At 39.8% G+C, this 243,793-nt stretch overlaps 2 protein-coding genes across 3 annotated transcripts; one reads left to right on the top strand and one right to left on the bottom strand.

Annotated features, from left to right (window-relative positions):
• Positions 1 to 209: 209 nt before the first annotated feature.
• RAB3C (RAB3C, member RAS oncogene family) lies at positions 210 to 144,961 on the bottom strand. Of its 2 annotated transcripts, XM_074856051.1 has the most exons (6): positions 144,860 to 144,953; positions 142,599 to 142,760; positions 135,177 to 135,404; positions 73,487 to 73,605; positions 17,635 to 17,759; positions 210 to 8,556 (listed from the first exon to the last, which is right to left on the bottom strand). In XM_074856051.1, exons 2-6 carry the CDS (start codon positions 142,635 to 142,637, stop codon positions 8,369 to 8,371), a joined length of 699 nt encoding a protein of 232 aa, XP_074712152.1. In that variant the 5' UTR covers positions 142,638 to 142,760; positions 144,860 to 144,953; the 3' UTR covers positions 210 to 8,368. The 2 variants fall into 2 exon arrangements, with proteins under 2 accessions (XP_074712152.1, XP_074712153.1); XM_074856052.1 differs by lacking the exon at positions 142,599 to 142,760 and having other exon boundaries at positions 144,860 to 144,961.
• A 66,764-nt stretch (positions 144,962 to 211,725) lies between these two features.
• PLK2 (polo like kinase 2) lies at positions 211,726 to 217,843 on the top strand. Its single transcript, XM_074856343.1, has 14 exons — positions 211,726 to 212,008; positions 212,525 to 212,632; positions 212,794 to 212,910; positions 213,104 to 213,233; positions 213,512 to 213,599; positions 213,986 to 214,081; positions 214,311 to 214,509; positions 214,605 to 214,752; positions 215,173 to 215,270; positions 215,902 to 216,025; positions 216,295 to 216,535; positions 216,621 to 216,750; positions 216,840 to 216,950; positions 217,073 to 217,843. The coding sequence occupies exons 1-14, from the start codon at positions 211,796 to 211,798 to the stop codon at positions 217,262 to 217,264; spliced, it is 1,995 nt and encodes a 664-aa protein (XP_074712444.1). The 5' UTR covers positions 211,726 to 211,795; the 3' UTR covers positions 217,265 to 217,843.
• The last annotated feature ends 25,950 nt before the right edge of the window (positions 217,844 to 243,793 follow it).

The raw sequence follows: 243,793 nt of genomic DNA, 5'->3' as shown, positions 1-243,793 counted from the left end.
AAGTCTCCAGTGAATTCTGTGGGATTCAGACAGAACTGCAACTCACCAGTGCTACTGAGAGGATATTAATGAAATTAATTATTGCAGCTGTGTTATCATTGTCCATTATTTTGTCAAAACTGAAGTAATTCTCTCCCAGTTTTAGTAAGAGAAAGGAAATAAACAGAGGGAGGAGGGGAGGGTAAGACCATGTCACCACATCTGAGATATTCATGAATATAGTCTCTTGAATATTTATTGTAATTGCAAAAGGAAAAAAAATCGAACAAAAAATTGAACAAACAAAATCCACTTGGTATACAGAAGTCACATACAAACAGAATATCCAATGGAATACACATGGTCTCTACCTTCACATAGAATTAAAACTCTGCACATGGATAAAACTTGTACTTCACATTCAGACAAGAGCTCCCGTGGATGTATGCAGAAGATTCACAAAATATGTCACCCAGCAGAATTTTAAACTAACATAGTTTTTAGAACCACAGTAACTATATTGTAGTAGGAGTCAGGGGAGGAGGGACAGACTGAGTCTCACCCCCTCACAAATGTATCCTAAGCAAGTACTTCAAATTTTCTTCAAGAACAATTCAGCAAGCAAGTTAGCTTTGGGGAGCCAAAACAACTACATATTCTCAAGGTAAGCATTTATCTTTGTGTATGTAATCACATGTCTATAAGGAATGATAAAAATGTTAGGTAAAATTATCTGCCAGCCCTTGAACAGTCAGGTCACTTAGTAATAAAAAGTTTAGGTAAAGCATCCTCAGTCCTGTAGCAGTCTGTATATCTGGATTTACGTGGTACCTCATATTATGACTGTTACTTTGTCTGCTGCTCAGCTAAAAAGACATCAAGAATTTCCCTTTTTTATTAAGCAATCCCAAATTTCTCTCTACATGCATTTTCATTTCACTCCAGCCTGTATAATTTTGCAGTTGTTTTCATGGCAGAAGGTACAAAAATGGAGAATTTTGAGGGCTGCTCAGGTCATTGCAAGTACTGTCCTGTGCTACTTAATGTAATCTGGCTACTTTACTTTCTCAGAGAAACTGTTTGATGACATAAGAAAGGAAAGCTGTGATAGTGGTCTCTAGTAGGCCTTAAGAGTTTCGTTCTTTTCCTGATGAAGCTAATTTAAAAAACCCCCAAACCTAAATCAACCTTGTACATTGTCAGAAAAATGCATCAGATCAAACTAAAAATCTACTTATATACCTTTCAATGTGGTACTAATGAAAATAATTTGTTATGAAATTGTTCAGCAAAACCAGTTACTCCCCTTGGCCCAGACTCATTAGCCTATCTCTATTTGACAAATTCCTGACATGTTCCTTTGAAACCAGAGATGTAGCAAGAATTAACAGAATGAATTTATATGCAGAGTCTGTGGGCACAGCTGGGAACACATGGCCAATCAGTGATCCAGAGTTTAAGGTCCCAGATGTATCCAAGGGTTTTGCTGAATAGGAATGGCCTTCCTCGTGTGCTTAGAGAACTATTAGAAATATGCAAGGATAGCAGGAAAGGAAAAAGAAATGATTTAATGTCTCCTTTTAATTTCAAGGTTAGATTCTGGGGCGGATTTTGTTTGGGCTGGATTTGATTTATACCTCAGATTTACTGCTAACAGTGGAGTTGTTCAACATTGAGGGCCATGTAACAGTTGAGTGAAGAGTCTAGGTCAATATATTTAAGGATGTATCTTCCATCTTTAGGATCTAGAAAAGTTAAGAAACTTAATTGGCAGAAGTCACTAATTAAGGTCACCATCTACTGTGCTGGACCATTCTGACTGTGACCCTTAAGCTGTTCCCAAAAATGTTAACTCAGGGCACCAAATGAAGTTTGCTGAGTCATCTGCAAGAGTATTGGGTATTCATATTTGATATTTCAGATAAGTATTATGAGTTATCTGTGTCAGATTAAAGAAAACATGCCCACATGATATTATGTGATACAGGCAGACAGAGCATGTACCCGATTCTTTAAGAATAAATAACTCACCATAACTGCTGAGCTCTGGGGGGTTCTTTTGATGCCTCTAGAGAACATGCTTTAAAAATATAGGCAGATAGTTTAGAAATGGTTACAAGCATCTTCTGACTGAAAGCACTGTCCCACTAGTGTTAGTGTAACATGATAATTTTCAAACAGGACACTTGCAACTCTGAAAGTAAAATTGACATGCACTTGCAATAAACATACAAATACCTTTTACCATTGTCTTATATATGAAAAATAGTTTAAATGACTTAAGAATATTCTTACACTACACTGGCAAAGTGTTTACTATATAAATTTTACTACAAGACACATACATCTATTGGAAATCTTAAGCCACACAGGCGTCATCAACAGCTTATCACACACACATGACACTTCTCCCTTTCACACGTTTATATACACTGAGTAAATAATTAAATATTGCACTTATTGGCCCATGATTCCTCAGTTTTGAGGTATTCAAAAATAGAAAACATATCTATTTTTATAACATATTTTCATGCAACACTTAAGACATTTGAATTCTACAAACACTAGTATATAGGTTACACATTCTGACAGTCCAACCGAGCCACGACACATCTGACATTACTGACAAAATATTAAACAGGAGTTACAGCACAAACATTTAATTTAACACTAGTTGCAGGTACATGTCAGAATTACTTGAGGAAATTTATCGCCAGAAGTGGTAAGGAATCTCTAGCTTTCATTTCTGCATGTTATGCATGATCCTGAAGTTACTGGAAGATTAGGACTTTTGCTTCCCCCCCAAATCAAATACCAGGTACCTTATTCTACAAATGACAAGCCACCTACATCTGCTGGAACCGTGGATAATAAACCTATGGTCTGCAAGTGTAACCCAACTGATTTCTGGTGCTGAGACTTTATGGATAACTTCTACTGTGGCATTTAGGGAAGGTTGCACTGAACATGAACAAGTAAGAGTGGGAACTGAATGAGTGTCAAATATGTACTGCTGTGTATACTGAGTATACTATACATATGTAGTTACAATTTCTGTTTCAATGAACATCCATGGATAAACAAAGTAAAAAAAAATGAGGAAAAAATAGAAAAATAAAAGCTTAAATTGCAAAGGTGAACTAAATTTACCCCTTAATAAAGAAAACTGGTACAAATAATTTAAATAATTGAAATGAGTTGCATCTTTAAAAAAGACTTGATAAATAATGAACCTTGGAGAATCTGGAGTCAGAGTGTATGGATTAAGAGACTATGTCTATGGATTAAATGGTGTAAATCAACAAAACTCACTCCCCTGTTGGCATAAGTGAAGACATGTTGCTTTACACCCCCTGAGGGTTTATCTGTGAGGATTTGCATACTCATGGTCTCACATTGCTAAATCTGTCATCCTAAAGGAGAGCTAGGCTCATACACTGTGTGTCTGTCTGTATGAAACAGGCCAAGGAGGAATCTGTCCATCAGCAGAACAGTAATTTTGTTAATGCCCTTAAAAATGCAAATAATAAAATTTGCCTCTCACAAACAAATATAGAAAAGAGTAGTTGGGGAGGGGTGAAATTTCGGATGGGGGCTTCTTTTGGAATGCAAAAGCAGCATCATTCATCTGCTATTGAAGAAACAAAGGCATCATTATCAGGTGTAGAATTTGTAAGATCATTTTTTTCCTAAAAATTACAAATGCAAAGCATTCTTGAAGTTAGGATCAAACTCCAGCAGATTTTGTGCATCCTGAAATAGCACTTCATTCCTAAAAAAGAAGGTGCACGTGGTACAGCTGAATATACAGAGCTGAGCAGACTGGGAAGAAAACTTAATCTTTCAGACTGATGCTCTGGAAAGGCCACAGAGATGTAGTTGCTCAGGTAGTTTCTCTAGGCATTACATTAAATATAAACACAAAGAACAAACACTTCCAGGTAACAGTCACATACACAGCTGTTCAGAGTGAAAGAGTATTTTCTGACAGAAAATCAGGCTAGTTCATATGCATTTCAAACACCAAACAAACAGGTCTAAATAAACAAACCAACAACAACAACAAAAAGATACAGTATTAAGTTAGTTGCGCTATAAGGACCAGAATGCTTGTGAACATGAACTCTTATCAGAATCAAAAACATGCATCTGAAGGTTCAACCCAGCAGGGCTTGCGTTCAGCAGGTTGGTGCCAGGAGGCACCACAGGAACCAGTCACATCCCATGTTCTTGTGTGCTCCCAAGGCATTTTCTAAGCACTCATTTGAACATGCAACAAGCAAGACACTGTCAGAGCATGATAAGGCTGGTGCATTACCCATGCACAGCATTAGCCTGTTGCTAAAAGCTTTAGTCTAGATCATAACTTGGAAATGTGTTGTGCAGTATTAGTTCAGCTGGCACCATGGAGCTCAGGACCCTCTCTCAGAAATGTAATGTGCTCTGTGTGTCAGCTGCTGTATCTCAAAAAGCCGAAGGTGTTATCGGGGACTGGACCGATAAGGCTCCATGACATTCAGTCTTATTTCTGTGCTGAGAATGACAACAAATTAGTGCAAAATGTGCAAGCACACTTACATCAAGAATTGTTATGAGGCTGAAAGTAGTTTTGGATCTCTTATCCTAGGTTTCAATTTAATGATCCAGCCCTTTTCCATCACTAGAATATAACTCTTTTTAGCCTGGTACTTTCTTTTGATGGAACTGTGCTACAGCAGTGGATAGATCAGGGATTTAACCAAATCCTGCTTGTCTCCTCCAACAACTCATAATCAGTGACTATTGGATACATGTGAAGAACAAACCATTGATTATTTAAATTTTGGCCCTTGGTCAGGTTGGGATGGGATTTCCAGAAGTGTTCAGCCTAACTCTACTTGTATTTAAGAAAATTGCAGTTCCATCACAGAAGTCAGTAGGAGCCAAACTAGATTGAAGGAGACACACTAGACTGACACAGGCTGCTTTTGGATATCCTACCCTATGAACAGGCCAAGGCAAAATTTTAAATAGAATTAAAATCCAAATCTTACTAGTTTCCTCAGAATTCAAACTAAATTTTTAGAATGTCTGGCAGAGGGATAGTAAATTACTTCTCAAAAGCCTTTCTGTCTTTTAGGTTTCTCTACAATAGCCAGGTTCCAGTTGAGAGAGGTACTGAGATCATGATGCTCCTGATCTAAATGTGACCAAACTTTACAGCAGAAAACTCAATATTGCTGTGAAACATGTGGCTGCAAAACCCAACCTGTGATGGAAAATAAAACCCTACTTTTCCAATGGTAGGGAACCCTGATTGTTAAGAAAAGGTCTACTTGAATTTCCACACATTTTCAATTTCAGAGGAAGGGATGGTAAGATAAATTGGGTTCAATGGGACATCAGCAGGTCATCCTTCCCAACCTCCTGCTCAGAACAGTGTTTACTAAGAGGTCTGAGCAGTCTGCCCAGGGCTTTAGCCAGTCTGGTCTTGAAAACCTTCAAGGATTTGATGTGAACACTTTAAAAATTAATCTGACTAATTCGGAACTCTGTGACAATGTCTGAGTGCCAGTACAAAGATCCTAGGAGCTTTTAAATACTGACTGGTTCTCCTGCTGTACTTCAAATGTGCCTTTTCCTTATCATACATGGCTGGCAGTCTAATGAACAATGTTACTCTGGCAGCTGCTTCCTCCATCCTCTCCATCCCATGCAGAAGGTCAGACATGTTGGAGGCCTGGGAGGTTAGTTGTCTCAGAAACGTGAAAGAGAGATTCCCACTCTTAGATTTTGCTGTCACTTTTCTGCCCAGACTTGATGCAAAATGAAAAGCAATTAATTAATCCTATTTAATTAAAGAACTATTTATCTATCACTCAATTTGTTTAAAAAGATATATGCCAATAATGTATTGCCACCACTGATTAGAGGTTTACATGGTCATAAAGAGGCAGAGAGGGTCTTGAATTCATTGCAGTGGAGTGCAAGCAAGGTGTGGCTGTAGCAAGGGGCATCTTGATTTTTTTTCCTTATTACAATGTGCACAGGAGGTGCAATTTTGCAGCAAGCATCCCAGAGGAAAGCTGGAAGAATACTTGCACTTGTAGCCATGCTGCATGATCCAGGATATGCCCAAACTCATGTAAGATGTGACTATGTCCTTCTCTCCCCCTGCCTCACCTGAGATGGCTCAGACTAATAATACAACCTATACTTTTTCTAAAGGACTTGAGCGCTGAAGCTGAGTGCTGTCTCAAGGCTTCCCTGCTCATTTATCTCCAGCAGGAATAACTGCACATAACAAGAAAAGGATGGAAAACTGCACACCATCTCACACAAAGCTTCCTCAGCTTCTTATCACTTCTTCTTCCAAAGCAGCTGGTACCTAGCGGGTGAAGAGGTATTAATGAAAGTCTCTCAGCAGTGATCAACATGCTGCCTTAGATGGGGGAGAGAAAAGCAACATCCCTGAAGAGAGGCGGGGTTATGGTTGAGATACATGCCTCTTCCACCTGGCTGCTCATCAGCCCCAATTGGACAGTGCTTTCTCTTCATGGAAGTAAACAAGTTAAGTCTAGTCTCCATGTATACTGGGAAAACAAGTGCTTAAGTAAACTAGCTAATAGGACAGACATGTTTTAAAACCCCAGACTGAAGAAAGAACATTTATCCGTTTAAGTTAGGCAGCCAATGTCGTGCCTGATGGCACATCCATTTTACATGTGTCTACATGTGTTTGGAAGTAATTTTTACTGTGTCAAAGTGTATGTAGGTTATTTAATCAGTACAAAAAAAGTGATCATTTTCTCCTAGAGTATTTCAGGAATTATATAAATTACCTTCAAAAAACCATAATGTCTGTAGAGGGATTTCTTTGCAGTTGTGAGCAGTTTGCAGTACCTTGTGTTACTTCTTTTTTTAATTTGTCTTCTGATTTTTCCCATTGGAGACAGTTTAAGAAATGTCAGCCTTGTCCTAAATTCTGTCTAACTGGAACAATAAAACAGTTAATGCTTCTTCAATTATGCTGTTTAGTCAAAAAATGTCACTGTGACGCAAGTAAAGCTGTTGTACAAAGTACTCCAGGGCACAGATGTAAGAAACTGCCACCAATTACTAGAAGAGCACTCTTAAACTGTGAAATATGACTATTTTTAACACTTTATTAAAAAAGAATTTGTGTACTTTATCCTGCTATCTTCACAGCCTTTTGCTGATCTTATGAACGTGTTCAGCCTAACACTGGAAATGTTGACAATTTTTAATTACTCCTAAAATTTTTAAAAATCTTGTGAAACTCTGATTGTCTTGTCCAAATAGCTATCCTCATCAAAATAAAAATAAGGTCAAACTCCATTTCACTGACACCAGCAGCACTTCTGCAATAGGTCTGAGTAAAATACAGGTGTTTGTAACTAGTGTGGTAATGGTTGGCTCAGTGACTGAATGGGAGATGAAATTCCTGAAAATTTAAGTATGCAGGTTTGATAGCAACATGACAAGACAGTTTTTAGCTATGAACTACTGAGTGTAATGGATTTGGCTCTGTCAGAGTTAATACAGAACTGTGTGTTTGATATCTCATGCAGGTAGAAATGGAAAGAGCTACTCAGCCCTCCACTGCTGGGGTAGGTACTACTGGGATCTCCGTAATGGTGAAATGAGAAATTAAGTCCAGTTTCAGAAAGGTGTTAGATAGACATGCAGCTCCCATGGAAATGTAAACATACTAGTTATCCAAACAGGATGAAGTACCTAATATGTCTGAGGGTCTACAATGAATACCCACATCCAGTTGGAAACTCAGATGGAAGTTTGGTGGCTTTGGGTCCAGGAACTAACTTCTTTCTAACTTCTGCAATTCCTAATCAGTCATGATGTGTAACATAATAAGTGTAGACTTGCCAAGGCAATATGCTCCAGGAATTGTCCCTTATAGAAATGATCTGGACAGAATGAGGGATTAGTTCGCTAAAGGAATATTTCTGAATTGATTTTCAGTCAGGACAAAATATAAGTGGCATCAAGAAGCTTATTCTAAAACACCTTGGCCACTACACTAAGGATACAACTATATAATTTGAAACTGATGAAGCAAGAGACAATTCTAGGCAAATGTGGTCTGAGGGCATGGCACCAGCTGAAGGAAGCGTAATGTAAAACAGTAAAAAGAAAAGAGAAGTTAATAACCATCCTGCATGCAAAAGCCAGATGCTAAAAAATGGACTGTCCTTTCAAACTAAAAACCTCTCTATCTCCTTACACATACTTGACCAGCTGCTGATGTAAAATAAAAGACTTTTCTCCCAAATAAATTAATAAGACAGTATAAATAAAGGCATATAGACCATTCATAAACACTCTGTTGGCAACAGAACCACTGGAGCTGCCTTTGCTGATAGCTGCATTAACAGCCACAGTTGGGCTGCTGTGGAGGAGGGGTGTCCTTTAGCCGTGTGTTTTGCTTGCTGGCAGCAATTGTGGGATCCGTCTCCAGACTTTCTGACATTTTGTCACAGATGATATCCACAAGTCGCTCAAATGTCTGCTTGACATTAATGTTGTCCTTGGCACTTGTTTCAAAAAATTCAAATCCTAAGAAAATAAACAACACGTTTATGTTCAATGTGTATTCCAGTATCTCCAATAAATACACAAACTTCTCTTGGGCAAGGAGGAGTGGAGAGACACGCAGAAAACAAACATATGAGAGCACACATATAAAAGAGTGATATTGCAAGAGCAGTTAAAATTGTAACACAATCAGTGTAAGTACACTGGTGCTACTTGTTTTACACCAAGCCAGGTAAAATAAGGACTGGCCCAAATACATTCCCTTAGACAAATTCTACTTTTAAACAGTTTAATCTAAAAATTGACAGCGATTTGACAGTAGTATTATTTTAGAAATGCTCTGTATATCCATCCACTGGGAAGGAATAATCTACTGTTCTATCTCTAACTATTATGTTCTTCTAAGCATTATTCAGCTGGAAACAGCCACTTCCATTGTGTCATTAACCTGGTACCAAAACAGACAACTGTGTTTGGAAACAAGCAGGTAAAAAACCCAGCAAGACAAGGAAACATTTCTACAATTTTTTATCTACTTAAGTTAGGGGTGAATTTGTGAGACCAAAGGGACTCCCAACCCCACAAATCAAACTAATAAAAAAATACACAAACGCACATAAGGAAGAAAACTTCTTTAATTAATTTATTTAGAAGGACTTTTTATCTATCCATTCCCAATGGCTACCTCAAAGGCAAAAATTTCAGAGCTATCCTTAACCCAGAGGGGCACTGGAAGCCTTTATGGAGCAGAGCCAACTTTCCTAAGCTCTCTTCCCTGCCCCCATTTGTCCCATGCTTCATCTCCCACATCTGCTTCCTTCATGTAGGCCAGGTTTGCAACTTGCTTGTCAGCCTGTACTCCAGGCTTCCTTTGCAAAACGTTTGCCCTTTTCAATTTTTTTATTTTCTAAGCCTTTTCCCCCATGCTCCACCTTTTCCCACAGTTACCACATTGCTCACCTGAGGATTCACTGGTAATTTAAAACTTTCTCCTCCTTCTGTCTTTCCACTGCCTAAGGGTTCAGTATTAAAACAGTTTACCAAACATGCAATCCATTGGTAATTTTACAGAAGTGCCTTAGCCTTTGCACAACTATTTTGATTATTTCTGATTAAATCTGAATAACAACATACAACTATCACCACGTTTAATTAGGAGAAAAATCACAGTAAGAAAATGTCGATCATTGAAACTCTTGACAGAAGGGCAGAAAAAGCTTTTTGTGTTTGTTTTTTGGGGTCTTTTTTTTTTTTTTTTTAATGTATGTGTTTTCTAGTGAATGAGCTAATCTTCTATTTTGAAAGGCCACTTGAAATTTAAATGCAACTACTTTGGTCACATTAGAACTAAACAGGATGTAATGGGCACATTCAGTCCTATAAGTGCACATAGCTTTTTCATGTTTGAGTACTAGGCTAGACTTACAGCAGATGATTATATTTAACTTGGCATGATATCCCAGGATGCACTAATAACCAATGCAAAAACTTAACTCTCTGTTCTGAATTTTCTTCATATTTTTAATTTCTATAAGGTGCCTTGTGCTGAAATGTCACAAAGTGCTAAATCATTTAAATGCACAGGAGCTAAACACAGGCCAAAGTTAGTGTTCATAGGTAATTAGATAATAAGAGGTATAAATATTGTACAGGGATTTGGTCATACAACTCCTATTTTGACTTGTTTAGGCAACTGCTTTTGACTTGTTTAGGCAACTGAGTGACAGAATCCCTTGGAAGTTGGTCCTGAAGGGTATAGGGGTCCAGGAAGGCTGGACAGTCTTTAAGAAGGAAGTCTTAATGGCACGGGAACAGGCAGTCCCCAGGTGCTGTAAGAGAAGCCGGCGACAGAGAAGACCACCCTGGCTGAACAGGGAGCTTTGGCTGCAACTCAGGGAGAAAAGGAAAGTTTACAGCCTTTGGAAAAAGCGACTAGCCACTCACAGTGATTACAAAGAGGCTGTGAGGCTGTGCAGGGCGGAAATCAGGAGGTCTAAAGCCCAGCTGGAAATTAATCTAGCTTCAGCAGTCAAGGACAACAAGAAATGTTTCTACAAGTATGTCAAAAGCAAAAGAAAGACCAGGGAGAGTGTCCATCTCCTGCTAGATGCAGGAGGAAACATGGTAACAAGTGATGAGGAAAAGGCTGAGGTCCTTAATGCCTCAGTCTTTAATAACAAGACTAGTTGTACTGAGGGAATCCAGCCTCCTCAGCCAGAAGACAGAGACTGGGAGAACGACCCCCCCATAATCGAGGAGACAGTCAGTGACCTACTGCATCATGTAGACACACACAAGTCTATGGGACCGGATGGGATACACCCGAGGGTGCTGAAGGAGCTGGCTGGGGTGCTCGCCAAACCGCTTTCCATCATTTACCAGCAGTCCTGGCTGACTGGGGAGGTCCCAACAGATTAGAAATTGACCAATGTGACACCCATATATAAGAAAGGTCATAAGGATGATCTGGGAAATTACAGGCCTGTCCGCCTGACTTTGGTGAATGGGAAGCTGATGGAGCAGCTCATCCAGAGTACCATCATACAACACATGCGGGACAACCAGATGATCAGGCCCAGTCAGCATGGGTTTATGAAAGGCAGGTCCTGCTTGACAAACCTGATCTCCTTCTACGACAGGGCGACCTGCTTATTGGATGAGGGAAAGGCTGTGGATGTTGTTTTCCTTGACTTCAGTAAGGCCTTTGACACCAATTCCCACAACATTCTCCTGGTGAAACTGGCTGCTCGTGGCTTGGATGGGCACACGCTTTGCTGGGTAAAAAACTGGCTGGATGGCCGGGCCCAAAGAGTTGTGGTGAATGGAGTTAAATCCAGTTGGTGGCCGGTCACGAGTGGTGTCCCCCAGGGCTCGGTTTTGGGGCCACTCCTGTTTAACATCTTTATTGATGATCTAGACGAGGGGATCGAGTGCACCCTCAGTAAGTTTGCAGATGACACCAAGTTGGGTGGGAGTGTTGATCTGCTCGAGGGTAGGGAGGGTCTGAAGAGAGACCTGGACAGGCTGGAGCGATGGGCTAAGGCCAACTGGAGGAGTTTCAATAAGGCCAAATGCCGGGTGCTGCACTTGGGCCACAACAACCCCCAGCAGCGCTCCAGGCTTGGGGAGGAGTGGCTGGAGAGCTGCCAGTCAGAGAGGGACCTGGGGGTGTTGATTGACAGCCGGCTGAACAGGAGCCAGCAGTGTGCCCAGGTGGCCGAGAAGGCCAATGGTATCCTGGCTTGCATCACAGAATCACAGAATCACAGAATCATCTAGGTTGGAAAGGACCTTGAAGATCATCTAGTCCAACCTTTAACCTAGTATTGGCAGTTTCCAACTACACCATATCCCTCAGCGCTAAGTCGACCCTACTCTTAAACACCTCCAGGGATGGGGACTCCACCACCTCCCTGGGCAGCCCATTCCAATGCCTAACAACCCGTTCTGTAAAGAAATACTTTCTAATATCCAGTCTAAACCTTCCCTGGAGCAACTTGAGGCCATTACCTCTTGTCTTATCACTCATTACTTGGTTCAAGAGACTCATCCCCAGCTCTCTGCAACCTCCTTTCAGGTAGTTGTAGAGGGCGATGAGGTCTCCCCTCAGCCTCCTCTTCTCCAGACTAAACAACCCCAGTTCCCTCAGCCAGTCCTCGTAAGACCTGTGCTCCAGACCCTTCACCAGCTTCGTTGCCCTTCTCTGGACATGCTCAAGTAATTCAATGTCCTTTTTGTAGTGAGGGGCCCAAAACTGAACACAGTAATCGAGGTGCGGCCTCACCAGTGCCGAGTACAGGGGCAAGATCCCTTCCCTGTCCCGGCTGGCCACGCTATTTCTGATACAAGCCAGGATGCCATTGGCCTTCTTGGCCACCTGGGCACACTGCTGGCTCCTGTTCATAGACTTGTGTGTGTCTACATGATGCAGTAGGTCACTGACTGTCTCCTGGATTGGGGGGGGGGGTCATTCTCCCAGTCTCTGTCCTCTGGCTGAGGAGGCTGGATTCCCTCAGTACAACTAGTCTTGTTATTAAAGACTGAGGCAAAGAAGGCATTAAGCACCTCAGCCTTTTCCTCATCACTTGTTACCACGTTTCCTCCTGCATCTAGCAGGAGATGGACACTCTCCCTGGTCTTTCTTTTGCTTTTGACATACTTGTAGAAACATTTCTTGTTGTCCTTGATTGCTGAAGCCAGATTAATTTCCAGCTGGGCTTTAGACCTCCTGATTTCTGCCCTGCACAGCCTCACAGCATCTTTGTAATCACTGTGAGTGGCTAGTCGCTTTTTCCAAAGGCTGTAAACTTTCCTTTTCTCCCTGAGTTGCAGCCAAAGCTCCCTGTTCAGCCAGGGTGGTCTTCTCTGTCGCCGGCTTCTCTTACAGCACCTGGGGACTGCCTGTTCCCGTGCCATTAAGACTTCCTTCTTAAAGACTGTCCAGCCTTCCTGGACCCCTATACCCTTCAGGATCATCTCCCAAGGTATCCTTTCAAGGAGATGCCCAAACAAGACAAAGTCAGCCCTTTGGAAGTCCAGGATGTCAGTTCTGCTTCCCCCTCTCCTGGCCTCTCTAAGAATAGAGAACTCTATTATTTCATGATCACTGTACCCTAGTCGGCCTCCGACCGTCACATCATCCACCAGTCCTTCTCTGTTCACAAAGAGGAGATCCAGCAGGGCACTTTCTCTGGTCGGTTCTCTCACCAGTTGCGTCAGGAAGTTATCTCCCACACATTCCAGGGATCTCCAGGACTGATCCCACTCTGCTGTGTTGTATTTCCAGCAGATGTCTGGGAAGTTAAAGTCTCCCACAAGAACAAGGGCAAGTGATTGTGAGATTTCTCCTAAGTGCCTATAGAATATTTCATCCACCTCTCTGTCCTGGGTGGGTGGCCTATAGTAGACTCCTACTACAACATCTGCCCTGTTGGCCTTCCCCCTGATTCTAACGCAAAGACACTCTACCCTGTCTTCGCTACACTTGTGCTCAAGGCAATCATAACAGTCCCTAACATACAGTGCTACCCCACTGCCTCTCCTTCCTTGTCTATCCCCCCTAAAGAGCTTGTAGCCATCAAGAGGCGCACTCCAGTCATGGGAGACATCCCACCATGTTTCTGTAACAGCCACTACATCATAATTTTCCTGTTTCATCATGGTTTCAAGCTCCTCCTGTTTGTTACCCATGCTGTGTGCATTGGTATACATGCACTTCAGATGGGCTGATGTTTTGCCCCCTTCCTCCTTCAAATCTAGTTTAAAGCTCTGTCAATGAGCTCAGCTAACTCCTGCCCCAAGATCCTCTTCCCCCATCAGAAATAGCGTGGCCAGCAGGGACAGGAGAGTGATCTTACCCCCGTACTCGGCACTGGTGAGGCCGCACCTCGATTACTGTGTTCAGTTTTGGGCCCCTCACTACAAAAAGGACATTGAATTACTTGAGCGTGTCCAGAGAAGGGCAATGAAGCTGGTGAAGTGTCTGGAGCACAGGTCTTACGAGGAGCAGCTGAGGGAACTGGGGTTGTTTAGTGTGGTGGTTTAGCCCCTGCCGGGATCTGAGACCACGCAGCCGCTGCCCCTCCCCCACAAAGGGAGTGAAAATACAAAGCCCCAAGACTGAAATAAGGAAAGGTTTAATACAACAATGCAATAGCAACACAACCAACAACAACAATAACAATAACAGTAATAGTGATAGCAATGAACAGAGCAAAATAGCTACCAAATACAGCAGTGGGAAGCACGGTGTACAAAACCACGAGTGCACCGCGCTCCCGCACCTGGAAAATGTGACCTACCAGGATGTGACGTCCACATGGTATCTGAATAACCCGGCTAGAGCTCCTCCCCCACTGCTGGGGAAACTTAACCCTATCCTGGTTAAACCAGGACATTTAGGCTGGAGAAGAGGAGGCTGAGGGGAGACTTCACCACCCTCTACAACTACCTGAAAGGAGGTTGCAGAGAATTGGGGATGAGTCCTTTAACAAAGTAATAAGCAATAGAACAAGAGGTAATGACCTCAAGTTGCTCCAGGGAAGGTTTAGACTAGATATTAGGAAGCATTTCTTTACAGAACAGGTTGTTAGGCGTTGGAATGGGCTGCCCAGGGAGGTGGTGGAGTCCCCATCCCTGGAGGTGTTTAAGAGTAGGGTTGACATAGCACTTAGGGATATGGTGTAGTTGGGAACTGTTAATGTTGTGTTGATGGTTGGACTAGATGGTCTTCAAAGTCTTTTCCAACCTAGACAAATCTGTGATTCTGTAATTCTATTGCTGGTTGACCTAAACCACTTGTTTGGGTTACAGTTGAGAAATAAGTCAGCACTGAGTTTAAAGAAATGATTGATTAAAACTTGTTAATAAAACTGAAGGCCACACTTTTCAAAGAGGTCAACAGTCACAAAAGAGGCGCAATTTTCCGATAATGCATTCTCAACAGGACACTATGTTTCCCAAAGGGCTAAATGCCCAGTGCTTTTTTGACCTTTTGAAAACCTGTCCCAAAATGTACATGTATTCATTTTCTCAGTGACTTCAAATAAACCAGGACTGAAAATAAAACCACACTTCAGAACAGAGTGTTTCACAACATGTTCTTTGTATAGCACTCATGTGTTGTGCTTGCCTGTGATTGTGGCTGTAATCAATGTTGCAGGCCATGACACTCAAAGGACCCACAGTCTTAAAATGTCTCGCTGGACACAAAAATCTATCTGGTTATTTTTAAAACTTGACTGCAAGAGATGTTATCAACTCAATGGCAGAAAAAGAAAAGAGAGTCCCAAGTGTTTGACACAACTCATGCCCTTCAAATTGGCCAACATGGCTAGAGCACTTACTACAGTTCAGGGTAACTCATTCTGTTTTTCCTGACACCACCTCCCATAATCTCTGAGCAAATTTAAGAAATGTTTGCAGCTGTACAGGAAACATAAACATTTGTGTGTGCAGTCTCAGTACAGTAAATGATATACTGGATCCAAGATACAATTTATCCAATACAATAATCTGCCCTTAAGATAGCCACAAGATGTATATCTGAGAAAGAAAAACCCCAGAACAGATAGAGATGGGAATAGAGGATAATCTGCTTCCATAAAGATTGAATTCTAAATCCCAGGAGTTAGAGTTTGCTTTAAAGCTTGAAACACGAGTTTTGATATCTATCTCATTACTCTTTTTTTTTGCAAGCATTGGTTATTACAGCTGAGGATTCTTGACTGTACCACATGCAAAGTTCCTTCTCATCTTGCTAAATTCATGACCTTGGGGATTCCCTGTCAACTCACTGCATTAATCTTTCCACAGGAATATAGTTTGAGAATTAGAAATTCAGATTAATTATGTGATTTAAAAAAAAAAAAAAAAAGTAATCTTCAACTCTACATTGCAAATTTATCCTTATTGCCAGACATTTTAATGTCTGGTCTAAATTTGGAGTAAAAGTATACAGTTACATTTTTCCGGATTTCATTCTCTATTGAATACACTTTCCTAGCTCCTATTAAACTGAATAAATATTAGAAATGTTTACAGAGGGAAGAACAGATTACAGAAATATATATAATGTGACAGGTATTTCTGCAAAGAAAAATATCTTCTGTTAAAGCAGGTGCAATGGTAAACATTTTGGTTTTGTTGCAAACAGTTTTAGAAACTCAGTTCTTCACAAATGTTGGCACATTTTCAGGACATAATCTGCTGTTAAATCTTTTCTGTCACCTTTCAAGGACTAATTTATGGTAATTTTTAATGTATACTTTTGAGGTGTACTTTTATACATATGTAATGCTTATTTAGACATATGTGATAGGAAGATATGTTATTCTGATTAAATTACTTACCAGGACAAGGGATTGTACTAGAAAAATTATTTAAAAAAATAAGGTTAGTGAGCTATGAATGTACAAAAATTAAGAACCACCAGCATGAGATTAGATCCAGCACAGGCAGTATACTGTGAAATGTCACCATCTTTCTCTGTTTCCCATGCAGTTACTCTTATAATGCCCTTTCCCCTAAACACCCATATAGGAATAATAACAAGGAGATCTTACTTACACCCATGTTCACCAGACTGAGCCTTTACCATTTAAAAATAATAACAAACCCATGCTCAGTACAGTACAGAAATTGATCTCCAATGATGCCAGGGTTTAATTTGCACACCTGCTGAACATGTTCTCCAGAGATCAGCAAATTTGAAGTAAAAAACAGGCCAGCTAGTGGTATTATGATGATGCTCTGGAGATTTTCCATTACAATTTGGCAAGTGCTACCTCAAAAACATTTAATGGTATGAAAGGATATCACTGCTGTGCAGAAATAGAAAGAACAGAGATGTTCACAGCTCCATAATTTTCTGTATGGACAACATTTACCTCCTAGAGAGAGACTTTATGAAACAGAGGTTCATGTTATTTACACCTCTGTAAATGTGCAGTAGGTGAACTGTTAGCAGCAGGAGTTGGATATTGGTGTCTTTCTGTTTTAGATTATTGGTATTATAAATCATAACCCGAATGTTCTCAACTTGCAAAAAGGTCTAGTTCACAGTTTGAGTAAGTTATTTCTTCAATCTCCCCTCTCCTCGTGTTTTTTTTTGTTTTGTTGGTGTGTTGGTGGGTTTATTTTTTCCCTGACTAGGATATACCTGCCTATAGCTGTAACTATCTAGACATATTGTATATATACAGACACATGCCTACTCTTGTTGCTTATCACAAAGGCCATAATGTACTTCCTATCTAAGTAGCAGCCTAAGGAACATTTTATCAGATATGTCTTTAGTCTAAGACAGCCTCTGAACCAAGCAGCACTGGTTTTGTGAACACTTTCAAATGACAGACATGTCCCAGCTCTGCATAAGGTCATCCCTGGACACATGTCTATTCTAATGATATTGCAGTATTAGTGATATCAACAAGGACAGTTCAGACCTCAGCTTGCAGAAACAAATGGAAGGTGCTGTATGATTATTTCTTTACAGTGAATGTATCACAAACAATTTATTACAAGTACTGTACCAATTAATGACATCACATTGTGCATTCTTACAAGCAGTCATAAAGCTTTTGTCACTTCTTTTCTTACCAAGTTGCTCTGCTAAATGTTTGCCTCTCTCAGTGAAGATTACCCGTTCATCCTCCATGTCACATTTGTTACCGACCAAAATAACCTGGGCATTATCCCAAGAGTATGTTTTGATTTGAGTTGACCTTAAAAGAGAGACACAGAGACAGAGAAGTCAAAGCAAAGCAAATTCCCCTTAAATCAATTTCAGACAGAATTGTAGCAAGACAAAAAAGACAATACTGATTTTGACATCTAGGGTAACATGATTCTGTTTAATTCTGGATTTCAAATAAACTAAGGATTATCTGTCACAAATTATTATTACGGGAATAATATGAATACAGGTTTTCCTTTTGCTGGTGAAAACAAGACAGTCTTTCAATATTTTCTCCTGTCATCAACTCTTTCAATATTTTTGGAAAGAAGCAGTGACACTTTCTCCCACACAATCAAAAAAAGTATTTTCACTTTTTAATGCAAACCTTATCATCTAAAACCAGAGCTTTGAAATAAAATCAACAGCTTATTCATTTCTTATCTTTCACCTTTTAAAATCAGGATCTAAATTTATCAGCAAAACTTCAAAGCCATTCTGTCTTCCTTCTGTTGTTTCTTTCCAGCACATTCCACTATAGGTCTTTGACCCACCAGGACAACAGCAATGTTTACATTATGCATTAAGCCATGGACAGGGACAGACTTAGAACTTTAATCTACTTTCCATTTAAATTGTGCAAGCCCTAACCATGACTACAGCTGAATCAGAGTATCCGAGGCCTTAAAACACATGGAGCCTTGAGTGCTGGTGGTGAAACAGCTTACCCTACAAAGCTGTCGTCTGCAATTTGAATGCAATGCAGCTAATGGGCAACTTAAGATCACACTCATAGCACTTCTCAGTTGCTGACTGCCACTACTCCACCTGATACTCAGACCTGCTCTGTAGAAAGGAAGGCTCCACATCCTGGCTCCAGTCTCAGCCAGGAGTGATGCTGTTGGCTACCACCTTCTAACTGAGAGCAGTACCTGCCTTTGAAGGTAACACAGGGTGCAGCAAGCTTACTCTAAGCACCAAGACTTTGCCTTGGACTTGTGACTATGTCTGGCTTTAGGCTCTGAGTCAAGTGCTTGGTAGGATATTAATATCTCTTCTGTCCCCATATGATCAATGGAGAGAGAAAAAGATGTAGAACATCTCTCCCCACTCCTTGGATAATACAGGGTGCTTAGGAAAACTGCACTGGAATAGAAGCTAACCTGCTTAACTACACATTTAGGAGAGAGTGCCCTGGAAGGGAATCCTGTTGTGTATCAGGGTCCTAGTCTCTGTGAGAGAAGATGAAATGACTTCATAAATCTGTCACCTAAGTGTTTTGGAAGCTGGTTTGTGTGGGTGCTGAGTTCACTAGTGACCCCTTCTCATAACACAGCCAATATCTCTATATTCAGATCCCTGTCTGCAAAATGTTTCATGCACAAAAAAGATCATGATGTAGTCTGACAACCATTTCTAGTGAAAGACAGAAAATGGATCAAATCTCCCCACCTGGCTTTGCTTTATTGCAAGGCCAGAGGGATGGAACATGAGCAAGGTGTGCTACAGGTATCTTTGTAACCCTGGGTCCAATCCATGGCCCACAGGCCTGGACGCTCCTGCATGAGTCAAAGTATCTTTAAGCCATGTGTTTACAGTGCTGGGCAGAAGAATTTGAGGGGAAGGATCACACTGCCTTTAGGACTGTTTTACTTCTTCAGAATGACGAAAAAGAAGCTGAAACAAGCCCCAGGCATTTTATGCTACAGATTGTTCCCTTGGGCCTGTCCTGAACTTTCCTTCAAGAAATGGACACTGTGCTATTTTAAATCTGTTTATAGTAATTTGAGTAGGCGATCATAAGATACTGTGACCAAAGCAGAGATCAGAATTCCCAGTATGCTTACATTTACTAAAGATACAATTGCTTAGAAAAAGGGGCACTGTGCATTCATTTTGGTAGAAATGTTCTTTTGGAACCATGCTGAGTTCTGGAATTTGTGGTTAAGCAAAATAGAACTTTTTTTTTTTTTTTTTTTTTTTAACCAGAACTGCATTTGTCACCGTAGCAACTTTGCAAATACTAGCAGCTCAAACATCAGAGGATGTTAGCCCATTAAATACTCTAAAGAGCTTAGCTTTGAACAATTATGAGTTGGGGGTCAATTTGTTCCCCTTATGTCATCAGGAAATTGAAGACATTTCAAAGGCAAAATATACAGTCAAAATATTAAGCTTTAGAGAAGGAATTACTTGCATATTCTGGAGATGTGAAATTTAAGAAATTGATGAAGAAATACAACCTGGAGAAATATCATCACACCAGTGCAAAGAAAATTCATTCAGCTTTGTTTTTCAGACCTCCTCTCCAGAGTCTTACATGAGTTTCTTTGCTTAAGAATGTAATCCCTTCATTTTACTACAGCTAGATGTGATTTTTCATGCTATGAACTATGAACCTGTGCATTCAAATGCTTCTCATTACCAAAGTGACTTATTTTATTCTTAGACTTTTTGATCTGTTTTGCTTATGTCTCATCTTCTAGTTATAAAGAAATTTTTAAGCAGCAAGAGATCTTGTCCTTGATAACAATTCCAAAGGCTTATGTTTTGCAAAAGACTCTGTAGTGTCAAAATACAACTGACTCACTGTGAAAATCAGTCAAATGTATCTCCACCCAACCCCACATCAGTAGGAACTTGGATTCAAAGAACATAATAAGCTTATCAGACTGTTATGTTTTCTTTTAGACATACATCTCCAATAATGGCTTCTATAGATTTTGATTCCCACAATGCTCCACAAAAGCCAACACATAGGTCATTTAAAAAAGAGATTTTGTTGTTCCTTGCATATATGACCTTTCAAATGACCAAGGCTTCTGATTAATCCAAAACACAAACTATTGTCCTTGTAAAGAACTTCAGCCTCAGGAAGATTGAAGACATGAGAAAGCAAAGCTGATATTTGCAGTTAGCTGAAATACAGCAATTATTGTTCAATCTCAGTGACCTGGTGTATGTCAATAGTAATTTGCCCTGTAAATCTTCCGCATTCTAGTTGTATGGCAAGCAGGCAGTCTGCAACATGCTTGAATTTTATAATGTACAGACACCAGAGGGGCAGATTAATGCAGGAGTTCAATGATCTATTACTTTCAGTGATCAACATAGGACTTGTTCTCCCTGAACTGCAATTCTGCCATATTCCTTGTCAGAAAAGAGTACTTGATGAATGCTAACTAAAGCAATGCTATTTGCTCATCTCAAAACAGTGCAGTAGTTTCCACTACTGCCTCAAAGTACTGTAAAGTTACCTCAATAAATCTCCAAAAGAGTTTTGGACTATTATGACAGAAGACTGTCTAAGATAATATGGAGGCTTTTTTCCTTTGTTTGATAGAATTAAATACTATGTGAAAAAAACATTCAAAACACTGTGTTGTATTTTGAACACAAAAATCCTACTTGGTTTGAAATGAACCCGAAAGGAAAGGCAAAGTTAAACAGTTCACACTGGCATATGTCCATATGCACACTGCTTCATTATTACCATGCTACCTACTTCTGCTCCTACGAAATGCCTTGTCATACTTGTTAGTTCACAAAACATTCTTCTGAAAATATTGCTTTTGCCACTTCTAATACTGTCTTTTACTGAAGGACACAATAAAACCAGCATTGCCTAGGTAAAACTATCCACTGCTACTTCATCTCTCATGAGCACACAAGTTTCATAGTGAATATTACAATGTTTAAAATGGTGAACACACTATTATAAAGATCAAAGACACTATTGTCATGTACTACCTCCCTTCAAGTCTGACAAAAAAATTCAATGTCAGTTCTGGTTATAACTAAGCATAGTGAAATCCACCTTCATGACAGATAGCAAGGTAAAAGACAGTAGGTAAAAGGTCTATGTTACAGCACATTATCTTGTGGGAAAAGATCAGGTGCAAGCTTAAAGGGCTACATCTATTCTCAGATAAGGTCTCTAAAAGAGTCAGTTTAATAAAGAACATGGTTCTAGGAGGAAGACTGAGACCAACCATAAAAGAACAAAACTTTCAAAGAAGCAGGAGATTAACCTTGTGCAGCAGTGTCACCCTGCACCTCTGAACATAGAATCACAGAATCATCTAGGTTGGAAAATACCTTGAAGATCATCTAGTCCAACCATTAACCTCACACTGACCGTTCTCAACTACATCATATCCCTCAGTGCTATGTCAGCCTGACTCTTGAACACCTCCAGGGATGGGGACTCCAACACCTCCCTGGGCAGCCCATTCCAACACATAACAACCCATTCTGTAAAGAAATGCTTCCTAACATCTAGTCTAAACCTTCCCTGGTGCAACTTGAGGCCATTCCCTCTTGTCCTATCGCTTATTGGTTCAAGAGACTCATCCCCAGCTCTCTGCAACCTCCTTTCAGGTAGTTGTAGAGGGCGATGAGGTCTCCCCTCAGCCTCCTCTTCTCCAGACTAAACACCCCCAGTTCCCTCAGTCGCTCCTCATATGACCTGTGCTCCAGACCCTTCACCAGCTTTGTTGCCCTTCTCTGGACACACTTGAATAATTCAATGTCCTTTTTGTAGTGAGGGGCCCAAAACTGAACACAGTCATCGAGGTGTGGCCTCACCAGTGCCAAGTCCAGGGGTAAGATCACTTCCCTGTCCCTGCTGTCCATGATATTTCTGATGCAAGCCAGGATGCAAGAGCTTCAAATAACTGACCAGGCAACAACGGTGGGGTGTCTGTGTGTGCTCCTGTGGGCAACTTACAAGGAGTTTTGCACAGCATGATGGAGTGGGGTTCAGAAATACCTAGTCCCAGCTGTCTGAGATAGCTGAGATACTGGAAGCCAAGGTAGCTAGCATAGAGAAATATGGGGGCACTGCTGTGATGTTACTGTTGTGCAAACTAGCTTGTTCACATTAAATTAAGTGATAAAAGCTCATCTGCACATCCACAAAGGAGTACAGAGAGACAATGGCAGGTGGGAGAGCCCAAATAATATCCTGGCCCTGGCAGCCTATCACAGAAGCTATCAGCCTGTCAAAGGCTCATGTCCACAAGCCCACAGGAGCACAGGGGCACAAAGGCAAGTGAGAACCCAAATTAAGGACTCAGAAGAAGAGATACCACATCCAGACCTCTGCCAGGGCTGTCCCAGGAGAGCTTCAGCCCCTCTGTCCAAGTGTGAAACCCATTACCATGGATCAGCACTGGAGGCTTGCATGTCCAGGTGCCAGCAACTGGGGAGGCTGGGATCCAGGGCCAGCTGCTGGGCAGATTGAGTGTATGAGCCCAGCTGATGGAGGGACTCATGCTGTATACATCTACACAGATATATATTCTCACTAGTGGACCTCCATGCTGCTCTGCCAGGCAGAGGAGCAGGATGTGGTTGTTGGTACTGTTTGTCTGAGTGAGAGCTCTGTGTCTGTGATCTGTGTGCTGGCGATGTGTATACGCATATGCATGTGTTGTACATGTGTGCGTTGTGTGCACATGCCTGCTGGGAATACATCTTCAGCCTCACTACTGGTTGGACCTGGGGCATGCAGCTGAAGCAGTCTCACCTCTCTGCATCTGTCAGATCCAGTGTGATATATTTTCCCCTAAGAGTTCAGAGTCAACTCAGCTACACCTGGGTAACACTGCATTGTCCCCTGGAGAAACTGCTACAGAAGCCAAACCTGGTGCTTGTTGTACTCAACACATTTCAGATTGCACCCACTGATTGGCATACTTCAGGGTTCACTCTGAATATATCTCCAGAGGATCACTTTTTGCTAACTCATATATGTTCAGAACAAATATTAATCTAACCTGAAATAGTCTCTAGTATATTCTCATCCACAGACAGCAAGGATAGCAAACAAATAGATTTGATAAATATATGCCCATATAGTAAATATATCAGGGATATGAACTTTTAGAGATAGCCACAATCTACACACTGCTGTTTGGACCTAGAGCCCTCCAAGGATGCCTGCCATCCCTAGAGGGGCTGGTTTCTATGGACTTTTTATATGCATTAAGTAGTAAGTCACATGCACTGACAGCAGAGAAGCACCCTAATGAAAATGCTCCAGAGAGGCCATGTATTATGCTTCTTCCAGCAAGTTCAGGGAACATGTTGTATTTCTGATGTTCTGGTTTCAGAAAAGAGCATGCAATTAACTGAACTGCATCATCTTGCCAGTAAAACAAATAAAGAAAAAAAAAAATAAAAAAAAAAAAAATAACCAACCCAAAACAAGATTAACAAAACCTCTACCAAAACCTTTTTATTTTTTGAAGTTACTGTTGAATTCACTGGTTGATCCAGAAAATTGTCCCATCTCTGTCTCCAGCATGGTGCCTTCAAAACCAATTAGTTGAACTATCAGGGGTCCCAGTGTAGTGATGGGATCTGGGGTGGAGTCCAGGTTATCTATTCTAAAACTTTCTCAGTTGATTTAAGTATTTGGTGAGGGGGAATGTCAGAGAAGCAGCTGTGAGTTTGGAGGTGTGTCCAAAAGCATTCTGTCCCCAGCTGAACTTCCTCCCTTTATTTGTAAGTGAGCGTGCCAAATGCCTGACTACCTTTGAGCAGGAAGGCTTGCTTTCCAGCATTTTCAGGGAACATAATTTTTCTTCTGTAATTAAGGCAATAGAGGGTATCTTTCCCCCCTTCCCCCAGTCCCCATCCTATGATGTGAGAAGGTATGGCACAGCCCTCTCCAACCCCTGACACAGACTGGGATGGTAAGAGGAAGCTCTGCTATTTCCATTTTCTCAGGGGACAGGACCCCTTTCCCACCCTTCTTGTCTGTGAGGAGCTCTGGCATTCCCCATTCAAGCCATTTTTTCCACAGGGTGAGTCTGAGGTCTCCCTCATGCTACCAAGTGTCTTCTACACTTCAGTGTGTACCATATGCTCCATTCCTTTCCCCACACCCTCCTAAACCCTTATATTCCCAGCAATCCTGATAGGTTATGTGCCTTAAGAATGCCACTGTATTTTGAGTTTTGCCATCTCCTCTCTTCTATCCCACTCATCTTGGGGGTATGATGGAGATGGGCCCTACATAGGATTATTCTATACAGCACATTAAATGATTGCAGTGCTCAATCTTGATAGACATTTAGAAGCTGGTTCTGTATCAGCTGCTCTGCACTTGGCGCTCAGACCTTGCTGCACGGATGGCAAAGAGAGTGGTGGCCTCAGGCTTTCCATTAGTACTTTCTCCTATAAATAATCCACTGTTAGTGAGAGATAAGCCATCCAAAACGTAAACCTAACAGTCATGAGCCCCAACTCAACTTTCTGAATGGGATTTTGAAGACAGTGCTGGGGTAAAAATTTAAAGCACTCTGAGCAAAACCAAGACAGAACAGTCCTGGAGTACTTGAACACTAGACTTTTTGTGGTCATGGTTACTGGCATAGTAGGAAGATACTAGAAACAATAAGTAATACCACCAGTAATAATAAAAAGAGGATCCTAAAATCTGCCAGATTTTAGTTGAACTGATGAGCAGCTGGGGGAAAACACAGCCCCAAGAAACAGAACCAGTTCTGAGAAACAGCTCAGGATCTTTTCTCCCTTACTGACAAGGAAGATCTGGATATTGCAACTTTTAAACTATTGCTACTCATTTCATCATTCTGGCATGCTCTAGCTGAGGACCATAAAAACTCAATGATTTTGGCTAATACAAATTCTTTTACCTCTTGCATTCATGAACCTCTGCTAATTATTGAAGCAATTAGTGAAAACCAAGAAAAGCAATCAATAAAGGAATTTATTATCAAACTAGAAAGCTGAGGTAGTGACAGGAATGGGGAAATTGCACCTCAATCCTTCTCATTGAGGATTTAAATCTATTGGAAATCCACTTCTATTCAGAATAGATGACATATACTGAATGTGGGATGCTTATTTTCAGTGATGGTACCAGCACCTGCTGACTGCAAGTGCTTATTAAGAAGTGATAGAGAATAGGCTAAGATGTCCCAGCAACACAGGACTGTTGAAAATGGATGGAGGAGGGCAAAGAAGGGAAAAAAATTAAAAAAAAAAATTTGTCCATCCTCAGTATCACAAAGCAGCAAGAGAAAAGGATCTGTGAAATGAATGTAATAGCAAAAAAGGGATATACCAACCACTTTACTCTTGCAACAGACCAGGCTATATGAATATTATCCAGGACTGACTGTATCTGATGTGTCAGTTATTGTTTATACAATATTATGTTTTCTGTCTGGATTGAAGGGCAAATTAATTGAAAAATGCATTATGATTGTGAAATAAGCTGATATTGAAGAAATCAGAATATCAATGACTGGCCACTTCCTTCTGACGGCTTTATCTTCCTTGTGCAGAGCCAAAGAGTGCACACCATGCAATGAAAGGCTACATGTTTAACCTTCCCTTGGAGGAAGATAAATCAATAATGCAGAAGCTGCATGACAGGTGTGACACTAACAAATTTCTGGTTCATTTTCAGCCAGAAGTCTAGTCAAAATGCACATTACCCAGAGCACCACAGATTTTCAGTGTTCTGGTAAGGAACTGCATCTACTTTAAGGAAAATATATTTAGCTTTGCCAGTGAACAAACCACAAAAGCTGCCTTAACAGAAGACTCCACTACAAATTTCTGCGGCCATAACTTCATTTTAGAAAACCATCTGCCACATTTCAGTTTTGACAGGTTATAAAGATAATAAAAATGAATCCAGTTCTTCTGGAGGGTAAAACTGAGGTAAGATTTAATGTATACATTGTTATAACATTACACAAGGAAATATGACATTTTGAAAAAAGTTTAGCTAAAAAAAAAATTACAAAGTAGAGAACAGCTAGATATGTAAAATATTATATTCTCTGTGTGTTTATGACATTTATTCTTATGTAAGTATCTTAGTGATAATCCATTACCATAATTGTAATGAGGAAGTATATGCTTGCTCAATAATGTCCCCTCTTGGGAGTGCCCTGGGTCTGCCTTTAACACAACGCAATAAGAACTGACATGGCATTGATAACTGTAATTCTGTGTGGTACCTAAGATGGGAAGTAGGCATCACAGAGATTCATCAATCAGAATTTTCTCTCTTTCTAATCAACCATTTCTATCTGTTCTTACCTTGCACACAGAAATGCCTTCCCATCCAGAATCCTCTGCTGAGTACTTTATTGAATTAGATTTCATTTTTAATGTAACATACAAATAATTTTCTTAATAGTCCATGAATTAGCTTTGGTGCCTTTTCTGTACAGTGTTCTTTCAAATAAGAGTACCAAGTGTCTGTTGTTGTCAGAAGATTATTTTCTGATGCTAAATGTAAATCCACTGGATAATGGTGTATGGTATCAAATATATTGTGGGCAAAAGACACTGATGTTTAAACTGTAATTCTTACATATGTCCCTTTAGTTGGAATTACAATGAAGGACCAGAAGCCTGCAGGGCATACTTAATTTGTATTAATCAGGTTGCAGATGTCTTTAATTTTTGCATCTTTGGCACGATCTCTGTATCCTGCTTTCTTCCCAGCTGTCAGATACACCTTGAAACTACTTTCCAATATCAGTGTAGCAGGAGCCCAATTATGCACTTACTACATTTAAAAAAAAAAGTAAAAAAAAAAAGACTGTAATCTAAATTAGTACTATATTCTGTATCCCTCCTCCCCAGTACCTCCTGTGCCTGATGTCTGTTGGCCATCTCTTTAGAAGAAAAGTCCACCAGGTGGGGTGTTTTCTGTACCTGCACACTGTACCTGCCCAACCAGCTGGTAATTAAACAGCTGGCAGTAAGTCTAAGAATAGCCTTAGGCAGAGTAAGGTCCTGACACGCAGTATGTCACCCCGGCATTGCACACCCTGAAGGCTTTTTAATCATAGAGGCAGATGACAGAGTAGTGTGGAAGCTCCTAACCTACTTCTGGGCAAGGTGGACTTTGGCTGAAGGTGTGCAGAGTTAATAAAAGACAGTAAATTCCCTGTCAAAGTCATCTGTATTTCTTTCCTTTTCTGATATGTAGTATATATTTCCTTTCCAGGACTTTTATTTATAAAAGTTGAACAGATGTTTACACAGACATTGGAGAAGAGACAACAAATACTGTGTTAGACATTAAGGGCAGAGAGATCTTCCAACCTACTTCCTTGTATTTTGTGTGATGATAAAACAATATGAAATTTCAATATTTAATTCTTATTCACAGGAGTACAAAATCCTCTCCTACAACAAGGTTTACTTATGAACAGATCAACTAATATAACACCTTTTTCAGTGGTACACAGTAATGACACATGTTAATGAAGAGTTTTTATCTCATGTATAATGCTGCAATCTGTGTCATATGGTAGGAAGTGATTTAGCAACTCACCATACAGACAAAAGGCTCTACATTTTAATTTTCTCCCCACTGAGAAACCCACCATTAAATTATCATCCTTCAAAACTACCACTGTACATTCACAGTGCATACAATCATCAAAAATTAGGGTTTGAAAGGAGATGGAAAAAAGTATTTACAGGAAAATAATATTCACAGAAACAATAAAATACAGTCTGCACTTGCACATCCTTTGACTATCCCCATGGTTTCATGTTCCAGATGCTTCCAAATAAATGATCCTGTTAATCACCAATTTATGTTGATTGCACAGACTGTCACTGGAATTCTGAGTAATGACACTAATCAATACAGCTGATCCTAACTCTGGTATCTGAAAAACATAGCTGTGAAATAGGAAGTACTGAAGTCATTTACTAAAGCAATTACAGCATCTGTTTGAGTATATTACACTTTTAAGTAAATGAGCAATTAGCTGTCACTTAAAAATATATTCTCTGCTTGCCATTGTGTATTTTTATATATATATATGTATCAGGAAAAAAACAGACACATATGTATGTGTCCTCACATTTGCTGTTTTTCCTTCTCACAGTGAAGTGGTTTTGATAATTAAAAAAAAATAGTTAAGCAAGCAATATTCATGTTGAGCAAGTCCTTTTGGTCCTACATGCTCGTATCTAATACTTCCCTCTTCACTGTACCAGCAATGGTCCCTTAACCCTGGACTGCACTACTCTGCTGAAGAGCCTCTCTTGCACTTCTGGAGTTATCTATTAGCATCTTGTCTTCAGTCCCAAAGAACACCTGCACAACAATGGCATTTTGGAAGCAGCAAAGTTTTTACAGGCACAGTCAAGTTCATTTGGTTTGTAACAACATTGATAGATCTGTAGCTATAATTTAGCTGGGTCACACACAGTAATTTGTTTTTCCTTTATCTCTTAAATAGCAAATCCAGATTCATATTTGCAATATATATGGCAAGTATATGACAACAAGACATCCTTATTTTAGAGAACTTCTCATTAAAAAATTCTCTGGAATAAAACCCTGACTTTGTACTGACATATCTCATCATGAAATTCATTGCATATTTGTGGCTATTAATCCCTTTCTGCCTGTTTCACCAGGAATGCCTTCCAAGTTTCTTTCACTTCTCAAATTCACTGGTTTGGATTTTATTTCCTCTATTATTTTAGCTTTCATTTTTCAAGTTTAAATGAATTCTGCTATTGCTTCTCTTATATCTGATCTTGTAGGGTCATTTTGGGTTATTTTTCTCATTTGATATTTTGCACAAATTCTTTCATAAACAACTAGGTCTTATATGCACATAAATTGTGTTCTCAAATGCCTGTGTTCATGTTTTAATGAAGGGGTTAAAACAATCAGACCTAATTTTAATCACTGAAAAAGCTTACCAGGTCATTGAAGCCACCTGTGATAAATTATCATGGACTATTCTTGATAAGTATTCATCCAGCTTGCAAGCCATGTGTCAAGGCTGTCATGTGAGTCATTTTACTTCTTGTTGATAAGATTGACGCATTGTTTTACTAAAACATCAAGGTTATGTTACTTCTGTAGTAGTACATTTTATACTGGAACTGGTATAAACCCTATCAGCATTTTGTCTTTAAAGTTACTTATCTTGTTATCTTCTAGAAGCAGAGCAAAGGAAACATTCAGAGCTATACTTGAACCCTAGGCATAAAAATAAGATTCCACAACTGTGTTCTTGCATCAATACCTCTTTGAAAGTAACTTCCCTATGTGGCTGTACCCTTGCAAACACAAGAGATTTGAGGGCTGAAATTTTGAGTCAGAATACGTGTGGCCTAGTTTTCAACTGAATACTTGAGCTTCAGCATTTTTTCACAGATAGCTGAAACTAGACTGGTGCAATGGCAACTACCTTAATCCCATCGTTAACAAATAATCATTAATTAGATGAGTAAGAGTTATATAATTGTACCTTTTTTTTTTTTTTTTTCCTTTAGGCCCAGAAGGTAAATTTTGAATTAGTCTGATCACACTTTGCTTTTGGGATACTGCTAGTGAGAATTCATTTTGTGAGCACTGCCAGGAGCCAAAGACAACAGTAAAAACCATTTCACTGTCTACATCCTGTCTGGCACAGGGTGGCAGGATTGTCTTGCTGACTCACCCTGCAAGCAAGTAAACTGCAGGTTTATTTCTGCTGACTCACACAGGATGATGGGAGGCATTACACTTTAGATTTCATTTCTAGGATTAAAAATACAGCAGGAGAAAAGTAAAAAAATAAAAGAGTTGTGTATTTATTCAGAATAACAGTAGTGCTGCTACCTAATTTGCAAATCAAAAGACTGTGTTTATATATAAATATGGGTATATATGTATGTATTTGCCTCTCAAGCCCTAGCTATTATATATTTGAATTTTGTTCTCCATCACAATTCTTAAAACAGAAGTATAGTGGTTGTACCTGACCTCAGAAGCCAGAGATAAAAGGAAATCCTGAGTGTGGCGGAAGCTATTAGCAACATATGCAGGCATGAATAAAATTTTTTAGTAAAAAATCTGGAGATTAGTTTTAAAACTTTAGAAAACAGAACAATGGCATTTCAATATGATAACGGACTAACCTCTCCTAGGGCTCATGTTGAAATTTCATAAATTAAAGTTTATCTCACTATGCCTGTGAGCACTTTAAAGCATACTGTTTAAACCATGTTAGCTAACATATTTTTAAGGTTCCAGCTTCTCTCTGGTAACAAAAAGAAGTGTTTAATATTGTCTTATTGACACTTTGTCTTCAGTGGGTAGAGACCCCTCTCGGAGGACATAGCTGTGTGCATTAAACAGGTACTTGTCTAGACAGTAATCTTTGGATGGAAAGCTTATAAGGGCAAGCATCACAAGATTAAGTTCATCAGTGAAATTGTTCTGTATCCCCAGAGCAGTAGAGTGAAGTAATGTACTGGAAAAATCAAGGAGAATAAAACATTTTCTGTGCACTGTTCCAGAAATTAAAGCCTACAATTGCAAATGAGTAAGTGTGAATAAATGAGTTGGACAGCAGGTCTTTATAAGGCATGGAGTAAGGAAAATGACCATGCTTTACCAGAATGTGTTTCCAGTGTGGGTGTAACTACATCAACAAAACTGTATTTTGCCTTGGAATGTAATAAATATCATGCACTGCCAAATCTGATCCTATAGCAAATCAAAATAAAGCAGTAAAACTTTTGCTCATATAACAACATCCCTATTAGAGACTTTTCTTGGCAGAGCTAGACAGGTTAAGAATCACAACTCTTTACAGCTCTGACACAGATGGCCTGGTAGAGGTCTTTCTGGGTGCAATTCGTCTGGTCTGTTCTAGACAACCACTTCAGAATGAGATGAGTAATGAGCAAAAAGTATCTGTTTCTTGCCATTGACTAGAAGGGATCCTCATGTGTTTAATTTGGATATGGATGTCTGCAATTTATCAGCTCAATTTATTCTGAGGAGTCTCATCCACAGCTTTGGATGTTGTCAAGGTATCCAGGGTTACAGAACCCACTAATAGACTGCAGGATTTGTTTACAGAATAAAAGTATCAGGTGAAGGTTCCCCATACACCTCTACTTTACAGATATAAATTAGCAAACAACTAAATAGACTTATATCAGAGAAAGATTTTTGCAGAGGTAGAACCCTCAGGAGATAGTTTAGCCAATGAACTTATTCAGGCTTTGTTATTATGAAACTTTTCTAGCCAAGAATGGTCTTCTAACGCATGTTCACTATTTGTAATTCAAGAAGGAAAACCATAGGACTTAGCTTGTAGCAGACTACGACAGCCGAGTACACCTGTGTGTGTATTGCAGAACAGCAGAAGAGCTACAGTCTGGGGCAAGACAGCACCATCTCCTGCCATCCATCTTCCTTTCCCCCTTTATAGTCTCCACCATCTGATCTCTTTCTCAGGAGCAGAAGGCCTCTCCTCTTTCATCTCTGTTGTGGACAGAGTATTATTCTCCTTATATTCCTTCATATGGTTTCAGTCTAAACCAAGCATCCCCAAGGGCAAGTGGAAAAAAACCCGATGGGTGGATGTGAAGAATTTTGAGGAGGTCTGGGTACATTTTCTAGACCGAGCAGACAAGAAATGCCAATGTGACACTCCTCTGTCATGTGGAAATCCTATAGATATCATTCTGACCCTGGACCTAGTTGCAGGCCCAGCTTTGCATGTTCCTCATCATTAGAGATGTGTAGAAACTCCAGCCTGCAGATAGAAGGACAGTGGGTGCAGGGACCTGTATTTCTCACAGACTAGGTGCTGGTAGGGACTCTGACTTAATTAAGAAAAATGGGATTCTGTGGATCACTTAAAATCAGTAAGAACTACTTGTGAAAATCCTAAATGCTGCAGCAATTAGCTCCATATGAACCATTTAACTATTTATGTCCAGAATGAGCTGTAAAATAAGCACTAAACTTACTCAAATGCAATCACATGCATTCATAGAGAAGGTGGGATCTCTCCTTTTTTTTTTTTGCGAAGCCAGGAACTAACCCAACTGCCACAAAACATACCTAGGGAGGAAAAAGAAAAGAAAAAGAAACAGAACATACTGAGGTTAACAAACCTCATTCCTTCCTTTGTGTTTAGTTCTGTTCAGCTATATCAAGTCTGAGACCACTACTCAAGATGCAGTGACTCTGCTTTCTATTTCTGAAGCTTCAATTTGCTATGCAGAATCTCAGCATTCATTATTTTCTCAAAAAGGTAAAAATTCTGTCATTTTGGTTGTTAAAACTCCTGACAACAGAAGGCAAAAGCAATGCCTCTGCTTGCATACGCAGGGAACCAGAAGCTCAAGTGCTAGTATACTAACAACCTCACTCACTGCTGCTGGATGTAACTCAGAAAGGCCTATTAGAAAGTCCACAGGAAGGAGAATTCCTCATCTGACCATTTGTCTGTGAATGGCACCACACAGGCCTGTGAGTGTTTTTGAGGGATAACCATCTGTTTTTCTATGCTGATCAGCAGAGCTGAGAAAGACTGAAAGGGAAGAGTGATGTATCTGACAAGCCTGATGGTACTAACCACCAGGTCTCACACCAAAGAGAGGCCATGGCTCTCTTCATCTAGGAAAATTCCTGGATTTCACTGAGGCTAAATTTTCCATAGCACCATTTGAAAGTGATGTCTCTGTTGCTCACAGCTGAATGGGAAATTACAGCAAAACTGGTTTCATGCCTGTGTCAGCATCTGATGGGACTAGAGCAAGAAATCGCTGGGTATAAAACCTTTACACCTCAGAAACTTCAGGTAGTCCTCATTGTCTTCATGGCAATGTGTGCTGCTCTGAGCTCATTTAACCCTATAGGCTTGGGAGCTACAGGTCAGAGTCACAAAAGGAATTTAAGTGGTTAGTTCCTAGTTCTGACAAATTTTATTGTGGTCTGAGTGTTGATCCTTCTTTTCAAGATTTGCCCAAGACAGCTAAAAGGTTATCTCCAGACTGCTATCTAGCATGAGGACTTATTGACAGCCTGGCTCATAGACATGAAGTGTTCTCTGTAAGTAGGCTTTTGTACTGTGGATTGCGGACTTGAAGATCAGGGAGCTGCCAGGGGGACCCATCAAGTGGTAAAGAGAAGATCAATGGTACTCTATTAATAGAAAAAAAAAGAAGAGATTTCAAGCGGGTGGTTCAGTCTCATCAGGGTTTGTGTTCAAAGACACACACGATGACTAACTCTCAGATGGACAGTCCATAAAAAGGAAGGTATGCTAACTTGAAGCATAGATGTGGGAGGTTTGGGAGGGGAAGCAGAATGGACTGCAATGCAACTGAACTGCTCTCTTTTCCTGAGGGCCACAGAGCCCCTGGGGAACATGCAGAGACCTTCCAGAGAAATAAGGCTTGTCTCATGGACCTAGTGCTTCCTACGGTAATCCCATGACCTACAGGTGAGCATCGATAGCTTGAGTCTTCCACATAGAAGTAGAGAAGAGAACAACAAGTTTAAAATCTATATTTTCTTTTCTCATTTGTCACAGCAGTGCTGAATAGATCAATCATTTCCTAAACAAATTTTAACTTCTACCCTCTGGACATCTGGCAGGAGAAGGACTTAGAATGGAAGAGAGGATGTGACTGAAAAAGAACTTAAGAGTTATCTGAAACCACTCCAGTTAAGTAAAGCGAGTTATGCATGAACAGATGCTAAGGGATAATCAAGTACCTTTTCTAACATTTGTGGGAGATAATCTCTGAAGGCTGAAGTGCCACACTGTCCTTAAACAATTTAGAATAAGAAGGTAAATCAGATAAAAACCAGAGACCAGTGAAAGTGACACAAAGGGTCCTATTAATTTGTTGTAAACTGCATGTTACATATTTATATATCATGCATAAGTGAGTCTGAGAGAAAAAACAAATAGCCCTAATCTTACTAAAGCCCAGAACAAATATGCTATATTTTTGTTAATATAATATGATTGCTAAATTAGAAAATCTTTCCTCTCTTTCCTCAATTTTGCCTTGAAGGTTTTTCTAAAATTTTTGCATAGCATTAGAAAACCCTCATTGGATTCTAAACAATGGCTGCTTAAAGAGAAATCTGATGATTAACCAGTATCAAACAAAAAGAAATGTCTAAAGGCAGAAGACACATATAAATTATATAAATCCTTAATATAACTAAAACTCAGTTTGCTGATTCACTTCCCACTTAGTCACACAGAGCAAAAATAATTACTTAAAAGCAAAATAAATTAAGAACATGCTCTCAGTCAGGGTGAAAAAACCCCCTTGAATATAAACAACTCACCTGAAGAGAAGAGATGTATGAGAAGCAGGTAGCTGCTACATTGCACACTGAAAAGGAGTTGGGCCTATAGCATATATAAGCAATATGCACAAAGCCATCTTTGGCTGCTTTCAGAAGAGAGGCAGGAGTGCTGCAGGAAGATACCACAGAATCCTTATATGGAAAGAAGACAGTGTGGCGCAGCATGCAAAGCAGGATGAATTAAATGTGCTGATTAAATGAACAGCTTGCTTTTTGTACTTCAGTGAAGTTCAAAGCTTTCTGGCCAACCACTTTAAGCATACCTAGCAATCAAATAAATGACTTATGTTATAAAACCTTCATGCAGAGAAACAGTAGGTAATGCAAAATTTATCTCTTTATATGCCTCTATCCCTCACCTTTGTTCAGGGCTTTAGAAAGAATACGTAATACTTTTTCATGCAGGTATAAATACTAAAGGCTGGGGAAAGGGATAGACCCTCCACTATACTGACGTAGAAAAAAATCTGAGGGCAATGTCCTCTATACTGACCCCTGAAAGATGATGCAAACAGGTTTCCCCAAAATTATACCTCAGGCATGCTGCATGCTTATTCCTTGTGTGCAAATCTAGCTAAGGAATTTGTGGTAAAACAGTCAGTATTGCCTGCCCTGTTAAGTTTATGTCTCCAAGCAGCAGAACACCTGGGCTCTAATCCTGATTGTAACAGAGTCTTACTGCTGACTGTAAATCCAGAGCAGTGAGTAAGGTGGCACAGGTGGTCCTGAGGACTAACTGTGAAGAGCAGGAGGTCTAATACCTTTGATTAGAGAGGACAAAGGAAAAGCAAGCACACCACAACTTTTAATTCTCAGACTGAGGACAAGAGGAAGAGAAGTAACTTTACTTGTAATTTGAAGTATTGTTACATAAATCACTGACAGATACTAACTGTACCATCCTAGCAGGTTTTGGGTTGGTTTCGTTTGTTAACTGTGCTTTGTGCTTTAACACTTCAAAGTTGATGACAACAATTTTCAGAGAAAGGACATTTAAAATTTGGAGTCACACTGTCCTGAGCTTTGAACTGGTGTGTTGAGTTCTGCTAAACTAGGTTGGTTGTTCAAGTGCCTCCGTATGGATTTACGAGTCTATTTTTGGACTGTCAATTAGAATAGTCACAGAATGGTTAGAGCTATGCTCTGCGTGACCTCTCATGGATACATTAAATGGATGCAAACACTAAAATATCCCTTTTTCTAAGCTTGCCCACAAGCCATGAGAACTGCAAGCCTTTCATTTTCAGTGTTTCCTGACAGTCTCCAGTACAAGGTGTGATATTTGGATGCCAGACATCCACATATTTGACCTTGAGATGACCTTGACATGATCTGGCTCATTCTCTCAGTACCAAAGAAAACAAATGGAAGAAAGCTGCTGTTCTTTCCCTGAAATCCCAGATTACTGCTTCTGATTGGAATACTGTACAAATCCCCTCATGTTTCCCCTATTTCATGATGCTATCAAACCTCACCTCTGCTTTACTGATAACTTCAGCCTGGATGGCCAACATGTTTCATTATGCTAACACAGTAACCTCCACACATTCTCCTGAGCTGTCCTTTGTAGAAAGCAGCATGATGTTATCCCCCTTTAAATCTCTGCTGAAAAACAACCTGTGTAATAATGTCTTTGTTTAATGAGTAGCTAGCTGGGATACTGTGAATTAATTCATTATATTAACTCTCACTGTTTCACTGGTATCCTATGTTTCTTTGTGTCGCCTTATATCTTTATTCCTTATGCTTCTGCTCAAGTTTTACTCATACTACTTTGGTCAGGGATTTTTATTTTTTATTTGTGTATATTCATGTACAGTGATTAACACAATGGTATGCCACATACTCCCTCAGACTTGACAATAACAAAGAGAGCTGCAAACACTGAAGGAAAAGCCCAAGGACTAAGCCAGACAGCAGGTTAGAGCAAAACACATGGGGTTAAAATATAGTTTTGGCTTGTAGCTGTCTCACTCTTGGGGCCAAAATAGAGCCAAGTGAGGAAACCAAAACCAGTCCTAGATGAAGGAGGAAGACATGAAAATCTTATGGACTCATACACATGAAGTCTTCTGGCTCTTGTTTGCTTCTACTTTGTTCAGGGAAAGAGGACACTGTACTTGTATATGAAAAAGATATTATATCTGAATAATATAACAAATTTCTCCATCACAGAGAAACAGCTGTGCTAAAGACTGAATATCAGCTAACGGTGTGCACTAAGGGAAAAATAAGAATGATATTAAAAGAGCAATGCATCTATATTTAAAGTTGCTCCTAATTATTGCTATAATGACAGAATGATGTAGGGTGCTCTGCAGGCATCATGAAATACAACCCCCACAATTCATAGATTTCTGAGGCTTTGGTAATAAAATAAAAAGAAAATATAAACTCTTGATGGTTATTTGTACTTTCAAGAATTTTATGTGCAATTCTACAAGGTCAAAGAGAATAACATTTCTTTTGCACAAAAACTATGAAGGAAAAATTGTACTCAGCTCAAGAAATGTTTTTGATAAAGCTCAGTAATTGTTTTCCTCTTAGTTGTGAACCAGTTGGTTGACAGTTTATTTGGACTGTTAAAAAGTTTGAAACTTTTTAAAGAAGCTCAAGGATTTGGACACATGAAATCCCAGTCATCTTGCCACTCATCCTGCTGGTGTTTTTATGTAACAGATTAAACATGATGTCTCTCAGGTATTTACATCAACAGCAACATATGAGCTTATCCGATGATGAACTATGGCTCTGGGCTGTGAGCTGGTTGAGGTGCAGGTACATATTTTGTTCTGCTGAGTTGTGTATAGCAGCAATAATATTGACAAAGAGCAGTTACAGGTAGGTGAGGCAGGGAAGTAATATCTCAGGCTACTGCAGCTGTTTGTGTAGTAGACACAAGTATTTCAGTATAGTATAAGCACTAAATATCATCACAGAACAGGAACTGGCTAAGAGGCACAAGGTAAAGAGGGAAAGAAAACCAACATTTAATTTGGTGAAAAAAGAACAGCAATGCCTCCAATTTTTGTGAAACAGTAAAAATAACATTCTGAAAAACAAGGTAAAATGAGAACACATGGACAAATCCATATTAGGATAGTCAGGATGGAAGATGACTGAAAAATTTCAACAAGAGTAATGGAATCCAAATGAATGGACAGTCATGGATGCTAAAATTTAGTGTTGAAAGATTTAAAACATGCACATTAGAAGGGATAATCTGTACTACTCATCTTCTCTAATGAAGTCTAAATTAACTACAATCACTTAGGAAAAACCTCAAGTGTCATTGCAAGCTGCTTAATGAAAACGGGTGCTCAATATGTGCAACAGTCAAAAAACCAAGCAAAATGTTAACTGCATGCATAACATGATTGAGGAGAATACTCAAATACTCCTTCTTGCCCAAGGTCATTAAGCCAAATTTATGGTTTTGTAGGCAAGGTTCTTTTGAGGGTTTTTTTTGTTTGTTTTGTTATTTATTTATTTATATTTATTATTTCTGTAGGAGAGTGTCACATATCTTTGATGTGGTTTTCTCATATACAAAATATGTGCTCAAAGCTGAGGTCACAATAGAAATTAAGTAGGAGATATCAATTTTTCTCACAGTTCACAAACCTCATAAAACCAGCCTATTCCCCAAAGAAATCCCTGTGCAAAGAACTCCTTGCATTTTCATGGAGTAGCACATTTAATGTTTGTTTTCTTTTTGGTTTTTAGCTGTTTCTCTGTCTTCTGCCTTTAAATACATAGAATAGGCTCCCCCTTACCTAACCTGAGGCATTTACAGTGTAAGTGTTCATCACAGTGGGTCAGTCACTGCTGACTCCCTTACTGGAGAGATAAAGTAATTTTTAAAGCACAAATCACACAACCTGTTTTAGATGTCTATTTTAGGATGAGACAAATTACGACACAAAAGTGTCAAATCCTCTGCACTGACTGTAAAGTGACTCTAAAGTTAATAGCACATGGCAGATGCTGACATCTTGTCAGGTGAATGCCAGCCTTACAGATCATCAACATCTCATGATCCCAGCTCAATTATAACAATTTTTTCCCCAAAATATTGTATGTAATATACATATTGAGTAGAAAACTTCAACTTTTTAACTAGCTTTTTCCAAAACAGGAATTTTTACTGGTTCTTCCATTTGTTCTGGATGACATATGGCCATCGTATCAACAGCACAGTTTCACCTGACCTTCATCATAAAAACCAGAAACTCCAATACACAAAGCTTTCTTGAAACAAGATGCTCAGTTCTAGTCACTCTGGCACAGAAATATATAAATAAAAAGATAGATATATATATAAAAAATAAAAAAAAATATATGCCTTGATATAAAAAAGACTTGAGAAAAAGTATACTGTATAATATGGACATTGGAATTTTTATGTCCTGTGAACTGTCAGTGTCCTATGTATCTAAAACAAAGGATACGTTCATTTACATTTATGTTTGGTTCAGACAAGTAAATTTATTAGTTTCACTGACACAAGCATGCATATTCATACTGCAAAACTCTTCAGTTATTTTTGAAATTTAAACAAAATTACTGAAAATTATTCTGTCATCTTGTATTGGACTGAATTACTGAGTAGACTACAGTTGCCTGGCACTTGGAGGAAAGCCTGTCCTGGGGTTTCAGGTCTCTTAGCTGCACACCAGAGTTATGACCAGTTTAAGGCACATGAACACAAGAAACTGAAAGTTTTCATCCAGTTTGCTGCAACTAATGGATGGAAATAACAAGAATCTTTATTTAATGTGTAGCAGATGGAAGCCAAACAATAATTTTATCTGAGAAAAGCATAGAAGGCATACAGAACTGTAGGCCTGAAGAAAGAGTATTTAGAAACAGTTTTACAGACCTCAGCCTTTTACATCAAATTAATTCTATTCTTCATGCTCAACATTTAAGTTTTCCTATTAAATCCAATAGCGATTGCCACTTACAAAGTGGAGATGTCTGCTTGGGTGCAGCACTAATTAAATCGAGGCCTTCTGATAAGTATATGTAATAGAGATGCTTTTAACCTTCCCATAGCCAAAGCACTGAAAGGACAAATTTGCAAATAATTGTAGATTAATAGAACAGGCTGTTTAAAAATCTTTGAATCCATATACAGCAGAAAACTGATGTTCTCTGAAGATGTTAGGAAGGACAACTTGCCATCATAAAATTGAGTTAGAGGGCATGAAGCTAGTCAGTGCCTTTTTCAGCTGTCTCACGTAGATAGTTATAAGGTCAGAGAAACACAACAAAGTCCATCCTGTAGGGACTTGTTCAGTGCCAGAATACTTTTAGGATAGTTTACAGCAAATAAATTACATAGTGGAAGAAGGTCTTGAATTTAGAGTGATTTGAGGCAATCCAAAACCTTCTCTGTAATTTTGAAATACACTGAGTGGTTAATAAAATTAACACCTTTGCATATTGATGACTCTCTACTTAGTCTTTAGACTATCACAGTTACACCACCACTTGTACCATTCCCTGGGAATGCTGGAAATTTTGGTTTTTGATTTGTGTATAAAAATGAAGGATTTGCTCAGACCTCCCTGTTTTTCAGTTTTGACACTACAAGTGATTCTACTAGTTATGCAAAGAATTAAGGAACAGACAAATGCATAAATAAAACAGAACTTCTGTAAGAGGACTAAGATATTTTGAAATTATTATTTTGAAGTAACATATGTGGTCTTTTTCTGAAATTATTGTTGTTTAGGTTATGGCATTCCTACATAGAGAAATTGAGGAAGGTAGAACTTTTAAGTAGGGTGAAGAAAGATATGGCACCAACTTCAAGTCTGTGATAATGGGTATGTAAAAGTCTTCCAGCATTCTGGATGAATTATCTTTGTTAAATCAAAAATGGATGGAACGTTATGCAGATTTAGAGGACTGCTGAGAATTGTGAGCAACACACACTAATCAAGGCATTGCTGTCCTCCCCACACCCATTACACATCAGTATGATATCCCTTTGCAAGAGGCTTTGAAGTCAGTCATCCCAAAGGTTTCCCATTGTGCCAAGAATTTGTTCACAAAGTATGACAGTTTTGACTAGTTTCAGTCAAAACTCAGTTTTACTACATGCATTTAACCCATTCATATTTTTCTGTAAAGAATATATGCTAATACAAAACATAAGACTCAGTGAATAGGGTCATTTTACAGTAAAAAATGCATATTGATTTACAAAGTAGCAGAGGAGATGACTGTCAGTCACTCAAGTCAGTTGTTAATTGACCAGTCAAATACAACACAGAGTTCCTCATCCAACCAGTTAGCATCTGTGTATCTGAAGACATCAAATTGTCCTTAATTTAGGTAGTGTGTTAAGACCATTCTTTGAATAAGTTTGCAGTAAATATGTTTTGGAAGGAAAGATTAAATCCGTCTGAATCTCCTGAAGGACTCTAAGGAGCTTAGTTATAAAAGCTAGCATTTTCCATCAGAAAACTATTTTGTCCCTGAGGAGTAAAATCTGAGACAGAGAATACTTCAGGTGAAAAAAATTTCTAACTGGCTATATAAGGGAAGAATCTACAGAATGTTAGCCGCATACAGGGAGACTGCCCAAGGAGGTAGTATCTTTTATTAGGCCAAGTGACAGAGCTGGGAAAACAGAAAAGCTTTCAGTCACAAACACTTCTTTAAGTCTTCAGGAAAAAAGCCTAAAATATTGTCTCTTTCTTGCAGCTGTAGTACTTGGTCCAATAAAAGCAGATTTCGTTTGAATTCAATTGTAAACTGGCTTGACTAATGAATGATTTTGAAAGTTCCCTCACCTAAGTTGGAGAGGAATCTAAAAATGGGGATTCTGGTGGAGCTTAATAAAAGTGCTTAGTTCCCCAACATGTTTTCCAGAGTACCCAAAAAAGCAGAATATATCCACACAGAAACTGCATTTGCAGAAATGCCGTCAAGTGATTGATGATCAGCAGAAAGGTGTTTTTCATGGAACAAAGCTGACTACCTACCTGAATTCTTCTGGTTCAGTAGTAATCTGATTCTTCAAGGAACAAGAGTTATGTGTCACACAATTTTGGGAGAGATATAAAAATAAGAAAATTCAAATAAAAAGGTTTATATATGCATTAGAAACAAGCTGGAAACAAGGAGAAATAAAGATCTGTTGACTGAGTGAGGAAGAGTTATGGCCTGACAAAGTCCAAGTGTTCAATATCCTGTACTTGATACCTTATTCAGTCTTTAAAATAAAGATTGGTTTTCAAATATAATGCAAGTTTAGTAACAGCAGAGAAATGCATGACAAAATAGCAAAGATGTTAATGAATGTTCAGGCAATTTAGACATGTTTAAGTCAGCAGAGCCTGATGTTTCCTAAGGCACTAAGGAAACTGTTGAAGTAATCTCTAAACTATTAACGATTATTTTTGAGTACTTGTGGAGTAGGTTCCAAGAAATTAAACACAGGAAAGATTAGAATACATTAAAAAAAAAAAAAGTTAAAAGCAGAAGCTGAGCAATTATAGACCAATAAGCCTGTACAATGCTTGGAAATCTTTAACACCAGAAGAGTTTCCTGGCTCCTTAGGTATAACAAGTTCATAAGACATAGCCACCATAGATGTGTTACTGACATTGCTATGTCAATAGCAAAGAACATTAGACCAATTTGCTTGTCTTCATTGATAGGCTAACTAACCTGGCAGGTACAGGGGAGAAAACGAATGAGATTCCTCTTGATTTTAGTAAGACTAACATGTAACAGGAATTTTCTATACAGCAGCAAAGCAAATATACAGAAGAGAAACTGAATTAAATTAAAATCTGCCCTCAGATTAGTTATGAATGATTCACTGTCAAGTTAGAAAGGCACTCAGAACATGGGCTGTCAGTGCATTTCTATTTGCTGCTGTATTAATGACTTGGATGACAGAATCAGGAAGACACTGATCAAATCTAAAGAAACCAAGCTAGAGGGAAATATTTGCAAGTGCTTCAGATTACAGGATCAGAATTTGAAATGGTCTTGATAGACTGATGGAGCAATCTGGAATCAATGAGATGAAATTTAATACAGACAAGTGCGAAGTGCTACCTTCTGGAAGAGAGCAAATGCATAAATATGAGCTTTGAAATAACTGACTAGATTGTGCTTCTAAAGAAAAGAGTCTGGGGCTGAAGTAACCAAAAACTGAGTACAGGTAACACAGTAACAAGACAATGTGGCAGATAAGAGGTGTTATAAAGAACAAGGATTATTCATTCTACTCAGCAATTGCAGTTTTGCTCTATTTCGCATGCTATACTTTAAGACAAATTAGGAGGATTATAAAGGACAGAAACAAGACAGATCAGAGATTTAGAATATTGTGAACAAATATTAAAGGATCAAACTTTTAATTTAGAAAGGGTGGTAGAAGAAGCAACATAGTAACAGTGTTCTAATACTTAGCAAAACAGATACAAAGAAAAATAAATTATTAACCTCAGCTGGAAACAAGGTGGAAAGCCCATGAGAAAATGTGAGCACTGACAGTGGCCCACAGGGAATATTTAGCACAGGGCTATGAACCAGGCACTATTCTGGGGTTCCTACAGCCCTGGTTGGCAAGGCACATTTTGATTTCATGCTGCACCTTTCTTAGTGATGTAGTTGACAGATTTGGCTTACTATGGTTCTGAATACCCTATTCTATGGCAAATCAGTTTGTTGCACTTCTTATTAGAGTCACCCAGGCATACAGCACCATTTTTCTTTGTGCTTTGCAGATGTGCTATGTACTGTCTATTCCAGAGTAAATTCCTTTATATGCATTATGGGACCACATTTGAAAACTGTCAAAAGTCCCTGTATTATAAAGTTCTAAGAAAAGATAGAACCAAGATACTTGACACAAATTGAGGGTCCATGCTCCAAGAATGGAATAATATGTTAAAGTGGGTGAAACAGTCCTGTGCCTCCAAATCTACCCAAAATGTCTTTATCCATGAACAGCTACTAAATGAATACTTGTTAGCTAGCTAGTTAAATACTGTGTCTTGACATTTTGATCCTGAACATCCGCAATACTTTTACATGACTTCTTCATGGAACAGTGAGCAAGTCCACAACAAAATACAGCAAGGCTAGGATTAACCACTTTTAACTTCAGCCTCTGAAAGCCTAGGCATCCACTCTAAATCAGCTGTTTTAGCTCCTTCCAAAGTCGAAGCAAAGGCACAGGACCTGTCAGAGAGCAGTTCATTCCACTATATAGTGACTGTGAAAGTTTAGTAGAATAATTTCTCCTCCCAGGTTCTTATTTATCTTCTTTAATTATAAATAGAGCCTTGGTGAGTGGCTTAGACTAATACCTAATTTAAAGTTGTGGTGGTTTGACCTTGGTTAAATGCCAGGTATCCACCAAGTCGCTCTATCACTTCCCCCCCTTCCCCTTCTTTCTCTCAACAGGGCAAAGAGGGGAAAGAAAATAAGATAGGAAAAAAAAACAACCCTTGTGGGTGAAACAACAGCAGTTTTAATATAAGCAAAGTGAAGCAAAAGTCTGCGCGCGGAAGCTAAAAAAAAAGAAAACAGATTTATTCTCTACTTCCCATGAACAGGCGATGTCGGGCCTTCTCAGGAAGCAGGGCTCCAATACGCGTAGTGGTTGCCTCGGAGGACCAAGTGTGACCCAACCCCCTTCCTCCTTTCTCCCAGCTTTATACTGAGCAGACGTCATATGGTCTGGAATATCCCTTTGGTCAGTTCGGGTCAGCTGTCCTGGTTGTGTCCCCTCCCAAGATCTTGCCCACCCCGTCCCACTGTGGGGGGGGGGAAATGTCAGAAAGAGCCTTGGTGCTGTGTAAGCACTACTCAGCAGTAGCCACAACACCAGTGTGCTATCAACACCCTGCCAGCTCCCAACATAAAACACAGCACCATGAGGGCTGCTACAGGTGAAAACCAATTCCGGCTCAGCCAGACCCAGTACAGTCTCCACCCCTTATTCCATACCATTTACGTCATGCCCAGGTCCCACATAACACTCATTTATTCATTCCGTAAGCTTTCTTCACTCCTCCAGATATTCAGTGACTTGGCTCCCATCTGTCAAGATGGATGTTCAGGACAGGAGCAGTATGTTTGACTGTCGGACTCCAGCACCGGCTAGGTTTGGGTCATCATCGCACGTATCTGGTTCACTCTTCGTCGTTCCTACTTCCTCCATCACTTCCTGCAACATACAACTCAACCCACAGATTATTTCCCCCCCAAGGTTAAATCTCCTTGAGGCACACACTGAGTAGCCCCATTCTCCCGCATTACCCACCAAGTACATCCAGGTCCCTGAGCAAAAACAATTCCACGAGTGGGCTTGCCTTTTCCCAAGGGAGGAGCAATCCACACTGCCTTCCCCAGCCATTGCCCTGTGTGTGCTACAGGGACCTTATCTCCTCCCACAGTATGAAGGGGTTTTGTTTGGGCAGGACCAGGACAGTTAACAGATCCTCTGGTGTTAATTAGCCAAGTGGCTTCTGCTAAATTTGTGCTTCCATCCCCCATTGTCCAATGCTCTCAACATAGTCTTCAACAGTCCGTTGTATCTTTCAATCTTTCCAGATGCTTGTGGGTAATAAGGAATGTGATACACCCACTCAATGCCGTGTTTCTTTGCCCAGGAGTTTATAAGATTATTTTGAAAATGGGTCCCATTGTCTGATTCGATTCTTTCAGGAGTACCATGTCACCATAAAATTTGTCTTTCAAGACCTAAGATGGTATTTCGGGCAGTGGCATGATTTACTGGGTACGTTTCAAGCCAACCAGAAGTTGCTTCCACCATGGTGAGTATGTATCGCTTGCCTTGGCGTGTTTGTGGCAATGGTCCAATATAGTCAATTTGCCAGGCCTCACCATATTGAAAACTCAGCCATCGCCCTCTGTTCCAGGGAGACTTTACTCATGTGGCTCGCTTGATTGCAGCACATGTTTCACATTCATGAGTGACCTGTGAGATGGCCTCCATGGTCAGGTCCACCCCTCGATCACGAGCCCATCTGTATGTTGCATCTCTCCTGAGGTGCCCGGATGTTTCATGGGCCCATCGAGCTACAAATAGCTCACCCTTGTGCTCCCAGTCCAAGTCCAGCCGAGCTACTTCAATTTTGGCAGCCTTGTCTACTTGCTTATTGTTTTGATGTTCTTCGGTGGCACGGCTTTTGGGCACGTGGGCATCTACATGACGTACCTTTAGAGCCACGTTTTCCACTCGGGCAGCGATGTCCTGCCACAATGCAGCAGCCCAGATGGGTTTACCTCTGCGCTGCCAATTGGTCTTCTTCCACTCCTGTAGCCACCCCCACAGGGCATTAGCCACCATCCAGGAGTCAGTGTAGAGGTACAGTACTGGCCACTTTTCTCGTTCAGCAATCTTTAGGGCTAGTTGGATCGCTTTTACTTCTGCAAACTGACTTGACTTGCCCTCTCCTTCAGTGGCCTCAATGACTTGTCTTGTGGGACTCCACACAGCAGCTTTCCACTTTCGATGGTTTCCTACCACACGACAAGATCCATCAGTAAACAGAGCATACTGCCTTTCATCTTCTGGTAACTCGTTATATGGCGGTGCTTCTTGGGCACGAGCCACCTCCTCAGGCAGTGCTCCAAAATCTCTACCTTCTGGCCAGCCCATGATCTCTTCCAGAAATCCTGGATGATTGGGTTTTCCCAGTCGAGCTCATTGCGTGATTAACGCTACCCATTTACTCCAGGTAGCACTGGTTGCATGGTGAGTAGAAGGGATGTTTCCTTTGAACATCCAATGTAGTACAGGCAATTGCGGTGCCAAGAGGAGCTGTGCTTCTGTACCAACAACTTCTGAAGAGGCTTGAATCCCCTCATATGCTGCTAGTATCTCCTTTTCAGTTGAAGTGTAGTGGGCTTCTGATCCTTGATATCCCCGGCTCCAAAATCCTAATGGTCGACCCCGAGTTTCACCTGGTATCTTCTGCCAGAGCCTCCATGTGAGGCCATGCTCCCCAGTTGACATGTACTCGTGTACATGAATTGCGAGGAAAGACCCCTGCCAAGAAGAAGACATCCAAGAAGGTTGTTAATGTAGCTGGTGTGAAAACACATGTTCCTGTCCGAACAGGCCCAAGAGCTACCGCCCGAGCTATCTCCTGTTTGATGTGCTCAAAGGCTTGTTGTTGCTCAAGACCCCACTCAAAATTGTTCTTCTTTCGGGTTACTTGATAGAGAGGGCTCACCAGCTGACTGTAACCTGGAATATGCATCCTCCAAAATCCCACAAGTCCCAAGAAAGCTTGCGTTTCCTTCTCGTTGGTCGGTGGAGACATAGTTGTTATCTTGTTGACAACATCCATAGGCACATGTCGGCATACATCTTGCCATTTTATTCCCAAGAACTGAATCTCCTGTGCTGGTCCCTTGACCTTGCTTTTCTTTATGGCAAACGCAGCTTTCAGAAGAATCTCCATTACTTTTTGTCCCTTCTTGAACACTTCTTCTGCCTTGTTGCCCCACACAATGACGTCATCGATGTACTGTAGATGTTCAGGGGCATCACCCTTTTCCAGTGCAGTTTGAATTAGTCCATGACAAATAGTGGGGCTGTGCTTCCACCCCTGGGGTAGTCGATTCCAGGTATATTGGACACCCCTCCACATGAAAGCAAACTGTGGCCTGCACTCTTCTGCCAAAGGAATTGAAAAGAATGCATTGGCAATGTCGATTGTGGCGTACCACTTGGCTGCCTTTGACTCCAGTTCATATTGGAGCTCTAACATATCTGGTACAGCAGCACTCAGTGGTGGCGTCACTTCGTTCAGGCCACAATAGTCTACTGTTAACCTCCACCCTCCGTCAGACTTTTGCACTGGCCATATTGGGCTATTAAAAGGCGAATGTGTCTTACTGATGACACCTTGGGTCTCCAGTTGACGGATCAGTTCTTGGATGGGAACCAGAGAGTCTCGGTTCGTGCGATACTGCCGTCGGTGCACGGTCCTCATAGCAATTGGCACCTGTTGTTCTTCAACTCGCAACAGTCCTACAACAAAAGGATCTTCCGAGAGGCCAGGCAGATTAGACAACTGCTTGACCTTCTCTGTGTTCACACTGGCCACACCAAAAGCCCATCGGTATCCTTTTGGGTCTTTGAAATACCCCCTCTTGAGGTAGTCAATGCCCAAGATACAAGGGGTTTCTGGGGCAGTTACAATGGGATGTTTTTCCCACTTGTCCCCGGTCAAGCTAACCTCGGCCTCCAGTACTGACAGTTCTTGACATCCCCCTGTCACTCCCAAGATCCAGATAGGTTCTGCCCCTCTATAACTTGATGGCATTAATGTACACTGTGCCCCGGTGTTGATTAAAGCCTGGTACTTCTGTGGATTTGATGTGCCAGGCCATCGAATCCACACTGTCCAATACACCCGATCATCCCTTTCCTCCTCCTGGCTGGAGGCAGGGGCCCTCTATTCCTGTTCTTGTATTCACTGTCTGACCCTTGCCGTGCCAGGCTGGAGACTCCTTCATCAGGGCCAAGGGAGGTGATCTCAGTCTTCCAGTATCTGGGAGATCGCTGATTACTTTCTTGCATTTTCACACCAGCTACATTAACAACCTTCTTGGATGTCTTCTTCTTGGCAGGGGTCTTTCCTCGCAATTCATGTACACGAGCTTCCAACTTGAAGGTGGGTTGACCATCCCACTTCCTCATGTCCTCCCCCGGTCACGAAGGAAGAACCAAAGTTTGCCACGTGTCATGCGCCTAGGTTTCCCTTTCCCTCTGACTGGGGTGGAAAAGAACTGATTTCTTGGGGTGCTCCTGACATCTAAGGCACTCGCCCATAGAGATGAGGAGGTACCAAGACTCTCTTCAAAGTTCTGAAGCCAGGAAGAGACTGCCTCCACAGTTGGTGTACATCTTGGTCCTTCTCCCACATCCATTTCTGGATAGTACATCGCAGCCAAGCCGGCAGAATAGGAGGATGGCGCACCTTTAATCACCTTCCTCCACATGGCCTGTGTGCACAGGACATCCTCTGGATTTTTAGGGGCTTCATCATTATCCAGATCACTATAGATGACTTCCAGCACTGCTAATTCTCTCAGGTACTGGACACCTTCATCTGCAGTAGTCCACTTCCCTGGGGAGTTGTCCGTAAGATCTTCCTTGAAAGGATATCTTACTTTAACACTTGAAAGGAGCTGTCTCCACAGACTGCAAATTCCTCTTTCTTTTCCAATTCCCCTTTCAATTCCTCGATCTCTAGCAAGGGAACCCAGCTATTGGGCTTCCTTACCTTCCAGCTGTTGAGCATCAGCCCCATTATCCCAGCATCGAAGCAGCCAGGCAGCAATCCGCTCACCTGGCTGGCGGCTGTAGTCTTTCCTCAGGTCTCACAGTTCTGATGACGTCAGGGACTGGGTAGTTTCTGCCTCCTGTTTGAGTTCTGTTACTCCCTCTTCTGACCCCTTTGCTGAAGGACCCGCTTCTTCCTCTTCTTTCTCCTCCCTTATTAATCGAGGGTATGGACCTGTTGTTCTCCTTGTCCACTGTTTCTTTTTTACTACTGGGGCAATCTCTGCTGTTGTTTTTGTTTGAGTTCCCATCTCCACCACAGTCCTTTGAGAGCACTGAACTGCAGCTCGATAAGCACAAGCCAGGCCCCAGTACAGCGCTAGGAGTTGCTGATTTTCACTGGGATAGACAAGGCACCCTTCTATCAGGTGTTGTGTCAATTTTGCGGTGTTGCTTGCCTGTTCAGGGGTAAGATCCCAGGCTACAGGAGGTGATAACCGTCCTAGGAATCTGCCCAAATCCTTCCACTCCTCCTACCACCCAGGGACAGGCCGCCTCAGGGCATATTTTGGTATTCTCTCACGCCAAATTTGCCTTCTCTTACACCAAAAACCTACCGAGCTCCACACAGCCCACAATAGGCGAATAGCATTAATGAACCATATCAAAGAGCTAACATAAGGATTAATAAGTACTTCGGGAGTCTGCAGAATAAAACCACTCATGATGTTCCCAATTTCTTCCAGCATGTTCCCGAGCTTAGCAAAATAAAGATAAGCAGAGCAATAAACAAACCCGTGACCAGCACAAGAGCTTGTCGCTTAATAACTGCTATAGCTATAGCACAATTAATATAAAACTGCCGTTGTCCCACCCCACGTTGGGCACCAGAAAAGACTGTGGTGGTTTGACCTTGGTTAAATGCCAGGTACCCACCAAGTCGCTCTATCACTTCCCCCCGCTTCCCCTTCTTTTTCTCAACAGGGCAAAGAGGGGAAAGAAAATAAGGTAGGAAAAAAAAAAAAAAAACAAAACAACCGTTGTGGGTAAAACAACAGCAGTTTTAATATAAGCAAAGTGAAGCACAGGTCCGCGCGCGGAAGCAAAAAAAAGAAAACAGATTTATTCTCTACTTCCCATGAACAGGCGATGTCGGGCCTTCTCAGGAAGCAGGGCTCCAATACGCGTAGTGGTTGCCTTGGAGGACCAAGGGTGACCCAACCCCCTTCCTCCTTTCTCCCAGCTTTATACTGAGCAGACGTCATATGGTCTGGAATATCCCTTTGGTCAGTTCGGGTCAGCTGTCCTGGTTGTGTCCCCTCCCAAGATCTTGCCCACCCCGTCCCACTGTGGCGGGGGGAAATGTCAGAAAGAGCCTTGGTGCTGTGTAAGCACTACTCAGCAGTAGCCACAACACCAGTGTGCTATCAACACCCTGCCAGCTCCCAACATAAAACACAGCACCATGAGGGCTGCTACAGGTGAAAACCAATTCCGGCTCAGCCAGATCCGGTACAAAAGTTAGAAGAGATTGATTCTATTATAACTAACTGAGCATATTGCTTAATCATCTACATTTGCACAGATATGAAGGGTCAAAGAGAAATGAACATTGAGTAATATGCAATTCATATAGGAAGTAAGCAGACTTTTAAGAGGTTGAAGATGCTAGATATGAAGAGATAGAGACAATTAACTTTGGACTTGAAATATAAAGAGACATCAAAGGTAAAAAAATGCAGCAGTGACCTGCGCAGTTACCAAGCCAAACACTTACTGACAAGCTCCAAAACTCCCTCAAAGTAGGAATTCACTGAATATGAAGTACATGTTCTGCAACTTCTGTATGATCAAGATAATAAGCAGTTTTTAAAATAACAGAATTTATAGATCTTCTCTTGTGACCAAAATGTTAAAGGTTATTAAACAAGATCTAAACAGGGTATGGCTATACTGACAACTTTAATTAAGGAATATTGTAAAATAAATATTTTTAAAATAAATATGCCCATGTACAAAGGGTGCATTTTACTTTCCTGATGAGGTAGATAGAAATGACCTATGATGTGTTTTATGCTAACTGTTATAAGAAATTTTCCAGAAGAAGCAGTTAAGGGAAACACTGATGACTTTCATAAAAGAAACATGAATCCATTTCAACGCTTCTCCTTGAAATGTGCACCCTGCATTGAAACTCTGCAGAAGTTCCATTACAGATGGAAATGCTTCTGAAAGTCACCTTCACTAGAGTTACCCAAAGAAATACAAGCCTTGAAGTTTACTCATGACAGTGGCTTTATTCTTCTGATTCTGTCAATAGAGTATAATTACAACACCCCCTCAAACTGAAGTTTAAAATGATCCTTGGTGTTACAAATTAAATGTAAAGCATGGATATCTGAACACTATATTCACTCATACATAGGTAAAGAGGCCTTGGCAGTATTTTATTTGGTGAATCACCTGTTTCCTTTATTTGAGACATTGTCTGTCACAGGTAGTATCTTTTATTAATCTGATTTATCTAAGTGATACAACTGGTCACTTTTCAGACAACAAATTGAATTTTCAAAGGCTAAACTGAATGTGTGTATCAGACTGCAGGGAAGTATATTGTGAATGACTTAAGGCAGTTAGACATTCTTTAATTAATACTAGTGAATTATATGATTAATAGATTAGTAGATCTAGAGCATTACTATTAGATTATTATACAGAAGAGCATGTTTTATATTATTAGTAAGTCCTCTATTAAAAGGGAGCTATAGATTTGATACATCTCCTATTGCATCAGAGCAGGAGCAGTTTCCGTCTTGTAGAAATTGCTTTGTTTTATTTCACTCTGAGACCCATTTAGGAAATTCTAAATTGCCTATTTATTATTTAAATAAATATTTAAATAAAACCAAAACCAAAATAAATTATAATTGGACATACTTTCTACAAAATACTGACAACATTCAGAACCAGGTATCATGCCCATGTTTTTTTTCAGATAAAAGGAAAGATATTTTTGCAAGGCTTTTTTTATTGCCTCCCACCACTCTGCACAATTCTGTGCTCTCCTGACATACGTTTTGTGTTCCAACTGTCCAAAATTCTTAGTGTCTTAACAGAAAAAAAAATTTTTAAGAAAAAAAAGAATGACCTTTTAAAGAAAATATTTTAAGGTGTGTAGAAGCGTGTGGAATGTGGAAAGAGAACTCTCAGAAGTAAGTTTTCTGCCTTTACATGCTATTATCAGATGTGTGGAGCAACTACCTAATGCAACAGAGAAGATGGCAATTTATGCATTAAATGGTATTATTGAATATCATGTGCCTCTATTGACACATTCTCATTACTCTCTATAAAATACAGTATCTTTCCTAGCCTGTGTAGAGACTAAAGAACAAAGGAGACTGCAGTCACCTGATGTGCAGGTACCCAGGAATTCATCCAAAATTAATCTGCCCTTCCTGTAAGAGCTATTTGTTCAAGTGCTGCTTGGCACCACTTACAATACTTCTAAAAATGTGCTACTAAGACATCTGCATTAACAGTTTAAATATTAACAACCTCCTATTTATTTTTGTTGTCTCCTTTGTCACAGTGGAAAGAAAGGAGCATGTGGTGTGTGTGTACACGTGTGTGTTAAAGTTCAAACCATATCTCAGGAAATTAAAAAAGCATTCAGCTTCACAAAACAGGTGGAAGCACGGCAGAGATTTATAGAGGATTGGATTGGTTACCTTGGAAACAGGTTTGAATTCTTTCATCAAACAACAAGATGCTCAGTGTTGACCTATTTCCAACTGCTGTGTATAGATTTAAGGTGGAACTTTTTACAAAGTTTATACAAAAAGGTCTTCCTATCAACACTGAGTATTTGTGTACTGCTTAAAAGCACTACTTTGTTTACTCTACACTTCTAAGTTTTTTAAGTGAGAAAGATATTTGAGAACAGAAAAGCAAAAGTGTAGAAGGATTTGATAATCTCCTGCACAAGAATTTGTTTCCCATGTATTTGAAGTACTTGTGAACACTTCAAAATGTCTTGGCCAACATATTATCTTTACAGTAACTACTTAATGAATATAGATAAACAATTGTTTATGGAAACAAGCCACTTCCCATCCTATTACAGAATTTACAAACCTGAGATAAAGTTCCACTAGATATTTAGCATTATTTTGTCTTCCGCAACCTCAGCTCCAATAGTTTGTTTTATTTTCATAAGAACTGACATTTTGTATGGCATTTTTGCATTAAGCCTATTACTACTGACACTCAGTTCTGATACGACCTTTAATGCAGTGCATTAACGATAGAAGGGTAGCTGACTAAATCAATCTACCTTTCTCATCATATCCTATTAAACTTCATGGTATAGGAAAGTGGAAGCAGAAAGGATCATTAATATGGGCATGATATACACACACAAATACAGATGTACATGTGTACAGCACCATGTGTTACTAATTTAGGGATCCTCCTAGGTAGTCTGGATAGCTAAGTGACACAATGCTACACAGCATCACACAGAGACGTGACATCAAATCCCAGAAGCAGTCAGGTTGCCTGCCTGGTTCGTATACCAATTATCATCTGGTCTGAACTATTTTGGGTGAATTTACTTTCTCTTCCTTGGCGTCATGAAAAGCCCTAGCTGGGGAATGAGCAGAAAGAAATGAAAGCCAAAAACTCATCAATGGAAATTCAACTAAACGTGATGAAGAAAATAATTGGGAACTTAATACAACAATACTGTGAAAATAGGATTGGGCTGCATTCCTAATGTACAGTTAGTTCACATCATCATATCTAAGTGATAATGTGATTTTTTGAACGATTCTTAAGGTCATTTTATATCTCATATTTTCTGAAGCCATCCATCTTTTAGTAATTTCCAGGGAGAACAGATGGATTTGTTTGTGGTAGGTTATGTTTCTTGCAAGGAAATATATTAAAGGTTATATGTTTGCAGCATTTCAAATGCCAAGGTTTTACTTCTCTTAAAATTTCTCATAAAACTCACCATTTTCTTCAAAATACCAGCTCTTGTGATTGTGATATTGCATGTAATTTTTTTTAAAGGGATATTATTGGCCCTCATGGTCATTGGTAAAGGTCTGAAAACATTTAAAACACCAAAAGAGGTGTAAAGATACCTCAGAACCTTGACCTGTGGAAACAAAACAAAATGGACTCCTTTGGAAGCCCCACAGTCCCTTTTGCCACAAAGTCTTACCACTGTTAAGAGAACAAAATATTTTCTTCACTCTGACATTTTTTCCCCCCGGTTCTTACTTTGGTAATAATATTCTTTTGGAGACAAAAGAGGAGATTCTTGGACAGACAGAAATATTTTGTTTTAGTCTGGCCAGAGACATAGGACTTGCCCAGGCCAATGACGTAGCCAGCTGCAGGTAAGGTAGGATATATTCCCTACATACATACATACATACAGGGACCTACTTGTCTGTAAAATGCTGGGCACATATCTGGCAGAGCATAGCTGAAAATTATTATCAGAGCATTTATTTCTAGGTCTTTCTTCAGTGTGTACTGTGCTCAGATCAGATAATTATTGACACTTTTACAATAGAGTTTTAAAATCCATCATAAAAATCATTCATATGGACAGTGTCAACAATTAGGCTATAATCTCTTTGCAGTTCATAACGTCCCTGAGGTCCAATCGTCTGCCTTTCCTGTTATGTATTGACATACAAGTATAAGAAGTAATATATTTTACAGACCTCATTCTCATATCCTTCCATTATTCTAATTAACTCTGTCTACTTGAAGATTAACATCTTCCTTCCTAGGACATCCATCAGTGGTGTATCATCACAGATTGTATTTTACCTAAAGCAGAAATCTTTTGTAAATTAATACTTTCGTGTTTGTGACTCCATTATTCCCTAGAATTTTTTTTTCTTTTTTTGGTCATAGCTCAGTACAGATCAGCAACATCAAAAATCAGGTTGAAATGTATGCGGTAAAACTGATACTGGACTGGCTGCTCATCAGCAGCACTGTTGTTTAAGCTGAAGAGCTGAAACCCAGTATTTCTTCAATTCTGAATACTGAAAAATGGTATTCTACTGGTACATCTTTCAAGTACCCCTTTAACAGTCACACATACTTGAAAATGACAATAAAGTACTCTGGATGTATAATTTGTGTGAGCTATATTTATATATATAAATAATTACATTATTTACAATAATATACATTATATTACATAATTACATTATAGAACTATAATACATTACATAATTACAATAATTACATTATATATATATAAATAATTACACAATATTAATGCTGATCTATAAATGACCTACTTTAAGTCTTAACTTGCTCAAGGTATACAGTGGCAATGTCCTTTTAATCATCATGAGAACCAACACACTGGGTGAAGTTTTTTTGGATAATTTAAAACCCAGTGTCTCTGTCTTCTTTAACGTGTGTAAGACACCAAACGTTGGATGTGCTTTGCTCAACAGACACTCTTGAGTTATATTTCTAGTTTATACTGTATTTACCACCTGCTCACTAAGTTACAGTTACATGATTATATATATTTTGTTTAAATAAATGGATATTATGAATTAACTGTTGCAATGAATTAATACACCAAGCTAAGCAATAAATGTCTGGAGGAAGAAACAAGCTGAGCTCCAGAGTATTTTATTTTCACTTTTCATCTCCACAGTTTTATGTATGTCAGGAGGCATACATTTTGACATATTTTTACTGTGAACATGACATTTTGTATTAGAATTTGTCTGGAATTTGCTTAAAACTTGACAGGCTTATATTCTTGAGCTCCATCCCATGGAGGTCTAGAGCTCTGCTGATGACATCAAGGATGCCAGTGCTGCAGGAAGCTTGGCCAACCCTGGCATGTGCTCTGGCTGAGCAGACGGATTCCTGAGGCTTCTGAAGACAACAAACAACTTGCTCTGGCTTTAAACTGCCTCTGGCCTGGAGGCTGAGCAACACTGCCCTCTCAACTCACGGTGAGCTAGCACAAAACATGCACCACTTGTCAGCTGTAAGTGAAGACATGGGGAGTCTCCCAAAATGCAGCATGGCTGGAATGAGTACAGCCAATGCTGCTGACCTGATGAAAGAATATCAGAATCACTTTACTTCTCAATTCTCTTTCTTCAAAAAAGTGAAATGATTCTTACCATTTTTTCCTACCCTTTTTAAGCATGGTTCTCACTATTCACACTCTTATCCTGCTGCCCTTTCTTACATCCATTTAATTTGGGCCTTTTATTTCACACTCATGCTTTCTTTTTCTTTTTCTTTATTATATAGTCATCTCCCCAAAAAACAAAGCCCAAAGAAATAATCTACATCCCCCAAATATCCTAATTTATGCCTACATGTGCACAGAGAACAAGCAGAAAAACACAACAAAATAATTAGTCATCTGATTTAACAGAAAAGATTCCATCTTATTTTCTTCATGCCTTTTGCACCTTTACCCCCTGTCTAAATCCCAAGCAAAACTGAAAGAGATTCCCAGCAGACTCCATTGTTAAGACTCAGAAGGACTCCATGGTAAGGTATGCATACATTCTTTATAGATATTCCCTTTCCACTCCCTTAGTGTCCTCATTTTTTTTTATGCAGAATTCAATTAAAAAAAAAATCACTGGAAATCGTAATCAAAGAAATGCTAAAAATGCCAATTAACTGCTGAATATTAAATAAGCAATACTCCAAGCATTCATATTTTTCAGGTACTTAATTAGGAAGGATTATCTGATTTCATCCTTGATGGCCTTAGCTACAGCTGAAAATGAGAAAGCAAAAGACATTTACAACCTGATTTTTAACAGTCTGGAGGACTCCAGCTCTGTCTATAGACAGTTCTTATGTGTATGAAATTGGTCATGGTTGTATATAAGGAAAAAAATCAAAAAGAAGAGCAAACAACATAATAAATCAATAGTTTTCAATTACATTTACCTAGGAAAGTGTGAAAGTGCCTTCAGCATAAACAAAAAACTCCAAAACCAAATTTGGTAAAAACAAAGGTAATGAAATCTGTATTGACTGATTGACTGAATAATGCTTAAAAGGGAATCCAAACAGATGTGTTTATGAGCATTTCCCTCTCTAGGACTCTCATGCAGAATGTAGTATGTTTTTCTTTTCAAATCTTACCACATAAGAAAGGAGTACTGCATTTCCTGGAGTTTTTAATTAACAGTCATATCAGTGATGCCTTAAAAACCAACTTAAATATATTCAAATATCAAAATAGTTACTTTATGATGCCATTCACCTCCTTGACAGGTTTTGCAGCTTGTAAATCTTAATTTGTATTTATTTCATCCAACATCTTTATTAAAGAAAATGAAATCTAGAAACTGTTTTCAACATACTGTATTTTGGTGAGACTGCTGCACATCAGAAGACCTTTGCCTTTAAAAAGGCAAAACCCAGCTGCATGTAATAAAGCTGTAACAGGGACCCACGCCATCTGTGGAATTCTACAATAACATTTTAATGCAACATGCACATACAGTGTGACTTTACACTTCAGAACACTTTCCCAGTTCTGCCTGACTGGCTAGGAACACACAGAGGCTAGCAAGGTCTGTCATGGCTGGGGAATAAGCTGGCTGCATATGAGGCAGCTTTATTCTGGAAGCCATAAAAGCAAACTTAAGTACTTCCTCTGTATATGGAGGAGCATGGGAGACAGTGTCCAGCTGTCCTCACTTTACACACCTCAAGGAAATATGAACCGCTTTAACCTATCCCATAATTTAACGTAAACCTTTAATTTTGTCACCTTTCCGTAACTCACGGGATGAACTCTAGTACTTGAAATTCTTCCTTCAGAAAGCAGTGTGGGTTACCAGCCATGCTCAGGAAGAAAAGCTGTGTTCTTACAGCAGGGTGCTGTCCATACAAGTAGGGATAACTGTGCTTTTCCAAGTCATCCCAGAACTTCTTGGATAGCACAGTTCTCTGCTGTTTTAAGCTGAGCATGATTTGAAAGTGCATTCTAGCCCTTAGTGATCAGGAAGTGATTTTGTGGAGAAAGGACAGTCATTATCAGCTTCAGCTTTGTGCTATGAATATACCAGATCAATATTGAAACACCCTTGTTTGGTCGTTTGCTGCACTGTTCTCAAGGTAACCTTTGCTGTCAGAAAAGTGAACTTCAGCAGTTTATTACATAAAATCAGACTGAAATGCAAGAGAGCTGCTTCAGAGACTTTCCAGCAATATGTATGTGTCCATGAGTGGGCTCTGGCAGACCCTAAGTGAAAACAGAACCATTCCCAAACTTGCTTAAATGTATTTTACAAACATCCTTCTACTTTATGAAGTGCTCTCAGTCCTTCCTAGCAAAATCCTTTCCCCCTCCTCCTTTATCTCTTCCTATGAAGATTTTTGCCAGTTAAGTAAAGAAGGGATAAACCCCATTTTTGGAAGAGAAGTCTTAAGAAGACACTAGTGTTCTGGACTCAAGAGAAAAAACAGGAACATCAACGAAAACGAAGATGTCAGAGGGCTAGAGGGTATGGAAGATGGCCACTGAAAAGTGGGAAGTGATTTTTTAAAGAGTTGAAGTGGAGACTAGGGAGGCAAATCACTATGAGGGGATGTATGAGTTAAATAAAGATCAATAACAGAAAAAAACAAATAGACAAGCTTACAGCAGCAGTTCCCCAGTGATTTGGTGTGTGAGCCACCCCTGCTCCACCCCAGTCAGAGTCTGAAGGTAGGTGCGCAAGCTGTAAGGGATGATCCATGCTGCCTCATTCCCCAGCCCTCACCTAGCTGTCTCCGGTTAGTGGCATTTTCTGGTTCCCACAAGTCCCTGAGATACCTTCTGCAGCACTGTGACCACCCTCCTGCTGCTGTGCCCCTCAGCAAGAGCTGCTGTCCTTCACCAACCGCAGAAGCTGACATGAGGAAAGATCTGAAGGATGTCTGATCACCTCCCAGTCCTTTTCTACTAGAAATATATCTACTTTCCAACATAACTATCGCTCTTGACAAACACCTTTGGTTCTCCTTGGCTGACTCAGAGGACCTATTTCTTTTTTCATATCCCTTCTTTAAAAACCTCCTTTCTGTCCATTTGGGATTTTACTATTCTTCAAAAAGGAGACAGGGCCTCAGATAATTTGCTCGCTCTGTCTGCACTCCCTGTTTGCTGTGTGGGACAGCACTTTTGGTCTTTTTAAGAGAGCTGCAAAGCTGTCATCCCTTGCACAGTTCCCTTCTGCCTCCTGGGACATATCACATTAAGCTGTCAGGACAGCTCTTGTAAGCACTGATGGGATTTTCCTTGTGTGACTTTATTGGGAAAGAGAAATATTTAAGTATAGAACTGGAATTAAAATGAAGTAAGCTTTAACTCAAGGTTTTCAAAGAGCTTGTAACATATCCCAAATTTCTTGAAAATATGACCCCCGGAATTTCTCTCCTTTGAGAGGGCAAAAATGAAGACACATCAATAACTATTTAAATTTTAAAACCCCAACTTAAATGTGAGGCAAATATTAGCTTTTGTTTTCTTAATAACACACTGGATCCAGCAGACTGTTTTACTGTGGTAAACAGTTTGAAAAGCCCTTTAACAACCTCAGATAAACCCAGACTCCCCCTCTAGCCATTGTATCCATGCTTTTGTTTATATATCTAAGCTTTGACTGCAGTAACTAACCCAGTGAAGAGTCTCCATGGAGACTGAATAGTCATTTTAAACACCCATGACTTTCAGAACATAAATCTTTCTTAACAGATACTGTATTAATTTTCAGCTAGAAGCAACATTTCCTGATCATTCTTGGTTATTTTTGTATTTTTTGTAATCTACTCACATAACTATGCATAGGTAACCAAACTCTGTGAAGATTATAAAAAATGAATAAACATTTGTATTTCAGATGAACTACCAATATTGATTTTCCTTGATCAATGGAGGAAAAGTTTTAAAATCTGCTCAGAAATACAACTTTAACTGCTATGTAAAGTGTTAAGCATTTGCAGTTTAAAAGCTCAGAAAAAAATGTAGATTATAAATGTACTAAATAAAGAGAAAGGCTAAGATGGCTAATTTCAACTGTGCATCTAAAAATATAATACATAAGTGATATTTATTATTTCTCTCAACTTTTCCACATCTTATACATATGCAGTTTTAATCTATGTCTCTCTCTTTCTTTTTTTTTTTTTTTTTTAATTCCAGGTGCAGTTTTCTTGTGGGTGACTTGTCCCTGGGTCTTCATGATATGTTTGCTGATTCTCTCCTAGCAACCAAAACTGAAAGGAGTGATATTAAATATTATACCAAAGGAAGGTTTGCATCCTCATCCTTTCTGGCTGGTTCATATTTTGTTCTCTTCTTTTCTCCCAGAGGCTGTTAACATTCAGTTCTATTATCTCCTTGCTTGTAACAAGGAGATGTGATATGCAGGCTTCTCTACTTGACTAGCAGTAGAAACTGCTAGAGTCCTGTTCTTCAGAATTGTTTTAAAACAATTATTTTTTTTATGCTTTATTTTTGCTTCCTTTAGTACACTTTGCCTCTGCTAATGTATACACATGGCTAAGTGCGACTTTCATATGTTCAATTAATACGGATTTCCTACAGAGTTTTGCCCTCCAGGAACAACAGGAAAACAACCACCTCACATGACAGATACTAGTTTTGTTGTTTAGTGTAAATCTGAAAGGCACAGTTTAAAATATAGATATGGAAAAACCGGGGACTTTGTGAAGATCATGTTTTCTACAAGTAGAGGGGAGCGGAGAGCTTATGAAAGCCTTCCCTGCTGTGAACATTGGACAGGTACAACTCTTCTTGTGATTTCATGTGTGAATCAAATTTTAGCTGCATTTTTAAAAATCCCAATGCTAGCATGAAAGGGGAAAGGGTGGTGTGAGGTCCCTATTGTCCCTGGTAGAGTTAGAGCTGACCTGATATGTAGCAGCATCTGCTTCTCCACAAATTGCTCAGTGTTTCTAGGAGTTATGCACAAACCCAGCACCTTCTAATTCCCTCTCCCCATCTCCACTGAAATCATAGTTCACAATCTCCTGCTGAAGCAGTAATATATAGATGAAATACTAGTCACATGGGATCTCCGAGCCGTCACTGCCCGATCTCTTACAATGAACGTCCATAAATTACTGAGGCTATGTATGCTGGGTTTTGTCACAGGGAGAACTGCAATGACTTTGCAGGAATAATTTGTATTTAAAGTTTATACTGCATGAACTAAGCACTGCATAGAGATATCCAAGTTTAGGTGGAGCAAATTAGCTTAAGTATTGGAAACAGTGTCAACCCAGAATCTCACTGGGGCATCTCATCTAGCTTGTACCTTTCTGTGCAGCATTGTATTATACAGCATAGGCAACGGCAACACATTCAGCCACTGAGATGGTCCTCAGTTGTTTGGAGGACAGCACAGAGGAGGCTTAAAGCAGAAAGACAGTGCCTCCTCTGGTCCCTCTGGGAAGTTTTATAAGCAGCTTGTGACCTCCAAAGCTCACTGTTTTCACTGCCAGTTCTGCAAGGGTATCACACAACGTCTAGAGAAATTAGGTGCTGTTGAAGAATATTTTCCGCTGAAGTCTATTTAATAAACACACAAAACCTTGGCCCAAATAGAAGACAGGCTTTTCTGTCCTACTTATTCTCCAGAAAGAGAGGGGCCCTAATACCTCTTGCACTGTGAGAAACATGAGTGAGGACTGAGTACACATAGAACTTCTAATTTGGATTAAGAAGATATTTTCCCTTCTTTTTCCTTATTTTATAATAACTCTATATTCATAAACCTAGAAATTCAGAAGTGTTTATTTGTCTTTAACATGCTGTCACCTGATATTAAGGGGATAGACAGGTTCTTTGAGGGATCCTTGGCAGAATGATGATAGCACTAAATTGTAGTTACAATTAAAGCTTTATTTTCTTAAAATAATTTTAAGATTAGTGTAGCACAGAATTTATTATTAGAATGGTGCAGGATTTCTACAAGCAGAATCAATGTAGTGCAATCTATAAGTAGCGTAATACACAGTTCATATTAGAACATAACTTAGGATTTCTAATCAATTAGACCCTCTGCAGACTGGGTCAGGTCTTAATGCATAGTTTGTTGTATCAATATAACAAACAGTCTAGACCCAAATATCATATAAAAGAAGATGAGTCACTCACTCAGTCCTCAGAGGACACAGACAATGGTGGAGGTCCACCTGGCCACCGGCGGGTCCCAGATCTCACTGTCCAGCAGCAGCTTCAGACCAGGTTCCCCACTTAGGACTTGTAACTGCTTGATTTTATAGACAGTGCTCTGGGTGCTGTTATGCTTCCCTGTTCTGAGATGGGGTCATCACCACTGGGCTGGCTAGGTGCCTGGGACTTTCAAGACCAGTGAGAAAGGGAGCAATTGGCCTGATGCCCAGAGTCTTGAGGCTGGCAGGGAGGGGAAGAAGAAATCTGTTTGGTTTGTCTACTTGGTTCACAAGACCTTCAGGTCCTGATAATGAAGGGAAAGGGAAGGAATACATGACCAGCTCGGTCACAGAGAATGGCCATTTGCCTCATAAAACGATGTTAGTTACGCTAACCATATTACCAGGTGTTGGGAACCGGGGGTACCGGTCACACCTGCATATGGTAAAAACAGATTTTCTGAGGTAAACTCCTTCTTGAGGCTGTAGCTTTGGAATTTTTTTTGTAACAGACAGAGCTAGGTTGTAATACTTTTACAGGTCTGCTGGATTTGTACCAGACATAGTCTGTTCAGAAAACATCTGTGTCCTGAGCTTCCTAAGAAGCTGAAATATACAGTTCTTCAAGTACCATGCAATCTGCTCTCATGGCCAGCTGGAATCTACCACCGTAAGAGTTTTAAAATCTGTTTTAAGTCACTGTTCATGATTTTCTTGAAACTGAAATTTCCCAGAGTTACATTGTTCATGCCCTGATGTTGTCTGTGTGGATTTGGCAGTGGCTCAAACAACAAATGAGACTGGAAAAACTAGACTTTCTTTTTTTAAAATTTAAAACACTCATTATTAACCATTTGCTATGAATGTCTTGCTTTAATGGTCAAGGCCTTGCAGTATTCTGATGAATGACACTCTAAAGGTTGCTTCATTTGCAGGCCAGACCTAAGTAGCATTAAGTTATGTTTTGAAAATAACCATTATTACTGGGTTACACTGCCATGTCTCTTTGCAGTTTGGATTTCAATAGAAGAATATTGACGGCACTTTTCCTGCTTGATCAGAGGGATGAATTCCAGTAAAACATGTACTCACATACAGCCTGTATCCCACATAGCTATCTTCCTTTTAAAACTGCCAGTGCTTGACACTCTAAACAAGCCATGCTGAAATCAGATGCAGAGGAAAGGAGGAATCAAAAGCAGAGGAGCTAGCAGGAGAAAGGAAGCAGCCCAAGGGGAGCAGAGGTGAGGAAGCTAATGAGGGAGGGGGAACACAGTTAAATTCTTCAGACTGCTCACAAGGCTATATATTGCTTTGCTACTGACTCACACAGTCTTGGCTTTTTGAATGAATAACCTCCAGGTTACACGAATGAAGATGCAGCCTTTAGTGCTACTGACATATATCCCTATCCACAGAAGATAACTGAAAATCTGAAATCCCCCAAAGGGGGAATCTCAAGGTTTGAGTTTGATGCAGGGGCCATGCTATTCCTTTGAAGTTAAGAATAACAGATTTAGAGTATTAGACTACAGAGGAAAATAAATCTTCTGCAACCTGACCTGAGAGTGGGAACTGTTTAGGGACATTACTGAGTCACTGCTAAGGCTCACGTGTTGCTGGCTGGTAGCAGAGCTTTCATTTGGAAACGCTGAGCGATGGTGTAACTTTGTCAACATGCACAGTTACAGAGAGATAAAAAGAGTATATGAGTTACTGTTCAGCCAAAAAAAACTATCATTGCCACAAGATTTTATGACATTTATTATTAACAAAATAAATATTGTGAGTTGATGATAACATGACAGGTTTTGTTTCTTTTGCTGCTGGCTGTGGCTCTAAAATAAAGAGACAGACTAGACTAAATATTGGAAGCAGTCTTTCATATACCTCCTTTAGCATAGGGTTATATTACCATGCTTAAGTGTGTTTATCTTCCTAATAAACTCCAGCAGCTCACCATGCCTCTCAGAGACATTTTCCACTTTAACTTTTTGATAAATAAAAGCTTTATCATAGGAAAAAACAGACAGAACTGAAAATCTCATTAAGAGTATCTTAGCATAGTCTAATTAATGGATAACGGTTCAACATGGCAGCATTTAGATGTTAATCTGATCATCTGGTTTGCTTTCATCTACCTCAGTGTAACCCTCCGTGACCATATCTGAAGAAGAGCAGGATCTGGTACAGAACAGAAGAATCCCCTTTATTTAACAACCATTCTCTGAAGGGCTAAGTGTCTATATTGCCTCGTCAGCCATGCAATGAAATGTGAAATTTCCAGTCCAGCAAAATGAGCTTATGTTCACACTGTCATCTGTGGACTATTATTACTACTTATTGATGTTCAGTTCAGTTACTAGCTGAGAGATAGCAGGCTACAAAATAGGTATGTTCTGTTTCTTGCTGTGTGATCATAAAGAGCAATGGGCAGAAACTCAGGAACTAAATGATAATTCTGCCACATAAGCTCCTGGGAATTAGAATTGAAGTATGGGGATAATTAAGCCAGACCTCTCTTCTTGCCAGATGTAGATAGTAGCCAGGCATGATTTGCTAGTTTGTCATGTTTTTCCAAATAAAATATTTTGTTGGTTTCATATCAGATAGGGCTGCCACATTTTTATGACTGAGGAAAAAGGGCCTAGGACAGGAGAGATGCAGCTTTCCTTAGTATTGCCTAGCTCTAACAAGAAGACAAGAAATTGATTCCCAGAACTGCAGCCCCTATCTGTGGGGGTGGGGACAGTAGAGGAGGTGCAGCCACACTCACGATGTAGTTACCAGTGCGCAGCTGGTGCTAACAGAGGCTGCAGTCCATGATGCTGCCAATAAGTCATGCCTAGTTATGGACAACAGAAGTTCTAATCGACTCCATGTGAGATGAATTTTTTTTTTTTTTTTTTAAAAAGGCAGGTAGGTCCAGTGTAAGTCAAGGATGACTTAATCTTGCTGGTGAATTCCTGAAGCATATTACTGCGATTAGCTCCACTAAGTAGCTCTACTCAGCCACCAGTGACTGAGCAAGGTCTGGGTGAGAGATTGCTATCAACGACATCATGACTGCGCTGCCCAATCCCAGATTTGAGAGAAAGAAAAGACATGGAGCACCCTGAGAGAATTCTGTCCGGGCAGTATGTATTCCCCTTCCTTATTAGACTCACCACTGGCAGCACTAATATGGTGTAATGCTGCTGAGGACAGTTGAATGAACACCCTGATACTAGGTCGCTGCCTAGTATCTAAGAAAATGACACATCTACAGTGAAAGAGGTTCAAGGGGGGTGTAGGACCTTCTGCAGAAGTGCTTAGTCCCACAGCAGAATGAATAAAAGGAGCAAGTGTGAGTAAGGGCCAATAGGACCAAGAACCACATATGGATAATTTCAGTTCCACAAGTGTGTTTCTTTCTATGGTTTAAGAACATAAAAATAGGAAAGAATGAAAAATGTCACAAAAACTTAACAGCTGTAGTTCCTGATTAACTGTTACAATGCATGAATCATTTTTTTGACAGTAAACATACTGAAAACATTTTATGATGGCGTTTGAACTTTTAAATCAAAGGTTTACTATTTTCAAAACAAAAACACTTGGATAAGGATTTGCATACATTTCCATGTGCAATATGCATATTTAAATTCAGGGTTTAGTAGAAAGAAAAAGATAGGAAAATATCTTAATCAAAGCAACGTTTTCCAGGCTACTGGACTGTTTAAGCCTGACATCAGATAAGTTATCAGAAAGAATCTTTAAAAAAGCAGGCATACGGGGTTTTTTTGTAACTGAGAGTTTTCCAGGCAAATCTAAAGCCCTGTATTTGTCAATGTCAGTGATAAGAGAGGGTAATATATTACTTTCTGTCACATCCAAAACTTCAAGCAATAAATAAATAGTTTGGATGACTTTGAATATTTATTTTTGATCTGTCATGAGTGATCTACTGAAAATTACAGAAACCTGCAATCAAAAACATAAACCAATCTATTTGCACAATTTTCCTATCAACGTAGATGCCTTTTTTTTTATTTTCAGAAGACTCAGTTGCAATATATGCTGCTCCTTAAATCTCTAGGGATATGCCCTGCTCTTGAGTTAGAAATACAGGGATACTCTTTTTTTTTCAGATGTGCTGGGAGAAACATTGTGGAAGACTTTGGAGTGGGTCTGTAAAACTGGAAAGAATGTAGGTGGTTTGAGCTAGCACCAGTTTAGCATCTGTGAGACAAAGTTTTATAATAGACTTTTGAGGGAAAAGATGTCATCTCAAAGAGCTAATTTTTCTGTATGCAATTTACTACCCCCAGAATTCTGTACTAAACAATGGATGAAAAACAACTGGAATACGAGTTTTGTTTAAATATTTTAAAACATATTTGTTGTACCAAGAATAACTTTTTGATAAATGTCTTGATACTATTTTGAGTGGGAAAAAAAAATTCTTTTTAGAAAAAATATCTAATTTGCCATTAGTCTTAGTTCTTACACAAACAAAAAGTGAAAAGAAAAAGTAAAAATAATTTTAGTGTCATTATGTGCATAACAAAAGTCCATTTCCAATAGCAAATATTAAAAGGGAAAACTTTAAATTTTGTGTAGTTGCAACCACTAACAATATTTCAAATTTTAACATGTGGTTTTGTTTCCTATATTTAAGTCTGTAAAGACCAGTCCCCTTTCCCCTTATATTCATCCATTGTCCAGAAGAAAGACTTAGACACAAATGAAAAAACATACCAAACTGCGCTCCTTTTGAAATATTCATCTTTAAATTTCACCCTCTTCTTTTGTGCCATATTAGCATTTCATTCTTTTGTTTTAAATAGGAGAATGACATGAAATTAACCACCAATGTACAACTTCTTGCACCTGCTCAGCTGAAAAGTATAAAAAACAGGGTATCTGCTTAAATCTCTGCCCATATCAAGCCCAAGTTAATACGTTTAATACTGACATGCTCCATCAGAATATTTTTGCAGACAGCTCTAAGCTATATTGCTATGTGAAGGTTGCTGTCAGCTGTATGGCAGACTCTCAGTTTGTGCGTGGATCACCAGTGGACATGATGCAGCTCGTGTCCGGACAGAGCAGTTCTGGACAGAGCTCCTGAGGATGTGCATGGGGAATGGCATACATGGCTTGCACCTGCGTTCTCTGCAGCAGAACTGCACAAATTGTGATCGGTGTCAGGTCATATGTGCATGTAGCAGTGCTGACATTAACTTAATGGGCTTAATTTGCTTTGAGGACTTCTTACATCTGCCCATTAACATGCTAATGTATTTTCCAATTCTAATTTTTCTCTTGATGACAATTCAAAAAATGCCATCATGTCTCTTATTACAAGAGAGACACAATAGAACACAGAAAAACAATTTCTAGTGCACCATAGTTCACTTGAGGTGCTAAAAGGAAAGAAAAAGCTAATAATTTGGAAATAGAAATACAACAATTTTTTCCACAATGTTGTCCAGAATGACAAATAGTACTGGCATATCCAGTAAATCCATTGGCCAAACGCCATGTTGTTGTGAATGCTCATGTTTTTAAAGCCTTAATTCTGAATGTTATCTTGAATTGATAATAGCCCAGTCACTCTTAAAGCTCTGCTTTAAAACAATCTAAAATGATATCTTGAAGAATTTAATTCAAGCTATGTATATTATAGGAAACACCCCCAGATTTCTGGTAATGGCTGTACTCATATTGCACAGCTCAGGATCTACTTTGGTCTTACATGATGGCTACTGTTTCACTTCTATTGTCTTTGCTCAGACCAATTCCTGTGGGAATATAATGGAAGATAGGCAAGGAGGATTGTAAACTTGCTCAAGTGATTTGCAGTTGGGTGTCAAAAAACACATGTATCATACTAACTGTTGTTTAGTTTTGTGTGCTAGGCAGGTAAAACAAAGCAAGCAAAAAAGAGGAAAGACAAGCATCTTTCATGAAAGACCCTCTGAATTTCTGAAGAAGATGTGTAACCATAATCCTTTCCAACAGGGACATTAACAAATATCCATTCTATAATTTTTGAGAACTATTTTATTTTTTAAAGAGTGAGGGCAACCAAAGTTTTTCCTAGGATGCTGTCCTCCCTGCTCCTGTAGGCCTCAGCCAAAAATGCAGCAAGAACCAATTCTGAAGACCTTGACAGGCTTATGAAACACAGATTGTCTGAAAACTTCAATAAATAAAAGCCTCTTAAGCTCCTTCAGCCTTGTGTATCTCCTGAGGAAGCACCCCTGAAACTGAGACTTCAGCAATGTGGAATTCTCAATTTTTGAAATCTTGCACAGGAAGCCCTTCACAGCAGTGCCTTTAGCAGCCACCAGACAATGATAAAGATACATCTGGAGAAACACTTGAAGTTGGGACGATGTTTTCAGGTGCAGAGGAGCAAACTGAAGTGAGTATAGCAACTATACACAATGTGCTCTCTGCTCTTGTCTAGCCTTTGGACTTCGCAAAGTTTCAAGTCTAGAGTTTCAACCTAGAACATAAAACTTCAGGCTTTTAGATCATGGTTTACATACCTGATGTTTCTGACCTAGCAGGAGACGCTGCATTAGAAATAGCCAGAGTATAAATAAATCTTTGACTCTAATTCAGTCATTGTAAATCTAGAAAGGTGGTATTCATAAAAATAGGTTTAACTTCAACTCAGAGGCATTTATTTTCCTGTCACTTCTATAGAACTCAACATACTGAATTGATAGCATTTGCAAAGATAGTACATAGCTTTCACCCTCTCCTTTCTACCATAAGGAACCACTGCCATAAAACTAACACCTTATGTGGACTGAACAACTAAGAGTAAAGGAGGCATAACAACTCATAGTGAAATGTAATGATGGAAAAGGCTAACAAATGTAAATACTACGAGTGGTAGTATAAGAGGAATGAATGCAACCACTGTGACATTATAAGTGAACTAAAACAAATATGCATTGAAGTGGAATGGAGCTGCTCTCAACATTCACTTATTTCCCCTTCAGATTTAATAAGAAGGTTTTTTAAAGAAAATTAGATTCCAATAGGCCAATTACTTGAAACATGTGGATGCTGTTTAAAGAATTCAGCTAAATGGGATGTTTTCGTTATTCCCTGTTTCTAATTTAGACCTCAGCCAGACAGAAAATGATGCCCTACAAGTGGTTCCTATACATAGGAAACAAAACTGTTCCCAAAATCTGCATTTTTTAGGGTGGCATGATCAACATGCACCAAACTACTGCAAGGTACACACCTTGCACTTGCAGCATTAGCTGCATTTCTGAAGGAAGAAGCCTCCTGGAAAAGGCAGCTTCAAAATCTGGGCATAGCTCCATACGAGATCTGCTGAGTTAAAGTGCATTTGATTTGCTGTTTCTGCTAGCAGCCAGATTCTCAGCACACATCCGCTCTCCCTGAACAAAAACAGAAACTGTTGGTCCTTATGAACGTCTGAAAATCTGTATCTGTAAAGGAGAATACTGTTCAGTGTTGTGACTACTGGCATTTTCTTCAGAGGAAACACTCAGGGACTGACCAGAAACTAAAGACAAATACTCTTCAATTATTTTATAATTTAGACTAACTGCTGATAAAGTCTATAGATTATACAAAAAACCTTCTAATGGTAAAAAATTGTTAAGGACCTGTTAACTTTGTAGTTAACTGCCTGCCAAGCTAGGCTCATTGAAACAGCATCTGTTGTAGTGTGAAACCATGTAGGGAACACAGCTATTCAGAGAACACAGGTTAGTTGAACATACCCTAGAAGGCAGCAGTTCTGAAGTGACTGAACAATTATTGGACATGAGCATTGGCAGTGTATTCTTAGCATCATCTTCTGGATGAGACTGAAGGCAATAAATCACTGGGTGTACATACAGCAGAACTATCAGAAGTACCAACTCAAGATTTCTCATGCCAAAAGTTTTTGAATCTCAGAAAACATCTCTATTTTGGTTACAACTTTTGTTGTTACTGTCATTTGCAATCTTTATGTTTTTTTAATTTTAATTAGGGAAGGTAAGATATGAATGTTTCCTGAAGTGTCTGTAGTATGGTTGAAATTTATTGGGCCTTCAAGTCACTTAACTAAGCTTTCAGACAAAACCCCTTCTCAGTCTCACAGAGTGGTGGACAAATGCTTGGCTACTATATTGTTGAAGGTGCTAATAGGTTTAGATAAAATTACAGATACTGATTTTTTTTTTTTAATGTAAAATGTTAATAGTCAAATTAGATACATAATTTCTCACAGCTGAATAGATTCATACTGACCTAGGCATGGCATCTAGAAATATGACTAGTTGTCTGTTGTTATAGAGGAGAATTGTTAGCCAGACTTCAGAATGAAAAAATTGCCTTTCAGTATGAGTACAACCACTTTGAACTAATTGCTTTTAAAGAATCATCCCAACACACATTTTAAACCAAACTCCTTTATCCAAATCTAAAAGGCACATGTAGATTCGTTGTCCTGTCTGCACTGCTGTTTCTAGATCAAGCCTTGAAGCAGATGTGATTTGAGCTTGGATTCGGCCCATTGTGCATGTATATGAAATGGCATCACTGCCTTCAGAGGCATAGAGAAAAGCATTTTAAGCCCCAGAGAGGCTTAAAAGCTCTGGCTCCCTCCCCCCATATCTTTCACAGATGCATAGACACATGTGCATAGCCATGCTTGCTGTTCTGAAGCCTTGGTAGTTAGGACTTTTCTTTAACTTCTCCCACATTCAGAAACAAACAGTAGCTTTGTAATTACTATCAAAATCGGAGCATGGGCTAATCAAAATCAATTATCAGATGTGAGATGGGACGAATAAAACTGAGGAAGAACAGCAGGACAGCAACTGGGCTCATGAAATTAAAAATAACAAGCAAATCTATGTCTTATCCTGACAAGTGAGGCACCCTGCCTCTCTGTCATCCCTTTCATCATGCAGATGACTGCTCAGTAGCTATCGGCACACAGTAATGCAATCCTTCCTGTCCAACAAAAATCTGTACTAGCTGCCAACAGTTTGTACAGCTTCTAGATATAAACGATGGAAAAATCACATTTCACAAACCTATTTAAGAACTCCATAGCTTTTAAATATTTTGTTGTTTCATTTTACAGGGACTTTTTTTTTTTTTTTTTTTTTATTAGTATGAAGTCTAGTTACTTTTTACCAGGAGATAAAGAATGACAACCATACCAGATCTAGGAGTCTGGAAAACAAACAGGTGGGAAAATTAATAAGTACTCATATTTACACTTGCTATAAAGAAACCTTCCTGTCTGAGGAAGCTCGCATGCCATCTGGTTTGTCCAGAGATGGGGCAATGAGATTGTCAGATTACAGCTGTCCTAGACAGCCATTACCACCTAGTTAACCTAGTGCTTGAACAGAATCAGCCCGTGGACAAAGAACAGCAGAGGCAAAGCAAGAAAGTGCTTCAGCTGACAGGCCCAGGAAGCAGTGGTGCTGGCAGACACAACTGCAGGTTCAGCTGAGAGGTTGGGTGTACTCCTTGATTCCCTGTTTTTGCTAAACTTTCATAGCAACATCTATGAATAACACTTTCAGCTACCTCTTGTCAGGTAGGAGATTCTGTTTCATGGTGTTGAACAGAGCAGTACTGACAAATGTGTGACAGCAAGTACTCAGCATGACGCCTCCAGCTGGTACAAAATGGGCAGAACTTCCCTTTGGCGTAACAAGTCACAGTGAGCAAATGTGTCTTCCTCTTTGAGTATGAGAGACTCCTCTCAGATACACTCAGTTGTCCAAAAGCTAGTTGTCTGGTCTATACTAGTCATGTAAGCTTATTGATTCTCTAGTAAATGGAAAGAGATGCTCATAAGAATAATTTGTTGTAGAGTCGTGCAGATAACTGATGGAGAAGAGAAGGCGGGACACACTCTGGAGTTGCCCCTATCCCCTGGAAGACTGCCAGTGACTATATACATAGCTCTTATACAGGTAAAGTTAGGCAACCCAAGACCCCATTTGTTGTGGAGCAGAATCAAACTAAGGTTCTCAGTTGTTTACAGAGTGGTGAATGGTCAGGCTCAGCATACACAGACCAAGAAAAACTTCAGCTGTAGAGAGGGAATGTGCTCCATGGGTTCAGTGGCACTTTTACCACAATAATAAGTAGAGGAGTGTGAAGAAGTTTTTTCTTGGAGACTCTGAGACTGGCAACAATTCCCGTTAGAAACAGGTATCACAGCATTACTGCCTTTTACTTTAAGAGTGAAACGTGTTTCTGACCTTGCCTGTCCTAAGTACACAGTAGTGCATATCTTAAAATAAATTTAAAAAATGCCAAAGAAATATATTGAATAAATGACACAAACTCAGAACAAAATCCTCTCTCAATCACAGTTCTCCTATGGGAACAGCATGCAACAGAGCCTGTGGAGCACACATGACATGCTATTCATATCACTCAGAGCACTTCTAGGAGGCTCTCAGATATTAAAACAGCTTGTAAAGGAAGAGATCACTGAGATTAACTCCACCTTTCCTTTTGGGTCATCTTTACTTAAAAAAGCCTTGCATTGTTTGGATCCTGACTGACCCATGTCTGATTAAAATGACACAGTTTTATGGAGACATCTTGACATTCACATAATACAAGGTAATATAAGTACCAGCCATATTTGGTTCTGCTATTCTGATGAAGTTTGCTCATCGTTTTTACACCAGAGGCACAAGACCAACAGCATAATGTATAACCAGCTATGGTTAAAAGCAACATGATGAAAAATTAAATTAAAAGACAACCCCCACACATGTTATCTCATTTTTTTCCATGAAATATTGAAACACTTTCTGGTATCTTAGCAGTTACTCTTCACACTAGCACGTTGCTGGTTTTAGTAGTATCAATAATACACATTAACCAAAATCACAGAAAATACAATGTTTACAGTGAATTAGACGCAACACATTTAAAGGTATTCATTGTCTTTCCAGAAAAAAACCCCAGCATATATTTGGGCATAGGAATTCTTGAGCACTGTATTTGGAAATAAGTTTTCCAAAATAATTCACACTGTCACAGCAGGTGAGTGATATCAAATATCCTCTATGCTATTTATTATGAATTCCAAGTTTTACTTACCAGTCCTGCACAGCATTGAAAGATTCTTCATTTGTGATGTCATACATTAAAATGAAGCCCATTGCACCCCGGTAGTAAGCCGTGGTAATTGTTCTGTATCTCTCCTGACCTGCTGTGTCCTGAAACAATACCAAACAAAATTTTTACATGTTGCAAATAAATTGACAAATTATAATTTTCTCTTTTAATAGAAAGAAAACTCTGACAACAGTTATTGTACAACTCTGAAATCCTACTCATAAAACTAATCAAGGGGGAGAAAACTGAGAATAACAGGAAGAAAGAGAATTCTGCATTGGATCATAATAGGAGGGACACATCCATTCTGTCATAAGGTGAGAGTGGATAGAGGCAGAAAGGCATGGCCCTCTGTCAGGTCATATATCCTGAGTCATTCGCTGATTCACGTCATTCAACCTGAGAATTGGGTAAGAACCTTGTCTCCTGCTCCTGCCTTGTACCTTTCTAGTTTGACAGAGGGCACAGGTAAAATCTCATGTCCTGGAAAAAATGCTGGGACAAAATAGCATCCTTAAGATCTTAACTATAAGATCCAGATGGTTCCTGAAGTCTGGAAACATCCTGGCCAAAAAGGCAATGTTTAATCATTCTGTTCTTGCGATTTTAAGCCATTTGTGCCCATGTGAACTTTAGTACCATTACAGATCTGTGCTGACAAAATAAAAGCTGGAGGTCAGTACTCTTAAAATAAGGATGATATCTGACACACACACAAAAAAGTTCACTAGAAGCCCCTTACCTCAAACCTGTTTTCTTCTTCATTCTCTGTATCTCATTCGATTGACTTTAAAGTAAGTCTTCCTTTCTCCTACTGCTTCCTTTACTTTTTTCCATTAAAAAAATTTCAGGGCAGCAACTACCTGTTACTACATTTATGTCCAATGTCTAGCATAACCACACATGTCTGTACTAAGATTGTGAGAAAACAGCAATAACTAACATACAGGAAATGCATAACTATTTCCTGTTCCAGCAAACCAATTTAATATTTTTACACCATAAACATTAAAAGCTTCAGATTAAATGTATGTAACATTTCAGTGCAATGCTGTAACTGTGTAACAGATCATCTGTGCATATTCAGTTTTAACAAAACTTTGAAACTGCATTTCATTATTTCAGATTTTTGAGTAGGTAAGAAATAGCTTGTTTTACAATTCAGACAAATTTATTTGATTTGTCTTCCTACAGAGAGAGAATAATAACAAGTGATAAACAATGTTTTATTGGGTGTGTTTTCTGAAATGATTCCTGGGCTAGTAGTACTGCCTTGTGAACATGAGAAAAATAGATTAAGTGGGCTCCTTCTTTACACATATATCATTCATCTCATAAACTAATAAAGTAAAAAGAAGATTTGACATACATCAGAAAGCATTTATAAAATAAGAAACATAACCAAGACAGCTAGTGAAACCAAACAAGGTCTTAGGTAAAATATATGGATTCTGTTCATTCTGGATTACAGCCGCTACTGCTTTGATGTAGTTTCAGTGATCTGAGATGGAAAGCTAATGTAGAAGTTAGACTCTAACAGGTCTCACAGAAGGTTACGCTATGTCTTTGTGGGAAAGGCCAGACAGACCTAAACTTTTTCTGCTTATACTCTAACCTGGCTAAGCCGATACCAACTGTGGTCTGGAGGCTGGATAGCTGCATTAACAGCACTGCTCCCAAATTTTCTGGTGGTATTACTGAATAGTAAGGTATTAAGACTCTTGCACTAAACCTGTGCATATTCTAATACTCAGAAGTCAGTTTTTTCTCAGTAGGTCATGGTCTGTCAATAAGACAAAAGTAGCATTGAAATGTTGGGTAAAATAATTTATTAACAGAAGAAATATCACATGTCATTATTTAAAACCATTTCTTTCTATTTCTTTTATGGAATAAGGTTTACTCTCCCATGTTTTGCTGGCTTCATTTATTTGATTTGATATTAGAGAAAAGAGCTGGGAGGGACAGAAGGAAAATATGGCCTATAGCAAGCACACAGCCTTTCTGTACAGAAGAGATATGATTTTCAAACAGGTTTTGTCAGTGTCTATCTGATTGTTTGTCAATCAGAGACACTTATGGTTGAAAATATGACGGTATGACAAGCAGGAGTCCACTGCTACTGAAGCAAATCTTAATTTGCTGTGGGTGATTTCCACCGAAGTCTGTCTGCAGATAAGAGTGAAGCCCTAGCAATAAAGGTGTAAGTTAGTGAGGCCTCCTATCCAAGACACCAACTCTCTTCTGCACAGTGTTAAAGGTAACCAGTGCGGGTTTAGGCACTCTTGATTACAGAGAATAAAAAATGAGTGTAAAGGAAGACAAATCAAGATAAAAGTTCTTAAATAATTTTACACAATTGGAAATGAAGCTGCAGATGAAGACCCAAACACTGACTGACTTGGGGATAGGAGATGACCTTCTGGATGTAGGCATTTGATTTGGGTCAGTCTGGGAAGGAACCAGGTATTTGGGGTTGTTCTCAATACAGGCATCTAATATGTGCCTGTAGTTAATGCTATGTTAATGTGATAAAAAAGGAAGACTTTCTAAAGTGATATTTCAGTTATGGCATAGATGGATGACCGTGAATAAAGTGGAGTTTATTAGTTTCAGACATTGATAATCACATTCCTGTTGGTATTATTTTTTATTCACTTGTCAGGAAGAAACTAAAATTTTAACTGGCCTAAATTATGCAGTAGAGTGTTTATGATCATGTAAGAACCCAAATATCAGTAATCAATGTCAAAACTTCTATGTTCCACACATTCATAAGCATTTCCTTTGTATTCTGACTAGAATATATTCATAAATGCTCTAAAGACAGCTCCTTTTGTAGGACTGTTAAGTAACTCAAATACCATTTGTCAGGAGGAATAGCTCATTAGAAACATCAAATACTTTAATATTAAGTATTATAATTAATACTTAATTAATACTTATTTAATATTAAGTATTACAATTATTTATATATATGAAACATAATGCAACATTGTAAGTGGCCTTTCTCCCTGTTTATTAGCATTTATTTTTTTGGAAGAAGTGCACAGAAAATAACTAATTTCCATATTTAATCATATTTATATCTGTAAATCCGTATGATTTCATCCTCAGGTACTGTTTTTTACTTGTACTTGAAGAAAACCTTTTCCAGTTCAGCTATGGTTACTGGCTACTGCTATGTTATCTTAAGCTTTTTTTGCAAGACCATGGAATTAACCTGAAGACCATCTTTTTAGGTTTAAATTCTGAAACATCTGTAGTTTGCACTGACATTTATTTCGAAGCAAACTAAATAAAATAAGCCTGAGGAAGAATAAATTTGACCTATTATTGACTGGCATTTTAACCAAGGTAGTTGATTACCATCTTTGACAGGCAGAGAACAAGACACGTAGATCATCTTGGGGGCCTTTTCATTCATGTAGGTAATGTCTGGTAATGACAACTGACTGTTCATTAAAGAAGTAGAGTGGAAAAGCAGAAGGGAATGAATGACAGTGAGGGAATTCTTTATGAAAAGTTCCATGCACAGAAGACAGAAAGAGGTATTTTACCAATCTTAGTCAAGACAATACCAAAAGAGTCTCAGCACCTGTAAGAAATATTTTCAAGTATTATATTCACTTTCATAAATTCTTGTTTTAATAAACTTCTCACAATTCCATTAGCTTCTGGTTAGCCGATCCCATCTTAGCAAATCTTCCTAAATAGGCAGCAGATTTTAGATTTTAAATCACAGAATGATAAAGTTTAGTGGACATAGTACTTTAGAAATTACCCACTTTCTAAGCATTGCATACAGCATGCTGGCTAATAGCCCATGGTCCTCAGACTTTCACAGTTTGGTCTTGTGTGCTCTGATGTCTCTAATATGTTTTGCTGGATTTTTTTTCTTAATTAATTTTTTCACCTATAATTGAAATTTGATTTCGTAAACATTTTTATGCTCCAGATCCTATTACATATAATTTCATGTTACAAAAATTCATTGTTTTTTGCCAGAAATTCAATAAAGGACCAGTAAAGCTTCTCCATCAGTAAAGATCTTGCATAGGTCATGTGTATCTATAGGCAGTGAAAGAGGAATGGTAGAGGTGTAGACTGAGTGCAAAATATCTGTTTCTGGTTCAGGGTGAAGATAGCCTGGTATGTATTTGGCCAACTCTCCTTTACCATATAGGTATTAAATAGTATGGAGATAGAGAATTCTAGATTACCTTGGATGTTCATTTAAATTAAAGCTGTGAATTTGACAGTACGATAAAGCTTAAAGTGAAGATTTGTTTAGTTATTTTTACAGTAAGCACATGAACCAGGTTTTGTCCTGTGCTTCTCCCTTGAAATAACTCTTTAATAATGTTATGGGAAATTTACTACAGATTCTCATTATTACTGTCTAACTGACATACCACTGAAGGCCTTAGTGTATGGGGAATGCACCAGCTGCTGACAACAATGCTCCCAGAGGAATGGAGAGAGATGACATAATAGCCATCTATGCAAGTAGAAACACTTCAGAATAACAAGATAGCTGATTTAGGAAGAACCTGTACTTCACATGAAGTTAATAGATTGTGGGGCTGGAAAGTCTCAAAATATAAAACAGAGAAACCAAGGTTCTGACAGTAATCTTGAAAATAATAACTATTCAGGCTTGCAAATTAGTTATCTGAGCTAACTTAGGAGAAGTAAATCCCCCTTACTGTCAAGTCCTGCTAAGCAAGACTTCATGCAGAATGTGCCATACCAGCTTAGACTATACCAATGTTTTTGAGCAATATGTTAAATCAGGCCCTTGAATTAATTTGCTGAGTTTATGTTCTCCATATTGCCCTTGCATAGCACTGCACCACTGACAGGAACAATACTTCATGTAAATAACTTCCAAATGGAGTTGCGCATTATTAATGCAGACAGTTTTAGAGGTGAAAGCAAACAGCATTTGGCAGCAAGAACTTCTAAAGAGCCTGACATGAAGGAATTCAGTGTGCAAAACACAAACTTACTTTGTAGCACTCTTGAGTGACTCCATGCCTCTGCATTTCTGTCCTGTATGCTAAACACACAAATATCTTTTTAGATCCATGTCCTTACATTATAAGTTTTACTTATATAACAATACAGCTTGTGTTATGTGCCAAAAAACTGGCAGCAGTAGAGGAGGATTTCTTGGACGGTATTTGTATCTCTGCTGCACATCCGCAACATTTGAAGATAAGGAAACCAGAAAGATAAAATCAGAAATGTGAACTGGGTGAATTCTCACTCTGCAGGTCAAAATTTTCTGTTAAGATAAACAAAATTGGCACAGCATTCAAGAACTGCTGCTCCTTTATTATAAGTTTCATGTTTCTTTCCTACTGTTGCTTCCCAAAGGTTATTTATATACTCCACAAAGAGACTCTGTATTTCTCTAATTTGTCCTATTCATACATAAAAGGACTTGAGGCAATAAGTGAATGAAAATATAAACTGGCTCTTTTCAGAGCAGCACAAAAGATGTCTCTGATCTTTCCTTAGGGATCTCTGGAGTCTCAGGGAAGAAAGGTTAAAAAGAAAATGATGACAAATGAAAAAGAAACAGTAAGAGAGCTGTTCAGGGAGGGGCAAATGACAACCTCTACAAAAATCTTCTTGAAATTGGGGGTGGACAGGAGTAAATCCACCTGAAGCCTCCTGCTAACCACCCAGGAAGAGCAGCTGTGGGCCTATACCAGAAGCAACTGGGCAGGCACAAGAAAGAGAACAAGGAGAAAAGCTGCTGGAGCAGGAGTAGCCAACTATACCAGGAGCACCCTTTCTCAACAAACAGCACTTCGACCACAAAGTGTTAGGCACACATAAACACAGACATGAACATTTACAACTAGGAATGGAAAACACAGTTCAAAAATGTTTCTTTAGCTAATGTAAGGACAAAAGATCCAACACTGTATATTGCCAACTCAGTCTTTGTTTATGTACCTATCTCCTGTCAGCAGCTCTTTCCAGACTTCTCATGGCTTTGGTTTCCCTGGAATTTTGTCTTTTATATACATACATGTGTGTGTATATACATGTGTGTGCATGTGTGCATGTGTGCATGTGTTTGCAGAAATATATATATACATGTATATCGAAAAACATCTAGACTGTGAAAAGACAGCTACTCAGATTGTCAGTACACATCTGCTAGATCTATAGGCTAGTCCTTATGCCTCACACCAAAATCAGAGGTGACCATTCATTCATTGTATGGGAGGGATGCTGGAGCATTGCAGGGCCAGCTGGAAATAGTTGGGGCCAGAGTGGTGGGGAGAGACATTACTGCAAATGCAGCTAGTTAAAAAAAAGGGGGTTGGGAGGGCTGTCCTGGCAAGCAGAAGGTGGGGCAGAGCTTGCACGAGAGAGAAAGTCCAAGCTGGGGTTGTAGAATTACTTTACTGCCAGATTTGCTTTCTTTCACTCCATCCATGTAGCTGGTGACTGCCTGAAGTTGATTTCCTTTTAAATTTTATGTTTTTCTCCTTTCCTGTTCTTTCTTCTCTCTCCTCCTTTATTTTTAAGACTCACATAAAATGTACATTCTCTGCAGTTCAGCTACTATGCCTTCCTAAAGCACAGAGTTTAGGAAAGCCATGGTATTGCTGCCTCCTTCCTAGCCCAGCACAGCTTGAACTCAGTTGTCATTGGTTCTGGACACAAGTTTTGAGCCCCGCTGTCATTTCAGTGTATTCTTCCCTCTTTCCCTGCCACAAGCTGCAGCTTTCTTCTTGTCCTGTCTTCACTTTGGTTGTGGCCTGTCCTGCTCTGTTGGAGGTGAGGATCAGTTCCTCTTGTCCTTCTTCCTCATCTTTGGACATACTTTATAAAGTATCTGTCAGATCACTAGGACCTGGCATTCTCTTAAAAAGTGAAACAGATTAATTAAAGTACCACTTTATATCTTAACCAAGCTTTATGTTAGGTTTAAGAATAATTTCTCTTTCTGGAAGGCTCGGGTTTTGCTTTCAAGATCTGGCACTGAATTCTAGCAAAGCTTGAGAGGATCAGAACAACCTGCTTTTGAGTAAAAGGGACACACAGAAATATTAGAGCTATAATAACATTACAAGGAATGTTATAAACCTGACACTCAAATACACTATGGACGATCTTCAGACTTGCCAGAAAGTCTCCTTAAGCTCCAGGAGCATACTTGGTAATTTAGACACCAAACAAACAGTGGTCATCATACTTACAATGGGACGAGGACAGGTTGCAACAGAGTCAATCCTGGTGCTGTGAGACCTATGTCTAGTAGGAAAAGAAGAAGCAGAGCTGTTTCATCCATAGATGAAGCAGGCACTAAACAGTCCTTCAGTCCGTATCTCACTTGGCTTTGGTGACTGCTAAATGTATTTGCAACTTGCTAGTGTTTCAAACTTGCTCTTCCATCCACAAAGCACGTGGTAGCCTAAAAATAGGTATGTTCTTGCCCTATGATAAATGGGGGGCTTTTTTTTGTTTCTTGGGCTTTTGGGGAGGGGGGGGGAAGGGGTGTTGTTTTTTTGTTTTGTTTTGTTGCATTTTGGGGGTTTGGGTTTGTTGTGGTTTTTGGATGTTTTTGGTTTTTTTTACAGCTGTACTAAAGCTTTTACATCTTTGTCTGATCATCCACCACTTTTGAAAGTCATTTGCCTTTCATTTAGCAGAGATCGGAAAAAACACTGAGCTATAATGTTAAGTCAGAGACTTAGAGTCAAACTGACTATTATCACATAAACAGAGAACAACACTGAAGTATATCAGAATGCCAGAGTACCTTCCTCTTCCCATTTCTGTACTTTGATTATATACATATAAATTTTTGGATTAACTACTTCTCTCTAGAACTTGTTATTCATAAAATAAGAATAATATGGTTTTAGCTTTCTCTCTCCCTTCTCATTCTGTCCTGTTCTGTGTCTTAAAGACAGCTTTTTCTATTAATATTGATTACTCATAGTTAATTAACTTGCCCTTATTATTCAGGATGAGGTGGGATCCATGCATAAAGAAAAGTTTCACCAGACATTTTGATAATAGCTCTATGTTAGTGGCTCATTGCACTAAACCAATGTGCGTAATAGTATCATCATGTTACAATATTATGCAAATCTTGTCTACTGATTAGCTAATTACCTTTTAGCTATTGACAGCTATGAACATAATTCTTTCTTCATGACAACACCGAGTTTAGCACATTTTTGCTCTGGGACATTTTTAGAAGTACAGTTTTGTAACTCTCTGAATCTGAGAAAAAAATGAATTAGTGGTACAAAGGACCTTTTAAAGCCATAAACCAAGCAGTCTTGCCAGAAACTCTCCATCTCTGCTTTTCCTTGTGATAAAGCCCTGTGTTTAAATCTGCAGTGAAGTTTCTCTCATTTGGAACAAATTACAGGAATGTTCCTATTAAATATTATTAACCTTCTAAACCTTCACAGGAGTAAAATAATGCATTTCTGTCCAGAATATTAAGTTTACAAAACACATTTAAAGGCTCATTAGAATTACTATCAACTTATGCTTTTTACATAAAAATGTTTAAATCTCAGTTATCTATAAAAAGGAAAAGAGACAATCTGCAACACAGAACAAGACACATTTTACCTAATTTAAGCAAGAAACTATAATTGCAACATTTCTGGAAGAGTTCAGCCATGGCTGAAGTTCAGTCCCACTCAGAACTTCCATGAGGGCCATTAAAAGGCACAGCTTAGTGCTTTAGAAAACCTGCAGAATAAAGGTACTGAACTACAGTGTGGTCTGTGTTAAAACAGCTTCCTCCTTCCTTGGCAACATAATGCTGCTTTAGAGCTGTCTGGAAGATTCCTTGTGCAGTAATCTGTAGGTAACTTCCATATCCTCTTTCTATGACTGTGGCATACATTGTCTTCTGGGGCAGATATCAAAGATACCTGAAGAAATTCTGGTAGCTCTTTGTATATCATACCTCAGGCAGGTAGTTTAAGATTCTAAGGCTTACCTGAAAAAGCACCTGATGGTTTCTGGAGAACTTCACCAGTGATGTATCAAAGGTGCAAAATGCCACCATCTTTTCTCCACTAGCAATGCAGCCCCTTCATGCCTCTCAGGGAGCTGTTTCCTACCCTGACACAGAACCATTGAGAGCTGTGTTTGCAGGACAGTCTCCATCAAACTCTCCTTTCTTCCACTTTTAACTCCTTTGCCCTTCAGCAGTCTGTTATCACCAAACACTCAATTAATATGTGACTGTGGGTGAGATCTTTGAATTCCCCATCATTTTAGCTTTTGTTTTTCTTGGGTCTGATCATAGTGACTAGTAATTTAGGTTTGCAATGATGGGTATTATACAGTACGGTTAGAATCATTAAAGAACATAATGTTCTAGGTCAGTTCTTCTGTCATCTTCAACATATTCAGGTGGACCTGTCCAAAATGTTTCTGTGTTACAGGGCAAGACGGAGAAAGGATAGGTGATACAGGACAGATTATGTCAGCTGTCAGGGGCTGGAAGTTTTTTTTACAGCATGGGAGGCCACTGCTGCATCCAGACAGCTTGTGACACAGAGGTGATTCATGAAGACCAAGAATCTGACTCTAAGACTTTTAGACTTTGATTAACTTCTCTAGTTCTTTCAAAGTTGATCTTTAATTAACAATGCTCACAAGATCCCAGAAAATCTATTTTTCTGACTTTTAATTATTTTAGTTTCCCTGTGGAGAAATTAAGAGGACATATCCTTTATACAAAAAGTTACCTTTGTCATCAATATGCTGCTAGAATTATCTACACCTAGACAGGATTTGTCTATTACTTTGGGGAATCTTTAAATTGTATCGAAAAGAAAATGAAGTCTCATCAAAACCAGATGTAATTCTTAGATGCACCATAAGCATTGCTAGAATCTCCACAAAGGAAAGAAATGTTAAGGATGCCAAATAGAACAACAATATAATCTACTATATGATTTGGGGTGGTATTTCGTCTTGAAAATATATTATTTAAACTAAAGGCCTCTGTGTTCTCTTGCTCGTAGTAAATACGTCTGCACTACAGTTGCACATTGAAAGGTTATACATAGGATACTTCTCTAATATCCTGGTATTTGATGAGAGAAATGTAATTTAAGAGAGCACAGGTTATTCTGACAAGGAAATATTTATTTACCCTGAAAACATCTCAGCAGCTGACATAGTTCAATGCACATCAACCTATCACGACCTTTACGTTGTTCTTGTTTAAGACTGTAAATTATTAAAGAGCGAGTTGTAAAAGGAAGTTAAATATGTCAGGTGTGATTAATCTATGATTCTTACATTATTTCCAGGACAGTGCCCTTATCCTTTCATTCTCTTCTTGGGGAGTTCTGGCATAAAGTGGCACAATTAATTAGATTTCAGCTAAATTGCTGTTTAATTTGGCCCCTGGTCTCTCCTTTTTTAGCTCGGACTGGTTGAGAGCTATATGTTTAGCATATGTACAGTCATATTTAGCAATTCTAATGACTTCTTTTTAACTTTAAACTCAAACTTTTGGGAAAAATGCAGTTTCACCAGAAAGCATAATTCCTAGACCTGTTAGATAGAATATAGTAGTTCAGTTGGGAGGGACCTACAATGATCATCTAGTCCAACTGTTTGACCACTTCAGGGCTGACCAAAAGCTGAAGCATGTCATTAAGGGCATTGTCCAAATGTCCCTTAAACACTGACATAGACATCGGACGTTGAGTACCTCTCTAGGAAGCCCGTTCTGGTGTTTGATCACCCTCTCGGTAAAGAAATGTTTCTTAATGTCCAGTCTAAAGCTCTCCTGGCACAGCTTTGAACCATTCCCATGTGTCCAGTCACTGGATAGCAGGGAGAAGAGATCAGCACCTCTCTCTCCCTCTTCCCTCCTCAGGAAGCTGCAGAGAGCAATGAGGTCACCCTTCAGCCTCCTTCTCTCCAAACTAGACAAGACCAAAGTCCTGAGCTGCTCCTCATAGGACATACCTTCCAGCCCCTTCATCAGGTTTGTTGCCCTCCTCTAGATATATTCAAGTACCTTAACATCCTTTAAAAATTAATATATTTATTCATAAATAATAATTATTATATAAAATTAGATACACACATAAAAATACAGTATAAATAAAACTATAACATTAATATTTATTGGTTTACTTTAATAATGAGAAATTCAGTCTCTTTACATATGGCAGCTATTTTGGAGTCCTGGCCACTGTGCAATAGACTGTGGTACAGTAGCTGATATCAGTACCACCATTACAGGTGTATATGTTCATACAGGAAGCAGAATAAAAACCATACCATCTCATTCTATTAGTCTCTCAGAAGCAGTCACATTTTGTTCCCTTATGGTTTTGTCCAAAGAAATCTGAAATAATTAGCAAGTTTTATTTAACAGGTACATCCCTACAGACAATCTGTAAGCGGAGACAGTTCATGATCCATCATTAGAGGAAATGCAGTGACTTTATTGGTCACTGCAAAGATATTTTATGAGTTTGGACATTTATTTTGTTTTGTTTTGTTTTGTTTTGTTTTGTTTTTTAAGTATTATAACATCAGACTGGTATTAAAAAAGCTATATAAGTTTTTGTTACACAAGGACCTGTTGGACTCGGTCCAGAGGAGAGCCACAAAGATGACTGGGGGCTGGAACACCACCCCTCTGAGGACATGTTGGGAGAGTTGGGGTTGTTCAGCCTGGAGAAGAGAAGGCTCCAGGGAGACCTTATAGCGGCCTTCCGGTACTTAAAGGGGGCTACAGGAAAGATGGGGAGGGACTCTTTATCAGGGACTGTAGTGATAGGACGAGGGATAATGGTTTTAAATGGAAAGAGGGTAGATTTAGGTTAGACATAAGGAAGAAATTCTTTTCTGTGAGGGTGCTGAGACACTGGAACAGGTTGCCCACAGAAGCTGTGGTTGCCCCCTCCCTGGAAGTGTCCAAGGCCAGGTTGGACGGGGTTTTGAGCAACCTGGTCTAGTGGAAGGTGTCTCTGCCCATGGCAGGGGGTTGGAACTAGATGATCTTTAAGATCCCTTCCAACCCAAACCATCTATGATTCTATGATTTAGTCCCAGGTGTAAAAACCTCTGACAAAAGTCTTCAAAAAGAGTGGTCATTAAGTTGAATCCTGAATTTACAAAAGTACAACCATATGAAAAACTACTAAATATATTTGAGGGATTCACTGGACGTGCTGTGTTTTCAAATGCCTAAGCAATTTTCATACTTAGGCTTTAAATATTTGGGCATTTACTTTCCAATCTCCTGAAGAAAATACAACTTCAGCACACTTGTCACCTGCCGACTAGGTTGCAACAGACTTTCTTGTGAAAACTATCACATTTATGACAAAAACATAGGCAGGTAGGTAGGTAGGTGTGAGTACACAAATTCACATGCCTGGACAAACTAGAAGGCAGGTAGCATTTAAGGCCTATTTATGTCGAAATACACTTGCTTGTTCTTCAGCCATTTTTCTTAAGCATCCACTACTGACAACTATCATAAAGTACTGGGCTAACTGGACCTTAAGTCTGATGCAATATAGTCATTCTTACGATTTTACAAAACATTCAAGAAGGTTCAAAACTAGTAATTATTGTCAGTTGTTATCAAAATCTTGCTAGAAAATCTGATTATTTTGTTTTTCAACAGAGGAATGAGAAACAGTGGTTTCAACAACAGTTCAAAGAAACATATATATTTATTCAAAAGTTTCTTCAATAAATGGAGCAATGAATGAAGCAAAGAACATGTATCAAAAGAAGAAGGATAACCAGGAAATTTTCCTCCTATATTTCAAAAAGAATTAGGCAAACACAGCAGCAGCAATATTTCTACACTTGAAGGAATAGGTTTTGAAGTTTTACAAGTGTCTACAGAACCTGGCAAGAGAATTTAGAACCAGTTCTTACAAGAAGTATATCACAGACTTTATAAATGCACAGGTAGGCTGATGCACTTTGACAAAAACGAATGTCCAGAAGTCTCCATGCAGAGAAGTAACTTCTCAAAGGAATTCAGGCTGGATGTGGACTAGAATGGTAATCACGTTCTGGGATCAAATCTTAGATGAACAAACATTACGTCCTGGACGTTTAAGGAAATCTGATTTTTAGACTTAGGTAAAGAAAGAGAGGTGAGGGTTAATGTAATTTGTAAAACTAATGCTTTGTGTTTAGAAATTCAGAAGAAGAATTTAAAACTGCTGCTGCTTTATCATTAAGAAGTGATGACCGTTTTTACCTGTTATATATGAATAACAGTTTGCTGACTACTCACAGATGGTAAAAATATGACTATGGAAAAAAAAAAATTTATTCACTAAAAATACACACAATTTGAGTGCTAAATTAAATCATATATAATACTGCCAGTTTGGATTTTTGATGCAATATTATTTCACTGGAAAATGCTGAATTATCTAAATGAACTTTTTCTGAAGTTTATGTTTGTGTGAAAAATTTCATTGCAGCAGGTAATGGGATCCAGTCCATCAAGGAACTACCAGCCAAAACCATAAAATAATTCTGACCAGAAATAGGTACTAGGTCATAGGTTGTAGAAATCCATGCATTAACAGAATAATAAAAATGTTGTCTGAAAAAGGCAACATTTTGTCTGGATATGGTAGGCCTGACAATCCTTGGCTGTCTTCTAGTCCACATTTACAGGCTTATAAAGCACAACATACACAAAAGCACAAGAGATGCCATATCACTTTACACCTGAGAATTTACGTAATTATTTTGTAGATTTTCTTCTATTACATCACCCAAACACAACAGATCATTTTATAATCCAAGCAGACAGATTTCTCAGTTTTCTGAGGAACTCAAGAGTTTCTAATTTTAGAATGCTGACTTTATTTTCCTTTGGCTTATTTTTTAAGCAAGTGAAACAGTGAATTATGGGATCCAATAACAAGAAATTTTCAAGCAGAACACAGTTACAGAAGAAAGTCTTCTTAGTTCTGTAGCTGTAACAGTTACATTATATCCATGCTTAAATTTCTTTTGAGTAACAAAATATATGTTTAAAGACAGAAAACCTAGATCATATAATTTATAAATTAATTAACCTTTTAGGAAGATTCAAAACTATTTATGCTGATCAAGTAAAGGGGGACAATTCTATCAGTCCTGAAACTGCAATGTCATCAAAAGAGGTCAAATCAAGTACCAAAGAAAAACAGAATGAAAAGATTTTGTTAAGGTAGAAAGAACCTGTTAAGGTAGAAGGCCTGATGGAAATGCACTTTTCTTTCCAAAAACATTCTATAATTCTTATATGTATTACCAGCCAGAATAATTGCCATAGGTTATTTGAAAAGTTTTGATTGCAAATATTTCAATAAAATAAAACATGCTGTTATAAACAATTTCTAAAGGTAGGATTTAGATCACATATGATGTACTGTAATTAGTGTTATCCTTCAGCTGTGATTTTGAAACTACAGGTATTTTTCCAGCAATCAGAGTTATTCTGTTTTAATGTATCATAAAGGAACAGGAAATTATGGTCTAATGGAAGCAGAAAAATGACCAGCTGTGAAATCTGTAGCAAGCATAATTAAAATCAATCAGGGCTACATTAAAGCACTAGCTACCGCAAAACCAGACATTGGGCTTATACACAAAGAACAGTCTAAAGAAAAAATTGAGTGTAAATAATTTTCAAAGGGCTTCACTGCCTACAGTGCAGCACTGACTACACTGAAGCAGTAGATGTTTGATGACAACAATTCTGCTTTAATTTGTACACTGTGCTATTTATTCTCTAACTTAAAAATTCAGTAAAACTAAGACACATCTTCCTGGAAGCCAACATATTCTACTACAGCTCTATCCCATTCCTTCTCAGTCTTCTAACTGTCACATAATAGTGATTTGCAAACAGTTTACTCACATAGGTTCATGTTTCTGTGTATATACACAAATTTATAAATATATATTTGTATATAATATGACCATATGTATGTAACATAAATGAAACATATATATTCCACCATTTCTATTGTGATATAAGTATTTTTTATAAACTTTCCCTAAGTATTATGTCTTTATGTCAGGGATGAAGAAAGCAAATTTTTCACATTGCAAATTTGTGCCTACTGTTCCAGAATTCTGACTGACCTCATCAAAACATGAGGAGAAAAAATATACCTATTCATAACTGTTCCCATATACATTTACATTTCACAAATTATAAACAAAGAGGAGAGTTACCTTACAGAAGAGTTAAACTCAGGAGTGTGACTCAGAAATGCAAGCATACTAAGACATGGTAATTATTTCAGATTCATATAGTATTTACCAAAGAAAATAAAAAATGAAGTTAAATATAAATGATAGCCAAACAAATGAATCTTTTTAAATTACAGATTAGACTAAATTAATTTCAAAAGCCAAGTTAAGAACTCCCTTGATAAAGCAGCTGTTAAGTACACAGCAGAGTTAACATAATTCAGGTTCTTTAACTGTGCCTCTCCAGGCCTCTTTCACTGCAAAAGGCACGTTTTTGGGTGGATGTGCATTTTTCCTGCATGCAACCTCTGTCTTTGGCTGCTGCAACCTGAACAGAAACCCCAGTAATGTTTTCACTGATATAACACTGACTAGTATATTAACTGGAAATTGCATTATTAGACACTCAACCACGTGTTCTTTGATCCTAGATAAAAACTGAAGGTTATTTCTACCCTGATTTGATTAAATTGGGGGACATGTTCTCTCATTGTGCAGACATAACTGAATTATCATTCATCAGCTGACAAAATGCTACTGTGACTGACAAGACAGTCTGACAGCCAAAGAGGAGTCTTGAATACAGAAAGATCAAAGTGAGAATTGAACCCAGAAAGGAGTTTTTTTCTGCTACACTTTCTAATATACTGGGGAGAAATATTTTAAAAAAAAAAATCTGAATTCTGGTCATTTTACATGTAAGCATGCTCGGAGACTGCTGCTTCAAGGAAGTAAGAAAAAGGAGGATAATTTGCCAGAGCTTGTTTATTAGTCTGCTCCACATAGGGTCCCAGGGGTTCATGTTTCAGTCCACAGCACATAGCTCAAACAACAAAGAAGTTGTTGATTTTGCTAAATCTGACTGATGCTAATGGGCATAGGGCAGGGAGGGGAAATAGCCCTTTCCAAACATCTGCCACAACAAGCAGCAGTTTTAGAAGGTGACAGAACTCACTACTTAAACCTGGAAATTATATTCTGTTCTAGAAGCATTGACGGATGTACTACAATCCTTTGTTTTGTGCTACATTTTTTTTTTGATGTCAAGTACTATCAAAGTTACTGGATGCTGCAGGAAGCTACATCCTCTCCAAACTTATGAAAATCAAACTTCTCTTATGTACCTATACTGGAGCTTCTGAGTAATTCAGGTACCCAGTCTTCAAAATTGTGAATAAGGACAGCTTCATAGGACAGCATTAGGTGTTCAAGCAGGCTGAGGATATAACTGACACTAAAGAAATAGCAATGATTAATACAATTTGAAATCTAAAAGGAAAGAGGCCCAATTATGTTCTTAGTTACACAAAGTAATTAAACAAGCATATATAGCTCAATGAAATCCAGGCTGATGCAAACCAAAGTGAAGATATAACTTCCCAAATGAAAGAATTAAAATTTTGAGTAATTTATTCTCACTGACATTGGTTTCACCACAACATTTACCTTTCTATATAATGCAGTGTTGTATTTATGTGTTTCTATGTTTTAATTACATTAGCTTCCATGTACTTCCTGAAGAAAATTTATGTGGGTTTTATTTGGATTTTTTTAAGAGGCTATTTCAGTGTTAGACCTTTCCCAGAGCAGAATACCAGGAGCAGCAACAACTCAAGTATTTATGGAAAAATTACTCAAACCATTGACTCATCACCAAATACTATATAGTAAAAATTCAAGTAGTTCCAGCATGGATATTTTGTAATAAAGTATAACATGTACTTGACAATATAATATAGGGAAATAGTAGATTCAGTCAATAACTAGTTTATACTTTTAAACGATGAATCTAAGCAAAATACACTTAATTTAGTCAAGCATGATATTAATCTCACAGAACAATGAAACTGAACTTGGAGTAAAATTACTAACTACAGAAATGATTCTCTGTTCTCAAATCTTTTATTAGACTTACCATATGCTTATCTAGAATAGAAAAACTGGAATGTCAGTTGCCCTGTATTCTTTCAGCACATGCTGTGAATTAACAAGTCCTTAGCAAGACTTCTGCAAATACCTGTTACCCATTCCAATAATGTTTAGCAGAGAAGTGTAGAGCAACAAATCTATTATATAGATTATATATAAAAATCTATTAAAAAAAAAAGTATACAAGTTCAAACATTAAAATTGTCAATTTCATTTTTATATAGGATAATTTAGGCTAAATACTACCGAAAAGGGGGATAGGGGACAAATATAGTGTCTAAGGCAGGTGGTATACTTTCAGCCTGTGAGGTCCAAACAAATATCTTCTCCTGCAACCATCACCCCAGGATCCATGAAGTATGATTAGGGCTAATGAAGTTTGAACTGACTGAAGTGTAGCATAAGGTATGGGCAAGGGTATGGGTCATGAGACACCAGTGGCCATAAATGAAACATGGGTCCTGACTGATGACCTAAGATTATTTATATTCCATGATGGTGGCTCAATAAAAACTCGCTTAATTTAGGAAGTTCAGAATTGTTTGAGGGTTTGTTTGTTTGTTGCGGATGGTTGACCCTGGCTGGATGCCATGTGCCCACGAAGCCACTCTGTCACTCCCACTTCTCAGGTGGACAAGTGAAGAGAAAATAGAACGAAAGGCTCATGGATCAAGATAAGGACAGGGAGAGATCACTCACCAATTACCATCATAGGCAAAACAGAGTCAACTTGGGGAAATTAGTTTAATTTATTACCAATCAAGTCAAAGTAGGATAATGAGAGATAAACACAGATCTTAAGAACACCTTGCCCCCACTCCTCCCTTCTCCCTGGGCTCAGTTTTACTCCCAATTTCTCTACCTTCTCCCCCACAGTGGTGCAGGGGGCAGGGAATGGGGGTTGTGGTCAGTTCATCACCCATTGTCTCTGCTGCTCCTTCCTCCTCAGGGGGAGCATTCCTCACACTCTTCCCCTGCTCCAGCATGGGGTCCCTCCCATGGCAGACAGTCCTCCATGAACTTCTCCAACGTGAGTCCTTCCCACGGGCTGCAGCTCTTCACGAACTGTTCCAGCGTGGGTCCCTTCCACGGGCTGCAGTCCTTCAGGAACAGACTGCTCCAGCGTGGGTCCCCCATGGGGTCACAAGTCCTGTCAGCAAACCTGCTCCAGCGTGGGATCCTCTCTCCACGGGCCCACAGATCCTACCTGGAGCTTGCTCCAGCGTGGGCTTCCCACAGGGTCACAGCCTCCTTCAGGCATCCACCTGCTCTGAGTGGGGTCATCCAGGGGCTGCAGGTGGAGATCTGCTCCCCTGTGGACCTCCATGGGCTGCAGGGGCACAGCCTGCCCCACCATGGGCTGCACCAGGGGCTGCAGGGGAATCTCTGCCCTGGTGCCTGAAGCACCTCTTCCTTCTCCTTCTTCACTGACCTTGGTGTCTGCAGAGTTATTTCTCTCACATATTCTCACTCCCCTCTTCTGGCTACAATTGCCCTTGCACAGGTTTTTTCCCCTTTGTTAAATATATTATCACAGAGGTGCTACCACCATCACTGATGGGCTCAGCCTTGGCCAGTGCTGGGTCTGTCTTGGAGCCAGCTGGCATTGACTCTGTCGGACATAGAGGAAGCTTCTAGCAGCTTCTCACAGAAGCCACCTCTATAGTCCCCCTCACTACCAAAACCTTGCCATGCAAATCCCATACATTTGTTTACATTTTAATACAATAAATAGTATAACAGAATGCTGGAAGCTAAAGCAAGAAAAATCTCTGTAAGGCGCACTTTTTTCTTTCTTATTGCTTAATACAACAACTATACTTTTCAGTTCAAACATGATGCATTGTCCTCTCTGTCTTCTCTAGGACTCTTTAAAGTTCCTTTGTGCATTAATAACCTATTTATCTCTATAGTATAATGAAATAGGTAAGCTGAATACCTCCCAGGTGGAATGTCTGAAGCAGAAGAGATTGAGTGAATTGTCCATGTACAGCGGTACAGAATATTAAATCCAAGACCTCTTTTATCCATCCAGCTTTCCTCCTCCCTTCCAACTTCCTCTTTTGCTGAGAAGAGTGACTGAATCCTTAGTACAGAGTTCATTTGCTCCTAAAGGAGTAAAATCTGCTGTATACTATCATGACATATCTTCCCTCCAATAAAGAAAACACAATTGCAAAACAATGCCTGACTGCAAAAGAAAGATACCTCCCACTATTATATTACTTAGATTTACACTCAAGACACGTGTAATGGGTATTTCATTGGATTATATGACAAAATTTGATAGTATTAATAAAAATTTAATGACACAAGTCTAAGGACTGATTTTTAAGAAAGATACAGTTAAGAATATTTACTTCTGTAAATATAGATAACTTTTTCTAATAGATATCTTGTATTACTCTGCATTTTGTACAGAATAAACATATAAATTAGATCTATGTCATTAGAAAACAACATCACATATAATATATTCTGTTATTTAGTATATGCTACATTAATCCAACCTATAACCTAACTCAAAACTTAGATCAGATAAGACAACTCTCAATTTTCAAAGAATTTTTAAGAATTTCTCATAACGTCTTTTTTAAATGTAAAACCTACCACATCAATTTGTGGGGGCAGGGATCATAACTGCTGCATTTTTTTGGGGAGATTCACTACCATGCGTTGAAATGAAAATCAAAGGAATCATTTACCCAAGTTGTTGAAAATTGAAAAACCCAACATGAAAATCTTTATCTTTAGAAGACAATTGCCAACCACAGTAATGAGGATGTATTGCAGTGTGAATTCTAGTGCTGTCAGCAGAAGAGGAATCTGTTACACCTCTTGCTGCTGAGGCTTCCCTGTTCAGCTCCAGTGCAGCATCTCAGGCTTTTAGCTCTGGATGACGTTCCCCTGTTCAATCTCAGTATCTATTGTCCAAGCTGGCAGCCACCACTCACATATGACAACTCAGCATTTGCCAGTTTGGGTGCCATCAGTTGGATACTGCAGCTCTGCTTGTACACCACATGTCACTGCACGAAGGGAGAAAAACTGTGGACTGCTCCAGAGCACAACCAACTTCTGCTTACCAAATATGGCAGTTCATCCATTCATTCATCCACACTGCTATATTTTGATCTGATTCTGTTCTGTGTCTGCTTTCACTGTGCATGGAGCAGCTCCCTTAGCTCAGGTCTTAACCTTTAGCCCTATTCCACTTAAGACTTCTGCTATACTCTTCTCATACTGCTTACAGTGAGCCATTGACCTCTTGTAACCAGCTATTGCAAATTGCCCCATTACGCCTCTGGTCAGTATTACACTGAGCTGTTTAGAGCAAGAATTGGGCAAGCCTCTGGAAAACAGGAAACACAGTGTGGGCACTGCTGCAAATAAAGAGCAATAATGTAACTGTGATTCAGATGTTTTCCACACAAAGGTGTGTATCATAGGTAAGGTGAAGCGGTGCTCTGAAACTAATCTAATTTTGAATTGCATACTGTTCCCAGTCCCTGCCAACTACTCTCAGAAGGCATTCTATAAATTACATTAACATCAGTAAGGTCATTTGAACTACGCACTCAATGTGTAGTTGAACACAGAAGAGATGGCCTTATTTGAAGAAGATAATTCAGTTTAGGCCAAATTTTCCATTCCACACATTTAATATGAGCTGTGAGTATAACTAATACCTATTTGGATATTCAAAATCATTTCCCCGTGATTTGTGGTAATTTACTTGTTAATACTTATGGTATTTGTTATTATCCACTTTTTGTAGAAGCATCACACGTATACACAATTGCAATTTCTCTCTTAAAACCCAGCAACTGCCAAGTATCTCTTCAGTTGTTCCAGTCCTGTGTGGTATGGAACTTTTGATCCAGCAAAACATTTACACACAATCTTAAACACAGTGTTTTAGAGAGTCCTCTCTTAGTAGAATTAGTCAAATGCTTAAAGGTAAAATAAGTCCTAACTTCATTACTATTGTCTAAAATGAATTATGATGGTTGGGTTGAAGTAATCTTCTATACGAAATTTTGACTCCTAAAATCATTTGGCAATTGATAAAATGACAGAAAAGACTGGTATGAAGTAATTTACTTTTCTCAAATCAGCATTAATAATTCTTATCCTGGATTGTAGGACTCGTTCAAAAGCCCAGTGAAGATCAAGAACAACCTTTCATCAATTGTAAACCATAGATATCAGAAAAAAGTTAGGGTGGGGAAATTTTTTAGTAACTGAGATTAGCATCCCTCAGACCCTGGAATGAATTCCAGCATAAAAACTTTAATCAATGAGTCAAATTTTGATCTCAGGATCAAGTGCTTAAAACAGACTACCACACCCAATGCTTAGTGTCACATTATTCATGTCTGATGGAGAATTCAGGTGACAAGAATACAATCCACAGCTTTCCTGCCTGGTTTAGACTGTATGTTCTCACCTTATCATTTGTAATAATCCTGTTATTGTACAAGTGTAAAACTTGCCCCTTCTGTCTAGGTCAAGAGTCCCTCTTCTTATATGTAAATATATTTGAAAACCACAAACTAGGAACCTAGGTACCTAAAAACCCAAAGAGTTTCCTTAAAAGCAGCTTTTGACACATGCTGACAGTATCATGTTCAGCACAAAATGCTGCAGCTACTGCCACTTCTCTTTTCTAATGAAAACCACAGTTCAGTGGTGGCTATGGTGTCAGTAACCATTTTTATATAGTAACCTCACAGTTATAGCTCTTACCCAGGAAGGAGATAAAACAGCTCAATGCCCTACTCAGCAGAAGACTGTTTTTCACTTCTCAGTGTTCTTATCTCTTGACTCCCCTTACCTAGTGGATTCCCCTTCTTGTCCCTGGCCTTAGGAATTCACATTGCTCCTTCAGTGAGGCAGATAGATTCTACAGACAGACAAGGAAGGAGAAGACTTTTCTCCAGAGCCTGCAGGTTGGACTTTCTCCATGAAGATGAGAACAGTGACTCTGACTCCTGGAAGCAGTGAGAATTGAATTCTCCCATCCTGGCTAATTTCTTTAACCACCACCTCCAACAGATTAGGAATAAACTGGTTGCTCAACATACAGAGAGAGAACATAGAAGCCACTTAAATCCAGCAGATGTTTTTATGCATTTTATTGGGTTAGGTGAAGCAATTCCTGAGCTAGACTTTGTTGATTTTTATTTTTTTTAAAAAAACCTGCTGCCTATAGTGATCTCTCCCATTTTTAAAATCTATGAACCATACTGTTTTACATATCCTACAGAGAATTCTAGGGGACAATCTGGGGAAAACCTAAAAATAATAACAATAATAAAAAATTGCTTTGCATTTCCAACCCCTCTATTTTTTTTAACAATTGAATTTTTATTTTTTTAAAAAAGCTAGGCTCCCATCCCCATGAAAGGTTGGACAAGATGATCATCTGAGATCTCTTCCAACATGAGCTATTCTATGCTCTTATGCTGTGAATTCTGATATCTAAATGTAATTAATTTAGGATCACAAAATTTCAGACCTATCATTTCCCATGCTTCCTACTGTTGTTTTACAAATACCAGCCCTTCACAAAGGCACCATCTGGCTGTTTTAAGTTCTGGTCCTAGGTGTTCAGCTACCTGTACTCTGCACTGCTGAGACCACAGCTTGAGTATTGTGTCCAGTTTTGGGCACCTCAATACAAGAGAGATATCAAGGTGCTGGAGCGAGTGCAGAGGAGGGCAACGAAGCTGGTGAAGAGGCTAGAGAGCAAATCCTATGAGGAGCGATTGAAGGAGCTGGGACTGTTTAGTTTGAGGAAGAGAAGGCTGAGGGGAGACCTCATCACTCTCTACAACTACCTGAAAGGACATTGTAGAGAGGTTGGTGCTGGTCTCTTCTCACAGGTGATTAGTGACAGAACAAGAGGGAATGGCTTTAAACTGCAACAGAGGAGGTTCAGACTGGACATTAGGAAAAAATGTTTCACAGAAAGAGTGGTCAGACAGTGGAATAGGCTGCCCAGGGAGGTGGTGGAGTCACCATCCCTGGATGTGTTTAAGGGTCATTTAGATGAGATGCTGGGGGATATGGTGTAGGGGAGAACTTTGTAGAGTAGGGCTGATGGTTGGACTCGATGATCCCAAGGGTCTTTTCCAACCTGAATGATTCTGTGATTCTGTATGCACTAGGAAATGCAGTTGTCTAATATAGGTATATGATTTCTACTTTGTGAACCAGGCGTCTAGAAAAAGTCTTGGCACATCTAAATCACTTTATGGATCTGTGTCTTAATGACTAGAAAAAGGACAGAGTAAAACCCCCAAACTGCAAATAGTGCCAATCTGTGTTATAAAGAAACATTTTTTTTAAAAAATGTGTAATAAATTCATATGAACACAAAGAGTGAACAAAGTAATGATAAACCTTTCTGCTGTAAAACCAATAGCATGTGCCATCATCTATATGCTGGAGGATAGTGACTGAGCTGTGGACAGACTTCTTGCATAATCACTCTGTGAAATTGCCAATATTTTCCCCACATCTGACATATGGGTTATTTAAATTTAGAATAAAAGAAGAATGAGCCAATCCCTAATTTAATCAGGAAAAAAGTGGACTAGAACTTGAATTTTTGATAGTGATACTGACTTAGAACAAAAAAAAGGATTTAAAATGAGACCAAGATTTTAACTGTTTACTAAAACATGAATTACCTGGCTTGGAACTTCTGTTTTTTAACTGAACATTTGAGCTGCCAATACTGGGCATTGAAAGTCACCGTTTATTCTTTAGATAGACTAACTTCAGAGTTGAACCTCACTGCAAATTAGAGAAATATGAATAGCTCATAAAATACCTATTTGTATCAATAGCGATCAAAGCGAGCAATAATCCAAGCATTCGTGTGCTAAACCTTTGCCAAAAATTATGTTTTCACTTAAAGAAAAAAAAAATGCTATTCAGAAAATATTTTTTTAACCACTTTAATTATCAAGAAACAAGAAAATGAAGGAGAGATTTAGTGACAATATAGACATGCACACACACTATTTCCACATGAAAAAGACAGCCACAGTTACAGGAAATGCAGCTACTCTTACTAGGACAGGTTTTGCACAGAACTCTGATATCCATCACAATACCCATTCCTTTTCATATGCCTTTGGCAGATCTGCAACTTACACTGCTACTGAGAGGTCCAGAAATACTGGCTCTCAGGACCATTAGTTGCTAAATCATCACTTCCAGCCTCATTCAGGTATTACCTCTGTATTACTGGGTGCAAACAAATTAAACACTATGCTGGAAAAATGGCATTTTTCAGACTGAGGGACAGTCACAGAACATGACTCTCTTGTTACTGGAAACTGAGCTTTCTACACAGTTCTTACAGCTTTCTCTTAAGTGTAATTCACTATTTTAACAAGATATGTTATTTAACAATGGGAACAATAGAATTAAGTTCAAAGACCAGGAGCTTGAACGTGTAGTTACTATGTAAAGCTCACAACAGTCTCCATGAGTAATTTGGATTTCTAATTTTACTAGAGTGTTGGGCCAAAAAAAAGGGACTCTGATCTTAAAAGACAGAGCTAAGTGTTCTTTTCTAATACTGTTGACAGGTTACCAGACTTGACAGTATCAGTCTTTCTTAAGGTAAATATGGATCTGTTACTTGAATGACAGCTCATAATATGTTGTTCAGTATGTCCTATTCTATTCTGTGTTACATATTCTTGGATTTGGCTGATTTTGTAAACACAGTCCCTATGAACTAATTTGTCTCAATATTCTTTCTTCAGAGCTTCCAAGCCTATAATGTCACAACACAATATTTTCAAAATTCTTACAAGTAAAATGTTCAAAATTGCAGTTCCCAGAAATTTCTAGCATAGATTGTCTAGCATGTTCATCCAAAGCAACCTGTACAGAAGGTGGACTTTAGATTTGTATTGTTTTCTCATTATTTCATGTTAGACTTGTATTGCTTTCTGACCTATGGTGGATATTTATTTACTAACACACCAAGCATTGTGATGCAAGTTTAGCCTGAGCTATAGAGGTCTGGAAGTCATAACTTCATAGAGCCCAGCAAATTAGCTAAAATAAAGCAGGACAATTCATAGATTACTTTTTTCTTCATATATAAAAACTATCCTAAGACAACTATTATGCCTCATTTGATTGACAGACTTCTTTCAAAATTATTAAAAATAGGTACTTTCCCACATTATGTACTTCGGAAGAAACTGTATGGAAATTTGACACACACAAGTCTATGGGACCGGATGGGATACACCCGAGGGTGCTGAAGGAGCTGGCTGGGGTGCTCGCCAAGCCGCTTTCGATCATTTACCAGCAGTCCTGGCTGACTGGGGAGGTCCCAACAGATTGGAAATTGGCCAATATGATGCCCATCTATAAGAAGGGTCAGAAGGATGATCCAGCAAATTACAGGCCTGTCAGCTTGACTTCAGTGCCCGGGAAGCTGATGGAGCAGCTCATCCTGAGTACCATCATACAACACATGCGGGACAACCAGATGATCAGGCCCAGTCAGCATGGGTTTATGAAAGGCAGGTCCTGCTTGACAAACCTGATCTCCTTCTACGACAGGGTGACCTGCTTATTGGATGAGGGAAAGGCTGTGGATGTTGTTTACCTTTACTTTAGTAAGGCCTTTGACACAAATTCCCACAGCATTCTCCTGGTGAAACTGGCTGCTTGAGGCTTGGATGGACACAGGATTCTCTGGGTAAAAAAACTGGCTGGATGGCTGGGCCCAAAGAGTGGTGGTGAATGGATTTAAATCCAGTTGGCAGCCAGTCATGAGTGGTGTCCCCCAGGGCTCGGTTTTGGGGCCACTCTTGTTTAACATCTTTATTGATGATCTAGACGAGGGGATCGAGTGCACCCTCAGTAAGTTTGCAGATGACACCAAGTTGGGTGGGAGTCTTGCTCTGCTCGAGGGTAGGGAGGCTCTGCAGAGAGACCTGGACAGGCTGGAGCGATGGGCTAAGGCCAACTGGAGGAGTTTCAATAAGGCCCAATGCCGGGTGTTGCACTTGGGCCACAACAACCCCCAGCAGCGCTACAGGCTTGGGGAGGAGTGGCTGGAGAGCTGCCAGTCAGAGAGGGACCTGGGGGTGTTGATTGACAGCCGGCTGAACAGGAGCCAGCAGTGTGCCCAGGTGGCCAAGAAGGCCAATGGCATCCTAGCTTGTATCAGAAATAGTGTGGCCAGCAGGGACAGGGAAGTGATCTTACCCCTGTACTTGGCACTGGTGAGGCTGCACCTCGATTACTGTGTTTAGTTTTGTGCCCCTCACTACAAAAAGGACACTGAATGACTCAAGCGTGTCCAGAGAAGGGCAACGAAGCTGGTGAAGGGTCTGGAGCACAGGTCGTATGAGGAGCGGCTGAGGGAACTGGGGGTGTTTAGTCTGGAGAAGAGGAGGCTGAGGGGAGACCTCATCGCCCTCTACAACTACCTGAAAGGAGGTTGCAGAGAGCTGGGGATGAGCCTCTTTAACCAAGTAACAAGTGATAGGACAAGAGGGAATGGCCTCAAGTTGCACCAAGGAAGGTTTAGACTAGATATTAGGAAGCATTTCTTTCCAGAACGAGTTGTTAGGCGTTGGAATGGGCTGCCCAGGGAGGTGGTGGATTCCCCATCCCTGGAGGGGTTTAAGAGTCGGGTCGACATAGCGCTTAGGGATATGGTGTAGTTGAGAACTGTCAGTGCTAGGTTAACGGTTGGACTAGGTGATCTTCAATATCTGTGATTCTGTGAAAGCAAACATGGTAGCCTAGTTAATTTATCATGTATTTTTTTCTTCTAAACTTTTAATAAGAAATAATTGCACTTCAAAGCCACAGAATCAGTAAATGTTTCTGAACTGAACTAAGCACCTAACATTAGCTTGTTTCTTGTTTTTTTTTCATGACCCTTTGTCCTGGTTTAACCAGGATAGGGTTAAGTTTCCCCAGCAGTGGGGGGGAAGCTCTAGCTGGGTTATTCAGATACCATGCGGACGTCACATCCTGGCAGGTCACATTTTCCTGGCGAGGAGCGCGGTGCACTCGTGGTTTTGTACATCGTGCTTCAAACTGCTGTATTTGGTAGCTATTTTGCTCTGTTCATTGCTATCACTATTACTGTTATTGTTATTGTTGTTGTTGGTTGTGTTGCTATTGCATTGTTGTATTAAACCTTTCCTTATTTCAGTCTTCGGGCTTTGTATTTTCACTCCCTTTGTGGGGGTGGGGCAGCGGCCGTGTGGTCTCAGACCCCGGCAGGGGCTAAACCACTACACCCTTCAAGCTGACTTTTTGCCTTCTTAGTGTGAAGGTTTTCACCACTCACATTAAGGGATTATTTTATTTCTTGTCTGTGTAGTTCTCCTGACATTTACTCAGGAGATTTATTTTCCATTTAGTCAAAAAGTGAATATGTTGTGATTTAAACCAACCAACCAACATTTGCCTGAGAAGGACTGACCAGGTCTGCTACAATTGGCAGTATTAAAAAAGAAAACTTATCTCTGTCTTTTGAGAGTCAACTTTTTTCTCTTTGTGGAGGCCCTAACCATTCTGACGTATTTTAAAATTATTTATGTTTGTAATCATAGCACAGCTAGACTGATCTGTCTTACTTATAGCTTTTCACTCTGTACCTCTTTTATTTGCTTATTCTCATGAGATATTGCAAGGGTTTATATTTATGTGGATTTCTAGCAAGACTCTCCTCAAGTCTGCTGAAATAGATGGGTCAGTTTGTAAGGGCTGTAGAACTAGCCTTATAGCACCTTCAGAATAATTTTATTTATGTCAAATTGAAGCAGCACCAATTCCCCTGTATTCTTTCTCTTCTTATAGGAGTTTGTCTTTTTAGTTCCTCAAAGAACATATCAAATGAATGCAAATTCTAGTAGAAAAGCACACAGTTATTGTAATTGTTTACTTTCTTAATTAAATCTTTTAATCTTTTAAAAATCTTTAAATCTTTTAAATAACAGAATTTGCATTACTAAGGTTCAGCTACATATTTTGATTTGACAAGAGTATAATTTATTTACTGTCTGCTGTGTAAATCACTATAGCACTATAGAAATCATCTTGACACCAGACATTTAAAGAAACAGATTGTCATGTCCTTTAGACTAGCCATGGTAGGCCAGATGTCAAAGAAATCAAAAACATTTGTACCAACATCCCCATATTATCTATCTTGGTAAATGGATCTGACATTAAAAAAAAAAAAAAAGCACTTTTACAGGAAGAGAATATTCTGAACTCATCCAGAAATGGTATGATTTGTGTTGCAGAGTTTTCTTAATATGAGGCAGTTCAGGTTAAAGCACTAACTGTTTTAAGACAGAGGCATTCCTGGATTTTTACCAAGAATTTCTTAGGGTGAGCTGGGTAAAGGATTGATTTCTTCATGCTGCAGTGTATTTACCCATAGCTTACTACTGAGGGAGAGGAAATGTTTTAGATAGACTCTATTAAACATGGGTGATTTATTCCAATTCAGCACCTCCACAAAAGCAACTCTTGCCACTTATGTCCACTTATGTCCAAATCTAAAAGCTGTTTCAATTTTCTGAAAAACACACCAACATAATTATCAGCTTAAATATTAAGGCTACTCCACTGAAATACTGAAGTTCTGTACTTCTATCTATCAATGAAACCTATATCTAAGGAATATTAAGACAATAACATGCACTTGCAGCCTTTTTTTTTTTTTTTTTTTTTGAGAAAACCCCTGAAGGTGATAAGAAATTTGCATTACACTTCAATATCGAAATGCATCTGTCCATGTCCCATGGGTAGTAAGAAATGACTGCATTTCCACTGCTTCCCTCAATGATCTTAAAACTATAAAGGTAGTCTTCTGGTGTATTGTAACTTCATGTTTATATAAAGTCTATTTTACCAAGACTTGTGGAATATACATGCAGTTATTACAGCAACTGGATTCTGCCAGAAATTTTGTCTTTTTCAGCTATATTTTATGAACTTCTGAGTTATTTGTTAATGACATCTATGCTTCCACAAGTATATAGGAACACATTGCAGTATAAATTTGATCCAGATCCAGAACAGGCAGCTTGGCACATTTTTAATGAATTACCCAGAATGCACCCTTACAAAAATTAATGTGACATTATGATTGCATATAATATGCACAATGACAGACATTATTGATTTAACGTAAGATTAAAGTGACTCAGGTAACTATGACATAAAGCTGTCTCGTACAAAGGAATGGCAAACATTTATCAAAAAATTTTGATCCAGCAAAAGAGTTCATACAAGATCAGTGCTTTCTATATGCAATGGCGTGGTGGCAACTGTGATTCAGTACTCAGTGCTCTACATCCACCATTGCTTTCTTAGAAAACTACCGTCTATCCAGAGAAAAGAGTGGAATTTGATAATTTTATCATCTCTTAGCCTCAAGCATCTCCCCACTGCACCATTTTCCATTTCACCAAAATTAGATTTTCTACTTAATGTTGGTTTAAAATAAGCTCTGAAGTGGACAGAAAATGCCTGAGAGCTCATCCTTATTAAAAGGCTCTCTTGTGCAGGTCCTGCTGGGCCTGAAAAATGAAGTTGTAGAAGAAATATTGAGAACACTTAAGGGTTGCTTCTATGAAAATAGAAAGGGCCTAAAGATCTGGAGAATATCTAGTCAATTCATAGATATATGTATATAAACAGTCCTTCTCCACACAAATTTGCTCAACTTCCTTCTTGTTTTATCTTTTAAACTTTGACATCCTCTGAGTTGCATCCTCAGTTACTGTTGGACTTGGGAATTGAAGGCTAACTGACAACACAAATTAAGCTAGCACTTGGGGGTGGGAAACTTGAAGTGTCAGTGTGCTACAACTTGAATATGGGACCTAGAGAAGAAGGAGGAGTAAAAGTGTGGCCAAATCTGATACAAGGAAATGATCACCTGCTTTGCAACTTATTTACTTATAGCAACTTATAATGATTTCTGAATATTGCTTAATAATCCTGCTTGCCCTGACTGTTCTGTGGAAGCTTACCAAGGACTACTGTGTTCATCAAAACAAAGCAGTCTTCTGAGGGAACTTACCAAGAATTACTATGTTCGACAAAAATATGTTTTTGTCCTTGGAAAGCAGATGTGCTCTAACTAGTTTAGTCTTTTAATGAATAGATAGCCATATATGGACAGTAGAAATTGATACACTGGTACTTTTAGATAAGATAGAATGAATAAACTGGCTGAAAACACTCTTGTTATTCAAGAAATTGGCTAAGAAAATGTGTGCATGCTTCGAGGAAAAGTACAAGGTGAGAAAGACTACGAGCCTTCCTCCCAAAGACCCCCAAAGACGCCCACCAGGAGGCAATGCACAGGTGCAAAGAGAACATAAACTGCTGACACCAGCCTTTCGAACTAACCCAGCCTTACTTATGCATATGGATATTTGTATTATGTAATCCAATGAATATGTATATCCACACTCTATAGGTTTTTGGTAAAATGTGCTGGGGGTGTGTAAGCTTTGTGGAGAAATCCCCTTGCACCCTGGTGCTGGAGTAAACATACCTGCTGTATAACTCTCTGAGTTGTAGAGTCTGTTTCTGCAAATTAAATCAGAAAGAAAAGCTAAAAGGTCAAGCAAAGGAGTTATGAGAGGTCTGGCTAAGGTGCACAAGCAGAAGTATACACCTGCTGCAAGGCCAGATACAGGTAAAAAGTGAGGAATGCCAACCACAGAGTAACACAGGGTCCACAGATAGAAGCAGGCATGACAGAAGAAAGGCTAAGAAAGTTAGTCAGAAGAGGTATCATCATCAGCATGACAGAAAACAAGATCAGGAACAAGGATGAAGGTAAGAACTAAGTGGGTTAGGAGAATATGGTACAGAAGTCAATATACAGCTCAGGACAGAGGAAAGACAGGGGCAATAAAATAAAAGTTGAAGATAATATAATCCAGAAACTGGCTGAAAAGCAATGGGAAACAACAGCACATTAGCAGAGAGACAAAGTCAGGTGTATAGGCACAGTCCTCAGCTGGAAGGGATTTGCTAAGTTGTCAGCTGCTAAGGATGCTAATTGAAACTACCTGCAAGGCTGCTAGTTAGAACCTGATGGAGACACTCTTTAAATGGCACACAGCTTTCATGTTCCACAAAGTGTTGCAGAATTATTTTTATGAGAGCTTCTTTTTATTACTGTAATAAAACAAGGCTGCTTTATAAACAGAACATGATATCCCATTATTAAATTCACTTCAAAGAAAGATGCTGTTTTATCTTAAGTTCCATATGTTGTCTTCTTTATGGGAAATTAATGCCCCACATTAACTATTTATTCAAAAGGAGCATTGGACTATCATATGCAGAAGATTAAGGAAAGGAAGCTCCTGCTTCCTTGGGACAGCTGGCAGCAGGAACTCTGCAGAGAAATTCTGGCTCTATAGAAATAAGGGCAAAATTTCCACTGACTTTAAAGTGTAAGCATATGCCTTAGTGATAAACGCATCTATGTGGCAAGATCTGCACATACCATGATGTTATTGCAAAATGGGTGGACAGAAAATGCTCAGATAGTATTAGCTTCCACTGTTGGATCAAATGACAACTATACTGTTACATATGTAAGATGGATCAGGCCCTAAAACATTGCAAGAGGATGATTTATTTTTCTGTATATATTTAATAAGGTATATTTATGCGAATAACTTTGCTCCAGAGAGCCATGCTAGACCTTCCTGAAATTCAAGCAGTAGTACAGATGGATATACATGATGGGTGCACAGTAGATTAAAAGCCATGACACTCAAGCAGTGACAGAGGCAAAGCAATACTTTAGTCCATAATGTGCAAAATGGCCAAGTTACTAGAGTTCATTAGGGAAACCAAGCAAAAACTGCCATGACTCTCACAGGATTCCACACAACTAGAAAAGACTGTTACTTGCATTCAAGCATCAGCTATTAAAAACAGTTAATTGTGAGAATTATGCACTTCTATTTACGATCCTGTTGTTTCCTGTACCACTGAGGACCTGGAACATTAAAATTCTGAAATTATAGTGGTATAGAGATGAAAAGTGTTTCATAAGATCTAGATTCTCATTGTTCCTGTCCTGTAGAACTGTAACAAGCTGAACATTGTGGTGAATACAAACACTGGTCAGGTGTTACAACCATGTCATTAAGTTTGATCAAATAACTAGGTTCCAGAAGACCTGCAGATAATCTTCTTGTATACCATTTAAAAAGAATTCTTTAGAAAAAAATCTGCACACTTATGCTGCAGAAATAAATCAGTTACTTGTACAAAATGAATGGTGGACCCCAAATATTTTCTTCTAATTAATACTGCATTGCTAAAATGTAGGCTTTTTTTAACTCATCTAAATCATATCTATTTATATGCTCTATAGAAAAGAAACCTGAAGTTAACACAGACATGGGATGAAAGAATCTACTGGACGGTTCTTTAGTAAGGCCAAGTATATATCTCACAGGTGTTAGGAGAACACAGGAGAGCCAAATCAGAATATGGAAATTCTGATAGAAATATCTCAATAGGAATCTGTGACTTATTAAACCTAGTAATTGCTCTCTTGTTTGAAGCAGATTTGTTATCTCAGAAGAAAGATGATGTTATTTTCATGAAAATATTTTCCTCCGTACTCTCCTAGCTATAATCCAGTTGATCTGTGATTCTTCTGCATCCTTCTTTTCTTACCGCATCCTGCAGGAAGCCATTACTATGAAAGGAAACTTTTCCTTCCCTCTGCTGCCCAGGAAGGAGATCTTGGCACTGATGGCAGAAGAGCCAAACCTACTACTCACTTCAGTGGAAGTAAGATTTCCAGCTCTTTCCCTTCAACAGTTCTTTCCTCCACATCCTTCACAAAGAACAGCAAGGGAGAATGGCAAGCAGAAAGTCCTTGACAAGAAAAGTCAGGAGGATGAGAAATGGCTAGGTCTACACCTAGGCAGCATTAGGAATTCCAAACCCCTGCTCTTGTCGGTTTTGTGGGTTTGCAAACTAAGGCTAACAAAACCATTAATTGATCTCTGAGACCTTCACTCTTAAGTATCAGAAGAAGTTTCAGGATCTGCTGCTTCTCATTCATCTCAGCCACCCACAGGAGATGAATAATTAGTTTTACCTTCCCTTCTATCAGAAGCTCATTGTCCACAGAGATATTTATATTCCAGTAGACTTATTCCATGTTTTTCCATTGAAACTAAACCATAATAGTTCACAGTGGAGATGGCCATCTGCACATGCAGAGCTAGTATTCAACTCTGTAATATATCCATATATTAATCAAAAGATTAGGACTTTCCTCAGTTATTAATTACTGAGGAGGAGCAGATCTGGAACAATAGTGAAAATAGTTATTCACAAAGAAGTTAAATTGAACACGATTGGAATGCAATTGCTTCTATTCTCCTTTTACTGCCTCTTCCACAAATATCCTTAAACTATTTTTTCTTGGGAAATAAATGTCATTGCTATGAAAACGATGCAGTATATATGAATATGTGGGAGGAAAGCATACTCATATCTGAACAATGGCACTGCTTGCTCAGGTAGCTGTCCTGTCTTCAAGCACGTCCTCAAAATAACCATTTGGGAAAGGCAAAACTTTACCAGCACCTCTGAAAAAAACCAAAACCAAAACCCAACAGAACAAGAAAGAGAAACTCACAGAGAGAAGATGCACAAAGATCTACTGACTTCAAGCATTGATCTGGACATGCTCGATCAATGGGCCGAGGCCAAGTGTATGAGGTTCAACAAAGCTGAGTGCACTTGGGTCACAACAACCCCATGTAACACTACAGGCTTGGGGAAGAGCGGCTGGAAAGCTGCCTGGTGGAAAAGGACCTGGGGGTGTTGGTTGACAACCACATCAATATGAGCCAGCAGTGTACCCAGGTGGCCAAGAAGGCCAACAGCATCCTGGCTTGTATCAGAAATAGTGTGGCCAGCAGGACTAGGGAAGTGATCCTGCCCCTGTACTCAGCACTGGTGAGGTCACACCTTGAATACTGTGTTCAGTTTTGGGCCCTTCACTATAAGAAAGATATTGAGGGGCTAGAGCGTGTCCAAAGAAGGGCAACGAAGCTGGTGAAGGGTCTAGAGAAAAAGTCTTATGAGGAGCGGCTGAGGGAACTGGGGTAGTTTACCCTCAAGAAAAGGAGGCTCAGGGGAGAGACTTTATTGCTCTCTACAACTACCTGAAAGGCGGTTGTAGTGAGGTGGGTGTCGGTCTCTTCTCCCAAGTAACAAGTGATAGAACATGAGGAAATGGCTTCAAGTTGCACCAGGGAAGGTTTAGACTGGGTATTAGGAAAAATTTCTTCACTGAAACTGTTGTCAAGCATTGGAACAGGCTGCCCAGGGAAGTGTTTGAGTCACCATTCCTGGGGGTATTTAAAAGATGTTTAGATGTGGCATCTGGCAACATGGTTTACTGGTGGACTTAGCACTGTTATGTTTGAGGTTGGACTTGATCTTAAGGGTCTTTTCCAATCTAAATGATTCTATGATGCTATAAGCAGGGGCCAGAACCACATGGACAGTTATTTAAGAATTCAAATCAATTTTGAAGTTGATTTTTCAACAGTGATGCCTCATGGGATGATATCTGCCAGACGAAGAGTGGAGGTCACTGGGAATATACCCGAGCTGTTTGAAAAGCAGACAGCATCAGTCAAGAAATGAGATTTAATGTAGCCTACAGCACGTTTCCACTCATAGTGAACAAGAACATCAATTTCGCTAAGTATACACAATGATTTCCACTTATTTATGAATGGAGCTTGTGCAGAATATATTTCTGGGTCAGAAAACCAGATACAAAGTATACCTTTTGAAAGATATCACTGGTCTGTGTTGTTAGTGTTCTTGGGAACATTCAGTACCTGAAGCAACAGAATAATACTGCGGATTCGTCTTCTGTCCCCAAAGAACTTCTTTTTGCAGAGTTATCAGCAAGAAATGCTTCTGAATCAACATTGACTAGCACAGATGAACCAGGATGAACATGTTGCCTTGATTAAAAGCACTTTTTCCATTTACTAGCAAAGGGGAAACATTGTAAAAGTTTCATAGAAGGGAAAAACACCCGATCTCCGCTGAAATAATGATAATACAAAAAAACAAAAAAAAAACAAAAAAACCTCACCAAATGTAGAGTAAAAAAATTAAGTAAGGAAGCTGAACATTCTTAATTCAAAGAATCCCTTGTACAGTGGAAACATGAAGAGAAAATTCATTGTTAACTCCTTTCAAATCAACTGAAAATCATCCAGGTAGCATCAATACAAATCAGGTCTTTTAATTTAATGATCATTTTTTAAAGAATTAAAATGCTCTTCACTTCTGAGACACTGATGCAATCAGAGATTTAGAATATTATTTTGATTGATTGCACTGAGTACTGCTTGCTCTACACATCCTGCTTCAGAACAGTTTTCTGACACATTGGGGCTGGCTTGGAAAATACTTTATATGCAAGAATATTCTTAGTTGTAAAGCTTAAATGGTGGTATTTTCACCTACACAAGACAGTATAGCAGACAACATTAATGCCTTTTAAAGTACCAAAATGTGAAATAAGTCCTCACATAACCTGTGTAAAATAAGGAGGAAAAATCAAAAAGTAAATGGAGTCTTAGCAGAGAAGCAGGCTTTCAGCAACCAGAGGCACCGGGCAGGTGGTTTAATCTTTCTCTGTTACTGCCTGCACACTTATAAAACTTGAACTGCTGCTGAATGCCAGACTTTTGGAGTGTTTGGGTATTCTTTTCTTCCTCTCACCACCCCCCCCTTTTTTTTTAAACGCATAACCAATGGATATACTGTAAACAGGGATTAGGTTCTAAAATAAAACTCATCATTGTTCTTACTGCACAAGCACCTTCCCAAAGCTGTTCCTGAAATGTGTGAAATACATGTAACTTCTTAATTTAAATTAAGAAAATAAGAGAAAAAATATTCCAATTGTCATGCTTATGTCAGGTGATGGAAGAAGCAACACAAGCACAATTGTTAGGGGGATGCAGGGGAGAGTGTTCTCCCAGATTTTGTGAAACTCCTGTTGTTTGAACTATATGCAATATAAATGCTATCTATAGCACATGATTAAATATGCAGGTATACGCCAAACATGTTAGAAAGCTAGTTTGTCTCACATTACAGGAATGTTCAATTCAGAAAACCTGTGGAGACCAGATGAAAACAAAAAACTTCTACTTCAAATTTTGGTGAAATGGACCAAAATGCCCCCCACCTGAATTTTTTCTTTATTCTTTATCTCCTGGACAGAAGAGCATCAAGAGAATTACAAAATATCATCCATACTTCACTTTGACTAGAGAATGAACTGTTGGTCAGATTTTCCCCAGAAATATTAAATCCCAAGTACCAAATATGATTAACATACAAACCCCGAAAATGTCCTTCTGGAAAGAGATCTTCTCTACTCTATAATGAGAAGTCGACTCAGAAGGTTTGGTTAAAAGACCTACCCACTGCATCAAGCAGAGAGCTTGAAGATCCTTCCGAAAGAAAGTGTTCTTATACACAGAGCATATGAGGAGGAGGACAGCTGCTTCTCAAAAGGGAGTGACAAAACTGGACACAGAACCAGGCTTCCTGACTTGTATGGTATCAAGTCTTATCCCACAGCAATTTGTGTCCAAGCCAACAGTCTTTTCTATCACTTTATTCTGATATTGTTTACATTAGGTAAGTTTTATTAATATAATGAAATCCAACTGGCTCAGCATGAAAAAGATGGCAGTCTGAGAAGGGACTTAGATAAATCTTTAATTAAATAAGATGCTAAATAGAGTTGGTTGCTAAGAGCAGTTGGGTGCCTCTGTGTGACACATACAGGAACATACCTATGAACCTTATCAACTTGGGCAATAAACTTTGGCTCCCACAACTCTTTCCACTCTTCTCTTTTATCTGTTTTCCTATCACATGCCACTTTCCCTTCCTTCTGTCTGATGGCAGACTGACATATCCTGCCCCACTCAGAGGCAGTTCTTCCATCCCCTTCAAACACTGCAAGTGCTTCCTGGGTCCTGTTTTCATCTCATACAGAAAAGGAGAGGATTCACACAAGTACTGTTAGTGGAGTCCAGCTCTTCAGTACTGCAGCACATGGCAGAGGCTTTCTCAGGACAACCTGTAACTGGGTAGACTGAATCCCAGGATGCTGTACTATCCATACAGGACAAATGTGTCATGGTTCAGTGGGCAGCTTGGTAACAAAACCATAAACATACCATTTAGGAACATCAGATATTGGTGGGTATGTAGAAGTATTCTTGCAGTACTACTGAATCACAGCTCAAACAGTAAGTATTAATACTGTACTGTTATGGCCAAATTTGAGTTCTTAATCTGCTAAATTTGCTATGTTCAGAGTACACCACCACCACCCCCCCCTTTCTCTGAACGCTTTTGTTTTTAATATGGAGATCCACACAACTGTTCCTACTGCTTCTTGACCACATAACCACAACAGCTGCAAATAATAAAGATGTTTCTCCCTTTGTAATATGCACTTAAGTCATTGAGCCAGGAAACGGAAATCATACTAGTGTTTTAGTATAGTGTAAATCAACTGATGGAGCTTGCATCGATAATATTGATTTTACTTTATAGATTTTATTTTATTAACTTTAGTTTCTTGATTTTATCTTATCTATTGAAAAACTAGTGGTTTACTGCTGTGTAAAACAACTGATAAAGCTTATGTGGATAATAGTGATTTTATTTTAATGTAACATTTGGCTGAGGTGTGTACTTGTCACTTTTACATCCCAAAAGGATTCATAAGGATCATTTCCAGTGTTCCCATTCCAAAAATGTCAGGAGTATATGCTATATAGTCCTGGCAATCAAAATTTCATCTTTTTTGTGTGCCATGTCAGTGCAAACTTAATTAGAACCAGCACAGAAATAGTGAAAGAAATAGGGCTCACTTCTGTTCACATAAAAATTTCAGTCTGATTTGCAGAGCATATCTACAGGAACGGACACAGAATTGAGACAGTTCTACAGTGCTATACCTGAGCAAATACATCCTGTCTCTTAACCTGACTCCACAGGCATATCCTTAATCATTTTTCCCAACTACACCATAGGAATATTAGCACCCTACAGCAGGAAAATACCATAGCAGAGCTCCTTTACATGCACACTGCACATAAGAAGCCAAGGGGTTTATCTGCTGGCATACCTATACCTTATCCAAAGGAATACTCTTCATATAGCACAGCTATATTCAAGACAAGGGTACTGCTGGGATATTGATGTTACCTGAAATAATAATAATTGCTTCCATCTTCAGCCAACAGAACTATACCAGAAAAATTTTATAGTCAACTGTAAAGAAGACACTAGAGCATAATTGCACTTCCAGTTTTATACAAATTTATTACGAAATTCTAAACACCATAAGAATTTAAATCCCACTCAGCAAATATTTTGCAGTAAACCACAACTGCAGACTGATCAATTATGCAGTTCTCTTCCATGGCTAATTGTAGGGATTCAGATAGAAAGGGTCCTTGGGAGGTCATCTAACCCAGCCCTCAGCTCCATGCTGGGTCAGCTATAGATCAGACCAGGTTGATTAGAGCTGTATCCAGTTGGGTATTGAAATCCTCCAAAAATAAGATTGCACATGCTCTCAGGGCAACCTGTTTCACTGCTTTACTGTTGTTATAGTGAAAAAACTTTTCCTTATATCGAGCCTGATACCTCCTTATAGGTATGGGAAGGCTGCTCTGAGGTCCCTCTGAAACCTTCCCTCCTCCAGGCTGAGCAAACCCAGGTCCCTCAGCCTCTCCTCACAGGGGAAGAGCTCCAGCATCCTGGGTATCTTGGTGACCTTCTGCTGAACTCACCCCAGTATGTTGGTATCATTCTTGTATGTTGGGGGAGGTGGGGAAGGCAGGGGGAACTCAACACAGTATCATGGATGCAGTTTAATGAGGACAGGTATGCTCCTTCTAATAGAGTTCCCAATGTTACAGAATTCTTTTATATATTTGCCAGCAGCACCAAGGGTGAATCTCTATGTAGTATGTATATTATTAAAGACCACAAAACATGTATGTGTATACATGTGTATTGTATACAGTAATTTGAGTTAACCAACAGGTAAAATTATTTTTAGCTGTTAAAAGACACAGTAACTTGAAGATAGCTAAGGAATCCAGTTCTACTTGAACCCCCAAGGATTCTCCTGGCCACTAAAAGGCAAACCATACTGGATGAAGTTCGTCCAGCAGCATACTCAGCAACACTATCCCTTGATTTTATTCTCTTTGTTCTGTATGCTCCATATAAGACTGACACAAATACCCCCAGCTGTCCTCTTTTCTAGCTGGTATATCAGCTTGACTTTTCTTCTTACCTCCACATTAATTTTTCTTGGACTCACTCCAACTTGGCTGTACTGGTCAGGCTGCCTTCTAATTAGAAGTTCAATCTGTCTCAATTCATGACATTTAACTTCCCTCATATTTCTTAGATAAAAAACCTAATACTTGACCATTTCTTTGAAGGAAGGATGTTCTCTGAATAATTTGCAGGCTCACAATTTATTTTCCCAAGAGACTGAAGATGTTGTGCCTTAAGAGGTATCAGAGATGTTTAACAATTTAGGAATTTGGGTGATATTTAATTACCAGACCAAAAAAAAAAAAAAAAAGCAAACTGATTTCTGTTAGTACAATGCTTTAAGTGTAAAAAATGTATTTCAGATTTGAAATTCCACTAAAATCACATAAGGAAAAGACAAGAAAAAACCCTAAATATTTCCGGTATAGATTTTAAGCATTTTGTAATTACTATATATATACATATTAAGGCTTATTTCAGTTGACAGCATGTTCTTCTTTTCCAAGTTTGCAAATTAATTCAGATACCATTTCAAGTTCTGAAAGGTCTGAAATGAAAGCACCTGGAAAACTATACCTCCAGTAGACTGGAGTTACTTTCTCATGCTGCTGACAATGACTGATTAAATCCTTTCTTTTCAAGTATAAACATGGTGGAAAATGCATAACCTGTTAGCTTGATAACTGATCCTTATGAAATAGTTGTTAGTTTGTCCCTCATGAAGAATCATGCCAGGAGAGGCAGGCTTACTATTATTAAGATGTGGCAGATCAATTTTGTGTCAAATCATGATTGATTCATGCACTAGTAGATTCACATAATACAGAAGAAACTAGAAAAAGGAAATATCTTCTAGCCACTAATTGCTCTTAAGAAAGCTCCAAACAATACCAGTAATTCATGTTGCCTAAGTAACCTCTAAATTTACAATGCAATACATGAAAATATATGCAAATAATATACATTCTTTAAATGTCTTGCTGAACCTCAGCCAGACCAGTCAAATTAGTCAACAGAAGCACAAGCCAACACAATCAGATTAGCTCAGTTTGAAAGGAGAGTTGAATCTGCACTTTGACTCAAATTTTACTCCTTGTATATGCATCAGCAAAAGTTTTCCAAGAAATTAGAAAATTGAAAAGGGAAACCATACAGAAAAAAACAAAGCAAAAAACTAAATAGTTTTTCTCCTCTATTGCTGTAATCCAAGTTTCTTGCATAGACTGTATGCTGGAATTGGAAATAAATTTTTCCACTTCATCAAAGGGATTTCTTAAATGCTTCCTGGTCATATCCAGATAAAACCAAAAACCGTTAAAAGTTTTTATGGAAAAAAAATAAACAATCCAAAACAAACAAACCAAAAAACAAACCAAAACAACAAAAAACAAAATCAAACCAACAACAGGAGAGAGAAACACTCACCTCAGACTAGTCATTATATCAACAGCAGTGAGAAGTCATTTGGGATGAGATAGACCCAGATACCTGCCACCTGCTTTGCCAGAAATTCTATGCAGAACCTCAGAAACCTTCCTCAGCAGAAATTTTATCAGAAAATTTTAATTTCCACAAAACAACACAGAATTACTAGCAAATGCTCTTCAGTAGCTACTTTTTGTCCTGAATCCCTGTCATTTACTCTACAGCTAATACAACTGTCCACTCTCAGATTTTGATGCAGAAAGCCAAGGTTTTGCAGGATTTCAGAAGAATACCTCTAAAAGAAGAGAAAAAGAACAGGGAAAGATGCCATGATTACAAAGCTTAAATGATGTTCTGTTGAGACCAGCTATAGTTCAAAGATAAATTGGAGAAGCACATTATTCTCCTGACTTAAAACCACGATAATATAATGTTTTGTTATATTAAAATTTATGTGGTTTTATGAGACCATGAGACCTTGAAGAAACAAGCCAAGAATGAATCAAGAAAAAGAAAAATCAACATTAATCCTTAATGATTTGCTATCATTAGAAATAGTTGCCCTTCATCATTATTACATGGGTACACCTCTCATTGATCAAAAGAGGTCCGTGGTAGTGAGCAAAACTGAAGTCCAAATGTTTCACTCTACATTTAACATGAAAACAAAATATATAGCTTTGAATAAGTCATTGAGGTTCTAGTAAATGACAGACAGAAGTACCTTAGGTTTGCACAGAGCAAATTGCAATGAATCAGGCTCTGTGAGCTGTGTCAGGACACAGACAAGGCGAAGACAAGCTTTGCCTTCAATATTAGCCTACTTTTGGGGTAGCATCTGTGTTACAGAACAAAACAACTTGTCCATGGTAACTTATACCTTATCACCACAATAATCACATTGTAATCCTGTTTAGGACTGTCATCCTTGTGGTTTCAAGATGGCCAGCACACAGAATCTGACACTTCAAGGTTTGTCAGTCACACTTAGCCTGACCAGCAAAGGCAGAAATAAGTGCTAAACTGCCCCAAGAAGTACAGTGATTTAAATATATGCAAGAAGTGAGATGTTTCAGTAGCTTATTAATATGGCAAATTTACCTTGTCCTTGGTTTTGTTAATATAATTTGAACTGGTGAGCAATTAATTCTTTTCATGACAATTGTATGTTTTTTTCTCAAGTCTAATAATTATGTCTAAAATAAATTGGCCCTTCAGAAAGTCTATCTGATCCTGAAGCTGCTACCTGTGTAAATAATACGCATTGCTCCATTAGAGAGAAGTATCAACTTTAATGTTCACAGTTTTTGTAACTCCTCAGAGGCAATGAGGAAGAAGCAATATCGGTTTCAAGCATATTAGCTGATATGTTAATTGGTATTGGACTAGACCCTATGCTCATGTAGGTCAGGGTAGCTCCACAAAAGCCAAAGAAATCACACAGATTTATCTCAGCTGGTCACCTAGCATACTACTCTAAAACTGTGTTGCATAAAGTAAAAAAAACAGTCCTAATCTGCCTCATCACACTTGGACAACTGATGAAAGATTTTGGAAACATCAAGAAAAATGTCTACAATGAAGCTGTAATGCCTTGAAAAGGTCTAGAAAGAGCTGGACAGATTTTATAATAACTGGGTAGTAACCCCAAATTTACTGCTCTGTGTGGATAATGAATGGATAATGAATCTACTTGTCCAGATTGATTTGTTTTGTCATGAATGTCACTAATTTTTTTTTTTTTTTTTGCAAGGAACATATAATATGCCTTTGACAGAATAAGTTTAAATTCCTTTGACAGAATAAGCAGCAATACTCATGCCACGTTAACTACCCTGAAAGTTTGTAACAAATCTGTGATGCCATAGGAACTTCAGTATGTGTATCTTATCTATCCCATACAGAAGGGATATTTGTTTATATCAGGTGATAAAAATAAATCTTCTCCAGCTGTCAGCAGCTTTGTACTAATCTCTTCATATTGCTGTCCCAAGCTCAAGAGCACCATAAAGATGTACAGGTGCACTGGTTCCAGTAAATCATCTGCACACTAGGCTTGTTCTAGTTGCTGCCTCCTTGAAGACAATGCACACAAAAAAGTACCTGTGACGTCCACAGTTCACACAAACCATCACTCCATATCCCAGTGCCAGAGAGGCATTGCAGTAAAACCAAAGAAAGCTGTGCTTAAAAATTGAGATAATTTTAAAATGAACAGTTGTGACCTTTTACCTGTGCTAGGTTATCTATTTAAAATCCACTCACTGCAAACACAGAGATCTGATGAAGATCAAAACAATGATAGGAGAAGGAACATAATGAGCTAATTACTGAAAATGGAGCAGACTAAATCAGCTACTCCAAGCATCCATCCAAGGGGAACAACTAGTGCTGCTAGTTCCACTTAATTCCTACTATTGTGGAGTTCAGTGCTTAAGAAGAAAAAAGATGAAGAACAAACATCATGTTTAGCTTACAATGAACATGCCAAACTAAGCCAAATCACTAACTATGAAGTCTTGACAGGCAGCAAAGAAACACATGAAAACAAAGCAAAACACATGAATGCAGAATTATTGCTTTCTGAAGAACAATATTTTCCAGTTTCCTAGTTGCCCTTTTTCTCAAGTACTGGCAGATATAAAAATTTAGGTTTTATTTTATCATGAAAACAGTTGAGTGACTTTTGCTATTCTATAGGAAATCTTTGGGAATTCAGCTAGAAATTCTTCACTATTTAAATAGTTCCATGTTCTTCTGATATCAAGCTGTCATTTAGGATTCAGACTGATATTTATCCCTATACAATGAGCCAGCACAAGATCTACACCTATCTTCTACAGAAACCATTGTTTTACTGCTAGGATTGTCATCTAGCATGTTCTCTATAGCAAAGGCCTGGGGAGGAATGTTGCTTTCGGTAAAAGTTACCAAACTTCTCTGCCAAGCTAAATATTCCCAATCCACCAGATTCCCTATTTTCAAATAATATTAGAGATTAACACTGCAAAGTTATTAAACCACAGTACTTCATAAAGTGCTTACAGGTAATTAAAAGCCCTGTGTAAAGTAAGGCAAAAATCCCATGCAACTTTAATTTTGTGCTGTAGCTTTTAATAAGCTCATTAGCAATCACAAAGGAAGGCCATACACTGATTACTTCACAAATGTTCTGAGAAATTAACGGCAATGGGTGGAAACAATGTCAAAGAGCAAGAGGAAAACTGAGGAATGACAGCTTTGCTCTGTAATCCCGGACTAATTGTGACAATCTTCTGTGCCCCAGTTACTTTGTCAACATTCTGGGGAAGACCCCGCTATTTACCTTATTGCCAAAAGCCTGTTCCAAGCAACTACAAGGATCTTCCAAGAGGTTCAGTGATATTTGTCATGAGTGGAAAAGCCATGCTGATTCTGTTTCATAACTGCTAAGTGCTGAAAAAAACTCTCCCTATCCAGTGTAACATGAGGCAATTATAGAAAGAAATAGTAATGAGACAAGACATTTTAATATTTGAGAATATTTTAAGAGGGGAAAAAATGCCGTAGTGTACTTCTGCTCCTAAATATGGTTTGTTTTCTCTTATTTCACCGTACCCAGCTACTGTTCTGACTTTCTCTACCTCTTTTTCTGCAAAATGAAGGTCTCACCCTAGCCCTACTCTACATGAACGGGTGATTTGTGTACAAACAAGTAGACTAATATGTCCTGAAGACGTGATAGTCTGCTGTGAAAAGCCGTAGCTTTCTTGAGTCTGTAAGTGCACCCCTCAGCTAATGTATTCCTCTTCCTTCCTTTCTCAAAAACTCAGTGGGGAACCCAAAGAGCATTAGCACGCCTCATAAAACACAGTAAATTTTTATGACAAGTAACAAGAAGAAAGGAACATATACGTTCATCTAACATCAATATTTCAGATATTCCATCACAAATGTCACAGAAATATAAGATATAAATATGATGTTTTCTTATATTTCTGAAGATCCTTAGGCATTCTTCTCCTTCACAGAGTAGAAAGTAGGTGTCTTCTTTCTCCATATTAACAGTTGTGATTTTGCTCTATTCAGACTCAATGCTATACAGATCATACTAAGTGGACAATGTAACCGATCCCATGTAGCCCGGTATGTAATTAATGGGGGTCTCTGAGTGGTTGGACTCTAATAACATTTCCAGGTCCTCTGTCATAATTAACTCATGTGTTGCAGGCACATGGGTACAGAATGTGATTTGAGAACAGGCAGCTGCCACCAGGAATTAATTGCTACTAGGTAGAAATATATTTAGCCATGACTCAAATGAGGTAAGTTGATGGTAAAATCTGAAGCTGAATGGTTACAGATGCAGACTTCTAAGGGGTAGGTCACATCGACCTGGTCTTTCAGTCTTTATTTGCCTGAGTAACCTCTTTATTTGCAATAGTTTAATTCGTGTGACCGGGAATCACTTACATAGAGGCTGCAGAACTGAGATCTAAGACTGACAGTTAGGATTTTCACTTGCAAGTGATTTCAATTCTGGAATCCAAAGACAGCAGGATGAAGCACAAAGACAAAGAATGCAGTTTCTCTTGAACATGTACTCATGGATGGTAGAGGCAAGCATGTTATTTTTATGCAAGTAAGCAGCTTAATGGCATGGAGGCCAAATCATAGAAATGAGTTATAACTCTCCCCTTTGAAGAGCCCCAGAAATAATTTTGAAGAGACACAGGAAAGTAAAGATTTGTGCCAAAGCCTATTACAGACTGAAAAAGAGAAACCCGAAATGATTAGTATCACATGCAGCTCATTTACTTAAGACATATGCTGCAAAATTTTGGCTTGCATTCAAGGGAAATGCCTGGCTTTTAGGAAAAATACTATTTAAGATTTCTGATGCAGAACAATATAAGGGACAATTAAATTACAGTCCAGATAATTAACAGTAAGAAGAATGGCAGCAGGCATTACATAGTGTTCTCTGACAAATATAACCAAGTCAGAAAATGGATTGGTGAGCAGAATTCACTACTGAGAGAATTAATTACATATCTTTTTCCTAAGCCGTGGTTATGAAGCACAGATTCCTGCTCACTCCCACAGATAACAGAAGAAAACAAGGAAATTATTGCCAGGTCATTTTAAAGTTCTTTTTTGATCTCAGTTATTGCCTCCGGAGTCCTTTGGCTGCCTGGCCCATGTCCACTGGAAAAATCTATCTGATCCTTTTCCAAACACAAACACATACCCATTTGCAGAAGATTTTGGGGAAAGAAGACAAGTCTTAGAAGCACTTTTAAAAATGTTCATTCAAAAATTTTAAAAGCCTTAAGAAATCATACAACCCCCTTAACAAGTTCTTTATGAGGCACTATGCCACTGACTGTAACAAAGCAGCTTTTGCTTATGAAAAATCATGCCCAGAAATGCTTGATAAAATAGCAAATTTAAGGAAGTGCAGCCTCTTTGTCCATGGGAAGCATCCATCACAAACAACTGGAAACAATTAGCAGTGTGCAGAGGATCTTAAATCTATCAGCCTGTAACAGGTATTATGACCTGTCTTCAAAGGACTGGAAAATACAACCTCAACCCAAAGAAACTGTAAGAGTTCTATTCTCAGTTCTCCACCTTTTTGTAAACATATACAGCAACAGCAACATTTTCTGGACCAAAAAGTATAGACACTTTCTAGAATATCCTGGATTCTGCCACAAAGGTTTTTCAGATAGACCCATGATTACAATAAAATTCAGATAATAATTTGTTCTCCATAGAGACATCAGACCAAATCATGAATATAACCTTTTTCTATTAAAGGGATGCAAGCATCTATCCATACACAGTGGGATTAGAAAGCTTTATTGTTTTGCTTAAAAATTCTGCCCTGTTGGCTACTGTCTTTCCCACCCTCATTCTCAAAAATTTAACAAAGCTGGCATAGTCTCTGAGCTCTAAATTTTCCTGACTAATAAATATTAGCACCCATCTTAATTTTCCTCTGCAAAATCCTTTTCTTCACCAGATAGTCAAATTCAGAATGAGAACACAGGCACCTGGTTCTAATATACAAAAAATGCCTTAATGTTATTAACCACTGGCGTCATCTCAGCAATGGCATCCAGCTAAAGGAGGCTTCTGCATGCATAAAACTGATTCACTGGTTAGTGTCTGTTTCCTTAATATGTGTTACTCATAACCTGCCCAAAGTGGTGGTCATTAATTTACAGCACACAGATTTTTGCAAAAATTATGAAAAGCCATTACTAAACCAAGAGCAATCTCTCAACCAATGGCTGTACTTGTTGTCAAAGGTACTCCTTTGTTTTCCAGCTGTTAAGGGTGGGATTCAGCCATCTAAAATATAAGTTATATGTGATAAAAAACTATGAAACAATCAACCACTTTTAAAACACTTGTTCATACACTACTGACAAAATCCACAAGTCAGACAGAAAAAAAAAAATCCTATATTACTTAGGTTTGGAGTTATATTTAATGAGACAAATCAATGGAAGACATAATAACGGACATTTTATGTGGGTGACCCTGCCCATTTTTTTTAAATTGCTAAAATAAAAGAAACTTCCAGCATTTAAAATTCATTCTACGTAGGCCATGTTTATAAACACACTAAACAAGGGGTCCCTGTGTCACTGAACTGTACCTGTGGATTTAACTATATGCTTCCAAAAAAAACAGCCATAGTAAAAGATGAGTGCTACTCTTGAAAATCTGAGTTCCCACAGAAGACATACACTCATTTTGGTCTGTTGAAACTTCTATTTGGACAAATCATTAACACAGGCTCCCTTCTGCATAATCAGAAAGAAACAGCTCTAGGAAGTGAATTCTCTGGGCCTGGCAGAATGATCCTATTTCCTAAGAACATAGGGACATAGTAGTCCTATTTCCTAAGTACATAGGGAAAAAAACCCAACAGATTTACCTTTGCACTCAACAGAGTTTATCTGGAGTTGGGCTGTAAATGAGGCAAACCCAATGGGTACTCTATGTTCTCACTGGAAGTAACATGGAAATAAATCAGGTGAAAAAGCAAAAGGGAAAAGAAAAAAGCCTCCAAACTTAAAAAGGTTTAGAAAAACATTGTCTGTTTCTACTATGGTAGGCTGCCATGCTGTGCTCCTGCGTCATTGCTTTGTGTTCGAGACCCTTTGTGTGCTGAAAACACTGAGACACTGTGTGCTGGAAACTTTGCTTTGCACAGTGATTGCACTGAAACAAAAGATATATTAAATAAATGTGTGTCCATCATTGTCAACAGAGACAGCCCCTAGCATCTTTCCAGAACATGTTCACAATACAACAATCTCCTTATCCAAACCTAAGCCAGTCTTCCCTGAAAACCTCCTCCCACTTTATAAAGAAGGTGTACATATTTACTTACTCTTTTATATGCAAAGAGAATGAAAGTCATACAATTCTGTTTCACTTCCTAGCTGGCAACACAAAATGGAAAATATCAAAGAATTAAGTCCCAAGGGCTGTGCTGTGGTCAGAGTGAACTCCATAGTTTATACAAAGGAAGAATTAAAAAGAAACTAAGAGCTCAAGAGAGAATGGTTATTGCAAGTCAGGTAGGCAATAGTAACATTCCTATGTTTGCAGAAGGAAAACAGGGTTTTCTAAATCAAGGTTACTCAACTTATTTTTCAGAGATGACCCACAAGAGTTTTTATTTCTAGCCAAATACAGGTTGGGCTAATAATGTAAACTACCAATTTTCCCTCATTTTGCTTCCTTGTTTACTTGTGTGAAAATGTATTTTATTTAAAAATGGGAATCAAAGGACAAATACTACCATAAGATTTCCTGGATTCTACCCAGTTCCTGACCCTGCATCCTTCACCATGACAAAACAAGAAGACTGCAGTCCTGCCATGCCTCATCTCCAACCTCTTCTGTGATTGTGTACTTGTGTACTACTACATGACAGCTCTGAGAAAACCTTGTTGTAAGGGACAGGCAGGTAAAATTCCTATTTCCCTGGACCCTGTTATTTTCAAAGTATTAAGGTTCATTTGTACATGACACAGGCCTGAGTATTAAAATGGCTGTGACTTGAATTTTCTTGCACTTTTCCAGCTAGGAAATACAGCTTCATAAAAGCAGGGAAGCTTCTCCTGGAAGAAGGCAAAGAACTGATCTGTTTTACATGTAAATAAACATTTATGTATGACCAGTCTTGCTGAGTGAGATCAAAAGTATATCTAGTCATTACCCTCTGTAACAGTGTCAATGATTAAATGCTTAGGGAAAATTGTAACAGCAAGGTGGCCATATTTTTTTTAACATCCCCCTAATCTCCAACCACATGCAGCTCTGTGATTTCCTGAGCTAGAAGTAGTTTGTATGTCTATAAATACTCCCAGTATCTCTTACACAAATTTCCCCAGACTTCTCTTAACTCATGTAAACTTTTAGCATGTGCAATGTCCTTTAGCAAGGATCCATTGCTTATCCACATGTATGAGACTGACAGAATGTATGAAGAGATTCCAGATATTCTTCTTTCTGCCCCTTTAAAATCACAGGTTCATTCCTCTCATACAGACCAGACCTTACAATGGCTGGTTTACAAAACCAGACATTTCCATAGGCAGTCTTAGCCTTTCAAATAAAGCAAGCAATGCTCATGATTTTAGGTCTAAATATATATGGGTTTAATCCCCAGAACTGATGTCTGATTAAGAGTGTTATATACAAATGTCACCTTCTATCATTGTTTCTGCCATTTAGCTTTTAAGACTCCTGTTCCAGTATAATCATAATGGCATTCATTATCTTCAGTGTAGAGGCATTTGTCCTGGACTACCTGACTTTTCTGTAAGGTCTTTTTATCCTTCAGGCTGTTAATTACTGTCTTGCTTCAGGTCTGATATTCATTTTCACAGGACTCCTCGTTTATGCTTCAATCACATAACTTTCTTGTCTATTTCTCTCTAATTAGCACAATACTGATTTTCTCAGCCTTTCCATTTCCCAGCCAAAGCAACTATAACCTCCCTTGCCATTATATGATCTTTTCAATGCCTTTCTGCCTTGAGAGATTCTATACTCCCTGCAACATGGCAGACATGTTCACGCTCAGCTGCTGTCTAGTGAGTTCCTTTGCAATGACAAAATTGATTTCCTGTTGATCGTCCTTGATCATAATGCTTCTGACTCTTCCTACCTGCCACCAGCTCTATCTTATGGAATGCTGTCAGCTAATGACACTATTCTGACCCCATCATTTCATTAAACTGCCTGAAGCAGAGTGCTGTTAAAAAAGCATTCTTAGCACCTGCATGGATGGACTTTCTGAATGAAATTTAGTCTAAATAAGAACAGGAGGAAGGATAGTGGCTCATGGATGTGAAGCAAGACAAATACTTGAGTCCTTAAGGTACTATACGACCACTGTCATATTCAAATTATCACACAAGCATTAATTTCTACTGCATGTTTGGGGAGGGAGCACTTGAGAGCATTCAGAACAGTGCATGTGCCATTTGCCAGCTGAACTCCACACATGCTTTCTAAGGCAATTCATGAATGTCTCTGTCTGTTATACAGACCATCGGTGCATATCCTGTTCATTTGTTACAGGTTTCTTCTAACAGCACAGCAATGTCATGTAAATAACAGGTCTGCCTACACATTTTTCCCATCCAAACTGTTTCTTAGCAGAGAACTGTGTGTTTTGGACAAAATTAAGTATATTTATTGAAAAAATTACTTCATCAAAAAACAAAACACTAGTCTTGCCTTTGTTTTCTAGAGTAAAAAAGACACACTTTTTGTTTCCTTCTGTTTCCTTTAGTTCCTCTACTCATTACAATAGGGTTTTTCTGCACCTGTTTCAGTTTGAGTTCCCTTCTCCCTAAGAAATACTTCCAGTACAGTAGATAATAGTCCCATTTTCTCTGGAAATACTTCACCAGGCACATGCAACAGCTGTATTAACTGTTTTTCATTGGATGGTTGGTAGGAATCCTTTCTCTTTCTCATTTGCCCAGATTGTGCCTTTCTTCAGTGGTTGCTAACTGAATAAATTCTAATCCTCAAAATAATTTCTTGTTGTTCCCAAAGTGCCCAATTTGGTACTGTTAAATTAAATTCCACTTCTGTTACTTAACACTTGAAAGTCACTATTTTTTTCTGTGTGATATACTGATCTTCTTCTATACTTCTAACACTTCCCAACTTCCCAGCATTAAAAAGTTTTATTAGCATATACCTACTATTTATTAAGTTTCCTTTTGAGTCCTAAAAGCTTTCCACAATGCATTCTAAATTTGATGTTCTTTCTTTTCAAGGCAGCTTGTCATTCGTTCCTTATCCTTCTTTTCATTGTTAAACTCTATCTTCTCCAGGAAATTTCCTTGATTTGTTTTGTTCATGTAATTAAAGAACATTACATTTACATCCAGCCAACTGGGATGCTTCCACACTTCACTCTTGCATTTCTAGTTCATAGTTAACATAGGTGAAGCCATCTCATGTGTGATTGTATTCACTAAAATCTAGGAACACTAATCACAAACAGATTTCTCCAAAGAAATTACAGTTGAAGTAAATTGCACTTATTGCTGTAAAGAAGTCCCATACGATGAGTAGAATTTAAATACCTTTTCGAGAAGAGGTCAAAAATAAGCAGTCCCAGAAGATTTCAGGACACTGTGGAAAATTATAGGTCCTAATTATAGGTGAATATAGAATGATAAAGTATTACACTTCCAGGCTTTTTTTAGCCCAGCGTATCCTAGAATGATTCATTAAGCTGAACAAATATAGGCCTTGCTAGCCAGTGTGACAGACCAAACCATCTAGAAAGGAAAACCAGAAACCCCTATGAAAGGTTACTTCATATTCCTTTCTGCAGGAATGGCTTTATTTCCAAATAAAATAAACCAAAGTCAATAGCATCCAAACTATATGGGGCAAAAATGTCCACCAAATATCATTCTCACTGTCAGAACAGAACAACTGATTTACTGTGACAGACCTAAATTCCTTCTTTTCTTTTTTATAATATACCTAAATATTAACCTGATGGGCAAGAAAGTAAGAACTCCCTATACCTAGGTATCATCCTAATTTTAAAACAAACAATTGGCTAAATTACATCATCAAAAACTTCCATTTGAGTGTTGACTGAATTCACTGAGGCAGAATTCTCTGTTTTTCTCAAACTACAATTAATGAATAAGTAACAGGAAAAACCTGTGCAAAGATTTTTTTTCATGAGCAGTGAGTAATAAAACAACCTGAGTTAAACCAGAAAACACCTCAATGATTACAGAAGAACAATATATTTATTCAGAAAAGATTGAGGGAGATTAGCCTTCAACTACACTGAAAAGAAAGAAAAGTAGAAAAATCAGCTTCTTTACTAGAAAAAAATGGAACTATTATCCTAACTGATTTTTCTTAGCTGACCAAGAAATAAAAGTTTAAATACAGAGCTAAATCCTCCAGTGATGTTGTTTTGCTTGATGTCATCATTTCACATATAAAAGCTGGGTGCATTATTCATAATGTGTTAGCTACTACAAACATTACCCTGATGTGACACAGAGCCCTTTATGGCTCTGGCTTCTTACAAAATGCACTTAAGCTTACTTCCAGAATATAAGGCAAATTGGGAAGTGTTAAATAAAAATGAGTTGCTTTCGTGTGACCCCTATCCTCTCTCCATCACTTGTGCCCGTCTCAACCCAGCATAATTTCAGAATGACTTCAAGCTGTTCTAACACAGCACAGGGAAACAGCTTGCACTGAGCAGCAGGAGAAGGCAAAAGTGAGCTTTAAATACTGTTTCTATACTCCCCTTTTCCTGGTATTTTCATTATGGCTGCCGTCCAAGGCTCTGGTCCTTTGATTTCAAAGCAAGGACTGCACAGCAAGAGTGCGACATTTTACTCTAATCTACAATATGAATCTTATTAAAATGCAGGGAAGAGCCTGTATGGGCTTTTTTTTTTTTTTTCCTTTGTAGATTCACTGCAGCTGTATAGATGTCTTAAATGTACCTCTAAAATGGTTCACAGGTCCTGGCAGCCCAGTTGACTTCACTTTAAGGAATGCTGTCAACATCAATTTCATTTTAGAAATAGATTTATTCTTGCTTCTTGAAATGATAGCTTAGTAAGTATAAGTTACATGTCACAGTTTAAAGTATACTGTCAGATTTCTCTGGATTTTATTGAGCCAGAAAAATTAAAATAGCTTATTTGTTTTTCAACATTAGCCCAAGATTATTGCTCTTGATTTAGGCCCCTATCACAGCAAAACCATTCCATTCCCTTTTTCCTTCCCATCCTGACTACTCACTTTGAGCAAAATCAAAGATCTTGCTATTCAGGTACACACATGTAAAAGACTTTTATATCTTCCCTTTCCTTTTCTCATCACCAGTTTTTAAGGAGCCTGTGTAGCACCTTTATGATGTTTGCACACATGTAAGTGCTGGTCCATGACAGTCCTTAGGGTATATGCTTCCCTACATGGGAAAAGCTGGTGACTTGCAGATCATGATGTGGAAGGTAAAGGCAGCTGAAAAAATGTTATACCAGACTGCCTGGTCACAGGTTAGGGGGAGCTGCAATTACTTTAGGTCTGGCAGGATGATGATTTATTGGACTAAATGATAGCAAGATGCATTTCCTAGGAGTCCGATGAAGAAAGCTGCCTAAGACACACTATAGAAAAGTGTTCTAGAAAATGTCTTAAACTAGCTCAGTTTCTCTTAAAGAATCTCCATGGAAATTTCCACTTAAGCAATGCCTTATTTAGAATTTTAATTATGCTAAATGCCACCTTCTCTTTCCAATTAAACTTTGCCTTTGAATACAGATGTATCATTTTACTGATAACAGGAGTCTTTATCAGAGAATAAAGTCCAGCTATGATATATATAGTGTTAAGCTGGTCACAAGGACCTGATTTCTAAGCTGCAAAGCTATACAGCAAAATTGTTGAAGTAGGAAATGGAGGGTTTTGTAAACCACAAAACTTTGTAAAATTACAGAGTAAAATCTTTGACCTAATATTACAGAGGGCTTTCACAAAACAAATGGAATATTGGGAAAAGGACTGATTTAATGTTAGTTGCAGTTGCAGGACTGACATTTACCTCAAGTGTCCTCTTCAAACTATCTGAGCCCGGGAGTTTGCAACCACTTTGGTGCGTTTGAGTGTAAGAGCAAGCACATGGTATCAGGTCACAGGTTGCTCTAGACCAGGGTGCTGAAGTGATAGGCACCATCCTTTTTTTGAGTTGGGTTTACAGCAATGTTTAAAACCCTCAAGACACGCACTTTTTATAGCAATAAAACTGTAATGTCACATCAATATTTGAATAGCCAGCTACTTTTTAAATAAAAGCATATCAATTTTAAAAGTGCCATCACTGGCCAACATGGCCAGTCTCACAAAGTGTACGGCATGTGCTCTTTGCACTGAAGTCCATCTGAACAGATTATGCCTTTTACATTGCCAAGATCTTCTTTAGCATTGAAGACTGGGCCCTGGTTCTATACAAGAAATGCATCAAGTAGTTTTACAAGATGTTTATTGTTTATGATGGATACATCTATACTTTACACCCAGAATAGGCCCCAAGGTAGCATTTCTTGCAAGAGTTTTTACAGAGTTCAGTTTTGTGTTTTCCAGTAAAGGACTGTAGTATCACATCTGTTACCACTTCTGCAGTGTGATGTCAAAGGAAATAATACAAAGCATCATGTGTAGTATGTGTAATCATTTATGGTGCCCTGTCTCATAAAGTCTTGGTCCCATTCTCACTCAGACTCTTTGGTGCTTTCTCTCACATCATGCCTCATTCTATGAGCAATTGCAGTCAAATTTCAAATAACAGCACACATACTATCTTTTCAGTCTCTGCTTATATTTCCTTCCGCTCTGATGCCTTTAAGCTTTAAGATATATAAACTATTTACATTATGTATACATTATATAGATTATATAAACTACTAGCATCTACTAAAGTTTAGAGAAAAGGCAAGCTTTCTTGTCTGCTTTTTAGGTAAGCAGTTTTCTTTTCCCCAACAAATATCTACATTAATCATCTCCCCTTCCCACCTGTTCATTCCCACTTGACTGGCTAAAAGTGAATTATTCAACCATTTTTTTCTTGGCTACTTACCTAACACAGTGGAAACCTGAGCTGAATTGGATCCATGGGTACAAGTTCAGTACAAACAGAAGAACAGGTACAAGAAACAGAATACAGAATAAACAGGGCAAGGTAAAGATAGCACTAAGAATCCCTGAATTAAGGAAAATATACTTTGGAAGTAACTAAGATTCCCAAGCTATACAAAGATTAAAAACTCCTGGTGGTTCTCTGACCGAGATCTAAACACAACAGTGCTGTCTGTACTACAATGCACTTTTCCTTGGTTGTGCAAATCTTTAATATTTGTTGTTGAAAAGTCCAGGAGCTGCAAAAACTAAGGGAAAAAAAAAACCTTGTGGAAAAATAATGATTAATGAATGTCAGTATTTCTGAGAAATAAAGTATACCAAATATGACTTGCACATAAGAGGAAGAGCTATCAATAAAGATGTAAGAAGCACTGCATGAAATAATACAGCAGTATGAAAATAGGATCTTACCCCAAGCTTTCAGGTAAATATTAGTCATGGCTTTTCAAAGATATGTATTGCATAGAAATAAGCAGAGGATAAGACAGGGAAGATTTTAGGCCAACAATATCAAACCACAACTGGGATAACATTCACCTGTTGGGGGAAGCTTAAATCAGTACAAAAGCTGCCCAGAATTTTACCTTATTTCAGCTAACAGGAAAACTCCAGAAAGAGGTTGTGTTCTGGCCATCACAACTACATTCCTCATTAGTCATCTTTTCCCAGGAATGGTTCTTTCTGACAGAACAACGTTTGTGAACACATTGAATTGCTTATCACCCAGAGACAGATGAGCCTAACTCAAGGCTGGCTGGAGCTTTTGCCCTCTCAGGCCATGCCTATAACAGCAAATTAAGTTGTGCCAGGGAGCATTTCAAGGCTATGGAATTTGTCTATACCGTGAAACTGCCAGCATGTTTTCTGGCATGGTTTTGACCCTGGCTTGCTAGCACTCTACCAGACAGTTCCTGGGCCAGGTTCAGGACTTAGAACAGGAAGAGACATTTCCCAATACAAAATCTGGGTGTCCATCCTCTTTCAGAGACTAAAAGAGTTTAAACATATAGACAAAAGCTATTCCATGTCAGCTGGACTCGGTGCCAAAGAACAATCTTGGTGTGTTTGATTTACTAGTACAGATGGATCCAGAGAAATCCCAAATCCCTGCAGTTTTCAGCCTTCTATACTGCTGTATTCAAATCACTTGCTGCCTGATATATTACTGGATACATATTTGATTTTCATGATGAGATGAGAAAATTTGATTTTCAATATTAGATTTACTATCCTCATCTCATAAGGCTGTGTATTCAAAGCCACAGCTACACATTGTCACCAGCATCCAAGAAAGGAATCATGAAAAAAACTTTGATGTGGCTATCATATGAATTAAAAATACTCAGATGAGTCATGTGACAAAATCAGGCCCTGAAATTCCTGCGATGAAGCATTTTCTACATTCGTTATCTGCTATCTCCATACGCTACTCTTAACTCCTCTTTTATTGCTTCAGCTTTCACTACCTTTATCCTGAACCAGTGTATTTAGTGATTCTTGCACTGATGCTATAGCTTTAGTCACTGTTACGGGGTATTTCTGCAATACCACACTGCCTCCACACTTGCTGTAGAACACCCCTTAAAGACTCAAATATCAAGACAATTTTCATTCATACTGGTACTCCCACAGATCCGTCTAACACACACATGGATAAAAAATTGTTATTTTAACTGGACCCCTTTTTACTACTAAAGCACTGTTAGAGAGCTTCTGGAGAAAAAAATCAGGTGCTTTTTTAACAGCTACTATAATTATTAAATGATGAAATGGGATTTCCTCATTCAGCTTCTAAAACCTAGACCTCACTTAGTCCCTAAACCCTATGACAATTTATAGAAAACAGTTGATGTGAAGACAGCAACATTTTGGATATCAAATGAAACTATCACACACAGTTCTAGGAAGGATATGCTGACACAAGCAGCTCTTATACTATCTTCTCTAGGAGGATATCTTTTATTTATGTGTGATCATTGTCCATCAAGTCCATGAAGTCCATGGCTAGCCCCAGGGAAAAGCAATCTAAGCAGCAAAAGGCAGTGCAGTGTTCTTATTTAATGTTTGCACTAAAGTGCTGCAATCAGACAGAAACTATGCAAATATTGCTGTGTTAATGAAGTTAGAACATTTTTGTGTAATAAAGAGATCAGAGAGAGAAAACTTGATGCTTTATTCCTCAAACAAAATTTGTACTGAAATCAGTTAGAAATCACTGAGAGTTCTGATCAGGTAAGTTTTAAACATGAGCTAAAGATGTGGTATGGTTACACTGTCAGTTAAACAAATACATTAACCTGTCTTTGTAAATCTTATTCTTTTTTCTAGGAATCAATATTTGTAATTATTTTTTCTGGTTTTCCCCCTATGCTAATGATTTATTATGAACAAATGTTAGCTAACAAATTCTACTGTGCAAATTAGCCTATATTTTCTCCATAAGCTCTCACAGTCTATTAAACTATTGAGAGTTTACAAAAGTAATGCAAACCTTTATGGCACCACAGCTACGGGGTATACTGAATGTAGTGATTTATACAGTGAATACAGTGATAGATCTATAAGGTTAAACTTAATTTTATTTTCTGATTTGCTCCTCTGAGTTTTTAATCATTTTCTTTAGCATGCATTTATGTCAGAATTAGGACTGACAAGCCATTTTTTTTAATTCAACATAATTTGAAATCTAGCAGTTTGAAACTGAAAGAATCTTATAGCCTTCCAGTCTCATTCCTTTTATATTACTAGCTCAAACCAAATGCAGGAAAAATGTATTATTTGACACTGTAAAACATCCTAAAGCCCTCTGATGCACTTTCACCCTATGCATGTATGTGCTGCATACTGACACAATTCCTTTCCAAAATTTCTTATACTTCCTGCTGAGAAATCAATACCATTTTAGGTAAAACACCTTTTTTTTTAATGGATTTCTCTCCTTTAATAGGTAAAAAACCTGTTAATATACTGTCTTCGTAATGTCCATACCAGGGTTGTCACATTTATAACTTGCTGTGAAACAAAATTTCAGGGCCAGCTGATGGTCCTATGACAAAGTAATGTGCTATCACTAATGAATATAGCACTTGAACTCTGAACCTTTCTCAACTCCAGTAAGAAATATTGTGGAAAGAAGGGGTTTGGCTCAGAAGGAAACAAACCAAACGTTACAGTGCTCCCAGCAGGCTCTTTCTGACCGTATGAAAAAGATACAACAGTAACTACTAGAGAGAGCCCCATTCTCCCTAACTTGAACAATGAAAGAAGAAAATTCATTTCAGGTCCTTTGAATCCAAGAATAAGACACCATTGCCTCAAAACAAGAAAAAATCTCAAACAAAAGACTTGCAGGGCATCCCAGTAAGATAGCACCTACTTCAACATGTTAACCCTCATTAGTTCATCTGTGATAATCACACAGTGAATTTTATTAAGAAATAATGACTCCTTCCTTCAGTATCCAGGCTGACTCTCAAACAAACTTGCACCCTTCACTGGTAAGCGCATGTGAATTTTATTCTGAGGAAATCTGCATTTCAAGCTCTGACATGCTTCAGGTTAAACACAAAGTATCATCCTGAGAGGGCTATTAAATGTGAAGTTTAAATATCTGCCCAAGAAGAATATGTAAAAAACCGTAACAGGACACCTTGGATTAACTGTGTCTCTAGCTAGGGAATTTTAGTGACTTAACAGTATTACTATTTACACGTTTCTGCATCTTACTTCCAGGCAAGGACAGCAGAGCAGCAGCATTCCGTGTATTTCCTCACTGCAGTACATGGCAAAGTAATTCAGTTCTGATCTTGTCATTCAGAACACATTTTACAGTTGCACTTCCAGTTTCTTCTGACTATTCAAACCTGTGAGATTTTTTTGGAACATTTTGTTTCATATATGCTGAATATCATTTATCACATTATGTCACCAAATACTTTGCCAGTGATTTTGAAGGAAGTGTTATAACCTCATGCATGTTTCTACTCAGAACTATCATCAAATCACACTCACTGTGATTCATTCAATTTTATATTTTATCTAGTATAACCGTTTTTTCATAAACGCAGTTTGAAATGGAAATGGACATTGTAGGAGTACTATTCATTTTAGAAAGACATTTGCATAATCAAAGAAAAGTAATAACGTATAATATAGACAGATGTTACATATACGGATACTGCATATCAAGAACAATATGGCTATTGATATAGCTTACAAGATGGGGTAATAGTGCTCTATTTCAGATTTTGTGCACTAGAATAGCTTTCTGAGATACTTAACTGATTTTATTTAAGGTCCCAGAGGTGCAACAGTCAATTGATTTACTAGTAACCATAACTGCAACACAATGCTCCAATGCAGAATACTCTGTCTAAAAAGTGCAAACAACAATAGCGAGCTGTTGCAATTTGAGTTAATTTGGCAATGACGAGGCGTTTTAAGAACTGGCATTAAAATTTTAATTAGAAAAAAAAAAAAAAAAAACAAACCCAAGATGCAGTGCTGGCTGGAGTAGCTGGAGTAAAAAGCTTTAGCATGAAAGTAAGATCTGAAGTGCTGTCTCTAACCCTGCGTCCTGGTAGGTGACTTTAGGAAGGTATCTTCCATTCTCTGAGCCTCTGTTCCCTCTTCTCTAAGGGACGTGGAGCCCTTGTGTTTGTTTCACCCACTTCAATTACATGCATTTTTGGGCAAGGACTGTCAGAGTCCGTTTGGACTCTGCATGTTACTGCCATGCAAAGAACAATAAAATGTCCATTTTGCTAGAACTGAAAGATTCTTCCAGCTGGCGAGACTACAGCTGCTACATCCTCTCTATGCCATGGATAGCCCTGAACACATTTAGATTAATGGGCTGCTTTGAGCCAAGCACATATTTGTAGTCTGCTGTGGAGAGGCATTATGAGAAATATACTGGTGTCAAACTAATCATATTAATACAACATTGTAAACTAATGTTGCTGCTTTTGCAGGAGACATGAACAATAAATTCTATTGTAGAGGATACTTGGTGATTAAAAGAAGAACTGTGTAAAGACTATAATGTGAACACAATTTTATTGCTCCATTATAAAAAAATAATAAGGTAATGTCAATGTGAATTACCATGTGATCTCCAACATTAAAGCACTACAACGAAACTAGCAAGTTAGTGCAGTGAAAGCATGCACATGACGTACAGTTACCTAGTATGTAGCACTGTTATAATAGCAAGAATCTAAGCTTAAAAAAGTAGAGAAGTTGAGAGGCAAAGAGTCTGTGTTCCAGTTCCTAGAGGGCACATAATAACAAATTATTTGAGATACCAAGGTTTGAAGCCTAACTAAAAAGACATGAATGAGAAACAGGCTAGGAAACTCTGGGAACTTCACCTTTGTGAAATATTAAAACTATATTCAATTTATCTGCTGTTCAAAACATGTTAGATTAACTGGTCATATTTGATCTGAGGTTTCCTGAGATTTAATGGCTGCCCATCATTAAATAAATTTCTTAATTATTTGTATTCATGCACAAAAAAATAACATCTTGGTTAATAAAGCTGTTATGAATATCTCACAAAGGAAACATTGCTCAAAAACTTTCAAGCACCCACGGAAGATGGCAAAGACCTGAAGCTTTAACTCCAGGTCCCACATTGTTAAATTTTCTGCTATCCTCATCTCTCCTTTAAGTGAGTATCACCCTATCACCCAAGAATTATGAGATGTGAGCACCAGCTCCTGAATAAGTAAGTTTTGGCTATACTTTCTTTCTGAGGAAAGTTTGCAGAAAAGAACACCTATTCCCTAGCATCACACTCTCCTACATTTGGCATCTTTCTACCATCTCTAAGATATAGGCAAGGACAAGGGTTTTTATACACTTCGGCAACACAGCTGTTACACTCTCCATTTCCCCATGTTTTCTTTCTCAGCAGAAGAAGGAAGACATTTCAGGTGATCAGGATGACAAACATAACTAACGGAGCAAAAAATTATGCCTTCTGTTATGTACCCACTATTATAGCTCCTACATGAATTTATAATTTTTGTGTGAAGAAACAAGATCCTAACTGATATTTCAAGGTACTTTTTAATAACATGTATCACTTTCAATAGCCTATATATTGCACAGTTGCTTATACTTCACTGCACAGATATCAATATGTGTCAACCTGTATCATTTCTTAATGGAAATGATTCAGAATATATACTCTGCTGTATTGCAATACCTTAAAAATACTGCCTACACTCTATTATTCAAGACAGTAAAATGATGCAGGAAATAATTAACTGCTTTTTCATTACTATGCATCTATATATATATAAGTTATGACATTCAGTGCAAACCTACAGTAGCTTAAATGTTATCCAGCAAACTGCTACAGCTTGCCTAGTTCATAGAATTATTATTTTTGGCTTACCCAAATCTGTAGCTTAATTCTTTTTTCATTTTTGAAAACTGTTTTTACTTTGAAATCGATCCCAACTGTGCTTACAAATGCAGATGTAAAGGAATCATCAGCATATCGGAACAAAAAGGAGGTTTTCCCAACACTGCTGTTGCCGATAATGAGGAGTTTGAACATGTAATCAAAGTTCTGGTCAGATGTATCTTTCTGGCCATATCTGGAATCTTGAGCAGATGCCATCTGTAATTCAAAATAAAAAGAAATAGTTTATTGTCTCTTGTATCACATAAAACTGGAAACATTTAGATTTTTGTTGGAGTTTTTGATACCAGGTGTCAATGAACTCAGTAAGAAGTTCACAGAGATTTAATTCTTTTTTATGATTCTTGTATCCATGGTAATAGTTCAAGTTGAAAAAGAGGATGTAAACATCACTAGTGACTGGTACAAAAAAAAATATAAAAATCCAGGACAGATCTTGAGTATATCATTAAAAAGATCGACCTTCAGAAAATGCTATGAATGAAATAGATGGTGAAAATATAGCAAAGATGCTTCACTTGTACAGGAAGAAAATAAGACATCAATGCCGTGTTATGACATAGGAGGTATATTTTTAAGAAAAAGCTTAATATGTTTTACATCTGATAAAATTCTTGAACTATTTATTTTACTATAAATATGTTGTTGTCTTTTATAATGACTATAACCTTATTCAGAGCATTTTGTCTTTACCAGCTTTCAGTTATTGTATCATTAAATAGTGAGTTGGGTATATACCTCTGAAATAAAGTCTTGATTTTTGCTAGTGCTAGTCTATTCTATAGTTCTGGAATTTGCAGTGTTAATGCAACAACATCCTAAGTGGCAGTTGTCAATCTTTTAAAATTTGTGCCCTTAACATACAGATTCTAATCCATACAAAAATCCTAAATAATCATGGATTACTGAATACTGCTAAATAGCAAGCTTATTTTGCTCTAAGATCATGGGTTCCATTTATAAAAAGTACACTTTTGGCTTTCAGAGAGTTGCAGAGATTAACTTGAAAACCTGACCAAAATTCTACATGGGATGCTCAGAAAACAGATGGCAAAAATAAAGAACTTAGAACTAGGTAGTGTTTCACCTCTCATGCTTTTGTAGAAAAAAATCTCAAGTATTTTGAGAGCCTGGCAGGATTTTAAATTCTCGGAGTTTGGCAATACTAGGGGTAACACTTTTGCACACTGATTTCAGACAGAAAGACAGACATCATATCCTAACATAAAGGTTTATGGAAAAGCAGCTCACGTCAAAGCTTTCTAAGTTAGACACCTCAGAGTGCAGTCGGGCAATCAGAGAGGACAGCTGGAACCAGGGTGAGGGCTGTACACTAACCCACCTTCTCAGCTGAACTTCAATTACTGTATATATTTTCTGAGTTAATTCTGCTGTCTCATAGTACAAATAACAGTATGACAGCCTCTTAGGGCTACTGAAGAAGCATTTAGAAGTGGGGACAAAAAGTCCTGAAGGAGACAACAGAAGTAGCAAGCTTTTGAGAGGAAACTCAGTGTAACATTTATATTTACTAAATAATGCAGTAAGGAGTGTTTGATTTCAGAATTACCCTTTTATTTGGTAGTGACTAAAGTTCTTGATTAAATGTACTCTTGGGTACCTATGTGCTTGCACCTTAAGTGTTTAATATTTATTCACTTCTTTCACAGATGTGCAACAAAGAAGTTTTAGAACAAAACCCAAAGTACTACCAAGCATCCACATCATTAATCTTCCACCTTTCTGATTTCCATAGCAAAAGACAGAAACAAATCCTGTCCACTATTCTCCCTTATTGTAAAACTATTTTGCTTAGAACATGAGAAAAATCAAATGCTGTTTATACCAGTCTAATCACAACTGCCTATAAAGTAGTAAAGAGTATGCTGATGTTGTGTACAGTTTGCAGCAAGAAGTCAATAAAGTCCAGCAGACAGAAGACTGTGCAGTGTCTGGGGATGCCTGTATACTTTCTCCAGCAGCCTGTTCTGCTGCCCTTCTGGCTCCTCTCTGTAATGCAGCAGCTGAAACCAGTAGCTGCCACTTCTAGCAAGAAGAATAATCACTTTGTTTATTGATTTTATCTCTTAGGAAGCCTTCCATGTAGCTTCTTCAACTCACTTATGGTTTTACAAAAAGGGGTTTTAGTGTTCATTTAATTTGCTGCCCTGAGTCCTACATGCCTTACAATTCATCCTCATGTACTTTAATGCCTAACACTTCAGAAACAGTATGATTCAGTGAGCAGAGGAATCAGGAGACCTAGATTCTAATAATAGTCTTGCTAAATCTTGTACATTATGTAGCCTTCAGAGTAAGAACATGTTTCCTGTGAATGGTTTTAAACACAGACATTCCCCACAAAGAAATTTCAGTGCTCCTCTAAATTAATATGTTTATGTGTGTTACCCATGCAATAGTTTCCTTAAAAGTTCTTTAAAAATAAAAAAAAATAAACGCCAACACCTTCACTGTGCCTTGAACCTGTGGATTCATTACTTGCAGTACCATAGGTAGAATTATGGGCACGTTGAATACAGAATTGCAGCCATCTTTTATTTCACGGGTAGAAGTATGTCTGCCTATTACAGGATGCAGAATGCAAAGGAAAGGCCTGGGAAAGACTAATTTCTCCACCTCCCACCTGGGGAATCATGAGATGATTAGTGAGGTATTGATAATTCAAACTGTTTGGAGACACTAACTTCAGCCTGGAAAGCCAGTCTCCCTACACTACCTATAGTGATCCTTCCTCATGTCCAAAACCCAAACGAGTTTTAGAAAACTGCTAGTGCCTGCACTAGTCTGCACACAAATCAAACTCAGTATGGGTGCTAAAACTTTGCCATTACTTCCCAAACTCAGTCATTCTGTAGTAAGCACAAAGACAGATTCTTCAGAGTGCAATTCACATCCCCATTTTTCTGGTGACTGTAAGGGAGACCAGGATGCTTGGTCCTCTTGAACTTTGTCAATATGCCTGCAGTGCTTCTCTTTCTTAAATGTAAGCTGCTGACTTCAAGTAAGTATGGGATGTACTGTAGCCCACTTCCCGATGCATTACTATGGCAGTTCACTCCTAACAGGACTTGTCCCTATTACGGAGGCATTTGGCAAAGAAATGTGAAGAAATAGTGCTGGTGTTATGTTCGTCCTTTGAAAATGATGCTGGAAGTAACCACCCAGAAGGTTCAGACCTGTAATTAAGTACTACATACATGGATGAGAACTAAATAAAGATGCCAATCTTGCTAATGCTACAATATATTGTTTCCAAGAAAGAAAAACTCTTACATTTATTTTGACAAAGTTCTCTGCTCAAATAATTAAATGAATATATTAAACAAGCATCACTTTCAGCAAAACGCACTGTTTTCTCTTCAGTAAAATTTTGTCCTTATTTAGTAAAATTGAAGACAGAATGCACAAGGCTATTTTCACGGGCATATTGCACACTTGTTTTTTTGTAGAATGAGTCCCTGTTCAGATCCCTACACCCATCAGGATGTTAGCACCAGAGGGAGTCTCAGAACACCTCCTAGAGGACTCAGGACAGACTTGAGAGTCCACTGTGAAATCTAAGCTCAAGACAAAGATCAGAAGACCTAAGGTCAGGAGGTCTCACATGTCTGCTCCCTATGAAAACAGGGAGAAGGTATGTCCCCAGCTTGAATACGGTCCAAGGACAAAAAAGAATGGCTTTGTATGCTTCCCTGCTTACAGCACATCCTTAGACTTCCTAAATGTGGCAAGTTTAATCATTAAGCAGAGTCTTCTATATCAGACCCAGGCACTTTTCAAGTCTCATGTTCAGCTGTTTCCTTGATCCCAAAAGAACAGATTAAAACAGGGCAGGATTGAGAACAAATGTCTGAAGAAGTATCTGTTTACCTGACACCTTCATGACAATAACAAAACATTTGTCTGTGTTACTCTTTGCGGCCTTAGAGGACCACATTCTTTGACAGAATTAATTTGAACAGCTTTCTCACTTAAGCAGAGCAGTGTGACATGACCTCCTTGGCCTGCACATCACTTATATATGCACTCAACATATGTATGCACCCCACTCTGGATGCCTAATGCAGGATGAATTGCCTCTGGAAAATATAATGCAAAAGGCAAGAAAAACTGGGATTGAAAATACTGAAGTTCATTCCTTTGTGTCTTTCACAAATGCATTGTTTTCTTTTAAAAACTATAATAACAGGCATGTCTTAAAGGAAAAGATCAATAGTAACCCTAGGGAAAATACCTTGTTTCTATCTACAGTAAGGATAGAAACTGAATAGCTAATTTACAATTGTTTCAAAGAGCAACGCTCCTTTTCTATATACAGTGTAGAAATAGATACATTTCCATTGCTTTCTAAAAAGAAACTGAGTAATTATTTTAGTAAAAGGACAGAGTTCTATGCACATGCAGCTTTTTGTGAAGCGATCTTTTTGCTTTTTGTAAAATATAATTAGTCAAACAGAGTCAATGGATATTGAAACAATGGAATACAATGGGAATATTCAACATTTGTAACTCAACAGACTGTATGTAGGATGCACCGCAAGTGAGTGCCTTTAATGTGCAAACCAAATGTCATCACTGGAATAGTAAAAATGTTACCAAGATCCTTATATATAAGAACTCTATGACAATATAACACAGTCATGAAGAATTCAATGATTTTCCAGGTAAAATACCAGACCAATAACCTAGAGTTTGGATTTTATTCCTAACTCTTTCAGAGTTATCCTATGACTTTTGTTTTCCTTTTTTCTACACCTTGGGCAAGCTGCTTAACACCTCTTATTTTTGGTGTGCTCTCAATGAATACATCGGTATCCACAGATGCAGACCACAGCCAATTCTCACAAATCCTTATAATCTAATTTTTAACTGACCAATTAAGAAGACTTAACAAAGTTCAGTGGACAATGGACCAGCCACTTACTTGGAATTTATGGATTGCCCAGCCATCTGCAGAGCACAGCTTGTGAATCAATGTACTTGGCAGCACCAGAAGAAGCTTGTCTGCTTCAAGGTATTATGAGGTTAGATTCATCAGTATGTGTAAGCATATCATAACCCAGTTTGAAAGGTGTAGTTAGATTTATTATAAGCGGCATACTGAAATGCCAAGTTGGGGAATATCTGGAAGATACAGAGAGGTGAGAGTCTAAAACATTTTAAAGAAGCTCCACCTGCTTCATATCTGCAGAAGTAGCATGAACGTGGCCACAGTACTGGCAGCTGCCCAGGACAGCAGAATGCAAGGTGCAGTAAAGAAAGGTTCTGGCAAGGCTTTAACACATGGATTCTGGTAAAATCTACTTGTGGTGAGCCAGGGCATTATCCCACATTTGTCCTTCTATAACCTAAGTTTACTTTCTCCATGAGAAGGGTAGCTTAAGAAACATATTTCCAATTACTACTCTAGGTAGTACAGCAAAATCCCCTTCTCCAAATAGTGACAAAACTAGAGAAAAAGCCCCAAGTGAATTAGTCTAACACAGGATGTCAAGAAGCCACCAAAATAGGACAGCTCTGAAAAGAAAAAATACAAGCTGTGTCAGACCAGGTACTCCAGTAGAAATAAACCTGGAGTTACTGGGGGGTAGGAAAGAGCATGAAGATGAGATGGTTACAGCCCTCTGCCATTTACCCTATTTGGTGAAGCTCTCAGGGTCAAGAGACTAACAAAGATTGTGCAGCTTTTCAATTGCCAGAACAGCTGCATCAGGCCGAGAGATAAAGTAAAATACTAATGCCACTATCTAAGGCATTGCTGAGGTGCCATTAGTAACAGTTCTGGTCAAGCGTGTCTATGAAAACTGAGTTCAAACTGGAAAGTACAGAAAGAGATTACTAGGAAGATCAGAAGAATGAAGAGCTTTTCTTATGAGAGAAATCTAAAAAAAAAAAAAAAACAACCCCCCCCCAAAAAAACCAACCAAAAGCAAAACATGAGCTTGTTTCTCTAGATAGTAGTCTGAAGTGAACATTAGGGAATGAGATTTATTTAGACTGATGTATACTGGAGCAGACACTGGACATTAAGAGGTGAGTATAAACTAGCCCTGAGTGCCTCTGAGTTGGAGATTAGAAAGTATCTAACCAGCAAGGGAACAAGCTTCCACAGTACACTTCCAAAAAGGGGTAGTGACAGAAAGAGGACTACTGACTCCAAATGCAGCTTGATCAGTTAACAAAAAGGTGTATATAACTTGCTCTGTGGACTCAGTGGCTTGGCAGGCTCTTCTACTTCAGTGCTTCTAATTTGAACCGAGACCGGCCTACCTGATAATTTTGCTGAGTGATAGGAGATAAGCTGCCATGGTAACTCCTGTGTCTAATAGCTTTGGTTTGGCTTTTTTCATAATAATTTTATAATAACCTCTTAAATATCTGGAAGCAGCCTTTTTGCTTGCTATTGCCCTTCTTCGTTGTGTTTGGATCTGTCTATTATAAACCCATTTTGCTTGGGCATAACCACTGCCAGTGACACCAGGATATGAAAAGCTAAGAAGTAAATGTTTGCATTTATTTTCTTGGCAAAGCAGATTATTTACAGATTATTTCCCACTTCCTAGTTTTCCCTCATCTCTATGGCCTCAGTCACCTTTGAAATTATCTGATGCCCTTGCAAGTGAAAGAGAGGGTCCCTAGAGATCTAGCATTTTCTAGTGGCAAACTGCCACCATTAATGCCCATATGCTCTGATAAACACTTAGAACAGGTTATCCAAAGTACAGTCCTGATTTTTTATTTGGGCAAAGCGCAGGTATGTGGAAAATCTGCATGCTACAATCAGACAAGGAGTAAAACTTGAAGTGAGTGAATCAGTGTATGAATCACTGAGAATTTCCCATTGAATTGTCACTTTTGAAAGTACCATGAAAGCCTTAAGGGAAACTCCTGAGAGATACACAGACATTTCAACTAATTCAGACCAATTCTTAAAAGAACATGTAGAAACCATACAGACTTCTATGTTAACCAGAAAAGAGAGTTCATTGCTTTTGACTTCTAAACCAAAGTCCTCTCCATGGCCATAAGGACTACTAAGACTTATACCTGTTCTTTGCAAACATGGCTAGAAAAATGAAAAGTAGTCACAAACTCTGACTCAGATTCAATTATACCCAGCAGATGACAATAGCAAACTTTTACACTAGGCAACTTCTTCTCTGGAAGGACTATTTGGGCTGCCTTTCTGGTAATTGTCGGCCCTTCTTGTCTACAGAGAAATGGCATGAGCCTGAGACTGAAACAAAGAACTCAAACACAGAAACACAGTGCCACTGCACAGGCCCTTTTTCCCAGCCTGATAAAATATTTTAACTTTTTAGTTTTCTTTTTAATTATTGTTTGATGGAAATGGAAAAAAATAATGCTTACACTGTCCTCTGAGTTGTTATTGTCATGATCAAAAGACATACGCTTGATCACACTTTCTTGCTTTTCAATTCAGAGATGGTAGCTCTGTAACAGACTGCTCCGTAAATTCGTTGTGTGCAAAGAAGCAACTACATTTCTTTCATGTAATAGGAAATCAGATAGCTAAAAGAGATAAATCAAGCAATTAGTTTGACCAGTCTAAACCACGTTTAAACAAGGACCAATAATACTTGCCTAATGTTGGAAAACAAAAGGATTCTTAAGAAGAAGAATCCACAAAAGACTATTGTTTTATGGGAATCTTTAATAAGAATAATATTTGAGTATGCTAGGAATAGTGTAAGTAGAAGAAAGGAAAAAAAACATGCAGAAACAACAAGTAAAAATCAAAGCTCCTCTGCCAGACTGCATTTTCACATCTTGGAAAAATCCAAATGCTTGTAATTATAAATTTGGATGAAATATGCTTAAAAATAGACACAGTTTGACCATCTCACCAGCCTTGAAGAAGTGGAATTTGTAGGGGTTTTTATAGCTCTCTGCTGTCTCTTTTTATACTGAGGCTGTGATTTCTGCTGACTTCAATTATATTCAACAATAATCTGTTTGTACTGATAATCATATTAAAAAACAGGAAGTTTTCTCTGATATGTGTCAAGTACATATTTTTTTATATATGGACTTTCTTTTCTTTAGATTTTATTTTAATGTTGTACCCCCATTTTGTTTACACAAGTATTTAACAACGTCAATGAATTCAACACCTGTCAAAAATGTCGAAGACCAATCTGTAGTTTTCATCCTTTACTAGTGAAATTTGCTTTTAATGAAATGCTCTCCAAAGAAATACATAATAAACACGACTTCAGTATCTCAATAAGTATGTGTAAATAAATGGCAAATACCACATAAACATTTCCAACACATGCATGTAGCATGCGGAACGAGGCTTTTTAAACAGCATACTAATTACTGCTGTTCTCCAACCATAAAACTGAATGACATTCTTACTGAAGAATGGCTTATTTCTAGTGCACCTCTTTGGTTGAACGGTTTCAGCATGTGACATCTGAGCAATTTCTCTGCAAAAGATTTATGAGATTATGAGTCTCTGTCCAAAGTCAAGCAAACCCAACTCCATACCAGCTTAAGATTTCAGACTTCTTTTTGAGCATGCATATTGAAGAGGATGCAGATTTTCCCTTCAGGCTGAAATTCTATTACTGACAGAGTAGATATCCAGCATTAAAAATATTAGCTAACAGAGCCGCAGTTCATAACTTAAATCACAGCAGACTGCAAAAGTGCTCTTTGCATCGTGTAAAATCAGCGGGATTGATTGCACCAATCCACTGGTAACATGACCAATCTTCTATTAAAAAACAGTCATGTGTTTGAATGTATAGTCTGGGGTCCCCGGAGCTCCTGCATGAGATTATAAAAGAGGTTCTAATTAATAACTAAGTACAGTTCACCAGTGTAAACTGTTTTGAACCAACAACCCAAAAACTGCTAAAAACTCAGCGTAATGTAACTTGTATCTATACTGCATCTGTTCCTCCAGTGCTAAGGGGCATTATATTTATCTATACATAAAAACTGCTGAAAAGGGGCCACCTCTTCGCTACCCCCTGTTCTAGCCACGAGCCATCTCTCCCTGGTGCAGATGGATAAACGGTCCTTGAATAAACAGGTGGAGATAAAGTGGCAACTTCCTCTGCAACCGGGTAGGACCTCATTACATCACATCACCTAACCACTTACATCCACTCACTCCCAGGGGAGCTGCGACCAACGCTCAAAGGGCAGTATCTGTAAGAGGCCGTTCGGTTTGCCCAAATGCCACCCGAAACCCACCCACGGCCACGGCGGCGGGGTGGCGGCCACCGCAGGGCCGTGCCGCCCAGCCTCCTGCCCCGGCTGTCTCCCGGCCCGGGGAGCCGCGCCGCGCGGGGGACGGGCCGGCCCCACCGCACCCGCGCTCCGCGACGGGCCGCGGTCGCCCCCCGCCTGCCGAGACCGCCCGCCGGGGACCCCTCTCACAGAGTCACGACACTCCCCCGGGCCCCATCGAAGTCACGCCCGGCCCCCTCACGCAAGGGGCGCCCTCACCCCCTTCCTCCTCACACACCCCGGCCATCAGCGGCAGAGCCCGGCCCGGCGGCCCCGCCACGCCGCTGCACGCCCCGTCCCGCGGGCGCTCGCCCGCGCCACGCCGGCCGCCCCCTCGCCGCTGGCTCGGCTCCGGTCCGGGGACCGACCTGCACGGGCGCTTCGTGCCTCATCGCCGGGCGCGGCCCGCCGCTCGCTCCGCTGCCGCTCGCTCGCCAACGCCAACCGCCGCCGCCGCCCGCCCGGGCTCTGCCGACAAACCCGCGTCGCGATCAGCACCGGAGCTGTCCCCGCTCCGCCCCCAGCACCGCCCCGCCCTCTCGCGCACCCCCGGGAGCTGTAGTCCGCCTGCCCCGCTCCCCCGCGCCCGCCGCCGCCCGGACGGGGAGGAAGGACTTCAGCTCCCGGGGTGCTCTGCGCCCGCCCGCCGGCCGGCCGCCGCCGTGGAGGACGGCGCGGGGGGCGGCGGCGGGGCGAGCGCGGCGGCGGGGCGAGCGCGGCGCTTTGAGAACTTGTCTCGGGGCGGCGGGGCTGGGGAAGGGCTGAGGCTGGGCAGCACGGGCCGCCCTGGCGTGGTTTGCCCGCCCTGAGGCGGAAAGCAGGGACGGAGCGAGCGGAGCCGGGCGCCTCACCGGCCCGGCCCGAGTGCCGGCAGCCGCGGAGGAGCGGCGCCGGCCCGGGGGAACGAGAGCGTTGGCGGGCACGGCAGGCGGCGGCTCTGGCGCGGGCTGCGGGGAGTCGCTCGGTGGAGCGGGGCGGACACCGCTCCCTGCGCCCGGGCACTGCACGTCCCTTTATCTCCGCGCCCGCAGCCGGGCTGGTCCCGCTCCGCCCGGCCGGCAGGGGGCGCCGCACCACCGGCCCCGCTCCGCGGCGGCCCGGACCCCGGAGCCGAGCGGCCCCGCCGCAAAGCGCCCGGCGGGCCGTGGGCACCCGAGGGGAGAGTGTGAGGCGGCCGTGGGTCTGCACCCCGGGGGTGCCCGCAGAGCCCACCACGCCCTCTCCCGCCTCCCTCCTCGTTCCCCGCTGTGGGGCTGAGCGAGGCCGAGCACCCTTCGCCATGGCGACTGCTGGTTAACGTCCTTGCTGTTGTATCCTAACAGTTCCTACCCGCGCCGTGACTTCTCCTCCTCCTCATATCGCATTGTTCCTGCTTTCTCTCCTCACGTGGATTTTCTCCAGCCTTTGACAAACAGCAGCAGGCAGGTGTCAGGCCGTGCTGCTGCATAATGGCGGCAGCCCTGCGTGGACATGGCGTCCGTCTTCCGCGTGGTGGCATGTGCTTTGATGGCGGTATCGAGGTCATCATGAGAAACGACAGTAAAACACCAAAAGAGCTCCACACCTTCTGCATATGTCCCCAATGCTGCTTTTTATTGTCCAAGAAGATGTTTTGAAGGTCTTGGGACTTTTTCCATAATCCCATCCTCTAATGCAGATTCAAAACTGATCTTGGGCCCAGATAGACAGGTCTGTAGAGGACAGGAAAATGTATAAACATTGTTGTATTCAGATTTAAGATTTGACGTGTTCTCCTCTACCGAAAGGGTGAAGGTGAACCATGGGTGTGAGCAGTGAAGGCAACTCTGGGGATGTTTGCCCGAGGTTTGAGAGCTGGGTGTTGTCCGGACAGAGAGGGAAGGGCAGGAGAAGGTAGCTGCAGTGGCTGAGGCAGCATGGAAACAGCAGTCTGCCCTGTGGACTACCCACTTCTATATATGTGGCATGTTGCGTAAAATAAATCACCTATAGGAGCTATGACTTAGGCAAATTGTATAATAGAGACATGAATATAGATTAAAGTGTCTGTCAGAAGTCATTTCATTCTACTTCTGCAGGTTTTTAATTTCATTTACAGCTATTTAAACCCACCTCAGTATAACATGAAAATAGGAATTTTTTGTGACAAGTGGATGTCATGGCTTAAACCAGGACGCTGGAGTTTTTTTCAAAGACATGGTGTATGCCATCATGCATTTTTGCAGCTGATTATTTCCTGCATGAAACACTGCATGTTGCTCTTTCTGCCATTTTAGACCATGTGTATGTGTGCATGCATACATGAGCATGCTAAGGGTTGATTTTTTTTTTTTTTATGCGTGTGTTTTATTCTTGCTATTGATTTTAGGTGAATACATACCAAAAAATCATGAGTAATAACCCATTTCCCTCTGAAAACAGGGCACATTATATTTGTTATCAATTGCAATTAGGGAAAAACAGAGACATTCCTCCTCATATCAAAGCATTGTTTTATGGAGTTTTGGTTTTAAGAAAGTATTATTACACAATCATGAATATATTAAACTATAGCTTTCCATAAAGCAGTTCACGCTTTGGAATGTCATTTTAAATCTTAGCTGAATAGATATTTGAAACAGTAGATTAAAGTATTCAGAGAAGCTTTTGGTTATAGAATTTAGAAAGTAGATACTCTGGATTTATTATTTTATTAAACTTTTTCAGTAGATTTACTGCAGATACTGTATTAGAAATGACAAGACTTAAGTGATGCTGGGTTCCCAAATTTACCCCAAGACAAAGATCCTCCACATCTTTTTATTATATTGGCATTTATCTTAGCATTGAAGTCTCTAAGCAATCTCTCACCTAAAACCTCCGTACAGGGAAACTATCAATAGAACATAAAGCATGATTACTTTTTAGATTGTCACAACTCCTTCTTTAAAGAATGGGATCATCTTTTTTTTTGTTTTTACTAAAAATGTTAAACAGCACCTCTGCATAAACAATAATTTTCTGTTCCATTGTTTAATTTTTAAAAGGCATAAAAATGCAAGAAGTAACACTGAGATTTTGCTTTGTGTGTTGTTTAAAGACACAGTACTGGGTTTTTTTTAATTACTCAGGTTTTGTTTATTATTTGTCTTCTGGCAGTAACTTTGTCCTTTTCTTTCTATCTTCTTCAGGGGCTTTTGAAGATGGTATAGGAAAGAAATGGACCAGAATTAAATAGTATAATGTTAGGCCACAACTAAAGTTTTGTACCTCAAGCATCTTAGTCCAGTGGCATGCTGAGACAGTACTCCTGAATACTCTTGTCCACAGAACTAAATTTTTGTGGGGCAGGAATTTCTGTTGATTAGTAAACACTGGGTTACAATATGTTAACATTTTTGGAACATGGTGTACTTGAAGCTCTCTTTTGTACATAATTAGTATGAACTAGCTAACATACTCAGCTGCTAACATACAAGGGACCCAGTTTAGTAAAATACCTAGTTCTTTAACCAGGAACAGTGGAACCGCTGCAGAAGTAGACGTGAACATCAGTGCAGGTTTTCAGTTATACTAATTATACTACCTCCTTTTTTAGTTATATTGATTATACTACTTCCTTTTCATTTGCTAACACAGGAGTGATTTTTCTTTTTGTGCCAAATGATGGATCATGGAATGCACAGAACAAGCTAGTTATTATTTGCTAATTTGGACTAAAGAAAAAAGGAGAAATTTTAATTTTCCATGGATAGCTAGTACAGTCAATCTGGTTTATCTAGATGTAGAACAGTGTGATTTTAGGACATTTTTCAATCTTTACAACAGTTTGGGTTTTGCCCTAAACACTAATTTTACAGTACATAGAAGATAAACAATAACTTTCAGGGCTGCATACTAAATTTAAGAAACGTACTAACAAAGGCTGGTGGTTTGTATACAACAGAATTGTTTTGGATGAGTGAATTCTGGAATGATGGACACAGTAACAAAGCTGTTTCTCAGTTTTGCACTAAAGGTCTACAGAAGTGAAAATAATATAAATGCAATGGAACTTTTATTTCACAAGTTCAATATACATATTGGTAGCAAATATTTTGTGCTTTCAAAACTTGCAATATGTAAGCCATGCTATAAAACTAACAAGTAACTAAGATTCAGATGTAGAAGAAATCTAAGTTAAGAGGGAGAATAATAAGGCAAAGAGAGTTGACTAATGATCCTTGTTCCTCTCTTGTAATTTTTAGATTGAAATACAGATCCTTTCAGTTTTTGATTCAAGAAAATAAAGGTTCTTACTAGGTACAAAATGCCAGACGTTTTGAAATACCTATACATCTTGACCATGTTTTCTCTCATGTTCTCTTCTTTAATGTCAAATAGCTTTCTTTTTTACCCTGACCTTTTAGAACACAGTATTTCTTTTACTTCTGCATGCCATTTGACTTATCCTGGGATTGGGCTTTGGATGCAGAGAAAAGAAAAAAAAGAGTCACAGGTCTTTCACTAAGCAATGAAGGTTGTTCACCCTGACTCAGTCTGTCATGTTTGCAAGTCTGGCTTATGCTTGCAAAATATAAATGTTGTGGTATGCCTTCTTTAGACTTTTTTTTTTTAAAAAAAAGTATGGGATCTTTATATTTGACTAGGTAAACAGGAAATGTAGAGAGAAAGAAAATGGTAATTAAAGATCTCAGGAATGTTTCTTTCCAATGACAGTTTTAAACATTATTTCATCAAGAAGGCAAGCATAAATTATCAAAATACAGTTCTGAAATTAAACCAGAAATTCTGTTGAGAGCAGATGTGGCACTGAAGCAAGACAAGATCTGTCTCAAGCACAGATCTCAGATACACACCCATTGAAAAAATCTGTGGGGACTTCTTGTTAGGCTAGAAGACAGATAAACTACATAGAATCTTGTCATGGGGTAAACCATGGAAGTTGTTATATTTGCATCAAATGAAGATGCTTCACTGCTATATAGATGCTGGGTTTTGTGACCTTGCCAGGTTCTGCAAGTGCTTAAAATCCCAACAGATGAGAGTCACACTCAGGCCTCATGACAGCATGCTGCTGATGCATGAACTGGAGTTGCCACAGTGGGGAATGAGAAAGCAGTGGCTAAAGAGCAAGTCTGATGCTCATCACATGAGACTTGACAGGTCTGCATTACAATGAAAGGCAAGTAAATGGTTCTTGTCAGTGATTTTTTTTTTTCCTTTTCATTCTCAGAATATAAGATACTGTCAGTACCTTCCCTGTTAAACTTTGCAACCACTAAAACTGTAACGCAGAACTGAAATGCAGCTTTTCATTCTGTGGATAAGGGACCAGCGTAAATCACTACGTTTCTGCCGTTGATGGAAATGAGCACTGGGGTAATCTATCTTTGCACTGTTGTTGCCATGGCTACTGGGTCACAGCACCAGATATGCCATCCATTTCCTGCATCCTCATATTCTACATGCAAGGGTTTTTTTGGTGTATAGAAAAGGGAAGACTTGTGTTTTTCATTTTCTATTGCATAGCACACTGTCTTGTCTGCAGTAAGCAGGTCTGGAGATCAAACAGGCATTTCATACACCTCTCTTTGGAGGTATCTCCCTTTGCTACATGTCCTGGGGATGAAGAAAAAAGCTTCTTACTCTTGACTCCAGTCACCACCTAATCTGAGCACTCACACTACTATGCACCTGCATGTCCAGTGACCTCTGCAGGCAAGGGACAAACTGCCACCTGGAGCTGAAGGTGGAAGTACTTTTAAGTCTTCTGGCACAATTTTTGATACAAAGTGTAACTATAAATATTTAAAATATCTGCTCAGCTGTTTCCTGAACAAGGGCTTTCCACTCAGTCTGCATGCTATTCAAGAGGAAGACCACAGCACTATATATTCGTTATGATAAGCAGGTTATAAAGGTTACAGAAATTATGGAATTAAAACCCATACTTGGAATTGTGCATATATCTATAGAGATATTTAGTAGCAGTGCGTGCATCATCAAATTAAAAAATGCACTTAAATTACAGATTAAATTTATTGCTTATGTAATGCTTTTGCAACAAGCTTTCTATTCATGGAGAAATGTCATCATCCTAAGCTTTCTGTATATCAGAAGAGTAGTTCTTTTACTGTCCATGCATTTCTATACCATTAATCACAAGATCCGTCCTAGACAAGAGGAAGCTCTAATGGGAAAAACAGCACGCATTAGTTTCTGTCATGCATGGAAATTCTTAAACATGGCAAACAAAATAGAGTTTTGTCAGATCCATGATATACCACATCACAATTCTGGATGGTCATTGGATGACATTGATGGCTCAGTACTGGCAACAGCTCAGATCAATCAGATGACCTAGGGAGAGGGGTTTGGGGGCTACTGGTCTGGTAGGAATTTTCACACAGTTCCTCCTGTCAAATCATTTGTGCACTGCCAAAATAGTTGTTAGAACAGCATAGCAGCAAACTCCTTGTGATGAATTCAGCTGTATTAACTTCTGCAAAACAGCCAAGGGAAGCAGCAGCCATGAACAATGGGGTTTAGGCTCTCAGACAAAGGAGGCTGATTTTTTTTTTTTTTTTCCAAACTCTTGGCAAAAGGCTGGTTGTTAAAGAAATAATCTTGCCAATTTTATCAGATATACACACAGTCAATGAGACTTCTAGGGGTACTGCATTCATTCATTTTGTATCTGACTTGTCTGTCTTCCCTCATTTAGTTAAAAGAACTGCATGTAGTCAGATTGCGTATTTTTCAGCCAAAAATGTAAAAATGAATGAGAAAATAAATATATTCACATCTTGCTGTAATATAATTTAATTTTGCTTGCTTTTTCTCATCTATTAAGCATTTCAAGATAGAAACACAGTTGCTGTTAATGATATCATGGTGATTTTATCAAGTACTTCCCATGAATACTCTGCAGCTGTGTTAGAAGAGGCTGTTGTGGCAGGAAACAACCTAATAGCTATTTTTGGGTCCCTTAACTATGCATGACTCAGGAAGAAAAAGAATCGCTACTTGATTTTCTATTCACCACTCACCAGGCCTGCTCAGACATCAGTCCTGTTTCATCAGGGAGATGAAGAATAAGCCTTTGGAGCTCAAACATGAGGATGTAATTCTGTGAGATGCTGATCCCCTGATCTCATTAGCTTTCAGTTAGAGGCATCTACCTTCTCTCTGGTTTGAGATCATAGGCTGAAATTCAAAACCAAGGAAGGAGCCCCAACTTGGCCTTAAATGACACATCAACTTCATGAGCACCATTTGGAGCCTCTGAAAGCACCCAGTAATTTTTTCACCAGAGTAGAGATATTGACTGGTCAACAGATTCCATAAATTATTAATGACATATTGTCTGCCTCCATTTTACTCCTTTTTCCACAGTTAAATGCTTCCACACTTCACCATCTTCCTTGTTACCCATACAGTACATTATCATGCTACGGAGCTGACAGTAGTCCCTAGCATTAGCTCATCATTATTTTCCATTAAAGGATAATTTTTTAACTGTTCCAGAGAAATCATCACATCATATCTCTATTACCTGCAACTGTCTCTTAATCTTTGGAAAAAACATTAGGGGGTTGTGTCCCATGTATCTCCATATTTTGAATGTCTGCTTCCTTCTCTCGCTTTTGCTCATTGCAAAAGTATTCATCTCACCAAAATAATAACTGAACATCTGAACCTAAGGGCAGGTTCAGCCACAGTAACATGGTTTAGCTCATTTTGCCTAGGCAATCCTAAGGGTATGCTCATTTGGCATGCAGGACTGAGGGTGTTGAGGAATTAATCAGGAAGGGAATAAGGCTGTTTACATAGTCTCTCAAGTGCTCTGGAACCTGTAAAATATGTATAAAGTGAGACCATAAAGGCAGGTCGATAAAGATGGGATATGGTAGATTAATGTTTCGCAAATGAAGCCAGTTCTACCATCATGATTTCTGCATAAGGTACTGAGCAAAATAGTGGCAGCTGGTGAGAGAGTCCACAGTTAAATATTTACTAGAGAAACCACTGTGTCATTTCAAGACATTGCACGGAGCTGGCCAATTTCCAACCAGAGTTGATGATGGGCACTCACACAAGTCATTCCATTAGCTCTTCCCCTGCAGTAGCAATCTCTAGCAAGGAGGAGTAATGGGCAGTCCTCAGGGAAGGATCCCTTACGCTGCCACCACGCAGTGAAACTCTCAGCACAGTCAGCTTCCATATTGTTCATTTTTAGGGTTCCTAAGCGCAGTCTAATTTGCTTACATGTTTAGTTCTCAAAAGTGCAATCAAAATGCCAAGCTGCATGTTCTGGAAGAATGAATGTGGTTGAAAATTTGTTTGAAAATATGTTTGGGTTCTGCCTTTACCACTTATTCCTTGTGTGGCTTTAAGGAAGTCTCATTGTCTCCATTTTCTTTTCTGTAAAATAAGATAAGAGAAAAAACAAGAGATAAGAGGAAGAAAAAAATCCACAACAGAAAATATCTTGAGGAAATGAATCAGATTATGTTCTTTGAAAATGGTGTTTAATATGATCCAATAAAAGAGAGATACTTACAAATAAGCATAAAAATGTTAAGCAGACAATTATTCCTGAAGCAGCATGTATCTATACACTTTCTGAAGAAGATAAATTAATTCTACAGCTGGAACTATACTATGAAAAGCTTGTTCCTATATTTCTGGTAACTGTATTGAAATGCAGAGGAATGAGAATTAATGTGCTGGCAACAAATTTTCATCTTCCTTTGAATTTGCTAAAATTCTTTGGGATAGTTCTTCAGACAGCAATTTGCCGGTTGAAATAACTTCAAGTAAAAATACTCCTTCAAGAAAATGCAAGATTCTAGAAAACGTTAGGTTTTTTAAATATTTTTCAAAGTCTTGCTACTAGCTTTGCATAGCAGAAGGAAAACAAAAGTCTCCATGGCATACATACACAGTTCCAGAATTATCCACTGAGATATTCTGGTTCATTTTCAGCAGGGTCTCATGGTTTGTATTTTAAATTTCTTCTGGTTTGTGAATCATTCTTTATGTTCTTGGAATAAGTACATTCATAAGGATTTACTTTAAGCTGTATCTGCTTCCTCACATTATTTTTACATTATAATTCTCATCTGGTTAGAAACACAAAGCAAGGTCATATGGCTCTAGTTTCAAGAATATGAATGTAGATTTGTGGTTGTTAATCTCATTTCTCACTAGGATTGCCTTCATAATTACTCACCCGTCAGCCTTGTAAAGTAAAAACATATGCACTGTGGTAATGTCAACCTCTTTGTATTCATCCAGTGTCCCAGATCATTCCAGACCTATGACAGCTTCTGAAATATATGACAAGTTCAGTCAACCAACAATGGCAATGAACACTCTGGTTAAGAACACGCAGGCAAAACATTACATCAAGAGCTCTACTGTTCAAATACATCTCTTTACGGTGGCCAGAGCTGCAGTGTCAGATATCAGTAAAGAGGGAGAAAAATGCATTCAATGGAGAAACATGTAGAATCATGGGATCATAGAATGGATTGGATTGGATTGGATTGGATTGGATTGGATTGGATTGGATTGGATTGGATTGGATTGGAAGACCTTAAAGATCATCTAGTTCCAACCCCCCTGCCATGGGCAGGGACACCTTCCACTAGACCAGGTTGCTCAAAGCCCCGTCCAACCCGGCCTTGAACACTTCCAGGAAGGGGGCAGCCACAACCTCTCTTGGCAACCTGTTCCAGTGTCTCATTACCCTCACAATAAAGAATTTGTCCCTTATATCTAATCTACCCTCTTTCCATTTAAAACTGTTACCCCTCACCCTATCAATACACTCCCTGATAAACAGTCCTTCTCCATCTTTCCTGTAGCCCCCTTTAAGTACTGGAAGGCCACTATAAGGTCTCCCTGGAGCCTTCTCCAAGCTGAACGCCAGCTCTTAGCCTGTCTTCATAGGAGAGGTTCTCCAGCCCCCTGATCATCTTCATGGCCTTCTCTGTACCTGCTTGAGCAAGTCCTTCTTATGTTGGGGACTCCAGAGCTGGACACAGGAGTCCAGGTGGGGTCTCACAAGAGCAGAGTAAAGGGGGAGAATCACCTCCCTCGAGCTGCTGGCCACACTTCTCTTGATGCAGTGCAGGACATGGTTGACTTTCTGGGCAGTGATCACACATTGGTGGCTCATATCCAGTTTCCCATCCACTGCTACTCCCAAGTCCTGTGCAGGGCTCTCAATCCACTCTTCGCCCAGTCTATGTTTGTGCTTGGGATTGCCTCAACCCACGTGCAGGAACTTGCACTTGGCCTTGTTGAACTTCGTGAGGTTCGCAAGGGCCTGTCAAGGTCCCTCTGAATGACATCCCTTCCTTCCAGCCTGTCAACTGCACCACACAGCTTGGTGTCACTGGCGAACTTGCTAGGGTGCACTCAATCCCACTGTCCATGTTTCCAACAAAGATGTTACATAGTACTGGTCCCAGTACTATCCCCTGAGGAACGCCACTTGTCACTGATCTCCATTTGGACATCAAGTCATTGACCGCAGCTCTTTGAGTGAGGCCATCCAGCCAATTACTTATCCACCGAGGGTTCCATCCATCAAATCCATCTCTCTCCAATTTACAGACAATGTTGTACAGTATGTTGTGCAGAACAGTGTCAAAATCTTCTCACAAATTCAGGTAGATGACATCAGTTGCTCAAAGATTCGTACTGCGTCTTTCATGCATGGATCTTTTGACATCACACCTCTGAGCTCTAATAGCTTGCAAGAAGCTGGGGAAAGGACTTTGTCTGAACTGAGCTGAAGAAAGTTAGACCCAAATGGCCTTTTTGTTAGCTAAAGGATCACAACGATAAAGTCATATATTTTCTGTTTTATTTGAAAGATCTAGTATCAAAAATCTTGGACTGTAACTAAGCAGAAAACTTGTTTTCTGTATATTTTCAAACCTTTTGATTTCATCTCATATGGAAATAGTGAGAAGGCTGAACCTATTTTTCTGACTGAGACCTGCATCCATGCATATTCTATCATGGGTGCTTACGGAGTTCTGCAGCTTGTCCCTCTCAAATGGGAATAACTTCACTGCATGATCAATTGGTTTTACACAGGTAACAAACATAATGTTGCTTTCTAAATGCAATGCATCAGGAAGTGAAGACAAAAGCCAGCAGGAGCTTCAGTTGTACAGAGGAAAAGCAGATGTATTGATCAATACACTGTATGCATGTAGCAGCTCTTGAGTCAGCCATGCCAAATGGCATTCAAGAGGCTGCCTTTCCTGGCTTCAGAGTCAAGGTTTACCGCAGAGATGACACCTGCTCCTATTCTTCGGTAGAAAATTGCTGCATATTCTATTTGATTTGCAGCAACAGTATGTACCAAAAGAGAGAGGGCTGTCACAGTGAAGAATTTCAAGAAGCCTACCTGAGCTACCTCAGCAACTCAGGAGAGTACAATGGAGCAGTGCCCAGGCTCTGAATGGAAAGGAGAATGAGAAACACAGACATTTCAATGTGTGAGCAACTGAGGCACTAGAAGTTCATACAATTGTGGGCACTCAGGGGAAACTGATTTTCTGCAGTGACTTTATGCAGAAGTTGATTGTGTTTGCCTTTGCATATGGGGGTGGGAGGTGGAGGGATAATACAAGAAAGAAAAGGAACATTACTGGCTAGAAGCTGGTGAGCATTTTGCACATATTGCCAGAAGAGGGAAGAGATCTTACAAACTTTTAATGACCCCAGGATTCTTCTTTAAAAGAATCTTTGATGATTTCTGGAAAAAAAAAAAAAAAAAAAAAAAAAAAGACCAGTTGATGCTGAGAACATAGTTTGTAAATGCCACACATCATAAGCAAAACTATCCCAGATTCAAATCCAAATACTCAGACTAGTGCCCTCTAGTTCACAACACTTTTCCATAAGAGAACAAATCTGGTCACCCACTGTGCTCATTTTCCCCTTCAGGTTTTAGCTATCTGAAGTAGTCTGCTTTTCCCAACACCCTAGCTCTGCACTCCAGGATTTGAATATGTAATCTGCAGCAACATTTCAGGCTCTTGGCAGTGTAGGTAATCTTGCTGAGTTCATCTAGTAATAAAAGACACTTACGAGTGCAGAATAGCTGGCAAATGAAGAATGAGTGACTAGTGTCCTCCAGCAGCTTTGACCTCTATGGTATTAGACTTCAGCCATGGTCTCTAAGCTTGCCTCATAATTTTCTTTAGGAAATCTTTCCTTAGTAAACACCTTCAGTTGTTTCTTGGTAAAACCACTGAGAACAGACAGAACTAAGCTCTGAAGTCATCTTCATTGTGGGAAATTTTTCTCTGTGCTAACCTGAATTGCATGTAGATCACACATACATTATTTTGAACAGACACAGTGGAGGTTTTCATTTCACAGAATCACAGAATCATCTAGGTGGGAAAAGACCTTGAAGATCATCCAGTCCAACCATTAACCTAACACTGACAGTTCCCAACTACACCATATCCCTAAGTGCTATGTCGACCCGACTCTTAAACACCTCCAGGGATGGGGACTCCACCACCTCCCTGGGCAGCCCATTCCAACGCCTAACAACCCATTCTGGAAAGAAATGCTTCCTAATATCCAGTCTAAACCTTCCCTGGTGCAACTTGAGGCCATTCCCTCTTGTCTTACCGCTTATTACTTGGTTAAGGAGATTCATCCCCAGCTCTCTGCAACCTCCTTTCAGGTAGTTGTAGAGGGTGATGAGGTGTCCCCTCAGCCTCCTCTTCTCCAGACTAAACAATTTCCATTCATATTGCATATCTGCGTATTGCAGATATCAGTTTAAGTAACAGACGTCAGAGTTAGCAGCTGTCTATTATACAATACTAGTAGCTGTGCTTTATTTATTCTGCAGTAGATTGTAGCATCCGTTCTAAAATAAGAATTAAAAAAGGCAATTCATAACATTTAACTGTTCATAGCTAATTTTCCTGTATGATAATAATATCAGTTTCTTGTATATCCATTACAATCTCAACTGCTTGAAGACAAGAAGGTCAAGCTATCAAGAGCATCAGAAATCTTCTCTTGCACACACAGGAAGCAAGCATAAAAGAAGTCTGTGTTTCAAGGTAATAAATTAATGCTTATACTAGTTTAGTAAAATGTTGATTACTGTTAGCATCAAGTCAGCAATATCTTTCACAATAAATTTGTAGGTATCGTAGGATATTTCCTATTTATTGGCTGGCATTTTTGATAAACTGAACAAAGACAATAACTCTATATAATTTACATTGACTTCAATTTAAGCCAAGCCAAAGTTTAATTACTGGATACACAAAAAAAGCATAAGTTTCCTTTAGTTTAGAATTATTTTCATCAAATCATAGAGTCATAGAATGGTTTGGGTTGGAAGGGACCTTAAAGATCATCTAGTTCCAACCCCCTGCTATGGGCAGGGATACCTTCCACTAGATCAGGTTGCTCAAAGCCCCGTCCAGCCTGGCCTTGAACTTCCAAGGAGGGGGCAGCCACAGCTTCTCTGGGAAACCTGTTCCTAACCACCCTCCCAGTGAAGAATTTCTTCCTTCCATCTAATCTAAATCTGCCCTCTTTGTTTGAAACTGTTACCCCTTGTCCTATCCCTAAACTCCCTGGTAGAGTCCCTCCCCATCTGTCCTGTAGCCCCCTTTAAGTACTGGAAGGCCACTATAAAGTCTCCCCGGAGCCGTCTCTTCTCCAGGCTGAACAACCCCAACTCTCTCAGCCTGTCCTCATATGGGAGGTTCTCCAGCCCCCTGATCATATTTGTGGCCCTCCTCTGGACCCAGCCAAGCAGGTCCATGTATTTCTTATACTAGGGGCCCCAGAGCTGGACACAGTATTGCAGGCGGGGTCTCATGAGAATGGAATAGAAGGGGAAAATCACCTCCTCAACCTGCTAGCCACACTTCTCTTGATGCAGTGCAGGACATGGTTGACTTTCTGGGCTGTGATCACAGATTACGGGCTCATATCCAGTTTTCCATCCAGTGCTACTCCCTGCAGCCTTCTCTGCAGAGCTGCTTTGAATCCACTCTTCGCCCAGTCTATATTTGTGCTTGGGATTGCCTCAACCCATGTGCAGTACCTTGCACTTGGCCTTGTTGAACTTCATGAGGTTTGCACGGGTCCACCTCTCAAGCCTGTCCAGGTCCCTCTGCATGGCACATCCCTTCCCTCCAGCGTCTCAACCGCACCACACAGCTTGGTGTCATCGTCAAACTGCTGAGGGTGCACTCAATCCCACTGTCCATGTTACCACCAAAGATGTTAAACAGCACCGGTCCCAACACTGACCCCTGAGGAACACCACTCATCATTGCTCTTCACCTGGACATCGAGCTGTTGACTGCAGCTCTTTGAGTGCGACTATCCAGCCGATTCCTTATGCACTGAGTTGTCCATCTGTCAGATCCATGTCTCTCCAATTTAGAGACAAAGATGTTGTGCGGGACAGTATCAAGTGCTTTGCACAAGTTCAGGTAGATGATGTCAGTTGCTCTTCCCTTATCCACCAGTGCTGTAACCCTGTCATAGAAGGCCACTAATTTCATCAGGCACGATTTGTCCTTAGTGAAGCCGTGCTGGCTGTCACCAATCACTAAGATTTGGCTAAGATTATATGATTAAGTAAAGGGGTGTTCATTTTGGGTCAGAGTCAAGTTGTTACACTGTGATACACCTGTAAGTGCTGTCAGTATATTTTTTTATATAAAACATAATTGTTTAGAAAAAGGGAGATTGATGATTATTTAAGCTTCATGGAGGGACGGCAGAAAGATTTACTTTCTTTAGGATGCTATAAAACACATGCTTTATTCTCCACATTTCTTTTCTGCCAGCAATTTACCAGAATCCTGGTAAAGGCTGATGTCACATCTGGCCTGGCTAATGTCATGATACAGCTCTTTCAGGCTGCTTTCAGACTCTTATTACTTCATTTCCTCTACCATCTCTTTCTGCATTTGCTAACAGAAAACATTTGTGTTTACTCTCAAATGGATGCTGGAAAACCTGGCAAGTCCCTTCTCAAACACTTTCACTGGAGAAACAGTGTCCACAGCATAGAGCTCCTCATGCAGAAAAAAATTGGAAGTGGGTAGTGCTGGATCACGTGTGCTGTCTCTCTTTAAATGCACTCAGAAGAAAATAGAAAGTAGCTTAATATTACCATTCTTGAACACTATGAGATATTTGTCTGAATGTGCATGACCTTAACTGGCAGCAAACTACCAAGCAAGGTCATGACTACATCCACCCATAATTCACCTCTGAGCAATCAGAATTGACTTCTCACATGTAATTATGTCCAGCAAATATATTTAAGCTATCTGTACTGTGCCTTGGATAGCTGGAACTCAGCTTCACATGCTGTATCTTTTTTAGCAGACCCTCTGGTAACTGACAGAGGGAAATCGGTTGGAGCAGTGAACAAGAAAATATTAAGCAGCTAACTAAGCTTTTGGCTTGTGTTAACAGATATAATTTATGCTATTACAAAATGTCCCCTGCTGAACCTTGCTCCTCCAGAAACTGAGATAAATGGAGGAAAAAAAACTATGAGTATTTTAATCTTATTATACTTCAGTGATGACCTCCTCCTATTTCTTCTTCCTAGGATCCTGAACTCAATGTTTAAGTGCTGTGTAACACTGGTTTTCAGACCTGAGTTTGACACTTTGCTTTGTTTGCACCTTTTCACCCAAAGAGTCCTGCCTGTATAAGATGAGGGAATGTATAGTTTATACAGGCTAAGCTGTATAGGCCTGACTATATAGTGGTGAAACACTGAAACAGGTTGCCCAGAGAGGTGGTAGATGCCCCATCTCTGGAAATATTCAAGGTCAGGTTGGATGGGTCTCTGAGCAACCTGATCTAGTTGAAGATGTCCCTGCTTGTTGCAGGGGGGTTGGACTACATGACCCTTAAACGTCCCTTCCAACTCAAACTATTCTATGATTGGCTTATATAGGCTTGTACAAGATAAGCCTTCTCTCAGCTTCAGACTGTGCAGTTAAAGGTAATATCCAGAGGTTTGCAATTTGCAAGCTAACTATCATTGTGAGGATTAGTCTCCTGTATTTAAATGGAACAATGACTTTCCCCTTTTTAGACTAAGGTAACGGAGTCTTCAGAAATAATTTGCACTGTTTACTCATGCTATTTGTTTGCTCTTTGGTCAGCAGAGGCTCTTGCAGGTAGGCAGGCTAGAAATACTTTTTGGACAAGATTTGTCAGGGTTTTAATCATCAGTGTCAGTGGCTGTAAAGATGTCTTTGGTGTAACTGGTCCCTTGACTTTTCATACACCTCAGTTCCCTTGGTATATTTTTTGTGTTGCAGAGATCATTCACTTAACAAGATGCATTAAAAAGTATATGGAATTCTACTTTTGAACTAGTGCAAAAATTACTTGAGATGGGCAGATGAAGTGTTGGGGACCTTCAATAAGTTTCAGGTCCACTAATTTCCATGAGGCCAGCATGTCTTTGCTACTGAATAACATCTTTTGAAATGGGCTCAGGACTTGTTTTCTTTTACTTCTAATCAGCACTGCAGAATAATTTTACAGAATTAACTAATCTCAGCTTATGTTCTTTGCCCTTTGAAGCCACAGGGATCTGTTTCACAAAGCATTTACTCTTCATATCTAACTCCTTCTGTGGCTTCACAGGAGTTAACTACTACATACAAATCCCTGAATGCACAGAAAGGAAAATAAACACTCCCCATAGCCTCTGATTATATTTGACTCAATCTCATTATCCAACTTGTTTACATTGTTTCAAATTAAGCACTTACTAAACCAAAGCTTAATGTCTCCAAAACAATTTTAATATATTTGCTGCTGTTCACTGCATTTTAACTACTCAAAAATGTTCTTCTCTTGAAAATATACCATCAAAATACTCAGGTCTGATGACAATTAAATAAGATCATCAACAGCTTTGTACCATTTGTATCTGTCATACATTACTTTCAAGTGCTCATGTTACTTTCTTCTTCAGAATATTCCCCAATATTTACTTCAGAATATTGCCTAATATTGTTATTCAAAGTTCGTTTTGAGATAAAGATTAATATTAGTACTTTGGCACCAAATCACATTTTAAATACACCTCCAGGCAGCTTTTAACTTTCTTTCTTACAACTGTTGTTCCCATGTTTGGTCATGGAAATCCCTAAGCAGAATCTCCCACCTCCATCCCATGGTATACAGCCAGGTGAAAATCAGAGGGGTGGACATCAGTGCCACTTGCATCTTCTGATCTCTTTGACATGTTAATATTTCACCTGAAGTTTTTATTCATAGATGTTTCACATCATAATAGTTTTTCCTCAGATCATTAAATTAGGCCTTCAGATCCTGTGAAATTTTAAGAGTTGTGTTCTCAGCTTTGTGTGCATTTCTATATCCTGTGACCAAATTGGTACTGCTTCTCAGCTATTTTTTCTGATAGCTATGTTGCTGCAGCTAAAAGGACAAAGAAAGCAATCTCAATACAGAAATTTCATGTGTACAGAAAAACAACCACATTAAAACCCAAACTGGGCAATATTTTAGCATATTAACCAAGGCTATACTGCTGGGTTTTCACTTTTCTTCATTTAACTGTCTAGTTTTGCAGCAAACTGATACCTAAGTAGCTTTCTTCTATCTCATCTTGCAGGCAGTCTGGTGTCTCATTTCTCCTTTGTGAGTAATTACTGTTCTACTGAATACTTAGGTAGGAGATTGATTTTTCACAAATCTATTAGCAAATGTTTTCTTGGTTTATTCATTTCTTACTGGAAGTTAAATGTGCACAGAGAGTATTGCCACGACAGTATTTGCTAAAAACTTACTCCATCTTCTGAATTAATCACAAACAAAGAACTGAAATTCAGCTTGTCATAACAGACTCTTGAGGGAGAGTGCTCTTCACACACCCACATATGCATACACACCCTCATCTAGACAGTTCTCCCTCCCATCACCACCATTTTTTTATAGACATGCAACCACTTTCATTTAACACTCCACTTTTCTGAGGTGTTTTTAATTAAGTTTTCTGTTTAAGTTTTTGTAAAGCATTGAATCAAGTAACTATTAAAGTCCAGATTGCACTGACTGCAATCACTCCTTCCATTCCTCAGGGTTGGCCTCATTCATGCAATATCTTCATCATACACTGACACTATTTATTATTTTTAGTTCTGTCAACTTTGACAGACCTAATCTTCCTACTGCCATGTGTGCCTCACCTTCAGGGGAGGTAATGGATATTTTCTGAATTGGAATAACTTTAGAATGAAACTTAAAAACACCTTCTATTAAACTTTTTTTTAAATCTTCATTTCCTTCTTAAAATTAATTTAATAGCCTAAAAATGCTAATCTTGCCTAGTCCGTCTTATCTTATTCTTTTTCAGTTCTTGATTTTCTCTTCCTTTCTTAATTAAAACACTGATTCTTCCCTTTGCAGCTTGACCTGCCACACAGATGCATCTCTACTCTCCATATTTATTTATTTCTTCCCTCAACTTTCCTCTGGCCCCAGGTCCTGACACAAGTTCACTTCTCTCCTCTCTGAGCTTCAGATCTGAGTCTTTGATTCTGCCCCACCTTGTGCCCTTCATAAACCCTGCAGGCTTTCAGGCCTGTGGCTGAATTAGCCACAGTATCCAAAGGTGTGAAATGCAGGAAAACTGAATCATTTCTAACAGTAAGAAAATCCAGGAAATCCATGACACGAGTACAGGCAAAATGAATAGACTCATTTGTGCAAATTACTCAGTCAGGTCAAAGAGTAGGATACTTATATGGATATATTAGGTATCTTGCATGTCCCACAGAAACATTAGATCTTGTGTCTTCTGAACAAACGTTTTCTTTCAGGACCATTCTACTTGGAAAGGCCATTCCTTCCTTTTTCATGTGCCAGTTACTTATTTGATAATGTTTGCAATTCACACTTCCTAAAGTGGACTTTTCCCCTGAGACAATTCATTCAAGGGCTGCACTGAAGTTTCAAATCTGTGCTTACAATATATGGGAATAGTAGTAGTAGTAGTCTAGAAGTACCTGCTGTTTTAAAAGACCTTTTACTAAGGTCTCCCAGCCCTGTAAATTAGATAAGCAAGAAGTCCAAACCAGGTCAAAAAATAAACTAAAAAGCTGCTTTTGCACTCCCCCATGGACATCAAATTTTGCAGTATTCAGGTTCTGAAAAGTATTTCTTACCCAACAAAAGTCCCAGAAGTCCATCTTGAAAGTGGTCTAGCACCTGCAACTGATGTGATCTCGTTCAGCAGTAAAGACTGCCATTTCTTTGCAGCTTTGCACAGTATGTACACATTTACACCAGTACCTGCAAGTGTAACCCACTCCAGGTGGTGTGCCCAAGTTCAGCCAGACATACAGTCTTTGAAGCAATAATCAGATTCAGCAACTGACTGCTACCCCAAAATGCCTCTCTCAATTTCTGTAGCTGCTTTTCATTACAACAAGCTTATGAAGTAAATTAATTGTATGTATATAATTTTCTCGGAAATACTCATCAAGAATAGTTCAGTACAACCATCATGTGACAGGACATAAATCACATTCTAGCTCAAAATCTACTTAGCAGGAAAATACTTAGCCCCAGATTTTCAACCTGAAGGGTATCTCAACCACTTAATTTGGAAAAAGAGTGTCTTTCAAAAAGCCTAATTAACAGCAGGCTTAAACTCACTATAAGGCAGTCTGTCCATCCACTAAACAATGCTGAGGGCAGTCTGCAAACATAAAAAATTTGAGAGGTAAAGATGATCACCTCTATTCCATGTGCATAATCCTATTTTTTCCTTACACTGATCAAGAATTTTAAGACAAGGAATTTGCTTACAAAACAGAAACACAAACATTTTTAGCAAGCCAAAAGACTGAGACAATTAAAATATAGGGTAAAAAGATTCTTCTATTAATTTGAACTAAAAGAGTTTAAAATTGACTCCTTTCATACAATTTTCCAAAGCAGTGGCTGGTGGGGTTTTTTCCTAGCTTGCATCCTAGCAACAGCAAACACAACTTTATTTACATAACAGGTATTGTTGATCATTAGGGACTTTGCCCTACTTTGTTTTACTGTTCAGTAAATACGTTTCTTAAAAGACCGTTCACTTAAAATCATATTTTTATCAACAAAGATTAGGCATAATGTTATTGTTACTGAATGCAGGAATAGTTGTGTATCAAGACATTCTCGACAATTGTTAGCTTGTACACATTTAAGCACTGGGGGAAAGCATATTAAAGTAATGAATATTGCTTTTAAAAGAAATGCCTTAATGATAAGACATCAACAAAAGTTGAAGAGCCTGACATGAGTTGCCAAAGTTCCATTCTAGCAGCTGTAGCAGTTTCAAGAGATAAAGACTGGGAGCTTGTAAGTAAAAGCCTTTCCATTCCATCCTTCCAAACACCCATGGATTTCACAAAAGGCATCAAGCCTAAAGCATGAGTTACTAAGAAAGGGTCTGGCAAGATTATGATAAAAGACTAATCAATCTGTTATCAGACTCTCGAAATGTCTTTTTTTTTTTTTTCTTTGTCTTTCTTTTTCTTTTACAATGGCAAAAAAATGAATGAGAGAAGAAGCTATCCTCACTCTGCGTCACAACAAGTCCTGCACTTCTGGTAAATGGGACTGACAGCTTGCCCCAGCACTGCCAAACACCCACCATTGTAAGACAGTTGTCAGCAGCTTCTAATTTTTGTGAAATGGTGCTAAAATTTTCCATTTCTGTGGGCAGAAAGTATCTCAAAATAATTTACACTTTCCTGTTGAAAATGTAATTAAAAACCCAGTCATTTAGTGACACTTTAATTTTGTCAAAACTGAGTATTATCTAATATCAGGGCTACATATTAAGTTAATGAACATATAGGATCTGCTTAGTAGCAGCACTGAATCTAGAGAAAACTGTCTAGGTCACAAGAACAGGACTGAACATACTGAATAGTGCTACTGTTCTTTAAATTACATCTAAAACATCTGGGATTGGGCATACAAAAGAAAAAAAGAGGTCAGTGTTATCTAAATCTTTCTGTTAACCAACTATAAATGGGAATGACTAAATTATATCAGCAGGTGTTCGGGGTTTTTTTTTAAAAAAAAAAAACAGTTTTTCAGGTACACATAATATATTGACAAGAACTTTTGAAAATCAAGGAGAAAATTAATATTGTCTTCAGAGCAGACTCTGACTTGTGGGCAATAAATATTAAATGGAAGCTCATTAACTGACTGCTGCCTATGCCTATCCTATGCAAAGAAAGTGAAAAAAAAATGCAACCTGAAATTGAGAAAATTATCATAAATGCAGCCACGCAAGGAGATTGAATTATATTGCACAGACAGCCTTAATTTTGTCATTTTTGGGTGATTGACACATAATAATAATATTCTTTGGTGATCATTCCATGCAGATTGATTTTGTAATATTTTGGAAAATTATATATTTGTACAATCCAATCTGGAAGAATTAAAGTCCATGAAAACACTGGATCTCCATACAGATTTATTTTCCCAGAGGATTAATCTTGGCCCTCTCCTCTTGTCCACAATGGTGGCCACATAACAACTATTTTGCATGAGATACTGGTCACCTCTGTTCTAGGAGGTCTTGTCAGGGCAAGACCCGTAGTTTTCCCAGTTCGTCTGCCAAACACTGACAACACTGGTGTTGTCTGTGAAAGACCAGGTACAATTTCTGAATTTGGTCTACCTGAACGACTTCTGTGGACACCACAGTTTGTGTTGAAAAAGCAGAGTCCAAAGGAAAAAGGAGGTTTGCTAAAGATCTCCCACACCTTTAAGCTGTGCTCATTCTTCCCTAGGCTGGATTTATACAGACACACTCAAGACAGGGCCATAAGGACCTAGATGGAAAGGGCTGAAGAAAATTATCTCAGGCTTCCTTTCACAGCACAGTGTCTGCCTGCAGTTGAAAATCCTGGCAGAGACAAGGCACAGATGGGTTTTATCATGACACAGGAAGAATTAAATAGTCCACTCCATCACCTTTGGGCCTGGATCTTCATCAGGCCACATCAACTTGATTTTCCAGGAAAACGTCCCTCAGAAGGTCACAGCTGGATAAACCAAAGAGTAAAGGCCAGAGCTGCTCCTGCCTTAATTGCAGTACAAACCCCAGGACCACCCTGGGGATCTGCTGACTCCTGTCCAGGCACCAACATTTCTCAGTTCGCAATGTGTTTCAGAGACAGGTCATGCCACATCTGATCATTAAAGGCAACATGCCACAGTGCCAGCACTGAGTCCCCATGGGCTTTGTGCTGTCTGAGAAGGCTGAGGCAGATGTGTTGGTAGTCCTTCAAGTCTTTCACACCCTCCCTCCAGCTATGCCCTGCCATGGTCATCTGGGAGAACAATTGGAGAACAGCTCAAATGTTTTACAAATGTTTTCCCTCCCCCTTCACAACTTCATATATGTAAAGGGAAGGATAATAAAGGGAAGGGAAAAGAAAGGAAGAGAAGATCTGCAATGCATAAATGTATATTGCAGTGAAATCAAAATTCTGATAGCTATCCTCTGCCATGCATTTTTTCCACTTCTTGTACCTTTAGGAAGTTTAAAATAGCACAAGACTCTGGCACTCCCCCCTGCCAGTTATGCCTCATCACTTGCGATCTGCTTTCTGTTCAGTTGGTGAGTATTTCTGGGCAAGCCGTAGTCCATTCTGCTACTTCTATTTTCTTCCTACCACTCTGTCCTGCAAAAGTAGAAAATATTTTAGCTTCCTTGCTAATTAGCCAGTACCTGGTGTCATATTAATAACAAAGTACAAGAAAAGGCTCTTATCAAAATATACTATTTTGAAAAGTCTCTTTTGAAAAGGAATATAGACTAAAGGAAAACATGAAGCTAGGCACTTCTCCATCACACAACAGTTTGTTTGTTATAAAGCTCTAAAGCTGGTAATCTCTAACAGGCCCTCCATATTAATCATGCTGTTTACAGCTCACAATCTGTCCACCCCAAACAGAATTGTTGACTCGGTTCAACTTTTTAGACTGTTATTGAGTAATGTTTTTCTTGTCCTGCTGAAGCTTAGTGTCCTTCCTTCACACAGATCTGCTTTCTTTTGTGGTGGCATTAGCATAGTGAGAAATGACTTAATTCTTCATGTGTTACAACATTCCCAATAACACATAGCTGTTCTGCTTCTTCTTGTTGGTCTGAGTAGCTCAAGAATTCTTCTGACCTTACCAACCTTTCAAAGTTTTGTTGGGCAATTTCAAAGGGTTATTTTCATCCTGAGCAAGGTGTGAGTCATTTGAAAGAACTCATCTCTCACTTAACTACAATCTTGAAAAGCCATTTAGTCTTGAATTAGGATTCTATTTTAATTTCTGCGTTAATATTGTAACAACACTGAAGACCACAACAGTGATAACTAATTGCCATTGAGACAATATACAGTAAAAAAGTTACAAAACAGGCGAGACCTGAGAACACTGGGTTTTCCTCATCGTCACTTCTGTGTGTTGTGAAAGAGGCAGCAGGCCGTGAAGGCACAGGTGGCCAGGTGTCACTCCTGGTATTCAGGAAGTAGATTTGCAGAATATGCTAGTCTTTTTACAAGGCAAAGGATCATTTTTTCTTCTGGCAGCCATTTTTCGTATATCAGTACATCCCAAGCCCTGCCCTCCAGAGTTGAGAGCTGGACCAGCATCACATGCTGACAATACATGCTATTATTTGAAAAGCATCCAGCACAACAAAACCCTAATTCGGACTGAAGCTCTGTCATAGTAGTAACATAAATAATTGTAATTCACTGTGAATCCCTTCTCCCAAGAGTATATTGGAAAGAGTTGTCAAATAACTCTTATGCTTCCATCTAAGCACTCACAATAAATATTCACAGGTCTAGGTCATTACGTGGCAGATCCAACCTAATTTACTTTGTTTGAACTGGAGAAGGGCATACAGCAGTGCTGCCTATTGCCTTGCTTCTGCCTCTCCTACCTGAGGGGCTCCAGGATCTCCTTCTGCTTTCCAGATAATGTATCTTGAGCACTAACACCAGAAATAGTAAAAAAGATCGCTGTCCATACTTCAATTTAAGCAACTGAAAAAGTTATATGAAGAAGAGGGACTGAGACGAAAAGATGTGTCTGAGCAAAGAGACTAACCTGATCTCCTTCTAAGACAAGATGGCCCGACTATTGGACAAGGGAAAAGCTGTGGATATTGTCTACCTGGATTTTTGAAAAGCATCTGATGCAGTTCCCCATAGAATTCTCATAGAAAAACTGGCTGCTCATGGCCTGGATGAGCGAACGGTCTGCTGGGTCAAGCACTGGCTGGATGGACGGTCCCAGAGAGTGGTGGTCAATGGGGTTAAATCCAGCTGGCGGCCGGTCACAAGTGGTGTTCCTCAGGGCTCGGTGTTGGGACCATTTCTGTTCAACATCTTTATTGATGATCCTGATAAGGACATAGAGTGTATCATCAGTAAGTTCACAGATGACACCAAGTTAAGCGGCAGTGTCGATCTGCATGAGGATAGGGAGGCTCTACAGAGAGACTTGGATAGATTGGATCGGTGGGCCAACGTCAACGGGATGAGCTTCAACAAGGCCAAGTGTCAGGTCCTGCACTTGGGCCACAACAGCCCCCTGCATGGCTACAGGCTTGGGGAGGTGTGGCTGGAGAGCTGTCTGGAAGAGAAGGATCTGGGGGTTCTCATTGACAAGCAGCTGAACATGAGCCAGCAGTGTGCCTGTCACCAAAAAGATGGGATAAAAGAACTTATCAACACCAATTTGATGCAGATAAGCAGACACTTCTTTATTGACAGCCAGGTGTGCGGGTGAGTGCTCTCACCAACAATGCAAACCAAGCACAAGAATCATACAACTTATATAGTATTTAATCATACATATTCATTAGTTCTTCATACATAAACATAATAATTCCTGGAAATCATTATCATACTCCCCTCCTACTTTCGATTTTGCGCACTAAACCTTAGAAAACTCTAGAAATGAGTCTGGGGTGTAATTTGGGTCGCTGGCCCATGAGTCGGTGGTTGCGATCTCCCCCTGCCGGAATTACCTATTACCTGGTTTCACTGTTCCTTGGCAGAGATCTGTAAACTGCTACAGTTCATTCTCCCCAGTTCTCATTAATTTCGAGTTGTGGTACATCTAAGACATTCTTCACAATGTATTCTAGGTAATAAATTACTTCTGTCTAGACATCTCTATAACAACTTCAAACAGAATTATTATCAGTTATAAATCTAATTACCTAAGCATTACCTAGGTATACCTAGTAGATTATTGACCAATTCTTCAGTCTTGGTACAGGGCTATACAGAGGAGTTCACAGTAGCATTTGGTTGCTGGTTCAATGTGCAAAATGTAAACATTTGACTCTACTATTTCTATAACTCCCGTTTCTACTGATTTTAATGTCCATCTCACAAATCAATGTATATTTTTAATTGTAAGAGATCAATAAGAGAATAAGTGAATCAGTAACACTCAGCAACATGTCCAGGTGGCCAAGAAAGCCAACGGCATCCTGGCTTGTATTAGAAATAGTGTGACCAGCAGAAGCAGGGAGGTGATAGTCCCCCTGTACTCTGCACTGGTGAGGCCACACCTGGAGTATTGTGTCCAGTTTTGGGCACCTCAATACGAGAGAGATCTCGAGGTGCTGGAGCGAGTGCAGAGGAGGGCAACGAAGCTGGTGAAGGGCCTGGAGAACAAATCCTATGAGGAGCGATTAAGGAGCTGGGACTGTTTAGTTTGAGGGAGAGAAGGCTGAGGGGAGACCTCATCACTCTCTACAACTACCTGAAAGGACATTGTAGAGAGGTTGGTGCTGGTCTCTTCTCACAGGTAATTAGAGACAGAACAAGAGGGAATGGCTTTAAACTGCAACAGGGGAGGTTTAGACTGGACATTAGGAAAAAATGTTTCCCAGAAAGAGTGGTCAGACAGTGGAATAGGCTGCCCAGGGAGGTGGTGGAGTCACCATCCCTGGATGTGTTTAAGGGTCGTTTAGATGAGATGCTGGGGGATATGGTGTAGGGGAGAACTTTGTAAGTAGGGCTGATGGTTGGACTCGATGATCCCAAGGGTCTTTTCCAACCTGAATGATTCTGTGATTCTGTGATTCTGTGACTTTAATAACAGATTTTTTTTTTAATAACATGGCAGCTGAGAAGAGACCAAATCCTTTCAGAGGTGCCTAACAGAGACACTCTGAATGTTGCTTCTCAGTTAAGTGGTTTATCATTTTAATATTTCCCCTTTGGGTGCACTAAATCAAACCAGAGGAGTATTCTACAGCATCTTGGCTCAGCCAGTCTCCTAGACATGAAGGGCCTCTAGTGGCCAATGGTTTCATTTTATTAAAAATAATTCCTAATTCAGGCTTTCAAAGTATTAACATCAGGCATTTTAAGATGACACTTTCTCTCTGCCTATTGTCTTTTATACAGTCTTAATGAACAGAGAAGCTTTGACAGAAAGATACTAAAATGTAGGATGCTGATGTTATTCCACATGTGATAGAGTGATATGGAAGGTCAGAGACTGAGCCACACCATTTCAGACCACCAAAGTATTTTATATACATGGGTCTCCCTTACACAGTCTTCCTGTATCCTTAACATCCCTCACCTGCACTGGAGTTAGAAGACCTTGCTTTTCAGAAGTGTCCAAAAAATGTATCTTTCCTTTTAACAGCTGACAGATGCCTAATTGATTTAGCTTGTGAGAGGGAGGGTAAGAAATTATTTAATTGAACTCTGCAGACATGGCTAACAGACAGCTCATGGTAGCACATTATATCAGTATAGCAGAGAAATGCAAGATGTAAGAAATTTGAAGCTGAAGTCAGCAAAGCTCAAAGTGGAAATAATGCAGGATTAACAGAAAGAACAATTAAGCATTTAAAGAGATAACAAGATACAAAAAGTTCAAAGTAGTGGAAAACAAGAACCAACACTGGTTGACTTTCTAAAATAACATAAACACAGCAGGTCAAGAAAAAGATAATTAGGACTAGTGAAACATCACTAGGCAAAATTTTCTGATCTATTTTTTTAGGACAGAAGAGATAAATGACTTTTTCTGGGCTAAAAACAACCACTAAAATGTTTACTATTATCTGAGAGATGAGATCGGTGGTAGAAAGGGAGGAAAAAAATAGGAAAAATTGCATAAACCATAGGTTTATTAATCAGAGAAAGGCTTTGACAGGTGAACTGTCATTACTGGACGGTAGACAGTGTTATATGAAGGGATGACGTCATTCACTTCACTGTGAGACAGCCCACGGGATTCATCATCCCAAGATAGAAAAGTCATCAAGTCTCACGTAAATGCCTTGTAGGTTGAAGTGTAGAATTAGAGCTCATCTCTAGCCATTATTACTGACATTATGGGAAATAAGAGCAGTCTCTCACACACGATGATGTTACTTGGCAGCCGCCATTGGGTACCAGTTGGACAAGGCACCCAAAAAGTGTGCAAAGAAACTATACCCAACAGGAAAACAGTGTCTCTGAGCCACCAGGCTCTTTAAGGCTAACCTTGTTCTAAATGTTCCCCCATTCGTAAAAGGTTTTTTAGTGAAAAGGGCAAGCTAATTTTAACCATTATTTCCTGTTTCTCATCAAATGTTTTGGTCAGGCTGGTTCAGGACTGCTCTTTTCTTTTTAAAAAGAGAAAGAATCCTGTTGAATACACTAATTGTTAATAAAAAACAGAATATGCTTCAGAGATGAATAAGGTATTACGGCAGCCAAGATGTGAAATCCTGAAGGTTTCATTACAATTCTCTTATTCACAAATACAATTACTTTTCAAAAAACACAAGCAAAATGTTCTAAAATGTGTTTGATAAGACTAAATATATGAGCCCAGACATTTAGGACTCACCTTGCTCTCTGTGTTCAGAATATAAACATGATGGATATATATGTATATACATATTTTAATAATTGCTGGTTTTCTACTCTGGAAGCCCTATTTGTCCTGATGTTGTTGTCATTTCAGCTTAGATTTTTTGTACTTTTCTCTGCATGCCTGCTGAATTAACAGTGTCCTTTATGGAAATTAAATTAGTATCATGGATCTTAGTGGGAGTGACAGTTATCGGCAGAGGATGGGGGATATAATAACCCTCTACCTATTTCTGGGATTTTAAATAGCTGATGGCTGCTAAGTGCACTGTTCCAGCAAGTCACTTTGGTCTATTTTAATCACCTGCAAATGCATGGAAAAGCATGTCCTGTAATAGTCTGCTTTCAGGGGAATTGACGTTGAACCTTTAAATTGATTTAAGAACAAAGCAGAGATCTATCTGGTGCTATCACGTTGTAGGTCATTGTCAGTCCTGGCTGGCAGAGGGTAGCAAACTGAGTTTATAAACCAGCATAAAACACATCTTTACCTACAAGAGGTTGCACTGTGGATGGTTCCAAAACCAAGATTGAGGTTTCAGCTGTTCAGCTTCTTAGTCATTATTATCAGAGAGGTTGAATGGTAAGTCAGTAGCGCAGCAGCAAGTAAGCTAGCAAACACCAAAGGGATCTGCAGCTACATCTTTGCAACAGATCTAACTAGGCTAGGGCATGGGCTTGAGCACAGGAATGGTGTCTGGCCACCCCAAGTACATAAGTATTAGCATGCTTCCCAGCACAGCCAGCCTGCGCCCCTAAGGCAGTGCCCAGGCACGGCCCCAGGGAAGGCACAGGACAGGGACCCTTCATGAAAGACCGTATACAGAAGGCCATGCAGTTTCACTGATAGGATGGGATTTCTGCAGTATAAAAATCCCATCTAAACTCCAGATGTGATCTCCATGTTTTTCTGTGCAACATCACCACACACACAGCCAACCGTGTGTGTGCCTCCTCCTTGTCCTGGATACTTCCCAGGATTAGCCTGAGTGGTGAATTTTCCAGCATTTGCCACTTATTGACCTAATATGAGAAAACAAAGTTATGAAAGAAGATTTTTTTTTCCAATTAAATTATTGAAAATATCAACTATGAAAATAGTGCAAGGTGTTTCCCTCCCTCTGCCCTACTTCCCAGAAAAAAAACAAAACAAAACAAAACAAAACAAACAAAAAAAACAAACAAAAAAAACCCCAAACAAACAAATTGGACTGAATCAACTGAAAAAAAGAGCATGGAATGAGTGAAAGGAAAGCATTCATTTCCACACATGCAAATAAGAGCAGTCAAGAGCACAGGCTTGTGAAATGGAACTGACTGTGCTGCACTTCTACAAAACAGTATTCAGAGTATAAAGAACATCAAATAATCACCACCACCATACAAAAAAGAGCAGTACTCTGAAAAACGGGATCAGCTAAAACATGAAATCTAGACCACAGTTGGGGAGACATACCACACAGTCCTCCCATTGTATGACTCTTGCAAAGCTTTGGTTGCAGTCCTGACATGATGATCCTGCTTCTAGGCAAACTGGAAAGTATCCAGAGCAGTCGACACAGCAAATACAGACAGAGGTCTAGAAATTTTGTGAGGAAAGACCAGAAAAAATTTGGGTTCATTTAACCAAGAAGAGACTGGAAGGAAATACAACATTCTTCAAATATCTGAAAAAGAGGAAAATATGAAATTTTTCTCTGTATTCATCAGAAGTGGGGTTGAGAATGCTGCTTATACTGCAGCAAAGTTTCAAACACAAGGAAGATTCTAACAAAGGCTAGTTAAGTATTAGCAGAATCTGTCTCTGAATAGGATGGACAGTAAGCTGTAAGGAATAGTTTTGGTGTGGTTGATTCGCCTCCTAATTGCAACTTGTTACAGTTCAGTGTTACCAACTGCAGCTCTGCCATAAAGCACAAGTTTGAAATGGGCCTTATATATGGTACTATATACACTAAGTATGGCATTATTTGCTTCCTTCAACCTTAATTTCACCCTTAGGAGCTATCTACAACTTTCCATAACCTTGACCATGGAAAAAGATATCTCTTTCTCAGGATCATGGCTCACCAGCTCAGGCCGGAAGGGAAGAGTTGCTAAGGCACAGTGTTCAACTGGGATTGCTCTTGTCACAGAGTGGAGGGAGCTGTGAAAAATGAGGAGTAATTGACCATCTTTTCAGTCCCTGGTCTTAAGGCTAAAATGCCCACTTCAGGGATTTTCACACTACACATATGTTTGCTGAAACCAGAAAATGAAGCTATGTATGTTTATTTGATTGCTCTCATATTAGAATACGAGGAGGAAAGAATATAATTTCATATGTTCTTTTGGTAGTCAGCCACTTTTTTTTTTTTTTAAATTTCCCCCCTCCCCCACATTTTCTTCTGTTGCTTTATTCTTTATCATTTTAATCTCTTGCTGAAATTACATGTTTTCCTCAGTGCTGTTTGCCTAAGATCTTAGAGCTTGAAAAACTCTGCTTATTAAAGTGAGTCTTTATCACTGTCAAGGTTTCTGAAGCTTGAAGAAACTCACTCCATTTTTCCCTTGCCCTGAAGGAAGGCACACACAAAAGGAACAATTGGGGCCACACAGCTGAAGTACATCCTCCAAGATGAAGGAAGTTCAAATTATATATCACAATTTGATACAGAATATGAGGAGATCTGTCCTTGACATCATTTTAAATCAGAACCACTTTGTCACATTATTAAAAACTGAGAAAAACAAAACACAGTGGGGGCAGTCTTCAAATGATCTATTGAAATCTCTCTCCAGCAAAAGCAAATAACGCCCTTTTGTCCAGTATTTCTTTGTACATTTCCATAAGATGAGGAGATAAAAATCTTATTTATGTCTTTCAGCAGCACAACAAGTATGTACCATCTGTAGATGTAAATTTAGGGAAGCCTGGGGAATATGCAAACTTCAATTCAGGGTGAATTAATGGAAGCTCATTTTAATATCACTGGCTCTTCTCTATATGCCAAGCAAAAGCAAAGAATGTAACTGGTATACTTATCCTGCCCACTATTTGCAAAACTCCTGCAAGGTGTCAGAATTTATTTAGATATCTGGGATCAGGGCAAAGGGCTTATGATCTGCACCAGAGAGCTGCAATTGTTATTCCAGCTCCCAAGCAACAGAAGCAAACCTAAATCTGAAGAGGAATCTGGGTCACTACTGGGTTTAGTAAAAAAAAAAAAATCCCAAAGGAAATAAAAAAACCTGAATATTTCATACTCTCTAATTCTGTTTCATCATATTGCCAATGACTTCAAAGCAATCAGAGACTTGGAAGCTGCTTTTGAATAAACAACTGAGCCACTGCAAGCCACAGAGCTCTACATCAGGAGACTACCTTGTATCAGCAAAGCCACTGATTCCTCTGGGCTCAAGAGCTTCCCCTGTAGGGAGCTTGTCCTTGGAAATAAAGCTCAGACATAGATATTTACAATTAGCAAAGTTCCTTAAGGGAAAAAAAAAAAAAAAAAAAAAAAGAAACTTTTTTCATGAGAGCTTCAGATCAGCCTGCTAAGTGTACAGCCCGATGGTATAATGTCAGAATGGAGGTCTGGGTTTCACACCCTGGGTGTTTTAGGAGGAAGACCTGGGAATGGTAGAACAGCCAATTCCCACCATTAGAAAAGGGACTAACAGTAGGGACAGCACTTAAGATTGCACCTGGATGATTTGGGAAGGTAGCTGAATCACCAGGCACTGCAAAATAAGATTTAGCTTTCCTTTATAAGCTAACTGGCATTGTGAAAATGCCCATGAAAAGCTCATATTTGGGAAGACCAGAGTGCCGAGGAATGTTAGAAGCAGGAACTGGGAGACAGCTGAGGCACAGGAATGGTTATGGTGCTCTTGAGAGGCCTGTTGCCATTGAAGGGCCTCAGGAGAAACATCAAACAAGTTCAAAATAAGGGGCATTGGGGAGAATTGTAGCATTTGAAAGGGTTACAGCAACACATGTATTCTACCCTTTAATTTTCCAGTTAGTCCCCTTTAATAGTCTGTATTCTGAAATAGATCAGGCTTCAGAACCTTCTACCTTTCTCTGATTATTTATCTATTTTTTTAAAATTACATAATACAGGTTTAAGTAAGGAGCTTACTAATTCTGCTAATGAAACATAATACATGACTAAAGTAACACTACATCTTGTGTTCTGAGCAAATAATGAAGTCTTTATTACCTAGCCAGTTGAGATCATTCAGGTAGACTGGGTTCTCCCAATCTAATGCTTTTGTTTTGGGAGACCTTCTGTTCCATACAGGGAATGCATTATGGACACAACCCTTTGACAACTTTTGATCTGGGACCTAAATTATTATGCACTGTAGAAGTCCGGCATAATACTGAACTAACTTCAAGAGAATAATGGCATCATAGTGAAAGCTAAGTTTCCAGTTTCACTTGTTGGTTCCTCCTTCTCTCCCCCGATTTGCTTATTGCATTCAGACAGCATGCTTCGCTATGTACAAATTTAGGTGAGAAAGCCCCTTTTTACAGAATCACAGAATCGTCTAGGTTGGAAAAGACCTTGAAGATCATCCAGTCCAACCATTGACCTAACACTGACAGTTCCCAACTACACCATATCCCTAAGCGCTAAGTCAACTTTACTCTTAAACACCTCCAGGGATGGGGACACCACCACCTCCCTGGGCAGCCCATTCCAACACCTAACAACCCATTCTGGAAAGAAATGCTTCATAATATCCAGTCTAAACCTTCCCTGGTGCAATTTGAGGCCATTATCTCTTGTCCTATCACTTGTTACTTGGTTCAAGAGACTCATCCCCAGCTCTCTGCAACCTCTTTTCAGGTAGTTGTAGAGGGCGATGAGGTCTCCCCTCAGCCTCCTCTTCTCCAGACTAAACAACCCCAGTTCCCTCAGCCGCTCCTCCTACGACATGTGCTCCAGACCCTTCATCAGCTTCGTTGCCATTCTCTGGACACACTCGAGTCATTCAATGTCCTTTTTGTAGTGAGGGGCCCAAAACTAAACACAGTCATCGAGGTGTGGCCTCACCAGTGCCGAGTACAGGGGTAAGATCACTTCCCTGTCCCTGCTGGCCACGCTATTTCTGATACAAGCCAGGATGCCATTGGCCTTCTTGGCCACCTGGGCACACTGCTGGCTCCTGTTCAGCCGGCTGTCAATCAACACCCCCAGGTCCCTCTCTGACTGGCAGCTCTCCAGCCACTCCTCCCCAAGCCTGTAGCGCTGCTGGGGGTTGTTGTGGCCCAAGTGCAGCACCTGGCATTTGGCCTTACTGAAACTCCTATAGCTGGCGTCAGCCCATCGCTCCAGCCTGTCCAGGTCTCTCTGCAGAGCCTCCCTACCCTCGAGCAGATCAACACTCCCACCCAACTTGGTGTCATCTGCAAACTTACTGAGGGTGCACTCGATCCCCTCGTCTAGATCATCAATAAAGATGTTAAACAGGAGTGGCCCCAAAACCAAGCCCTGGGGGACACCACTCGTGATCGGCTGCCAACTGGATTTAACCCCGTTCACCACAACTCTTTGGGCCCGGCCATCCAGCCAGTTTTTTACCCAGCAAAGCGTGTGCCCATCCAAGCCTCGAGTAGTCAGTTTTGCCAGGAGAATGCTGTGGGAAACGGTGTCAAATGCCTTACTAAAGTAAAGGTAGACAACATCCACAGCCTTTCCCTCATCCGATAAGCGGGTCGCCCTGTTGTAGAAGGAGATCAGGTTTGTCAGGCAGGACCTGCCTTTCATAAACCCATGCTGACTATACCTGATCCCCCGGTTGTCCATTATATGACTTTTAATGTCACCTGAGATGACCTGCTCCATGACCTTCCCTGGCACCGAGGTCAGACTGACAGGTCTATAGTTTCCCAGATCCTCCTTCCTGCCTTTCTTGTGGATGGGTGTCACATTTGCCACCCTCCAGTCCAGTGGGACCTCCCCAGTTAGCCATGACTTCAGGTAAATCATGGACAGCGGCTTGGCGAGCACATCTGCCGACTCCCTCAGCACCCTTGGGTGTAACCCATCCGGTCCCACAGACTTGTGTGCATCCAAGTGGTGTAGCAGGTCTCTGACCACCTCCTCTTCAACTGTGCTGACCTCATTCCGCTTCCCCTCCCCATCTCCCAGCTCATGAGGCTGGGTGTCCAGGGAACAGCCAGTTCCACTGCTAAAGACTGAGGCAAAGCAGGGGTTGAGCACCTCAGCCTTTTCCTCATCCTTAGTTACCATGTTTCCCTCTGCATCCAGTAAAGGAGGGAGATTTTCTCTAATCCTCCTCTTGCTGTTAACAAATTTATAGAAACATTTTTGTTATCCTTAACAGCTGCAGCCAAGTTGAGCTCTAGCTGTGCTTTGGCTCTCCTAATGTTCTCCCTGCATAACTTCACTACGACTTTATAGTCTTCATGAGAGGCCTGGCCCTTCTTCCAAAGGCAATAGATTCTCCTTTTGTTCTTGAGATCCAGCCTTTTTCTTCCCTTCAGCCTTAGCCTGCCCTGTCTTTGAAGTAGACGTTGGTCTGCCTGATCCAATTTGACCCTAAAAACCCTGAAATGATGTTCAAGTAAGATTTAAAGTTTGTACCTGAATGAATTTCACTTACACAGAAAGGGCCAAAACACCAAATCCTGATGTAGTTATGGATCTGGTCTGAAGCTGGGGATTATTTATATGTGGCTTTCTATGAAATGAATTGGAAGAAAGATATCAGACAAATGCTGCCAGGCATGGAAGCTGCTACTCAAACCACTGCTATCCTGAAGATAAATTTACTGCCTAAAATGGCACCAAAAGCTTCCTTATGACTTGTTCCTGCAGGAGAACCATAAAATGCAGATGTGAGAAGGCTGGCCAGGTGGTGGTGCAGAGCCTAGCATGGCTGAGTGGGAAGGAGCCCTGAGGATCAGTACATAAAGGGCTGATGCTTTAATCACCTGCTGTCACTGGGTCCTTAGATGGTCTCTACACATGTCCAATCTCTCCTTTTGGGGAAATATCCATTAGAAACCCACAAACTTCCATTTCACCCTTGGGCCCATCAAAGTGGTCCTCAGTGATACAACTGTCATTTTTGTGAGGAAGTGCTGAGAACAGCAAAAATCAATGCTAAGCACCGCCCTGTAACTCTGGGAGAGTGTAAACTCCCATTCACAGGACTTTGAATGCTCACAAGTTGCAAAATCCTATTTCGAGCATGCATTGTATCTGGCAACAAAAACCCCATGCAACTGCTTTAAAGTAAACCCTTACTAGACACTGACATTCTCTTGTTACATATCTTCTGATCTACGTGCAGCTTCAAAATCTCTGTTCTCCTCATGCTCTCCTGCTAACTGCTGCCTCAGTTGTTTGCCACTTTCAACAAGTGCCCTGAAAGGTAAGTGTTCTCTAATCTCTTGCCCCTTTCATCTAGCTCTCTATACTAAAATCAGCATTCTCCTACAACTGTCTGAAACAGTTACTACTGCATCCCCCTGCACCATGTGGAATACAAAGCTGGCGCCATACCCTACTTGAATGGCAGATTTAGTCATCCACCCCATGGCAGCTTAGCTGTGCAAAGAAAAGAGTTTGGAGCAGTTCTGCACAAGATTTCCAGCTAATGAGGACACTTGAAGGTCGCATGCGATGGGTCCTCTCTGAGCTTGTGATCAAAATGCTTAAATCATTTTAGGCTTACTGGAAAAAAAAATTAGCTGTAGGTTACCTGCTGCTTTCTTATCTTATGAAAACAACACAAGCATCATAATGTAAGATTACAACAATAACAATGAAACTTGACATTCTAGTTATGCCTGAACTATTGTATGGTATACGGCAGATATAGGTAGGAGAAAGAGCTTGATTTGGAGACTGGTTTTAGTAAGTTTACTTACAGTAAGAGACAATTCCTTTGAGTCTTTGTATCACAAAGGTCAGGAAAAGATTTTGAATGTATCTGTTCTTTTCTAGCTTCAACTACAATATAAATAAATAGAATAAATTTTTCTATTAAATTAATGATTCAAAATGTAAGTTGTCTAATGCACAGGAAGAGCAATATAAAGACAAAGTTCTAGCCTGGCACTTGGGAGACAAAATGTCATGTTCTTTGTTTGCTACACACTTCCTTTCTACAGTTAGGTAAGTCACATTCAGTGTTGCCTTTCCAAACAAAAAGAAAAAAGAATGAATGAAACATCACTATCTTTGGTGTTGGTTGGTTGGGGTTTTTTTAATTTTAAAATACACTAAAAGGTATGAATTGTTCAGAATATAGCAGCATATGCGGTTCAAAACATGAGTTTAGTGTTTGCAGCCTAGAAGAATCAGTATTCATGCTTTAATTGACTGTCCATGTAAGAGAAGTATGAGCTCCCTCTCAGTTACCGTGTGATGAGAGCACTGCAAATTCACACGATAGCTAACATCTTAAAAACTGTTTTGTAGCAAAATCCTCATCTGTTGTTACAACGGGGATAGAAAAATGAATGTTCTTAAGCAGTTTCTCCTGCAATACCAGGAAATGCTGCCAGCTTACTGTATTTGTGTCCTCTGTCTGCCTTGAACAAAAGAATTTTAGGAGAATCTGGACACTGAAGTAGAGAGGAAGCAGATTCCCAGTGAAGAGGAAGACTGCTCATTTGGGCAGTTTATTTCATTACAGGCCAAACAAAATGTGGCATATTAGCACCCCTCCTCTGGGAAGTCCAAACTGAGGCTTAGGATTTGAGTTTTGCTTTTTCTAGTCACATTTCCCTTCTCACCTATACTTCTCACTTTCTGTCTCTGTAACAACCTCGAGTGGCTGCAAACAGCTGGTCTCCAGCAGAGATACAGAATTGAATAATCTATATATTTGGCTGTCTTATAAGAAGTCTAAAATAAAACCTTTCAGTTAAATGTCCTCTGTTGACCATTAAATAAAACCTAAAGCTCTCATCTGAACTTTAAGAAGCAAATCTTAATTCTACAGTCATTCTAGGAAGCATGATTCCATATAAGGATTGCTTAGTCTAAGACACCAATAACTGGATAAAGTACGAGGTATACTTCAGTGTAACTTTGGGCAGTTTTAATCATTTTTGACACAATAATTTTCTACGGGGTATCTTTTTTGTATTCAGCTCTGATTTCGAGGTAAAGGGCAATATTCATTGTATCAGATGGTTTTAATCCTAGCTACTCAGAAGGAGAGGGCTCATTTTGATGATGCTTGCTGGTAAGAAGGAAGAAGAATGCTTGAAACCTGAGAAGGCCAGACAAATGGACATAGATCTCAGACTGGGAGACAATCTTCTCTTGGCAGCTTCTAGCAAGCAGAATACAAATGAGGTCTGGTCCTAAAGTCAGTTACTTTAAATCCTATTCAGGACTGTATCATACCTTTGTTTTCTTTTTTGCTTTCTTTTTTTTTTTTTTTTTTAAAATTTTGAACACATGATATTGCCAAAGGATTAAAAAACAAACCAGAATATTTTAATAATGTCATCTGACAAAATTTCCACTATTGCCAAACTTCAAATACAAGAAATAAAAAACATTTTCCCTGCTTCATAATAGTTAACAAGTTGTATTAAGCACACCTGGGGTCTCTCATCACAACTGGGAGCAATAGGGTGAAGGAGCCCTGAACAACGCAACAGGCAGGAAGGGAGACACTCTAGTTAAAACAGAATCCTCAAGGTACTGTGGTTTCCTTCCTGAAAAGATGAGCTGGTGCAAAGGCAGTGAATCAAGGTCTGTAACATGAAGATGTCTTCTGAAGCAGTAAGCAAACCAAGATGCCTCACCTGAGTGAAAGCTGTCCTAAACAAAGTCACAGCTGTTCCTGCCATTCAAAGGGACCTGGACAAACTCAGGAAGTGTGAACTTCAGGAGGTTCAACAAGGCCAGGGGCAAGGTCCTGCACCGGGGTCAGGGCAGCCCCCAGTATCAATACAGGCTGGGGGGTGAAGGGATTGAGAGCAGTCCTGAGAAGGACTTGGGGGTACTGGTGGATGAAAAACTGGACGTGAACCAGCAATCTGTACTTGCAGCCCAAAAAACCAATTGTATCCTGGGATGCATCAAAAGAAGTGTTGCCAGCAGGTCAAGGGAGGTGATTCTGCCTCTCTCCACCACTCTGGTGAGACCCCACCTGGAGTACTGCATACAGCTGTGGAGTCCTCAGCACAAGAAAAATATGGGCCTGTTGGATCGTGTCCAGAGGGCCACAAAAACGATCAGAGGGATGAAGCACCTCTCCTATGAGGACAGGCTGAGAGATTTGGGAATTGTTTAGCCTGGAGAAAAGAAGGCTCCAGGGAGACCTTTTTGCAACCTTTTAACACTTAAAGAAGGCTTATATGAAATATGGGGACAGACTTTTCAGTAGGGCTTGTTGCAACAGGACAAGGGGTAATGGTTTTAAACTAAAAGAATATAGATTCAGACAAGATATAAGGAAGAAATTTTTTATGATGAGGGTGGTGAAATATTGGAAGAGGTTACCCAGAGAGGTGGCAGATGCCCCATCCCTGAAAACATTAGAGGTCAGGCTGGATGGGGCTCTGAGCAACCTGATCTACTTGAGGATGTCCCTGCTCATTGCAGGGGATTGAACTAGATGAACTTTAAAAATCCCTTCCACCTCAAACCATTCTATGATTCTGTGCGCATTCTGCCACAGCACACTATTAAGGAAATTGTCCTTAAATTAAACTTCATCATCCATACATAATAAATCATAATGCTGCAGAGTGCAAGAGAATGACACTGCCTCTGTTGCTCTCAGCCATTCCGGGGAACCTCTCTCAATGTTACTGCCAACATGGCAATATTGATGACAGAATAAAACCAGTACTGTAAATTCAAAGCCAGATTTGTATTTCCCTCACAGTGAGATTCACTGGTTTCAAGCCTCTAGGCTCATCCTCGAGAATGGAGAATGTTGCTTGTTATAGGTACTGTCCTGCTGCCCAGACTACTAGCAAGGTTTCTGGCTGCCAGCATCTAGGCCTTTGGAAGAGGGCAGCAGATAATCCGGTTTTGAGACATATAACTCTCCTGCTAGGTGCTGCTGGTAGTTAAAAAGTCTCTTTCCTTCTCTCCACAATCTTGTTTCAATGCTGGAAAGTCTTATATCTATTTCTTGTGAAATGTGTTAAGTACCATCTCATCATTTCTTTGATTTTTCTTAATATTGTCATCAAAATAGTCAACCCATATTTGACTATGTTATTATACTTAGACTGTAACAGTTAAAACAATCAAGCTATTTTGGAACAGTCACTAATACAGCGTGTATCTTTCTGTGCTTTTCTCATCACACTTAGTCCATTCAGAAGAAGAATAAAAGGCTTATTTTACCCTGTTTATTCTCATGCAGGGTACACATAAATACTGTGAACACAAACTTTATCTATTCCTAGAGATTATGAATCATTCTTGCTTCAGAACAGGAAAAAACACAGGTGTTAGCAGCCACGTGCATTGTGAGAAACAAAGCACTTCAGAAATTCTTAGACTAGACTTTAGATAACTACATCTTATTTAGACGAAGTCTTTTTTTTTTTTTTAACTCCAAGGTTCACTTGCCTGAGGAAAATAATACAATCCTTCCTTTATTCTTCCAAGTTTCCATTTTAGATGTAACTCAGTCTATCTGAGACTGCACACCAGCATGCTGCTAAAGAAGTCACCAAAAAAAGAGCTCTTTCTGTAGTTGGCCCTCCCATATGGCTTCTTCCCACCCAAGAAAAACACAGCCATCACCATCCAACTTTCCTACCCAACAGCTCTCTAAATATATGCCTGCTTTGCATGCATGTATTACTAAGGTGCTAACTGAAAAACATTAATTGTGCTAATTGACAAGCATATAAATTGCCTTTAATAGTCTGTATATAGGGTTGCTATGTTAGATGCACTCTGGTAGGTAAGTTTATGTTATTGCTAGACATTATATCTGCTCTGTAGTTAAACAAGACTGTTTATTCCTTAATGAATAAACTTACTTTATTGCAATTCACAGTTGTAGTTCCAAAACACAAGTCTACATGTTTCAGCAGGCAATCAACAGAAGAAAATAGGCAAGCCTGGAAAGCCTAAGTACAGCACCTGCCTCAGCAGCCCGCTAAAGCCAATGTTCCGTGGCAACTGATCAGGCATGCTTGCATTTCACAGAATCACAGAATCACAGAATCATTCAGGTTGGAAAAGACCCTTGGGATCATCGAGTCCAACCATCAGCCCTACTCTACAAAGTTCTCCTCTACACCATATCCCCAGCATCTCATCTAAACGACCCTTAAACACATCCAGGGATGGTGACTCCACCACCTCCCTGGGCAGCCTATTCCACTGTCTGACCACTCTTTCTGTGAAACATTTTTTCCTAATGTCCAGTCTAAACCTCCCCCATTGGAGTTTAAAGCCATTCCCTCTTGTTCTGTCACTAATTACCTGTGAGAAGTGACCAGCACCAACCTCTCTACAATGTCCTTTCAGGTAGCTGTAGAGAGTGATGAGGTCTCCCCTCAGCCTTTTCTTCCTCAAACTAAACAGTCCCAGCTCCTTCAGTCGCTCCTCACAGGATTTGTTCTCCAGGCCCTTCACCAGCTTCATTGCCCTCCTCTGCACTCGCTCCAGCACCTCGAGATCTCTCTCGTATTGAGGTGCCCAAAACTGGACACAATACTCCAGGTGTGGCCTCACCAGTGCAGAGTACAGGGGGACTATCACCTCCCTGCTTCTGCTGGTCACACTATTTCTAATACAAGCCAGGATGTTGTTGGCTTTCTTGGCCACCTGGGCACACTGCTGGCTCATGTTCAGCTGCTTGTCAATGAGAACCCCCAGATCCTTCTCTTCCAGACAGCTCTCCAGCCACACCTCCCCAAGCCTGTAGCCATGCAGGGGGCTGTTGTGGCCCAAGTGCAGGACCAAGTGCAGGCCTTGTTGAAGCTCATCCTGTTGACGTTGGCCCACCGATCCAATCTATCCAAGTCTCTCTGTAGAGCCTCCCTATCCTCATGCAGATCGACACTCCCGCTTAACTTGGTGTCATCTGTGAACTTACTGATGATACACTCTATGTCCTTATCAGGATCATCAATAAAGATGTTGAACAGAAATGGTCCCAACACCGAGCCCTGAGGAACACCACTTGTGACCGGCCGCCAGCTGGATTTAACCCCATTGACCACCACTCTCTGGGACCGTCCATCCAGCCAGTGCTTGACCCAGCAGATCATTCGCTCATCCAGGCCATGAGCAGCCAGTTTTTCTATGAGAATTCTATGGGGAACTGCATCAGATGCTTTTCAAAAATCCAGGTAGACAATATCCACAGCTTTTCCCTCGTCCAATAGTCGGGTCATCTTGTCATAGAAGGAGATCAGGTTTGTCAGGCAGGACCTGCCTTTCATAAACCCATGCTGACTATGCCTGATCCCCCGGTTGTCCATTATATGACTTTGAATGGCACTCAAGATGTTCTGCTCCATGACCTTCCCTGGCACCGAGGTCAGACTGACAGGTCTATTTAAAGTCTTATACTTTAATACTTGCACTGAAAATTCCTTGAATTGGATTGTACTAGCTGAAAGAGAATTGACTGCCATACAGAGAGAACACAGATTAGCTGTTGTACCTATTATATGTAGCTTCATCTAAATTGCCTTCTCTTGCTGCAAATTACATCAAAAGGGATTTTTGTTCCTTCTTTCTTAATAAGGCAAGTGGTAGTCTTTAGTGATTAAGACATTGATTCTGCTTTAGCCTGTTTTATTTCTTATTTCTGTGGAACAGAAAGCTGCTGGACATCACTGGCAACCATGCAATGTGGGGTGAATGCTGTTAGCAGGAGGGTAGCTGGCTGCTGCAAAGTGCTCTTTGTGCTACTGGGCTTTTATCGTTTCCAATTGTAATTAGTAACAGATAAAATTGGGAAGGAAAGAGCTGAGTAAACAAGCTGGAAAATGTTATTTTTAAATGCAGATATTAAACAATGTGAAGCCTGATAAGGAACAAACTGTACTATTCATATAACTGCATATCTTGCAACAACAGGTTCTCATGTCAGTGTCCAAATGATTACCTGCTAAAAATAGTCTCTCTTCTGCCTTAGCTTTCTTATAACACAAAGCATGTTTTCTCTACTTTTCCTTTTCTGCCACTGATGTAGTGGAAAGTTTCCTTTACAGGTGTGCCATCTGGAGTGGCTCTGTGCTGGCTGCATCAGGTGCGTAGGGAGGGAAAGAAGGAGGTGGCCGCTCCCAGAAGGTCCTGGCAAGTGAGGGCTGCTCTGCTCAGCCTCCCAGAGAAGATGGGGTTCCCAATGGGTCTGTCACGCTGAGATCAGCAGAGGTTTTTTAAAATGGCATCACTTTTGCTGCATTGTTTTTGATCAAAACACAAAAAATCAGGGTACTGGAGCTTTGATTAATGTTTGTATGAAGCAAAACATGAGATTCAATACCTCACCAAAACTGGGCACCCAAAAGCAGATGTTTATGCTCCAGATCTCATTCTTATAATCCACTACAATAAATAGGATTGCACATGTCAAACTGTGATCATTGTCTCAGATAGCACCTGCTTAATAATGTGTATTGAAGTTGTTCTGTGTTTTGATGAGCAAGGGACATTGCATGAACATTGCAATGAACATTGGGCCCACATTGTAAGGGAACATAGCTATGCCACCTGTTCCAGTTTCACCTGGAGAGTAAGGACATCAGATCTCTAAATCCACTGTCCCTCTCCAGAGGAGATGTCCAGAAAACTACTTCTGCTGCTTTCCCCAGCTCATCCTTGTCCAGGCTCTGGGGAGCCCCAGCCAGCATGCTGCGCCCATGGACAGAGCAGGGGCTGCACAGCAACAGCTGAATGCTGTTTTCCCCTCTTGCTTAAAGCCAACTATTTTTTTCCACAGTAATATTGTACTGTAACTCTGGTTTAGTACTGCTGAATGTTTCCAAAATGTCTTAACACTTCTGTCACAGTAGTCCACCAGACTTCAGATATGTTTGAAAACACTGAACTCAACACTGACAATCTTTAAAGCTCTGCTTTGAATTGTGGGCAGTGGAAGGGAGCAGGTGCATGATGCTAGCAGGTAGGTTGTCTTTCCATGCCAGTGAAGGATAGAAATACCTCTTCCTGCTTTTACTGAGAATTCAATATTATCAAAAATGACATATCTTGAAGGAACTTGAACAGTATGGTTGTGAAATACTGAAAAGTGAAAAGAGGAAAAAAATGCTTTTATATATAAAGGAAGTGTATACAGTTACATACTGAAGGTCAAAACCATCTCTGTATCTGACTAATCTGAAATCAGAACCTAATGTAATGTACACAACTTGGAACTAGTGGTTAATAAATGCATGCAATAGCTTTATATTTTTAAAGCCAACCAGCTGTCTCTTAATAGGCCTATTCATCTTTTCCACCTCACTTGTGGGATCTAAGTGTATGGTTTGAGTGTAAACATTTTTCACCAAGCTCCTCTTTCAGAAGTATGAAAAAAATCAAACACTTAAATTACTACCCACAAACAATGTGACAAGTCAGACACAATATGAGTTTAATAGAGCTCTTACTAAGAAAAACAACCTTGGACAGATACAATGATTTACTAGTTCTTATCTGAGTGGAAAACAATAATCAATTAGCTGCCAGATAAATAGCTGCTCTGTTTTCTTCCCCTTTGGTTTTAGAAGACACTAGGACAATGTGATAGGAATTTTTAATTAAAAATTAACATTCATCTGTGGTAATGTTTTAATGTTTAACTTCTTGAAACTTATTAAGAGATGCTTTTACCTATCACAGCTATAGTTTACCTTCATAAAAGTACTTGTCTGAGTGATGAGTATGAAAGTATGGAAGACACTGCTCTAAAAAATTAAGGAGACTATGAAAAAATGAAACTTTTACAGTTACTCTTTGTAGTACTTCACTTTTCTGTGTATTTTCTTCCAAACATGAGAAAAGCTTAGGGCATGGGGGTGGGAGGGGGCAGAGGGAACTGACTCTTCAGGAAGAGAACTGGAATCTCTCTCAAACCTGTAGGAGGCTATGTCTCCAAAAAACATACTCAGTTGTGAAAATTATCTGTTAAGGAGATAATTACATTGGAAGCTAAGAATTGCTTAGAAACTGCTTCATTTTCAAAGGCTTTCTCAAAAATTGTAATAGAACATTTTAAAATTAAAGCAGATTACCCTTGAAGCTCATGTATCTCCAAAATAGTATCTATTTATAAGGGCTGGAATTTCCCTTTGTAACAGCATGTTATAGAGGTATACCCAAGCAGCTTCACATACATAATAAAATTGAACAAACTTTTAATTTGTAACCAAATCCAAACAGCTGAAACCAGCGAGATGGCAGGGGTAACCAAAATAACGCTCCAATAACACTTAACAAACTACAGGTTTGGGGAAGTTATTACTACACAATGACGCAGAAGAATGACATGTAAGAATGATGACCCCAAAGTGTGCACATGCTCACACACTGAAGTGGAAAACTCTCACCCAAGGGTACACAGAAGATGTAATTGCTGACCCAGGGGGGGTGAGGACTCGCTCAGAGATATCCAGAAGTATTCACTCACCAAGGTGGGGTGTGGGTGGGTGAGGGCACTCTATCCTGGGAAGTTTCCTTGGGTGGCATCCCAGTTCCAGGGGGAGAGCTTCTGATCACAGACGTACTGCTCTAAGGAGAACCACTCAAAGGGAATCTCTAGTGGGGGCCCCATTTTAGAGCCTGGTCAGATCTGAACTGAGGTCAGATATGGTCAGCATTCTAGAAACTTCTCTCGACCAAGGTGTTTTGTTGGCTGAGGGCCTTGACTGTTGACCAGGGGTCCTGCCTCCTTTTTTCTGCCACGGCAGGGGGTGGCGTGTGTGTACTGGTATGCTCCTGACCAAGGTGCATATGTGACAGCAACCACGGTGTGCCACCAGAGGCGTGAAGGTAAAGGCACAAAAAAGCCGGCAGCCACCATGTTAAAAGCCCTAGCCCCTGCTGGGGTGGGTGTGTGTGTGTGTGCTCCTGCCACACAGCAACAAGTCGACTGTAGCAGTTAGCTATATTCCTTAGTAAGACAGCCTGCAAATAAATGATTGTCAATCCAGTGCTGCACATCCTAACACAAAATCAGTATCCTTAATGTGGCATTACTGCTGAGACATCTCCCAGCAAATATAGGCTTACTTTGGATTTTGAGTGTTATTTGCAGAGAAAACTCCAGTGATTCTTGCAGTGGGTGAATCCTTTGCCTGGGGCCATTCTTGCTAAACAGTCTGCTCTGAGTATGTCTTAGTATTAATGATATTTTCCACAAGTAGGTGGAAGTGATAGCCTGCAGATATGCGGTTTAAAATTGAACTGCAAGTTGCTTTGCTTGTAGTAAAGTATGAGCACTTATTGCTAGTCAGACTTATGGGAACATTTCTCTGTTACTTTTTCATAAGCACTATCTCATTGTCGTGGTTTAACAACAGCCAGCAGCTAAGACCCACCCAGCCACTCGTTAACTCTCCGCCAGTGGGGTAGCAGAGAGAATTGGAAGAGTAAAAGTGAGAAATTTGTGGGCTGAGATAAAGACAGTTTACTAGGTAAAGCAAAAGCTACGCACACAAGCAAAGCAAAACAAGGAATTAATTCACGGCTTCCCATCAGCAGGCAGGTGTTCAGCCATGTCCACGAAAGCAGGGCTCCATCATGCGTAATAGTTACTTGGGAAGACAAATGCCATTAAATCTGAATGTGCCCCCCTTCCTTCTTCTTCCTCCAGTTTTAAAAGCTGAGCATGATGTCATGTAGTATAGAATATCCCTGTGGTCAGTTAGGGTCAGCTGTCCTGGCTGCGTCCCCTCCCAACTTCTTGTGCAGCCCCAGCTTCCTCGCTGGTGTGGTGGTGTGAGAAGCAGAGAAGGCCTTGGCTCTGTGTAAGCACTGCTCAGCAATAACGAAAACATCTCTGTATTAGCAACACTGTTTTCACACAAATCCAAAATGTAGACTACCAACTGTGAAGAAAATTAACACTAGCCCAGCAAAAACCAGCACACTCATGAACTAAATCCTTCAGGAAAAGTCGTTTATTTCTCATGAAAGGTATTCTCTGACATCTGTGAAAGGTGGAACCTGGAAATATTTAGTAGGTGTCACTGCTTTGTTTTTAATCACCTGTTGTGACTTCTCTTCCCCTTTATGAGTTCCATATACCTCCTTTTGTGCAGTGTCTTCTTGATGTCAATATTCTTCATGCAAATATAGTGTCAGGTCCTTTAAATCTTGCCTGTTTTTTTTAATCCTGGTATAGCTTAAGCTGTTTGAAATCCATTTGAGCACTGAATTCATTCAGACAGACAGATATTCAAAATAGAACTAGGGCTTAGCGCTGCTACTAACTTTTGTGTATTGGAAAGAAAAGTGAGTGTAGTCAGTTATGAGCTAAAATTGCACCTGTAACACCAAGCTACAATTTTTAACACTGCTGATTGCAAAAATTTCATTTAGTCTTCCTTCAGGGTCCACATAAACATTACTGGCTAAGAAAAGACAGTAAATTATGTTGCTTTGGCTTCCATCAACCACAGTTCACATAATTCATGTAAGGAGATGGATAACATCTGTTGAGGTGTTTGGAGGCATTAAAATTAAAGAAATATCTGACCTGTGGGCACTGGGACTATTAATTACATGAGCATGAGTCACTTGTTGAGGGTAGAAGTATACCTTCATCCCTCAGACCTATTGGTCAAATGGCTGGAAGAAAACAATGCGTTTGCTGGAGGAACGTGCTGTGTTCTGCCTCTCAGTGCAATGTTCCACTTGAACATAGAGGAGCAGAGCTGAGAAAAAGTTGGATCCAAGGCATTTATTCATGCCTTGAAAAGGATTTGAATTCAGGAGGTTAAAGATGGATGATTTGAATGCTGCCATAGGAAGTTTTTTGCATTTTGAGGAAGTCAAAAGGCCTTGCTCCAGTCCTGAACTGTTGAGTTGTTCATGTGTCTGTTCTTCACAGCAAGCAGAAGCATTGGGCCCTATTTCAGAAACAAGTAGCTGAAAATGCTCAAGCTTTTCTTAAGCTGCCTGCCTGCCTTTGCTATCTCCAGGCACCAGAGGGGGAGAATGGACTCTGGCTTTCTTGCTCAGAGGAATGTGTTGAGAAAGAGAAACCTCTGGTGTTCTCACCCTGAAAGTGCCTGCACTTCCTGATAAGCTGGAGAAGGGCAGGATGGCCTGACACAGGTGTGCTTGACATCGATTTGGATGACTTGTGGCAAGACAGTTCTTAGAATAATTACTAGTGGTTCTGTTCTGTCCACTTATTGCCAGAAAAAATATATATATTGAAGAATGGTTTGCTGATGTTTGCAGTTACAGCTTTCATGAAAAGGTGTATGTTCTTCAGAACTGGGCATAGATTAATTCCTTGTGCCTGGGTGAGTTTACACAAATGTGGGAGTTTTGTGGCATAGTCTAATGGATTTTTAGTTACATATTAAGAGTTCACAAGGGTAATGTTAATGATGAGTTTTTAAATGGTAGCTGAATGTATTTATGGGACTAGTTTGGAAACAGCATTGCCATACACCTAGAGCTAGAGATGAACTGTCATACACTCCTCTTGGGAAACACTTAAACGACATGTCAGTTCAGCTAATTTTGAAGCTACTATGTCTGCCAAAGGAGATCATTGTTATGAGGGAATCTGCAGAGATATCAGGGTGAATCACTCTCTTGGGGAGTGGGAATCACTCTTTTGGGGATTGTGATGTCCCAAAAGGCTGGGGATATAAATTACACCTATTTGCCTTTAGCAAAAAACCCACATATTATTTTCTTTCCCTTTGCATTATGAGGGTTTTTTCCTGCTAAAGCATTTTCAGTGGGCTTTAAGCTGGCTCTTGGGAGTTGCTGCTTCAGTCTATTGAACCATGGTCCTGGGTGCATGGGATGGAGCAGTCAGAAACTGGCCAAATGGTGGCAGTGTACACCAGTTCCGTTGCAGGGAGATGATGGGGGTGGGTCATAGCTGTGGACCTGGAAGAAGCAATGCCTTAAAAAAGGACCAGAAGTTTACCTGGTCTGGAGCTTAACACAGTTATGGAAAGAGCATATATCATTAGTTATTCCCTTTTCATACTGTTTGAAATAGAGCCCTGTTTAATGGTAAAAAAAAAGTATTTTGCACCCAGCAAGAAGATCCCTCCACTGCTCAGCAAATAAACTCAGCCAGTGTTAACTGCAAACAGTCACATGAGTATTATGATTAATTGTTTTGCACCCTCCCTGTCTGGGAAGCTGTGCCCCACTCTCTGGCCCTGGTACAATGTAACTCAGATGTCCTAAGCAGATCAGTCAGCACACTTCTGCAGGTGCAAAGCTTTCACAGAATCACAGAATCATCTAGGTAGGAAAAGACCTTGAAGACCATCCAGTCCAACCATTGACCTAACATTGACAGTTCCCAACTACACCATATCCCTAAGCGCTATGTCGACTCTACTCTTAAACACCTCCAGGGATGGGGATTCCACCACCTCCCTGGGCAGCCCATTCCAACGCCTAACAACCCATTCTGGAAAGAAATGCTTCCTAATATCCAGTCTAAACCTTCCCTGGTGCAACCTGAGGCCATTACCTCTTGTTCTGTCGCTTATTACTTGATTAAGGAGACTCATCCCCAGCTCTCTGCAACCTCTTTTCAGGTAGCTGTAGAGGGCGATGAGGTCTCCCCTCAGCCTCCTCTTCTCCAGACTAAAAAACCCCAGTTCCCTCAGCCAGTCCTCGTACGACCTGTCCTCCAGACCCTTCACCAGCTTCGTTGCCCTTCTCTGGACACGCTTGAGTCATTCAGTGTCCTTTTTGTAGTGAGGGGCACAAAACTAAACACAGTCATCGAGGTGTGGCCTCACCAGTGCCGAGTACAGGGGCAGGATCACTTCCCTGTCCCTGCTGGCCACGCTATTTCTGATACAAGCCAGGATGCCATTGGCCTTCTTGGCCACCTGGGCACACTGCTGGCTCCTGTTCAGCCGGCTGTCAATCAACACCCCCAGGTCCCTCTCTGACTGGCAGCTCTCCAGCCACTCCTCCCCAAGCCTGTAGCGCTGCTGGGGGTTGTTGTGGCCCAAGTGCAGCACCTGGCATTTGGCCTTATTGAAACTCCTACAGCTGGCGTCAGCCCATCGCTCCAGCCTGTCCAGATCTCTCTGCAGAGCCTCCCTACCCTCGAGCAGATCAAGACTCCCACCCAACTTGGTGTCATCTGCAAACTTACTGAGGGTGCACTCGATCCCCTCGTCTAGATCATCAATAAAGATGTTAAACAGGAGTGGCCCCAAAACCAAGCCCTGGGGGACACCACTCGTGACCGGCAACCAACCGTATTTAACTCCGTTCACCACAACTCTTTGGGCCCGGCCATCCAGCCAGTTTTTTACCCAGCAAAGCGTGTGCCCATCCAAGCCTCGAGTAGCCAGTTTCACCAGGAGAATGCTGTGGGAAACAGTGTCAAAGACCTTACTAAAGTCCACAGCCTTTCCCTCATCCAATAAGCAGGTTGCCCTGTCATACAAGGAGATAAGATTTGTCAAGCAGGACCTGCCTTTCATAAACCCATGCTGACTGGGCCTAATCCCCTGGTTGTCCATTATATGACTTTTAATGTCACCTGAGATGACCTGCTCCATGACCTTCCCTGGCACCGAGGTCAGACTGACAGGTCTATAGTTTCCCAGATCCTCCTTCCTGCCTTTCTTGTGGATGGGTGTCGCCACCCTCCAGTTCAATGGAACCTCCCCAGTTAGCCATGACTTCAGGTAAATCATGGACAGCGGCTTGGCGAGCACATCTGCCGACTCCCTCAGCACCCTTGGGTGTAACCCATCCGGTCCCACAGACTTGTGTGCATCCAAGTGGTATAGCAGGTCTCTGACCACCTCCTCTTCAACTGTGCTGACCTCATTCCGCTTCCCCTCCCCATCTCCCAGCTCATGAGGCTGGGTGTCCAGGGAACAGCCAGTTCCACTGCTAAAGACTGAGGCAAAGCAGGGGTTGAGCACCTCAGCCTTTTCCTCATCCTTAGTTACCATGTTTCCCTCTGCATCCAGTAAAGGAGGGAGATTTTCTCTAATCCTCCTCTTGCTGTTAACAAATTTATAGAAACATTTTTGTTATCCTTAACAGCTGCAGCCAAGTTGAGCTCTAGCTGTGCTTTGGCTCTCCTAATGTTCTCCCTGCATAACTTCACTATGACTTTATAGTCTTCATGAGAGACCTGCCCCCTCTTCCAAAGGCAATAGATTTGCCTTTTGTTCTTGAGATCCAGCCAAAGGTCCCTGTTTAGCCAGGCCGGTCTCCTTCCCCACCTGCTTGTTTTTCGGCACACAGGAACAATCTTCTCCTGTGCTTTTAAGACTTCTCTCTTGAAGTATGTCCAGCCTTCCTGGACTTCCATTTCCTTCAAGGCAGCCTCCCAAGGGATTTTGTTAATCAGTCTTTTGAACAGGTCAAAGTTTGCCCTCCGGAAGTCTAAGGTGGCAGTTTTACTAAACCCCCTCTTGTTTCTCCAAGGATCAAAAACTCAATCATCTCATGATCACTGCACCCTAGATGGCCTCCAATCTTTACTTCCCCCACAAGCTCTTCCCCGTTCACAAGAAGCAGGTCCAGGAGAGCACCTTCCCCTGGTCGGCTCACTCACCAGCTGTGTGAGGAAGTTATCCTCCACACATTCCAGGAACCTCCTGGATTGTTCCCTCTCTGCTGTGCTGTGATCCCAGCAGATACCCAGAAGGTTAAAGTGCCCCACAAGAACAACGGCAAGTGACCGCAAGATTTCCCCCAACTGTTTATAGAAAGCTTCATCCACCTCACTGCTTTGGTTGGGGGGTCTATAGCAGAGTCCCACAGCAAGATCCACTTTATTGGTCCTTACCCTAATCCAAACACTCTCAGGATGCTGTCCTGAGAAGGTCCTTGAGGTTGAGAGACCTTACTTGTTAGATGAGTGATAGAGTGTTTTGGGTTGTCCTTAAACCCTAGGGAGTGGTGTTTTGTTCTCTTCTTACAGGTATTTGAACCTGCTGTTAAATGGTTGTGGAGGGCTAGTTAATTGTGTTGATAATAAATTTTTAATTTTTGGTTGTTTTTTGTTTATTTCAGAGCCTCCGTAGCAGATTAATTGGTGTCGTCATCAGGATATTGATAGAGGAGTTATTACAGAAATATAGTTGTGTCCCTTCTCCCCCAGATGTACAATGGGTGAAAGAGAAGTGGTTGGGTCTGGTGGCAGTTTTGAGAAAGTTGGAACAGAGCCATGGAAGTTTTTGGAATGGCAGAAGTGAAGGAAAAATGTGCGTCATTTTAGGTGCCTGCTTGATTCAGGTGCAGGATTATTCTGTAGTAGTGAAGAAAGATAATTTAGAGAAGTGATTGGAAATTGATTGTTTGAAGACAGAATTGTTATGAGAAAGAGAGAGAAGGTGGTTATGGGAAAAAAATTGAAATTATGTTGTCATGAGCTGATACAATAACTGAGGGACATATGGTTCTTCTCTTGGCAAAACTGCATTCCTTTCCCACTGAAATTGTGCAGCTAGGCCAAATGCTTATAGAAAAGGAAGCTTGTTCTGAGACACTATGTGAGAGACGAGAAACCAGGCCTGTGAGAAACTAAGAAAAACAGCCTGAGAAAGCAAAAGTTGAGGCTGATCGAAGAAATGCCTCAAACACTTGCAAGACAAAACTATGAGTCACAGGGTGCATTCTGTGGGGTCGAAGCTGATAAGGCTGCCCAAATAACACAGGATGCAGCTGGAGGAGGGAGCCCTGTGGAGACAGGACAGCTCTGCTCTGGTGCACCTGACCAAAACTTCAAGGGCCATCTGTCCGGTGTATGACCTTTGCTTCATTATCCACGGAATGCATATTAAAGTTAACACCCCTCAATATGCTAACGAAGGCTAACATGATCATGCTAATTACATCATCCCATGAAACACCTTACCCCCCCCCCCCATACATGGGATACGTAGGTATGTGGGTCGACCTAGGGGACCGACCCAAGGAAAGTGGGTATAAATCAAGAAGGGGGGGGGGGGACCAGGGCCCGAGAGAGAGTGCAGTGAAGCGAAGAAGACAGATGCAAGTGAAAAAGACGGATGTCTCCTGTGCCTCCTGGAACCCTTGTCGGCAGGATCAGTGCAGAAACCCAGACTAGTGATCTGTATTTCCCCATTCCCTCTATCTCTCTCTTTTCCCTTTCCTATTAAGAAATGCAAGACATATTATATTGCTTACCACAACTTGCTATATACTTAGCCAACTATCGTGTGTTCATTTAGTACATTGTGAGTAGTTAATAAATGTTTAGACTTGGAGACTTGTTGTCCGTTCCATTGGGGATTTGCAAATCTGAGTCACTTGTCCCCCTCGTCTGAGCAGGACGTGACACACTATCCTTGAATTAAATAAGATAAAGGGGTAGTACTAGCGTAAACTGGTTCTGTAGATAACAAGGTATGTAAACTTAATGATGAGTAGGATTGAGCATGCGCAGAAGCCAAGTTCACCTAATGGACATGGTGAGGAAGACTATCGATGGCCACCAAAGACCACTGAAGAATATGAGGATGTATGTGCCAAGGACATTTACATATGTTAATGAGTTCCAAGAAATTGTATGAATATGTTAATCACTTATTGGAAAACTGATTAATATGTATACTTTAACTGTAAATATTTAGTGTTGTTAGAGGCCCCTGCATGCGCATTATGTGGAGCTATCCCCTGTGTGTCTGGTGCCACAATAAAGAATGCTTACTTTCCAAAACTCTAAATTGAGTCTTAGAGAGTTATTTCAGACCAGCTGTTTATGGTAACAGAGCAGAAAAGCCTTGTAGTATTGTTCAGGTTCTAAAGTTAACAATGAGTGTAGATTTTGAGGAGTGGGATGGAGACATCTGGTGAGAGTCTGATGAAAGTAGTTTGGAGGAAATGGAGGAAAGAAATGTGCGACCTTTCATTAAAACAGAAAGGTATACAGGTCCGCAAGGCAGGAACGCCCAAACCACCATCTGTACAACACCCTGGACAGGACCCGAGCTTAGTGAACTTCAGGTTAAGTTTTCGCATAAGCCGGGTGAAACTGAAACCGAGTATCTGTTGAATGATGATGAGGTGGGAGATTTCTAGGGTTCCAGAGTGTCCTTAAGGACCAGTGATAACATCTCCAGTGGCTTACTGGGCTAGGGGTGTGGACCTAAGAAGAGGTGGGAACCTGTTGCCATTAAGATGAAGGGATTGTGGGAATTGGCAGAGGGAGTACAAAAGATGGCTTGCATTCAGGGGATGTATAAAACAGGGTGGTAGAAAAATGTCCCATAGTGTGAACGCAGTTTTGGTTACCATGGGAAAAGAGGGTGACAGTGCTGGAGGTGGCTTTAAGCTCTTACAAGGAAAATATATTGGGGTTTGATATTTTGGCAGGTAAACAATGGTGTTTACTGGATGGCAGAGTGTGGAGTTTTGGAGGTAGGGGATTCAGGGTTTACTCATGTAAGAATGTTGCAGGTTGCTCCTTTATTACTGCAATCTACGGTGACCCAAATGGGTTATTTTAGTGGTGATTAATGATCTTGAAGAAAGAGAGATTGTAAATCATACACATTCCCCTTATTCTCCAGTGTGGCCAGTCCACAAACCAAGCAAAGGTGGTGATTAAGAGTCAACTACTGGCGGCTGAGTGCCCACCCAGGCCCTTTGTCAGCTGCGTGGCTGGGCTGGGCGCAGACCCGCAGGAGCGCGCTGCCGGGCCTGGAATGGGAGGGACACGGGTTCTTTGGGGTTCCTTTGGAGAAAGCAAATGAGATCACTTTGCTCTTCCATCCTAAGGGCTGCAATTGACATTCACACGTCTTCCCCCTCCCCCAGGGATATCGGCACTCACTGACAGTTGCTCACTATGCACTGGCTCAAGAGCTCCCCAAAACCAGGTCTGAAGAAGGGGTTAAGATATCTGGACCCCCCCCCCCCCCACCACCACCCTCCTGTGAGAGTCACACAGAGAGAAATGCGAGGAAGTGGTATGCCAACTAGATCATTACTGCCACACATGACAGATAGAGGAGGGAACACCCGAAATGCTCCAAATACAAGATATGAAGGAAGCAGAGAAATGGGAACACTTATTAGAGTGGTTGCAGGTAAAGCAAGGTCTCTCAGGGAGCAAGGATTTATTAAAAGAGTCAGTGAGCAGGGGATGGTCTGTAATCAGGGAATTGTGTAACACCATTATTTGAGCATGTGACTTATGTTGCCCTTGATTAGGACAACACAACCCTCTTAAGGATCAACCCCTATACTTAAGGAATTTCTTATGGGCTGAGGGAATCGAAAAAGGGATTCCATGGGATTTAATAGACTGTATGCCTACTATGACCTTGGAAAAACTCATTTGAGCATGGAAAGCTACTGACACACACAGAAGGATCATTGAATTAATACCCGTTGAATTGTGCTATACTATTTATCACTGTTTGTCTTTATAGCAATATTTTGCAGGTTTTCAGAAGTTCACCATGGGACTTATGTTTTGACTGTTGAGTGGGTCATTATGTGTATTGTTTGTCTGATCTTACTAGGCCTGTTTTGTTCTTTACTAGAGAAAATACAGTGAAGCTGTTAGAGTGATAGTTTAGCTACCTGTCCTCACCCAAATCAATTCAATCAGATAATGGGAGCCACTTTACTGCCCGGGTAGTCCAGGAGTGGACACACAAGGAGTACAGTGGGTTTTTCACACCCCATACTACCCTCAAGCTAATGGCATAGTCCAGCAAATTGATGGCTTGATCAAGAGACATGCCAATGTCTTACGATCTAACTGGGACATGGTTATCACAAGCAGTTCTTATTGTTAATAACCACTGAGGAAATTATGGGAACCCAAAGATACGAGCATTTTGTCCTGTGTGGCTTTTGGTTAGTGATACTCCTATATTTGACGCTAAGGCCCACTTCCCATTGGAAATACATGCAGGCCAACCTGTCATGGTGAAGTTACCTTTGACTGGCATTGTGACTATGATCTTAGTAAAGTCTAGGGGTTTACATGCCTAGAAGGCTTAGATAAAGGTGGAAAAACACTCCATATTCGTGCCTGATAATCCCTGACTTTTAACTTGATGTCCAGGTTCTAATCAGAGGCCTAGTTCTGGGGTTTTTTAGGATATTGAAGAAACAGATCATTGCGGCATCCTGATTGGCAATGGTAATGGTGATCCATATGGACAATCAAGACTTGGATAACAATGTGGGGGCAAATGAATCTCGTGAACTTGATACCTTTCAGAAGAATATGATTGAACTTGGTGCTATTGAGACAGGAAAGAGTATTTATGTCTGGATTGTTTTAATGCCTCTTTAGGTCAACAAATGAAGGCAGTGACAAGAGAATTATTGCTGTACTAAGCATCAATTGGTTGATTGGATATGTTTGAATCTTCCTTGTTAGAATGGTTCATTAGCTTCCATTTTGATTGTAATAGATTGTAAGTAATAGAGTCTGTGTTAGAGCGTATAATTTTCTAGGAATGATAATTCATGAGTATTGAAAATGAAACAAAGAAATTCACCCAACAGTCAGAATCCAATATAACTGTTAAGCAGGTATTCTTTATTAGCAGTGCTGGGGTCACCCTGGGGATTCTCCACCATAAGGGCTCCCATGAACTAACAAGGGACATCAGTTTACATACACACATACATATTCATTAGACTTCCTGGAAAGGGGTGTATTATGATAATGAGTTCCCAGAATTCATTTACGTAGTCCGAGCATGCGTAGTAAAAATAGAGTGAGGGTCTTCGGTGGTCGAGGGAAGAAGTAGGCAGTCTTCTTCACGGTGTTCACTAGTTCACCTTCTTTCCAGAGCATGTGCTGTGAAGTAAAGTCCAGGTGTCTTCTTGCCAAATCAGCAAGACCATCCTCCCTAGATTGTATCTCTGTGTCCTTTTGTTTGAGTTCCCCTCATCTTAGTTTGCCTTAGGGCCCATTGAGGGCTTTGAGTTTGCTATCAGTGAGTTATTATAGGGAGCGTTTTACTTTTGTCTAGACAAACAATGATGCCTAGGGAAAACAGTTGAGGAGTCCTTGGTAAACCAACACAAGCAAAACTTTCATGTATCACAGTTTAGTCTTAATCAGAAATTCATTTGTTTGAGTCCTTTCAAAACTCACCAGGACCGCACTCCCTTTTAACCTTGGAGGCAAGAGATGACTGCACCACCACTTCACAGAAACCAGTCAAATCATAAGTATGGTCATGGGGTGGATTGTGTGGCAGGTGCACTGCCCAATGGAAACAGGGCTTTTTGGCTGCTTAATTGTAGCAGCTATTGGTTTCCTTATTCTGTGTCCTTGTTCTCAGGTCTTGATGGTAGTCGGGATCTCTGGCCAATGGAAGCTGCTATTGACCACATATCAGATTCAGCTGGGTATAAATGGAGTCCCTTGGGGGAGCCATTTTGAACTAGTTCCCCTTGGAGCAGCATGGTGTGGTTGAGGACTCTCCCCTTGGGTCAGGACACTGTCCAAGGAAACACCTTGAGGTTACTTGGGTCGTGATGCTGCCCTGAGAATTTCCTTGAGGTTGAGAGTCCTCACTTGTTAGTGAGTGATAAAGTGTTTTGGGTTGTCCTTAAACCCTAGGAAGTGATATTTTGCGTTGTTAAACCCTAGGAAGTGGTGTTTTGTTCTCCTCTCATGGGCATTCAAACCTGCTGTTGAATGGTTTTGGAAGGGTAGTTAATGGTGTTGATGATAAATTTTTAATTTTTAGTTGTTGCTAGTTTGAGAGCCTCTGTAACAATTTCTCATAAGATTACAAAGCAGGTGATAGATTTTATTATCCACTCTCTCCTGCAACTAATTTGAACATTAATGAATCAAATCTGTTGGAAGAATATGCAGCAGATTAGTATCTTCATAACTGTTTATTGGAGAGTATCTCAACTCTCTCACAGGCACTGCTTCATTTCCTTGATGAGATGCTGTTTCATGAGGCACAGGATGATACCCACAGAACAAGCAGCTGCATACTTAGTATTCATAGAACAAGGTGTTTGCCAGTTCCTGAGCCTGTTGCTGTTTACTGAGGTGTGTGCGCTATCTCTCCCCATAATATTCTTCTCTTTCTAAAGCCCTTTTAATTCAGTAAATGCTGCTTGATGCTGTATCTCAGGACTGTTGAATACATTGTTCCCTCTCAACAGTGAGGGAGAAAGCATCTAGGAGTTACTCCAGGCAAGATGACTCACATCCATTCAATCCTAAACTTGTTAAAATGTGTCTAGCTTAGTGTTTGGCGTCAACTCTTGCAAAGCAACAGCTTCTAATACAGTCTCTCCTCTGGATTTATTACATTGTTTTGATCTTTCCACTGGCTATACAACTTGGTTACTCTCTCTTCTCACCATAAACTTAATTTCTGTATGCTTCTGCATGTTCTGTTTCCTGATGTTTCCAAAGTTGCTTTTGAGCTTTTTCCCAAGACTGCTGATGAGTGTGACTTTCTCTCCACTTGAAGATGCTTCTTGTCAAATTTTGTCATGGAGCAAAGTGAACAGGTTGAATTAATGGGAGTGGGATACCACCACAGGTAGCTGCTGGAAAGGGTTTAGGCTGCAGAGGAGGGTCTGAGTGCTGCCTGAGAGACTTACTCATGGAGGCCAGCTTAGTTTAAGAAAGTAGTGAAGCAGAGGATATCACCCAGCTAAAAATCATAAGGGACACAGTGACTAAGAGAAGGTAAATTAGATTAAAAGCAGGGGGAAAATTATAACAAACCAAAACAACCAAACCCTCAAAAAAACAACAAAAGAACAGTCACAGATGGAGGAAGCAGGAAAAGATTGGGGGACAGAGTTGTTGTTGTTCCCAAAGTTTTCTCCCATCAGTTCTGGCAAAGAAGTCCTAATAGCTAAGTCTCTTTCTCAACCAGAAATCGATGTATGTCAGTCCAATACAAATTCCAGGTGTTCTTTCCCTTCTTTCTTCAGTGCAGAATACAATATGGTCTGTTTTATTTTTCCCTTTGGTCAGTTCTTTGTTCTCGTCAGTGATGAGACCGTGCATTGAGTTCATCACTATGAAAAGTTTGTTATCTGAGAGTAATCTATGGGAACAGAGCAGTATAAGAAAATAAGAGTTTCTCTGAGTCTGGATTAGACCTGTGCTTGTCAAGCTGGAGTGAGTCCTCCAGTATCTAGCAAATATTGTTATGTATCGCAAGGTCTGCAGAGGAGAAGGAAGTCTGTTGGCAGACTCATGCAACAAATATTTCCATGCATTGAGTTGACAGGGGAGAATAACCTGGTAAGCCCAAGTCTAACAAATCCAACGAAGTCTGTAGTCCTTTATGTGTATAGACTTGGGCACCTGCACTTCTTGGTCAGAGACCTTATTAAGCAGTTTATCTGCCTTGTTTCTTTCTGTACAGGATAGCTCTAAAGTGTGTTTTCGATGCAGTGCTTTGTGTGGGACTGAAGTGTGTTTGAAAACATTTGTTCCAACCACAAATAGCCATGTATATTTAATTTCATAGTATGTCTTTTTAAAGCACTCTAAGGTAGTTGCAAAACACTCACCACATGGTTTTTCACTTAGGCGACCTTTTCCTGTTTTTTTGCAAAGCACATGCAAGTGTGAACAGCCCATCTGACTGCTGAAAGGGCAGGAACCAGAGTTTCTCATCACTGGTCTTCTTAAAACTGCTCTGTCTTTCTGCCTCTCTCAATCAGTATTGTTCTTCTAGAAGCAGTCGTTTTTCCTTACACACTGTATGTTTAACCAGAAGCACCATTATCAAGGAGCCAAAGGGCAGGAAAACAAAGTTCTAATTTTTAAAAATAGGTATGTTTTGTGCAAGTGAGTATTGGAGGATTTCCTTCATACATTTTACTTATCAACTGGGTATTACTTGGAACCCTGACCATGAGTCCCCGTCACCATTTGACAGACATCTGAAAGCTGTCCATGTCTGTTAGAGTCAGAGGTCTCCTGATTCCACAATTCTCAAATCTGCCATAAGTCTAAAAGTGATGAGTTACTTAACTAAGAAAATATCAGCAAGCTTGTGGTGGCAGTTTCTCTGCCATGAGAATCTAAGGATATAAACCAGACAAGGGAAAGGTAATATTTTTTATTTACTCAGGTTGATATATTTACTCAGGTCTTTCAGCATGCCAGCCCTCCTGGAAGTCTAAAACTTTTAAAGCTACATGCAGACTTCAATAGGATAAACCTCATAGTTCGCTATGAAGGTCAGTGCTACTCCGTCATTGGAGGAAGTGCTCTACTTGACACGAGAGCTAAAATTAGCTCAGCTCCATCTCAAAGGTCCAATAATCCATGTTGTGGGCTGAGCTATCACATCCTGTTACTAAACTTGTATTTGCAATATTTTACTTCCTTTCTGAAGGCTCACTCTTTGCCAGGTACCACAGCTTCTTTTGGCATTGCAGAGCCACAGTAACTACTTGTGTTCACATTTTTACCTTGTTGTAAGTTCAGTTGAGCGTTATCTTTCTGCGTTGTTTTGCATTTGCTGTGGGCTACGACTATGCACTGTAGACATGAAAGTGTGATGTACTTGTTACCACAATAAATTTGCTGCAGTTGATCTGAGCCAATAGTAAGTGTTCTCAAAACTTTAAAACAACTGTACCATGTCAAGTAATACAGAACATTAAAGGCCGGTGGGGGACCCACAACCCAAACCTGCTTAAAATATCACTTTGAAATAGAGCTAAAGATCAGATAGAATTTAAGTTTCCCAAAACACCCCCTGTGATGGACAAAATGCCTGGGTCAGTTTGTTGCTGTGGAACTGAATTCTCTTTTCCCCTTTTGGTACTCCTGACTTTCTCTTCTTAATGCAGGTGTGCAGAAAAGCATCTGCTATGGTGCTGGGAGGCGTACATACTTTTTACTCCCCAGTGTGTGTCCAGGCTGTGTGGCCAGTGACTGCACCCAGACAGATTTTTCATGTTTGGAGGGCAATATTTACCCTTCTAGCTAGTGGATTTAGTCACTTTGCCGGCAGGTTTTCAGTCATAGTTCTGCCTTTGTTTACACTTGTGCCTTCCCCTGGGTTTTTTCTTTGTACTGATGAGGTGCTTTATTCAAAGTACTGGCTTCCCTAGTTAAAAAAAAAAACAGATGTCAAATAGCTGTCCAAGGCCTTTGGCCATTGGTGGACCATGCAGCTAAGGTCAGGAGGAGGAAGGTACTGCACTGGCCTACCTACCTTCCCTGGGTGGCTGATGCTAATAATAGCTTCAATCAGAAAAGGATGCTAGAAAGAAAAGATCAAAGTGAATTGTTGGAAAAAATCTAGTGGGGATTTTCACTTTCACACCTAGCTATTTAGGGCTTGCTTTTTGTTCATAATTTCTTTTACCCATCCTGTCTTAACCACCACATGCTCCTATTTCTATTCTTAGAGGCCAGCAGACTAGATTTTATATGTGTCTATTTCCTAGATACCTTAAATTTCATTAGCGGCCATTTTTTGTGTGATTTTTTGGGGTTTTTTTTGGTACACTGACTTTACTAATGACACGCTTCAACTCCTCAGATTAGCAGTCAAGACAAGTATCACTCAAATAAACTAAATGTAGTGCTAGTCACTTTTAAATATTTACATAAATGTAGAAAGTACTTTTACCTGGAAAAGCTGTAAAACAAAATGGAGGTAAGAAACACTTAGAAAACTTCTAATGTATGCAAGATTGAAAACAGCTTAATGAAAAGCATGATTCTAGAAGCTTTCCCCAGTAACTCTGAATGTGTGCCTCTGTCATGACGTGTCTGATGAACAACGACTTTGATGGTAACATACAGTCCTAACTCTCTACATGCTTTTGTTCAAGCCTGATCTTTGATATTAGAGAGGTGGATAGAAGAAATCTAGGAAAGGCAATAAAAATAATCTAATCCCAATGGGCAAAAGAGCACAGGATACCCTTCTTTCACCCCTTCTTTCACAGATGATGTGGTTGCTTCAGTTGACAACAGCAGCTTTCAGCCCACTTTTCCTTTCTGAGCAGGCTCTCTCTTCTGCTCTGTTCAGGATTGCTTCTGGCACATCCTGCTTTGGTAGCAAAAAGCCTCTGTAGTAACTGCAGTGCTGAAAGAAAGTGCTGGCTTGTATCTAATTACCCAGTAACTCAGTTTTCTGTAGACCATCAACTCTACCTTCAACTCTAACTTCTCAAAGTTCTTCTATATCTAGGCATGCGTAAGACATGCATCACTGTCTTTCTTGCTGAGTTTGGAATTATATGTGATTTGAGGATTAGGAAAAATGACTTGCACTCCTGTCTGCCAGAACATTTAGTTCTTTAACTGTTTTGTTCTATAAGCACAGTTAACTGCAGAAAATAAGGCAACAAATGCTTTCAAACACCTAAATACTCATTCTCCTCTTTTGTGCTTCATATTTATACTGTATAGTCAGAAGGGGCCCGTACTTACCTAGTTACTGGCAACACGTGCATGAAAAACAGATACGGTTGCTCTTGACAAAAAGAAGTGTCATGGAGACAGATAACCTGTGACATGGGTTCTTACCCCATGTATCTCATAGTTCTGTTCCTGTGTTGTCTGTGTTATCTGAGCACCACTAACACTGACTTCTGCTCTGTGGATTCAGGAAACCGTTTTCCTACCCATAGGAAAGAAAATAAGTGCTTAGTCTAATCTGTAGGAAACTGTCCCCTGTCCTGTGTCCTGCAGTAGCTGAAGACTGAAAGTGGAAAGGGGAAAGGAGAGCAGGAAGCGAAACAAACTTACTGAAGCAGTGAACTCTTTGTTCTGTTTAGAGGATTTTGACTACCCTTTGGCATTATTTCCTTTAACAAGGAGGTTTTATGTTTAAGATATTTGGGCACTGAAAAGAGCTACCAAAAAAAAAAAAAAAAAAAAAAAAGGCGAAAGAATCTAGACAGTTCTTCTAGGGCATAAAACACTACTCTGATTGTTCCTCAGGTTTTAAGCCAACTGTCTCTAATACTGGGCATGATGCTTTACCATCACACAGATCTTTGTTCCTTCTGCATGACTGATGCAGTTGCGTAATTGGCCTAGTGGTCTTTTATATGGGAGGCAGGCTAGTTCCAGGCATAACCATTATATCACAGGCATGCAGTACCTTAAGTACTGGTCTTACAAAGTTCCAAGCACCTTCAACAGCATACTGAAAATCACCAGTGCTTCAGCAGAAACAGTACCAGCATCTGGAAAAAGGTGCTGCTGGAAGAACAGGTGGCCAGAGTGCCAGGATGTCTCACTAAATATCTTGTGGACAGATACTCTTTTACTAAGTGAGCACTTAGAAGCCTTCACATTGCAGGCAGAAGCAGAGTGGGTGTAATTCCTACAGGACACTGCATGAAGTATTTACATGTGTTTCTGGTCAGTAGGTCAAACTGTTTCTTATGGGTAGGTAATACAGTTGGCAGTCTTGGTTCCCCCCAGCGCATTGCAAGAGGTGCAAATAGAGGCTGTAGATGGTTTCAAGGAAACAATGTATCTGACAGTATTGTCTGTGTAAACACATCCTCAACTATTAACCTTTGCAAAGTTTAAAATAACAATTTTGATCAACCTTTAGAGGTAAAGGCAAAGGCTTCAGAGCCTTCACTTTTCCAGTACTATAACTTTGAGGTTAGTATAATCTTTGTTTTGGTCTGAGATGTACAAGAAAAACAAGTCAAGCTGTGAAAAAAACAAAATGAGAAAAATACCACAATGTGCAAACCTGTGGTCTGACTTCACTTTTAGAAGCAGATGCTGTATGAAGGTGTTACTGTGCTTCCTGAGTGCAAGAGCCAGCATCTGAAATCAAGCTGTGAGACATTACTCAAGTCAAGGAGCACAGGGAAGGATTGTGAGAGTAGTGAGGGATAAGAGAAAGCTGAGTGTCTTTGACACTGTCTTCACTTGACACTGACACTTGATTGGAGCTGTATTATTTCCCATACTTGATCTTTGCACTGGGGGATCAGAGCCAACCATCCATTCTGATCATACAGGTATTCATTAAATTCCAGGAAATCAAGTTTTGTGTCTTTGGGGACATAATACAGGATCCTATAATCACCACAACTGCAGCCCTGGTTTTCTGCTGGCTCCAGGGAATCCACACTGAACTAGCAGGGGGGGAACAGACCTCAGCACGACTCCAGAAGGAACCAAAAACTAGCACAGTCTATGTAACCACTGGGCTAGGCACCTTCTTTTCTGGAGATTTTTCTGGGAAAACAAATGATTGCCTTAAGCTCTTGGTAGTCTGCCTGCTTTCTAATTAGTAGATCACTTCAAATGAAACTATGAAAGAATTCAGGTCTTCAGAAATTTTGCCAAGCTTCAAACAAAGGAAATGAAAATACATGAATTATAGCAGAAAAAAGTGTTTTGCACTAGCTCTGCAGTGAGTTAGGAAGGACAAATTATCACACCTGTGTGTGAGGATGATCTATGACAGCATAATCGTGCAAGTAATGAAGAACAGAATGATGTGGATGAGCTAGGGAAGAAGTCAAGAGGAGAAATGAGACTTAATCAATCACTAAATACAGCAAGATTAGCAACAGCTTCTCCAGATAGAACTAGTCTCTCCTCTGACAAGTTGCAAAGGATCATGAAGCACTCTGTGTAAAAGTAAAAGCCACAATTTTAGTAACACAGTTTCTGTAAAGTGATGTTCTAGGAATAAGCCGCGTAATTTTTGTCACACATATATATTGGTATGTATTCCAGTGATGATGCTATTTGTGGGGCTTATTAGTTTGTCCCACCTTTAAGTAGAATACACTTCTTTTCGGACAAACTGTCGTAACTTCATTTCAGCAGCTGAGGGCACTCCATGACCGGCTAAGTGGAAAACACGGTCCTGCCGACAGCTAACCTGAGGCAGGAGAGCAGACGTTTTGGTAGCAGAAAGCAAGGGATAGGCCAGCTCTGCCTGCCCAAACCAGTGTGGGCTGCCACCTGAGCCCAGTATGGGCTGCAGGGCATTGGTGTGTGTGGCTAGGAGCAGAGTGAACTGACTCAGATTGCCATACTGACGATGGAAAAGCATATTAGTGGCACCATAGGAAGGAATTTCAGTTGTGAGACACTCTGGAGGCCAGGTAGATTGTGTTGAGACTGACTTCACATAATACCTTGGCTGCCCTGGCAAATTCATGGCCATGACTCTGTAATATGCAGGGAGTTGGGCATCCAAGATTTAATGCACTTCTTTCTGGAAATTTAAGTCTTCAAATACCTTTTCCCCAATGCTAGGATAAGAACAATGGTTCCTGCCAAGACCTTCATCCCACAAGCCTGTAATTAGGACACTTATGACTCTGTAAAATTCCCATTCCTCATCTGACCCAGGGATTTACGCACTCCCAGGCTTCCCAGACCTTCAATAATCAGGCTTTTATGAAAAGGCTATACACTTGTGTCAAAATGAAGCTGTAGGGATAAGGGATTAGTTTTTTTTCTGGAGCCAGAGACCGAAGGCATGTCTGAAGCCTGCATTTGGGCTACATTTGCCCTGTTTCTTGGCAGGGTAACTACAGTGCTGCACACTGGTCTGGCTACAGAGCTGCTGCTATCTTAGCTAGCTTGCAAATGAGCTTCTTGTGCAGACTGCTGGTACACTTAAGCACTCAACTGATGTAACTTGGAAGAAAAAGTGGGAGATTACAGAGCACTGGCTAGGGTGGTTTTCCTCTTGCAAGATATGAAAGGGTCAGTTCCAAGACTTTGCATTAATATTATTTTATTCAAGAGAACAGCTTTAGAAGGAAAAAGTGAAATATTTTAATTGCAAACTATCTAGTAGCTCTCCACAGAAGCTAAGAAATGTAAGTTATGTAAATGTAAGAAATGTAAGTGCCAGCACATATGCTTTTAGAGGCCTCTGGAGCACTTAAGTGTTGAACTTAGTATCTACAGCTAAAGCTAAAGTTACTTGATGAGCTGTGCTTATTTGAACTTAGAAGCCAGGACAGAACTTGCAAGACAGTAGAAAGACTGCAGAAGAGGAAAGATGAAGGAGAAAATTCAGAGGCAGAAAGGGCAGAAACACAATTTGTCATTGGGGTTAAGAATGCCGTTAAAAATTATTTTTGCAACAGCTTTTCCTTTGTAAAACCTTGCAATGAATAATATGGTACACTTGGCACCTTGAGACAAGTGTTATGTAAATGCTACCTGTGCCAAAGTGGAAGAAGCAATCTCAGAGTAACTGAACAGGCTGCACAGGGCAGTCCAGTAGCCTTATGGCTTTTTGTAACTCAGAGAGAACACAGCATAAAGACTTTGCTTCAGCAAAGTATGTCAGAATATATAGCTCTAGTCTTGCTTAGCAGAACGCTTTGTATATTCAGCTTTAACCATGTGCTTGTGTCCTCTTAAAATCTCCCCTAATCTTTCACCAGACAAAACCTACTTTTCTTCAATTTGCTTTTTACCACGTGTAGTACCACTTCTTTCCAGCAGAGGGAAAACGTGTACGCCTATCCGGCTTATTTTTCACTTTCCCCCATACGCCTTTCAGCACAGCAGAACAATGCAATTTACTGACAGAAAACAAAGCACCAACAAATCATGTTTACATTAAGTAACTTATTTTGCAATAACGGATATTAATTTGGAGAAAGTTAAATTGTGTGAGGGAAACAATATTCACCCAGGAAGCTAATGCTTGTAAGACTAAGGGGTGAGTGGGAACAGAACTAAGTACAGGCTGTGTATCCCAGTTTTTCCCTCTTCTTGTTTTTATCTCTATCCCTGTGGTTGACTAGACTTAGCAGAGTGAGGTAGGAAGAAAGACACCTGCATGCAGGTCAAGTAAAAAGCCATAGATGGGTAGAAGTAGTGTGTACACAATCCAATATATTTGACACTTGAGCACTGTCTGTTACTCTCATAATGTAATATACATGTAGGGAAACTGAAATATTCTGCACTTTTGCTGGGGTGGGGGATGGGGGGGGGGCAGGTGGTGGTGAGTGTCTGATTAGTATCCCTCCTGATGTTGACACTGTGAAATAACAATATTTTGCTGTTAATTTAAGATCTGAGATGAGAGATATTCAGAGACTGGCACTGAAATAATTTATACAGTTCCATGCTCTGAGAGTCATTTGTATTAAATCAACAAGACTTTGTTTTTTACCAGTAGTGAAAGCAGGTAGAAGTATTCTTAGTGTGTGCCAACAAGCAAATAATACCTCAGAAATGTGTAACAAGCCAAGGAAGTAATGAACTTGAGCATTTTTGCATCTCTGGAATGGGAGAAATGCAGAACTATTTCACATTTCAAAACTTTTCTCCCATACACACACTTCACTCTTCAACAATCGTATGTACTCAGACATCTAGATCAGAGGTCCTGGATTACCATTGCCTTCAGGGGTGTTCAGAATTAGTTTACGTGCATTTAGGATGTTTAAGGAAATGGTTCTGCTTGTGAAAAGATTTCAGAGCTGTGGTCAGACAGCCCTGGAGTGTGTCACTAGTCATGGGTTCTCCATGAAGGAGGGACAGGGCAGCTCCTTGGCACTGGGGCATGCACCCCAATGATTTGCCCTGTCTGAGCAAATCCATGGGCCTGTTTCATGCTGAGATAAAAAACAGAGCCTGGCTCTCTGCTGTGTTGGGGTTGCTCAGGCATAGGTGGGAGAAACTCTTTCCCTTCCTCATGTGCAGCAACAGGCGCTTGTTAGGGGGCTGCTGATACCGACCACGGCACTAATCGTCTATCAGAAACTCCTGCTGCCCCGCAAGTAGCAATACTCTAGTCAGGAAAATACACCCTGTGCTGAGGCGGGCCTTGCCTAGCTCGGACCGGGGGGGCGGCGGTGGGCAGAGCAGCCACCGCGGCGGCAGCGCGCTGCGGACCGGCCTCAAAGGCACCCGGCCCGGCTGCCCCCGGCCTCGAGAGGGGTTTTATCCCCGGTCCCGGTCCCGGTCCCGGTCCCGGTCCCGGTCCCGCTCCCGCCGCACGGCCGGGCAGAGCGGGTCAGGGTGCCCCGCTCCGGCACAGCTCCCCTCGGGCCGCCCCGGGGCCGGGCCAAGCCGGGCGGGCGGAGCGGGGCCCCGGCGGGGGCCGTCCCGCGGCGCCGGGGCGGGGCCACCGGCCGCCATATAAGGAACGAGCGCGGCCGCTGCTGGGTGTTGGGAGCGCGGCGGGAGCGGGGCGGGTGGGCGGCCGAGGCGGGCCGAGCGGGGCCGGGGCCAGGCGGGTAGGACGGAGCTGGCGCGGTGATGGAGCTGCTGCGGACCATCGCCTACCCGCCGGGCGGCGGCGGCACCAAGTGCTGCGAAGCGGCGCTGGGCAGAGCGGCCGGCGGCGAGTCGCGGAGGAAGAAGGCGGAGGAGCAGCCGCACCCGCACTCCCACCCCGCCGCCGAGGTCTCCCGGATTATAACCGATCCCACGACGGGGAAGCGCTACTGCCGCGGAAAGGTGCTTGGAAAGGTAATGGCCGCGGCGGGCCCCGTGCCCTCCCGGGGCGGCGGCCGGTGTGGCCCGGCCCGGCCGCCCTCCTCGGCGGAGCGCGGTGCGGGGTGCCGGGGCGGGCGGCGGCCGCTGCCTCCGCGCCGCCGCTTTTCCCTGGGGGCTGCTGGGGAGCGCCTCTCCCCCCGCCCCATCCCCCGCCCCGAACGGGGTTTGCCCCTGCGCTGCCCCGGCCCAGCCGCAGAGGGTCCGAGCACCCTTATTGTCCCCGATTCATCTCTGACCCGAAATACAAGCGGAATTGTGCTTTCAGCTCAGGCAAACCCGCAAAAACGACTTCGATGTTGCCTGCGGGGCGGGGGGGAGAGCCGCAAAGCGAACGTTCGGATAGGCGATGAGCCTAAAACCTGGCTTTTACCAAATTATCCCGTGCAAAGGAAGTTGCTCTCTTTGACTAATACGTGAGCTGGTGAATGACTAAGTGTGGGACTTCTTTCGTACCTGCTATAATAGCCTTGTTCTCGTGTGTCTATCTAGGGTGGATTTGCCAAGTGTTATGAGATGACAGATTTGACAACAAATAAAGTTTATGCTGCAAAAATCATTCCTCACAGCAGAGTAGCAAAACCTCATCAAAGGGAAAAGGTGTGTGCGCATGAATTACTTTTTTTTTTCCTCCTCAAACTCTCCGTGTGCTGCATTGCCCAGCCCTTTTCCTGAAATGGCTCTGATAGAGAACCATTATACTCAGCCTTGTGGATGCAAGGCTAACAGCACTTTTTTTTTTTCCTGTCTTGTCTTTGCAGATTGATAAAGAGATTGAGCTGCACAGAATGCTTAATCATAGACATGTTGTGCAGTTTTACCACTACTTTGAAGACAGAGAGAATATTTACATTCTTCTGGAGTACTGCAGTAGAAGGGTGAGCATCAGCTGGGAGAAATCCAGTATTTACTTACCTGGAATCTTCAACTAATTTAAATGTGTGATGTGTAAAAGGTATTTTTTGTGGCTTCTTTAGTTGTCATTTCTCCATGCATTGGTTTACTTTTGCTTAAGGTGAGTCCTGTGCATGAATGTTCAGTGACGTTTTTGCCTTTGTTTTTCCTCTGCAGTCAATGGCTCACATCTTAAAAGCGAGGAAGGTATTGACAGAACCAGAAGTACGATACTACCTCAGGCAAATTGTGTCAGGGCTAAAGTATCTTCATGAACAGGAAATCTTGCACAGGGATCTTAAACTAGGTAAGTTCTGCACCAACTTCAAAAGACACTCCTCCAGCCCTGTCAGCATCGTACCACTTTACACTTGTATGGTGATAGCTTAATTAGTAGAATCGTCTCAGTTTGTCTTTACAGTGGAAACTTGGAGTGCTTAAGGGATGACATTAGGCATTCCTACTTTTAAAAAAATAAAAGTCTTGGCTAGCTTCTGGCTTTGAACCACATATGACTCAGCACCTGTGGCAAATGCATTCCTACCTTGCAAGAAAAGGACTAACTGGAGTTTCTCTGTCTGCTAGGTAACTTCTTCATTAATGAGAACATGGAACTGAAACTGGGTGACTTTGGCTTGGCAGCTAGGCTGGAACCACTGGAGCACAGGAGGAGGTAGGACCATAAAAAAATGAAAACAAATTTATTTAGAAATGAGAAATCCTGTTTGATAGCAAAAGCTAATTGCTTCTGGGATCAAGATTTCCTTTTGTAGAAAACAGGCTGCCATGCTTTGACTTCTGCTTTCCTCTGAGCTTTTGAATAATAGCAAAGCCAGAGGCAGGGTACCTGAATGATTAATAGTGCAGATACAAGTCTGCTGTTCCTGTATCATGAAGACACCATGAAACACCTCTACACTATTAACATTCATACAGCTCCTCTTTAGGAGTCTGAGTTCTTGTCCAAACTTGAGAGGAAAAACCTGCCCTATGAAAAACAGCTTCTCTCCTCTTTCTATCTGAAATACTAACTGGCTCTGTGGCCTCTTTGATTTGCAGAACAATATGTGGCACACCAAATTACCTCTCTCCAGAAGTCCTCAACAAACAAGGGCACGGCTGTGAATCTGATATCTGGGCCTTGGGCTGTGTAATGTAAGTACTTCACTGCCTTTGAAATGAAATATTTCTATCACTGGCTTAGGCTTTTAAGAGTTCAAAGGGGATGCAGTACTGCATCAGTTTGCAGCCCTTTATACGTGTGTAGCCCAAGTGCAGAAATTCTGCTTTGTGTTAGGAGACAGACCTAGCATTTCCAGTAGTTGTAGATAAGTATTGTGTGTGTATAAAATAAATAAAATTTGTTTCCTTTGCTTTTAAACAGGTATACAATGCTGTTGGGAAGACCCCCATTTGAGACCACAAATCTTAAAGAAACATATAGATGTATAAGAGAAGCAAGATACAGCTTGCCTTCATCTCTCTTGGCACCTGCAAAACACTTAATAGCTAGTATGTTGTCCAAAAATCCTGAAGATCGGCCCAGTTTAGATGAAATAATTCGACATGAATTTTTCTTACAGGTTAGTACTGTGTAGTGTTCTGGCTGAAAAAAAATACCCACCCTAAGAATGCACTCTGTGGTCTAAAAATATTTTCCTGTATTTCATTTCCACAGGGCTTTACACCCGATAGACTTTCTGCTAGCTGTTGTCACACCGTTCCTGATTTCCATTTGTCAAGTCCTGCTAAAAACTTCTTCAAAAAAGCAGCTGCTGCTCTCTTTGGTGGTAAAAAGGATAAAGCCCGATACTTCGACACACAAAGTAAGTGGATTGTAACTAAGTTTGAAACCTATCTCTATGCCATCAGTGTCATGCTAGTAATGTACAGCTATGAGATAGCAATGGAGCACTTGTATTTATGTCTCAGAGCTTCTCTGGGTTAGTTTTGATGTCTTTATTAAGAAATATAGATGACAGCCTGCAACCTACACCAACTTAGATAAGTAAATGCTTCTTATGGCATACTGACAATCTATATTAGCCATCTGTTAGTCCCTAATGTCTATTAAAGTTTAGTCTCTTAGTGATCTGTGTATAATGGCACTGCTGTTCTGGGAGATTATGGTGGGTTTAGAAGCTACTGGAGGTAGACAGCATGCTTTCTGCAGCTAACTTGTTACGCTTTCTGTAGTTGAACAGCACTTCCAGGTGCAGCGTTAAGTATTTTTCCCTGTATTACAGACAGAGTAGCTAAAGAAGATGAAGAAATCTACAAGCTCAGGCATGATTTGAAGAAGACATCGATAACCCAGCAGCCCCACAAACACAGAACAGATGAGGTAAATGCAAGTGCAGTTGAATTCAAATCCAGTAACAGTTGGGTGGAGTAGCTAGAATTAAATTATATTTGACTTGGATATCAGAGCTGGGGCTGTACACAGCATAATCAAGCTTAAATGATTAGCAGAGTTGCTTTAAGAGGACTTAACCAAGCTTCACTGAGGTATGGTAGCCTTTGTAGGGAGACTGTGCTTTTGAGTAATTATAGTATCTGCCTAGACTCCATTGTCATCTGTGTGGTAACTTGTCTGCCAGGTGCTCTTTCTCAATATTCCAAATACAAGGCTTCACTTCATGATTAACTAGGACTTCTTAAAGAATAAATTGTTGAGAATCTAACTCTTACCATTTGGTGTTCAGACCTGCACACACCTGTTCTCTTGCTAGGGCAGAAAAGCAGAGGACTGATTAATAGCATGTAAGATGCAAATTGAAGATCTAAGGAATGGAAAGATCTGGCATGCTTCTTTAAGCCCAGTATAACAGCAGCTCTTTGTACTTGCAGGAAACATTAATACCAGTTTTCCTAGAATTTATCATTTGTTGAGAAACAGGAGAGCCATGCAAAACTTGTGTATAAGCCTTGGCATGTGTTATGTTTGACGTTTACATGTCTGACATCTCTTCTAGGAGATCCAGCCTCTTATCGCAACAGTAGCAAAGCCGGGAGCATTGCCAGAAACTAAGCAGATTGGAGATTCTATTCGAATGATAGTCAGAGGAACTTTGGGAAGCTGCAGCAGTAGCAGTGAATGTAAGTGCAGCAAAATGTAATCTCTAATTCTAAATCCCACCTTTACTTTCTTTGTGTCTCAGATTTAGAAGCTTGAAATGAACAGCTGGTTTCCTCCCCACCTCCTATTTTTGATGCTCTAAATTTTACAGCCAATATTTTGGAAGAATTAAAACTGGAAAGCCATAAAGACTTAACTTCTTAAAATTACAGTCTATGTAACTGAAGCTTTAGAATGAAAGCCTGCTCTCTGTTGTACTCTTGTCAGTCTAATAATCCTTCTCTTTCAGGCCTGGAAGACAGTACCATGGGAAGTGTTGCTGATACAGTTGCAAGGGTATTGCGAGGATGTCTGGAGAACATGCCAGAAGCAGACAGCATTCCCAAAGAGCAGCTGACAGCATCCTTCCAGTGGGTTACAAAATGGGTGGACTACTCTAACAAGTATGGCTTTGGGTACCAGCTGTCGGATCACACTGTTGGTGTCCTTTTCAACAATGGGGCGCATATGAGCCTTCTGCCAGACAAAAAGTAAGAATGATGACAAAACCGACAACTCACTAGGTTGGTTTAGAAGGTGCTTTTATCTCATCTCTAACCTTTCTTTCTCTGACAGGACAGTCCACTACTATGCTGAGTTAGGCCAGTGCTCTGTCTTCTCAGCCACAGAGGCTCCTGAACAGTTCATTAGCCAAGTAACTGTACTGAAGTATTTCTCTCACTACATGGAAGAGAACCTCATGGATGTAAGTTCAGCTACCTTCTGGATTTTGAGCTGTAAAAACACACTAAATGTGAACTGAGTGTTTAACATAATGTCTGTTTTCTTTCCTAGGGAGGAGATTTACCCAGCCTAACAGACATACGCAGGCCCAGGCTTTACCTCTTGCAGTGGCTGAAATCTGATAAAGCATTAATGATGCTCTTCAATGATGGCACATTTCAAGTGAGTTTGGTAGCATCAGCAGAGACGATGTTTCTAAAATACTTTATTGTAGTAAAACCAGATAAGTGCCAGAAACTGAAAAGCAGAGAGTATACAAACAGGAGGTTGCTTCTCTTTTACAGGTGAACTTCTATCATGATCACACGAAAATCATCATTTGCAATCAGAGTGAGGAGTATCTCCTTACCTACATCAATGAAGAGAGGATATCCACAACGTTTCGTCTGACAACTCTTCTGGTTTCTGGATGCTCGCTGGAACTAAAACACAGAATGGAATACGCTCTAAACATGCTGCTGCAGCGATGTAACTGAAGGGACTGACTCTGTTAAACCAAATGGACCCTCTTGTTCACTGTGAAATCTACAGTGGAGATGGTGGAGCAACTACTATGTTGATGATGGATGTGTGGTGGTACGACAACTTGACTGTCCTAGTGTGCTGGGCACACATCTATTAGAAGCCTAAACCTACTGTTGGACTAAAATAGTGTGACAAGGAGTTCTTCGGACCATAGTTTTCCTTACTTCATGTGTGTGTTAAAGATATTTCTGACTTGAACTCCGAGCAGAGTGTGACTGCTTGCTCTGTTAAGAGTATTTCTGATGGAGTTAAACTGTGAATATGCATCTGCAAAATGAGGGGATAGCTCCATTGTTATGGAATAGCTGTAATAAGCAGCTTCTTGCTGCTTAACTGTGAACTATGGCCATACTCTTTTTTTTCCCTTATTTTTCAAAAATACCCACACTTGTGGCTGGCAAAGTGCATTCCTTGTTAATAATTTTTTTTATTTATTACAGCCTAAAGTGAAGTATTTATTATGCAGCATTTTTTGGACCTTGGCATTTTAAATATAAATCTGTTGGCAATAAAGATAATAGATATCTGAATCATTATTCTCTACTTGTTTTATAATCCAACCTAACATGCTTTGTTTTGCATTACTTAAAATCTTGCAGGTCTGGTTTCCTTATAGTGTTTTTTAAAAGTCTGCTACAGCTAGGCTCTAACACAGAGCAGTTGGTCCATGTCTATGCACACTTGTAGTCACAAGCACCAACATGCTGCTGCTAATTATAGCAGCAACCCTAAAGCAATGACTGATGGAGTTTGAAGAGTAGTGACACTTGGTTATTGTCCTAGGGACTAAAACCAGAAGTATGGATCTCTTCAAAATATTGTATCTCAGAATTCATATTGATGTTTTGTACTTCCTGATAAGAACTTCCTTCTGGATGATACTTGGTGGACAGTAGCTGTGATAACAAGCTGTATAAACTTCCTCCTCTTACTGTGGAAGCATTGCTCTTATTCACCAAGGGCCTGAAGTATCCTGACACCTCAATGGTAGCATGAATTGTCCATACCTGTCACTGCCGCTTTATTGAGATGTCTTTCTACTCTTACTTAAATGATAACTCCAGTAAAGTAAAATCAAAATGGTGAGAAGATTAAAGTCTGACTTTGTATCAACTTTGGGCTTATTCTGCCGGGTTGATAACTAGACAACCACAAGTGTTACTAAGATCAAATACCATTTATTGTATGTTGTAACTTCTCAGTAAAGTAGCTCAAAACAGCTGAGGACAGCATAGGGATGACCTGCTGCTTAGTGCAATCCCACTGCTAGTAAGTGTATGCTTATTAGAGCAATTGCTTTCCTAAACCGAAGGCAAGGCCGTCTGTCAGTTAAACTATTCGAACAGATGGGATTATTGTGGACTCACAACTCAGTGCAGGGGCGGAATGTCTTCTTGTGGGCTGGACTTTTCTAGATGTTATGCAGCACCTGGACCTATATAAACACTAACAGTCTTCAAGCAACTGCTCTGATGCAGCAGCAAACAGTAGTTAATTGCTTAGTTGGATTAATCTTCATATAACTGAATGAGGTCTGTTCTGAAAGACAGACCTCAATCACAATCAGTGTTTCAATCAAAACAGCTGAATGCAAGGAGCAGGCAGTCAATGTAATAAAGTGCAGACTAAACAAAGTACAGATGTCAACCCAAACTAGCGAGCAGGGGATATAGCACTGGCTTGCTTCATCTTGCAGCAAGTGTGTGTAAATGTGGTTGTTTTCCTTATATTGAATACCATGCATTAAGTAATACTTCTCAAATTTAGACAGGAAGACCTAATTGAGTTCTTCAGATGGATTCATTAATGTAACTAGGCAGTTCAGTGAAGTTAAATATATACTTGCTATAGTGAGCAGAATTCAGCTTCCTAGCTGTCTACTTTCCTCAAGCGATAATGATTGATTTTGTTCCTGGGAGACCATGACTTACCTAATTCTGCTTCACACATACAGCCACTGTTGAGCCCTTTTCTCTTACAAAATAAGATCTTGTTTTTGTTTATAATACCAATAGGTGTACAGTGTGTGTGCATTTGAAACACAAAAATTACTTGAGCTATAGTACTTCTTCAAATGGAAAAACACGTCTTTGACTGTCTATGTACCAGAGAAAGTATGAACCTTTGCTTCAGCTGCTATAATTTCTTTGAGTACTGAAATTATCTTTTTATGGCTGAAATTCAGGCTGGTGTAGGCAAAGTAACTGCCTTCAAGTGTAGGATGTTTAAAAGTGGATGTAAAGGCCCCAGGCCCCCCATCCTACATGATACTAATTGGTTGTGGGCAGTTGTAATGCACCTCACTCATACAGTTAAGTGAATCAGTTATTTGTATGCAATGAGTATGTGTGATACCAGGATGCTTGGTGCTTTCTAAATCCTTCTGTATCTTTCTGGTTAGTGCTCTGTATCCTCACGTCATTTTTTATTTTCATATTGCAAAATAAGAGAGGTGTTTAGATCATGTTAAGGAGAAATACCCATTTCAAAGTATATTACCTTTGCCTCGGTCCCTCAGCCCAAGAAGGGAAAGCTGCTTTAAAATCTGTAATATAAGAACTTGCACCAGGAACAAAGGCTGTGAAATTCTTTCCCAGGGTGGATCCTGTCTTAAATAAGACACTGAAGTGCCCTAATTGACCTTCTTTACCCAATCACATAACATCCTTGGTGTAATTCAGCGTATAGGAAGATTAATATTAGAAAAGTACTTGTCCACTCCTCTATGTAACAAATGTCTTACCTTCTCCTGAAAGAAAGTTATATGGTCTGGATTTTATACCTGTTATGCAGTGATCCTAATCTTTTATATTGGAAGCAAGAGCAAACACAGCTTAGGAGTTTAGCTTGGGAGCATATATACTTGAAAGAAAATGTGGGCATTAAAGGATTAGGTGAAAGCTGGCACATAGGTTTCTCAAGTATGAGTGGTGGACACAGGAAATAACATTGCCAAGAATAAAAATAATCTCTTGTACTCTTATCAAAACATCTTTATCAAATCTTAAAATATATTTTTGCAAATATACAGTGCACTAACCTGCCAGTAGCAAACAAGTCAAGGAAACAATTCAAATAGGTCATGCTTCTACCTTAAGTAATGTGTTACCCAGTGATGCCACTAGTCACCCAAGTGCTTTAGGGCATTCTTTAACCCATTAAGGCGTTCTGAAATTATTCCATTTCATTAAATAATGTCATATACTGTATACAAGAAAAAAGAAATTGAGAGTTTGGGTTATATGCTACTTTGCAATATTGAACAAACGTTCTGACATTTTCTAGGTTATTTAGGAAACTAGAAAAAGATTGGAGAATGATCCTTCAGCTGCCCATCAATAACTGCAAATTTCCTGCCTGATTAGATAGATGCTAAATGTAAATGTGAATTTAAAAAAAAAAAAAAAAAGTTCTTATAGGTAATTATGAACCCCCAAATAGATATATACCTAAGGAATCAATCGCAATCATGCATGGCATAGCTTTTTTCTTTCGGTCTGTTTTCATACTCTTTATGCCTTATTAACTTCAATAGTGGCAGACGTGTCTTTGAATCGCCACAGTGTTAGACCAATACTTACAAACTCAGAGGCTAAACTCCATTTAAATATACAGTATTGGAAACAAATATCATGGTTCATCAGTGTTTGGAAATTGGTATAATGAAATGTAAAGATTTAGCCTCCAGGATTTATCTGTGTAAATTAACTTCAGTATAGAAACAAAATTGATTTGAAAGATTCTGTCATACTGACATAGAATTAGGCTAAGTTTGAAACTATTGCTGGTTTTTTTCTCTACCATGAAATCATGGCGAAAAAAATATTTTTCATTGTCCGTATCATGTCGATGTGATCTGGAGTAAGGTACTATCTTGATTGACCATTTACTGCTCTTTCCTACTTACTATTTGAAGAAACACCTTAAACTGTCACGGTGGGAACATAAATGAGTTAACAAAATCAACAGTACCTTACACGGTGGCATTATTGGTACCAAACTGGCCCAAGTAAGGAGTTACTAAATACTTTTTCTTCAGAGGTTAAAAAGCAATAAGGTACTTTACAGTTGCCTCCATGAAGGACTCTGAGTGGAAGACCTGAATGAACTCCCCAGCAATTTGTCAGAATGTAGTGCAGCTGTCTTTTGTGGCAGGCCAGAAATGAGGATTACTCCATGCTCCACTTCCCTTAATTATCTTGAATGATCGTGAAAATGACTGCTTATTTTCTATCACCAATTTCAAAAGTCAGATAAAGGAGAGAGTGGAACAAGTGTGCTCCATGAGTGGGTGGGTGTGTGGGTGCCTCTCCAAACACTGGGAGTCTTAGGCAGAGATGGACAAAAGAAACTGGTAGTCAGCCCAGAGCCCCAAGCATGCATGATGCTCTGTTTCTCCTCACCAATGCTTCCCAATGACTTCAGCACAACCTCTGCAGTCTTCCCACCAGAGAACAATCCTGATCCTGATCTCTCTACTGACCTGTTAGACTTAGTCCAGAGAAATACTCATATTCTGCTTGTGGATATTGAATGGATAAATAGTTCAGATTAAAATTCTTTTTAATTCAACCACTTTCTTAAAAAAAAAAAAAAAAAGTTAGATACTTGCTCCACAGCATATTGAGTGCTTTACTACTGTTATTAGTAGAGGTCTCAGCTAATCCTTTTTCCCTTCCTGGAGATCTCATTTCTACCTTCCCTCAGATTTTCTGTTCTTTTTTCTCAAGATCTCACCCTGGGGAATAAACACTAGCTCATTTAAATTATTTACCTGGATTTAAGATCTTTGGGGCTGATAAACTATCACACAGCTAGGTCTTCCCAGACAGGTAAGTCCAAAGTGCTATAGTAATTCAAATAACCTATTTTGAACCTGGTCATCTTGGACATCATTCCTATGGACCATTCTTCTGAAGGACTCAGTTCACAGTATTTCACATCAAATAACCACCACATCAGCACTGTTAATAAGGCAAATAAAACAAGGTTTGATGTCACCTTTTCAATCTTAGTGCAGACTCAGGAAGACCTCACCTGCTCCTGCTTATATTTCAAACACTGATTTCACAGACACAAGCATTAGAATCAAGTTAATAGGTAAACTGACAATTCATGAAATTCTACACATAAGAAATTTTCTGCTCTTAAAAGTAACCTCTGTATTTATAGTTATAAATATGGTGATAAGTCTTTTTTCCTTATTTATAATAAATAATGATGTTGAAAAGTTCGAAGGAGGTTTATGGGTTTGAATTAGCACTAACTGGAGGACAGACAGGGCTTTTGAGTGGGATTCTGGCTTCATCTACTGATGAAGACTACTGGTTCTGATGGGAGGAGAAGGGGCAAGTATAGCGTGTTATAAAGTAGGCTGTGGCAGAAGAGGGTAGCCAATGAGAATGGAAGAAAGGAAGCAAGGTTATGCCATCAAAGCAAGTTTAATCTTCCAAGGAAAAAAAAAAAAAAACTATTTGCTTATCATTCTCAAGGCCAGCTTCTCATGCCTGCCATCACATTAAGTCACAGATAGCTTCAGTAAAAAATGCATGAGAGGTACAGTAAGTGGATAGAACAGGAAAGGCTAGACTTTTTAGTACAGGGAATCTAAGTCAGCTGAGACAAGCTCACGGTAATTTAAATGCCTTTTATTATATTTAGCACAGGCTGCAACAGTTGTGTATGATGTTTTACATAGAAAATGAAAAATGCTAGCCTGATTTTCAGATGCCCGACCTCTGTTAGTGCTAAGTACCTATGGAAATGAAAGTGGATGGTCTCTGTTTACAATTGAGGTCAGATATCTTGTAACAGGACACAGAGTGTGATAGTGTCAGGCAGGGGTTATGGAAAGGGGAATGTACACAGAGTGATTACAGGATTATTCAGAGGTATATGATGCTTCTGTCTCTCTGAGCATTTACACTGAGCTTCTCACATCTGATCATCTCCACATCATGTCAGTTCCTTCTTGTTATTGTTAATTATAAATAATTAGAAGGTTAGCTTGGGAGGGTGAGTCACGGCAGAAGAGGGTATGTGGAACACGTGGGTTTACAGAGGGGTTCTGGAAAAAGTGAGAGAGCTCATGACACCAGGAGGAAGAGAAGATGCTGAACACCATGACTCAGGGGACGGAGGGATCCCTGGGAAGGAAACATGGGGGAGGGGTCACTGGAGCAGCTGATGGACGGGAGATCCTAGGTGGCAGGGGCATCCATTTTGAACCCTCTCCCAAAGCAAACAAGTTGTGAAGGAAGTGGAGGCAGGGAGGAAGGAGACAGCCAGATGAGGTGCTTGGTGGAGCAGTGGCAGGCATGCCCAAGGCAGGCCTCACAGCAGGCCTGGAGGAGCCAGGAACAGCCCTAGGACAGGTCTTGCTGCAGGTGTAGGCCCAGAGAATGCCTGGGGCAGGCCCAGAGGGGACCCTTCAGCAGGTCCTGGGGCAGGGAGGTCTGAGGGAGACCCCACAGCAGGCACATAGCAGGGAGGCCTGAGTGAGACCCTGCAGCTGGCCAGGGGCAGGAGAGGCCCACTTTCAGCCACCTTTGCCACATGGATGAGGGTCATCATGGCTTGGGGAGGGGAAGATGAGAGTCATCTTTGGAGGAGAAAATAATAGCAGATAAGAACCATAGAAGAATTGATCCATTATCTGTCAATAAAAGGGAGGAAGAAGGAGTAAGTGGGAGCTTGTGTGTCTGGAGCAGGGGAGTGAGTTCATGAGTTTGTGTCAAAGAAAGGTGTTAGAGGCAGTACTCTGAGGGGATGGGAGATGACAGAGAAGACAGCTGGCACTCTGCTCTGCTGCTAATATCGTGCACGGACCAGGGGTGAAATACTGAGGGAAGAAAGTGCTGTGATCAGAGAAAAGACAGCAACAGGGATCAAGAAACAAGAAAGGAACAAGTCAAGTGGAGAAGTTAAAAATCCCCCCAAAATTAGAGCCTTTCCACATTAAATAGAGCTGAGAACAGAAGGGAAATACTTGAACTTGCTTATTAGTAGCCTTTCCACATCTGCTGCCAGGAGAGCTGAGAATGTAGTGCTGAACTGGGTCAAGCAGAGGATTAGCCGTGCGAAAGTGAAGGCAGTAGACACAGGCAGTGTGTCGGCAGGAGGAGATGGGAGTGGAGCAGGACAGGTGAAAGCAGCAGGTACACAGGGAGAGTGAATTCCTCTTCACATAATGGAGAAGGTGCCATGTCAGGAGGCAGCACACTTATTAGACACAATACACATCTCTGAGGAAATTAAATGTGAAGTAAGTGTTTAGAAAATTTTCACATTCTCAGTAAAACAAAGGATTAACAATGATCCAGTTAGATTAGAGGTGCTAGCACTGGGGACCAGTATTGCAAGACAATGTATTACTCCTCTGAGTCACTGGTTTCGTTCTCACATGGGCCTTTATTAACTGCAAATCTTTACCTCCTGACGGTTGCCTCATGTGAAATGAGTTGGTGGCTCATTCCTGTTCATACTGAGAAGGTATCCACATTACAAAAATCATCACTGCTAATTACAAGCCATTTGCACTAATTGGTATCCTTGTTGTAAGTCTTCAGAGGGAAGAAGGCTAATGACTAAACAACAGGCATAGCAACTAAAACACCCTGTTTCCATGAAGCTGGGCTCCTGACTGGTCAGGGACTATGTGAGGTGGTTGGCCAAGGATATGGCAGTTGTTGCCTGAGGTGTGTGAGATATGGGTGGCCATTTTAGAACCAACCACTGATTTTCTGAGCCTAAGCTTACAGCAGTGATGGGGATTTGTGACTTTTGTATGCTGTACCTGTTCTGTACTGCTACTTGTAATTTCCCATCTCCAAGTGATAAAATAAACCATAGTTTATTTTCTGACTTTTTGGTTGCTGCTGCTTTCATTTGATTGCTCATCATCTTCATAAATGACAAAATAAATAACTTCTATTTTCCAATTTATCTATAATAAGTGAAATTACTGTCTTCTTAATACATTGCTGGTTTTGCCTCAGGTTTCCCTTTTGAGATAGTTTCTGATGTAGAAGCACAGTAGAAAGTCATTATAACTGTCCATCCTTCAATGAGAAAAGTAAAATGAAGAAGAAAAGAGTAAGCCCCCTGTCTCCTAGTTTTTCTAGTTACTGGCTGACTTTGCATCATGCAACATTTGTGTAACTGGAGAAGTAGGGGTAAAACATATTAGCTAACCTAAGTAATAGCAACAGCAAATATACCATACAGCAGGAGTCTTAATGTTTCCTGGTTATCCAGATATCATAAATTTGGCATACAGAGCTCAGATAATCTGAAACATTTGGAACAGACAAGCACAAGTATAGTTTGTGCGATAAACAGACTTCAGGGAGGTATGTGGACATTGGAAATTCAGTTACCTGAAAAGAGTAACAACTCAGCAACATGAAACAGGGGCCTTGCCCAAAACGAGAGCCTGTAGCTTCATTGTCTTTGTGACTCATGGGCTGGTTCTCCTTGAATGTTACATCTACCCAACTCATATCTGGAGTGCTGAAGGTCTCTTTGGGAATCTGTTTAGCATTTAGGTGCTCTTCTGCAGGGCTTCCCACTTCAAAAAATCTTTCTGGATGCTAACACACTGCTTTGTGGAGCAAGTCTGTCAGATAAAGAGCACTAGTACATCCATTTTGCAAAAGTAAGACAGAACTCAGAAGGAATTTGTTTATCAGTTTGAGATCTCTTTCTCCAGAATTTCTCAAATGTTCAGAGCTCTTTACTGGTATCGATTATTCCTCCTCTTGCTCAGCATTTCTCCTAATCAGGTCCTGGGGTCTCAAAGTAGGAACCTGGAGGATGAGGAACTAGTGATGACCTTGCTTTTGGGGGAGGAAAAGAAAAAAACAACCAAACGCATGAAGGGATCCTATAGAAAGACACGGCCCTTTCTACTTAACCCCAATTCTTTCCACAAACAGTGGATTTATGCTGTGGACTTATTGAAGCCAGGGCCTTGGAAAAACAAAGGGTGATTCTGTAATTATGTGACCAGTGTGTTGTATGAATAACCATTGTTCTACCATTCCCTAAGGTTGAGTATTAGACATTGCAACTGTAATTATGTGCAATTACAAAGCAGAGGTTTATAAATGCTGATTTTTAACAAATTTGGACTCTGCTAAACTAGAAGATAGAGGAAAATGTAATCAGTGTATTGTCTGCCATTTAAAAGACCTTTAGACATTTCATTAGATTAATTCGCTCTTAGATAGCCTAAACAAAGAGCATTTTCATATTTGTAATTTCAATAATGCTTATAAAAGGCTGAGTATGCTAGAGAGAAGGGGTCAGTTATCCAATGTTTTCTACTAATGAATAGATGTAAAACAACCATAAAATTCTAAGTCCTTTAAATCTCATGCTTTCAAGAAATCTTACAAAGTAAGATTATAGTCGGTACAGAGAACAAGTAGAATGACCCTACCTAATATTTTCTAGGGGTGAGTAAATCCATAATACAATTTTAAGTTAAATTTAGAAGAAAACTTGTAGTATTTCAGGTACTACACAGCAAATTACAGCGCAGATTTGACTACTTATTTTCTGAATAGAGCAATAAAGTAATGTAAAGAAGTTTTATAATTTTGGCTCCATTTGACTTACTGGTCTTATTTTAAGAAGGAATATCTTTCTTTGTCTATGATGAATGCTTTCCAAAAAAGAAGGATTTTGAAATCATTACCTAATTTTAATGGAATAGGAACTCCACGTAAGGGCCTGAGATAACAGATCTTTTGGAATGTGATTAGTGCTGATGATTTCCAGGGGTGACTGTCTTCCTGAAGAGAAAGGTCATGAGATCCCTTCTCCTGAGGACCTTGCCAAGCAGTTACCACCAGTGGCTGCTGTCCTCTGCAAAACTCTTCTGATTTCAGGGGATGTTCAGACAGGCCCAAGGAGCTGAGTTAGTATCTCCTGTTGCAGCAGTGTGAACTAATTATAGACATAGAATAATTGTTGAGTAATAAGGTGGTGAGAAATGACAGGAGGAACAACAATAAGATTATTGGTCACTTGACAAGGGACGGTGCTTGGTATAATGCGGTTAAGGGGGTTTGTTTGTTGTTTTATTCTAATTAGGGTGTCTGTCCTATTTGGCTAATGTTATTAAGGTATTGTGAAAGGAGTGTGTCTGGGGAACGGACTTAAGAGGATTCAGGACAGTGAACTTGCAGAACGACTCAGGACAGGCACTCTGTGCAGAGGGCACAATATGGAGAAAACACAGAAATAGCTGATGGACCAAGATACAGAGACTTCTGGCACTGGCAAAGTAGGGGACATAGGCCATTGGGTCACACACCTGGGTAACAGGACACAGCAAAGTGGTGATATGGCCTGATCTGACACCACTGAGATCAGTGAACCATTAACCTAAATAAAAAGCACAATGAAGTCCAGAGACATGTCTTCTGAGATAAGGTCTCCACAGGCAGAAGCAGATGGGCTGGAGCTCATGCTCCTTTTGCTCCAGGCTGGTCAGAAGGAAACATCTCTGGTCCTCATAGCTGTCTTCCCAAATAGACCCTGAAAAAGGACAGCTTGTGTATGGTGCAGCTATATGGTTTGTGGAGGGAGGTGCCTCACACTCAGGCTACTTGGAATGGACAGGGGTGATCACACTTACTGCGCTCATCTGTGTAAACATACTGACTACCACTAACTCTGAAATCTTCAGTTCTGTATCTAGAGTGGTTTCATGCAGTGTTTAAGTTTGCAACAAATGGGTAATTCTAAACATGTCCTCTGAAGTGTGAATTTCTATTTGTGCATACCACCTGGGAGCACACTTCAAAGAATGTGTTCCCCTCCGTTCTCCTGCCAGTTACACAGCTTGAATATGCAGGGGTGAGTTCTGGAGCAAAAATTCAAAGGCTGGCTTGTGAAAAGCTGGTTTCTGAGCATGATACTTGTGGTTGGAAGTGTGTCGTTCAGGAGAACTACTGCAAAACTTGCCAACTCCTGTGAGACATGAGACTTGTCTTTTTTGAGCTATGGAAAGTGGTGATAGCTGCTTGTACTGCATTTGTTTTGTGAATGCTCCTAGCTTTTACTAGTTCTCCTAATTTTGACCTGTCTTTTTTTTTTTTTTTTTTCCCAGGACGAACACTGCTGTGGAGAGCTTCCAAATTCACACAGACAATAGTTATCCAAAATTCCTGATAAGTTTTGTCTGATAATATGAATTCATACTCAGAGCAAATTCCAGATAAGTCCTTTTTCCTTTCTGTGCTGGTTCCTGTGCTAGGTCTTCTGACTCTCTCTTCAGAGTTTCGTGGGATATTTTGCTCTTTCCAGTGCCAAAGGACAAGTTAGATGGAAGTTAGTCTATCTGAACATGGCTCCATTTCCTTATTCTCTTGAAGGAATGCTATCTTATTAAGACAATTTAGGAAAAGCTGATTTTAAAATAGAGAGAAATTGTCTTTTTATATGAGAGCTGCTAAACATTCACAAGTGTTCAAGTGTAAGTCAATATGAACAAACATATGCTACTGTACATGCACAGCAAGTCTGACTCTTTGGGTTTATTTTATGGGAAATATAGTTAACTCTGGATCAGCCTGCTCTGCATCAGTTAGGGAAATGTGGAATACTAATCACTAGGAACAGTAGCCAGTTACTGCAAAAATATGAGAAAAGCCCTCCCTCTCATGTTGTGTTTTTTTGGTTTGGGTTTTGTTTTTTTAAAAAAAATACTAAGTAATACCTAGTAATTTAATAAAGGACATTCTGTTACTGTATAGGACAGCCTCAGAAGTGTGGCTGGCATCCCACCTTTTCTGTGCTTTATCAACTGCTTTTCTTGCCATCTCAATTGATTATTACCTTGGCATTTTATTCTTTAGTCTTTGTAGTTTTCCTACAAAGAGGTCACACACCTCTGGTGTGAATGCGTATGCCTTTGACTTCCCCTTCATCTGACCTTGATGGAGCTCCTCAGAAAACACTGGATTTGTTTGCATATCACACAGTCTTATTCTTTGCTCTGGTTTGCTAGTATTGGAAGTAGAACTGGATTAGTGCTGGTGCAGATCACAAGTTAAACAATCCTACCCTTATAAATGTGGCTTAGAAATACTATGTGCAACAAAATATAAAATTATAATAACATGACTAAAGTCTCATTAATTACAGAAAAAGTAACGACACTCAGCTGAATTTTAGAACCCTTGAAGGTAAGCAGCTCATCTTTATCCAGGTTAAAAGGAATATATGTTTTTCAGGGAGTGGGTGAACATTTCTGGTTCCAGTAAGAAACCTCATTAAACAAACAAAAATGAGACACTCAAATTCATTATTCTTTTCTGAAAATCTAAGAATGTTGTCATTATGCTACCAGATAATTTAAGACTTCTTCTAACACATTGTTCTTCTTATCTGCAGCTACTCAGCTAGAAGACTCATTAGCTTTTACATGTTAAATATTTCCCATTTTCTTTTTGTGGTTTACAATTGTACTCTATTTTCCAAAATAATTTTGTATCAGAATTGATTACACTAAAATCCTCTTAGCCCCTTTCTCAATTTCAGTTTTTATTTTCTCTCTCAAAATAGAATGTAATTTATTTGTTGTTTACCCCATGAAAGAGCAAGAATTAATGCTACTCTCGAAAAGAAAATGTCCTATCTATCTTCTATTCATGTGAATCTACAAAAGTAAGTTATATCTAGAATGGGAAAAAAAAGAAAGGGGGAAAAAATTCCATGATACTGTATGGCCAGGTAAAACTGAAAGGTTAAATTCTGACACGCTTCTCTCCTTGAGGTTTCTCAATTTTGACTGGGATTGCATGGCCATTTCCTGCATGATGGAGACTGTGATGATTTCTGTGACCTTTTCATATCCTGTATAGGTAATTTAGGGAAGTTCATTTAGGGAAATAATGAAGAAGCCTTACAGAATAAATGAGGTGCCTTGAATTGAAGGCTGTCTACTGTGGGAACACAGTGCCCCCTCACTTTTCCTTCAAACTGTTTTGTGGTGGGTTTGGTTTTTTTTTTTTTTTACTTATTTTCTTTTATATAACATCATCCAAATAAAACCCAGGTGAGTACTTTGCAGGCCAGCACATGCTTCCTGTATATGGATAGTCAAATTGTTAGTTCACAGATTAAATTAAAGTTTAGAGTGTGCTCCTCAGCAATGGAGCCAATTTGCATGAGGAGTCAAGCTGTGGTATTATAATAGTGAAAAAGAAGGTTGAGGCATTTTAAAACTAGTTAATAAGACTGTGGCATATATTGAGCAGATTTCAGGAATAGGCTGAAATGGAACACGGTGCTTACTGATCCCCTGGTGAGGCCAGACAGGCATGCCATGTGTGTCACGCCTTACAGCCTTGCTTCCCAGCCCCCTTGTGGCAATTCGCTGAGATCTTTGCCCTGCTGTGCAGGTACTCTAGGACACGGAAAGAATTTCTTGCGGAACACTTGTACATACATCCTATTAACTCACAGTTGGCTAACCAGAGAGGATTTCTCCCACTCCGCATAGATCCTTAACTATTCTCATTTGTCATAAAGGCATTTTTTTCTTTTTTTTTCCAAATAGGAGGGTAATCATAGTTGTACTCCAAATTCTTTCCCAGCATAGGCAGTATATATGATATTAGTAGTGTAAAGAAGTGTTTTTAGACTTGAGGTCTGATAAAGTCTGTTTATCTGGAAAAGGAAGTTGTATTGCATGTTTAACTGTTATACAGGTTTGAAAGTACCAGTAGGAATTCAGTAAACATCACTGGCTCACATCTCATCAGTTTTATGGGACTTTGCCTTTGCATCACTCATAAGCTATTCTTTATTTGATATTTTTTTACATTCAGAGTCTTCAGAAATTTCCTTTAAGATCACACAAACACACTGGCTGCATCAGACCTTTTAAAATTACTAACTGCTCTGCAATGTCCTTCTAGGACACTGGCTTAGTATAAGGAGTATAAATCATGGTTCACATGGCACTATCAAGTAACCTTTATTTAAGTAATACTGGTAAGCAGGTTTCTTAACATGAACTTTTGCAGGGCTTGAAGTACATTCAAATTAATACAAGACAATGTTATCTTTTTGGTGTTTAAATGCAAATCTGTCTTAGATTCATGGGTGGGAAAGGAGAACTTCTGCACTGTGCCAGGTTCTGTTAACAAAACAATGTCATGAACAATCAGGTGCTTTTCTAGTCTTTATAAATACTTTGGTGAAGTCTAATGTATCAGAACAATGTACTAGTTTTCATTTATTTATTTTTATACAACAGATTTATAGGGCAAGGCTCAAGATGTCTTTCTCCTGTTGCCCACCCAGAAATGAATGTATTTCCATGTATATGAATTTCAAGAAAATGGACTCGCTTTCTGTGACAGAATAATCTTTATTATTGTAGAGGGTTCTCAGATTTTTTGAGAGCTATCTGCACTTTTCAAAGTACAAAGACCTTTTCTTTCTTTTTTTTCTTTTTTTTGTTTGTTTGTTTGTTTGTTTGTTTGTTTGTAACGCAAACTGGTAAAAAGCAAAAGCAAACTTTATTCTAGGAAATACCCTGGTTCAGGGAAAAAAAAATCAGCTGTGCCTGCCCATAAACCTCCATCACACATGCAGATCTGAATAACGTATGAACAGAGTCTTATAAAATCTAGAATGGAAGAGACTTCTGTAGACCACCTAGTCCAACCTCCTGCTCCAAGCAAGACAAAATTTTGCAACAGTTTGCTTAGGACTTTGTACACTGCAGTTCTGAAATGCTCCAAGGATGGAGATCCCACAGCCTCTCTGGGCAACCTGTTCCAGTGCTTAACCACCCTCACTGTGTAGAATTTTTTCCCCTACATACAACTGCAGTTTCACTTGTCATAGCTCTTGTCATTTTGTTGTATATCTCCAAAAGGGTCTGGATCTGTCTCAGCTATAAAGGTCTTTCAGATAGTGGAAAACTTCAGCTATAGCCACTTCCCCTTGAGTATTGAGCACTCTCTCAGTTTAATGTCATCTGCGAACTTGCTGAGGGTGCAGTTCATCCCATGGTCCCTGTCCTTGATTAAGATGTTAAACAATATTGGCTCCCACTCAGCCCCTGAGGAATGCTGCTTCTAACTATTGGTTTATACTTTCAATGGTAAACCACTGCAGTGGTAAAACCCTGCTTACTAGCCAGTTCTTCAGCCACCTTGAAAGCTATTTTTCCAAAACTCATCCTCAATTTTGCTATAAAAGTTCTGTGGAAGGCCACACCAAAGCCTTGTTAAAGTCAAGGTAAACAACATCCACTGCTCTCCCCTCATACACAGAGACAGTCATTTCCACAGAGATGACAATCAGGTTGATCAAGAATGATTTGCCTTTGGCAAATGCATGCTGGCCACTCCCAGTATGTTGAACAAGGACATTATCCCATGCTGAATTGTAAAAGCACCTATGAGGGACCTGCATAAAGGTTCCTGGTTTCTAGCCAGCACGGTTTCTTCCCCTTCCTGTCAGTCAGATAATGTAACATATATGTTATCCCTCTAACGGACAGGAAATAATCTTCTCTATTCTCTGGCATGCCTCCTCCACCTTCTCTAGTTATAGACTGCTCAAGGATTTTTAGGTGTGGAAGTTTATACACAGGCTGTGCCTGTGGACACATATCACTGAGATACAGTATCATTATGAAGAGGTTTTGCTAGTTTATGGAAGTAACAGCTTATCCAATCCATACTCTTACCTGACAGTCCTTTCTGCTAGTAAAGGACAAAATAGTTCTTAGGAGAAGGAAAGTCCTCTGTCAGTGGGTACAAAGTCGGCAGATGAAGACAGAAGAGAAACTTGTGATGTAACTTTGATGCATAACTGGTGTTGAACTGATGGCCAACAGTCAGAGCTTTCTTGGCTTATTGAGTTACCGACACAGGGACGGAAGCTGCTGGGAGAGTTTTAGGAGAAAAGTTGCTGTAGGCAACTACCTTGAAGTGAGGATTCAGACTTCTTAACCTAAAAACAGAACCACTTCTTTACAGATTGGGGAAAGTTGTCCCAGTCCTTCAGAGGTACAAATTTGAGCACTTATCCTTCTTGATACTTCTTGTTGGTGACTTTGGCAAGCTTCTATGCCTGATTTGGCAGAGCTTTTTGGAGGTGCCTTCTTACACTTACCATGGGACTGTCGATCCCACTTGTGGTAAACAACTAAGGGTTAAACAGTGCTTAATATTTTAATACTTTAATCTGTTTCAGAGTTGTTGCCTTCAGACTTCTTTGGAACTTTTTTGCTGATTGGACTTTTTGAAGCAATTAAAAAAGTTGCATCTCATTTTAGTGGTTCAGGCTTGAAATAAACTTTTACTGTATGATCAGAATATTAATTTCATTTGTCTCCTTGCTACTAACTTTTAAGCCTCTTGCTATAGAGCAAAGCTTGATTTTTATTTTACTTGGTACTTAGAAATAATAAAATCAGGAATTTCAAAGCCTTTTGATAAGCATTGCTCTGAGTTTTATAAAAAGCATTGTACTCATAAACCAAGGATGTTAAAGTGCTGTATTTCCAAGGTCAAGTCTACTGTAACGTCATATTTTCTGTGAAGATACAGATGGTTTTGATGTTCTGTCCAGTATATGCATCTGTTATTTAGCAGCCTGGATCTTTTGGAATTACCTTGCTGTATAAATTAACATTCTCCAACAGTAATGCCGCAAATATATTGATCATTTTCTTCCTGAAAAACTTGATTTTTTGTTTTTCTACTGAAGTATGGTTATTCATTAGGTAAATGTAAGCTACCTCATGTTTTGCCTCAGCTTTTTAGAGCAGATCTACACATTTGGCAGTTCCCCCGTGCCAAACCAACATCAGCATGAATAATGAAGTGTGTCACAATAAGGTAATTCTTTACAGCAGCAACACCAATATGGATGATACTTTTCCACCTTCTCTGACCCACTTAACACTGTCTTCTCCTGCACCCTTCTGTAGCCATAGCTGCACTCTAAATGAATCTTATGTATTATCAAATGGGAAGCCATTTGTAATTTCTTACTCTATGAAAGATGAACTAACCCCTCTTCTGACATAAGTGGTGCAAACTGAGTGAAAGGAATGTAATTTTCTATCTGTCATACTTGATACTGTGATTATTTCAGTGCTTGGGTCATAGAAATAGGGAAAACATTTAAAGAGCAGAGATAGGATTACTCCTTCAATATTCTTTACTGACATTAGTCCAAACCGCGAAGTATTTCTCAGATTTTAGTTAGTCTTTCTCCAGCCAAACTCCTAGTGAAGAACACAGCAGATACAAAGAGTATGTTACTCTTACTAGGTATAAACTATAGAGTTTCAATGTGAATTTAGCATAGTAAGGGACATTTAGTAAGAAAGGTTCCTGGTTTTGGGAAAGCTGGGGATTGAACCTGTGCCTGGTGCCCTTGTTATGCTAGACTCTAAGACTTCTGTGGTGGCTCAAATCAAAATAAAACTGAACTAATCTGTATTTGTTTTATAAGCATCTTATCTATCAATGAAGCTATATACATAATAAATAACAATAACATAGATTTGACAAATAAACAAACAGCCTGTTTTATTTTGTTCGTACATGGTGTTAGTCTCAGGACAGATTTAGCTTTTTAAAACTATAATTTTAAATATCACAATTAATTTGTTCCTCTTAGCACAGGCACTCACAGATGAGTACAAAGAAAGTAACATGATTCTCTAAATCAACTCATGCTATTCTGAATAGATTATGAATCACAAGGGGGAAAAAAATTCTGATTTTATTCAATACCTAATGCTTTCAGGAATTGATACTGGAAGAAAGCTGTTAGCAAAGGCTGTAGATAGCTGGACTAGAAAAGAATGTAGCCTGCTTACATCATCTGATTTGTAGGGATGAAAAGGTGGTATCAGAGCAAAAGGAGAAGTATATACTGACTATGAAAATGTGATTGCTTTTTTGCAGAGGCAGTGGGAAAACACCGATTTACATGTACATTTAATCTCAACAGAGCACCATGGCAAAAGGTTTTGGTTGAAGTGGCAAAGACCTGTGTTTGAAAATTGTACATGATGATTTAATTTGCATGATGCATGTTTAATGAGTATTCAATCTTATTTTAAAGTATAATGATAAATATGCTAATACACTTTTTGTTCTCCGCAAAAGTAATTCAACATCTTACTGCTGTGCTCTGGGCTAACACAATGTGAATATCTAATGCAGGAGTTCATGCACTCTTTTATTTAAACAACACAGTCTGGATACTGCTTATTTGGAATAAAATCAGGCCTGGCACTCATCAGATCCTTGATCTTCCTAGTGCTGCACTGGGCACATTTTCTGGCTGGCTACAGTGGGATGCCAGTCCTTTTACAACATAAAACAGTAGGTGAAGCCTCAGTGGAAAAACCCCAATAAGGTTACTGTAAAGAAGCTATAGAACAGCTGGGGCAACTCTAAGCCAACTCATCTACCAGCTGCTAGCAAAGGAAGCATCTTGCAGGTAGTCTCTAGGCTAGGGGCTGTTAGACTCCAATTCTGCACTGCCACTTCCAGTCTGTTGGATGCTGTGGGAACAGACCACAAAGAACAGCCTGGGAGCGGCTTTGCTTGACACTGCTGGTTGAGCTGACTTCTGATCACTTCCCAGAATGCAGGAAGCACCCAAAAAATTGGTCAATCTCTCTATTTTTAAATTCTGGAATAGCATAGGCTTGCAATTTCAGCTAATTTCATAATGATATTATAGGGAGAGGAAAAACTAAGTTCCTTGTCTGTGACCAAGACTGACAGATTGTTTCACCTGGCTGCTTTACCCTTTCCTCAGGTTTAGCAGTCCCTAGTCTATTCTTCAGATTTCTTCTTTCTGTTGTTAAAGGAATACAACAAATCTGAGGTAATACATTTATTTGTTTCATATGCCTGAAGTATAAATTAGCTGCTCTAGATGAAGAACTGGGCAATTAAGTTGTTTATTTAATGTTGTGTGTGATATTTTTAAATTGACATTTGACAATTATCTTTGAAAAAATCTTTTTGTAAGAAACACTTCAGTCCATATTTGATTTACTCATAATACACATATGGTGTCTCTGCTGTGTATTTCAAGCACCCTATGGGAATGGACACATTTTCTTTAACTTCTGTTCAACAGTTACACTGTGACTTTTTTTCTCATTGTATTGAACTGTCTAAAAATATCTTTCAGTATTTTTTCCTCTGATTGCATTATTCTCTTAGACATTTAACACTGCATTTCTCAGCTGACTGATTTGACAGTTCATGAAAAGGGTAGAAAATATCAGCTGAAGCTAACAAGCTCATGTTATTTCACGAGATTCTACTCTTCATAGAACAATGTGAAAAGGATGACCCATTTTCTCCTCCTCTCAGGATTAAAGGCCAATACATCAAGAATCCTGAAATTTATCACTAATTTGCAGTGATTTCTGTAGGCCAGAGATGCTTCTATTGATCTATTCCCCCTTTACAGTTTGGTATCTCTTTGATAAAGACTTCCCTGCCTTGCTATGAAATTAATTATTGACAAAAATGGGAAAGCATGATTGAAAGCAAACACAAATATAGTCATCTGTATAGAAATACTACAAGTTACTAACATCGTCAACTTGTTTTCAGTGATCCAGATGCAGATACACCCTTTAGCTGACATGGTCAAAGCACCTTCATTATACTTGGTGCAACATACCATCTTCCACATCTGTGCAGTTCCTCTTTCCCTCCCATTCACCTATATAAAGACAAAGACTGCATTTCTATCAGTGATTCCTGTGTCTCACAGTAGTTTTGTAGGCCATGCTAAGTGGTCTGTAGCACTGCACTTGTTTTCCACACACAGTTTCATGATAATAGTACATAGCAGCCTGCAGAAAATTTTGATGGTTGGAAGTCTTAACAATTTGGGAATTAGTCTGTAGAACTGACATTGTTGTGGTGGCCTTTCTTGTCGATGTACTTAAAGTAGTGTAAACTGCCTTATATGGGTATCAGTAGCACAGACCCCAGTGTGGGCTGCAAGACCCAGTTGAGTGCTGGGTAAATTCCAGTGATTAGTCTGTTTGAGCTCCATACTGCTGACACCTAGTAGCAGTAGTGTGTGTGAAGTCTGTAAGGAAAATGACACTGGCTTTGTGCTGTTTCTGATCTAATGATCTAACGCACAACATGGAGGAGGAAGAAGGTGTTGTGGCTTTTGTATTACTATGAGGTCTGGAGAATTTTTATTTGCATATACGGTATGTTGATTCTATTTGACCTCAGAGCCATGCATGTCCTGCATGCCAAAACATTGCACAGTGAAATGGGTGAAACAGTGGAAAATCTGTAGCCATCAATCTAGCTACATAAATATCTATTTTAGAACAACCATGATGGCGTGATGAATCATATGATCTCCAAACATTCGCTATCTCTGTATCATTAAACTTCCCACTACTTTAGATTTCAAATCAACACCTCATCTCTGCTTAAACAATAAACCCCTCCCAAGCTCTTTTAAATACAGAAAATTACAATTTTCTTCTCTGAAATCTTCTTCTCCCTTCCACCATTTTGAAGTACTTGTCACCATTACATTTTCACTGGTGGTCTGAAGTTTTCTGCCAGTACTTTCTGCCTGCAAAAACATAAGCAAAACATAACAGAAAGTTTTCTTATCTGTGGAAAGTTTTAGATCTATAAATACATGTCTCAAGAAAAAAAAAAAAAAAAGGCTGGAGAGACTCCTCATAAAGAGAACTCTAGGTATTTTAAATGTGGATTTGTTCCTGACAGTAGAATATAAACTATTAGATATACTAAATCTTTGAGTTCTCTCTATGGCTCTGTTCACTTTATGCTTATATGAACTTTTGCCTAAGTCTCTTTTTTTTCAGAATGTAAAGGGATGTTTGTTCCCCCTCATCAGCAGCATTAGGGTGCTGCATTTATCTTTGCCATTTTATCCACTCTCCTGCTTTATTCTGAATACATAGGATTTTTCTCCTAGAAGACATCATTCTTCATTTTTTGAGGCATAATGTTTTCAGTATGAGGTTTGCCTTTTCAGACAGTTATAGGGGGATACATTAATACCTATAACCATAGGGCCTAAATAAGAATGTCTAATACAAGATGTTCTTGAGAAGCTATACCTGCCAGAGGCCTCCTCTCTTTTGGTGTTGCTCCCTGACCAGGAGCCCTATACATTTTTCCAGCTATTTATAAACATTATTCACTGAAGACCAGATTCCAATCCTCTTGATCATCCTCATAAAAGCCTTATTTTAAACACTGTTTCGTTGATGTTTCTTTGTAGAGAAAGGAGTTATGCTATGCAGGGGATCTAAAACTGACTCCTCAGGGACCAGGTTTAGATCCATAAGATAAATCTTAGCACATCATGTTAAATTCCCTGGTAATATGCTCTCTGGACAATAGATATTTGTGATTGCATTTCACAGATTCTCATCCTGTTATATTCTTAAGGATGATGGATCAAAGGAAATAAATTGTCATTTAGAAGCTTTTTTACCTGGTGAAATAATTCAAAATAGCCATTCAAACAGGCACTTGTAAGAACAGAACAGTACAAAATACCTCTTGGGGCGAAGGTGTTTGAGGTTATTTCACTGTGCCAGCAAAGCCTTGAAGGTTGGTATCCAAGCAGAGCTTGCAGCCTTCTCTTTCACTGTCACCAAACCTGCAGAGAAGAAAACAAAAAGAGCAGGGCTAGTATCCTGGTTTCTTTTTGTTCTCAGGCAGAGCGTATAATTGTAATTTATTTGAAAAGAATTCTGTTCCCTTTCCACTTCAGATTGACATTCAGAGCACATAGTCATTGCATCAAGTTTGCAAGTGGACAGAGGTAACACATTCTGTTGTCTCATGACTGATCTTTGCAAATTTCTCTTTTAATTATTGTTGACTGTTAATTACTGGTATTTATTCCAATTATTGTTGTGCAGACAAATAAGATTTCTTCCAAAAGATTTCTCTTTTAATACCAGTGCAAGATTTCTTACCGTATATAAAAAAGAAAAACCCAAAAACCCTGGATCAAAACCCCAAGCACTTTCTAAATTGTTACAAATCTAGACATCAACCCAGATGGTGATTATTTTCAAATCTTCTTAATGCAGAACCGCAGGGAGTATGTGACATATCCTATCCAGTATGTATTATTGAAACTGTTTCCTTCTAGAGTTTGGAAAACGTCAGCAATGCTTAGGCAAGGAAACAATAAAAGGGAGATGGTAGAGATAGGAATAGTTGAGTGAAAGTAAACTGTGTGGTCCTATTTCCTAATCAAAGAACATGGCATGGGGAGAGAATCCAATGATACTGGAATTGCAGCATACATTAAAAAGGGAAAAGATATTCAGCCTGAGAAATTATTTGCTGAAAGATGCAGCAAGGCCAAGACTTGGAAAGAGTTCAAAAGCCACTTGCCACTTGTACAAACATAATCATAAATGTAGGGAAGACTTAAAGACTGTTGGTTTAGAATGTGAGTCAATCAATAACTGCCTGAGAGCAGAATGAGACTTTCCATTGGACAAGTTATTCCTTCACTGTCTGTAATGGGGTTTCTCAGATGTCTCTTGCAGTGTCTAGTGCTGGCCATTGTCAGTGACGGGGCACAGACTGCATAACTTAATTCATCTTTGTTACTAACATTTAGGCCAAAAAGAGCTTTGGGATGATCATTGAAGTATTTATACAAACATTGTTGGATGTCACTCTTGCAAAAATGCCTCTTAAATAGTTCACCTAGATGCTCATGCTGTTAACTGTGTACTGCTGTGTAATAAAGTACAGCTATCTGAAGTGTTTAACAATCTCCGCAGGACTGCTCTGTCACTGTGCCATTCCTGTATGATCGCAGAATACATAAATGACTAAGCCTCTGCAGAGAGCCTGATCTCGTCTGGAATCAAGGACACTTAACGTAATCTACTAGAGGAGGAATTTTAAATGTCTTTCCTGTCAGGTAAAACAAGGCATAGCATTTTGCACTATACATTTAGAGGGCTGTGGGTAGAGATTGCAGGATACCATGGGGCCACTCACACTACAGCGTCTTTGCAGTTTCCTTTTGAATAGCGTACAGTGCTTGGAACAAGACAGGGCATATTTTATATACACAACAGAAGCTTACAGAGCTTTTGAAAAGCAGTTTGATTAGCAGTTCTGTGGCTGTACCATAGACCTCAGTTCAGACTGCTCAGCCCTGCTAGACAGTCAGGGTAAATACACCTGTCCAGAAGTCTGTATTCCCACCAGTAGATTGTTGAACTCCTTTATACGGTTAAATTAAAAAGTGCTAGACAACATTCCTGGGCACTGAAACTCAATTGTTTACACTGTTAGATCACTTGACTTGGGCACACCTTTACCCTGAGCCAGCTAACTCTGGGCCAAACAATTCCTGAACATGACAAGGGAATTACCATGGTTTGAGGAGCATTCCCAAAAGGCAGCTGGGATGCGATCATCATATTTGGGGCAGTGAGGGATTTTAAATTCTAGAAATGGGTTAATTTTAAGTCTCAGTGTTTGGAATGACCCGAGTTGTATAGAAGTTAATAGTGTGGAGGCAGCCTTATTTGCTTTTGAGTTAACATGTCTAATACTGGCTTGAGTATACATATCTGTGCAGGGGAGACATATGTAGCATCTTAGTAAAAATTTAATTAAAATTCCTATGTTCGGGAGGACCAGGAGGGAAGGAAATAATTGCCTTGGAGGTACGACTGTGGAGAGGTATTCCACAGGGGAGCAGTTAACTTCAGACTCTGACCATCTTTAGGAGAAAGTCTGTTGTATGTGACACTCAGGATGCAAACTTCCATGTTTCTCAAAACCTACACAAAAAACTTAACCCAAAAGACTTTTGATACAAAACTTAAGTCTACCAGGTGCTGCTATTGGAGTTATGTTGGATTTTTTGTTTGTTTGTTTGTTTCTTTGTTTGCTTGTTTTAGTGTTTTTGTTTTGGTTTGGTTTGTTTTTTTGCTTAGTACCAGTTATGCCACCAGGAATATTGACAGTGAATTGATTAAAGGCGGTGTAAACATTCACTGGGTTTTCTTTTGGAAGGACAATAGGTAAAAAGGCCAAAAGGAATACCCTATAAATTTCAAGAAGAGATGAAATGGCATCTTTTTCCATCTTCTTTTATCTTTGTTATTAGAAAAGTATTGCCATTCATGCTAGCAACATGTAGGAGGGTATGAATCCAGTTTGTAGTAGTCTGTTTCATCTCCCTATGTCTTTTCCACATTTTGTATTTGATACAGGAAAAAAATATCATATCAGAATTTAAGTATGTGCTAAGAGCTTTGATGAATTAGAACTTAAGCATAGGTTCTATGCACCTATAGTGCAGAACAGTTCCACATTCTCTAGAAATGATTTTGCAGGGTGTACATCCTGCAGCTCAGTGACAGGCAGAGGTATCTGAGTTAACTGCAGAACTGAATGTGGAATTGCTGTGTCACCACAGTGCCACACCCTAATTAATTGGCACAGAGGAGTTAGGTAAATTAGCTCAGGTAGCACCATACTAATGCATCTCAGTGACTTCTCAGCCACATGGTGTCTGAGCTGTGTTGGATCAGGTAAATGTTCCAGCTTGTTCAGAACCTGTAACTTGGTCCTAGACTGCATCCTCTACCACGTCTGTTGGGTGCTTGACTTTGAATGTCCCTGTCTTTGGACAAGTAGCCTAGTCTTGCAATCAAACTTTAAAAAGAAAAGAAAGTAAAAGAGTTTAGAAGCAGTAATCATTTAGAATTGAAACAAAATATTTTCATTTTCTGAAATAAAATTCAGAAAATATGTTTGAATGACAGATTCTGCATTTATGTGTGAATGTGCTAAAGTGTTTTCCCAGTACAAACATTGCCTCATTCTATTCACTCAGAATTTGAAACAGAACAACAGATCTTCATCTGGCCAAACTGCACTGAATGTGGCCAAAAGAAAGCTTCTTTTATCTACTGTGAATAAATAGACTCTGCTGCCGTAGACTAAATAAGAGACTGAGGAATTCCAAAACCTAACTGGATGATAGCAGCTTCTGAATATCTAGTGGGTCAAAACCACTTTGAAAGGACCTTGACTATTTTAAACACTTTTCAATCCTGTAAGACATAAAACCCACCAGATAGAGGTTCAAATTTTCCGTTCTTCACAATCAGATACGCTGAGACACACTCTAGGCCAAACAGTATCCTTAATTTTTGATCAAATTATACACTGGTACTCTTGGGAGTCCCATATGTAGATGTACTGTACATTAGTTTAGAACACAGGGGGCTTATGTTTTTGGTGCTCCTTGCAACACAGTAGGTTGTGAGGTGGTGCCCTGAATTATTCTGAGTCTCTTAAGCTGAAATTTAAATATTTCTTGGAAGCTTTTTCTCCTTCATCATGTTCTGTTTTTTGTCTGTGGATGTAGGTTCAAAATATCTGACCATATGGAAAAATTACAAAGCTTTTAAAGTAAAGTTTTCAAGCCTGAATTCCAAAAGAAGCAGAACTTAAGTAGACAGATCGTGTATGCTTCTACCAACAATTTTGATTATTTTGGCCAGTATCTTCTGTGTTTAATAGTGATGTAGAGTACTTAGAGAGGTTAAAGTACCCCTTCTCTCATGAGGTAGTGACTCAAGTATATGGTGAGAGATGCTCCTGTTCTCCCACTGGCAGAAGTGCTGCAGTGTTATCATTTCCTATTTTTGATATCAGAGAATCTACATGAGAGACAGACATTTTGAAAGCAGGAAAAGCATCAGTCAGAGCTTGCTCTTTCTTGGGAAGAATCTAACCACATTACAGAAAGCCATGGGCAACCATTTTTTATCTATTCCATTGCTTATAAAACTCGCTTTATAAAATCCTTTCTCTTCAGTACAGAATTATGACAACAATAATATTATCACTTGATTCTCAATGATTTACAGTTTGACACCTGTCAATCCCTTATGGCTTTATCTATATCTTTGTGATGGACACCTCTGGAGTGAATCAATCATTTCATAGGAAGTTTTGATTTCTCGCTATTGATGGATTGTTCACAGAACTGAAAACTGGAGGTAAGGCACTTGATAACACATCATGATGACAGAATCTCCTCAGGCACCCACAGTGTAGTGAAGCAGGGAATTACATAAGAGGCTCAACCACTTGCTAAAATTATACATGTTTGCATTATGTTGTCTGATTTCTATTAGACAAATTAATTTTACTCATATTTCTAAAAGTTGAATTCTTTGCTCTTATTAAGTAGCTCTGATTAAATTACAACAGCAAGCTGATGTCTACAGTCCCTTGTGGTAGAGCAGATTGGGAAAAAATGCTTGTGGTCCACCCTCTCTCCATTTCCTAGTGACATTTGAATATTTTCTTACAAGTTCTGTTTATCATTTTGTCTGCCAAGGTTTACTACCTTGTGGTTAAAGTAAAAAATTATTCTGTCCT

This window comes from Strix uralensis, chromosome Z, assembly GCF_047716275.1.
Source record: "Strix uralensis isolate ZFMK-TIS-50842 chromosome Z, bStrUra1, whole genome shotgun sequence".
NCBI lineage: Eukaryota > Metazoa > Chordata > Aves > Strigiformes > Strigidae > Strix > Strix uralensis.
This window is presented reverse-complemented; position numbering and strand designations above follow the sequence as displayed.

Coding starts and splice junctions, on each gene's coding strand:
- RAB3C (XM_074856051.1), bottom strand. CDS start 142,637: ATGTCTTTTGATCATGACAATAACAACTCAGAGGACAGT. Junction 73,606..135,176: donor GAATTAAGCTACAGATTTGG/GTAAGCCAAAAA, acceptor GTATTGTTTCAG/GACACAGCAGGTCAGGAGAG. Junction 17,760..73,486: donor TTCAATGCTGTGCAGGACTG/GTAAGTAAAACT, acceptor CTCTCTTTTAAG/GTCAACTCAAATCAAAACAT.
- PLK2 (XM_074856343.1), top strand. CDS start 211,796: ATGGAGCTGCTGCGGACCATCGCCTACCCGCCGGGCGGCGGCGGCACC. Junction 212,009..212,524: donor GCGGAAAGGTGCTTGGAAAG/GTAATGGCCGCG, acceptor GTGTCTATCTAG/GGTGGATTTGCCAAGTGTTA. Junction 216,026..216,294: donor CTGCAGCAGTAGCAGTGAAT/GTAAGTGCAGCA, acceptor CTTCTCTTTCAG/GCCTGGAAGACAGTACCATG.